Here is a 277,500-nt window from a genome sequence, read left to right on the forward strand (position 1 = left end):
TTTTAAGTATGCGAAGCTCCGTGCAGCCTGTCCTTCAGGAAGCAGCTGCACACAGCCCCCCTGCTCACACCCCCCTACGTCAGCGCAAGAGAGAGAGAGAGAGAGAGAGAAAGAGAGAAAGTAAGCTGGATAGCTTTTCAGCCATCTGCCAATAGCGTCCCTTGTATGAAATCAACTGGGCAAACCAACTGAGGAAGCATGTACCAGAAATTAAAAGACCCATTGTCCGCAGAAACCCGCGAAGCAGCGAAAAATCCGCGATATATATTTAAATATGCTTACATATAAAATCCGCGATGGAGTGAAGCCGCGAAAGGCGAAGCGCGATATAGCGAGGGATCACTGTATTCACTAAAAATACTGTGAGCTAAATTACTCCCCCACAGAACAGCAAATACAACATTGTAAATGTAGGCTCTCTGTTCCCATCTTACTGACAGATATTTTGCAACTTCAAAGAGATGGTAAACATATAACTCTGGAGCTCATTACAATCACAATGTTCCCCATTAAGATGAAAAATATTTACACAAACTGAAATGTATACAACCACATGTACACACAAATGAGCAATAACAACAATTGCCAAGTGTGACCCTAACCTCTGAAAGAGCTAGCTCAGATAAAAGGAAGACTGTGTGGTGTGGTGCCTAAGCCAGTGGACCTTAAACCACAAGGTTGTGCATTCAATTGCAACCTTTGACTTACTATATGAACCTGAGCGAGTGACTTAACTTTCTTGTGCTCCAGTTATAACAAATATGTACATTCATCCATCCATTGTCCAACCCGCTGAATCCGAACACAGGGTCACGGGGGTCTGCTGGAGCCAATCCCAGCCAACACAGGGCACAAGGCAGGAACCAATCCCGGGCAGGGTGCCAACCCACCGCAGGACACACACAAACACACCCACACACCAAGCATACACTAGGGCCAATTTAGAATCGCCAATCCACCTAACCTGCATGTCTTTGGACTGTGGGAGGAAACCGGAGCGCCCGGAGGAAACCCACGCAGACACGGGGAGAACATGCAAACTCCACGCAGGGAGGACCTGGGAAGCGAACCCAGGTCCCCAGATCTCCCAACTGCGAGGCAGCAGCGCTACCCACTGCGCCACCGTACCGCCCCAAATATGTACAGTGTGTAATAAATAAAAAAAGGTTCAATATAGCGAGATAGAATAGTGCGTAACTCCACAAACAATCTAATACAGTAGATAGCAGAAATCTGCACTCTTGTTGAAATTTTAGCTTGTTTTTGTTGTTGTAGGTAAAACTAAAGCACCTCTTGCTAGACCTTTTGTAAGCTTTAAAAAGATCTCATAATGAGTTTCACTTAAGGGTAAAATTTGTTGCAATTAATCATTTTAGGGAGTAGTTAAAAATAAAGAAGTCAACCCCTTTGTTGCATAAGAGTCCACACTCTTTAAGTAATACTTTGTGGAAGAACCCTTTTCTTCCTTTATTTGATTTCTGCATAAAGTAGTAGTATTGCTACATGCACAGGGTACGGTGAAATTCTTATTTTAATAGCTAAAGAAAATCCAACATGTCACAATGTGAGTGATTCATTTTACCCATACGTAAATGGAACTTTAGATAAACGAAGTACCCAGTTTCTTTAACCATGGTGGTTCACCTTTTAATAGAGCTTTGCGACAGTACCAGGTTCCTAGATAACTTGGGATTGCCCAGTTTTATCCAACTCTTTGCAAAAGAGGCTGAGGTTCTTTAAATGCAGGCAGATGTCCCGTGCACACCGCACAGCTCTTTTTTTGGTAACTCCATTGATCTTCAATTGGATTTGACTTCCTTTCTCTGACTGAGCCATTCAAGGACACTTAGTTTTTTTTAAGCCATTAATTGACTGACCTAACTGTCATTTTGGACAGTTAGAGTAGCAGGTTTGTGTTTTTTGATACAGTATTTGGAGCTATTCACTTTCTTTTCCATCCTGAAAAGAGCTCCTTTCCCTGCTGAAGATAAGCCGTCCCACTACAGGTTGCTGCCACGGAAATGTTTTACAGCAGACACTGGGTTTTTTGGGTGTCAGCAAAGTTGTGTTTGCACAAAGAACATCTTTTGGAAATAAAGTCAAATGGTATATTTAAAGCACTAGGACACATCTGCAAATGCCTTTGGGAGTGAATGTGTTTTCTTGCAAAATTTATAGGGGATCAGATTTTTTTTTTTTGTGACAAAATAGTTTCTATCATGCCACAATTCAGCAACTCAAACTTGTAGGGAGAATAAGCAAAATGAATGATAAACTCCTGTAATCCTTACCCCTGGTAGCCTTCATTATAAGCTTTTCTGCTTGCCCTGCCTTCAGTTTCAAAGGCACATTGTGAGCTTTTCCATATCTTGCTGGTAACTTATCAGCTTAACACTTTAAAGATGGTTTTCACAGTGCTCCTTTATATGCAATATCAGATTATTTTATTTTCCTGTCTTGATCTGTGGCTTTTAACAAGAAGAGCCAATGTAATGTTTGTTAGCACTTTGTGGACCATGGCTATATCTGCACTCTACAATTAAAAAACCTTCTGTGCTTTTGGCTATACAGTAGACCCCCGCAAAGTCACAGTTCAGAGTTCGCTGCCTCAGTCATTTGCGGATTTTTCCTTAGAACCTAACTAATAATTGTTAGCGGAAACCGCAAATATCCTCCGCAATTTTTATGGCTTTTTTCATGGTAATACTGTACTGTAGAGAGAACCGCAGCTTGGGATGGTGAAAGTAGCCAATAGAATTTGAAACTGCAACTCCCAGCAGTCCCTGCAGTGGATCTGATTGGTCTTCTGCTGAGGGTTCTGGGGCTGTTGAGGTCAAAGGGTGTCAGCGCTGCTTTTAAAATGGGGGCCAGTGACCAAAAGCAAAAAAAAAAGTTTTTGTAATTTGTGTTTTAAGTTCCTGTCTGTCTGCCTGCCTTCTGTTGGGTTACCTGTACTTATTCATTTTGTCCTGAATCGTTTCGTGCATCTGGATTCTCTGCCGTCTGCCTGTGTACATGAGGACTATAAGTGGATTCATGGCCATCCTGCACAGAAAGAAGCGCTCCTGAACCCATCTTCACTATTTCAGGAACTACCGGTAGGACTATCTTTACATTCCCATTCAACGTGCGGATCTCTGGGCTATCTATTTTCATAATTACATTTCATCCGTTGCTGTTTTTCATTAACTTTTTCATGATTTACTGTGTGTGTTTCGTTTGTGCTTTGTTGTATTTAATGCGTAATCGCCGTAAGGGAAACGGGTGGTATCATTGTTTTATTTCATTTGTTTTCATTAAATTCTTCATTTGCTGTTTGATTACCGGTTTGCTTTATTTTTGTCTCGGTTTGTGAGTGCGCGCTGGTCGGGTCAAGGCTAGTTGTGTCCCTGGAATCTCCACCATAAAAATAAATAAATCACCATCGACGGTGTGAATCTTAGCAGCACCGGACCACTACAGTGTTATTCATTTCTCCTTGCTGCTGATTGACTGTGATACATCTCCAGCTGAGTGTTCTTGTGTTTTCAGTTTACTTAAAAGCCTGAACAGCACCTGTCCTTTTTGGCCGACTGCTTTGTGTCTCTCTCCTCCCCCAGACAGTCTCTGCTCCTGTTGGGGGTTGTGCACCCCTATGATGTTTGTCTATTGTTTAATCGATAAATGAGCACAGTATGCAGTTAGTTCTTTTCTGAAAGAGACATGTTTGTTTGAAGTGTTTAAATAAAGTTCCTGTCTCTACAATCTCCTGTGTTTCTGTGACCCAAGCGTGAGCCGCACTAAGACTAGCCTGCCAGCGTCAGCGCTTACCTCTGTGTGCTTGCGTGCAGCCAGTTCAAGCGCATTTCTCTCAGTGATTTACATCCATGGGCGGCACGGTGGCGCAGTGGTAGTGCTGCTGCCTTGCAGTTAGGAGACCCAGGTTCACTTCCCGGGTCCTCCCTGCGTGGAGTTTGCATGTTCTCTCAGTGTCTGCGTGGGTTTCCTCCGGGCACTCCGGTTTCCTCCCACAGTCCAAAGACATGCAGGTTAGGTGGATTGACGATTCTAAATTGGCCCTAGTGTGTGCTTGGTGTGCGAGTGTGTTTGTGCGTGTCTTGCGGTGGGTTGGCACCCTGCCCGGGATTGGTTCCTGCCTTGTGCCCTGTGTTCGCTGGGATTGGCTCCAGCAGACCACCGTGACCCTGTGTTCAGATTCAGCGGGTTGGAAAATGGATGGATGGATGGATTTACATCCATGGTGTCAGTTGCACTTTGTACATATTGTTCCAGTAGTTTTTACAGTTCATTAGCAGTGTGTACAATGATCAGTGTTGCAGTATTTGTGATGCACTTTGCATGAAAAAAAAGTGTTCCATTAAAATTTCACTTTTTCTTTGTTAATTGTGATGTTTACTTAAAGTGCAGCAAAAAAAGTATTTGGCATCCAGGGATGCATTAACCCCCAAGTATATGGCAGTTTAAGGCTTAAAGCCCCAAGATGCCATCGAAACGCCCTGTACCGTCTAAGGCTTCTGGCAATGAAAACGCGCTTGCATGAATTACAGTACATATAGCGGTAACATCTGTATTTTACATTCTAGCACTGTGGGAGACATAGCAGTACAGTATACAGGTTTACCTTTACATTCTTTATTTTTAGGTAATGTATTAAGCTGAGTTTGAAATTAAATTAAAGTGTTTTGGGGGCATATTTAGGGTTTAAACTATGAAAATAGTAATTTTTTTAACCACTTCTAAAATTTGCAGTTTTTCACAATTCGTGGGCGCTCTAGGAACGTAACCCCCGCGAATTTTGGGGATGTACTGAATACTGAATAGAAAAAGAAGTCTTCACATGGACAAAATCAGGATCACTTTATAAAATATTAGGTGAAAAAAGTTAAGTTGTTAAATTAAGTTGTTTATTTCTGCTTACTTTTCCTAAAAATTAGCAATTTGTTTTCATTCAAATATTGCAGGTTATAAGATCTAAATAGAGAAAAAAGGTCTACCATAATTTGTCATTAGGCCTTTATGACAAGAACAGCTGAAATCTCACTAAGGGTGTTTAGACTTTTTATATGCACTGTAAATGTAACAGAGTTGTTCAATACCAGAAGGTCACATCAGATTAATCTAATCAGGCAATCCCCATTAAATAGGTCATGTTAAAATAGTTGATAAAGAAGCAGAGAAGCCACACCAAAATAAAAGCAGCATGAAAGAGTCGCCAGATGACATGACAATACTAAGGGCTCAGCAACATAAGGATAGTGTATGAGAACCTAAAGTCCACATCTGAATGTATATTACATTTCTGGTCTTATTTTGGCCAATAAAAAATTTGGTAACAAAAGTCCCAAATAAACCCTCCATTCAGGAAAGGCAGCCTGTGCTCTCCTTTCCAGTGTGAGTGCAGGGGTCTCCAGAAGGCATTAAGCATAGTATATGTACCAGATGTTCTTGGCTTATTGCTGTCCTGGGGCATCAACCCAGAAGACAGACAGTTGTGACCTGGGAAGAAAAACGTAACGTTCCTTCAGGATGCTAGAGGGCAAGTAGCCCAACAATATGGAGAAATATTGAAAGAATAACTTGGGACTCTCCCTCTTTAACATACAGCTAAAGCTGGGGGAAAAAGTTTGTGTCAAATTAAGAGATAGGGTTAAATTATGTCTTGAGTTGACTAGAAAGTAATTTGCATAAAATGCCTAATTACATGTATGAGGCATTCCATTTTCATTTCAAACAGGAGTTTTATGTGTCATAATCTATAAATGTTCTTAGTGGGTATAATGTTCTTCAAAATTGAACACAGTCTGCTGGGCATTTCTCTTGCAAATGACTTAAAAAGGGAAACACATATTATGCCATGTTACCTATTTGATGCACCTTATAAGAACTGCATGTTTGATGTTCAGACAAGATAAAAGTGTGCAGCAAAGTGATGTGCTCATTGAGTTAACCAATAAAAACGGAAGCAAAATTTCTGCGTAATATTACATCCTTTCGGTGGACTACCTGCATGTGAATTAACGAAAACTGTAATGTCACAGAAGAGGTAACAAGAAAATCTCCACAGCCATTAATGATGTGTATCATTACTCAGGTGGTAGCAGAGCTTGATACAGTATGTATGGAGTATTCTGTCCAGGTCAATCAAGCTTGTATCCAGGAGCCTATACAAAAGAAAACTTTATCCTCTTTTTGAAGCATATTTTCAAATAACAAATAGGACCAATCATGTACAAAATTACCAAGATCCTAGAGCAGCATGGTTCAAATCAGTGTTAACTGCTGAAATTTACTAAGTGTCATACTGTAATATTGACATCTAGGCTACTATTTTAAATTCAAACTCTATCAAACATGCTGCATGAAAGGGCATGTTCATCAAAACCAAAGGTATTCTGATGGAGAAAGTACTTCAGTTTGCATATTTACACCTTATCCCATCTTACTCAACACGAAAGGTTTAATTCTCTCATTTTACTTCAGTTGAAATTTCTTTTGGACTGTTTTCAATTTCATTAGTGTGTATTATTTTGCTGCTTAAGATTTTTTTATTCTAGATAAGCTTTTAGATCTATTATTATTATTGGAATATTAGCATGCATGTAATTATTGTCACTGATACTAGAGAAAGAATGAGACAGGGTGGTTCTGTGGTACAAGCTACTGCTGCTTCACAGACTAAGCGTCTTGTGTTTGAATCCCATGTCTGGTTGTTGTCTGCACAGAGTTTACACGTTTTGCACGTCTGCATAGGTTTTTTCTCCTACTCTGGGTTTCCTTCCACTTCCTAAGCACATTCATTGGCTGACCTAAGAGTGTTTCTATTTGTGCACAATGTGAATTTGCCGGTAGTTGTGTTTGTCAGTGGGCTCTGCAAGAGACTAACTTCCTATAAAGCATTAGTTCTTGCCTTGTGTTGCCCAGATAAGCTCCAGCCTCCCACAAGCTTGAATTGAATGAAACATGTTTAAAAATATTAACTAATAAAAATTAGAAAAAAGAAAGAAATTTCAAGGTAATGATGTTAATAATGGAAGTTATTCAAATTCAATGTGAAAGCTGCCCTGTGGTGGGCTGGCGCCCTACCCAGGGTTTGTTTCCTGCCTTGCGCCCTGTCTTGGCTGGGATTGGCTCCAGCAGACCCCCGTGACCGTGTAGTTAGGATATAGCGGGTTGGATAATGGATGTGAAAACTGAAAGATAACACCACTGTTAGAAAAGGTCTCTCAAGCTCCTATAGGCCTGGATTAAAGAAACAAGTAAATTGATAAATACATAAAAACAACAAAATATATCACTTACATTGGGATCCAAATTTTCCTCATCAGCTGCATAGAGGTTCTGCTCAGTCTTCTCATTTGTCTCCTTCTGCTCTGTATTATCTTTGAGACGCGTCTCCTTCTCAGCAGCTTTCTTTTCAGCTTTCAGCCGGCGCTTTAGCTCACTGAATGGAAGGCAAACGCGATAAATTAGAAGATATACTTTCTGGAATAATCCATGATTCCCATATTACCATACCATACCATACCATTTTTATTTGTTAAGCGCTTAAAAACACAGCATTACAACTGACCGAAGCGCTGTACAGTTAAAACAAGCAAGACTAAAAGCAAAAAATTAAAAAAAAAACAAACATTAAGAGAGAATTAAAACAGAGACACTAAAAAAAACAGGTCAGGGGACCCAATAAAACAGAGAAATAGCAAAAAGCAAGTGGGAATAAGACAGGTTAAGAATTAAAAGCCAATGTGAAGAAGTGAGTTTTTAGGTTTGATTTGAATGTGGTGACTGAAGCGGCCTGCCTAACCACTAAAGGTAAGGAGTTCCAGAGCTTGGGTGCACAGACAGAAAAAGCCCTTTCACCACGAGCTTTAAAATGTGCCTTGGGAACGGTTAGGAGCAGCTGATCTGCGGATCTAAGAACACGAGGGGGATTGTGACGATGGAGCAAGACACTCAAGTAGGCAGGGGCTAGACCATTTAGTGCCTTATAGGCTAAGAGGAGTATCTTAAAATCAATTCTGAAACTAACCGGCAGCCAGTGTAGGGTTTTTAAAATCGGTGTAATGTGTTTGCTTCTGCTGCTTCCAGTTAAAAGTCTTGCAGCCGCATTTTGAACCAATTGGAGTCTCGAAAGAGTGGCTTTACTAATACCATATAGGCAGGAATTAGAATATAAAAAAAGTATTTGTTTTCCCTAGGGGATGACAAAAGGTTGGTTTCCTTTTTTTTTTTTTTTAAATAATAATAAAAAAACAAAAAGCTACCAACCTTTTGTCACCTCGCCAGCGATTCCCTTGGATAGAAGGGAAAACGACCATGTCTGGGAAGGCAACCTTCACCCTCTGAACCCCGAACCTGCACATTTGGCAAACCTGCTGCCTGGCAGCTCTAAATAAAGTGAGCATGGCTACTCCAGCTATCGAACAGACCTGGGAAAAGAGACAGAAAAACAACAAGGCACATCCCACTATGAAGTGCTCCGTTAAACCAGATTTTTTTTAAGAAATCTTTTAAAATTTGCAAATATTTGTACATTTCTTTAATATGTAAAATGTCATTTCTTTTTTGTTAATGATCTCAAATATATATTTGATCAAAGGAATACCATGTAAAACACTGATGGGAGAAAAAGGAGGCAGGTAGGTAATGTACAAGGTTTGCAAGATTTCATATACAAGCCTAATGTTGCATTCTTCAATTATAGTGTTTAATGTAAAATTAAAAAGTGACTCCTCTACATTCTGCATATTACTATGTGGTGAAAAAAACCAAGCATAAACTAAAATGAGATGTTTTATTTTCACAAATTTCTGTACGGGTTTCTTGACTTTCAAAGATTATCTATTAGTGATGTGCAACCAAAATCAATTTGCAGCTGGTTACTAATACGTTAAGTGGGCTAATGTCAACAGTGTAGTCATCACAGACTACAGGCTGACGGGTGGAAATGATACATGCTTCAATTTTAATTAAAATTACAACACATAAAATATTTTTCTCATACAGAAGTTAACTGAATGTCTCTGAAAAGCAGAATTAACTGTAAGTAAATAAATCAGATAATTATGCAGTTTTATTATTTGTGAAAATAATTCACAGTAGACATTTAATGTAATGTTTTAGTATGGGAAAACTCTGAAATATTTCACCATTCCATAAAAGTATAAAAAAGTGTATACAATGGTTAAACTTCTCTGTTAGGATAATGCACAAAAGTAAGTAAACTACTGGAACAATTAAAAAACAAAATCTATGTATCATGTATTTTACACTTCATTGTCGAACAGGTCAAAATTGTCCAGTTTAAAAAATCAAGAATACTGCCTTTTTTTGCAATAAACCAGAAAAAAAGATGTCCCAAAGATAAAACATATTCAGAAAAAAAAGGAATTGCCAAAGCCCTCAGCACCATTATTAGTTGAGAGCTTTTCTGTTCCAGTTTGCTGGTCCTCATTTATGCACCAGGGGCATCAATTTTCTGCACTGAAAGGGCCCACAGAAAGAAAGAACGTTTAAATAAGGTGCGTGTTCAACCACTGCGCAGCACAGCTGTGTCAGTGGACTCTCAACTATAAGGTTGCTGGTTCAATTCTCATCCCTCACCCACTGCAAGATCCCAAAAAACTCTCAATTTTACACTTAGTTCCAGTTAGTCTCAAAGTACCAATGTAACTCTAGTCAAGTGAATAATTCTAAGCACATCAATATACCTTCTTAACAGAAATACATATCAAATTAATTCAAAATAAAGAAAGAAAACTGCCCAGCACACAAGTGAGACCTCTTTAACATGATATTACTGTCTTCACCCATCCAAATTCGTTTCTCATTTCTACTTACCCAATTCATGACATTTTATTGTGCAGATTTCATCCACTTTTTTAATGTTATATCTGGTAGATGTCAAATTATCTTCAGTCATGAACTTAAGTTTCTCTTTAATTAGCTGATACTGTCTTACATATCTATGATTTGTAGTTGAAATTCTGTTTTTTTTTATTGGACGAGGAATGTTTTTGTATAAATATCTATAATCAGAACTCATTTGGGAAAGCAGATCCTATCAGCAATACAAGCTGTGCAGGTGCTGGAATGGAGTAAAAATGTGAAATGTCAAGGATTACCTGATGGACAGGTTGGGGGTGACTTTATGTTTGGGTATAAGTAGCACTTACTTTTAAAAAAGTATTTATTTTCGCTAATAAATTAAGTTGTAGAGGTAGTTTCTATATACATTGGGCAAAAGTTACAATTGATTTGCAATCCGACACTGTAATCTCTGTAACACACTCCTTTACTCTAAAGTCTCTCTACTCTCAGCAGTGTTTCACTTTCATTTAATGAAACAAAAGACATAGTTCTACAGAATGGGTTTTGTAATGAAAAATGAGAAATAAACCTTAATTCTGTACCAATAAAAGCTACATACACAGTCAAAATGTTAAAGTTACAGCAGTGAAAATTAAGGAATGTGAATAATATTGGTGGTTTTTTTTTTTACCTTATTCAATAAAAGATGTTCACTTTTTTCTAATGAATTTTGTTTTTTGATCAAATCTTGAAAGAGGTTAAAAGAAAATTTACATAAAATAACATCCCTACAACTGGTGCCAACTCATCAAAACTAGCCCTGTGGAGATCAGAATTCTTCATAACAACAAAAGGAGCCTGGGTGGTCTGACAAGCGAGGAGCAGCACCGCCCCAACCCTATCAAGGAGATAGATATAAACTAAGAGAAAGGACTGCAGTAAAGACCATAACAACAAAAAATATGGAGACAGAGTGAAACATAACCATCAAGATAAAATAAACCAACCCTAACCACCCTTTCCTGTATGAGATAAACAAGAGATATCGACAAGATTTGAATTTCCCCTTGGGATTAATAAAGTATCTATCTATCTATCTATCTAAGATAAATGTGAAAAGAAACTATAATCCCAACAACTGAATAAAAGAGAGCAGCAATGAAGTAAAGTCTTGTCATGGCGCAGCACCAAGTCAGAATCTGAACAAGGGCGCTCACGTTTTTTTAGTTCTCACCCAATTTATTTGGTGCCCCATTTACCTACAAAAGGCACAGTTCAACATGAATTCTAATAGGAAAACCACAAGACGTGTTAGAGGTGATTGTGAAAAGACAAATTCAATTTGTTGCCCATGTGTTGTGAAAAGAAAGATTGGAGGAATTAGTATTGACCAGATGGATTGATGAAAATGGGCAAGGGTTTGGCAACAATGTAATGTTTCTTGGCTGGCTACAACGAGTAACAGGAATGAAGACACTTGACACATTGAGGAATCTTAAATATTGAAATGACAAAGACACCATAGCTGTCGCCCACATCAGGAATCTGGCACAGCACTTTGAATAATTGAGCTTGGAAGCCTTTAAGCCAGAAGTAGTTTGATAACAAAAGAGCAAAGACAGATTTTATTTATTTATTTTTTTAAATGAGAGCTAACAATACTATCATGAAAACTAGAACTGAAGTAGAAAAGCAAGTTCAATAATAGATTCATGCGAACTAATAAAAATGCAATGTACTTTTTATGATAATGCATTATTAATTATATGTCTATAGAAATAAGTATTTACGTTTTGTTTGTGTTTTATATTTGAACATTTTCAAGCCCACTTAATCTAGTTCAGGGTTCCAAAAGGCACAACTGGAACATATATATATTATACACACACACTGCATGTTTTAATTGAAAGTTATTTTGGATAATCAGCTATAATGGAGGATATATTTTTTAAATGCATACCACAAACTCAAATTAACAAGAGGAAGTCCATCCACCCATCTTCTAACCATCTTATTAAGGTCCAGGTCCCAAAGAGCTGGTGCTTTACCCAACAGTAATGGATGCAAGGCAGAAACCATGCCTGGGCAGGGTGTAACTACACACACGAATACGTACACACAGCACATACAAACTCAAAATTCAGACACATAGGATGGATGAACTGCCTGCTCCCAAAGCACGTCATGGTGCACACAGGCATCTTGTGTATTAGAGAGAGCTGGCTGAAACCTTAATGCTGGGTGAATGTTACCTTACTCAAACAGACAGAGACCTAGTGCTTTCTGGGGGAATAAAAGCAAGAAGGGTCATGGTCGTCATTGTGTGTGATGAATGGTGGAAAAGCAGCATATCATAGTTAAAACTAAAATTTGCAATCCAGATGTTGAAATTCTGGTTGTTGGATTTTGACAATGTTATTTGTCTAAGGAGGATTACATCTTGCCTGAAGAAGGGGCCTGAGTTGCCTCGAAAGCTTGCATTTTGTAATCTTTTTAGTTAGCCAATAAAAGGTGTCATTTTGCTTGGCTTTTCTCTTTGTCTAAGGAGATAACTTAGATTATCCTTTTTAATGTTTTTATTACTCCGTCTGCAAATGAGGACCCGGCAGCATAACTTATTCACTCTGTTACCAACACTCTAATAATAAATCACTTTGAACCCCCAAACAACAAGCCATGGATTATTAAGGGGCCGAAAATTCTAATGAATGATAAGATGAGAGTTTTCAACTCTGGTGACAAAGAGGCTCTAAAGAGTGTATAAAGAACACTGAACAGAAATGTGAGTGAAGGAAAGAAGTTTACAGAGCTAAATTACAAAATGATTCAGACTCATTTTCCCATTTGTTGAGATTGTAATGTGTTCAAAAAGTGTCAACTTTGTAAAAACACTTTTTGCCAATGTGATTTTGTGCATACAAACATATTATGTGTGCAATAATATTTAAAAATTTGCAAAATAAAAATCACTATTCAATATAAATCCTTGAAAAGAAAAAAGTTTATTCTATTTAGTATATGTGAAATCAGAATTTTTAACATACTAAAATTTTCATTTATTCGATGTTGGTACATTTTTGCTTCTGACTCCAACTCCTCAGCCCTGGCCCCAAGCAATACTACAAGTACTTGGGATCCACATCAATAACTGGTTAGACTGGCCTCCCAAAATTCATGAACTACATGTAAAAAGAACTGATTCTTTTTCTCCTTAGGAGAAAACACCCCACTGTATGTTGTACAACTCTGAATTTGACTGTAGAATTTTCTACACTGGTGTACTGGCCCAGTAACATCACTTCAACAGAAGCCTACCGAATCAACAAGCAAGTTAAAAGGCAGGCTCAGTTATGGGACACTCTCTAGACCTGTTGAAAATAGTACTGCAGGTGAGAATGAAAACGAAACTGACAGCCATTATGAATAAGGCTGAACATCCTCTCTGTGACACAGGATCATTAAGTAAAGTACATTCAGACAACGAATTATTCGCCAGAACTCTTATCATACCAACGGCAAAACGCCTTTATAAAGCCGGTGACTCATCTTTTTATCTTTGGCCAAGTCAGGAGTTTTCCTTTCTGTTTAGTAACTCTGGTGTGTATTTGTGAAGTTGATGTTTGATGTATCTATGTATTTATCTTATGTAAATAAGCAAATGAAAGTGCCTTCAATATTTACACATCGATGCGGTAGTATCCCATGAATTAAAATGCACGCCTCACCTTAGTCCTATATATATTATATATATAAAATGAAGTGAACTTATTAAAAAAGAACTGCACTGCTACTGGTTAACTATAGTTTAATAACCTCATAACATTATAATGACATTTCTGTAGCGAAAGGGAATAGTATTCTGCCCCACACGAGAAATCAACTTGCACTTCACAAAAACCTGTCTAAAATGCTAACTTGCCCTATATGTTTCGTTCTGAAGAGTACTGGATATTTCGGCATAAGATATGCCAGTCAACGACAACGTAGCTCGATAATACCAATAACATCGAATAGTTTTAGTAAAACCCCACTGAAGTTTCCATGTAAGACTACATTTAAAATGGTGAAAGAGAAGGACAGACCTGCGAGGTTAGCACTGGGTGACATGCAGACCTTATCCCACAATGCTTCGCGTTCACCTGATGTAATACTGGAGGAAACGCGACTCTGAGAAACGGCGAGCAAAATGAAAAGGCAATCTAAAAATAAGCTTCAAGCCATGATGTTGAAGAGACATGCATAAACGCACCATTTAAAATTATGCAAGAAACGTTTGATGAAATCACACTTTTCTTACTTTTTGCTGATTTTGGTGTCTCCGTCCACAACAGCGGTATCAGCCATCGTTACAGACGCGTGAAGTAAAAACGAAAAGGATTATATCCGGCCTCCAGCGCGTCTTTGCGTCACACTTCCGTGGTTTACGGCACGCCTTGTCTTAAGGTTCCTCACTTTCGTTATTTCTCACTGCCCCGGCCAGGAGTATAGGCAGCCAGAGAAGCCTGCAGATTTGGATTGCAAAGTTTGGAAAGAATATTGCGGGCAAATATGACAGTTGAGGCTTAAAATTGTAAATGTTGTCACGTTTCTTGTCTTAAGGTTCCTCACTTTCGTTATTTCTCACTGCCCCGGCCAGGAGTATAGGCAGCCAGAGAAGCCTGCATATTTGGATTGCAAAGTTTGGAAAGAATATTGCGGGCAAATATGACAGTTGAGGCTTAAAATTGTAAATGTTGTCACGTTTCTTTTGTCGCTTTAGTTTAAGGTGACCATCCGACCCCGTTTTCCGGGGACAGTCCCCTTTTTTGGATAACTGTCCCCACACAGAAACATGTCCCCGTTTTGTCCCCGATTTCAGCTGGTTCACTTTCTTGAATGTATCTCATCACCATAATTTGAACTCGGCGCGCATGCGTGGTGTTTTGACGGAGGTTATGCTTTACCGCATCCTGCAACTTTGGCGAGAAATCACGTGATATGCTTTCGCTTTGTAGTCTATGCTTGCCAAAATTTCATTGCAGCAACTCAAAATCGTACTCAGTATTCTGTATGGCCCCCACGTGCTTGTATGCATGCCTGACAACGTCGGGGCATGGTCCTAATGAGATGACAGATGGAATCCTGGGGGATAGCCTCCCAGATCTGGACCAGGGCATCACTGAGCTCCTGGATCGTCTGAGGTGCAACCTGGTGGTGTCAGATGGACCGAAACATAATGTCCCAGAGGTGTTCTATTGGATTTAGGTCAGGCGAGTGTGGAGGCCAGTCAATGGTATCAATTCCTTCATCCTCCAGGAACTTCCTGCATACTCTCTCCACATGAGGCCGGGTATTGTTGTGCACCAGGAGGAACCCAGGACCCACTGCACCAGCATAGGGTCTGACAATGGGTCCAAGGATTTCAGCCCGATTCCTAATAGCAGACAAGGTGCCGTTGTCTAGCCTGTAGAGGTCTGTGCGTCCCTCCACGGATATGCCTCCCCAGACCATCACTGACCCACCACCAAACCGGTAGTGCTGAACGATGTTACAGGCAGCATAACATTCTCCATGGCTTCTCCTGACCCTTTCATATCTGTCACATGTGCTCAGGGTGAACCTGTTCTCATCTGTAAAAAGCACAGGGCGCCAGTGGTGGACCTGCCAATTCTGGTATTCTTTGGCCAAATGCCAATCGAGCTCCACGGTGCTGGGCAGTGAGCACAGGGCCCACTAGAGCAGTGGTCCCCAACCTTTTCGCGACCATGGACCGGTTTCATTCCGTACATAGTTCCGTGGACCGGACGGGGGGGGGGGGGGGGTGTACGGGGGTTGGGATGATATACGTGTAACAAAACACATTAAACAACCTTTTTTGCGCCATGAACAAGTTTAATGTAAACAGAACGGTATAGAAACAACTAAAAACAAAGTGCGTAAAAATACAACTCACCATCCCTCAGAATTAGTGGGAGCCCTGAGCTTGTTTCCCTTTTATGAGCTGGTCCCATCTGGGGGTAATGGGAGACAATGTCACCCGAAGTGTGTTACTTATGTCCAGTCTACTCCGTAATTTGGTTTTGATCGTTGTCACTGCAGAAAATCCTGCTTCACAAAGATAGGTTGTTGGAAACGGAAGCAAGGCATTCAGTGCTTTTTTGGCGATCTCTGGAAATTCTGCCTTGATCTTAATCCAGAACACCGGCAGAGTTGTTGTTTGAAACATACTTTTAAGGCCACCGTCATTTGCAATTTCTAGCAGTTGATCTTCTTCTTGCACGGGCAGGCTCAATTCACCTGGTTTGTTCACAAATGGGTCGTGTATCCATTCTTTCGAAGTTCAGGGGTCTTTTGTGGTTGGAAAGTACCGCTCGAACTCTTTTAAAAGCAGAGACAGGTGGTCATGCACAACCTGTGAGAATTTTGAATCAGGCTCAGTTTCTTCCAAAACCCCTGCTAATGTTTGAAACATGTCAAATATCTTTCTGTTCACTCGGCGTCCCCACAATTCAAGTTTGGCTTTGAATGCAGCTATTTTGTCTGCCAACTTGAAGACAGTTGTCATTTTCCCCTGAAGTGACAGATTGAGTTCATTAAGCAGATTGAATATGTCGCACAAGTAAGCAAGTTTTGCGACCCAGTTCATGTCACTGAAATGTTCTGCCAGTTGTGGCCTTTTTTCTGAAAGAAATCTCCGCAGTGGCTCTCATAACTCAAAAACTCTGGCCAACGATCTCCCTTTAGATAGCCATCTTACTTCTGTGTGTAAGAGAAGGCGTTTGTGCTCTGCATCCATCTCATCACAAAGCTGCTCGAACAGACGCGAGTTTAGGGCATTTGCTTTGATGTAGTTAATGACTTTAATGACATCGTTCAATACGCTGTTAAGTTCAGGTAACATTTTTTGGCAAGCCAACCAGGGCCGGATTTATATGAAAAGAGGCCCTAGGCTATTCCACTTATGAGGCCCTTTCACCTTCCATTTTTAAGTTTGTAAATTACATGAGAGATAATAAAATTTTGCTAACAATTTGAATGTAGGCCCCTCTTGATCTTGAGGCCCTAGGCTGAAGCCTAGTTAGCCTATAGGAAAATCCGGCCCTGAAGCCAACATTTCCCTGTGAATGACACAGTGCGTAGCCTCACATTCAGGTGCAACCTCCTTAACCCGAGCAATTAAACCAGAAATCCGTCCAGTCATGGCAGCAGCTCCGTCCGTGCATATGCTGACACAAAAGGACCAATCCAGTTTTCCTGATATGTAATCATTTAAAGATTTGAATAGTTCTGTGCCAGTGGTGTTGCTTGGCAGTGACAGTGCACATTACATGTCCTCATGCACATCCTCCTGATATATATATCGCACATAAACAAGTAGTATTGCCTTGTTGTCAATATCAGTAGATTCATCAACCTGAATTGCATACCATGGTGACTTATTAATCCTCTCCAACAACTGTGTCTCAATGTCCTTGCTATCTTTTTAACACAGCCTCTCCTAGCAGTTCACGGCAAATGTCCTTAGCGGCGGGCAGGATCAATTCCTCACCTATGGTAAAAGGTTTCTTCAACTTAGCAATGCGGTTAGCCACTAGGTATGAAGCTCTCAGTGCACTCGTATTTGTTGAGGTGGGGGCCATTAGCAATTGCCTCTGTCCATCTTGTTCACGTTTTCTACTTTCAAAAAATTCCAAAGGCTTGTCTTTTAATGCAGGGTGCTTGGTCTCCATGTGCCGAAGCAGTTTTGAAGGCTTCATAGCCTCATTTGCTAGCATGTCGCCACATATTATGCAGAGTGGGCTTGGTGCGTGAGAATCGCCTGTAGCGATAAACCCGTATTTTAAGTAGGAATCCTAATATTGTCTATTAAATGCAGCTTTCTTTTCCTTGGAAGTCGAAGGCTCTTCTTCTGTCTCCTCATTGGGCCTTTTTCCCTTTCCAAAGAAGCTCTCCAAAGACGTTTGTTTTTTACTTATTTTTGCTAGCTTGTGGATTAAAATTACCCCAACCTTTTTTGTGACCTAGGAACTTTTTAATTTGGGTAATTGTTTTCTGCGGACCGGGTTGGGGGAGGGTGCGGAGACGTGTACCAAAAGATAATAATCTGCGCAATATATAAACTATTCACCAAGTACGTTGCCTTATCGCCACCTATGATGGAAGTGTTTTCCAAAATAAAACAGCCATCCGTTCGGCACAGCCCAGCACAAAATGCTCCGGTCCGCGGCCCAGTGGTTGGGGACCCCTGCACTAGAGGACATTGGGCCCTCAGGCCACCCTCATGAAGTCTGTTTCTGATTGTTTAGTCAGAGACATTCATACCAGTGGACTGCTGCTGGTCATTTTGCAGGGCTCTTTCAGTGCTCATCCTGTTACTCCTTGCCCAAAGGAGCAGATACCTGTCCTGCTGATGGGTTAAGGACCTTCTACGGCCCTGTCCAGGTCTCCTAGAGTAACTGCCTGTCTCCTGGAATCTCCTCCATGTCCTTGAGACTGTGCTGGGAGACACAGCAAACCTTCTGGAAATGACACGTATTGATGTGCCATCCTGGAGAAGTTGGACTACCTGTGCCACCAACCTTTGTAGGATTCAGCTATCGCCTCATGCTAATAGTAGTGACACTGATTGTAGCCAAATGCAAAACTAGTGAAAAAACAGTCAGAAAAGATGAGGAGGGAAAAATGTGAGTGGTCTCCACCTGTTAAACCATTCCTCTTTTGGGGGTCGTCTCATTGTTGCCACTCTAGTTCACCTGTTGTTAATTTCATTAACACCAAAAGCAGCTGAAACTGATTAACAACCCCCTCTGTTATTCAACTGACCAGATCAATACCCCTGAAGTTTCATTGACTTGATGTTATACTCTGATTAAAAAGTGTTTGTTTAATTTTTTTGAGCAGTATGTAATATATTTTATATATATATATATATATATATATATATATATATATACAGTGCATCCGGAAAGTATTCACAGTGCATCACTTTCTCCACATTTTGTTATGTTACCGCCTTATTCCAAAATGGATTAAACTCATTTATTTCCTCAGAATTCTGCACACAACACCCCATAATGACAATGTGAAAAAAGTTTACTTGAGGTTTTTGCAAATTTATTAAAAATAAAAAAACTGAGAAAGCACATGTACATAAGTATTCACAGCCTTTGCCATGAAGCTCAAAACTGAGCTCAGCTGTATCCTGTTTCCCCTGATCATCCTTGAGATGTTTCTGCAGCTTAATTGGAGTCCACCTATGGTAAATTCAGTTGATTGGGCATGATTTGGAAAGGCAAACACCTGTCTATATAAGGTCCCACAGTTGACAGTTCATGTCAGAGCACAAACCAAGCATGAAGTCAAAGGAATTGTCTGTAGACCTCCGAGACAGGATTGTCTCGAGGCACATATCTGGGGAAGGTTACAGAAAAATTTCTGCTGCTTTAAAGGTCCCAGTGAGCACAGTGGCTTCCATCATCCATAAGTGGAAGATGTTCGAAACCACCAGGACTCTTCCTAGAGCTGGCCGGCCATCTAAACTGAGCAATCGGGGGAGAAGGGCCTTAGTCAGGAAGGTGACCAAGAACCCAATGGTCACTCTGTCAGAGTTCCAGAGGTCCTCTGTGGAAAGAGGAGAACCTTCCAGAAGGACAACCATCTCTGCAGCAATCCACCAATCAGGCCTGTATGGCAGAGTGGCCAGATGGAAGCCACTCCTTAGTAAAAGGCACATGGCAGCCTGCCTGGAGTTTGCCAAAAGGCACCTGAAGGACTCTCAGACCATGAGAAAGAAAATTCTCTGGTCTGATGAGACAAAGATTGAACTCTTTGGTGTGAATGCCAGGCGTCACGTTTGGAGGAAACCAGGCACTGCTCATCACCAGGCCAATACCATCCCTACAGTGAAGCATGGTGGTGGCATCATGCTGTGGGGATGCTTTTCAGTGGCAGGGACTGGGAGACTAGTCAGGATAAAGGGAAAGATGACTGCAGCAATGTACAGAGACATCCTGGATGAAAACCTGCTCCAGAGAGCTCTTGACCTCAGACTGGGGCGACAGTTCATCTTTTAGCAGGACAACGACCCTAAGCACACGGCCAAGATATCAAAGGAGTGGCTTCAGGACAACTCTGTGAATGTCCTTGAGTGGCCCAGCCAGAGCCCAGACTTGAATCCGATTGAACATCTCTGGAGAGATCTTAAAATGGCTGTGCACCGATGCTTCACATCCAACCTGATGGAGCTTGAGAGGTGCTGCAAAGAGGAATGGGCGAAACTGGCCAAGGATAGGTGTGCCAAGCTTGTGGCATCATATTCAAAAAGACTTGAGGCTGTAATTGCTGCCAAAGGTGTATCGACAAAGTATTGAGAAAAGGCTGTGAATACTTATGTACGTGTGATTTCTCAGTTTTTTTATTTTTAATAAATTTGCAAAAACCTCAAGTAAACTTTTTTTCACGTTGTCATTATGGGGTGTTGTGTGTAGAATTCTGAGGAATAAAATGAATTTAATCCATTTTGGAATAAGGCTGTAACATAACAAAATGTGGAAAAAGTGATATGCTGTGAATACTTTCCGGATGCACTGTATTTCTTGTTTTCCCAACCTTATGCAAATACTATTTTATGGATATCAATGTAATACAAACAAAAATATGTACCCTATTTAACATAACTATATAGAGAATGATTACTTAAGCCAACAGCTGATTCATATTGATTAACTCTGCTGTTGTCATTTGCTTATACTGTAAATGCTACATCCTCATTTCTTTTCACAAAAATGATGGAGCAGAAAGTTTCTTTATATGCAGATGATATGGTACTGTATATATCAGACCCACAAAATACTGTGCCTGCAGTGCTAACAGCACTTGCAGAATTTCAAAAGATTTCTGGTCTCAGAAATAATTTGACTAAAAGTGTGCTCTTTCCAGTGAATTATCAAGCACACAATATTAGATTGGACACTTTCCCTTTTATCATCGCAGATCAGTTTAAATACCTAGGGGTAAACATTACAAGTAGACATAAAGCTATCAACAAAACTTTAATGTCTGTATGGAAAAAAAATTAATCAAGACCTGCATAGATGGTGTCACACACATGCGATTAGGAGACAGCTAAAGGGCTCGAGTAAGTGTAATATTACATTAGACCAGGGGATGGCGGAGTGTGCTGTCTGTCTCTCTCAGTTCCTTACAGACCATTCCTGGAATATCCTGCCAGGTCCCGGCACCTCTGATGACATCACTTCCGGCTCCAGCACCTCTGATGACATCATTTCCTCCACCAGCCCTTAAAACCGCCATCTTATCTCCAAGTATTCAGTTCTGTTTTGGACTCAGTCTTGTAAACCACACAATCAATTTTCAACCTTTTGCAGCCAGGATCATAATATACGGGTGGCTGCCCCAAACCTTTCTGACTGACTGGAGTCTTTTTGTGACAATGGCGTAGTCTGCAGGATGGTGTATTTCCGGAAGAAAATGAGACAGGACCTTAAAACTATTCAGGTGCGAAAGTACCGGGGCCGAGTTTCCAGGTGGGAAGCTAGTCTTGGGGTCAGGTGTAACTCAGAACAGGCTTCACTCCTTATACACGAACCCAGGCTAAAATATAACCAACAGGGAGAGTAAGGAGGAGACTTGCAGACGTGGGCTGGTTCCTGGGGAAGAAACGAAGGGGGCTCATTATGTGAGGCGCCCAATGGGGTAAAGACCCCAGATAAATATGGGATTTCCCCAGACCAGCAGGTGAGGAACCTAAAACATTGGGAATTTAACCCAAGGAAAACATCTCGAGAACAGGTGGAGGCTCTATGGGAACAAGTTGGACAATGGCTAAAGCCATTTGAGCGGAGTTCTTTTCAAATAGTGCAGCTAATAGCCTGCTTCCTGTTAATAAAGAGCCTCCCCACCCAATCTCGCCCAGCCGGCCTGGGGAGAATTTCACAGCATGGACGAGTTCATCAAGCTCCTCAAGAGAACGAAGCCAGCCTCACACTCTGGGAGAGCAGAACGGTCCTCTAGTGGACTCCATGGGGATTTTGTCCCACAAAAATGGTTCCTTTCATATGATCAGGAGCCTGTTTTGAAGTTCCTGGGCCACTGGACACACACAACCTGCCCAGGGTTGAGGTGGAATGCACGTGAAGGGGGAGGGACGGTTTATGTGCACTTACCAACCCCCCGACGCTATCCCACATGGGAAATGTACTCATTAATGGATTTAAAGTCGAGGCCATTGTTGATTGCCGATATGTTTTACCACGACAGTGGATAAAGGGAAAGACCAGTATTAAACGTATACATGGTGAAGTCCGAAAATACAAAAACCCCCTACTCCCTGTGTTTCTTCAGTCAGGGAGGATCGCTGAAAAAATTCCCTGTGGCGGTCCTCCCTTCACCACCTTTTCTGGTGATTCTGGGACGGGATGGATCTGAAAATAAATGCGGTATACTTTTGACTACTCCCGAAAACAGCTTAGGCCTAGTTATAGACAGGGATGACCCGACTCAAGCTGTCTCCACGCCGTGTAATCAGTCGGCGGAGAGAGATACGGAAACCCAAGATGGGGGCAGGGAGACTCCTGGACTGTCGCAGGCAGATACATTATCAACACGTGCCTCGACGAGCCGGGAGGATGCTCTGCCCCTTGAGGTCAGACTGGACCCTCTCTCTGAAATACAGTTTCAATTTAGAGAAAAGTCGGCTTCTTTCAAGCGGGAGCAGTGGAATGGTGACTCCCTAAAATTTGTGAAAAATGCAGGCGTGCTTGTTAATGGCCAATGCACTCATCAACTCATGGCACAGGGTCCTCACTTTGTGATTGAAAATGTCTTATTATGTCGAGTAGTGGAACATAGGGGCGAAATGAGAAAACTGTTGCTAATCCCATGAACCTACCGGCGGCAGGTCTGTGAGTTAGCGCACGCTCATCGCATAGGAGGCCATTTGGACACCGAAAAGACATTAGAGAGAATTAAGCGCTGATTTTTTTGGCCAGGAATTAATGAAGAGGTTCGCCGTTTTTGTGTCTGTTATCCAGAGTGTCAATTACGGCAAATTCCTAGGAGGGACCATGCTCCTCTCATTCCCCTTCCCTTGATTGACGTCCCATTTGAACGCATTGGGGTTGATATCATATGTCCTCAGGCTGTGGGTTCCAGGGGTCCTAAGTACATATTAGTCCTTGTGGATTATGCTACATGGTATCCGGAGGCTGGTCCTTTGTGCTCAGCCACATCTAAAGCAATCGCATGGGAACTTGTAGGTGTCCTTGCGTGTGTCGACATCCCTAAAGAAATCCTTATGGATCAAGGGATGCCTTTCACCTCGGAGATGTTCAGGGAGACTGCCAAGTTACTTAAACACAGTGGTGTATCATCCTCAAACCAACGGTCTTGTTGAGAGGTTTAATCAGACTCTCAAACAAATGCTTTGCAAGGTGGTCAGCGGGGACGGGAGAAACTGCGATCAGCTCCTCCCCCTCATTCTCTTTGCATATCAGGAAGTCCCACAAGCCTCCACAGGGTTCTCACCATTTGAATTATTATACGGATGACAACCCAGGGGAATATTGGATATTTTAAAAGAAGGGTGGGAAGGAGAGGCTCTTCCCTCTACCAAAATATTAGAATATATCCCGCAATTATGTGATAGATTTGGGAAAATTCGACCAATCCTAAAACGTCACATGTAGGAAGAGCAAGCAGCACAGCCCCACTATTACGACGGTGGCACCACCATCCGGGAATTCCAACCAGGGGATCGTGTCATGGTCTTGGTCCCAACCTCGAATTCTAAGTTACTTTCCCACTGACAAGGACCTTATGAAATTAAGGAGAGAAAAGGGCTTGTCGATTATTTGGTGAAACAGCCCAATCGTCAACAGAGTGAGCGGGTTTATCATGTGAACCTGCTGAAGCCGTGGAAGGACAGGGACGGGAGCTGGAAACGGCTATCCTGTCCTTCCCAGAGGTTGAGAGAGAGAAACCTGGAAGGACCTCTCTGATTGGACACAATATTGTGACAGAGCCTGGGGTTGTCGTTCGAGATCGCCCTATCGACTTCCTGAAGCAAAGAAAGTTGAGGTGGAACTTGAAATCAAGCGCATGCTGGCACTAGGTGTGATAGAGGAAAGTTATAGCCCCTGGTCCAGTCCAATTGTCTTGGTTAGTAAGCCTGATGGAAGTTGGAGGTTTTGCAATGACTTCTGTCGGCTTAATCAAGTTTCCCAATTCGATGCTTATCCGATGCCTCGAGTGGACGACCTCCTCGAGAGGCGCTCGGACAGGCAAAATTCTTGACAACACTTGACATGACAAAGGTGCACTGACAGGTTCCTTTAACGGACTCCGCGAAGGTCAAAACTGCATTTAGTACCCATAGCGGACACTGGCAATATCGTGTCTTTCCATTAGGGTTACACAGGGCACCTGCAACTTTCCAGCATCTTGTGGATATAGTGCTCCGCCCTCATAATGCGTATAGTGCTGCCTATCTGGATGATGTCGTCATCTAATCCAGCACATGGAAGGAACACGTACAGCAAGTCACTGCGGGGTTATGGATGCTAGGAAAAGCTGGGCTTCGGATTAATCCAAAGAAATGTTTCTTCGGATTGAAAGAAGCTAAATATTTGGGCTACCTGGTGGGTCGGGGTACCGTAAAACCAGAGTGTTCAAAGATAGAAGCCATAATGAAATGGCCCTGTCTGTGAACCAAGCGGCAGGTCCAAGCCTTTCTCGGACTAGCCAGGTACTACCGCCGGTTTGTACCCCGGTTTTCAGAGAGAGCGGCTGACTGATTTAACAAAGAAGAGGGCTCCTAACAATGTGGTATGGGATGATACGATGGAGGCTGCATTTAGTGACTTAAAACAGGCCCTTATGTCTGCACCAATTTTGAAAGCTCCCAATTTTTCTTTTCCTTTCATTCTCTAGACTGACGCTTCGGACACAGGTCTCGGTGCAGTGTTGAGCCAAAACGTCAGTGGTGTTGAACACTCCGTCATGTACCTCAGCCGGAAACTGTTGGATTAGGAGACCAGGTATGCGGTGGTGGAACGGGAAGCACTTGCAATTAAATGGGCGATTACCCAGTTGAGGTACTACCTCTTGGGTCGGGTCATGAACCCTTACAGTGGATGGCCCTACACAAAGAATCAAATCCTCGGATCACCAGGTGGTTTCTTGACCTTCAACAGTGTAAGTATTCACTTATTCATCGTAAGGGCTCTCTTCATTCCAACGCTGATGCTCTTTCTCGTTCTCACGACCTCTCGGTGCAGGTTGCCCGACCAGACAAGTCTGGGCTTAGACGGGGGGTTTGGTGGGGCTTGTCACACACATGCAATTAGGAGACAGCTAAAAGGCTTGAGTAAATGGAATACTATATCAGACCAGGGAGTGGCGGAGTGTGCTGTCTCTCAGTTCCTTACAGACCATTCCCGGGAAATCCCTCCAGGTCCCAGCACCTCTGATGACATCACTTCCAGCTCTGGCATCTCTGATGATGTCATTTCCGGCTCTGGCATAGATGACATCATTTCCTCCACCAGCCCTCAAAACTGCCATCTTACCTACAAGTATTCAGTTCTATTTTGGCCTCAGTCTTGTAAACAACACAATCAATTTTCAACCTTTTGCAGCCAGGATCATAATATACGGGTGGCTGCCCCAAACCTTTCTGACTGTCTGGAGTCTTTTTGTGACAATGTTCAACCCTTCATCTCAGTTTAGCTGGGAGAATTAACATTGTTAAGATGAACATCCTTCCTAAAGTTCTCTTTTTATTTCAAAACATTCCAATATACATCACTACAGTAATCCCTCACTTATCGCGGGAGATAGGTTCCAAGGCCGACCGCGATAACTGAATTTCCGCGAAGTAGGGACACTATATTTATTTAATTATTTAACGTGTATTTGGACGTTTTTAAACCCTCCCTGTATTGTTTACAACCCACCATTTACTCTATTAAAAACAGGGACAACTGCTAAGCAATATGAAATCGGTAGATAAGTTTACACTTACTGTATAGCGAAGTACACGTAGCAGCTTGTAGGCGGTCATGATGTCGTCGACCTTGTTGCAAAGATTCCTAAAGCAGATTCCATCCAGACTACTGCCTTATCACGTCCACTTGCAACTCGTTTTGCACCCTGGTTAAAGGACACTGCGGCCGTAGATCTTATATGCTTTTCCTCCTTTTAAAATAAAGAGAATCGATGTCCTGCAGCGGTGTAGCTGTTCCCTTCCTTCAACATATCCAAAACTTTTACCTTTTCTGCAATCATTTGCATCTTCTGTTGGTGCTTGGACACGGCCCCTGAAGCATTAGCACGTTAAAGATGAATGAGTGAGATGAGACTTCCTGGTTAATGCAACAGTCCGTCGCTGAGCCAATCAGCAGCACACAGGAACTTAACTGCGTGCTCTGATTGGGTAGCTTCTCAGCCATCCGCCAATAACATCTCTTGTATGAAATCAACTGGGCAAACCAACTGAGGAAGCAAGTAAACAGACCCATTGTCCGCAGAAACCCGCGAAGCAGCGAAAAATCCGCGTTATGTATTTAGATATGCTTACATATAAAATCCGCGAAAAGTGAACCACGAAGTAGCGAGGGATTACTGTACATCATTTTTTAAGAAATTAGATTCAACCATAACCTTATTTATTTGGAATTCAAAACATCCATGCATCCAAAGGGCAACACTACAAAGACCTAAGGCAGAAGGTGGCATGGCTCTACTGAACTTTCAATTTTATTATTGGGCAGCAAACATACAAGCTATAAAAACATGGACATGGACACAAATAGATGAACATACACAGGCGTGGTCTGCAATAGAAATAAAATCCAGCAGTACTTCTTTATATTCCTTGCTTTGCACCCCAATAAATACAAGTTATCACCAATATACTAACAACCCAATTGTGCTTCACTCACTCAGAATATGGCACCAATGTAGGAAGTATTTGAAGACAGAGAAGCTTTTATCTGTGGCACCTCTGCACGAGAATCACCTTTTTCCACCCTCTCAAACATATACAGTTTTTAATGTCTGGAAAACATTCTGGATTAAATCACTCAGAGATCTGTACATAGACAATGTCTTTGCATCCTACGAACACTTACACTCCAAATTTAAGTTTCCAGCAACACATTTCTTTCACTACCTTCAAATTCGAAACTTTGTTAAACAGAACCTACCCAATTTTCCTCACCTCTCACCTTCCTATGCCGGAAAAAATATTGCTCAGTCTCGAGGACTCAGACAGCATTTCCATAATATATAAAACTATTTTACAGTCCCTCCCTTTCAAAGATCCAAGAGAACAGTAAGAAAAGGCTATCTAACTCAACATGTGGAAAGTAGCAATGCACAGAATTCACTCGAGCTCTATATGTGCAAAGCACAGAATTATTCAACTCAAAATTATATAATTGAGAGCATCTCTCTTGTTTAAAACTGTCCAAAATGTTTCCAGGGCAAGATCCAACCTGTGAACGCTGCAATCAAGTTCCAGCCTCACTGGGCCACATGTTTTGGGCCTGCCCCAAATTAACATAATTTTGGACCAAAATCTTTAAATGCCTTTCAGACAGCCTTGGTGTCACAATCCCTCCTAATCCATTAGCAGCTGTGTTTGGTGTACTTCCAGATGGGCTTAAAGTGGAGAAGGACAAACAAATTGCAATTGCCTTTACTACATTATTAGCACGTAGAGGATCTATACAAAACTTTAAATATTTGGACAGAGACAACTTTTTTCTAATTTTGGTTCTGTACATTACCACAATGAATTTTAAATTAAACAACTCAGATGTAGTTGAAGTGCAGACTTTCAGTTTTAATTCAGGAGGGTGAACAAAAAGATTGCATAAAAATGTGAGGCAACTAAAGCATTTTTATAACACAATCCCTTCATTTCAGGGGCTCAAAAGTAATTGGACAAATTAAATAACTGGAAATAAAATGTTCACTTCTAATACTTGGTTGAAAACCCTTTGCTGGCAATGACAGCCTGAAGTCTTGAACTCATGGACATCACCAGATGCTGGGTTTCCTCCTTTTTAATGCTCTGCCAGGCCTTCACTGCAGCGGCTTTCAGTTGCTGTTTGTGGGCCTTTCTGTCTGAAGTTTAGTCTTCAACAAGTGAAATGCATGCTCAGTTGGGTTAAGATCAGGTGACTGACTTGGCCATTCAAGAATTTTCCACTTCTTTGCTTTAAGAAACTCCTGGGTTGCTTTGGCTGTATGTTTTGGGTCATTGTCCATCTGTATCATGAAACGCCACCCAATCAATTTGACTGCATTTAGCTGGATTTGAGCAGACAGCATGTCTCTGAAAACCTCAGAATTAATTCGGCTGCTTCTGTCCTGTGTCACATCATCAATAAACACTAGTGTTCCAGTGCCACTGGCAGCCATGCACGCTCAAGCCATCACACTGCCTCCACCGTGTTTTACAGATGATGTGGCATGCTTTGGATAATAAGCTGTTCCACGCCTTCTCCATACTTTTTTCTTGCCATCATTCTGGTAGAGGTTGATCTTGGTTTCATCTGTCCAAAGAATGTTTTTCCAGAACTGTGCTGGCTTTTTTAGATGTTCTTTAGCAAAGTCCAATCTAGCCTTTCTATTCTTGAGGCTTATCAGTGGCTTGCACCTTGCAGTGCACCCTCTGTATTTACTTTCATGCAGTCTTCTCTTTATGGTAGACTTGGATATCAATACGCCTACCCCCTGGAGACTGTCGTTCACTTGGTTGGCTGTTGTGAAGGGGTTTCTCTTCACCATGGAAATGATTCTGTGATCATCCACCACTGTTGTTTTCCCTGGACATCCAGGTCTTTTTATTTTTGCGTTGCTGAGTTCACCAGTGCTTGCTTTCTTTCTCAGGATGTACCAAACTGTAGATTTTGCCACTCGTAATATTGTAGCAATTTCTCGGATGGGTTCTTTCTGTTTTCGCAGCTTAAGGATGGCTTCTTTCAGCTGCATGGAGAGCTCCTTTGACCGCATGTTGTCTGTTCACAGCAAAATCTTCCACATGCAAGCACCACACCTCAAATCAACTCCAGAGCTTTTATCTGCTTAATTTATAATGACATAATGACGGACTTGCCCACACCTGCCCATGAAATAGCCTTTGAGTCAATTGTCCCATTACTTTTGAGCCCCTGAAATGAAGGGATTGTGTTAAAAAAATGCTTTAGTTGCCTCACATTTTTATGCAATCGTTTTGTTCACCCCACTGAATTAAAGCTGAAAGTCTGCACTTCAACTGCATCTGAGTTGTTTCATTTAAAATTCATTGTGGTAATGTACAGAATTACAAAAAAAATAATTAGAAAAAATTCTAATTAAATTAAAATTAGAAAAAAGTTCTCTGTCCAAATATTTATGGACCTAACTGTATATACTTGGGAATCCTGAATCATCCTGGAATTCACTTGGAATCAACATCTCCTGTGGGAAAGCAGAAGCTTACATGTGGTTCAGCTCTCTGTATTATCTTGTATGGGTCAGAAAATTTGGTGTAATGGTCAGGTAAAAGGAATTTAAAAACACACATGTTGGTTTAGCTCCCTCTCCTGATACATGAAGTGATGCTGAGAAATTTACTTAACCTGCACCTAAGAACAAACATGTTCTTAGGAAATTAGAACCATTTTGATGAGAACAGGATGAGCCCAACAAACCTATCAAATCTATTTGCCTAATTTCTCAAAAATAACATCAAGCTGTGCTTTGAATGTCCACCAAGTACTATCTATCACACCACTTGGTAAAATATTTCACACATCTACCACAAGTTTTTCTGCCTGAAAAACTTTCTAATATTTGTGTGAAATTTAATGTTAAAACATTTCCAACTGTACACCACAGTGTTCTTGTTGAAGACTTTATTTTAATGTCTGGGATTTAATGTCTGTATTAATTCCATTCAGGTTTTTAAATATTTTTTTCTGTTTGTTTAAACCAAAAAGAGATGAACTCATTAAGTCTCTCCCTATAGCTCATACCTCTTAGACATGGAATCAGCCTAGTCATTTTTCTGATTTTCTCTAGCACTGCCATGTCTTGTTTATAAAATCTTAAGACACTCTGAGATGGTACTCACAATATAAACATACTTTATGTATACAAAAGCATTTTGTATCACACACTGCTGTTATATCATGATATATTGTGCACATTGCAGTAGCACACGTATTCACTTTAGTCTGATAGTTTCTAGTAGCCACACTCCAGAAATCTTCATGAAACTGTAAAAGTGAAGCCTTAAAAAAAAAAAAAAAGAAAAATCATCATATGAAAAAAGTTAAGACTGTGACTAATCCATAGTAAAAATAAACTTCTATAAGGTACCAATTTTTTTTCGTGGCTCAAAGCCATACTTGTAGATCAGTTAAAAGAATACATTAACACTGATTTGAACATTTTTACTCTGTTTCAACAAGCATGCTGCTTTAAATTAGTTTAAATTATAAAAAGTTAAATACTTGTTGCACACGGTAACAGAATGTCATCTCAATGAGACATGCTGAATTTGTGTAAGTAACAAAAAAGTCCCTGTACCTGCCTGTTCTGCTAAGACACACAGCCGCGTCCCCATATGCTTTGATAGCACTAGATTAAGAAGACTCAAGAACGTGGCACTCCAAACATAAAAAGTAAAAGTTCAGATCTAATTTATTGATATAGATAGCAGCAAGTTTACAGAAATATACTGCATGAGTATACAAACGCCCAAACAAAAGCAAAATACAATTCTCATTTGATATTTAAAAAGTTTTTCACATTGTCACTAAAACATGTATGCAAACCGTATTTCCCAAAGCCACCCATGTCTGAGTGATATATTCATTCACTGACGCTAAACTGTACCAGGACACATGTACTATTCTACAGGGTAATGAAGTTCACCAGTTACTTCACATCAACAGAGAAAATGCAAAAAGTAACAATCAAAAATTTCATGACAGGGAAAGATAATACAGTAGAAAGGTATGTGACATTGTTACTTTAAAATTAATAAGTAAATATTACCATGTTTTAATGATAGCCCTTTATATAACATATTTTAAATACTCAGACACAGCTTGTACAAAAATGAAACAAACATAAGAAGTAAAAATGCAACAGTGTCATTTTGGGAAATCACAAGTCAGTCACATATAATTTTTATTACTTAATATGCATCAATTTCACTTCTAGCCAATTTTTATAACATAAACTGGTTGTCTTTGACTACGAAAACTAAAGTAAGTTTTAAAAAAAGGCAAAACATGTTTCAAGTATCTGCTTAAGAGGTTTCCATTACTGGGCTTAACATGGTCCTTTCAAAGGGGGGAAAAAAAATCAAGTTAGCACTTGCTTGTTTACGTTTTTATTTTCTTTTTCAGATTTTAAAAGCACTACACAGATATAGTGTTTTAGAAAGTCTCATAATGTTATTGGAACAAGGCATATTATTTAACTATGTTACTAAGTAAAACAAGGTATAATAATCATACAAAGAGTTCTGTGAAAATAAGGAAATGTTCCTACTGATTCACAAGAATTGGCCAAAAAAATTGCCTTATAAAAATAAAAAGTCTATCTTTGGACTTACATTATATTACAAACATATTAAAACCCTCCTCAAACTGAAAGGTCACACGGTCATACAAACATTGTTCCCCTTTATAGCCATATTAGTTGGCCCCAAACAGAATGATCTATTCAGCACACATATCCAACATTAAAAATAATGTATTTAATGAATGTGTTTTTGCAGGAGTTAAGATTTTGGCAATAGAGAAGTATTCAGAAACCTTTATGAGATACACTAACAAAAAAAAAAATCCTACATTTAGGCTAATGTTTGTAATAAACCTCTTCAAGGTATCATATTCAAAGGACATTAAGATAGACTACACTTAAATAGGACTCACGATCATAAACTAAATTAATGGACGCTAATATGTACTATAAAACGTAGTAAACAAATAAAGATAATACATACCAATAAACAGTTTGATTAGAAAATGAATATTTTATGATAAACATTAGGATAAAAATATTGTAAAGGAAAGAACAAAAAAAGCATTTTATATTTGAAATGTAAAATTATATTTTATTTATAAATATGAAATAAGTATTTCTCTTACTTATATACAAAAGCGGTAGGCAGAAAATGGTAACATATACCTAAACCTAAGCTTGTCAGTAATGTGTATCTAAACGTATTCACATACATGTAGGTCCCTTTTCAAAGAAAATACAAAAGTGCTGTACATATATCATGGGAGGGAACAAGGTAAGCAGAAAATAGACCTCAAAAATTATACTTAACAATGGTAAAAGTCAGACTGAGGCCTACATCAGCTACATTATTTAAAATGTATATACTACTTATATAAAAGTTAAAAAGCATTTTATATAATCATAAAAAATTCAACAACACTTATTAAATAGTGTACATGCCCAATCCTTTCCTGGAGAGAATTGAGGAATGGCAAAAAGTGCTGCAGAGTACTGCATGCATGAAATCAAAGAAAAAAAAAAACACCTTTAAAAAGCAGACTATAATCATTTAAAAAAGACCGCTAAAAAGAGTTGTACCCAGTCTCTTCAAAATAACATTCATCAACTTTACATTTATTGTAGCTGCCTAATAAGGACTTGTGTGTAGAACTATAGTTACAACACTACTACATATTCTAAGAAATGTGTCTGGATGAGATGACACTGTAAATTAAAAAAAAAAGACAATAAACACCAAAAATGTCAGCAAAAATTAACAAATTAAGAGACGCTATAGATGCAGTTAAAACAACAATTTTTCTCTAAACAATACAAAATGATGGCTGCACTTAGGGTTTGAAAGGTTAAAATACTACACTGTGTCTGTTGTCTATATTTGTTTAAAAAACTATACACAGTACAAAAAAATTTTAAAATCAGGATGGATTTGGAAGTTGGTGGAAAAAAAGGCAATGTATTCTATTTTAGTATAATGCTGACATGAATTACATGTTCGCCAGGAAATTAATAAAATCTCAGAATATATAAAAGTTTTTATTTAACTACATAGAAGAAAACATACTGGGACACTATGTGACATTTAGAAAATAATATTATAATTGCTTTGATTACTCACTGCAAATGGCTCCCTTCATTCATTTGTATGGAAAAAAAGCTTACAATGCTGGAATATTCAATGTCAGGTGAGTTCGGTTTGAAACCAGAGAATATAAAAGGTCTGGCAAGGCTCAAACATGCATGCATGCATGATTAAGAAAATATTATAAATATTTACAGTATACAATTCACATATTTTTAAAGAGACATAAAAATCCAAAAATCTAAACAAAACTGTTTGAGTAACATATTTATGGAAAGGGTTACATGAAGATATTGTGTAACTGGTCACAAAGAAAAGCATTATAAAGTGCTGACAATATAATGTCAAAAGTATTTTACAAAAAATGTTCCTGTATTATAGTTTTTAACAAACAATACAATTAACACAGACAAGCTTTACAAACATTTCACCGCACACTTTAACTAACAAAATGTGTCATAAAACTGAACAAAGAACAGTGCAGGTACCAGACTCGTTTAGAACCTAGAGAGGTCTCGCTCTACCGTGAAATCTTCTTCAAACAAAAAATACACTGTTCAGATCTTGGAAAATGTTTGAGTAAAAAAGTGTCAATACTGACAAAAAGAGCAATTTAACAACATCTCTTAAGTACTGAAATGAAATGGAAACAACAGTAAAGTATATCTGATTTTTATACTATATGACATATTAGCTAAACTTTCTCCAGTTTGGGTTAGGCACTCTCCTTGGTACCTCATAAATAAACACAAAAACAGAAATAGAAGACAAAATTGAAAACAACACGCCACATATGTGCTCCAATGTACAGTATTCCTTCAAAGTATCATCTCTGCAAATACATTCCAATTGCCACTTCATGCCAGAGTTCAGATGTTAAATGTACTTCAAGCCCAAATCCTACAGAATGAACAGAAAAAAAAATTAAATAAAAAATAAATGAACAGCTACACAAAACACACAGTATTACAAAAAATAATACATATTTTGGATTTTGGTCAGACAGGCATAATGACAGAACTTTATTCATCCTCATAAATAGATACATATATACACACACAAAATTGTCTTTACACAGCAGAATGACTAAAATGGAACAAAAATTTAAACAGAAAGAAAACAAAACTTATGACTTGGCAGTCATAGTGAGGCATTATGTAGGCATATCGCTGTTGATATAAAGGAGCCCCAGGAGCTTTTCTTGACACACTTCTGCTGAATAATTTGTAGGCTGGAAGTACTCAGTGTTCGTGTGTCAGAGAAAAGGATGTGCAGCATTGTTTATAAAAGGTGCTCAATTTTGTTTTAATCCTCACCTTCGCTATTACCTCCAGGGGGTCCAGAGTGTGTCCCATAACTGAGCCTGCCCTTTTAATTAGCCTGTTAATTCTTTCGGCCTCTCTTGAAGTGATGTAACTTGCCCAGCACACCACAGCATAGAAAATTCCACTGGCTACCTCAGACTTGTAGAAGTATTTTGCAGAAATTTAAAAATGTCAAATCAATAGTATAAATCTCACAGCTACTGCTCTTTTAAAAACAAAAAAGTAACACCAGTGGATCAGCTGGAACTGTGTCTTATAGAATTCTATGTGCAAAAATCTTGTGAAGGTTGTGTTTTAATTAATAACACAGCTAAACAAATAACACTTTCAAATAATACACTTCAAAAAATAAAAAAGAGCTTTAGTAGTAACTATTTTTAAGAAAAACAATCAAAGCAAAAAAAGGCCTAATGCATTTGCACTTTGAAGCACTATCAATACTGGAAACTCAATACAGAATGCAGTACTGTGCCTAGCAGAAGTGCAGTGAAGCAGATCATTGAACCCAAATGAAATAAGCAATAAATTCATGCTTTCATTGATTATAGCTAATACTGTTATCAAGTGGTCGCTATTTCTGCCTGTTGTATACAATCTAGCGTCTTTCACATCTATCTCCACTCTCACTGCCCGCTTGCCTGCGTGCAGCGTGTGTCGACTGATATATGATTTAATGTATTTCTTTTTGACATAATTCTCCGTGTTGTAAAATACATATACATTATATATAAAACAAAACTACTATATAGCCAATACTGTTATGTATCTGTCTAGTGCCTTCTCTGTCTACCTATTATATAAGTGCCTTCCCTATCTATCCATTTCTCTAGTGCCTTTCACATGTGAATGTACTCTCACTGCCTGCTTGCCTTTCTGTAGCACCTGTCATATAGTGCCTTTCACATCTATCTAGCCGTTTTTTTTTTCTTGACAGTTTTATATCTTCTATTATACAGTGCCTTCCCAGTTTATCTATCTAGTAACTTCTCTGTCTGTGCATTATTCAGTGATCTGTCTGACAGTGTATGTCTTACAGAACTTGTTCATGTTAATTGCAGTCTCAATTTTAATTTTTTTTAAAAAGAGCATCCCACATCTATTATACAGTGACTTTCCTATTTATCTGTCTATCTAGTGCCTTTCAGATCTATATGTACTCTAACAGCCTTCTTGCTTTCCTGCAGCATGTGTTGAATAATAAACAGACTGAATCATTTTCATTTATTTTATTGACATAAATCTCACATACACACACATATAAACTGTATGCATATTAATAAAACTAATATATTGCTAATGCTGAAATCTATCTGTCTAGTGCGTTCTCTGTCTGTTTTCTTATATAGTGCCTTCGCTGTCTGCCTATTATACAGTGAATTCCCTGTCTATCTGTCTATGTAGTAATAATAGTATTACAGTGATCCCTCGCTATATCGCGCTTCGCGACTTCACTCTATCGCGGATTTTATATGTAAGCATATTTAAATATATATCGCGGATTTTTTGCTGGTTCGCGGATTTCTGCGGACAATGGGTCTTTTAATTTCTGGTACATGCTTCCTCAGTTGGTTTGCCCAGTTGATTTCATACAAGGGACGCTATTGGCAGATGGCTGAGAAGAAACCCAACTTACTTTTCTCTCTCTCTCTCTTGCTCTGACTTTCTCTGATCCTGACGTAGGGGGATTGAGCAGGGGGGCTGTTCGCACACCTAGACGATACGGACGCTCGTCTAAAAATGCTGAAAGATTATCTTCACGTTGCTCCCTTCTGTGCAGCTGCTTCGTGAAGCGACATGCTTCAGGGTGCTTCGCATACTTAAAAGCTCGAAGGGCACATATTGATTTTTGACTGTTTGTTTTTCTCTGTCTCTCTCTATCTCTCTCTCTCTCTGTTCCTGACGGAGGGGGTGTGAGCTGCCGCCTTCAACAGCTTTGTGCCGCAGTGCTTCGCATACTTAAAAGCCAAACAGCCCTATTGATTTGTTTGCTTTCCTCTTTCTTTCTGACAGTCTCTGCTCCTGACGCGCACTCCTTTGAAGAGGAAGATATGTTTGCATTCTTTTAATTGTGAGACGGAACTGTCATCTCTGTCTTGTCATGGAGCAAAGTTTAAACTTTTGAAAAAGAGACAAATGTTTGTTTGCAGTGTTTGAATAACGTTCCTGTCTCTCTACAACCTCCTGTGTTTCTGCGCAAATCTGTGACCCAAGCAAGACAATATAAAAATAACCATATAAACATATGGTTTCTACTTCGCGGATTTTCTTATTTCGTGGGTGGCTCTGGAACGCAACCCCCGCGATGGAGGAGGGATTACTGTATTACTTTTTGGTTTCCCTTTCTGCCTAGCATATAGTGCCTTTCCTATCTATCTGTCTTAAATAATGCCTTTCATGTCTGTCTATTTATCTACCTATCTAGTGGATTATCTGCCTGTATATTATTTACTGTATACCCTGTTTTTTTCTGACAGTTTTATATCTGTTATACAGTGCCTTCCATATCTATGTCTGTCTAGTGCTTTTCACATCTGTATGTACTCTCACTATCTGTTTGCCTTCCTAAAGTATCTGTTGATTAATAAAAAAGGCTGTACCATTTTTCATTTAGCAGTGCTTTGTCTGTCTTTTATACAGTGAACTCCCTGTCTATCTATATAGTAATAACAGTAATTTTATTATTATATAGCAGCTTCCCTGTCTGCCAAACATATAGTGCCTTTCCTTCCTATCTATCTATATATCTATCCCCTTAGCTGTTTTTTTATATATCTATTATACAGTGCCTTCCCTGTTTATTTATATATCTAGTGACTTCTCTGTATGTCTGTCTGTCTCTCTATTATGCAGTGCTCTGTCTGTCTGTCTGTGTCTTATGGATCTTAAAAAATAAGTTATAAGGACACTTGTTCATGTTAATTGCAGTCTCAATTGTAAAAAAAATATTTTAAAAGGAGCATCCCACATGAAAATATAACAATCTCATTAACTGACTGAATACCAGTTTATAAATTTTATGTCCGTTTGAGGTTAAAAATAAAAAATAACACCTTCTCCCCAGCAGGGAATCGAACTCGGTCTCTGAGGTATGGCAGGCCTGCTGCGCTCTGATTGGCTGAGCAGTCTGTGTCAACTATCCGCAACTGGCCAGTCAAGGTAAAGTGAGACTTTTTGTACGTGCACAAGCTGCCTTGTTCTAATGTTATTTTCTATTAGCTGTGCTATTTGGAGGGCAAGTGAATATGCAGTATTACACTGTCAGTGTACAGTATATCTTGTCAATGTAAGTCGTTTGCACTGTTCAAACATACATGTTACCTACTGTAGGTTTTGGCTTCAAAAGCTTTGTTGTGAAAAACTGAGATTTGGAACTTTGTGTTATTTGTGCATCTTTATTTTGTAAAGATGTTATTTATTTTTACTCATTTTTAATTTTATTATTTGGAAACAGCAGAATTTGCACATTATTTTATATTTTTGTCTGTCTTATTACAACATTTCTAAAAAATAAATCATTTATTATGATCAAACAGATACTCAGTACTTGAGTAGTCTTTTCACGAAATACTTTTTTTACTCTTGAGTAATTTTTTGGATGACTACCTTTTACTTCTACTTGAGTAATATTATTTTGAAGTAATGCTACTCTTACTTGAGTACAATTTTTGGCTACTCTACCCACCTCTGATCATGACTACAGAATATGTATAAAGCAATGTAACCCAGGCACTTACTTAAGATACTTCACCTAGACTTTATTATAAAAAGTGTATTTTTTTTTCTTCATATCACTTCACTGCAGTTTCAGTGAAAGCTGGACAAATCAGGCCACCTTATCCTTAGCAACATATCCCAGCTCTCATGATTAAAATTTTGGGCTTTCTGCAGATACTCTTAGGCCAGTCAAAATATGCAATTGTTCCAACTATGCTCTGGGCGTACCTCAGGTCTTTTTCCATTTGGCCATACCTGGTACTTCCTTTGTAAAAGACACTCAGTTGTCATCCTAACTACTAGCCCAAACCACCTCAAATGGCTCCTCTCAATCTAGAGAAGGGCCAGTTTTATTTTTGAGGTCCTCCTGTATTGCTATGCTCCTGACCTGCTCTGATTTGTGGGGGCAACCAGTCACTTGACTTAAATGCAGAGTTAACAAATGATGGCTTCAATTGTCTTGACATGGTTGTTCTTTAAAAAATAAAGATATAAGATGGTCATTCACTACATACGGTCTAAATGCATACTGTAATACTTGAACACAATAGAGATGCAGCAAAAAGTAACATAATGGGTAAGTTAGACAGATCATCTGCTTTCATATACAAATTTGATTTTTAATTCTTTTGTGTGCAAATTACATTTTGTATAACATTATTTTTCATAAACAAAAAGGTATGTATTTCTGCATAAAGCACTTATGCATCTGCTTTTGTTATATAACTGCTAATACAACAAGTAAAAAATAGTGTGAAATTATTACTGTGTTCATATAGTATCTGTGCTTTATCTTTTGAGCTTAAATGATAGCTACAAACAAGGTATTGATTTTTTCCTGAAAATATGCACTTGTGCAAGGCAGTTTTTGAAAAACATTTTCAATATAATTTAAAAAAGTAAGTTTAAAGCCTAGTTAAAAAATACTAGAATGAGATGGAATCACGTTATTGTAAACAATTTTCTCTAATTATGACAGACACGATTAAAATTCTGGTCATATGACCATTAAAAACAAAGAAATACACAATGTAAAAACAAAAGCGTCTGTACATGTCAAAGCTAATTGCAAAAAGAATTAATGCTCACCTCAGATATTAGTAAGATTAGAAGGAGTTACTCATATTGTTGCTCTGATCTTGCAGACTTACAAGTAGATCATCTATCTTCTCCATGTTTTGAGAAGTAGATAGTGCATTGGAAATGGTCCCACTTTCACTTATACTGCGTGACAGCAATGACTCAATGTTAGCTTCATTTTCATTTTGATTTTGACTTGACTGACTTATTGCAATTAGTTGATCTGACAATGTGGTGCCGTCAGTATTAATCATCTGTCCAGAATCTGAGAATAAATAAATAATATAGTGTCTTTTGTTATAGTAAAAAATAGATATGTAACATGGTAAAACAAACAAAAAAAAAACTAAGCATAACATCATGTTTTTTCATCTATAGCAATGTTAATACCAATTTTACATATGAGAATGCTATGAGTCTTAGTTACCTCCTAGCAAAACAAAAAAGTACATTTGTGTTCTGTTGCTAATTTTTTTTTAACAATTCATGCAGCTTTTGTCCAGTTCAGGGTCTTGGTGGCAGCACTCATCATGGAATCACTGGATGCTGAGTTGCCAGTCCATCACTGAACACACTCGTTGGGCCACTTTAGAATATCCAAGTTAATCTAACAGAGTTGATTATTACCTTTGATATGACTTAGATGCAGCACTGAACAGAAGGCAGGACAAACCCTGGAGTGAGTGCCAGTCCATCGCAAGACCCAATGTCATTTAATATTCAATTAAATTTACTAAATATTACCTACTGTTTTCCATCCATTCATACTCTTCCGCTTATCCGAGATCGGGTCGTGGGGGCAGCAGCTTGAGCAGAGATACCCAGACTTCCCTTTCCCCGGCCACTTCTACTACCTCTTCCGGGGGAATCCCGAGGCGTTCCCATGCCAGCCGAGAGACATCGTGCCTCCAGCGTGTCCTGGGTCTTCCCCAGGGGCTCCTCCCAGTTAGACGTGCCCGGAACACCTCACCAGGGAGGAGTCCAGGAGGCATCCTGATCAAATGCTCAAGCCACCTCATCTGACTCCTCTCGATGCGAAGGAGCAGTGGCTCTATTCTGAGCTCCTCCCAGATGACTGAGCTTCTCACCCTAGCTTTAAGGGAAAGCTCAGACACCCTGCGGAGGAAACTCATTTCAGCCGCTTGTATTCCGAATCTCGTTCTTTCGGTCACTACCCACAGCTCATGACCATAGGTGAGGGTAGGAATGTTGATCGACTGGTAAATTGAGAGCTTTGCCTTACGGCTCAGCTCCTTTTTCACCACGACAGACCGATGCAGAGCTTGCATCATTGCGGACGCCGCACCGATCCGCCTGTCAATCTCCTGCTCCATTCTTTCCTCACTCGTGAACAAGACTCGAGATACTTGAACTGCTTCACTTGGGGCAGGATCTCGCCCCCAACCCTGAGAGGGCACTCCACCCTTTTCCGGCTGAGGACCATGGTCTTGGATTTGGAGGTGCTGATTTCCATCCCAACTGCTTCACACTCGGCTGAGAACTGATCCAGAGAGAGCTGAAGATCACAGCCTGATGAAGCAAACTGGACATCATCATCTGCAAAAAGCAGTGACCCAATCCTTAGCCCACCAAACCGGAACCCCTCAACGCCCTGGCGGTGCCTAGAAATTCTGTCCATAAAAGTTATGAACAGAATCAGTGACAAAGGGCAGCCCTGACGGAGTCCAACTTTCACCGGAAACGGGTTTGACTTACTGCCGGCAATTGCAATGCGGAACAAGCTCTGACACCAGTTGCACAGGGACCGAACAGCCCTTATTGGGGTTCCGGTACCCCATTATCTCAGAGCACTCTCCACAGGATTCCCCGAGGGACATGGTCGAACCCCTTTTCCAAGTCCACAAAACACATGTTGACTGGTTGGACAAACTCCCATGCACCCTCCAGGACCCTGCCAAGGGTGTAGAGCTGGTCCACTGTTCCACGATTAGGACAAAAACCACACTGTTCCTCCTGAATCCGAGGTTCGACTATCTGACGGACCCACCTCTCCAGGAGCCCCGAATAGACTTTTCCAGGGAGGCTGAGGAGTGTGATCCCTCTGTAGTTGGAACACACTCTCCGGTCCCCTTTCTTAAAGAGGGCGACCACCACCCCGGTCTGCCAATGCAGAAGCACTGTCCCTGATGTCCATGCGATGTTGCAGAGGCATGTCAACCAAGACAGTCCTACAACATCCAGAGCCTTGAGGAACTCTGGGCGTATCTCATCCAGCCCCGGGGCCCTACCACCAAGGAGTTTTTTGACCACCTCGGTGACCTCAGTCCCAGAAATAGGAGAGCTACCACCCCCACCGACCAACAACGTCCCGAGTTGAGGTCAGCAGTTCACCATCCCCACCATACACAGTGTTGACACTGCACCGCTTTCCCCTCCTGAGACGCCAGATGGTGGACCAGAATCTCCTCTAAGCCGTCCAGAAGTTGTTCTCCATGGCCTCCCCAAACTCCTCCCATGCCAGAGTTTTTGCCTCAGCAACCACCGAAGCTGCATTCCGCTTAGCTGGCTGGTACCTATTAGCTGCCTCTGGAGTCCCACAGGACAAAAGGGTCCCGTAGGACTCCTTCAGCTTGACGGCATCCCTCACCGCTAGTGTCCACCAACGGGTTCAGGGATTGCCGCCACGACAGGCACCGACCACCTTACGGCCACAGCTCCGGTCAGCCACCTCAACAATAGAGGCATGGAACATGGCCCATTCAAACTAAATGTCCCCCACCTCCCTTGGGACATGGTCAAAGTTCTGCCGGAGGTGGGAGTTGAAACTATTTCTGACAGGGGACTCTGCCAGACGTTCCCAGCAGACCCTCACAATACGTTTGGGCCTACCAGGCCTGACCGGCATCCTCCCCCACCATTGAAGCCAACTCACCACCACATGGTGATCAGTTGACAGCTTTGCACCTCTCTTCACACGAGTGTCCATGACATGTGGTCGCAAGTCTGATGACACGACCACGAAGTCGATCATCAAACTAAGGCCTAGGGTGTCCTGGTGTCAGGTGCACATGTGAACACCCCTATGCTTGAACATGGTGTTCGTTATGGACAATCTGTGACGAGCACAGAAATCCAATAACAAAAAACCACTTGGGTTCAGATCGGGGGGGCCATTCTTCCCAATCACGCCCTTCCAGGACTCACTGTTATTGTCACGTGAGCATTGAAATCTCCCAGCAGAACGAAGGGGTCCCCAGAAGGTGTGCCCTCTAGCACCCCCTCCAGGGACTCCAAAAAGGGTGGGTACTCCAGACTGCTGTTCGGCGTATACGCACAAGCAATAGTTAGGACCCGTCCCCCCACCTGAAGGCTGAGGGAGGCTACCCTCTCGTCTACTGGGGTGAACCCCAATGAACAGGCTCCAAGTAGGGAGGCAATAAGTATGCCCACACCCGCTCGGTGCTTCTCACCGGGGGCAACTCCAGAGTGGTAGAGAGTCCAGCCCCTCTCAAGGAGATTGGTTCCAGAGTCCACGCAGTGCGTCGAGGTGAGCCCAACTAGATCTAGCCGGAACCTCTCGACCTTGCACACTAGCTCAGGCTCCTTCCCCTTCAGAGAGGTGACATTCCACGTCCCAAGAGTCAGCTTCTGTAGCCAAGGACTGGACCACCAACTACTGTTTTCAATTCTTCTTAAAATTTTAACCAGTTTTATTGGAGTTTGTAATGAAAACAGATAAAAAATTAAATATGTTTTTTGACTTAAATGGAAAAAAAAATCAAAGCAAAGCTTTTGGATAAATATTTTTGGCAGGGATTTCAAACACATAAACAAAAATGTTAAAATATGGTGCTTCTCATGCAGAACTGTTAATTCAGTTTAAATGCACACAATCAATCAAGAAAACTAACAAGTCCAAACCTTGTTCAGTCTCAAATAAGCTCATCTTCACCATCAAATGGTAAAAACAAAACAAAAAAAAATTAAGTTTGTATAGTTCTGGTTTTCAATAATAGGAGGAGCCAGAGGCTAGTTTTAACAAGTAAACTAACCTTACAGTGTGGCCAGTGTACTGACTCATTTAAAGTCTTTGTGCTTCACATACGAATATTTTACAGTGCTTCGGAGAATATGTAAATTGGCTTGGAAACATTTAGACCTTTAACCAATTTTGATTTTGCTGAATAACAAATCCTACAGTAAACTGAAATATCATAGAAAAGTTTTATTTAATAATAAATTTAATGTGACACTGTTGTGCATTAGGACAAAAAAAAGACTCTTAAGTAGAATAAATTAGAAAATGTACACCTGGCATAATATCTGTGTGCATTCAGGGACTTGGTTGACCATTTGAAATTTGGGACACTTTTATTTATTTACCCTATGAAAAAGGTATTACACTTTGTTGTTTGAGTCATAAAAGGACAGTGATAATAGAATATAATTACATGCAATAGTAGAGTAGATAGAATATTTTTAAAAGCATTTTAGAATATCAAGCTTAAATGGAGGGTGGCACGGTGGCACAGTGGTAGTTAGGAGACCCGGGTTTGCTTCCCGGGTCCTCCCTGTGTGGAGTTTGCATGTTCTCCCCATGTCTGCGTGGGTTTCCTCCGGGTACTCCGGTTTCCTCCCACAGTCCAAAGACATACAGGTTAGGTGCATTGGTGATTTTAAATTCTCCCTAGTGTGTGCTTGGTGTGTGGGTGGGTGTGTGCGCCCTGCGGCAGGCTGGCGCCCTGCCCAGGGTTTGTTTCTTGCCTTGCGCCCTGTGTTGGCTGGGATTGGCTCCAGCAGACCCCCATGACCCTGTAGTTAGGATATAGCGGGTTGGATAATGGATGGATGGAAGCTTAAATGGTCTTGTGGTGGTGGTTATGTAAAAATTGCATCTACTCATGTACTATCGTTAGTTGTTGGTTGTGAATAATAGAACACTGGAACAACTGTGACGAAAACAAGATATTCATCCAAACAAGCTCATATATTCTATTTGCCTGGGTTCTCAAACATAACATTACTTCCATATACGAATGTTTCTAAAACACTACTCTTCACCAGACTACTTGGTAATTTATTCTATGTGTATTGTTCTTTGTATAAAGAAAACCATTCCCAAATTTGTGCAAAATCTGTGCCTAACAAGTTTCCAATCATGTCTCTATGTTCTTTTTGAAGAATTTATTTTAAAGAGACCCACTGTGCTATTTCCTATTCATAATTTTAAACACCACAATCATGTAACTTATTAAACTTTGTTTGCTTAAATTGAAAAGGTTCACTCCTTCGATTTCTCATTATAGCTCATACCTTTCAGTCCTGGACTCAGCCTAGTTACTCCCTTCAGGAATGTCTGTAGTGTCACTAATTATTTCTTGTGATCTGGTGACCAGAATTGTACACACTACTCCAGATGATGCCTCACTAGTTCATCAAACCGTATAACTTAAGTATAACCTCCCTTGACTTGTACTGAACTCATCATAATACATAATATAAATTCCTATTAGTCTTCTCAATCGCTTCTATACATGGTCTTGATGTACTATAGTGATATGTCCACCATAACACTTAGGTCCTTCTCATAAGACATACTTTTAAGTTTCCGACCTGTGTATTCAACTCTAACATTCAAGGTCACTGTGGTGCTTTGCTGGTAAATTATAATGTAAATGAAGTACTGAATCATTATAATGCAACCATGTGGTTGTTTTTAGTGTAAGGTATGAGTATATGTTTATTCACTGTACGCACAATGCGCTACAGATCTATACATTGGGCACAGGGACCTATTCTCTTCAATTTACTTCTAGATGTTAAGTTAAATGACCTTTTGATTTCCATGCTTACTGTATATTGTTAATTTTAATAGTTACAAATATAATTTAACTTACCTAGTACAGCTTCAAGTAGCAAAATAAGTAAATAGGTATTTTAGAGGTTCACAAAATCTGCTAAACATCTGTTTGCATAATTACTGGCATTTCAATAACTTGTGTATTAGGGATACATTTTGCTTCTAGGAACCACAATTAGATTAGATAAGATTTATTAATCTCATGGGAAAAGACAAATGCATATAGCAGCAAAAACATAAAAAAAGACCAAAGACTCACAGGACAGATAATACAGCCAATCCATTAATCATTCGATAGATAAATAAATTGATAAATAAACTTATGGAGTACATCGGGTGGAAGCACTGAATTTCCTGATAGCAGTGGGCAGAAAAGACCCACAGACGCACTTCTTAGCACACCATGGTGGAATGAGCCTGTGGCTAAAAAGTGCTCCCAGAAAGCCCTCCTAGAGTTGCTGAAGAAGCAAATATGCAAATTAAAACGACCTCTCTCAAAGAATTATTTAAAACAGTAAATTAATCAGTAATTATGTCACATAGAATGTTTCTCTGCTTTAAGATAGATTATTTTGAAAATTTAACCAAACTTTTTAAATAGGAGATTTCCAAATTTCCTTGAATAAGTGTACCAAATCTGAACAAAATCTGTTCACCAGGAACCTGGCTGTTTCATAGCAACAATACATGTCAAAATAATTAGATGCTGTTTAATGTGTTTAAAGCCTGGCTTTACAGCTTACATTTGTGAAAAACATCTGCCTAAAGAGGGCACAATGACCTTAGTTCGCCTCCACCAGTGAATCATTAAGGCAATGCTACATTTTCTGAATAAAGGATCCATTATACAGGTTGTGAATCTGAAGGACATCCATGAAAATAATTGCTAAAGAACATTCCAAAGAAATGAGAGATAAAATAATACAAATGCATAAATTAGGAAAAGTGTACAAAACAATATCCAAGTGTTTAGATATCCTACTGAAAACAAACCACATTCAAATAGCCAATCATGCCAATTGTTATTACATGCTGTCATTGTCATAAAGTTTAGCGATTTCTCAGCCAAATATTAGATCAATTGTCTTTCCCTTTCTAATGAACTTTAGCTACCGAATTTGTTCCAGATGTGAGGGTTCCAGAATCTCATTTGTGCTCCTGGGGTTTTCATTCAATTTTTTCAATGCAATCTGTACAATTTACAAGATATGCTGCAATAAAAAAAAATGACCACTGAGTGGCAGTTCTGCAGTGAAAAGTCTGAAAATGCATTGCTTCAATTTTAATTAAACAAATACATTTTATTTCAGTTCCAATGGATGTCAGCTTTTTTCATTTCCAGTGAAATAACATGGTTTATATTCAGACAACAGAATGGGGTGCAACCTTCCAGTGAGAAAAGCTGGGACACTTTTCTTTTTTGGACTGATCACTGCTATTTTGTAATATGTGCAACAATGTACATTTGGATCCATGAGGTGTATTAAGGGGTGTGTATATATGTATTTTGTTGGCCGTAGCAGTGTTTAATGCATTGGTATTTGATCTATACCCAACATTGTGTATGCACAAATAGTGACTTCAACACATGTTAAGAATATACATATGAGTTAATTTCTTTTTTTTTTTTTTTTTCCAAAATTACTGTTTTGTTAAAAAAAAAATTAATTTAGAAGCAACTCTTACCATTCTGAATCCCAAAGATGAAAAGGCCAGATGTTTGCTGAGACAAACTATGCTGGTTGATTGATCCAGTTGCAGCTGTCTGAAACAGTGTTCCTGGTTGCTGAATTGGAGAAGATGAGTTACTCTGCAAGCTGGCAACACTGTTTTGCGTGTTGAAAATATCTGACTGAGGCAGATCTGGCTGAGATATACTTCCTTGAAGTCTAGACATAGAAGCTTGTTGCATAAAGAGGGAAACTGTCTGTTCTGAAGCACTGCTAGGTCCCTGAACCAACTGAATTGACTGAGAAGTATGGAAGAGTCCCTGCTGAAGCTGTTCACTTTGAGTCACTCCACCAGACAAAGAACTCTGATTTTCAAACAACATTGGTTGTGGTTGCTCTTGATGACTGACTGTTACCAAGCCTCCCTGAGCCAAATACATGGACTGATTCTGTGTCTCTTGAACTGAATGAGTATTGCCAAGTGATTGAAGTTGGGTCTGACCACTGAAAAGTAAATTCTGACTCTGTTTCTGAGATGTCAAGCTGTTGCTTCTGAAAAGAACACCAGCTTGCTGTTGATGAGACTCTGACTCTTGATTAGAGACTAGAGAATGTGGAGGCTTGAAGTGTGACCCTTGCTGACTTTGAGATAAGCTACTACCTGAAGGTGGTGATATAGTTTGAAACATGCCCTCTTCTGGTGGCTGCTGCGGTTGCTGCTGCTCCAACGATGAATTTTGTTGCATGTGTGAGATTGTGTTCCAGTCTGCAGGTCCTGAAGACTGTTCAGGTGGGCCTGAGTTTTGAAGTGAGGATAAAAAAGACAACTGAGATTGCTGCTTGCTTTCAAGAGCAAGCTGTCCAGTTGGTAAAGATGTCACACTGTTTGATGACAAAAACAGACTGGTGGTAGACTGCTGCTGCTGCTGTTGATCAGCTTGTAGTGATGAACCTGCCAATACTGTTAAAGGGGCCTGGAAGAGAGCAGCTTGAACTTGTTCCTGTGTAGGAGAATGCATCTGGTTGTGAAAGATATTAGCTTGTGGATCCTGCGTCTCATCCATAGGATTCTGGGAATGACAAAGCTGTGAGGGAGATGGATTTGATGGTGGTTGCTTAAGGAAAGATGTTTGTATGGAGAGGATATCTCCAGTTTTCTGAAACAAAGCTGTCTGTTGCTGTGAGCCACTATGAACCAGACTTTCAGACTGCTGAAAAAGTGTACCACCTTGACTTTGACTATGAAGTATTGCCTGATACATACTAGTTTCCATTTGCTTTGGCTGTGATCCATTATCTTCAATAGCATTACTTTGGCTACCTGACTGAAACAAATTCTCTGGTGTTGCCTGCTGCGTATTTTCATTCTCCGATGATGCTGAAAACACTGCACATTGCATTGGTATTGGGGCAGCCAACGATCCTTCTATTTGGGAGGAGAAAATATCTGACTGCAGTTGCTGTTTGAGATTAATATTTCCCAGAATCTGTTGTTGCTGTTGTTGGCCAGTTAACACTCCTTCAGCCTGCTGTAGCACAGTCTCTGGAGTTTTATTCATGGCTGAATCAGAAGTAAGGAACATTGAAGACTGATTCCCTGTTTGAAAGATGCTATTATTTAGATTTTCATGTGCATGTTGCTGCATGATCTCAGTTCCAGTGTTAGTACTAAAAAGTACAGAATTCAGCTGTTGTTGCTGTTGTTGGGCTGCAGCTTCTAAAACCTGCACCACCAGGCTGGCATTGTTATTTGCAGAGCTAGATGTGGAAAAACCTCCCGCCTGAAGCTGCCTCACAGCAATTTCAAGTTGTGCAACACCATTATCCTGAGTGAAGAGGCCAGAAGAAAGCTGCTGAAGAGACGGTTGTTGCTGAGTCTCTGTCAATTGCTGCATGTCCACCACACCACTTCCACTTTGTGACCTCTCATGGGACTGAATGTCTATTGATTCCAATAAGAGACTAGATCGCTGATACTGTTGGGTGACTTGCTGAAGAAGGGAATCACCAGAAGCCTCAAAACAACTGGTAGGTGAAATATCCTGCTTGTTAATAGTGCTCAAATGCTCTGATTTAGAGTAGACTGCAGATGGGATCTGCTGGTTCTCTTCAGACTCTCCTTGTTGGTGTACCATAGAACTAGTAAATGGGCTGGTACTGGATGATATGTTAGAATTCAATTCCATGCTTTGCTGGGGTGATGCTATAACAACATCAGAACTCTGTGCAGAATGGCAAAATATCCCCCCCCAAAAAAAAAAAAAAAAGTTAGAAAAATATACTTAACCTTACAAATAATACTTAATGAAGACCTAAAGACACAGCAGTAAATATAAATTTATACTACTGTCAAAATATTTACCTAGGAATACAGAAAGCCAATTTACGATGGTGAGTCAAAAATTATCCACACTCCAGTTATATTAAAACTTCCGTTGGCAGCTTTCCATACAAGGTCCCCGTCTCATCAGTCACTGCTGTGCAGGTGTGATCGTGTTACGTCAGATAATTTGTAAAAACTGTGGTGCGAGAAACAATGGCTGTCACCCCCACTTGTGATTTGCACAAAAGAAGAGCAACATGCAGTGATTCTTTTTTGTGGTCTGAGGGTGTGCCTATTTATCGAAGACTTTGTGCACAGTATGGAGAAAGTGATTTGTCGCGAAGAAGTGTGTATGAATGGATGAAGAAATTCAAGGAAGGCTGCACAAGTGTCAAAAACAAAGAAGGAGCTGGATGCCCCATACACGTCCACGACTGATGACAACATTGAGCAAGCAACATGAAAGGATTCTGTTGAATAGGTGAGTGACAGTAAATGATGTGGCAAATCATTTGTAAATCAGCCATGGCTCTGCCTATGCAATAATCCACAACAGAATTGGGTTTTGATGGGTGGGGGTTGATTTGTTTCTAAACTATTTTTGTAAAACTTGAGTTATTTGATTTTAATAAAATAAAAAAAATAAATAAATAAAAAAAAAAAAAAAAAAAAAAAAAAAAAAAGCCCTACAAGGACGAAGATTCACGTCTGATGAAGAGGCGAAGATGGCAGTGCATTTGTGGCTCACAGCTCAGCCTAAAACAAGTTTGATTGAAGGAATATGAAAGCTTATTGACTTATGGACAAAGTGTATTGAAAAGCAGGGAGATTATGTCGAAACATTATGTATTTGTTTTTTCTGATAGTGGATTAAAATAAATTCTACAGCCGGAATATGGATAATTTTTGACTCATTCTTGTAAATAACATAAAAATTCATATGGCATGTTGTAACACAAACAGATGAAATATTTAGCTATTCAGTTTCCAAAGAACAAGAACAGCAGTACATTTAAAAAAAATTACCTTGAAAGCAGATGACTGGCTGGATGAAACATCCATTGGTGTTACATCTTCATTCTTGACCAGAGGAATCGCAGGTGTTATCAACGAACTTGGTAACAAGCATGCCTCATCCAACGTGCATGCATTGGTTTTTCTAGCTAAAGATCCCAAACAAGAAGTGGAGAAAATAAAGATATAATAACCTGTAAAATATCTTTATATTGTTTTGATTACTGAGTTATCACTTAATGAATAGAATTTTCTCAGTAATTTGATAATGCTAAAAAGACAAACCTAAAATATAACAACAGTATCTCAGGGATTACATTGCAGCAAATTATAAGCCTTTATGCAAAAACAATCCCTGTAGACGTTAAGGAACTCATAGAACAATACATGCAACACCAAACATCACATTAATTACTTCACTGTTGTGGATCTCCTCTTCACAACTATGATCCTGATTACAGCCAGTGTGTATGTAGAGGTGCACAATAAAGCAGGCAGGTGAAAAAATGTTTCTGGACATGGATTCAAATGTTTCACTCACAGCAACCGGTGTATGCATGTGGGTAGCATGAAAGATCAATCAGGTTAGGATGATTCTTACAGAAAAACACACTAATAAGGATGATGATGCATTTCATATCTTTGTGTGGGAAATTTGTAGTATGTCATATGACAGCCAATAGCATCAGAATACAGATGCCATTGTTTATCTTGTCCCAGAGGTCCTGTCAGCTGGAATTTGTTTTCCTTTTCCTTTGTTATCTGCCCGTGTATTAGTTCAGCTTTATATTAAGTTAGCTTTGCTCTAATTGACTGAACAACTTTAAATCCACTGAATATATATTTTATACACTGTGCATAATTATATTTTGTGTTATGTTATATTTGTATATATGTGCAAAACTGCAACTCTGTCATCTGAGCAAGTAAGAGAGGACAGGATACAAAAGTATGTGAATTGCAGCTGTAAGAAATCAGAGTATTTTTGTCTAAGTAATTCCCATTAAATTTACTAGTGACAGTATTGGAAGGTGTCACTACATTTGATTAAAAAATGTTAAACAAAACAGCAATTCCTGATCTCAATGATACAGAAGCACGAAATAATCTGCTTTACTAATCAGTTGTTAATTAATGAAAAATACAAAACTACAAATATATTATGACTGAGATCACAAGTGAATATAACTATGTGATCATGACTAACAAAGTTCATTTTAATGGAAAATACCTGTACATCTTGTTGCCAAGATAAAACTGGAAACAATTTTTTACCTTTATCTGTGAATCTGATAATAAAAACCACTCATTTTAAACCCTTTAAAAATAAAGATTAAAAATTACTGGACAAAGTGCACAGCAATAATGTTAAATTAAAGCGGGTTTAAAAAGTTTCACACATTGAAAGGTATTTTTGATCAACTTTCTGTTGCCAGTTTTCCAAGGATCTAAACTTCAACAGCCTTCCAGACAAAATGTCAACATTTTTTAAATAAGTGAAGAAAGTAAGTAGGGCATTACAAATTTCTATTGATCACTATATACACTACATACTACTTATTTGAACTCGAAAGCTACCTAAAATTCTAACAAATTATTATTATAACTGAAAGTACTAAAGAACCATTTTTGTTTATTAAAAATCAAATATGTACTACTTCTATGAATTACAGTTTTTCCATTAAATGAAATGTTGTTAGAATAGGAAAGCTGCAATAGGACCAAAACATTTATAAGCTCTCATGATTCTTATCCTGTCAGAGTTCCCTCAATTAAATTGTAATATTCAAGACAACATTTTAAACATGAACATTGTTGAAGTCTTTCATAGCCTCAATATGTTCTTTTAAGCAAAGATACTGTGAAGAAATTCAAATGTGTCAAAATGCAATTCTTACTAGACAATTTACTGTGTGCTTAAACTTTCATTTTTTAATTTTACATATTTGAAAGCAACTATATTTTCAAACAGTTCTTTAGATACATTAACACTACATACTTTGTATAGCTTCCTCAAATGAGCAGGGCTGAGATGGAGCGGGAACTTCTTTTTTTACATTAATATCTGTAGAATTATCTGCAAAACAACACCAGAAGTAAATGAATGGGGAAAAGCAACTGTTATAAATTATTTCCTCTGTATTACATCCTTGTGAAATGCCAAGGAGATATCCCAAACTTCATTTTGTAGTACTTGTATAAAATGGCAGGATATGTTATTTTGTTCATGATGAATTACGGTTTCTTGTTACAATGTTTGAATTTTTACAAAAATGTTCATTCAAATCTGAACAACAATCAGAATCAATGACTAGCCAAAAACAGAAAATTGAAGCCATGTTTATATAAAGAATGCTGCATATATAAAAATTACAGACAAACCTTCTTCAGGCATGTATGTAAATGGATGAACTTCGTGAGATCGACCAGCATTTGTGACAACATATATAACAACAGAAACTGGAGAGCTTATGTTTGGTTTTTGATAAGGTGGTACCTTAATCACTAAGTGATTCTGCAGAGAAAAAGAAAACATCGGTTCATAAGAGATTTTTTTTTTTTTTTTTTTTACATAGAATGCATTGTTTTACATAGAAGACAGTCATTTATTCCTACTAAATTTTAAATTAACACATTGCACACGTAATATAACCATTATTCTGAATCTCATTTTGAGGAAACCGGCAACTAGGCAAAACTAAAAGTCAACGTGGATTAGTAGACAATATTATCTGGAACAATAAAAAAGCTATTTAAAATAAATTGCATTCTTTTCAGATTATGTACCTAAATGAATTTCAAAAGTGATGCCCTAAAACAAGATTTTACTCTACAGTAATCTTGTCAAATGTTCTCTCTATCAAATGAAAATGTAAAATACTGAATATTTAAGGAGACAATACCATATGTCTTGCAGATAAATAAAAACAGCAATATTGCATGATAATGCTAAACAATTTTTTGTTTAGAAGGATTTTTAAAATTAACAAGTTTGGTAATTATACTGTTGGGTAATATTTTATTAATAACAGGAGGACCCAATATGATTTTGTAAACAATTTTATACCTAATAGAAAAGCTGTATCAAAACAAGTAAATCAAAAGAGACCACAAGTAAAACAATGTCTCCAGAGTACTGCAGCTTAGAAAAGGAGAACTAAAATTTAAGGAGAGGAAAAATAAAATATGAATCTAAAAATAAAATAAGTTTCATTTTTTGACTCAACTAAATGAAGCTTTTTTTATGAAATATGAAAAGGTAATACCTGATGAAACAATTCCATATCAATTTCTGCTTCTGCTTTCCAAGAAGATTCATCTTTAAAAGGAAAAAAATGGACAGCAGCTATAAACTGAAATTCATAGAATATATAAAACTGCAATATTTAGACAATATATTTTATGAACAAGCATATTACTATTGTGTTAAGATAAACCAAACGTGTGCTCTTATTTTACCCAAATTAATGAAAGGCAACAAGCAATTTTGAGCATCTATTCACTTATTCATTTTCTGAAACCACTTAACCAATTTTGATACCTGATACATTTTCTTGAAAAATGACTTGTGCTCCCTTAAGGAAGTTCTTCCCAATGATGAACAATTCTTCACCACCTTTCACTGAACAGCTGTGGAGACTTTTCTTCAGGATTTCTGGAACACCAGCAGGCTGAGCTGCAGTAAAATATAATCATTAGAATAAAGAATGCAAAAAGAGCGTTACCAAAAAACACACACCACACGGGGAACAAGAGTAGCTTATAAACTCACAGTAGTAATGAAACAGGAACATAGAATTGTGATGCCATAAAAATTGACTCTACAATATTAGAAAAAATAATTCTCTTAAGTGATTTATTTTGCTTGTTCTGGCTATTATACACTGCTTAAAAAAACTAAGGGAACACTTAAAATCACACATCACATCTCATGTGGACTAAATATTTAAGTGGAAAATTTTTACTGAGTAATACTGTGCAATTCATTGAGGACAAAATTACGTAACAGTAGTCAATGGAAACCAAAATCCCCGACCCACTGAGGACTGGATTCAACATCACACTGAAAATCAAAGTCAAAAATTGAAATCACAGGCTGATACAACTTACGTGAATTTCATCACGGCAACTCATAATGTGACTCAGTAGTGTGCATGTGACTCACATGCCTGCATGCACTCCTGACAAAGTCTGGGCATACTCCCGTTGAGACAATGGATGGTATCCTGGGGGATTCTCCTCCCAGTCCTGGATCAGGGCATCAATGAGCTCCTGGACAGTCTGTGGCACTACTTGATGGCGTTGAATATACCGATAATGTCCCAGAGACATCCAGTAGGATTTGGATTCAGGTCAGGGGAATGTGCAGGCAAGTCAATGGCATCAATGCCTTCATCATCCAAAGAACTGCCTACATACTCTGGCCCCTTTAGGCCAGGCACTGTCCTGCACCAGGAGAAACCTAAGGCCCACTGCACAAGGTAAAGTCTGACAATGGCTCAGAAGATTTCATCCCGATACCTAGCAGCAGCCAGGGTACCACTACCTAGCACGTGGAGGTCTGTGCGACCCTCCAAGGATATGTCTTCCCAGATCATCACAGGCCCACCGCCACACCAGTCATGTTGGAGAACATTGCAGGCTGCATAATGTTCACCACAGTATCTCTAGACTCTTTCATGTCTGTCACACGTGCTCAATGTAAACCTGCTCTCATCTGTGAAGAGAATGGGGTGCTAGTGGCAGAGCTGCCAACTGTAGTATTCTCTGGAAAATGCCAATTCAGCTGTATGATGATGGGCTGTGAGCACAGGTCCTACTATAGGAGACTGGAGCCTCATGGAGTCAGTTTCTGACAGTTTGGTCAGAAACATGAACATCAAAAGCCAACTGGACGTCATTTTGTTGGGCTCTGGCAGTGCTCCTCCTGTTCCTCCTCACACAAAGGAGCAGATACTGGTGCTGGGCTGATACCCTTCTATAGCCCAGTCCAGGTCTCCTTGAGTAACTGCCCATCTCATGGTATTTCTACCATGCTTTCGAGACTGTGCTGGGAAACAAAGCAAACCTTTTTGTGATGGCATGTATGGATGTGCCATCCTGGAGAAGCTGGACTACCTGTGCAACCTGAACTGGCTGCAGGTATTGCTTCATGCTACCAGTAGTGACCAGGACACTTGCAAAAATGCAAAACTAGAGAAGAATCAGTTAGGAAGGATAAGGATACAGTACACCTGTTGTCACTTTCACTTGTACCAAAGCAGGTAAAGTTGATTGATATCCCTGAAGCTTAAATTATTTGGTTATAAGATTGTGATAAGTGTTCCCTTAATTTTTTGAGCAATGTATTTTAACATATTCTGGTTTATGACAGTAAAAGTACAATGCAAAAATACAACTCTAAAAACAATCACAGAAATTAATTCCAACACATTCAAAATTTGATTCTTATCAATTATTTGCAGTAACTGCAGTCACATGAATTGCTGGAAACTGCATTTTTACAGCAAAAAGAAAACAACACAGAAATAACATTTTCAAATCAGTTAATTCAGGGACATGTGAGGCTGTAACCTATCCTGACAGCACTAACATCTACATTAAAAAAAAATCTTTTTTTCCCCAAATAGTACTTTATGTTTTCCTTGCAGAAACTAATATGCAAAATGATGCAAATCTTGGCCAAGAGCTATTTTATGACTAAATATAAATATCTAGAATCTGAATATCCATATATATTTGCCACACTTTATTTAAAATTAAATAACCAACAATCTCACAAACAATGTAACAGACAGACAAGACATTCCAGACAAATGTCAAATAGTCATAACCCCTCTGCTGTTGTGTGTGATCCATTTAGCTAATGAACAAATTATGAATTTTACAATTGGATGCTTTAGTCTGATTAATAACATTTTACAAGCCATTTTGTAAGTTATCACTGTGACCTTTTTCATTAAACATGAAGAAACTATGCAGTTCAAGTCACACACCCTTACACCTGGACAAGTGAATTAGAAAATGAATGGATAGACGCTTTACATGAGAAATATAATCCTTAAAACACTGCTAAATTAAAAAAAAAAATATATGCATCAAATATATCTTCCATGTATGACAGATGCAGCCAAATTCATATAGCTGGACAGGTGGGCTAGAAAACAGATGGATGATTAACATGAAACTGATGTAAGGGAAATATAACTCATAATTAAGATTCAAACAGATGCTTACAGCAAATGCTCACAGCTATTTTCAGAATGTTATGCTACTGTAAAATTCTGTATAAGGAATAAAGAATTTTGACTAACATAATTTATATTAATACTACATATAATGAAAGAAACTTTGAAAAATAAAGAAAAGCTGCAATGCTTGGTTATGTACAAGTTACTTTTACTGCTTTTATTTTCCAGAATAAACACACCACATAAAAAGCTAAAGAGAACACTCACTGCATAAAATAGGAGATGAAGGTATCTGCAGTGTTAAAACTGAACCATCTGGCCGACCAATGTTAACTCTGAAAACAAGCCTGGCACGAGTACTCTTCTTCTTGGAACCTGCAACTCCTATACGAGCTTCTACATCAGCATTCCGTAGTTTCAAAATTCCCACACAATCCACCCTGAAAAGAGAACAGCTCTTAAAAACTGTACATAAGTTCAAGTTTTTGTTGTGTTTAATTTTTTTCAAAAAAAAAAAAAAAAAAATTAAACATTGCTTAACAATTAATGTGCAAATGACAATTATTAGCAGCATTAACTTTTCTCGTATGTATACCTATGTTCTGGCTTTACTAATGAATTGAATTATATTGAAAGCCTTTGTTGTCATTGTAAAATAATTACAACAAAATTACGAGCACCTCTCCAAATAGGTACAAAAAGCAAAAACAACACTACTTTTCTTGAAGCATAACCAATGCTACAACACATAATACAAGCAAAGGAAAAAAATAAAAAAAAATAAAATCAGTACTATTGAATGTAAAAATACAGTTAAAAAGAAATGACATAAAATAAACGGAATCAGTAGTGATACAGTAAAATAATACCATTCAACCAGAGGAGTAGTTGCACAAGAGCAACAGCAGCCGTATGTATGAGTCTATTTCCCAGCATGGAGTAAAAAAAAAAAAAAAAAAAAAAAAATTATTTAAACTGCCTTAATTTACTTAGTTGTGCTTGAAAGTTTGTGAACCCTTTAGAATTTTCTATATTTCTGCATAAATATGATCTAAAACATCATCAGATTTTCACTCAAGTCCTAAAAGTAGATGAAGAGAAACCAGTTAAACAAATGAGACAAAAATATTATACTTGTTCATTTATTTATTGAGGAAAATGATCGAATATTACATATTTGTGAGTGGCAAAGTATATGAACCTCTAGGATTAGCAGTTAGTTTGAAGGTGAAATTCGAGTCCGGTGTTTTCAATCAATGGGACAACAATCAGGTGTGAGTGGGCACCCTGTGTTATTTAAAGAACAGGGATCTATCAAAGTCTGCTCTTCTCAACACATGTTTGTGGAAGTGTATCATGGCACGAACAAAGGAGATTTCTGAGGACCTCACAAAACGAGTTGTTGATGCTCATCAGGCTGGAAAAGGTTACAAAACCATCTCTAAAGAGTTTGGACTCCACCAATCCACACTCGGACAGATTGTGTACAAATGGAGGAAATTCAAGACCACTGTTACCCTCCCCAGGAGTGGTCAACCAACAAAGATCACTCCAAGAGCAAGGCGTGTAATAGTCGGCGAGGTCACAAAGGACCCCAGGGTGACTTCTAAGCAAGTGAAGGCCTCTCTCACATTGGCAAATGTTCATGTTCATGAGTCCACCATCAGGAGAACACTGAACAACAATGGTGTGCATGGCAGGGTTGCAAGGAGAAAGCCACTGCTCTCCAAAAAAAACTTTGCTGCTCGTCTGCAGTTTGCTAAAGATCACGTGGACAAACCAGAAGGCTGTTGGAAGAAAGTTTTATGGACGGATGAGACCAAAATAGAACTTTTTGGTTTAAATGAAAAGTGTTATGTTTGGAGAAAGGAAAACACTGCATTCCAGCATAAGAACCTTAACCCATCTGTGAAACATGGTGGCGGTAGTATCATGGTTTGGGCCAGTTTTGCTGCATCTGGGCCAGGACGGCTTGCCTTCATTGATGGAACAATGAATTCTGAATTATATCAGAGAATTCTAAAGGAAAATGTCAGGACATCTGTCCATGAACTGAATCTCAAGAGAAGGTGGATCATGCAGCAAGACAACGACCCTAAGCACACAAGTCATTCTACCAAAGAATGGTTAAAGAAGAATAAAGTTAATGTTTTGGAATGGCCAAGTCAAAGTCCTGACTTTAATCCAATCGAAATGTTGCTTAAGGACCTGAAGCGAGCAGTTAATGTGAGGAAACCCACCAACATCTCAGAGTTGAAGCTGTTTTGTACGGAGGAATGGGCTTAAATTCCTCTAAGCCGGTGTGTAGGACTGATCAACAGTTACCAGAAATGTTTAGTTGCAGTTATTGCTGTAAAGGGGGGTCACACCAGATACTGAAAGAAAAGGTTCACATACTTTTGCCACTCACAAATATGTAATATTCAATCATTTTCCTTAATAAATAATTGACCAAGTATAATATCTTTATCTCATTTGTTTAACTGCTTTCTCTTTATCTACTTTTAGGACTTGAGTGAAAATCTGATGATGTTTTAGGTCATATGTATGCAGAAATATAGAAAATTCTAAAGGGTTCACAAACTTTCAAGCACAACTGTATTTTTGTTCAATGTTATTTATGGCTAGTGTTAAGAAACATCAGTCTGTACTTTCAAAGATCTATAACACCGACCAGAGGGCAACACTTCAAACATCCAGGGTTTCCAATTTAGAATCTCACAGATCCTTTTGTCAACACAGCTCCTGATGCAGAATAGAATTGTTTCTGTACGACGAGGGGGTACCCAAAAATAACCGGAATTGGGGGGAAAAAAAAAGTTTTAATAATTTTTACTTATTGAAACTTTAGTCTCCTTCAAAGTACTCTCCATGTGAATGAATGCACTTGTCCCAACGGTTTTCCCACTGGTGGAAACATTTTTTGGAATTGCTGAAGAGGAACGTTGTCCAATGCCTGCAGCGATTTTTCTTTGACTCCATGGTACAAAAACGCTTTCCTTTGAGTTTTTTTTTGATGTGGGAACAAGAAAGTCGCACGGATGCAAGATCAAGTAACATTGCCCCTGGTTTGAAACGCGAAAAGCACTAATAGACCTGTGTTTTACTGAAATCGTCCTCTTTAAAAGCAGTTTCAAGCATCACTACAGTTTTAACAGCCGTTTTCCCTAAGAGAGAACAAAATTTAACACAGACTCGCTGTTCTTTGTGATGGGTGACCATAACACCCCAATCTGATTGTGGAAAACAGTCCTGTAGCTGAATGAGAGCACTCTGAGGTCAAGTATTTATGGTCTTTATAATGGGTTTTGTCCTCCTCCTGGATGGTGTGTATGCTGGGAAAAGGAGCAATGAAAGATGATCTGACTGACCTAAGTTGGGGAGGGATGTGGTTTTATAAGCATGTTTTATATTTGAATACCCATTTTCCCCCGTAGTGGATAACTTCATAAACTGGGTGAATTCAGAAGTACAGTCTTTAAACATGCTTAAAATTCCCCTCTGATGCCCCTTTGTTCATACCCAAATTTTTGTTCCTGTCCCACCGGTGGATTGTATGGTCTGCTAGTTGTATTTTAGAGTCTGCGATTTGCAGGTGAAGCCAAGTCTCCGTTATGATTATCACACAATTCCAGACCAAACCATTTGTAGCAATCTGAAGCTCCAACTTGCGTTAGTGAGAAAAATACTACAGTAGCCTAGCTCATTGACCGGATCAGTTTCCGGGCTTCAGTTTTCTCTTCCTCCGACGTTTCCGTCACTTAGTGGGTTTGATAATAATCCATGGCGTTCTTGGTGTTCTTGCTATATCTTCTGGTATGTTATAAATTCACTGAAAGTGATTGTAATCCAATATCAATTAAATCCTGACAGCTATATACAAGATTTGCGTGACACAATTCGACAATCAAAAACAAAACCGGACAACCAAAGCACCAGACTGGAGAGCACAAAGCCGCTGCGTCCAACCATGCCGCCATCTTGGCTATTCATGTTACGTGTTATGCCTGACCACTACTAATATACTAGAACCAAGTTCTAAAAAACATGAATACTCCTATTTTTTGAAAAATGTGTGATTTTGTTTAAAGGAAAACATTTATAATTAATGACCGTAAGAAATTTGACACACAAGAGTAGACTATTTACTCCATCCAGCTTGTTTGTTTAGCTAATAGCAGAGCTGTCCTAGTTCCTCATCCAGATACTTCTTAAAGGCTACCAGTGTTTCTGCTTCAACTACATGGCTCAATGGTTACAGTACTCACAGAATACTACAACTCTAAAGAAATGCTTCCTGGCTTAAAAAATAATTATGTTTCTGCTTTAGTAAAAAATGGTAGTTAATGAGATTAACTGAGTAATATATTACTTACGCTAAGGTCATGTTGTTGCTTGGATCTAGGGATACTTCAATCACAGTTGTGCCTTCAATGTCTACTTCCTTGCAAGGTGTTGTATTGCGACCAGTTACACGACATGCCTGGTAAAATCCATGGGGTTTAACACGTCCAGAATCATTGCCCACAAATATCTGGAGAACCACTGGTTCATTTACACCTTCAAGCTAAGAAAAGAAAATAATAAACAGGAATTGCACAATCCAGTATTTTTTTTAATTTATACGAACATCTATGTACAGTTTATAAATACTGTATATACAGGACCCAAAAATTCCGAGAATCAGTCAAGTGCATAGCAGTAGGATGAAGTTATTAAATATGTCCAAGTCACATCAAATGGCTTTATTGTCATACCATCCATACACAGTATAGCAGCATACAGTGGGGCAAAAAAGTATTTAGTCAGCCACCAATTGTGCTAGTTCTCCCACTTAAAAAGATGAGAGAGGCCTGTAATTTTCATCATAGATATACCTCAACTATGAGAGACAAAATGAGAAAAAAAAATCCAGAAAATCACATTGTCTGATTTTTGAAGAATTTATTTGCAAATTATGGTGGAAAAAAAGTATTTGGTCAATAACAAAAGTTCACCTCAATAATTTGTTATATACCCTTTGTTGGCAATGACAGAGGTCAAACATTTTCTGTAAGTCTTCACAAGGTTTTCACACACTGTTGCTGGTATTTTGGCCCATTCCTCCATGCAGATCTCCTCTAGAGCAGTGATATTTTGGGGCTGTCGCTGGGCAACACGGACTTTCAACTCCGTCCAAAGATTTTCTATGGGGTTGAGATCAGGAGACTGGCTAGGCCACTCCAGGACCTTGAAATGCTTCTTACGAAGCCACTCCTTCGTTACCCGGGCGGTGTGTTTGGGATCATTGTCATGCTGAAAGACCCAGCCACATTTCATCTTCAATGCCCTTGCTGATGGAAGGAGGTTTTCACTCAATATCTGACGATACATGGCCCCATTCATTCTTTCCTTTACACGGATCAGTCGTCCTGGTCTCTTTGCAGAAAAACAGCCCCAAAGCATGATGTTTCCACCCCCCCTGCTTTACAGTAGGTATGGTGTTCTTTGGATGCAACTCAGCATTCTTTCTCCTCCAAACACGACGAGTAAAGTTTTTACCAAAAGGTACTATTTTGGTTTCATCTGACCATATGACATTCTCCCAATCCTCTTCTGGATCATCCAAATGCTCTCTAGAAAATTCAGACGGGCCTGCACATGTACTGGCTTAAGCAGGTGGACACGTCTGGCACTGCAGGATTTGAGTCCCTGGCGGCGTAGTGTGTTACTGATGGTAGACTTTGTTACTTTGGTCCCAGCTCTCTGCAGGTCATTCACTAGGTTCCCCCGTGTGGTTCTGGGATTTTTGCTCACCGTTCTTGTGATCATTTTGACCCCACGGGGTGAGATCTTGCGTGGAGCCCCAGATCGAGGGAGATTATCAGTGGTCTTGTATGTCTTCCATTTTCTAATAATTGCTCCCACAGTTGATTTCTTCACACCAAGCTGCTTACCTATTGCAGATTCAGTCTTCCCAGACTGGTGCAGGTCTACAATTTTGTTTCTGGTGTCCTTTGACAGCTCTTTGGTCTTGGCCATAGTGGAGTTTGGAGTGTGACTGTTTGAGGTAGTGGACAGGTGTCTTTTATATTGATAACGAGTTCAAACAGGTGCCATTAATACAGGTAATGAGTGGAGGACAGAGGGGCCTCTTACAGAAGAAGTTACAGGTCTGTAAGAGCCAGAAATCTTGCTTGTTTGTAGGTGACCAAATACTTATTTTCCACTATAATTTGCAAATAAATTCTTTAAAAATCAGACAATGTGATTTTCTGGATTTTTTTTCTTATTTTGTCTCTCATAGTTGAGGTATACCTATGATGAAAATAACAGGCCTCTCTCATCTTTAAGTGGGAGAACTTGCACAATTGGTGGCTGACTAAATACTTTTTTGCCCCACTGTACATTGTCATGAAATAACATTCCATAGCACTGTGGTGAAACATATACATAAACACAGCACACGTGCAGGTAAAAACCTATATGAAATTATAAATAAACAAAAATAAACAAATGGTAAGTGTATAGACAGTGATTATTTGAAATATTCAGTATAGTAATAAATAACGACAATGAATAATGAAAAGCACTTGAGTGTTACAAATGTACTGCATATAAATAAGCAACTATGGGCATATCTGAGGGCAGGGGGCAGCAAAGAGTTCAAAGTCCAGACAGCTAAGAGGTAGAAAACATTGCAGAACCTGGCTGAGATGATTTAGATGCTAAAGAACCTTCTGCCAGATGGAAGTAGGACAAAGAAATTGTGGGAGGAATGGGAGCAGTACATCTCAATGCTACAGGCTTTACAAATGTAATACTTTATAAAGATGTCTTTAATAGGGGGCAAAGAGGTACTAATTATCTTTTCTGCTGTGTACAATATTTGCTGTTGTACCTTACGGTCAGAGACTACAGCTCCCAAAAAAGAGAGTGATGAAGCTGGACAGAATGCTTTTGATGGCGCCCCTGTAAAATGCGGTGACAATGGGAAGGAAGCAGCTGAAGGAAGTGGAGACACTGCTATGCGATTAGCTGCCAGATACACACCAAGGAATTTTATTGCTTTTGACCAATTCCACCTTATAGTCCTCAATGGGCAATGGGATGTTGTCAGGATGGGCCTTTGCGAAGTCAACAATCATCTCTTATGTCTTGTCCACATTAAGAGACAGACGGTTGCACATGCACCACTTTGCAAATTGTTTTATCTGCATTCAGTAAACTGACTTATCCCTATTGTTGTTGGGACACACCACCATTGTGTCATCTACAAACTTAATGATGGTGTTAGAGCGGTACCCAGCCATATACAGCTAAGCATTGTATGCCCACAAGTCTGGATGATCAGTCGACGAGTGGCATCGTGCCGAGTTCATTGAGTGCACATTTCTGCCGTTTAATCCACAATTACAACTGTGACTTTGGCAATTTTTTTTTTCTACAAACCATGGCAGATTTTAAAGAGACAATGATGACTGACAGACCTGTTCATAAAGAATGTGCTCCCCATGAACAGTCATGAATCAGTGACATTGCATGGAAGTGCTGAGGTCTCTACGGAAAAGCGTTAGGAAAAAATTTCTGGAGTAGCGGCACCCAGAAAATTGCATCAACAGTGAACCTGTACAGATTGAGTTATCAGTCCAAGATATTTTGACTGAAATAATATGGTTGTTGCTTCTCACACACCGTATTCGCCAGACCTTGCTCCTTGTGATACCTTTTTTCCCCCCAAAAAGAAGATTTGATACTGTGGAAGAAATACAGGAAAAACTACCTGAGGCTCAAGTAGGCTTGGGCGGTAATACGGTAATATGGTATCCCGCGGGATCTAAAAATAGCAACGGTGTCAGTTTCAATACCGTTATACCGTCATAAAAACAATGCACTTATATGGGAGACAAGGATTAAATATTAAATATAATTTATTTAATGCCTAAAAATGCGTATGCGTGGTTGTCATCACGTGACAGCGTGGAGGAGAAAGAGAGGTGGGGAAAGATGGCGAGTTGCGCACCAAGTAACCTGGTCTCAAAAAAGAACACAACTTCTGCAGTTTGGCAGTATTTCGGGTTTCGACCGGACGAGGCAATTTGCAAATTGTGCAACAAAAAGGTGACCGCGTGAGATGGAAATACCTCGAACCTAAGGTCGCATATACGAAACCACCATCCACTCACTGATGCGAGGATGGACCCGAGTTCACTCAGTGCAACAGTTTCAACGCCTCCCGATGCAGGACCAACAACATCTAGGTCCACCGCCAGTACGCAGCCGACGGTAATGGGGGCCTTCGGGAAAGCAACAAAGTACAAAAGGGACAGTGTCCGTTGGAAAACCTGTACTGATGCAGTGACAAAATACTTGGCGAAGGAAATGGTCTCTTTCCACACAGTGGAAAAAAAGTCCTTTACGGACATGGTAAAGGTCCTAGATGCCCAGTACGAGCTGCCTGGACGGAAATATTTCTCACAAACAGCCGTCCCACATTTATATAGTAAAGTTAGAGACAATGTTCAAGTGCTGCTGTCAGCGGCAGACAGTTATTCCTTAACAACTGACATGTGGTCGTCAGTTAACATGACACCATATATGTCTCTGACTGTCCATACTATTACACCTGACTGGAAACTTGAATCCAAATGCCTCCAAACTACGTATTTTCCTGAGAGTCATACAGCGGACAATCTTGCTGCTGCGCTCAGAGCTGCACTTCAGGAATGGCAACTTGATGAGAAAAAACTTTCAGCCATAACCACCGACAACGCTGCCAACATTCATGCCGCAATCAGGTCCCTGCATTGGCCGTGGCTATACTGCTTCGGTCACAATCTAAACTTGGCTGTCACAAATGGATTGCATGACCAGAGGCAAAAAACCGAGCGCGCCCTTGGACTATCTATATAATAAAAGCCCAGTGCGGTGTCCGTGTCCGGGTTCCTTTTAGCTGTATAGCTGCCCCGTAGAAACGTGGTGTATGCAGGTTATGAGGTGTGACGCTAATTAACGCCCGTACTACAACAGATTATATTGTTGATATACTATTAACTATTTACAGGGATCAACTCTTTTGGGGAATTTCATAACAAAAAAAATAAATAAAATTATAAATAACATTTACACTTTGCTACATGTGCACTTCAGTATTTCAAGCCCCGTGTCTGAGTCTGTACGGAGGAGACCTTATCGAACAATGCCGAAACGAAAGGCAACTGAACCTGCTCCTGCGAGAGAGGACACATTACAGCGTGATCACGAAGCAAAGAGGCAAAGGCGTGCCAGTCGCTCGCAAGAAACGGACACTCAGCATTCACACAGATTAGCTCAATGACGCGTCTCTGCCGCACAACGAAAGGCAACTGAAACCTGTACAGAGAGATAAGACAGATTACGCCATGATCGCTAAAGAAAGATGCAAAAGCATTCCAATGAGACACCATGGCTGAGACCAAGGCTGAATTACAGGCTGAGATCGTGAGCTTAGAGGCAGCAGGTCCAGTGGCCATCAGAGTGGAAGAGGGAGAGGCGCAACCTGCACCCTCACGAAAAAAGATGACTCTGGGAAGTATGCTGCAAAAAAAATCTGATGGAATGGCAGGTCCCGTCGGCATCGGCACCATAGAGGACCGAGTCGGAGCTGAAATAACAGCCTACTGTTTGGAGCCAGTTACTCAAGGAGACGAGGACACACTTCTCTGGTGGAAAAATGCTGCCAGGCGTTTTCCCCAGATGTCGCGAGTGGCACGAAAGTACCGGTGCGTCTGTGCCACAAGCACACCATCGGAGCGGGTTTTCAGCACCGCAGGTAAAGTTGTCGGTCCACAACGTGCCCTGTTAAAGCCGGACAAAGTAAATATGCTGGTTTTTCTAGCGAAAAATCTTGACTAGATTGATGCCACTTGCCATTCGTTCCTATTCGCACTGTGTTTATTTTTATTTATTTAATTGATTCAGGTATTTTTATTTGGTTTACGTTAAAAACAATATTGGAAAGAAGACTGGAAAGAAGTTTTTGTTTAGGACTATTGCTTTGCAATACTTTTTATAATATGGATGATGTTTATGTTAATTCAACTCTGGTTGACTGTTGTGGGTCTATTTGCACTTTTTTATAAGCTGCTCTTCTTTGTTATTAAAAGTTGTTCAGGCGGTGTGATTTAATTTAATTGATTTGTGTGCGCGTCTCTGCGCGAAAACTGTTCTGGATGTTTATGTTAATTTAATTCTGTTTGACTGTTGTATTTGCACTTTTTTATAAACTGCTATTTGTTGCTAATAAAAGTTGTTAATATTGTTCTGCATGTTATTTTGTTATTGTTTCAGTATTAGTGTTTGATATTCAGTTTCTGAACGGTTTAGGCACAAGCCAACAGTCTGGTGACGCTGTCTGAGCCTTACGTCACATTTTTTTTATTATTCACGGTAATACCGTATACCGAGGTAAAATAGGGAGGAGGTTTGACGGTATCAAAATTTGGATACCGCCCAACCTTAGGCTCAAGACACAGTAACAAAAGATAAGTAAAGGAAATGTTAAGAATGGGAGAAGTGCTGGAACAAAGAGTATTTTGTAGGTGACTAATTCCAGAAATTTTTGGGTCCCCCTTGTGTGTACTGTATATATACACAAACACAGTGGATTCAGAAAGTTTCAAGACATCTTTACAACACAATAGTGTGCAGAAAGTAGATTTCATTTTAAATGGATATATTTGCCATTTTGCTCTCCTATCTACATTTAGCAATTCATAATGACAAAGTTGAAAAATGTTTTCTGAAAGGTTTTAATTTTAAATAAATTTGCAAAACTCAAATTTCTCTTTCCAGGTGCATCTCAAAAATGAGAATATTGTGAAAAAGGTTATTTGTTTTTGTAATTTATTTAAAATAGGTAAACCTTTATACATGCTATATTCATTACGCATAAAGTAAAATAATTTGAAACCTTTTTTGTTTTATTGATGATGATTATGGTAGAGAGAGGGTTAGGGTAGAGAGTTAGGGTTATGGTATGAGGTTGAGAGGTTCCGGCTAGATATAGTCGGGCTCACCTCGACGCACAGCTTGGACTCTGGAACCAATCTCCTTGAGAGGGGCTGGACTCTCTACCACTCTGGAGTTGCCCCCGGTGAGAGGCGCCGAGCGGGTGTGGGCATACTTATTGCCCCCCGACTTGGATCCTGTACATTGGGGTTTACCCCGGTAGACGAGAGGGTAGCCTCCCTCCGCCTTCGGGTGAGGGGACGGGTCCTAACTGTTCTGTGTGCGTACCCACCCTTTTTGGAGTCCCTGGAGAGGGTGCTAGAGGGCATACCTTCTGGGGACTCCCTCGTACTGCTGGGAGACTTCCATGCTCATGTGGGCAATGACAGTGAGACCTGGAAGGACGTGATTGGGAGGAATGGCCCCCCCGATCTGAACCCAAGTGGTGTTTTGTTATTGGACTTCTGTGCTCGTCACGGATTGTCCATAACAAACACCATGTTCAAGCATAGGTGTGTTCATATGTGCACTTGGCACCAGGACACCCTAGGCCTGAGTTCGATGATCGACTTTGTGGTCGTGTCGTCGGACTTGCGGCCACATGTCTTGGACACTCGGGTGAAGAGAGGGGCGGAGCTGTCAACTGATCACCACCTGGTGGTGAGTTGGCTTCGATGGTGGGGAAGGATGCCGGTCAGGCCTGGTAGGCCCAAACATGTTGTGAGGGTCTGCTGGGAACGTCTGGCAGAGCCCCCTGTCAGAAGTAGCTTCAACTCCCACCTCCAGCAGAACTTTGACCGTGTCCCGAGGGAGGTGGGGGACATTGAGTCCGAATGGGCCATGTTCCGTGCCTCTATTGTTGAGGCAGCTAACCGGAGCTGTGGCCGTAAGGTGGTCGGTGCCTGTCGTGGGGGCAATCCCCGAACCCGTTGGTGGACACCGGCGGTGAGGTATGCTGTCAAGCTGAAGAAGAAGTCCTACCAGTCCCTTTTGTCCTGTGGGACTCTGGAGGCAGCTAATAGGTACCGGCAGGCCAAGCGGAATGCAGCTTTGGTGGTTGCTGAGGCAAAAACTCAGGCATGGGAGGAGTTTGGGGAGGCCATGGAGAACGACTTTCGGACGGCTTCGAGGAGATTCTGGTCCACCATCCGGCGTCTCAGGAGGGGGAAGCAGTGCAGTGTCAACACTGTATATGGTGGGGATGGTGCACTGCTGACCTCGACTCGGGACGTTGTGGGTCGGTGGGGGGAGTACTTCGAAGACCTCCTCAATCCCAATAACATGCCTTCCAATGAGGAAGCAGAGCCTGGGGACTCGGAGGTGGGCTCCCCCATCTCTGGAACTGAGGTCACCGAGGTGGTCAAAAAACTCCTTGGTGGCAGGGCCCCGGGGGTGAATGAGATACGCCCGGAGTTCCTCAAGGCTCTGGATGTTGTAGGGCTGTCTTGGTTGACACGTCTCTACAACATCGCATGGACATCAGGGACAGTGCCTCTGGATTGGCAGACCGGGGTGGTGGTCCCCCTCTTTAAGAAGGGGGACCAGAGGGTGTGTTCCAACTACAGAGGGATCACACTCCTCAGCCTCCCTGGAAAAGTCTATTCGGGGGTTCTGGAGAGGAGGGTCCGTCGGATAGTTGAACCTCGGATTCAGGAGGAACAGTGTGGTTTTCGTCCTGGTCGCGGAACAGTGGACCAGCTCTACACCCTTAGCAGAGTCCTGGAGGGTGCATGGGAGTTTGCCCAACCAGTCTACATGTGTTTTGTGGACTTGGAAAAGGCGTTCGACCGTGTTCCTCGGGGAATCCTGTGGGGGGTGCTCCGGGAGTATGGAGTACCGGACCCCCTGATAAGGGCTGTTCGGTCCCTGTACAACCGGTGTCAGAGCTTGGTCCGCATTGCCGGCAGTAAGTCGAACCCATTTCCAGTGAGAGTTGGACTCCGCCAGGGCTGCCCTTTGTCACCGATTCTGTTCATAACTTTTATGGACAGAATTTCTAGGCGCAGCCAGGGTGTTGAGGTGGTCCGGTTTGGTGGACTCAGGATTGGGTCACTGCTTTTTGCAGATGATGTTGTCCTGTTTGCTTCATCAGGCCGTGATCTTCAGCTCTCTCTGGATCGGTTCGCAGCTGAGTGTGAAGCGGCTGGGATGGGAATCAGCACCTCCAAATCCGAGACCATGGTCCTCAACCGGAAAAGGGTGGAGTGCCCTCTCAGGGTTGGTAGCAAGATCCTGCCTCAAGTGGAGGAGGTTCAAGTATCTCGGGGTCTTGTTCACGAGTGAGGGAAGAATGGAGCGGGAGATCGACAGGCGGATCGGTGCGGCGTCCGCAGTGATGCGGGCTCTGCATCGGTCTGTCGTGGTGAAAAAGGAGCTGAGCCATAAGGCAAAGCTGTCAATTTACCGGTCGATCTATGTTCCTACTCTCACCTATGATCATGAGCTATGGGTAGTGACCGAAAGAACGAGATCGCGAATACAAGCGGCTGAAATGAGTTTCCTCCGCAGGGTGTCTGGGCTCTCCCTTAAAGATAGGGTGAGAAGCTCAGTCATCCGGGAGGGGCTCAGAGTAGAGCCGCTGCTCCTCCGCATCGAGAGGAGTCAGATGAGGTGGCTCGGGCATCTGATCAGGATGCCTCCTGGACGCCTCCCTGGTGAGGTGTTCCGGGCATGTCCAACCGGGAGGAGGCCCCGGGGAAGACCCCGGACATGCTGGAGGGACTATGTCTCCCGGCTGGCCTGGGAACGCCTCGGGATTCTCCCGGAAGAGCTAGAAGAAGTGGCCGGGGAGAGGGAAGTCTGGGCATCTCTGCTCAAGCTGCTGCCCCCGCGACCCGACCTCGGATAAGCGGAAGAGAATGGATGGATGGATGGATTATGGTAGATGAAAATCAGAAATCCAGTATCTGAAATTAGAATATCTTATCTCTAGTTTGAGTAAACTGCTATTTAAGCAGTATAAATACCATGTACAGGTAGTCCCCAGGTTACGAACACCCGACCTACGACTTACAAACGAGGCTGCAGCTGTGACGCATGTGCCTCATTAAGTGCTGCTCCATCATCTTTGGCCGGAGGACGCTGCAAGTAGTGGCTGGAGGGGTGCGATTTCGCTGCTTGCGCAGTGTAGTGTCCCTTGGGCGGCTCCTGGCGGCAAGCGAGCAGTGACCCATGGTCCATAGTCACTGGGGCCACAGCTATCGCTCGTGTGCAGGGCGAAGGCTTAATGGGGCGGTTCGCACTCCGCCCTCTACGCCGCCGCAGCTACTGCTCCTGACTGGACGCAGGCTGGATGGAGCAGTGTAGGGCATTTCACTGCCCACCCACTACACACAGCTCCCCCCGAATCGTTTTTGGTGGGCAGCTGGTAATGCTGCAAGCGGTGACCCGGTTGTGGCTGAATGGAGGCCATTGAGGGTAGCATTGTAGTGTGCTTCGGGTGGCTGCCTGTTGAATGGGGGCGGTGGTGGGCCATTCACTACACGCCTTTGGCCACACTGTGTTCGTTCTCGGTGGGTGGACGCACGCTGCAGGCTGCATATTGTAGTGGAGGTGAGTGTGTGGTGGGTGGGTGGTGAACCGCCCCTTGCTACTCCCATTCATTCTCAATAGCAAGCCTGCTTGTACTGTTACATACATAGCAGGAAGTTGTCTCTTGTCAGTACACCAGACATGCTGACGAGGGATGCCCGCCTGCTGTTATAGCTATACAGTGCTGTGCAGAAAAGCTCATCTTAACCTTTTGTCTTCACCCTTCAAGAATGTCTCTGAAACACAAATCTGATGCAAGTGCTGGTGATACAGTAAAGAAGAGAAAAACCATCACCACTGAAAATAAAGTAGAAATAATAAAAAGGTCAGAGAGAGGTTAAACTCCATCATTCATTGGCAGAGCACTTGGTTACAGTCGGTCAACAACAGCATTTATTAAAATAATGTACCTGTTCCAACTTACATACAAATTCAATTTAAGTACAAACCTACAGTCCCTATCTTGTACGTAACCCAGGGACTGCCTGTACTGCCTCTCTCGGTTGAAGTTGGTACATGCAACCACATTCATGGGGAAGAATGCTGACTTGACAGTTGTCAAGAAGATGATCACTGCCATCCTCCGCAAGGAGGGTAAGCCACATAAGGTTTACTGAAAAGGCTAGCTTTTTGTGGAGTGCTGTATTGAAGCATATTAATAAAAAGTTGACTGGAAGGTTATAGTTTGGTAGGAAAAGGTGCACAAGCAATAGGGATAATGACAGCCTTGACAGCACTGTCAAGAAAAGTTGATTCAAGAACTTGGGAGAACCTCACAAGGAGTGGACTAAAGCTGGTGTCATTGTATCAAGAGCCACCACGCACAGACATCTTTAGGAAAGGGGCTATAACAAGCCACCAGAGACAACATTAAGTGTCTTAGATGGGCTAAGGAAAAAAATAACTGGACTGTTGCTCAGTGGTCCTCCGTCCTCTTTTCAGCTGAAAGTACAGTTTGTATTTCATTTGGAAATCAAGGTCCTAGAGTCTGGAGGAAAAGTGGAGCAGCACAGAATCCAAGGTGTTTGATGTCCAGTGTGAAGTTCCCATAATCTGTGATGATTTGGGATGCCATGTCATCTGTTGGAGTTAGTCAACTGTGCTTTACTAAGTCCACAGCAAGCACAGCCATCTACCAGGAGATTTTAGGTCACTTCATGTTGCCATCTGCTGACAAGTTTTATGAAGATGTCAAATTCCTTTTCCAGCAGGACTTAGTACCTGCCCACAGTGCCAAAACTACTACCAAATTGTTTGTTGACCATGGTATTACTGTGCTGGATTGACCAGCCAGCTCGACTGACCTGAACCCCATACAGAATCTATGGGGTATTTTCAAGAGGAAGAGGAGACAGACGAGATAAAGGCTGCTATCAAAGCAACCTGGGCTTCAATAACCACTCAGCAGTGTCGCAATCTGATCACCTCCATGCCACACTGCATTGATGCAGTAATTTGTGGTAAAGGAGGCCCAACCAAATATTAAGTGTATAAATTAACATACTTCTCAGAAGTTGGACATTTATGTATTGAGAATCCTTTTTTGATTGATTGTAGGTAATCGTCTACTAATTTGAGATAATGTACTAGATTTCTGATTTCATGAGCTATCTGCCAAAATCATCAAAATTAAAAAAAAAAAAAAAAAAAAGGCTTGAAATATTTCACTTTACATGTAATGAATATAGCATATGTGAAGGTTTAACTTTTTGAAATAAATTATGAAAACAAATTACTTTTTCACAATATTCTACTTTTCTGAAATACACCTGTAAGTATTCAGACCCTTTTCTATGGCAAAACAAATTGTGGTCATGTGCAGTCTATTTACTTTAATTATCTTGGAGATGTGTCTAGAGCTTAACTTGAGCTGTGATCAGTTAAGCTCTCCCCAAGCTTTTTCTGATTTTTATTTCATTTGTCATGTACATTATTTGGAAACGTTTGAGTGTATATTCAGTCACGTGTATCTTTTGCAAGCTCTTATGTGTAGTTTTTGTATGTTTACTTTTGAAAATTAAGAAAAAATTAATGGTTATTTTTTTCAGTATGGTGAACGGCATGTTAATGTAATTCGGCGCTGTGTACAGTGTGACCATATGTATATTTTTGGTTTTAATTTTTATTCTTGATCTTAGTTTTGTTTACAATAATTTGTAACCGATTTATAATTTAATAGGCATTGGGAAGAAGCTGTTTGTGTGACACCCTGTTCTTTTTTTCCCCCTTTTGTTTCTGGAAAGGTATGCCACTCTATTTTTGTTTAGATTGCATGATTATTAAGTTAGGATATTTTTTTTTGTGTAAGGCAATGTATATTGTAAATAGTTTTCTCTGGAAAATCTAAACAATATTTTGTAAATAGTTTAATATGCAATGTGTTCATTGTGTTATTAAAGAAAGGAGAAGCACAGTGGATGCTGTTGGGGGCATAGGGAAGAAGCCATTTGTGCGATGCCCTGTTCTTTTTTCCCTTTTGTTGCTGGAAAGAAAAATACTTCTGTTTTGCCCCTACATGCCTCTGACTTGACTGTCCTTGATACAACGTGTGAAAAAGCCAGATTCCAGTCGACTACATTAATATAAGCTAACTAAATCAAAATCATGCAATGAAATAACATCTCTTTAAAATGATCAAATAAAACAAATATCTGATTTTTGTAAAGGAATGCAAAAATTTCAATTCTTGCTTAACAGTAGCTCTTCAAGTAAAAGGTACTTAATCATACAGGCAGCAAATGGGAAAAAAACGAGTTTGTAATTTTATTATTTTAAGCTTTAATGGCGTCTTAGAAATGGCACAGTGACTTGGATTGAGACTTAAACTAGTTCAGCTTTTGGAAACATAAGAGATCAGCAGGAGAACTAACAAAAACCCTGTAATTTTAATTAGTAAATGATAGTGCTGGGCAGTATACCGGTTCATACCAAAAACCATTTTTTATTTTTTTATGATATGGATTTTTCTTATACCGCAACACTGGTTTAAATTGCCTAAACGACGTTCGGAACGTGGCGCAGCAGGAAACTGTTTAAGTGGGGACCTTTGTCACTGCTACACCGCTAAACACAGATTTGTTGCACTAGGGCTCTTTTTCACTGCTACACCACCATATAGTGGGCGGTAGCATAGGTATGCAGCGTGGTGAAAATGGACAGAGAGCATTCCGAAACTGAACTAAAAGTAAAGTTGAACATGATGAACAGAAGAACTTTTGCCGAAAAAAAGGAGTCACGTCCGTCGCCTGGAGATACTTTAGTTTTAAAAGGTCAGATGTGTAAATACTGTTTCTATACTACTGGATAATACTGCAAGCCAAGTTGTACTTGTTTTATTTGTTTTCAATACAGTGTAATGTACCTGGGTACTGTGTAATAGTGTGACGACATGTTGACTTTATTCTCGGCGTGCTTCAGTTTCCTTTCAAAGTCATGTAGGATGTGGGGTTTTGTTATGCTATATTGACCCTGCTAGTGTATGTTTTGCTTGTATTCATCCTGCGATGTGCTGGCGACTCATTCAGAGATGGGCGCAACTCTGAATGGATGGCATAATTAAACATGTATAACGAAGATATTTTTAAAGTTCTGAACACTCCGTGGGCTAAGTTTATAACTAGTTTTAATTTCACAAAGACGTTTATCGTGTGGTGATTGGTTATGTGGTGAAAGAAAAAGGAAGGATAGGAACTGGGGTTTTGGTAGCCTACGTCAGATAGAGACAGCATGCATGCAATAAAGATAGCCCGCTCAGAAGAACATGCATTGAATTCTGTGTTCGTGTCTCCGACCAGCAGATCACAAACCCAACATTTACACAATATTTAAGTTAAACCTGCGATAGCCATTCATACATCCAGTTTTTTGGAGCCTCGTCACACCTGCCATAAAGTTCTCTACACTGAACATACACCTAGGGACCCCTTACTGCGAGGGAGCAGCACTACTGCCTCACTACCGTGCATGCGTAATACCTGCTTTAATGCATTTCATCATGAAAATGATATCAAGTATTTATCTTAGCATTCTAAATTTTCAGAAAGCAGGAATATCATGAAGTGAATGGATTCTGTATGGTGATCGCTGTCTTCTCTTAGTGCGGAGGAAGTCAGTTTAAGAAGCGTAGTGATTAACCACTGGGTCGGGGAACGTAACACAAAGCATTTAATGTGCTGCATTCATTTATGATGGGGTAAATTAAGTAATTGATTAAACATTGATTTTAGGAAGAAGTTTAGTTTACGACATTCTACTTTAATTATGAGGTAAACTATGAGAATAAAGTGGAAATGTCGACTTTAATCTCGACATAAACGGCGAGAATAAAGTGGAAATGTTGAATTTGTTCTCGACATATAGTTTGTTTTTTTCTTCCCAGTATAGCTTAGCTTGAAGCAAGGTCCATATTAATGCAGTTTGCCTAAATGATGGTTCAGTTGGTAAAGATGTCATCACCAAGTTGCACTTGTTTTATTTTATTTTAATTTGGTGAATACTGTGTAATGCACCTGGGCTTGAAGTCTTGAAGTAATAGTGCAACTATCAGTAATAATACTATTATTTATTTTATTGTTATTATTTATTAGTTTAAATATTATGCAGTTTAATGATGATAAAGTTGTTTAAAAAGTCACTTTAACGTGTCAGTGGACAGAGATTGTTAACATTAACAGAAATATTTACTATTTATTCCTTTTCTAAGACATATTTGGTGCAATACAATTTTTGACAAGCACTTTTGGATATTTTACTAAGTCTAAATGCCTCTTTGTATGGTTGAAAATATGTTGTCAAAATTATAGTTTGTTTTTGCAAAATTTGTTCAATAAAAAGGTTCTATATTTTGACTGCATCTGTCATGCAATGTGATACCTTCTCCATTAGTGCCACCCCCTTGAAAACTATCACTTTATGGGGCAATGCAAAACTGTATTAATCCTTTGTGCACATTAAAATGTTTTTTTTTTTTTTTGTACAATGTACAATACTGTTGACAGTGGAATAGGTTATTCTTAGCCAGTAATTGCAGTGGAAAATGTGGCTAACATCCACTCATGCATGGGGAAAAAAATACTGTCGAATACTGTGAAACCAGGATAATTTAGAAAAATACCGTGATATAGAATTTTGGTCATACCGCCCACCCCTAGTAAATGAAGAAAATCAGTATGCTTTGCCCACTTAATCATTAAATTAAACCTATTTGAATAATTCAAATCAACTTTTAAAACTTATTGTCAAGGTGTATCAATGTAATGCAGTTGTTAAAAACGGAGTAATTATACTACATGTTAATTTCAAAATTTGCTTACCTTAACTGTGGGGAAGCCTTGTTGTGTTCTGTCCTTAACAGATCCTCGACTGCCCTCTGTTAGGTAACGGGCCCTATGCTGCGTTTCTGGCTGCACAACAATCTTTAATTCCTTGCCCTCACTTTTACTGGGATACTGACCACAAAGAGATTGCCCTTTTTGTGGTGAAGGTTGTAGTCCTTCAGAAACGTTGCTGTAACAAAAAGGAACAATGGTGCTCATGCATAACTATAAAAGTCTATAATGTAAATAACATGCATTATAAATGAAAAGTGAGAGTATGAACAGTTTGAATCTAAAACTACTTTTCTCTTGGTATACAAAATATGATGTCATTTGACAATAACATTACATTTAAAAATTACATGCTCTGCTAAATATTTTAGTAATATAGAAAAACATTAAATATACATGCTTAGGCTCTAGGAAATAAGTATTTGTTTTGGAAACACTGTCACCTAAATTATAACAGGATGTAGCATGTTATATACAGTATGTTTGCATATTCACCCAGATCCCAAAGATCTGCATTCTAGGGTAACCAGAGACACCAACTTGGCCTTCGTTGGTCACTGTGAGAGTATGAACCCATGCGAGTATGTGATAGACTGGCACTATGTCTACGGCTATTTCCCACCCTGCACCCAGTGCTGACAGAATAGGCTATCACTGAATTGGATTAAATAGTTAAGAGAAATATGTTATACAGTAATCCCTCGCTACTTCGCGGTTCACTTTTCGCGGACTCACGACTTCGCGGATTTTATATGTAAGCATATCTAAATATATAACGCGGATTTTTCGCTGCTTCCCGGGTTTCTGCAGACAATGCGTCTTTTTACTTCTGGTATTTGCTTCCTCAGTTGGTTTGCCCAGTTGATTTCATACAAGAGATGCTATTGGCGGATGGCTGAGAAGCTACCCAATCAGAGCACGCAGTTAAGTTCCTGTGTGCTGCTGATTGGCTCAGCGACGGAGTGCTGCATTAACCAGGAAGTCTCATCTCACTCATTCAACATTAACGTGCTCTTGCTACTGCATTCAGGGGATTATCACCTTCAATCGTCATCATTTTTACTGCGCAGCATATTCATCACCATCATCACGTCATATATAGCTACGTGTACTTCGCTATACAGTAAGTGTAAGCTTATCTACCGATTTCATATTGCTTAGCAGTTGTCCCTGTTATTAATAGAGTAAAGGGTGGGTTGTAAACAATACAGGGAGTGTTTAAAAACGTCCAAATACACGTTAAATAATTAAATAAATATGGTGTCCCTACTTCGCGGAAATTCAGTTATCGCGGTCGGCCTTGGAACCTATCTCCCGCGATAAGTGAGGGATTACTGTATACTTATTAGATGCTGCTATTGTTAATGTGAACCAGAAGGCCAATGGGTAAATTGTTTTGAAACCTGCTGCTAAATTAACCCAATTACTTGTCTTATTTCCTCTCCTTGTTAACACAATTCCTGGACCATTTTAGCTGTTAACATTGAGGTAATCTAAATGCTTGAAATAGCAACTGTCATCCAAACAAGGAAACCCCTAAAATAACAAAAACCCTTTACTATCACACATGCTTATGATGTTTTGCTAAAAATTCACAATGAATTAAATACACCTTTGACTCCATCAATTCATGTGAAGCTGGTGCTGTGATCAGTTAATCTGTTCCTATGTCAGAATTCCTATCAAGCTTTCAGAACCTTTTCTTCAACACTTCATCATCCACCCATTTACAGGCCAGGGTCACAGAGCAGCTGGAGCCTATGTCAGCAGTCATTAGGTACAACGCAGGAACAACACCTGGACAGGGTGAACACAAACGCTCACTCACTAGGGACAGTTTAGCAATGGCAGTTCTTCTAAACTGCATGTCCATGATCTATGAGAGGAAGCTAAAGCACCCTGAAGAAACTGACATAGACAAAGGAAGAACATGTGAACTCCACACAGGGATCACTTGGGAAGGGAACCCCAGACTCTTTACTGTCAGTGGAAGTGCTACCACTGCATCACTGCTAACTAAATAACATCATATAGCTTTAAATTATGTGGGTGAAATCTCGGTTTTTAAAAAAAGTTTGGATCATTGATGGGGATTGTATTATTACTTATCCCGATTAGTAATTTTTGACTTATCAATAAAAGCTTGAGTACAATAAAGGTTTGTATAATTATTTATAATGAAGTTTATTTTATCAATAAATGATTTATGTGATTAGTAAATTATAAAACTATTTATTTGGCTGACAGGTAATTTGACAATAAGCAATTCAAATAAAGACAATGTACACACCCTCCCTTGGAGCAGGTCTTGTTTTCTGGAGCAAGCTGGGACAGGACAAAGTGAGGTCCTTTTGCACTGTCTGCATCAAACACATCCATGTTGGTCCCATCTACCGATGCTGGCTTTGGACCTGGTCTTTGACGTGGTGTACGTTTTCTGGACTTGCGGGGAACCTCAGTATTATCATTGTAGGAATTAGAGCTCATTACACTAAAGTTGGAAGCTGAGTCTTCCATCCAGATGCTGCTGCTCTGCTCAGAGTCTTGCCATCCTTCATCTTGGCAAGACATACGACTGTCGTCTAGGAGGTCTTCAGGAGGAGGTGAGATGTTCAGAACAGTCCGGCGTTTGGAGGGTGTACTCTGGTGTTGCTGGGTTCCATCACTGCTGCCACTGCCACCACCAGCAGACATCTTCTTCTCCACACAGAGCACCTCAGTTACTCCTGGGCTACTTACCACATCTTTCTGGAAACAGCTGCCTACTCTCATTGAGGCCTGGTCAGTGACTGAGGTAGAAGAATGCATGGTGGGGCTGGAGGATGTTGTAAAAGAACTGTGAGGACCACCCATGGTGATAGAAGAGGAGGTGGCATCTGCAGTGTGTACAATGGACAGTAAATAAAGGCATTTCAACCTGCACTGGCTAGCAGTCCCATTCAAGCAACAAAAATTGTGCATGTTTTCCCACCCCCCACTTTTTGGATTTCTATTTTTTGGTTTGCCTGGCATTATATTATGATTATTTAAAATTTCTTATTATAAATATTTTTACTTTTAATTAAATATGCCTCAATTTAAAAAATATTGTTTGATTAATAAAAGAAAAGATTATTTTTTTCAGCAAGATGCTGGTTTCTCTGAATTATAATTACAAAAGGTGATAATGAGGCAAGTTAATAAAGCAAAACTGTTTTGGGCTTTTAGAAAATTGATATTAACGTTAATGATGTAACAACCAAATATTGTTAAATCTATGAATTCAGATGATGCGTGCCAATTGTAGTTTCTTTAAGTTCAAGAAATTTAGTTGGGACTGAACATAGCCACATAAACAAAATAAACAAGCTTCTGACCTATGAAGCAGAGAACTGCAGACCATTTTTTATGCAGACACTCCCTGCTTCAGAGGGAACTTCCTGGAACAAAAATGAGACACAAATGCTGATCATTCAAGATTTAATTTCTTTTTCTTTTCTAAAGCAAGAAAATAAAAATAAATTTAAAAAAAATAAGGTTGTGCTTAAGTAATTATGTGAAAATGGAACCATAACTTAAATACTGTAAGTTTAAAATTCTTTCTATATCTATATACACATACACATATTCATACATATATACAGAAATATGCGTATCTGTATATAAATATGTATTTATATTCATGTATATATTACATCTTACTGTAGTAATATATGTACTATATCTTTTTACAGTAAAGTCAAAGTAAATTGCTAACTGCAGTGGGCATAATGTACAGTATTTATATATGAAAAAAATTAACCGTATTAAAGAATAACAGATATATGTTTGTGAACAATGCAGCAAATTACCCAATATTTTCTCTTTATAGGATATGTGAAATGATTAATTTTGTTTTTAGTGTGCCACAGTGTTAGGAAATCAAGCAACAGATGCTTGGAGAGGAATGAACTACAGTACATTTGTTTACTTCCTACCCACAGGAGCAGTAGTTGAACGGTGTTCCTGAAATTTTCCTCTACATCCAGAAACTTCGTAGTAATACCCTAAAGAAACTTAAAAAGTTTGGATGAAAATTAAGTAAGCTAAATGAATTCACTGCATAACTAATGTTGGAAAACCTGGATCTCTTTCAGACAACAGAACTACGCTACAATTTACAATGACACAGTACAAAAAATTTCATAATTAAAAATCATCTGGCAAATAGCAGTCACTATTTAAATATTATTGATAGTTATTCAATGTTTGTAAACATAAAATATATAAAAGTAGCAATCAAGCCAGTTTTATACTACAAATGTAACTACAATAAATTGTATGTATAAGGACAACAATTTCTTGTCTATACCTTTGATTATAGAAATTTTGTTTTTTGTTTAATCATATTAATTTTTAGAGTATGCCGTTAGTCTTTATACATGGATTTGATGGGGAATACATGTTTCCACTTCTTAAAGAGAAAACTGAAATCTTTAAAATATCACTTAAAATAAATGTATGGAGTCTCTTTGTCAAGAAAATATGTTTTCAATTTCAGAATGATTGAGGATAATACGGCAATTGTCTTACTTTTAGCTATAGTATCAAAATTGAGAGTCTGATAAAATATTGTAAATAAGAAAAACGAAGGGAAAAAATTATTTTCAAGAAACACTTCATTTAGAAAAATTGTTTAACTCCCCTATTATCTTACAAAATAGCAGGAGTCTATTGTGTTTCATGGAAAAAAATTGATACAACAGTTTTTAACATTACTAGAAATAAAATTTGTTCAATTTCTCCTTCCTCATTGACTGCAATTCATGCACTTTTACAGCAGTTGCAAGTCAAAATAAATTCAGTGTTCTTTGCTCATCTCTACTGAAGAATCGCCATTTAACATCATCAACACATTGTGATGGTAGGTCCCTTTGTCGGCTATGAAGTGTCGGAAGAACCAGTAGCCAAATAAACACAGTCTAGAGTTGACAGGTGCAGTGCTGAATGTTAGACGAATACCCACAAGACGCTTAATGTTAGGGCATCATTCCAGTAACAATCAGATTTTTAGATTTTATACAATGCCTTCACTTACCGGCTTGGTAGAGTCCTCTTCTGACCACGCTAGTGGTCAGTTGACAGGCAGTTTTCATTCTGCACATGCGTGGCTGCATACTCCCTTTATGCTGCTAAAAGCCGTCAAGCAGCTGATTCACAACAGTCAAGATTAACAAAACGGGAAAGGGGGAAAACAGTTGCAATGCGGGGATGGTAGTAGTTTTACCTTACTTGACTGTGGATTTTATTTTTTGTTGTGTAAGAGTTTAGAAATAATCCCCGGGGATGTGTGAAATGTAGGGAAAATAATTTATGTGTAGGAACAAGGTGAGGATATCAGAATGGTATGAGCCCATTGACAGAGTAGGTATGAAATGTTCAAAAGGCCTCCGTGCCATTAGTTCAAAAAGTCAGTGAGGAGGATAGCTGTTGCTATTGTGCGTATTGCAAAGTTTCTTCCCCAAAAATGCTGCTGGCTGTCTTAAAGGTATTTTTTTCAATCTTTAAGCCAGGGTGTCTCCTAGATTTTGGGAGAGCTTCAGAACAGAGGTGAGAATTAGGTTTTGGCTGCTATGGAACCTTTGGACCAATTATTCAACCTTTTTCTGTCTACCATTTTTTTTGCCACCTTTGGACTGTGTACATTTTATGAGCCCATGCCTGTAACGACTTTGCATGAATGTTTTCAATAATTTATAAAATTTGTCTTGCTTGTTGCATACAACTATTTTGTTTTGGTTGATTATTGTGTATTATTTTTATGGATTGTTTACCTCTTCATGAGACCTTTTTTTATCTTGCAGATTTTTTTTTTCTTTATCGCACCAAAAAATACGGAAATAGGATTTTTCCTGCAATAAACATTGGTGACTTGGATTTCAAAATACTTTGTGCCTTATTTGTGTTTTGGGGCATCTTGAGTGCCCTCTGGCTATGAACTACTAGTGTGCACTAACTTAAGACAGTGTATCGTGGCACACATGTATTAAAATTAATAGCTACATAAGTAGAGTATGAATTTATTTTTTGATGGAGTTTCTCGCCCCTGTAACCTTACAGGGCACTTTTAGTATGGGTTTTAGGCAGAGCTATATATTATCTTATTAAATATATTATCTTTATTAAATACTTAATTTGTCTTCATATGTGTACATACTAAGTACATTTGCTTGGCATTTTCTTTTTAATATTTCAAAAATTAATAATGCTTAATCAGTGCTACTTAAATAACAGAGCAAAAATGATACTGGCTCAATGTCAACTTCTATTTTATACATTCATGCTAACTCTTCAGCTTTTCTAACTGGGGCAGCTATGACTTATTGCTGATTTATTGATCATATCACAATTTCAAACCATGAACAAATCATGTATATTAACTTCTGAACTCACAATATAAGTAAGTATAAAATTGACAACATTTTAATCTTTGTCTAGAAAGTGCCGGGGGATTTTACGTTTTTTTTATTCTTTATTTAACTGTGCAGGATTTTTAAGTAAAAAAACCCACCTTCACAAAATGACACTCATAATTTTTATTATGTTTGCTTTTGCTTTTATTGCTCCCTATATTTGCTTCATGAAATGAATTCAATCAAAACAAGAAAAAAGAAAAAAAGATAACAACCACTGCACAGAATAAAACATGCTTTGGTTTCTTCTCTAATGTCATTTGTGATTTCTCAAAGAATTAGTCTGAGACTGTCTTCCTTGCTGCAAAGCCCAGTTTGCCAGTCCAAGTGATATAGCAGCATCCGGAGTCACAGGAAACTGGGTAGACTAATTCGAAACTTTCAATTCAATATTTCATCTGAAAAAATATTTTAAATATATATCGCATTGTATTCTAAATTGAGTATGTGAAAGTAAACCTGAATTTAATCAATGAATAAGCATGAGCAAACACAGTAAGATGTTTTAACAAAAATATTGTGCACATCAAGTAAAACATTTAGATGTGTCAGTTTTAACATAGTTTTATTACTTTATTAATTATTTAAACAATATTTATATTACAACATAGTCAATATTGATGGAACTAACTAATACCATACTATAAAAAAAAAAGGTAAACATGACTCATAACAACAGGTGTAACATTTTTTACATAATGTTTCAAAATGCCATGAAACACTGGTTAAGTTGTATTTATTTGCTTGTTGTTGAAAACACCTTGATAAAAAGTTTTGAAACGTATAAAAACTGAAAACAGTTGAAATTTAATTGTAAGATAAAAGGTAAGCTTTAAATATAAAGTTGGCATACTATAAGACCTTGCTAAACACATTGTGTTCTAAATAAAAAAAACTTGTAACTTATTTAGAAATATACTTATAAACCAAGTACATACATTAACTAAAATGTATAGCTACTGCTTATATTTAATTGAGGTTTTACATATTTTGTTTTGTGAATTAATTCTTAAAAATGTGTGAATTAAGCAATTTATCCATATGCTGGCATAATCCAAATATTAAACCTAAGTGAATGAAATAATGATAAATATTAACAGACTGTTCCATTTTCACATATATCATAACCCACCAATGAAATCAGTGGTTTTTGCAAAAAGATGATTTAATTTTTTGTCAAGAAAATTAATGTATTTTTAACATACCTTAATAACAACTCATGCAATTTATTCAAAACAATATTTAAACAGTAGCATTCATAAATCCATGATACAGCTATTAAGGGAAACACAGTGCTTGGTTTGCAGCCATTATGAGTTAGAACTGTTATCTAATACATATTGTTTATCTGAGAAATTTATATATAGAACACACTTTAAAAAAAGTTTAGAACTGCTAACAACAAAAGAAAACTATCATACTGAAATCCAGAAATATTTAAGAGTTTAAAATTTCAAACTTTATAACAAGACATACAGCTTCTCTTAAACCAGGTAAAATCACCAAATACCAATGCCAAGAAAGAAAGTCACAACCCCCAGCCAAACTGTCTAGTTATTTAAAATCTCAGATATTCCTCAAAAAAGCAAAAAAAAAAAATTATAACAGGCCAATTAAAATATGTGGACCAAAAAATAAAGCTACAAGATTCGTTAACAACAATCTTTTGATACAGTATTTACTGAATCTTCTTTATTTGTAACTAAAATGGCATTCTTAAAAAACTCAGTTTTACCTATTTTGTTGCAGCCAAAAAAATAATAGTGGGCAAATCACTCAATTGAGAAACTAGATGTGATCAAAAGGTTTTGAGCATGAACCTAAACTGTGTTATTCTATAAAAGTTATTTTTATAAATGAGGAAAAGATTAGCTCTTGTGTACTAAAATATGTAAATTAGAAACTTTTATAATGTCTGGTTTATAGTGTATGTTTCTGGTTTCAGAAGCAAGTCAAAAGAGAAGCCGAAAATCATACAAGTCAGGCACCATGATATCACTGAATTTTTAATGTTGGGTCAATGTATCATTATGTACCAGGACCCATCGTAAGCCAAAGTAAAGGAATAGGCTGCAGAATTTTGTTGTGGTGAGACTTTTTTTTTTTTTTTTTTTAAAGATATCCCAATATCTGCCAATCCTTAGACATCACCACCAGAAGAAAATGTTGCCACCATGGAGTAAACAGCATCAAAGAATCAAAGGGCAGTGGTGTTTGTTAGAGGAGAGAATACAGAGGATTAGTTACAGGTTACCTGAATACATTTTTCACAAACAATTAAACATAAAAAAAGAAGATCTGTTCTAGTCGGGTGCCAGTAATGTTGACTCCTAAAAAGTTGCCTTGCCAAATTCAAACTTCCAAAGAGAATCTCCAGGTAATTAATTCAGAGAGAAATTTAAGAAGCATTTCAAAACTGGGGATAACTTGGCCACACCACTACGAACCAGAGTCCAAACAAAAACAGAAACAATGGAGCTATAATGTCTCTCCAAAACTTGGCACTTTTCTCTAACAAATAATCCTGTGCTTCTACTTTCCTCACACCTCATTATTGTCTGACTGAAGAGTGAAGCATGCTTACACACATCCAGTTTTACTTAACACTTTTCTTTTTGCCTTAAAAGCATATTCTGATAGCGGAATTGATGCATAATATCCAGTCCATCCGCTATTTAAATTTATATTTTGCAAAATAATTTTCCACATACACATTGCTCTTCTGAGTATTTCCAATTTGTACATCATGTGCAACATTTCCAATTCTATTCATTATGCTTACAATCTTTACTACTATTGGATTTAATACAATTTTGAATTCATAAAATGCTATTTTGCACATCTAAATATCCATATATTTGAGGTGCTTTATGCTATCTTTCCACCTATTTTTTTTTTTTTTTTTTAAATTACTTTTATCTTTCATTCCTCCCCTACACAAGCTTTCAGTATTGTCCATGGAGGCAGAAGAATATAATAGGAAGGGAGATCTGTCCAGAAATGCTTGTCAGATTTTTCCTATGTTTTTGAAACCAACAGCAGCAGTGCTAAGACTGCAAAAAAAAGGTAGAATAGCCACAAGGTCACGTGCATCATTTTTGTGATGTTGCAAGTGTAGTCTATATTAATTACATAGTTGGCTGGCCATTATAACCGGTTAATATACTGATTTGTTTGGCATTTATTGCAGTCAATCAGGGAAAAGTGAAAAGAAAAGCTGTTGATTATCTCTCATTCTGTCTCAAGACTATGCCCCCACTCACAATGCATGGGTTGTAAATGCTGCTCTGTAACTACAGTATGTGTCAGAAAAAATAACACACCTACTAATTTCTCTAGACCTGGCATCCATGTGACTACCACCTATTCCCCAATCTGAAAGGCTACTTTATCAGCAGCACAAGAGTGGTTGCACAAGCAAGACAAAACATTTTGCATGTTCCAGAAATGCTTTGTGAATGTTATAACAAGAATTCACAGGGATTATGCTGAAACCCAGCACTTGTTCATTTCTAATGGCAATTCTATTAATATGTCAAACTCAAAACATTTTGATCACTTCATGTATACTGTACTGTACTTTAGTAAACTGAAGGAAACTATATTCAAATGGAAAAAATGTTCACCTACTTGAAGCAGAAAACATTTACTTTCAAACGATGGTGCAATTTGTAGCACTCAGGAAAACCTGCATTTTAATAATCATTAAACTAGACAAACTAGTTCTACAACCAGAACGACCCAAAAACACACTAAATTGCTTAAAGCAATTCTAGGCAAGCAAATGTGTACAAGTGAATCACACAGGACTTCAAAACATCCTGTTTTTTTTGAAGTCTTTTTGAGAAATGTTTAATGTTTTAAGCAGTTACCTATAAATTATGCTGTGTCATCCTAAAAGAAAGTAAGGTCCAACTAACACTTTTGAACCTAAAATACATATTAATGGCTAAACGGACACTGTTGTTCAGTACTGTAAGTGCTTTTTACTGCTTTTACAGAAACAAAAACAAAAAACAGTAACACACATTGCAGTAATTAAGTATTCTAAAAATATTAAAGGGACCTATAAAATTCTTAGCAGCCTTACCGCTTTAAATAAAATACATCTACATTTTTGTAACTTTCATTTTTCAAACTCAGGATGGCTACAAACCATTTTTTAAACCTTATGTTATGAGCCGTAGGCTAAAGCAAAAATGATCAAATGACTCTTAAAATGAAGGGTAGTCCCAACAGACAGAAACAAACAGCTTTAATGGCATGGACATTTTACATGAAAGCCATTGTAACACTCACTGACAGGATGTAAATTCTTGGCATATGAAATATTAAATATTTACAAAATAATTTCTAAAGAAAAATAAACTCAAACTTAAAATGATTTCAATAGCATCAAAAACAACTCCCTAAACTATTTGCTAAACATATTTTGTAATCAAATCTGTACCTATAATTGTGTGTTAACTCAATATACAGAAGAGAGAGCCATACAGCTTTTGCTTACATCAGTGGAACTGAGAATCTGCGATTTATCACAGATTTTACCCTTCGGTTGAGCAGAAATATCTGCTTGCCATACAGCCAATAATCATAACACTGTGCTGTTTTCCCTTTTTTGAACATAAAGTATTTACCTAGTTTTAATTATCAAATTTAAAACTCAAAGAAAACAAAGGGATAAAAAAATTAGAAGGCTAAAAGTTAGACCGACCTATACCCTGGGTGAGATTTGATGGGTTAAGTGTCTCTGCCACTAAATGTCTTCACTACTGATAGACAGACACTCTCACACAACCCACAACGATGCCTGTCTCTGAAAGGTGGAGCTAGAATGCAAGTTAAGTGTATTAATAGAAAAAACAACTAGCATCCCAGCAAATAAGCAATTTGAGTTATTTGTTCATTTGCAGAAATCATTAGTTAATTTGTCAAAATGCAAATAAAACATTTGAAAAGTATTTTGATAAAGCAAAATGTATACTTCCCAAAAAAAGACAACTGTTAAGCAGTGTACAATACATATAAGAGTAATCAGTATTATCATTTTAATTAAATAATCAAAGTTTATCTTATGTAGTTTCCCAAAGAAAAAAAACACTTGCAAGAAAAAATATTTCCCAGATTTTGACCTTGCAAGAAATGCATTCATTTGAAAGTCATGCAACAAACCTTTCTGGACGAACTAGAAGTCTGATCCTTCCAGGAACCCCTACCTGACACCAGCCAATCCTGTTACTACAAGAAGTGTGGGAGAGATGGCTGCGCAGGGAGATAGAATTTCCTGCAATCTAATTTCAGTAATCACAAAACCATACTTGCCCTAAAACTTCTCAGCAACTTAATCCTACCGCAAAAAGCTTGTTGCAAATCTAGTAGCAGTAATAAAATAATGACTAATTTTTATCCAGTCAAGAATATATATGTTTGTGTATACTATTTTATTTTTTTAATAAAAGCCTGTGAAAATAATAGTTTAATAAAGTTGCAGTTATACTTGTGCAGTTTTTCTGGATTTTAAGAATTCTGCTGACTTAAGTAAAAAAAACTACTACTTCCATAAAATTATGCATTTTCTTTTCAACATATTAATCTTACAAAACAAATGTTGTTTTCATTTGACATCTGGGGTGTGTTTATTTTAATACAAACAAACAGATCTTAATTAATAACCTGTTTGCTATTACTTAACTTAAATCACAAGTGTGAAAAAGTTCTATTACTATCACCTAATACATAGTGCTATTTAACTATAAATACAAAACAACTTTATATAAACTATTAGATATATGAAAACATGGTAAAGCATACGGTGTAAAATGCTTGTTCATGATACAGTATTTTCTCATTAAATCAGAAACACACTGTTAAGAATAAAAAAAAAAAAAATATTGTGTATATACACTGATCAGCCACAGCATTATAACCACTGACAGGTGAAGTGAATTACATGGATTCTCTCATTACAATGGCTTCTGTCAAGGGGTGGAATATATTAGGCAGCAAGCAAGCAAGATTTTTAAGGTTGTGTTGGAAGCAGGAAAAAATAGGAAAGGAGTAAGAAGCTGAGCGACTTTAACAATGGCCAAATTGTGGTGGCCAGACGATAGGGTCATAGCATTTCCAGAACGGCAGATCTAGTGGGGTGTTCCGGTATGTAGTGGTTAGTACCTAGCAAAAGCGGTCCAAGGTAGGACAACCACTGAAGCGGCAACAGGATCATTAGTACACAAGGATTCCTGATGCATATGGGGAATGAATGCTAGTCCATCTGGTCTGATCACACAGAAGAGCTACTGTGGCACAAATTCCTTAAAAAATTAATGCTAGTCATGAGAGAAAGGTGTCAGACCCCTGTCCACCACTAAAAGCATCTAAAATGTGCATGTTAATGCAAGAACTGGACAATGGAGCAATGAAAGAAGGTGGTCAGGTCTTACGAATCATATTTTCTTTTAATTCATGTGGATGCTGTGTGTGTGTGTCATTTACCTAGGGAAGAGATGGTGGCAGGATGCTCAATGGGAAGAAGGCAAGTCAGAATAGGAAGCATGATGTTCTGGGCAATGTTCTGCTTTCATGTGCATGTCACTCTGCCATGTACCACCTACCTAAAGATTGCTGAAAACTATGTACACCCTTTCATGGCAATGGTATTCCCCGATGGTAGTGGCCTCTTTCAGCAGAACAATGCACCCTTCTACACTGCAAAGATTGTGAATGAATGGTTTAAGGAACATGACAAAGAGTTCAAGGTGCTGATTTGGATTCCAAATTCTTCATATCTCAATCCAATTGAGCATCTGTGGCATGTGCTGGAAAAACAACTCTAATATATAGAGGTACAACCTCGCAACTAACAGGACTGAAAGGATCTGCTAATGTTTTAGTACTAGATAGCACAGGACACCTTCAGAGGTCTTGTGGAGTCCATGCCATGATGGGTTAGAACTTTTTTGGTAGCACAAGGTGGGACCTATGCAACATTTGGCAAATGGTTTTAATGTTGTGGCTGATCAGTATAAAGGAAAATATTACACTGGGTCACACTCGTTGCCTTTTAAAAGTGAGTAATTTCCTTGCTGAATTTTAAGCTAAGAGGAGCTAAATAAATACATAAAAATCAGGATGACAAACCTTTAACAGTTATCTGTCAAAAATAATATTTAACTTAATATTACCGGTAATTAACTTAATACATTACATTAAACTGCTTTAATCTATCTATCCATCCATTTCCAAATCAACTTATTTACTTCAGGATCAGTTAAACTATTTGGTGTACTTTTTTGATTAACACATTTTCCATTTATTTTATAAATCCAACTTCTTTTTGGTATGAATGGCATGACTTTAAAGCTAGATGTACCTTACATTTCTTCCTCCTTTCTAGTGTGAGAAGTGTTAGGAAGCATGTCCACTTGTGAGATGGCAGCATCCCAGTGCGCTAACATTTCATGCACTTCCAGAATGCAGCTCTGGCTTGCATTTCTTTATATGGTGTGATTGACCTGGATATCAGGAGCTGTCTGCTAAAACCCCTGGCTATGATACTACCAGATTTGTGATCATCATCATCTGTTTTTAAATATAGGGAACTCCTCGTGCATTATTAAAAAAACACCTATAGTGGCTTTACATTTATACAGCTAATGATTTCTATTTATGCTTTGCTCCCGCTTGAGGTAAAAATGGGTCTTCTTGTTGTATAAATAGAAACTGTTTTGTTTTTTGTTCCTCATACTTTAAAGGACAAGGTCATTCAGTATGCATTCTAAGCCTGTTTGGATTTGCAATTAGTTGAATAAAGTCAGTATGAATAATACCAGATTCATCAAAACAAAACAAGTCTGTTTTTACTTTTCTTGCTTTGGGATATCCAACTTGTACTCAATAAATGCCTTCAAGATTTCATGTTAGAGTTTCCTATTTGAAACAACATCAAAAGTAAATATTTATTAAGAACAGAAGGAATAATCTAAATCCATAATGGCTGATAAACCGAGAGTACGACATATGCATATGACTACAAGCAATGTACAGAGTATTTTTAAATTATTCTGTTTTATCCATTGTCAGAATGGCAATGAGAAACTACAAGAACACAGAGGCATAACAATATTGCCAAAAGAGAAATAATAAGCCAAGTTCTCCTACACAAAACTTAATGGTATGGATTTAGTGTTTCTAGCAGAGACACAGGTACAGACAAGCCAGACAAGTAAAGGTAAACACTAATCTGCATAGGAGCATTTATCAATGCTAGCCAGGAAAAAACATGAAGTCTTGGCAGTTCATTTTTATAGATAGGAAAAAATATTTTTTATACTTTCATTTTCGTAATCCTTTTCTTCATAATGTGCATACAAGCACATATTGATTCCAAAATATTAAGAAACATTTTGTAGTAGTAATGTTAGCATTTAAAAGAAAACTGAATGAAGCAGGGTGTGTTGTTTTGTGTGAAACATCTACCATGCACCTCCTTTACTGGTGTTTACAATTGGAAAACTTTCATTTTACATCAGATCATTGTGAGATCCAATGGCTTCAGCAGGAATTACATACAGTGATCCCTCGCTATATCACGCTTCGCCTTTCGCGGCTTCACTCTATCGCGGATTTTATACGTAAGCATATTTAAATATATATCGCGGATTTTTTGCTGGTTCGCGGATTTCTGAGGACAATGGGTCTTTTAATTTCTGGTACATGCTTCCTCAGTTGGTTTGCCCAGTTGATTTCATACAAGGGACGCTATTGGCAGATGGCTGAGAAGCTACCCAACTTACTTTTCTTTCTCTCTCTTGCGCTGACTATCTGTGATCCTGACGTAGGGGGTGTGAGCAGGGGGGCTGTTCGCACACCTAGACGATACAGACGCTCGTCTAAAAATGCTGAAAGATTATCTACCTTCTGTGTGCAGCTTTTAAGTATGCTGCACGGTGCTTCGCATACTTAAAAGCTCAAAGGGCACGTATTGATTTTTGACTTTGTTTTTCTCTGTCTCTCTCTCTCTCTCTGCTCCTGACGGAGGGGGTGTGAGCTGCCGCCTTCAACAGCTTTGTACCGGCGGTGCTTCGCATACTTAAAAGCCAAACAGCCCTATTGATTTGTTTGCTTCACTCCTTTGAAGAGGAAGATATGTTTGCATTCTTTTAATTGTGAGACGGAACTGTCATCTCTGTCTTGTCATGGAGCACAGTTTAAACTTTTGAAAAAGAGACAAATGTTTGTTTGCAGTGTTTGAATAACGTTCCTGTCTCTCTACAACCTCCTGTGTTTCTGCGCAAATCTGTGACCCAAGCATGACAATATAAAAATAACCATATAAACATATGGTTTCTACTTCGCAGATTTTATTTCGCGGGTGGCTCTGCAACGCAACCCCCGCGATGGAGGAGGGATTACTGTATACAGTAATCCCTCGCTATATTGCGCTTCGCCTTTCGCGGCTTCACTCCATCGCGGATTTTATATGTAAGCATATTTAAATATATATCGCGGATTTTTCGCTGCTTCGCGGGTTTCTGCGGACAATGGGTCTTTTAATTTCTGGTACATGCTTCCTCAGTTGGTTTGCCCAGTTGATTTCATACAAGGGACGCTATTGGCAGATGGCTGAGAAGCTACCCAGCTTACTTTTCTCTTTCTCTTGCGCTGTTCGCACACCTAGACGATACGGACGCTCGTCTAAAAATGCTGAAAGATTATCTTCACATTGCTATCTTTTGTACAGCTGCTTCCTGAAACGACATGCTGCACGGTGCTTCGCATACTTAAAAGCTCGAAGGGCATGTATTGATTTGTGCTTGAAAAACAAATTCTGTCTCTCTCTATCTCTCTCTTTGTCTGCTCCTGACGGAGGGGGTGTGAGCTGCCGCCTTCAACAGCTTTGTGCCGCGGTGCTTCACATACTTAAGCCAAACAGCCCTATTGATTTGTTTGCTTTTCTCTCTATCTCTGTGACAGTCACTGCTCCTGACACGCACTCCTTTGAAGAGGAAGATATGTTTGCATTCTTTTAATTGTGAGACGGAACTGTCATCTCTGTCTTGTCATGGAGCACAGTTTAAACTTTTGAAAAAGAGACAAATGTTTGTTTGCAGTGTTTGAATAACGTTCCTGTCTCTCTACAACCTCCTGTGTTTCTGCGCAAATCTGTGACCCAAGCATGACAATATAAAAATAACCATATAAACATATGGGTTCTACTTCGTGGATTTTCTTATTTCGCGGGTGGCTCTGGAACGCAACCCCCGCGATGGAGGAGGGATTACTGTATTTCGAACCCCACAGCCATCAACTGCCGTGAAAATGGATAATATAAAAATTTAACAGCTTTTAGTTCTGGAAAAAACAACATATAATGACACTGAAAGAGTATTTAAACTCCACACACTACATAATCCAAGGAAAGGAATCTAGAGCTCTGTGGCAGTGGTGCTAACCACTGTGCTGCCAAGTTTTTGATGGATAGCATGAGGCTAACAAAATACTGAAACACAACCTCTCCATATCTTATTTCATAATGGGATTCAGAGTTTCTTTAAAATAGATGATATCCCTGCCTAGCCACTTTTCCAGGTAAAGATGATTCTCTGTTGCCTTAATTTACATGAAGTGCAAGAAATACACATATGGCTTCTTTGGTTCAAAATGTATGCACTTTTAGCCTGGAACAGCAGCCCACCTTATGTTTAGGTGGGTTAAAATTGCATCGTCTTATGCTTGAAGTATTCCTGGCACAAGATCTGCCATCTATATTGCAGATGATTGTGGAAACTGTCAACTAATTAAAGAGTGCTGGACTAGACTGAGAAAAAGTTTCAAAAATAAGCATGAACACAAAATTAAAAAGACTAAAGAAGATATCAAGGCATGCACCAACTTTTTTGTTAGAACAAAAAAAAAACAAAAAAAAAACAATGAAGCCAGGAGTTTTCTGTACCATTTATGTGTACAATGCAGCTGATGAGATGCAAGTAGGTTCAGTCTGACATAATTGTTATCATTCACATTCAACATAACAGCCTACATTGTTTTTAAGAATTGTGATTTTTAATCAAGTAGTTATAAACCAGCAGCTACTTCAAACAATATGTCATTTATTCGTCCATCTGAATGTTATGAGCAACTTACTGAGCACAAAACCATTCACTGTATGGTTCACTTCATAGTCAGTAATACTTGCTTTTAGAAGAAGTCAGGCAATTGTCAGTGTGGAGTTTGTACAGTCTCCAAGTACTTTTTTTCTCTCTCCTCCTTCTCAAAGAGATGCATTTTGGGTTGAGGAGAAATTCCAAACATTCCCAGTGTGGGTGAGATTGTGGATATTATTCAGTGGGTTTCAGAACTGGTTCGTGTCAGCTTACACTCCAGTTCCCTATCTCCTTCCGCTACATTAAGTGGGTTTGATGTTGTTATATTACAAAGAAAACAAGTAATTGAAGCCAAACACTGATTACTAGCTAAAGCACTAGTAAACTCTTCAGTGCTCATAAAGTATCGATTGAGAAAAGTAAATTTATAGTTTATTTACACTTTGCCTATAACAGAATTAACAAAAATTAATTTTACATCTACAAGGCCTATCAGATTTACACAAAGTTACAAACCTCATCTTGCACCGAGATATTGTACATACACCTAAATTACTTTATTATTTATATTTTAAACTTATGTTAGTCCGTATCTACACTGTAATTCCATGTCAATGAAAATTTTTACAATTAATAAAATCTAGCATCTAGAAATATCATTAACCTAACCCACAACAGTACAATGCATCTATTCATTCATTGGTTCCTTTGTTTAACGTTATTTCTTGAAGTAGATAATACATTTTAAATTTTTTAAAAACCTAACATAAAATTGTTTGACTGGGCAACACAGTACAGTGTTAACCACTGCAACAGTCAGGTCTGCATTTTAACTCCATTACTTGGACAGTATCAAAATAATTGGGCACTGCTTTTAGTTGGAAAAAAAAATGCTATACATACGGTTACAACAGCAGTGATAACATTTATAACATGTTAGAATACCAAGAGGGGAAATCCAACCCCAAAGAATTCTGGAATTAAAAATTCTTCAAAGGGTATTGTTTTTTTAAGGAAGGGATTATAATTGTACTATGTCTAAGTGACTAAAAGTGCAAAATATGTATTTATAAATATTTCAATAATGCTATGATATAAAAACCAACATTAATTACAATAAATTTAACGGACAGTAACAAAGATACAGTTTCAGCATTCTGCAAACTTGGACATCATGCTTTTTATATTTGTAACTGTATAAAATTAGTTTGCGTTGATAATAGGTCCCAAGCAGAAACTAAAGAATGGTAGCCAATTATAATGTACTCTTGACTGTCTATGGATTAAGGCTCAAGGATAAACTGCATAAAACAAAATTCATCTGTATGGTATATACAGTATCTTCTGTATAGATGGATCAACGATTAAGAGATCAAATAATAAATCTCCATTTTCAGAATGTTAAAAACAATCAAAAATTATTTTACCGAGTACAACTCATACATTACCATATAACAAAATACAAATAAAACTAATAATGCCAAATAGATGGCAAGGTTAGAGCTACTGCCAAACAGACCTAGATACTGATCTAGGCAATGGCTGCATTAGTATTTTGACAAACACTCTGGGGTTACTTCTTGCATTCCAAAATATCTGTGTTATGTTTACTGGCAACTCTAAACTGGCCATGTATAAGTGAGCACCGATTCAAAGTTAGTTATGCCTTTCATTTGACTTGATTTGATATATTTTATTAATCCCCAAGGGAAAATTGTCTTTTCATATGACCTTTGGAGGACAAAGCACAGGGTCAGCCTTTGTACAGCAACCCTGGAGCAATTTTCAGGTTAAGAACTTTGCTCAAGGGCCTAATGGAGGAGGTTCCTTCTGGCTGTAACATGATTTGAACCAGCAACCTACCAGATACCAGTAAAGATCCTTAGAATCAGAGCCACCACTACATCCTAATGATCAAAGCTATGAGGTGGGGTCTGGTGCCTGCAACCATGAACTTAATTAAGCAGGTTTGAAAATGGACAGAAAAATCAGTAACAATTATTTTATGCCAAAACACCTTTTTCAGCATTTCAGTCTCATGTTGTTAAATAAATAAGTGCTTAAGTTATTTAACCATTGCTGTTGACAACCTGACTGTACTAATAATCTGGTTCACTTAAAACCAGTTAAATTAGGAATGGTACAGTACTAATATTCTGTATTATATTGTTATACCTGAGAAGATCTGAATTTATTCTTTTTTTAATCCAAAACCTTACTAAGCCATTCTAATGAAATCAATGTTGACTGCTTTAAACGAAGGCTGAAAGCCCATCACATTATTCTCTTAGGTCATATGGACAAAGCCAAGAAAAAAGGAAAACACTTTGAGTTAGTAGTTGAACTACAGGACACAAATAATAGAAATTATGAAAAAAAATGGCATAACACTTGCGCAATGTACATATTCACTATATGCTTTAACTGCATACACATAAGAAATTGAATATTGCTCTCCTTTACTATGTATTTAAAAATAATTTAAAAAAACAGTTGTGCGTGGTAGTTTAAAATTGTCAATGATACCATAAAGATGAAAAATGTGATAGCATTTCCAAATAAGGATGCCACAACACCAGAATTTGTATTTGATACTAAGACCAGTTAAAATTTCACAGTACTGTACTTGGTACCTATTCAACACCACAGCAAAACAGAAATCCCATTCAACAGCTTTTTTTTATTAAACATACCTCCATTATTCAAGAGAACAATATTGTGCCTTTTTCTGTAATGGAATATGAAGTAAATTAATACTAATAATAACAGCCGCCTTTAAAATACTGGTATATACCTCAAGTAGTATTCATAAATACGAAGACATAAAGCAGAGCTTGAACTTTATTTGTGTTATAGACATGGGGAATATCCTAGTGTAACAAGTGGAGTGTTATAATCTTTGGGGGGTTTCAGCATTGGGTTTATACAGAACTAGACAAAAAGCCCATTTCGACAATGTAAGATGAAACGGGCACGAATTTGTGTCAGCAGTGTATGAAGAACAAATAAGTAAGAAATAAATAATTATCATTACTTACATCACTTTCTTAACTAAGAGGTTTGGGATATGTATGACTTTATCACAGTGAAAAATACTGTACACTTAAAAAATACATGCTATCTATGACAATGTTTTTTGTTTGTATACTGGAGACCTGTCAGTATGCAACTAAAGTTGTAAAATCTCTGTAGACTACATTTTTTGTGAAGACACTCTCACTGTTTGGTAGTAATTTGCCTTGATGTGGCCCATCTTTAACTTGCACCTTCACATCACTCGCCCTTCTGACTCTTGAAAAAGCCTAATACAATTGACCATGGCTGAAAACGGGTTCGGCAAGGAATATTCCTACTATGTCAAATGTTTGTCCTTGTGACTTGTTTATAGTCATGGCGAATGCTAGTTTGACAGGGAATGCCCTATGAATTTGGAAACACATGTAGTCTTTCAGCTTATTTTGTGTCATGTGCATAAAAATTGCCATATTTTATAATTATGTAGGCCTATGGCAGTAAAAGGGAGAAAATGAGAAATACAAATCAACAAAAAGTAGAAGAAGAAATGAAGATGTTTTTTGTAATGATTTTAGTCCACTTCACTCATTACTGTACAGGCTTGTACTGTTAGTTGATACATTTTCCAGGCCTATAGTATAATATTGAATGATGAATGTTCCAGTAAAATATGGAATAGTAATGAGTATAAGCTCCACAAACCTGATATAGGTGTATTGAATGAATGCGTAATTGAATCAGAATGCGTAATTAGGCCTCGAGCTGTAGTCGAAATCGCCTTTCAGGCCTCTAGAGCTTTAATCGAAGTCACCTTTCTCTTTGAATTTTTGCGGCCGTTGGCACCAAGTTGCGAGAATAAGCAGTTTTGAAAGGGTGAGGATGCAAGGGGCATTAAAATCACTCCAGATGGTGTGGTGAACATTCAGTGCTTGGTGCGAATAGGCCAGCAGCGTTTTATTTTACTCAGATCTCAGCAGCAGCGCACGACAATGCGTACCGCGCCACCTGTGGAGATTTGTATGCGGTTTAGAATGTGTACCTCGCTTCGCACACATCAACATCTGTGGACGACGGTAGTGTAATGATTGTGATGGCTGTGGAGTCGTTCCTGCTGCTGAAAGTACTTAATAATAATATGTTCTTACGTATTATTTTGAGTGTGAGGGTTGGCTGTGATCGGGGCTAATATCCTACGCCTGGGCGGAAGGATTTGGGATTTCAGAATAATAATCCTGAAATGCGTAGGCTAAATCCGCCGCCTGTCGCGATGTTGGGGTTGGATTTCAGTCTCGTAAGGTTTTTCGGGCAGCTGCACAGAAGGCGACTGCGCATTCGGCTTCGGACGTGCGCGAAAGGCGACTGCGCATTCGGCTTCGGACGTGCGCAACAGGCGACTGCGCATTCGGCTTTGGACGTGCGCAACAGGCGACTGCGCATTCGGCTTCGGACGTGCGCAAAAGGCGACTGCGCATTCGGCTTCGGACGTGCGCAAAAGGCGACTGCGCATTCGGCTTCGGACGTGCGCAAAAGGCGACTGCACATTCGGCTTCGGACGGGAGTGAGTGAGTGAGGAGGCAGGCGAATTATGTATTAAGATGATATCATCATGGATCACCTGATTTATCTTGTGTATATTCCAAATTTACTGTCCAACATTTTCTCTGCAGTAATTGTAAAATACTTCATAAAATCAATACTAAAAATAAAAATTCAAACATTATTATATCTGTACTGTTGAATTAGTGAATTCCAAGTCAATTCAGGATATTTTCATTTAAACCAACTCTTTAAAGTTGTTTTTTTTCTGTTGCACCATTAGCTGCATAGATGACTTACTAAACAGTAATAATTAACAGATGAGTAAAGCTAATTTAATTTTCAAATGACAAAATCTGTTAGGTTTAATTTTCTAAATCTGTCCTTTCTTTTGTTTACACTGTCCAAACTTTAAGGTTTCCTGTGTGGAATCAGACTTAATAGTTTTACATTAATTCCCTGTTTCAGAACTCTTGTAAAACAACCTTTGTTTTCCTTTTTCAAAGCGTCTTACAGGAGTGATCAAACTTTGTTACTGGTTAGCCGGGGTACAAATCCAGAATTAAGAAAAACAACTGGAATTACAGTGTAACTGGCAGAATGCATTACATTCACAAAAGTTCCTTTCAAATATATTACATATGCACTTTCACCATATTTTCATATTTAAGGGATTATGCTAAATGAACATTAAATTGGCTTCAAAAACCAAATAAATGGCACAAATTTAGCAATTGCATATTTGTATTTAGCAATGAACTATGCCATTTTCTATGTCTTGCCAACTGGCATAATTGTAGTGCTTTCCTCATTGAAGAATTAAATACATTTTATTTTGGTATTAAAAAAAACGGTCAACTCATTTTATCACCAGTGTAGCCATTTTGTCCTCAGACTTGCCTCAATTTTTACTTGCATTGTCAGTATGCAATTTCCTCCCACAACACAGTGCAATTAGTGTAGTTGTGCCCAAAGCATATAAACCAGTTACAAGATTGATGGCCATCTATCCATAGGTGTGCTCAATTCAATCAGACAATGAATGTGAAGCCCCAGTTCCTTTATTATGATTGTGTAAGACATGGTATTAAAAAGCGATCTCACAAGTTTAATGATTACAACTCGCATCTGATTGGTCACATAATTTCACTCCGAAAGCATGCACAAATCTACTTCCAAAATAACTCCATACTAAGAAAAAAGTGGAGTTAAAAAAAATGCACACAAACTTTCTTTTTTTTTTTTTTTTTTTTTTTAAATAATAATAAGCAAGATTCTGGGAATCGCACAACGAAATTGTGCTGCTTCGACCACTTTTTTGACATTTTTCTTTTTGATATGTGCTACTATGGAGCCATTTTCATATGTAGTTTTTATTCGCATATTATGGTGGCTTCAGGAGTAATTCATCTACCTGCAGTTAAGAACAAGTGTGGTATGGACTTTTACATGGTACTACCAATACAGTAAAAATGCTTGTACCATCTTTTTGAATTTTGGTAGGTACTGTAGTGGTTCTTGTGACATCTCTACTTAGAAAAACACATGCATCTTCTGAAAGTTAAGAAAATTGTCTGAAACCAAAAATTTGCAAAGCAGTAATGAAAGTAGACTCAGACCTATTATTACCAAAAATGGGATGTTTTAAGAAAAAGGGTTCCATCTTCTGACTGCAGTAATCACAAAATCCCACTTATTCAAAGAGATGCAATTGGCTGGTGTAAGGTATTGATCCTGAAAGGCAACAAACTTCTTGTTCTAATGAACACATTCTGAACTTGGGCACTGCTAAAAACTACATTGCACCTTCCATTTGAATAACAAATAGAAATTTAAAACAATTCCTACAGAAATGTTAAACTTCTTTAATCTAATGGTTTATTAGCAATATAGGAAACAAACTGATTTTATATACTTCAGATGTTTAGTAAAAATAAGTGACTGAAATAACTTCTTTTATATTTATTACTTCTATAACATAAGGCTTCACTGTATCACTGTTAAATGTAATAGCACATTATTCTAAATCAAAAGCTCTACTGCAATAATATGGGTATAGACCTTAGTCTTAATGTGAGCAGTAACAAAATGTTTGCATTCTAGCATATTTTGATTGATTCTTAAATTTTGATTAACCAAGTTTGAATGGCAGCTAATGCTATAGTAATGCAACAAGACAAATACTTCATAGTTCCAAAACAACACTAATAAATCTTACTGAAGAGAACCAAATACACCTGTTTAAGCTTACTTAAATTAATGAAGCTGTTTAAGTTTCATTAATTATTTTAATTTCTGGAATAACATAAAGAGACAAGAGTGTAGGATTTAAGCAATCAAAAAACAAGCGACAAATTTATTTTGTCTAAAACTGCAAGGCCCAGTGTTCTCCTCATGCGAGTACAGACTATAAAAATTAATAAAACGAGAATCCAAAAAAATGTTATTAAAATATATAAACACTTTGGATTTTAATAAAAGCTAAGTCAAAATTCAAGAATTCCATTTTTAAAATGTCTAGCAACAAGATCTGTGCATTGTTGACAATGCTGTGCAACAGAATGGCAGTATAACGGTATTCTGTTGATGCCAGTAGAAGAGTAGCACAAGGAATTCTAAACTAGTGCCTCAACGTTTACAGTGTTCTTCACTTCATCAATCAAGTTTTCTTTAAAGCATGTCAGAAGTAATCATCTAATACTAATATATCAGAAGGTATAAAGTACACATTTTTCCCCATGTGCTCAATTAACTGCAAGAAGAACAGTGCTTTCCAGTAGGACTAGAATTTAAGAGTGAACGTATGATGCTTTTATAACTGAGCATCAAAAATTCCAAAACACATTTGACCTAGTGAAGCATTTATGTGATGACATCACACTTTGGATAAAGATGTGTTTTATGTACTTTGTTGGTGACTGACTTGCACTTATCACCTGAAAATCTTTTTGAAAGCTGCAAATTTCATGCTTGTTTCAGATTATCTAGAAGTGAATATTTTTCAGTTGATTTTTTATAGCTTAAAGGTACTGCTTGTATTTTTATTGCAGCTAGAAAATGTTATTTCTACAGTAGTTATTGATGGGGGGATTAACCCAGCATATTTCCCATTTTCCATTATTTTCCATATTTTTTATGGAAAACTCACAAATTTAAATGTAGTAAAAGTAATGTTTTGAGTGACAAGAGTTTTTATTTGCAGGACAACTGTTCAGTGATGCATATATTTCAACAATTGGCTTCTATTCTTATGGTCACTATTAAAATCCAAAGCATTCATACATTTTTTGAAGATGATATACACCGGTATATTTATAAGTAGCAACAACATCAAAAATTAGACCCTGAGGAGAAGACTACTTATGTATTGATTACTCTTTAAATTAAGACATTTTCAAGTATGCCCATTGTTGAAATACACTATACTAAAAAACTAACTGCACAAGTACTGTATTAGGAAAACATAGGTAAAGTAGCTGAGTTCAACTAAAGCAAGTTTTCATAATAGTTCATGAACAGTGACACTTTCATCCCAGAAATATAAATAGTGGTTAATGACAAACATTATTAAAAAAAGATTCAATATTGATAAAATAAATTTAAATTAATGAAAGGTCACTATGAATGAATATATATGAAAATGCTGTGTAACAGAGACAGTGTTAAAATGTTTCAGATATTTTAAAAGGAAAAAAATACATTTTGTTAAATTCTCATGGTTTTCTGTACACTTCCTGGCATATTTGAAAAAGAAACCTTTCAAGAGACTGGGATAAGATTCTTTCTAGTAATTAAAAAAAGCAACAACTGTCTAATCCAGTAATGTTTTTATTCAATTAAATCAGCTTTTACTTCAGATGGTCTTGCAGGTACCCTAGAGAAGGTAGTGGTCCTATAAACAGGCCAGGAACCATTGCCAGCACTGTTTACTGACATTCAATTCCCAGATGTAAAAAGGAATAAAAAGTACCAAACTAGAGTTTACCTGTGGCTAGGGCTGCAGGAGGAGGTGTGCCCACCTCTCCGCCACTTTTCTGACTCATTGGTGTTGTATTGCAATCACTGGTTGATGGGAGTTGTAGCTCTTTTGGGAGAAGGTCATAAACGGACTCTAGAAAGAGAAAAATTAAAAGTGAAATAATATAATTAGAATGCATATACTGTATTAGTTCTTAAAATATTAGATTTTGTGAAAATCACATAGTCCATTATAGGATCATAGAGCACCATAGCCTAGATTGAGAATGTCCATCCATCCATCCATTTTCCAACCCGCTGAATCCAACCACAGGGTCATGGGGGTCTGCTGGAGCCAATCCCAGCCAACACAGGGCACAAGGCAGGAACCAATCCCGGGCAGGGTGCCAACCCACCGCAGGACACACACACACAAACACACCCACACACCAAGCACACACTAGGGCCAATTTAGAATCGCCAATCCACCTAACCTGCATGTCTTTGGACTGTGGGAGGAAACTGGAGCGCCCGGAGGAAACCCACGCAGACACGGAGAGAACATGCAAACTCCACGCAGGGAGGATCCGGGAAGCGAACCCGGGTCTCCTAACTGCGAGGCAGCAGTACTACCACTGCGCCACCGTGCTGCCCAGATTGAGAATGTATGATACATTATAAAAGTCATCAAGCAGCGCAATTAATTGCACACATTAAGTAGTACTGTTATGATTATGTTTCACTGCACAATGGAATAAACATTGTAAGTAAATGCCATCAGTCCTGTATTAGGTGTAATTCTGGAAGGGCCCAGCTATAAGTAACAGCAAACAGGACACATCTGCTGTTTTGCAAGGGTTGTAAAATAAAAGAATAATGTAAAATTGAAAGGTCTGATTTTACAAAAAGCAACTTAAAATAAGGATAAAAACTGAAAAATGAGAGTTATGGAAATTTAAATGTTGTATGTAATACTGCAATTTTTAATAGTTTGACTTAAAGAACTTCTCAGCAGGTGTAATTAAAAAGGTAATGTGTATGCTCTTACTAGCTCAAAAAAAAAAAAAAAAAAAAAAAAAAAAAAAAATCTCTTAACAGTAAAAGTCATAAGCCTGTTGATAACCAGGACTTTAAAGATGTACTGTTAAAAAACACAGCTTTAGGCCAGTTTTGTAAATTAAAGTATCCAGGATAAATCTTGGTATTTATTAATTCATGTGGTACTTGTACAATAGTTTTTGGATTTTGAATTTGTTGTTAGTACTTTTTAAGCACAAATTTATTTTATAATTATTTTATTGAAAATATTAGTAAATAAATCTAAAATGTGTCTATAGTAAAGTAAATCATATAGTCCTTCATGATCTATGATTCTTTATGAAACGCATGTTAAAATTTCCTGCATTTGCAGGTATCCCCCTATTGCCAAAAACAAAACTCAGTCCTTTAGAATCCAATACTATGTGAAGACTGAGTAAAATCAGATGGCATGAAGACTATGGAGGAATGTTGCATCATAATTCACACATTATTGTGATCTTCAAGCATTTATTTATATTATATATGTCATGTACAAAAATTAGTCATGTTAACTGGAGGCTAAACACTGCTTACAGTAAGACATGTACAGTGGGGCAAAAAAGTATTTAGTCAGCCACCAATTGTGCAAGTTCTCTCACTTAAAAAGATGAGAGAGGCCTGTAATTTTCATCATAGGTATACCTCAACTATGAGAGACAAAATGAGAAAAACAAAATCCAGAAAATCACATTGTCTGATTTTTGAAGAATTTATTTGCAAATTATGGTGGAAAAAAAGTATTTGGTCAATAACAAAAGTTCATCTCAATACTTTGTTATATACCCTTTGTTGGCAATGACAGAGGTCAAACGTTTTCTGTAAGTCTTCACAAGGTTTTCACAAACTGTTGCTGGTATTTTGGCCCATTCCTCCATGCAGATCTCCTCTAGAGCAGTGATGTTTTGGGGCTATCGCTGGGCAACACGGACTTTCAACTCCCTCCAAAGATTTTCTATGGGGTTGAGATCTGGAGACTGGCTAGGCCACTCCAGGACCTTGAAATGCTTCTTACGAAGCCACTCCTTCGTTACCCGGGCGGTGTGTTTGGGATCATTGTCATGCTGAAAGACCCAGCCACGTTTCATCTTCAATGCCCTTGTTGATGGAAGGAGGTTTTCACTCAAAATCCGACGATACATGGCCCCATTCATTCTTTCCTTTACATGGATCAGTTGTCCTGGTCCCTTTGCAGAAAAACAGCCCCAAAGCATGATGTTTCCACCCCCATGCTTTACAGTAGGTATGGCGTTCTTTGGATGCAACTAAGCATTCTTTCTCCTCCAAACACGACCAGTAGAGTTTTTACCAAAAAGTTCTATTTTGGTTTCATCTGACCATATGACATTTTCCCAATCCTCTTCTGGATCATCCAAATGCTCTCTAGCAAACTTCAGACGGGCCTGCACATGTACTGGCTTAAGCAGGATTTGAGTCCCTGGCGGCGTAGTGTGTTACTGATGGTAGCCTTTGTTACTTTGGTCCCAGCTCTCTGCAGGTCATTCAATTGGTCCCCCCGTGTGGTTCTGGGATTTTTGCTCACCGTTCTTGTGATCATCTTGACCCCACGGGGTGAGATCTTGCGTGGAGCCCCAGATCGAGGGAGATTATCAGTGGTCTTGTATGTCTTCCATTTTCTAATAATTGCTCCCACAGTTGATTTCGTCACATCAAGCTGCCTACCTATTGCAGATTCAGTCTTCCCAGACTGGTGCAGGTCTACAATTTTGTTTCTGGTGTCCTTTAACAGCTCTTTGGTCTTGGCTATAGTGGAGTTTGGAGTGTGACTGTTTGAGGTAGTGGACAGGTGTCTTTTATATTGATAACGAGTTCAAACAGGTGCCATTAATACAGGTAACGAGTGGAGGACAGAGGAGCCTCTTACAGAAGAAGTTACAGGTCTATGAGAGCCAGAAATATTGCTTGTTTGTAGGTGACCAAACTTATTTTCCACCATAATTTGCAAATAAATTCTTTAAAAATCAGACAATGTGATTTTCTGGATTTTTTTTTCTCATCTTGTCTCTCATAGTTGAGGTATACCTATGATGAAAATTACAGGCCTCTCTCATCTTTTTAAGTGGGAGAACTTGCACAATTTTGCCCCACTGTAAATGAACAAGCTGATGCAGATTTAGGAAAAAAAGGCATGGAATTCCGACAGGCCAGTGCATGTTGGATGTTTCTAGCGTGCTGGGGAAGAAAAACTACATACTGTACTCACAAGAATGTGTCTTTACCTGATTGTTTAATTCAGGGATAAAGGAGTCAAAAGAATATAAAACTAAGAAAACACAAAAAATAGGAAGAACAGTCTACCACCGTACAATGTCAAGACATCATGAACTATACTGATGAGAATTTTCTCCATGGGCTCCTGTCAGTTGCATTTATTGACCATCACCATTAAAACAGGCTAAATGCATATTTTCATTTCATTTTACTTCCTGAAAGAGTGAGGAACCATTGACTGCTGTGTTAATGCAATTGCAGCCAATAGCAGTTTGTAACATGGGATACTGGGGCATCACCCCCCCAAATATTTATAAACTCCACTTAATTAGGTAATATGAAATATTCATGAAATAAATGTATTTATTTGCACAACATGCCTAGTGTCAGCAGATGTAAATATCCATTAAAAATTGGTTCCGACTTGCGTTTGTGGTTTAGGGTGAATCTGTGTGAACACCTATATTTCCAGAGTGAAGGACACTGGCTAAATAAGACTCTATGTAAGAACTTGATCTTTTGGTGAGCGGGTGACCCATGGCTGCCCTTTAATTAGGTGTTTTCAGATTTTTTGGGGAAGCAGCTCTCTGTACCCTGGACACTCCAACATTTAATGGCATATAAATCAGTATTGTTTTAGGTTTCTTTTAATCTAATGTGATTGGACAATCGTTGACACACTATGTTATTTTGGCGTCAATGGTTCACACCCACTATTAATGTTAGGTAACTACAGTTGAGCAAGCGCAACTTTAAGGAAATGGGAAATTCAAGCAGAACTTCAGACATCAAAGAAAATTTGGTTATTTCCTGAACTGAACCTTTCTTTATATGGTATTCCCATACATATCATGGTCAGGAGCACTGCTGTTCTCTATTCATGCAGCATTAAGTAATGTAGCAATGGCAGAGACACTTGTGGCACTTTTAGGTGGAAAGTTTTGTTTTAAAACAAACGTTTCAGATGGTTCTCTGTGTAAGAAGAAGGACGCCTCACGCCTGGACAAACCGGTGAGGAAGGCAGGCTCTATTGTAGGCATGGAGTTGGACAGTTTGACATCTGTGGCGGAGCGACAGGCACTCGGCAAGCTCCTACAGTATAAATTATGGAGAATCCACTGCATCCACTAAACAGTATCATCTCCAGACAGAGGAGATCGTTCCTCCCCCAAACTATGCGACTCAATTCCACCCGGGGGGGTGGGGGGGGACGTTAACATTATTCAAAGTTATTGTCTGGTTTTACCTGCATTTTTATTACTCTTTAATTTAATATTGTTTTTTGTATCAGTATGCTGCTGCTGGAGTATGTGAATTTCCCCTTGGGATTAATAAAGTATCTATCTATCTATCTATCTATCTGCCTAGATACAAATTAAAGATTGATAATAATGCAGATAAAAACAGACAATAACTATGTATAATGTTAATGTTTACCCCCCCGGGTGGAATTAAAGAGTCGCATAGTTTGGGGGAGGAACGATCTTCTCAGTCCGTCAGTGGAGCAGGACAGTGACAGCAGTCTGTCGCTGAAGCTGCTCTTCTGTCTGGAGATGACACCGTTTAGTGGATGCAGTGGATTCTCCATAATTGATAGGAGCCTGCTTAGCGCCCGTCGCTCTGCCACAGATGTCAAACTGTCCAGCTCCATGCCAACAATAGATCCTGCCTTCCTCACCAGTTTGTCCAGGCGTGAAGCATCTTTCTTCTCAATGCTGCCTCCCCAGCACACCACCGCGTAGAAAAGGGCGCTCGCCACAACCGTCTGATAGAACATCTGCAGCATCTTATTGCAGATGTTGAAGGACGCCAGCCTTTTAAGGAAGTATAACCGGCTCTGTCCTTTCTTACACAGAGCATCAGTATTGGCAGTCCAGTCTAATTTATCATCCAGCTGCACTCCCAGATATTTATAGGTCTGCACCATCTGCACACAGTCGCCTCTGATGATCACGGGGTCCATGAGGGGTCTGGGCCTCCTAAAATCCACCACCAGCTCCTTGGTTTTGCTGGTGTTCAGGTGTAGGTGGTTTGAGCTGCACCATTTAACAAAGTCATTGATTAGGTCCCTATACTCCTCCTCCTGCCCACTCCTGATGCAGCCCACAATAGCAGTGTCGTCAGCGAACTTTTGCACGTGGCAGGACTCCGAGTTGTATTGGAAGTCCGATGTATATAGGCTGAACAGGACCGGAGAAAGTACAGTGCCCTGTGGCGCTCCTGTGTTGCTGACCACAATGTCAGACATGCAGTTCCCAAGACGCACATACTGAGGTCTGTCTTTAAGATAGTCCACGATCCATGCCACCAGGTATGAATCTACTCCCATCTCTGTCAGCTTGTCCCTAAGGAGCAGAGGTTGGATTGTGTTGAAGGCACTAGAAAAGTCTAGAAACATAATTCTTACAGCACCACTGCCTTTGTCCAAGTGGGAGAGGGATCGGTGTAGCATATAGATGATGGCATCCTCCGCTCCCACCTTCTCCTGATATGCAAACTGCAGAGGGTCGAGGGCGTGTTGAACCTGTGGCCTCAGGTGGTGAAGCAGCAGCCTCTCCATGGTCTTAATCACATGTGATGTCAGAGCAACAGGCCGGAAGTCATTCAGCTCACTAGGACGTGATACCTTTGGGACTGGGGTGATGCAAGATGTTTTCCAAAGCCTCGGGACTCTCCCCTGTTCCAGGCTCAGGTTGAAGATGCGCTGTAGAGGACCCCCCCCCCCCAGGTCCGATGCACAGACCTTCAGCAGTCGTGGTGATACTCCATCTGGACCCGCTGCTTTGCTGGCACGAAGTCTCTTCAGCTCTCTGCTCACCTGCGCTGTTGTAATTATGGGTGGGGATGTCTCTCCTATGCTGGTATCAGCAGAAGGATGTGTGGAGGGTGCAGTACTCCGAGGTAAGAGTGGGTTAGGGTGGTCAAACCTGTTAAAGAAGTTGTTCATTTGGTCTGCTCTCTTCACGTCTCTCGAGATGGTGGTACCCCGCTTCGAGCTGCAGCCAGTGATGATCTTCATCCCATCCCACACTTCCTTCATGCTGTTATTCTGCAACGTCTGCTCCAGCTTTCTCCTGTACTGCTCCTTCGCCGTCCTGAGCTGGACTCAGAGTTCCGTCTGCATGCGCTTGAGCTCATGCTGATCCCCGCCTTTAAAAGCCATTTTCTTCCGACTCAAAAGGCCCTTGATGTCACTTGTAATCCATGGCTTGTTGTTAGCATAGCAGCGTACAGTTCTTACTGGAACTACAATGTCCATACAGAAGTTGATGTAGTCAGTAGTGCAGTCAACAACTTCCTCAATGTTTTCACTATGCGATCCTTGCAGGATATCCCAGTCTGTAGTTCCAAAGCATTCTCCCAGAGCCTTCTCTGCCTCCGGGGACCACTTCCTGAATGAGCGTGTGGTTGTAGGTAGGACCCTCACTCTTGGTTTGTAGTGAGGCTGAAGCAGAACCAGGTTATGATCTGCTTTCCCAAGCGCAGGCGGCGGGGTGGCGCTGTATGCATCTTTAATGTTTGCATACAGTAAAATCAATTGTCTTATTTCCCCGGGTGTTACAGTCCACATACTGAGAGAAGGCAGGTAATGTTTTGTCCAGCGTCACATGGTTAAAGTCTCCAGCGATTAGCACAAGCGCCTCAGGGTGCTGCATTTATAACTTAGCAACAGCAGAATGGATGATGTCACTCGCTGTCTCCACGTTCGCCCGAGGAGGGATGTACACGATAACAACAATGACGTGTCCAAACTCTCTGGGCAAGTAATAGGGATGCAAACTTACGGCCAAAAGTTCGATGTCCCTGCAGCAAGTGGAGACTTTGACGTTAACATGTCCAGAGTTGCACCACCGTGTATTAACATAGACAGCGAGTCCTCCTCCTTTGTGCTTCCCGCAGGTACTTGCATCTCTGTCCGCTCTAACTGTGCTAAACCCAGGTAGCTCCACGTTAGCATCTGGGATGGTGGTAGTTAGCCACGTTTTGCAAAAGCACAACAAACTGCATTCTCTGTAGGTTCTGACATTTTTCACCAGCGCAGCCAGTTCGTCGATCTTATTTGAGACTGAGTTCACATTTCCCAGAATCGTACGGAAGGCACGAAAGGCTTAAAACGCCACTTTCTCGCAAGCTGCTTCATTTTTAGCTTAGTGCTGGCTCTGCAGCCACAATACCGCCTTCTTACCTCGTCTGATAAATAGGGAACCACACCGACACTGGCATTTGTTCTCAGCACTCGAAGTTGAGTACTTGAATAGACGAGTCTCGGCGTGTAAAAATCCATGCCCACGCTGTAAAAGTAAGTGTGTCCAGGGAACGAATCCACATAAAATCCATATAAAATAAAGTGATAGGAGTGATCAATAAAAAAGAGAAAAATAAAAGTAGAAAAGTAGAAAAATAAAGTCATACACGGAGCTGCTGAAAAGGCTGCCACTCTTGGTGGCGCCTGGCAATATCCATCTACTAACTACGTACTGCTATTATTGGTGTCTGTAGTTTGGGTGCAATAATGCCAGTTAATTTTTTTTTTTTGTTGTTTTGTTTTTTGCATCATCGTAAGGTCATACTTTTAGTTATCTCCTTATAATAGCCAAGAAAGATACAGATTTTTACTTTTAATGGCTGGGTCTTTGAATTTGTGTGCATTCATCTTCCAGCGTTGTCTGCATTACTAAGCAGGGTTTTATTATAGAGGATCCCGATCATTTGGTTCCTGATGGTCAAGTTCTATATACGGTCTTATCTGCGTGAAATTTTATTCATCCATTCACCAACAAATTTCTGGCTATGCTACTTATAATAATTCTTTATATAATGCTTTTCTCACAACTCAAAGTGTTCTGTGTGTAGACAACATTACAGTTTATGCGTGTGTGTGTGTGTTTTTTTTCTCATATTTTATCCTGCATTATAAAGTGCTGCTTCAGTCTGTCCCCTCCAAAAACTGCACTCATGCCCAAAATTTTTTTCACCAGCCACCACTGGTTGCAGCATTAAATAAGGGGCATAATTCCTTCTAGAAGATAATAGAGACTAATCACCTCTTTCAGGATTTTTTTTAATATGAAGTGCCATGTACAGTGGAACCTCGGGTCACGAATGTACAAATCAGGTTACAATCAAAAAGTTCGCCAAACTTTTGCATTTGTTCACGACCACACACTCGGGTGACGAACAAGCCAGTTTTCCTTCTGGTTTGTACCACCTATGATTTCCGCACGTGTTCAGTCTCTCCCTGTGCAGCGAGTGAGAGAAAGACAGCGCGAAAGAGTGAGCGAGAGAGACAGCACGAAAAAGCGAGCGAGAGAGAGAGCACGAAAGAGAGTGAGAGAGAGCGAAAGAGAAAGAGAGAGAGAAAGCACGAGCAAGTGAGAGAGCCCAAGCAGAAGAAGTAAACATTTAGTTTACTATTACACCGTGCATTCTATGGTATAATTAACTATTTTTGTGCTTAAGAATCTTTAAAAAAATATATATTTACATACAGCTCGTACGGTCCGGAACACATTAATTGTATTTACATACAATCCTATCAGGGAAATTATTTCGGGTCACGACCAAATTAGGTTGTGACCAGAGTTTTGGAACGAATTAAGGTCGTGACACGAGATGCACTTGTAAAGGTACTGAAATTTTAGGGTGTTCCAAGACAATTATTTTATCTAGATCTAGGACATAGGAAAGACAAAGTTATGACCCAATTAAATTTCTGATTCTCCTTCATTGTTCAAAGTAGCAGCAAAAGTACTGGCAGCGCCTTAATCCTTAATGTTTTTATCAGTATGCTGCTGCTGGAGTATGTGAATTTCCCCTTGGGGATTAATAAAGTATCTATCTATCTATCTATCTTAAATCCAGTTACCTTGTTGAGCAGATGTATTTAGTCATGGAGTGGTGATAATGCAGCAACAATGTTCACAGTAGGTAAGTAATAAAACTTTTTCTACAAGTGAAATGCATTCTAAATGATGGGGTGTTGAAATATTTGGTTAATAATTAAATATGGAAAATTAGGTAAAGAAATTATTTTAAAATTAGTTAATTATTTAAATACTAGTCATTTCGCCCGTTACAATAACGGGCGCTAGAACAGTAGTGCATAAACATTAGTAGGAACAGTCTATATTAAATGGCAAGGGACTTTGACCTCATTCTTTTTGTTGGTCGTATTTTCCTTTCTTTCAGCATTTCTTTTGCTGATGTTTACTTGCTGAGCTGACCGTTCTTCGTGGGCTGCCGCCGTGTATTGTGTGTCTTTAATTTTCTGTGACAGTAATACTGTCTTGTACGGCTCTATTCAATAAGGGCGCGCACAAAAAGGCGAGCTTCAAAAGGGCGACCTCAATTGAGCGCGGCGAATAAAGGCGTTCATAGATAATTTAGTTCAAATGGCTCTGGAATATGTGAAGAGCAACAAAGGTGCAGATCTTTATTCGCCGCGCCCAATTGAGGTCGCCCTTTTGAGGCTCGCCTTTTTGTGCGCGCCCTTATTGAAGGATACCGTCTTGTACGTCCGTAATATACCTTTAATTTTCTCTGGCGGTAATACAGGTGTGCGCGTCAGTAATATCCCTTAAATATTTCCCATTGGGATTAATAAAGTATCTATCTATCTATCTCTGATAGTAATACTGGCTTGTATGTGGCTGTAATATGCGTCACTGTATTGTGTACCTTTAATTTCCTCTCGCAGTAATACTGGTATTTCCGTAAAACGCCTCTAACTCTCTCTGACAGTAATATCGTGCGTCGCACCGTGCCCCGCGCATGCGCACTTCACCAGAAGACACCCACACACGGACACCTGGACGCACATAGGGATTTTATATATATATATATATATATATATATATAGATATAGATACTCCTGAACTTCACGGAACAGTAGTATTGCTGCTGCCTTACAAAAAGGAGGCTGAGGTTCATGTCTCAGGTCCTACCTGTGTGGAGTTTGTATGTTATCTCAGTGTCCATGAAAGTTTCCTCCCACAGTCCAAACACATGCAGGTTGGGTGGACTGGACTGGCAGTGCTAAACTGGTTCTAATGCGTGTTTGTGTACAAGTGTGTTCACCCTATGATGGATTGGCAGAATAGTAGGTTTCGAAAAAAATAGATGGATGGATGATTTGAAGTGACATAGCCTTTAAAATGTTCTTTCTTTAAATACTGGTGTATCAGACACAGTGCACTTATGAGGAAACTATAAAATCAATAGTACACATGTAAATTACTTCAAATTAACATGCTATCACTTCTTATTAAGAATTGCTTTCTCTGAGAAAGTCTATACTTAGCTTATATGTTGGCATACATTAGGCATTACTATAATTAGTTTAACTGCAGAGAGGAGTACTTTTTTTTTTTTACTCAAGTCTTCACAAGTATGTTTTGACTTGCTTGACCAACTCCAGCAACTTGTCTCAACTTGTTTGATCAACTCCAATGACTCATATCGACTTGCTCAAGTGACTCAACTTATAACTCAAAATGTGAAGGTCAGGGCTTGTAGGTTACATGACACTTTTATATGTAGGACAGCCCATCGCTGATAAATATACGTATGTATACTTCCAGTGTGGTAATTCTGAAATTTTGATATGGGACAAAGATTGGAAGAATAATATAATTACAAAACACAATGGAGAGTGTCAAAATTCTAAAAACATCCTTTCTGTTTTACTTTAGAGAACAATATTATCACAATAATTTTTTTCACATCAGTCGATTTCAATATATATCACAATATAAATCAAATCATTACTTCTGTCAAGCTTAAAGGTTCCTTTTTACTCTTAAAGTGAGATGTGAAGATAAGGTTAATTTTGGTTTAAATATTTACTTTCTGTCTGAAGTTGAACATGACAAACGTACAACATTATACAACTGTATTTTTCAGGGGAATACAAAGCATGTTTACTAGAGACTGCCTCAGGTCATGGAGACTTGCTTATATATTCTAGTACAGCACCATTAGTGATATGTCCAAGAGTAATGATTTGAATCATCAATCAACATTGCTTCAGTGCTTTAGACTCTGAACCCTGTAATGCCCTAAACATGGATAAAAGGATAAAAAGGTTTAACAAAAAATGAAAGTTTCATGTTTAAGAGTTCTGCCTCAACTACAGCTGTACAAGAAAGTGTATACAGAGTAGTATTGACTAATAGTCTAGGATCATGTTTTTGTTCATGTTAACTGACCCAAGACACTGTGTTTGGGACCCCTGGGTGAGGAGAGGTGCTGAGCTGTCAACTAATCACCAGCGCTCTGGAAGAGCTACTCCTGCACATTAACAGAGGAAAGAGGCATAAATTGTAAATTGGACCTTTTTCAAGACTTCAGCAACGAAAACTGCCAACACATAAATTAAAAAAAAAAATTATACATAAAAGTGTGAAAGTACACTGTCAAGTTAAAGAAAAGAGCCACCAATGAAATAAGTAGCTAGGTCTGAATAAATACTAAAAGCAACTGCTAGTTGACCCATTCAATGACTAGACATGGTGGCTACACTTCACCTCAGTCTGATGTAGAATTTACATGAAGACAGAGAGAGAAAGACACAGACAGAGGTGCTAACATCCTGGATATTATTTGGGTGAGGGAGTCTAGCAAGGGTGCATCTTGCATTCCCACCTGTCCATGATTACTTCTACTTTTTTTTTTTTTTTATCATTTTTTTTCCCCCAATACTATTTTCCTTTGTCAATGAATTTTCAGTACAGTGTTAACTTTAACCATTTCTGTTTTAGGTTTTACTTTTGGTGACTTGGTTTAATAATTTTTTTATTTAGACTTGGTTTAAGCTTAAAAATGGCTTTCAATGAAGATTAAGAAATGCATGCTGTGCTTACATAGCAAAGGGACTGCAGAAATATGCAGATCTGACCTTAAAGACAGTGAACGTATTAATGCTCCATCTATATAGTCTTCTTCGCTGAATGTTATAAAGTGACTCACTCATGTTGTACTAATGCCCATATGCTCAAGCAGTGCATTATTTACTTTTGCAGAAATGGGCAATTTATACTTTGGATCAAGAACTTTGCATACCTTATAAAGAAATGAAATTCACTGAATAATGGTTCCAACTGGTTACTTTTGTTCAAACTGACAGATATGACCACAAATCAGTTTTCTGCAGAGGCAAGGTTATTGTTTATTACGAAAGTAACATCATTTTACCCTCTTTGTTGGGTTTGTGCTTTTCCAGCATGTCAAAGTACTCGACCTCTTTAAAGGATAAGATCGGTATATATGTTTACTTTTTTTTAAGTCAAAGTTATCTCTTCACAATCATGGCATACATTAATTTGTCACATAACACTGTATCCTAAAATGAAGAATTAAAATACCTTCTCTGTTCTTGCAGCTTGCATTAGGGCTTAAGGGTGCAGAAGTCTATAGGTGAATGAAAAAGGCTTAAAACTTACAGAACAGATCAATTTTTCAAGCCAAAAATGTTGCAGAGTATTGATATTGAGATTACTAACCAGGAAATGAAAATAGTAGACTAAGATGCAATTGACAGTGGGTGCAAAAAGTACATTAAAGTAAAATAAACAGTAAGGTGCAATAAGGCAGCATACAAATGAGAATATATATCTATGATAATTGAATTTAAAGGTAGTAGTATATAAAAGGAAGAGAAGATAGATGTGAATACTGATCAGTAGTACAGATACATTTTATGACTATAGATATGAAATATTTTTATATACAGAATTAGATATATGTAAACAGGTATCAGAACAATACAGTACAGTAAGAAGTTACTGATATTTAGAAAGGTCAGCTATTGATTGGTAAATGTTGAGAGGGTAAATAAACAGTCCATGGTAAGGGTTAAGGCAACCCTGATAATGCTGCAAGCTCTCGCAGACACTGTGTACTGTATGCTCCAGGTCATCAACAGTTGGCAATGGGATGTCATTGATGTGCTAAGCAGTTTTCACCACCCATTGCAGGGCCTTTCTGTCAGCTGAGGAGCAACTGCCATACCACACCATAATGCAGTTTGTTAATATGCTCTCAACAGTGCAGTGGTAAAGGTTCAACATAATCTGAGGAGACAGACAGGCCTTCTTTAGCCTCTTCAGAAAGTAAAATGGCCATTTATTAAAACTGCCACCTATTTCTCAACTGTAGACCCGCTGTACCACAATAAGTACACCACAGAGGAAGCACTGATCACCAGCAATAGGTTTATGTACAAAAACAAACAACATATTTTTTGTATCTGACCATTTCTGTTTCATTTCAGTTTGTTTTTGAGCATGGATTCTATATTTAAGTTATGTTTTTCACTTGATTAACGTATTTCATTTAGCAAAATGTTTTGGTTTTTTTTTTGTTATTTCAATTACACTTTTTGGTAACAGTAATAACCAACCATCAATTTTCAAACCCCAGTAAGCCAGACCAGAAGCTGGAGCCTATCCCAGCTAGCAGCAGGCACCAAGGCAGAAACAATCCCTGGACAGGGCACCAGTGTACAGTAATCCCTCCTCCATCGCGGGGGTTGCGTTCCAGAGCCACCCGCGAAGTAGGAAAATCCGCGAAGTAGAAACCATACGTTTATATGGTTATTTTTAGAATGTCATGCTTGGGTCACAGATTTGCGCAGAAACACAGGAGGTTGTAGAGAGACAGGAACGTTATTCAAACACTGCAAACAAACATTTGTCTCTTTTTCAAAAGTTTAAACTGTGCTCCATGACAAGACAGAGATGACAGTTCTGTCTCACAATTAAAAGAATGCAAACATATCTTCCTTTTCAAAGGAGTGCAAAGCAAGCAGTCAAAAAAAAAATCAATACGGCTTTTAAGTATGCGAAGCACCGCCGGTACAAAGCTGTTGAAGGCGGCAGCTCACACCCCCTCTGTCAGGAGCAGGAAGAGAGAGAGAGAGAGAGAGAGAGAGAGAGAGAGAGAGAGAGAGAGAGAGAGAGAGAGAGATAGCGAGAGACAGATAAAAAAAATCAATACGTGCCCTTTGAGCTTTTAAGTATGCGAAGCTCCGTGCAGCCTGTCCTTCAGGAAGCAGCTGCACACAGCCCCCCTGCTCACACCCCCCTACGTCAGCGCAAGAGAGAGAGAGAGAGAGAAAGTTAGCTGGATAGCTTTTCAGCCATCTGCCAATAGCGTCCCTTGTATGAAATCAACTGGGCAAACCAACTGAGGAAGCATGTACCAGAAATTAAAAGACCTATTGTCCGCAGAAACCCGCGAAGCAGCGAAAAATCCGCGATATATATTTAAATATGCTTACATATAAAATCCGCGATGGAGTGAAGCCGCGAAAGGCGAAGCGCGATATAGCGAGGGATCACTGTACACAAACAAACAAACACACCTGCTCTTGTAACTACCAGTGTTGAACTTAAAAGAACTTCCAGGCATCAGTGACCAAATCACTCCTTGTAACCTGCATGTCTTTGGACTATAGGAGAAAACCACAGCACTCCAAGGAAACCCACCCACACACAAACTAGCAAACTCCAAGAAGAAAGCATCTGGGATTTGAACCCTGGTCTCCTTGTTCTGAGACAGCAGCACTGCCACTGCACTGCTGTGCCACCCAAATAGTAACCTCTCTTAGTAAATTTGACAAAATTGAACCTTCAGTACCTTAGCTCAGTGACCGAATAGTAAATAACACAATAACTGGTACAAATGAGTCTTCAGCCTCACTGAATATCTGCTGCTTTGAAAATCTATAGTTATAGTACTTAGGACTATGCTCAGTTGGAGTGCTGAAAATGCATGTAATCTGCTGGAATAATTTGGTGAAAATCTACAAAAGATCAATGTTATTCTATTTTTGTAAAGTTAGATTCAAAGCCCATTGCAATGAAAGTTTAAATATACTTTTCATATACTTATACATTTCACTTTTATGTTTAAATTTAGATACCCATACCACATAACTTAAGACATACTTTACAATTAAATTGGTTTTTTGGGCATCTGTATTTAGCATGTGGCTGGTGTTAGTGTACTTTTGATGATTTACAATTGTTTGGTACTATATGGGATAAACAGCAAAGACAAATGGCATGTACACGTGCTTGTTTATATGAACATCTGTGAAGAGAGAAAGGTACTCATGCAGATAATATTTATGATGAGATATAGAACATCTTGATATTCTTTTAAATTGTTTGCTTATGGACCAATACAGAGAAGGAAATGTTATTTTTTATTAAAGCAAAAATAAGGAACTGCCTGATTGCCCAGGCACAGAAGGGAGGCAAGATTAACTGTTTTAGTATAATTACAATAATATGAATACTGATAATTTGAAAAGGACATACTGTAAATAAGATGTTCCTTGACAGAAGAAATAAATTTGTGCTTTTTCCATTCCATTTAGATTCTAACCTTTTTAACACTCTAGAACACTTTGTTAGTATTTGATGGCTTTGTTTTATGGATTATTTATTTATTTACTTTTTTCATCATACTGTTTGCACCTTTATGAATGCACTTGTTCCTTTTTGCTAAGCATGTCCCAGCTCTTGTTTACTCCTTCACCTTGATCCATCCTTTGTCAACGGAAATGGGAAATGCATAGGCTGTGAGAACAGGAGACATCACAGGCTACCACAGCACAAGGCATAGAGATTTCCACATTTTCCATATTGGTCTCGTCCTTTGCGGGAGATTGACGACTGAAGCGGAGCTCCGTTTGTAGCTGTGTTATTTTTTCTATTATTCCTTATTTTCCCGAGGTATCCTGTATTTACCCAAACTGAGGAGGTTCTATTACAGTATATGCAAGCATATATATCATGACCGGTAAGAAAGGGGCTCAGAAAGAAACGGAACAGAAACCTAAAGCTACATCCAAGCCTAGACAGGCAAGTCCAAGTTCAAGGTACGGCCTTTCAGAGACTGACCTGGAACACACAGGCGAAAGCCCAGACTTCTCGGCACCATGGTCCGCTGCATCATCTCCAGTTGAGAGCGAAAATGGGAGCGAATGTGCAAGTGATGCAGGTCACGATAGCTCGCTGATTCCAGAAGATCACTTGAAACTGGAAAAGGCCTTGCAGTCCGCGCTTTCATCTACTCCTCGCGAGCCGGAAGCATCGGCTGTAATAGGGCTCGCCGCTTCATCTACGGTGCACGAAAGCAGAAATTATATATCCGAACTGAAGGCAATGATCGCTGAGCTCAAGCAAGAGATAAAGAAAGAAATAAATGGTATGCACAAGACAAGCGACAAGACAAGCGAGAAGCTGCAAGAGCTGTGGCAGGATAATAAAGACTTGGAGAAATGCGTATATGATCGCTTTGATGCAGCCTTTAAAGGTATGCTGGAAAAAATTGAGGAGCATATTCAGGAAAATGCGTCTGAACTGAGAGCACTTGCTGATCAGCAGGAAGACATTAAGGAGACATTCACAACTCAAATTGAAACAGCCAAACATTTAGCATCCACCGCTGATGGAAAAGCAACAGCTGCGAATTCTGAATCCAAAAAACTTGGAGACAGACTTGCTGCTCTGGAAGATGGATGCAGAAGGAATAATATTAGAATCGAAGGTCTACCTAAGAACCGTGAAAGTCCAAACCCAGTGAAATTCGTAGCTGAACTTTTCTCCAAAACAACTGGAGAGGACTTAAAATCAGACACCGAGATAGCTGCAGTTTACCGTATGGGGATCGAACACCTCTAAAACTAGGACTTTTGTTGTGCGCTTCGAGAAATTACAATTTAAATTAAATGTAATGTCACTTCTCGGACAGAAACAAAAGATTATATTTGAAAATAACCTCATTCGTATTTTCCCTGATTTCTCACCCTCAACAGCTGCTAAACGTGCCTCTTTTTATAATATTAAACAGCGCTTACGGAAAGCCGACATCAGATACAGCCAATTGCGTCCTGCCAAACTGAAAGTGGATATTCAAGGCAAACATTACATCTTTACCACTAAGGAGGAAGCAGATAGAGAGTTAAGATAGCTGATCCAGACACTTTCTTGAAATACGGTTGTGAGTCGCACTCTGTCATGGCATCGCAAAGAAGATATCACCGGCGGTCTGATCCGCTTGCAATGATACTGGTACCATAATTATACATCCTTTTCCCTTGTTGGTCATTTTCTGTTTATGTTTTAATTACAATTATACACATTTATGTATGTATGTGTGGAAGAAATTAAATCAGTAACCTTTTTTTCCCCCTCTTTTTACTATTCTAAAGGAGACTGTTAAACATCATACCCTTGGTTTATTGTTGTTGTTATTATTATTATTGTATTAGGGTTTACTATACTTATCCAGGGCCACTTTTTAACACCATTCCCTGGGTCTACTATCTTAATATTTCAAGACTGTTGAAGATTATATTTTATGGTTATAGCATTTAGACTGTATTGGCAATAGTTATCTCAATTTTAATCCTCATACCCTGCTGCTGGGGGGCTTGTTTTGTTTTGGACGTGCTCTGTCTCTAGGTATGTCAGAGGACTGGGACTTTGTGAAGTGGGGTCCAGTCTCAGGTGGGGAGGCAAAGCAGGGGGGGTTGGGGGACTAGGGGGGCAGAGAAAGAGAGCAAGCTATCTCTGATCTATCCTTTTAATCCTTAGAATTATAATTACCAACGTAACAACATAACAACAAACTGCATGGCAATAACCCCTGGGAAAATTGGAAATTAAGGTCAAAGCTATCTCACTTTCGGTTAAGACTACAAAATGACATCAAAAATTCAGAATCAATGTCTCCAAGACAGGACAGTTAACTTTGTGAGCTGGAATGTTAAAGGCCTGAACCACGAATTAAAAATAAAAAAAAGAATTCTCTCACTTAACAGGTCTAAATGCTAAAATAGTATTTTTACAGCAGACCCACTTATTAAGCTAGGATCAGTTCCGGCTGCAAAAAGACTGGACTGGCCAAATGTTCCATTCCAGCTTTACAACAAAGAACTAGGAGGTGTGGGAATTGTTATCCATAGAACAGTCTCTTTGTAGTATCAGATCTTGTATCTGATCCTGAAGGGAGATACAGGATTGTCATGGATAATTTATTTAATTCTAAAGTGATTCTGATAAATGTTTATGCAACCAATGTGGATGATAGGGGATTCATCCAAAATGTATTTGCATCCATTCCCAATGTGAACACTCATAAAATTACAAAGGCTGGGACTTTAACTGTGCTTTATATCCAGATCTAGATAGGTCTCCTGCGACAGGGGTGATGACCTCTAACACTGCAAAGACAATTACACAGTTTGCAACTGAACACAACTTATCAGACCCCTGGAGATTTCTAAACCCAAACTCAACAGCATATTCCTCCAACTCACCAGTGCATCATTGCTACTTAAGAATTGATTATTTCTTTGTAGATAACAATTTCTTGCCTATGATTAAATCCTGCAAGTACGACGCTACTGTTATTTCCGATCATGCCCCTCTGATCTTTGAGCTAAAATTTTTATGCTCCACATACTCATCTCGAAGAAGGCATCTTAACCCACTTTTATTAGCAGACGAGAACTGTACAGAATTTATATCAAAACAAATCAGTTTTTTTCTAGAGACAAATATATCCTCAGTGGTCTCTGCAGGAATACTCTGGGGAAACCCTGAAAGCCTTCTTAACAGAACAGATTATCTCATATCTTTCCCACGGAAATAAATTGGAAACCAAGAAGGTATCAAAGCTAACCAGCAAAATTATCAGAATAGATCAAGAACATGCCAAGTGTAAAAGTGAGGCTCTTCATAGGAAAAGGCAGGCTCTGCATTCAGAACTCAACCTCTTGACAACTAAAGAAACTGAACAACTTATTTTTAAATCAAGACATCATTACTATGAACATGGAGACAAAGCTAATAAGCTCTTAGCTCAACAAATCCACAAGCAAGAAGTTCGCAATGCAATCCCAGCAATCACCAACACAAATGGAGACAAAATCATTGATCATAAAAATATAATGCACACATTTAGAGACTACTATAAATCCTTATATTCTACTGAGCTTAAAGAAGACAAGACACAATCTATTGCATTTCTGGATGCATTACAGATACCACAAAAAGATGCTCTTAGTGCAGAAGAATTGGATAAATCGTTGGCACTATCAGAATTACTAGATGCTATAAAGTCACTTCAGAGAGTGAAAATAGCAGGCCCCAATGGCTACCGTGCCGAATTTTATAAGAAAGTTCTCCACTCCACTTTATAAGAAGTTTTCCACTCAGCTAGCTCCCCTTTTATTAGAAACATTCACAGAAGCTAGAGACAATAAAATTCCACCTCAAACTTTTTTTCAAGCATTAATCACCGCCTTTGCTAAAAAAATAAGGACGCATTACAATGTGCATCATACAAACCAATTTCACTTCTGAATAATGATGTTAAGATACTCTTCAAAGTCCTAGCTAGAAGGATGGAGAAAGTGCTGCCTTCGATAATAGCACAAGATCAAACTGGATTTATTAAAGGCCGACATTTGCATCCAATATTCGACGCCTGTTTAATGTAATATATTCACCCACAAAGTCAAACATCCCAGAGATATTATCCTTGGATGCAGAAAAACCATTTGATATGATTGAATGGAACTACCTTTTCACTATACTGGAGACATTTGGGTTTGGCCCGAACATCTGTGCATGGATCAAACTACTGTATACTAATCCAGAAGCTTCAGTTTGTATTAACAACATTAATTCAGACTACTTTAAACTAGAACGTGGTACGAGACAAGGATGCCCCTTGTCACCACTACTTTTTGCAATCGCCATTGAGCCACTGGCAGTTCACTGTGAAAAGGCTTATGAGATAAAGGGGATTATCAGAGAAGGACTTGAACAGAAAATTTCTCTATATGCAGATGATATGGTACTGTATATATCAGACCCACAACATACTGTGCCTGCAGTCCTAACAGCACTAACAGAATTTCAAAAGATTTCTGGCCTCAGAATTAATTTGAATAAAAGTGTGCCCTTTCTAGTGAATTCTCAAGCACACAATATTAGATTGGACACCTTCCCTTTTATCATTGCAGATCAGTTTAAATATCTAGGGGTAAATAAACATCACAAGTAAACATAAAGCTCTTTATCAACAAAATTTCACTGTCTGTATGGAAAAAATTAAACAAGACTTGCGTAGACGGTCAACCCTTCATCTCATTTTAGCTGGAAGGATTAACATTGTTAAGATGAATATCCTCCCTAAGTTTCTCTTCTTATTTCAAAACATTCCAATATACATCAATAAATCATTTTTTAAGAAATTAGATTCAACCATAACCTCAGTTATTTGGAATTCAAAACATCCACGTATGAGCAACCCTACAAAGGCCAAAGGCAGAAGGTGCATGGCTCTACCTAACTTTCAATTTTATTACTGAGCAGCAAACATACAAACGATAAAAACCTGGACATGGACACAAATAGATGAACATACACAGGCTTGGTCCGCAACAGAAATAAAATCCTGCAGTACTTCTTTATATTCCTTGCTTTGTGCCCCAATAAATGCAAGTTATCACCAATATACTAACAACCCAATTGTGCTTCACTCACTCAGAATATGGAACCAATGTAGGAAACATTTTAAGATAGAGAATCTTTTATCGGTGGCACCTCTGCATGAGAACCACCTTTTTCAACCCTCTCAAACATATGCAGTTTTTAATGGGATTATATCACTTAGCGATACCAACCAACCACATTTATTTATATAGCACATTTTCATACAAATAATGTAGCTCAAAGTGCTTTACATGATGAAGAGAAGAGAAAAAAAGACAAAGTAAGAATTAAAATGAGACAACACTAATTAACATAGAATAAGAGTAAGGTCCGATGGCCAGGGAAGACAGAAAAAACAAAAAAACTCCAGATGGCTGGAGAAACAAAATAAAATCTGCAGGGGTTCCAGGCCACGAGACCGCCCATCCCCCTCTGGGCATTCTACCCAACATAAATGAACGGTCCTCTTTGTATTTTAGGGTTCTCATGAACCCTATACACAGACAATGTCTTTGCATCCTACGAACAATTACACTCCAAATTTAACTTTCCAGCAACACATTTCTTTCACTACCTTCAAATTAGAAACTTTGTTAAACAGAACCTCTCCAATTTTCTTCACCTCCCACCTCCCTCTATGCTGGAAAAAAATATTGCTCAGTTTCGAGGACTTAGACAGCATTTCTGCAATATATAAAACCATTTTGCAGATCCAAGAGGACAGTGGGAAAAGGATCTCTCATTCAACATCTCAGAAAAAGAATGGAAGGTAGCAATGCAGAGAATTCACTCGAGCTCCATATGCGCAAAGCATATAATTATTCAGCTCAAAATTATATATCAAGCACATCTGTCTTGTTTAAAATTGTCCAAAATGTTTCCAGGGCAAGATCCAACCTGCGAACGCTGCAATCAAGTTCCAGCCTCACTGGGTCACGTTTTGAGGCTGCACCAAATTAACATCACTCTGGAACAAAATTTTTAAATGCCTTTCAGACAGCCTTGGTGTCACAATCCCTTCTAACCCATTAACAGCTGTGTTTGGTGTACTCCTAGATGGGCTTTAAGTGGAGAAGGACAAACAAACTGTGATTGCCTTTACTACACTATTGACACGTAGACTTATCTTGCTAAACTGGAAGAATCCTAACTCTCCTCTTTTAAGTCAGTAGTTAACTGATGTTATATATTATTTGAAACTGGAAAAAATCTAATTCTCACTTAGAAGATCTGTGCAGAAATTTTTCAAAACCTGGCAGGATCTAATCAATAACATTTTAGAATAAGCTTTTAAAGCACTGAGAAAGCAGATTCTCTCCTTATTTCTTTTTCTTCTCCATTTATCTTTATTCACTTATTAATTCATCTATTTACTTATTTTTACTAGCATTAAATTTTATTCTGCGGCCCATGCTCTTTCTCAGGGGTGGGGGTTTATTTGTTTTGAATCCTATTTTTGTAAAATTGATCAATTTGTATGGAATGATAAACACCGCTTGGTTTCCCCGACTTGGAGCCTGTTCAACAACAAAAACAACAACATTTATTTATATAGCACATTTTCATACAAAACGTAACTTAAAGTACTTTACATAAAATGAAGAAAAGAAAAATAAAAGACAAAGTAAGAAATTAAAATAAGACAACATTAATTAACATAGAAAAGAGTAAGGTCCGATGGCCAGGGGGGACAGAAAAAAAAAAAAAAAAAAACAACTCCAGACGACTGGAGAAAAAAATAAAATCTGCAGGGGTTCCAGGCCACGAGACCGCCAAGTCCCCTCTGGGCATTCTACCTAACATAAATTAAATAGTCCTCTTTGTTTTTAGGGTTCTCACGGAAGGACTTGATGATGATGGTCATGAAGACTTCTGGCTTTTAATCCATCACTGTTGGAACATCACGGTGCTTTGAGTAGATGGTGGTGGCGCAAGCCACCACCAAAAGGACACCGGAAAAGGAAACAGAAGAGAGAGTAGGGGTTAGTACAGATTTTAGAGCCACCATGAATAGTTATTATAATGAATTGGATATACAGAGTATCAGGATTAAATTACAGTGAAGTTTACCCCGGTGGATGAGAGGGTAGCCTCCCTCCGCCTTCAGGTGGGGGGACGGGTCCTAACTGTTGTTTGTGCGTATGCGCCGAACAGCAGTCTGGAGTACCCACCCTTTTTGGAGTCCCTGGAGGGGGTGCTAGAGGGGATACCTTCTGGGGATTCCCTCGTTCTGCTGGGAGACTTCAATGCTCATGTGGGCAATGACAGTGAGACCTGGAAGGGCGTGATTGGGAGGAATGGCCCCCCCAATCTGAACCCGAGCAGTGTTTTGTTACTGGACTTCTGTGCTCATCACGGATTGTCCATAACAAACACCATGTTCAAGCATAGGGGTGTTCACATGTGCACTTGGCACCAGGACACCCTAGGCCTCAGTTCGATGATCCGACTTTTTGGTCATGTCGTCAGACTTGCGGCCACATGTCTTGGTCACTCGGGTGAAGAGAGGGGTGGAGCTGTCAACTGATCACCACCTGGTGGTGAGTTGGCTTCAATGATGGGGGAGGATGCCGGTCAGGCCTGGTACGCCCAAACGTGTTGTGAGGGTCTGCTGGGAACGTCTGGCAGAGTCCCCTGTCAGAAGTAGCTTCAGCTCCCACCTCCGGCAGAACTTCAACCACGTTCCGAGGGAGGTGGGGGACATAGAGTCCGAATGGGCCATGTTCCGTGCGCCTCTATCGTTGAGGCAGCTGACCGGCGGTGAGGGATGCCGTCAAGCTGAAGAAGAAGTCCTACAGGACCCTTTTGTCCTGTGGAACTCTGGAGGCAGCTAATAGGTACCAGCAGGCCAAGCGGAATGTGGCTTCGGTGGTAGCTGAGGCAAAAACTTGGGCGTGGGAGGAGTTTGGGAAGGCCATGGAGAACGACATTCGGACGGCTTCAAGGAGATTCTGGTCTACCATCCGGCGTCTCAGGAGGGGGGAAGCAGTGCAGTGTCAACACTGTATATGGTGGGAATGGTGAGCTGCTAACCTCGACTCTGGACGTTGTGGGTCGGTGGGGGAGTACTTTGAAGACCTCCTCAATCCCATTAATATGCCTTCTAATGAGGAAGCATAGCCTGGGGACTCGTAGGTAAGCTCCCCCATCTCTGGGACTGAGGTCACCGAGGTGGTCAAAAAACTTCTTGGTGGCAGGGCCCCGGGGGTGGATGAGAAACGCCTGGAGTTCCTCAAGGCTCTGGATGTTGTAGGACTGTCTTGGTTGACACGCCTCTGCAGCATCACATGCACATCAGGGACAGTGCCTCTGGATTGGCAGACCGGAGTGGTGGTCCCCCTCTTTAAGAAGGGGGACCGGAGGGTGTGTTCCAACTACAGAGGGATCACACTCCTCAGCCTCCCTGGAAAAGTCTATTCGGGGGTCCTAGAGGAGAGGGTCCGTCAGATAGTCGAACCTCGGATTCAGGAGGAACAGTGTGGTTTTCATCCTGGTTGTGGAACAGTGGACCAGCTCTACACCCTTAGCAGGGCCCTGGAGGGTGCATGGGAGTTTGCCCAACCAGTCTACATGTGTTTTGTGGACTTGGAAAAGGCACTCGACCATGTCCCTCGGGGAATCCTGTGGGGGGTACTCCGAGAGTATGGGATACCGGACCCCCTGATAAGGGCTGTTCGGTCCCTGTACAACCGGTGTCAGAGCTTGTTCCGCATTGCCGGCAGTAAGTCGAACCCCTTTCCAGTGAGATTTGGACTCCGCCAAGGGTGCCCTTTGTCACCGATTCTGTTCATAACTTTTATGGACATAATTTCTAGGCACAGCCAGGGCATTGAGGGGGTGGACTCAGGATTGGGTTACTGCTTTTTGCAGATGATGTTGTCCTGTTTGCTTCATCAGTCCATGATCTTCAGCTCTCACTGGATCGGTTTGCAGCTGAGTGTGAAGCGGCTGGGATGGGAATCAGCACCTCCATATCTGAGATCATGGTCCTCAGCCGGAAAAGGGTGGAGTGCCCTCTCAGGGTTGGGAGCGAGATCCTGCCCCAAGTGGAGGAGTTCAAGTATCTCAGGGTCTTGTTCACGAGTGAGGGAAGAAAGGAGCGGGAGATCGACAGGCGGATCGGTGCGGCGTCCGCAGTGATGAGGGCTCTGCATCGGTCTGTCGTGGTGAAAAAGGAGCTGAGCCGTAAGGCAAAGCTCTCAATTTACCAGTCAATCTACGCTCCTACCCTCACCTATGGTCATGGGTTATGGGTAGTGACTGAAAGAACGAGATCGCGGATACAAGCGGCTGAAATGAGTTTCCTCCGCAGGGAGTCTGGGCTTTCCCTTAAAGACAGGGTGAGAAGTTCATTCATCGGTGAGGGGCTCAGAGTTGAGCCGCTGCTCCTCCGCATGGAGAGGAGTCAGATGAGGTGGCTCGGGCATCTGATCAGGATGCCTCCTGGACGCCTCCCTGGTGAGGTGTTCCGGGCACGTCTAACCGGGAGGAGGCCCTGGGGAAGACCCAGGACACGCTGGAGGGACTGTGTCTCCCGGATGGCCTGGGAACGCCTCCGGATTCTCCCGGAAGAGCCTAGAAGAAGTGGCCGGGGTAAGGGAAGTCTGGGCATCTCTGCTCAAGCTGCTGCCCCCGTGACCCGATCTCGGATAAGCGGAAGAGGATGGATGGATGGGTATGGAATGATGTGTGATTTCAATAAAATTTAAAGATTTCCACATTTCCCCTGACATAAACATTGATAGTCAACAGTGCTTAGGAGGTTAATGTCTTTTTTGTTTTTACACTTGATTGCAATAGTTTTTTTTCATCACGCTGAAGGTTCACATGACCAAATTTACCTTGCACTTCACAGCAGTTTGGTCATAGACTGCTCTATACATCAGATTCAATATCTGTGGCGATGTTTGATAACTGATTCACACTGTCATTACTATTATACGATTCAAGTTTCAATTTCAGTTTGTTCTAAATCTGGCTTTACGTTTTGTTTGGTTTACAGGCTACTGTGTTTTGGTCAAAGACTCTGCCCCACTCATGAATACTGAGGAATTACCATAGAGTGAAAAAACACAGAAATATTCGGGATTTTTTTTACAGCATTATGTTATTTTGTCAATTATGGACTATTTTATGGAAGCAGAATACTGTCCCAAGTGTTGTTCAGGCACAATACAGTACATGAAAACAAAACACCTTAACCTGAGATACAGGAGACGCACAGGCACCCATGACACCACCAGAAAAGCACAACAGCATGTGAGACATAGCTGAGGCACAGCACCATCCCAACACTGCTGACACGAAAACAAAGGCCAGGTGAAAATGCCACTAGTGTTAGATCAGTACTAAAATGCTGACTTTGGTATGGATAACAGCTTTCAGAACTCAGTCACAGTACCAAATTGGCACTGAAATAATAACTGATAACTCTTCATAACCACCCCAAACCCACCATTTCCTCATAGGAGCACAGTCGCTTGACTGGTTGCCTAATCAAATCAATACAAGGGTCCTCCTTTGACTGTTAAGCACGTCATAATAGTATAAAAATTCGAAGAGGGGGTGGTTGGAGTAAAACAAGCAATAAAATTATTTCCAAATATATCAAAATAGGACAGCTAATGGGAATTTTGTATACATTCTATAAATAAAACAAAGGGCAGAAATCTTGCCAGTCATTTTTGAAGTAGTACAAGTTATGCAACAATACCAAAAAAAAAAAAAAAGGTGACAAATTTCCCCAAATAGATTCATAATGTGGGGTTATTTATATTAATTTAGGTTTACATGTTTATAAAGGGTTGCAGTGTATTTTTTAATAACTTGCACTATTCATTTATAATTATGTTTACAGGTGTAATACTACTTCTCTACTTTAAATTCTACTTTGCATCCAGATATCTCACTATGTATATAGATACTCTACTGTTAATTTCAAGTCACACACTTAGTGGTATGAAAGTTATCTTCCCTGTGACACTATCTTCAAAACTACAATCTTAAAAACTGCCACAGAAATACACCTTTCAGGGGTGCGGAAATCCAACGCCCGACTCGCGTAAACTGACCGTCAGACAAGCGAGTTTTTCTGGTTTCAGTTGTCCGCGGACAAGTGCAATTTTCTGGAGAAAAAAGAATTATATGTGCTGTGCAGGGCACATTTTTACCACTACTTTCAAATTTTAAACATTTGGGTACGTACTTCGTGTGGAAACAGTCTACTTAGGCATGTTCTTCATGTCTCAAATTGGTCTTCAATATTGTTTACAAAATGACGGCTGATTTTTCAAAGGGAAAGCACTCTTACGGTCTTACATAAATATTTTACCCTACTATTTACACACTTTGGACATTCGGTCATTTTTATTCATGCCAACATTATGATGTAACCTGATGATTTTTCATTACAATCGATAACTTCTATATATTACCAGTAACGGCATACTGCACGATAACGTGCAGTGAATACACTTAACTTGAGCATTCCTAGTTTTCATCCTCTTTCTCTGTACATTTAGCATTCGTTTGCTCAGAGGTTGATGTGCTTGTTCCTTCCTGAGTAGCTCTTCTTTTCGCCACCCTAGCGGCCCGCTGCTTCTCTTCTTTCGTTTGCATCTTTTCGCGTTAAAACTGATTAAGTTAGTTTTTGTGTTGCAATTACTTAGTACGTTTTCCTTAATTTTTCACTTAAGCTGGCACTTAAGTCTTCAATCTGCCTCAAGAATGATTAGCAAAGGTGGTGGGGAATGAGAATGGCACCCATACACATGCACGGCCCTGCTGCGCGGTGCCGAGAGTCAACAATAAAATAAAATAAAAAGAGTAATAGAAATCATCACCCTGAAAACGGATAGTAGACGTCACGTAGTATATGTGTACCAAATTTCAAGTCAATAGGTGAAACGGTTTGTGAGCTACAGGTGATTTAAAATCCTGGACAGACAAACGAACAACCACAGTAGCGTATTATATAAGACTGATAAAATTCATTGTTTTTACATAAAAATACAGTCATTTTACTTACAACGCAAATATTTTCACCACATAACAAAGCTTGTTAGGCTGTTAATCTTTCCTGAAATTTGCGATTTCACGTAGGTTGTGATATATTGAGGAGTTAAATTTATTGCGCGACAACATCAATTTTGATGAGCTGTCTATAGATCGTTTTTGATTAGAGAATTTTTCATATAAAACAAGTTGGTTTCGCGCTGTCAGTTTATTAAAAATAAAGACGACGACATTCTAATGGTTTCCAAATGTTATGAAATATCTATAAAAATCTTCACTTAGACGCGATTATATTTTCTTCTTCTGAGAGATTATTCTCCAATATGAATTTAGTAAAGAGTTCTCTAAGAACCCGCCTGACTCAGGAAAACCTTCAAAACCAGATGCGCATTGTTGTTGATGGCAAACCTTTAGAAGAGTTTGACCCACTACCAGCTGTGGAATTCTGGCTGTCAACAGGCACATCACTCATAAAAAAAAAACTGAAAAGTCATCAGCATCCACTTCTGCAGGACCATCAGTCCAGGAACCAAGCAGTTCAGCTCAAGCAGAAATGAAGAGCATTCAGCCCATGTTGTCTGAGATGGTAAAGATTCTTGGGGGAAAAGATGTTGCAAGACAAAAGCTGAAGAACATGGCAGAAAATGAATCAGGACAGTGTTCTGTTATGTAACTGTAATATGTGAAACAGAACTGTTGTAGCTATAATGAAGGCATTGTTTATTAGGGAGTTAAAATGATAAGGGAATCTTTTATATAATGTTCTAGAGCAAGGTGGCAAAATACTACTCCCTGAAAGAACTTTTTTCAGTTTTAAAATGGAAGGCAGTTTTGGTATCAATAAAAGAGATCAGAAAAAATAAACTATTTTTCACTTTTGTTACTTGTTTATGGGCAAGTGAATTTAACTGGCGGACAAGTGGATTTTCTAAGTTTACTTGTCCGTGGACAAGTAGAAAAAAATTTGATTTCCACACCCCTGCCCTTATACATATAATATGAATTACTTTATTCAGTTTGTCTGTTATTGAAAAGCAAGTTCTGAGATTTTTTGGGCAATTATAGTAAACCAGTTGTAAAGTTAGTAACCTGTTCACTGATAACACTGGATTTCCCCATAATGACTATTTCAAAATATATTAGAAAGTTTAGCTCTAAGCTGACTTAAATGCATTCACATTTACTTATACCCAAAAACACAGTCCACAAATGGCATTTTTCTAATCTGTAAATAGGTAATAATGAATGTGCCAGTGACAAATATTTCAGATTTTGTTTGATTTACTACATTTGTATTTACTAATGACAGGTATTTCTGCAACTATGAAAAAGGGATTAACATGACAAAAAAGATGGATATATGGCAAAGACAAATATCTAACTAAAATAAATATCTAACTAAAATATAACAAAACTAAAATGTTATGGAAAAATTTGCAATCATTATAATTTGGCAATTTAAATTATGTCCTGAGATGGAAATGTTACTTAAATAGTACTTTTGTATGGACTTGTCTACCATCTCTGCATATGTAGTTTTGTTTCATAATTTAACTCAGCAGCATCCACTCAAGATGCCAACTTGCAAAATGCAACTTGTGATTACTGCCTTGCAAATGCTACGTACCGTATCATTTTTATCTCCAAGCAATTTTTCAGTATAACCTGACATCAATGTATCATGATGATGAAGCTACACAAAACAAACTTCGGGAACCATTCCTTAATTCAAGTCACAAGTGCAAAATAACACAAGGTTCTGGGCAAAAGACATATAAAGGAGTACAAGCATCTATGAAACCACAAGTGGCCTTTTTTAAAATGTCAATCTGCAATTCAAGCTGTTTATCTGTGAATACTATAAATATTATCAGTTCATTTTCATATCTATGAACTTTTATGTTGTGCTTTGTTTTTCTATGTAACAAAACAACATTTTCTAATCTACTTAATAAAATTCATAATCATGGGGGTGTTGTAGCCTTACCTGGTACTAATGGGCACAAGGCAATGACAAGCTCTGGTTAAGGTTCAAAACAAGTTCATCAATATCACAATTTTCTACCAAAAAAAAAAAAAAAAAAAAAAAAAACAATCTGATTGAAATAAATTATATTTGGAAAAAAAATTCTCCCAGCAGGCCCTGGAGTGTCTGGTAATTTCCTGAGAAGTTTCTGGGGCCAGGGGAGCCTGATCAGTAAAGCTCAGCATGACCTTATCATAATAAACCGAGTGAAAATTATGATAAGAACACTGGTATATTTGTTAACACAGCTGCTTTACAACTGGCTTAAATACTGGGTGTTTTACAGTCTGTGCAGTGTCTGACTGTTCCTGCTTATATTATATTCAAGTGTTGTTATTTTTCTCTCATATGCAAAACACATGTAATGTTAAATGGAACAAGTTATTGTAAATAGAAACTCTAAATTTATAATGAGTTAGGGAGTAAATTTTATTTTTAATGAATACTGCTGGTATAGTATTGGCTACCTGTAACCATGAAGTAGATTAAACAGGTTCAAAAATGTAAGAATGCATACCTCTTGATTGATATAAAATTTAGTTCACTTACATTTTAATAAAAAATAAGTTCCTTGTTCAGGTGAACAGTGAGAGTGGCACCACCTATGAAAACAGTCATGACACTGGTTATGGTTCCATATTCTTAAGATATCTAATTAAATAAACAAAGAAAAAATTAAAGATTGTTATAAGTAAATTAATAAAGAATTTTTGACTAAAATTGAGGCAGGTGGAATTCTTAAAATGTGATAAATCCCACATATTTTAGTGTACAGATCAAATACTAATTCTAAACAACGTAATGTGTTGTCTAAATAGTAAGTTAAAAAAATATTCATCCTTCCATTTTCCTTAATTGAAATGAGTGTTTTTTTTATTTGTCTAATTTTACGAGTTTTGCTATATATATTGCTAAGGTGACGATAGTATCAATAATGTGTACATGAAAATATTCTTATTTAACATCTGAAAACCCAGATGATGTATGCTTTTAGTGTTCCTGTATGGCAGTGCTTAGCGATTTTAACATGAATTTTAAACTCCAAAAAATATGAAGCAACTACCTTTCTACATTATTATTATTATTATTATTATTACACTGCTGAAACATGCTACTAACATTAGTATCTACTACAATTTTCCTTAGGTCTAAATGTAATAAAACAGTTAACCAAACATGTTTATGACTATAATTGGCATATATAAACTATTAACTGGTTTAAATTTGATACATTTTATCCAAAACCTACTTACTGTAATTCAGCTAAGGGGCATGGAGAATAAATACTTTCTCTTCTGCATCAGGCACAAGGCAGGAACCACCTTGTACGCCTTTCTATCTCAGTACACATTCACCTACAATTGCCCATTCAGAATTAAACATACTGTAGACTTAAAAAAAAAAGGCATCTTTTGGCATGTGAGAGAAAAACTGTTGTACTATGGGAAAATCCCATGAAGATTTAGAGAGAATGTACAAATACCCACACAGACAGTAACTGGGAGATGATTTGAACCCAGAGCTCTAGAGCTGAAAAGAAACACCCCTAACCAACCTGCCATTATGTTGTCCTACCTTTCAAACCATACTTAGTAATAAATTGCATTTTCTGTTAGCAGGAAAGATGAAGAATTGAACCAGTCTCTTAACAATAGTGGCCGTACGTCATCTTGTGATTTTTATATACTTTAAACATAAAACTAGTTGGCTACTCTATGTTTTTTTAACCCTGAGTCAAATTTCTGGAATATGCTTTAGGAAAAGGAAACATTTTAACAAAAGAAAATACGTAAACGATCAGGAAATTTCTTTCAAAAGCAAGTGACAGATATTAAAAGATAACAAGGTCAGAACACATTCTGATTCAGAAGGTCTTATGATGAAATGTCTCTTCACAGCTGCCACGATTATAAATGTTTATAAGATCCAAAAGGTTGAAGTTTGTTTTTAACATTTAGAACCCATTAATTGCCTCTGATTGTTCCGGTTTCTCACATTTAATTTATGGCATTAAATATATCTACAAACCAGATACAGAACCCATGTTAATATCGTATCACTGCTGTGAACAATACAATGTCATGTTAATACAATATTTGTGTTAAAATCTTTATAATTTTCTTTAATGTATGTTTATTCTGTGTCATACAACATGCAAGTTAATGTTTTACTCCATAAAGTTAAAACCCCCTGCACCCTACATAATTAATGAAGGTATTCTATAGGAATGCTCCCATAGCAACAGTTAATAAATGAGCTGGGCTCCTTCAAACCACCCTTGATGCTTACCATAATCTCTGTAGTGCTTTTCATTGGAATGTAATAAAAGAAGTGCGCCATGCCACTTCACAGATTGAGTAAAATATTCTGAGTATGCAGTGACTGGCAGAAAGCCACTTGGTGGATAAACAACATCTCTACAGCACACAGAGAGAGAAATAAGCCCATTATAGCAAACTTTTTTTTTTTTTTTAAAAAGAGAGTCTTTCAAAACATGTTTAAATGAGGAAAAATAATGCTTTTTCAGTTTCTCAAACATGCATACTGGGATTTTACTTTAAAACAAACACAAAATCTATATAGATGTTTAAAGAAATCTTATATATAGTTCATGTGTTGAGATGATACTGTTTCAAACTGAGAAACATATTTTGCAATTAATGTTATATTTCATGTGACATGTATTCAAATAAGAACATCACGCATGCATGCACGCGCGCGCACACACACACACACACACACACAATACCTTTAGTGTTTCAGTATATTAAAATTAATAACATATTTGGTTACATAATTATTCATATATTAACCTAACAAATATAATATTTTGCATGTACAAGAATAAAACAATTATAAATGTACAAGATATTAAAGATATCAGTTTGTACACAGGTATTAATGGTATGAAAGAAAAACAAAGGGTTTTAAAACAGGTAAACACGGGGCATAGTGATTAATACCTCCACCCTAGCTCTAGTAAATATAGCCTATTTTCTAACCCGCGTAGTCTGGAACAGAGTTGCGAGGGTCTATTGAAGTCTATCCCAGCTAGCATGAACACAGGAACAAACCCTGGACAGGGCACCAGTCCACTGCAGTGTGAACACACACATCCACCATATAATAGGGCCAATTTAGTCTTGCCAATTCACCTAAGCCTGCATGTCATTGGACTGTGGGAGGAAACTGGAGCATCTGGAGTAAACCCATATTAACACAGGGAGAACATGCAAACTCCATGCAAGGAGGTCCCAGGACATGACCCCTGTTCTCCTTACTCTGAGGCAGCAGCACTACCATGGGACCACCGTGCTGTCCTATAACCTATTTGATTCACATACAAAACAGCTATACTGCTAGTTTTGCCTTAAAATGTAAGCATATCACCATCTGAATTTCAGGGCACAGCATATCCTCAGACATATAAAATGTATTACAGTAAGTCACTGAATCATTACAGTATTTTACGGCATTTAGAATTAAACACAGAGACAAAGAGAAAAATATAGATTCTCACTCTACACTGCCTGTCTAAAATATTTTACAAATGTTACAAGGTATTCCCACTCTATCAACAACAAAAAAATTGATGTGGCCAGCTTTGTCTTTCAGAGTATTTATAACATTAATACAGTACATGGTGCAAGTGGACCACAAACATAAATCTGGTCTATCAGATGCTTATCAACAACTATAGGTACTGTAAGAAGATGTGACAAACCTGATTTGTTGCTAGCACTGTAAACCTGAAACTGAAAAGGGTTTTGGATTTTTTGGAATGGAAATAATGGCTTATTTGGCTAAGCTATAAAAATCGGAATGAAATAAGACACATGCTGAATTACAACAATTAACACAGACTAAAGATACTGTATTTCGATTTTACCTTTTTTGGTAAGCAACTGTCCTTTTCCCTCCTTCATTTATTTAACCTTATTATATACTAAAGTGATACAGGCTAGGATCATTGGCTATTCTAAATCAATCAGTTGAGTATGCATCCGCATAAGTCTATACAATAATTAACTGATGTGGTCATAGAAGGATGGTGGTGCCTGTCGGATAGCTGTCTCTTTGGTTGCAAGGCCTGGTCACCCGCACCTTTTTGTTTTATGAATTATTTATTTGATGAAGTACATTTACGCTGCACTTTTGGATAATGTTTTGTTAAATTCTTTTAATAAAGCACTGGAGCACTTATGCACCTACCCCCTGCTTTGTGTGCAAGTTTCCTCATCTGCCAGCTCATCCCTTGGATATGTTACAGGCGGTGTTGGGTTCAAGAGGCTCCTACAGAGAACTGGTAGCGTGGAGACGACCTGCACCGTTACAGTCTGGAGATACAGATGAACTCAATTGGGTGAAGTCGGAACTGAAAAAACATCTCTATTAGGGGAAAGACCACTACAAAGGCAAACATGAGCACAAGTAACAACAAAACAACATGAAGTGTGGAACAGATTGACGAATATCACTAGCTACAAGTAGGCTATAAAACATGCAGAGGAAGGGAACAAGAACAGAGCTAATGAACTAAACCAGTTCTTCAACAAGTTTTGACGCATTCTTGTCAGTACAACCCTCCCTAGCAACTGTTAGCCTCTGTGTGGAAGCGGAGTAGGTTCTCCTATAATGTCATCACACCTGTGGTCTTCAGCCCCCCTCCACTCCCTAGACTGTATGTTTCTGTAGATCAAGTGAGGAGAGAGCTAGGAAAACTTTGCATAAACAAAGCTTCAGGGAAACAGCCCCAGGGTCCTGAAAACATGTGTCATCCAGTTCTGTGGAGTCCTTCAGCACCTGTTTTTCCTTTCCCCAAATCTGCTGAAGGTCCACCAGCTGTGGAAAACATCCTGTGTGGGCCCCAGTGCCACAGAAAGGACATTCTAGTGATCCCAAGGACTTCAGATATGTTACTCTTACTTCACACATCATTAAGAACTTTGAGAGGCTGGTCCTAAAACAGGTACAACCTCTGATCTCAGAACATTTGAATCCTCTGCAGTTTGCCTATCAGATACATACAGGTGCAGAGGATGCTCTCATCTACATGCTCCACAAAGCCTACTCCCGCTTGGACAAAGCCAACCCCATAGTCAGGATAACGTCCTTTGACTTTTCCACTACTTTCAACACCATTCTACCTCATCAACTGGAGAAAAGGCTCAGGGCTTTGAATCTCAACAATGCTACAATCTCCTTGATCACACACTACCTGACCAACAGACAGCTGTTTCTGAGGCTGAGGGACTGTGCATCAGTAATGGTGGTGTGTAATACTGGAGCACTTCAGGGAACTGTACTGTCTCCCTTCCAGTTTACCCTCTACACAACAGACTCCCAGCACAATACCAGCACTTGCTTATCTATAGAAATTTTCAGATGACTCATCCATCATAGGCTGCATTAATAATTGTAATGAGTCAGAGTACAGAAAGGTCATGGAGGACTTTGTTTTGTGCTATAGGGACAACAACGTACAACTCAACATCAGTAAGACAAAATAGCTGGTTGTGGACTTCATGCAAGTCAAGAACTCTCCGAGTCCAGTTATTATTCAGGAAGAGGACATGGAAGTCGTGCAGAGCTACAAGCACCTGGGGGTTTACATAAACAACAAACTGGAATAGGCTGACAACACAGCAGTGCTGTACAAGAAGGGCCAGAGAAGACTGTACTTGCTAAGGAGACTTGGGGCTTTTGATGTGTGCAGCAAGCTGCTGGAAATGTTCTACTAGACCATAGTAACCAGTGTGGTGACGTGGAAAAGAGGATGATTGCAAAATTGGATGCCATCATAAAAATCCCCTTTATCCCCTCCTGGGGTCGCTCTCTCGGAGCACTTTTTGCCATAGCCTCAATCCTCCATGATGTGCTAAACAGCACTTTTAGGGGACTTTTCTGACCACTGCTATCAAGCAATTCAATGCTTCCACCTGATGTACTTGTTAAGTTTACTTTTATCTATTAATTGATTTACTCGCTCTATAATCTGTCCTGTGAGTCTGTATCATTGTTTTTTATGTTTCTGCTGCTGTATGCATATGAATTTCCCCATGGGATTAATAAAGTTTATCTAATACTCAAATCATATGCTGGTGCACACACTGAATTGCATAGACACCACGGTTTGACCACATATTTTACACTCATGACAATAAATATGAAATGAACTGATTACACGTAATCAATCCACTTTTTTTAATCAAAGCCTTCTATATGTTGAAAGAACCAAGGCCACCTACAGTTCATGTTGTCAACTCAAATTTATACTTTCATTGATGTTATGTGCATGCACAATAAAAAAAATAAAATAAAAAACACACCGAGGAAATGAGTATATAGTAATAACAGAGCAGCAGAGGACAATGCTTTTAGACAGTTGACATTTATTCAAGCACATAATAAAGTGTTGAGTTGTTATTCATAGTAATTTTAAATAAACTTTTAGTTATTTTAATAATATTATAGCATTACAATATATGTATAATCTCAGAATGTGTTTTTAGTTATCAAGTTAACTTAAGACTCCATTCATTGTGCAAACTCTTATGTATATTTTATTTGGCAGTTTTAACATTAGAATTACCAAAGCTTACGAAAAAAACTCGTAAATCCAGCCACCTTAAATCCGCTCACATGTCTACATTCAGCGTCTTTTGTCTTATAAATGTGTCGATAAGCCCAAGGAGCAAACAGCCTGCTATCCCATCCTCCCACCGCTGCAGAAACTACAAAAACCTCTCCTAGCTCATGCCTTGTTTATCAGGGAGTTAGGTACCTAGAGCTGTATAGGCTAAAAAATATATCGTTATTTGGAACATATGCATTTCATGTGTGTTCTGTGTCTACAAAGATCTATGTAAGTGTAGCATGACATAAATGTTGAACACATTTCCTTTTTTCATTTTCATTTTTTATATTTTATTAAACAGCATGGAATTCAAATGAGTTAATAGTTCAAGTAGCAAGAGGGTGTGGAACAGCAAACATCCTGCTGGGTGACAAGAGGAAAAAAATGTATTGTAAAAGATACATAAATTAGTTGGACAGTATGAGAGGAAATGATCGGGAAGGAGATGGATACTGGAAGACAAAATCATGATTAGAAACAGCACAGATACTATGCTAGGCAACAGCAAATTTGTTTTGATCAATTAAACATACAGAGGCCAGTCCAGATATGCACATTAACTGACCCGATTCATCTGAAATCCGGAAATTTTGCTTTTTACACAAATCACTTTTTATTAGAAATTTACATAAAACTTTAAAATAATTACTTAAAACAACAGCCAACATAAATAATAATTTCTCACTTAACCTCTCTATACAGATATGTAAATATTAAAGTAAATGCACAAAATATACAGGTCCATTTGAAGCCAATTTTGTACATAACACAATTAGAAGTATCTCCATGTGTTTACTGCACAAAAAATCCACAACAGTAAGGATACTATGTCCATCACAACTGAATGATGCCAGCTCCAATTAAATCTTGGCTCATTAAGAGAGCATAGTTTATATATTTTATTTGGCTACTATGCCTCTAATTTATATTTTATAATCACCATAAAGTGTGACTGTGTCAGAGATAAATTTGAAAATATTAAGTTTAATATATATATATATATATATTATCCCTCGCTATATCGCGCTTCGCCTTTCGCGGCTTCACTCTATCGTGGATTTTATATGTAAGCATATTTAAATATATATCGCGGATTTTTTGCTGGTTCGCGGATTTCTGAGGACAATGGGTCTTTTAATTTCTGGTACATGCTTCCTCAGTTGGTTTGCCCAGTTGATTTCATATAAGGGACGCTATTGGCAGATGGCTGAGAAGCTACCCAACTTACTTTTCTCTTTCTCTCTCTTGCGCTTTCTCTGATCCTGACGTAGGGGGTGTGAGCAGGGGGGCTGTTCGCACACCTAGACGATACGGACGCTCGTCTAAAAATGCTGAAAGATTATCTTCACGTTGCTACCTTCTGTGCAGCTGCTTAGTGAAGCAACATGCTGCACGGTGCTTCACATACTTAAAAGCTCGAAGGGCACGTATTGATTTTTGCATGTTTGTTTTTCTCTGTCTCTCTCTATCTATCTCTCTCTCTCCCTGCTCCTGACGGAGGGGGTGTGAGCTGCCGCCTTCAACAGCTTTGTGCCGCGGTGCTTCGCATACTTAAAAGCTTAACAGCCCTATTGATTTGTTTGCTTTCTCTGTCTTTATGACAGTCTCTGCTCCTGACGCACACTCCTTTGAAGAGGAAGATATGTTTGCATTCTTTTAATTGTGAGACAGAACTGTCATCTCTGTCTTGTCATGGAGCACAGTTTAAACTTTTGAAAAAGAGACAAATGTTTGTTTGCAGTGTTTGAATAACGTTCCAGTCTCTCTACAACCTCCTGTGTTTCTGCGCAAATCTGCGACCCAAGCATGACAATATAAAAATAACCATATAAACATATGGTTTCTACTTCGTGGATTTTCTTATTACGCAACCCCCGCGATGGAGGAGGGATTACTGTATATATATATTTTAAATTACCTGTGATCATGGAAACAGTGCATGGAGATGCCTGTTTTTGGACAAATTTGTGATCATATTGAAATTTATTTAGATTTGCAGTGTATGGCACTGATAAAATGTTATGTCAAAGAAAAAGTGATTTGTCCTTTATGCCCTGAACTTCAAGCACAAAATGCACAGTGATGACTTGCTAATAAAAATACACAACTAGAACACTTCACAAAGAATAAAATATGTCTTTAGTTAGTATCACTTTTTATAAGAAAATAATTTCTAATTAATATTAATTAAATAATGCTGTCTGTTTTTAGAACTATTCCTGACATTTTTTTTTTTTTTGCTTCGGGGAGGAGGGTGGTGGTGGGGGGGGGGGGTTGGGGTTAGGACACAGTCTCAGCTGCTGATTTGCAGAATTTCAAAGTTGACAGTTCATACTTACAAAAAACATTGGGGAAGCTTCAGTTTTTCAATTTTAAGTGCTGTCTTTTTGGTACAGTATCAGGAAAATGAAAACGTCAGCTCACAGCTCATCATATGAGACTGAACAAATTGCCTTGCTTCCAACAGTTGATAAACTACCCTTTCAGCAACACAAATATCTCCAGAAGTAGCAAATAAATATTAACTCTGGGGGGAAAAAAATATGAGCTGGGTTCATGACAGATTTGAAGAGTTTTAGGTTAGTAGGTTTTATTGAGCTAGGAGGTGGGGTTTTATACATGTACTAGTCAACCCGCGGCATAGCATACGCCGCATAATTATTTATTGATGAGTGAACACTTCCTGAATGACACAGTTGTCCAAATGGGGTGGGTTTGAGGATACGACCGAGTGAATGAAAAGATGGAACTCTGGAGAGAGCAACATACAATTGTCCGTGACTGAAAACTGGGTTTGGCAGATACAGGCATATCGTTTTGAAAGTTTGTCCCTGTGCCTTATTAATTGTCATTGCAAAGGCCAATCTAACAGGAAATTGTCTGCGTGTAAAAGTAAAAGGCATATTTGAATCTGATGGGGTCAGGGATATCCGGGGAATAAGGACAGTTTGTGAGGTAGGAGCTGCGATAGTTTTACACTCCAGTACATAGCGGTGAATGCTGGTAACAGTCTATCTAGTGCCATCACAAGAGACTTCTTGCTGGCATGAGGTTTCTGAGAAGCATGACGACTGAACCTATTTTAATTTTGAGTTTATGCGGAGGCATGCCAGTGGGAGTAAGACTGTTAAGAAATTCTTCGGGGAATGAAACTTGATCTGCGGGATCGTCTGTGACGATGGAGGAAACGCTGGTGAAAGTTACTTCGTCGGTAGGGATAAGTTTCAGTACTTGTTCATTACGGTGTAGCGAGTCTTCGTTGGTGACGCTTAATATAGCTCGCATACTGAGTTGTTCCGGAGTCACAGTTGAGAAGTCAATGTCGCCATATAGTTGTTGAATGGGATCAGAAATAAAAGGAAAACAATGTGAAGGTAATGGAAGTGGGAGGAGTGTTAGAGTTGGCAGGCGGGGCTCTGTAGTGCGTGCCATGGTCGGCTGCTTAGTGAATTGTTGGTGGGCGTGGCTCTGTCTTGCTTGCCATGGACTTAGTGAATTTTATATATATATATATATATATATATATATATATATATATATATATATATATATATAGATATAGATATAGATATACAGATAGATAGATAGATAGACAGGCAGCTGCATACCTATCAAGATTTCTGGATTTATAAAACTGACGGAAGCTCTTTATCTTCGAAGGGTGATAATAGTAAAATTCATTCTAAGTTGGGCATATGTATGCAAAAATAATAGATTTGGACACAAACATATCTGATAATAAATACCTTTGATCTAAGTAGTTAATAAATTATACTTTCATAGTGAATCATAACCAGTAGTAGTCCACTATTTAAAAAATATACAGTCAAGACAATTTTGAATATAAGTGTCACCCTATGTGGCATTAGTATTTCAAACTGTAGGTGTTTTTCCATGAAGCAAACTTTACATGACTTGCACAGCAAAAAAAAAAAAAGGACTGAAAAAATAACAAGGGGAAAAACAAAGAAAGATGGAGGCCTGTTGTCATATCCCCAATCTGCTAAGTTAATAAGACTGTTTTCACGGTAACATTGTTGCTTTGGCACCAACTGCCAGCACTGTAACAAACAAGATCAGAAATGGATGAATAAGAGTACTTTTAAAACATCCAATGTTTAAGCAGTTCTGTACTTAAATATATCTCATGGTCGCAGCACAACTTTATACAGTTTACTAAAACTTTTAAAGAAACCTTACACCAAGTTTAAAACCAAAAATAAATAAATAAAAAAGGTTTCTACTTCTTATTCTACAACATACTACTGCCTAAGTATCTTCACAAGTCTTCACTGCCTAAGTCTTCACAAGGAGCTCTTTAAGAATCTCTGATAGGATCACTACTATTCTAAATGATATTCATCATCTAAAAACATACAAAAAAAATATTAATAAATCAACATATGGTATTAAATATTCTCACATGGCTTGTAAATACAGCACAAACAGTAGTTTGTTACAATTGTTAATTATAAATATGATCCTGAAAACCAAAAAATAAAATGTGTAACTAGAAAAAATACTTTTTATGAATAATAAGCTAGCAAAATCAAGATGTCAAACAGAAAGATGCAGTACTTTTAAAATACACAATATATAGCATTAAAACACAAATGCCTACTTTACAAAATATGTTCCTCCCTACAAGACATTTTTTTCCCCTCAGCATTTTAGCTTGTCCCATAAAATACAGTATGCTATGCTTTTTCTGGTGTTTTCCAGGCATTTAATTATAGAACTGCCTTAAGTTTCCGTGTTTACCAGATCAGTCTGGAATAGTCCTTTTTATTTATTAATTAGTTTTTTTTTTTTTTTCCAACTTGCCAAGCACTGTAGTGAACTAACAAAGACTTGCTTATTTCCACTGCTGTTTCAAGGTCTGTAAACATTACATTATAAGCAGACAACATGCAAACCAAGAAAGATTGTGCCAGTGAAGATAAAAATCATTACAGTCTTACACAAATTGGTATTTATAAAATAAATTAAAAGTATGAACATATTACATGACTCGAGTTACTCAGAATAAATGATATTTAGCAAAATAATTTTTTTCAAGGAAATGGTTTCAAAGTGAGAAATATAAACTGTATATTTTATGATGAAATTGTAAATCTGAATAATGCAATATATATAATTTACTGTACTGAATTATAATGAACAACTTCAAATAATGCTATTATTTTGTGCCTAAACTTCTGCAACATGTAGCATGAAGATAATCCGCAGATATTTTAATATCATTGGTTCCAATTATTTTCCTGTTTCCCTTAGCTTAATATGTATAAATTAATCAGTTACATAAAAACTGGGAAAAGAGTTTTGAATTCCTATAGAAATGCATCTGGAATTGTGCCATACACTGTAAAAAATGTCACACCCCCTTGCACAATATTGTTTCTAGTGATCCACATACCTTTTAATAGTAGGGGAAAAAAACAAACCAAAGTAGCAGACATATTTTTCCCTGTGTGCTAAAGGTTTTTTGAGGTGATGGAAGCTGATTTATGGTGGGTTGTATTCGATAAGCTGGGACACCTGTATGACACCATACACCACAAAAGCAAACTTTACTTCCCCACCAGACAATGTGCCGTAACTTCCTTATTAAACATTAAGTTGTTTTCAATGTGTATAATTAAATGATACATGTTTGCTATTGGTTGTTGGTACTTTACTGATGCACACTGTACTGGGGTTTGACCCTGACAGTACTTTCTAATGGTTTATTGATTGGCATATTTATTACACTGCATGAATTTCTGGTTATGGTTAGTACTAGGGTGTTGTACCGTGTTAGCCATTATGAATGTAGAGAAAAGCCAAGCAAAATGACACATTTTATTGGCTAACTAAAAAGATTACAATATGCAAGCTTTCGAGGCAACTCAGGCCCCTTCTTCAGGCAAGATGTAATCAGGTTATGGTTAAACATTCCCTTCTGTTGGAATGTGTTGTAAAAAAAAACAAAAAAAAACCAGTTATTTACTACAAAGTTATACCGTAGATCTAAAAATATTGTCACCTTATTCATTACAGTAAAATTCTGCCAACCCAGCTGCCAGTACTTTACTGTAAATTTTACTTTTTTAAGTGTACCGTATGCCTAAAAATATTGTCACCTTCTATTTTACAGTGAAATTCTGGCAACCCAGCTGCCAGTACTTTATTGTACATTAACATTATTTTTTACAGTGTATAATAGACATAAAGCAGGTACCTTAGGTTGAGGGTATAACCCAGGTGTATTCACCTAAAATGACAAGAGCAAGTTAACCGTCCTCTCTTGCAGTGGTCCGAACAATAAGATATCTTATTGTTACAAGCTAAAGAAATTCGTTTACTTAACATATTTATTGAAGCAAAGTATAAAATGTTATTAGTTTTGCAGTAACATGTTTTGGCATGACATAACTAATCCTTAAAAACAATTCTGAACAATATCCTCTTCTGCCCTCCAGGTTGCTTTAGTACAATAAAAAATCATTCAAACTCAAATAGGCAAAAAACACTGTGCATATGTTGGACAAACATATGATGAACAAAAACAAAGAGCAATAAACCCTTCATCTCTAAATTTACATTGTAAATATATTCATTTTACTCCATAACATTATATCCTCAAAAGAAAACTAAAATGTTCTTTTTGCTGAACTGAGCCTAACAATTGTTTAAACACGAACTTTATATATATTTCCCTAATTCAGTGGGAGAAACTGGCTTTAGGTTTACTACTGTCATTTTGAACCTTGGGATGAATGGGTCAGTGTCATTCTCAAACAGGCATGTAAATGTTCATTGCTCATTCTTGAAAGGTATTTACTTTTAATAATGCTGACTGTTGAGAATGCTGATACACAGTTGTATGTGGAGACAAACATGGTCAAGGTGTGTGCTGCTACTTTGGTAAGACCGGGGAAAACAGTCTGCATCCAGACAGTGCCAGGGTAACAAACTGCACACTGCTCTTTCAAGGTCGCATTTGTTTGCAGATCAAGAAGTTCCATCTGTAGAGATTCAGTATCAACCCACCTGTAGATCTGTTCAGCCTACTGCGAAAATGTGATGACATTTTTGACCAAAAAGTGATTCTGAATGAAAAGAAGGAGCTGCTCTCTAAGGCTGAAGATATCAAAACAATTGCTTAAGTTTCCAATCAGTTTTTGCTTGAACTCAACAGGAGAGGAAACATCTCTCTCTTTCACCCTGAATGTGTGCAGTCCTCTTGAAGGACCACTTAGAAAAGTCTGAAAAGACTAGACAGCTCCTACCAGATCAAACAGAGTTGCTTTGGCCCTGTAGTTTTAAGTTGAGGTAATTTAAGTGTGATGTCATGTCAACCAGGAAGGATATAACGTCTATTTTTCTTTCATATTCCAAAAACTGAGCAAACTGTCTGGCCATATGAATTTTCTGTTGTGCCAAGAACATTTTTATTTCATTTCTAACTGTCCAAAAGATTGCTAGTCCACTGCCTTTGCTCAGCCAGCCAACACTGCATTGCAGCAGTAGGTCATTTGAATTTGCATCAACTTTGGTAAGGAATTCTCACAGCAGGGGATGCTGATGGGATGAGGATGTCCTGAGAAAATTGGTAAGATTAATCTCTGTATTCATAACCTCTGCATACTCTTCTGAAAGAGTGGAGCATAGAACAGACCGATGGATAATTTAGTGATATGAGAAAAGGTAGGGTTATCCTCTCTCATTATAGTCACTGCTCCTTTTTCTTTTCCTATCATGGAAGGAGCTCAGTCAATTGTGATGGACACAACAGCTTTCAGACTGATCTCTTTCATAAATTTTTTTTATGGCCAGGTACATTTCTTCCCCTCTGGTGTGTGTTTTAAGTGCTGTGACACGTACGAGGTCTTCAATAAAATCTTTCCAGTCTGCATGGTTAAATTTGACATATACTGTATGAAGAGCTGGGCATTGTCACTAATATCCATTAATTCATCAATTGCTAAAGCCATGCAAAGTGCACCCTGAAGAGCAGCATCAAGCTGTAACTGTACTGTACATCCTGTGCCATTATTTCAGCTGTTCTGGTGGTTGCTGTGGCTGAAAGGGGGATTTGTTTAATTTTCTTCTCACAGTCTTTCTTTTCCACCTAGAAGCGTTTCACACACAGTATCCATGCACTCCTTTACTATTTCCTCATCTGTAAACGGCTTTTTAACCATCCATCCATTATCCAACCCGCTACATCCTAACTACAGGGTCACGGGGGGCTTTTTATGTTTTCCTAAAATCCATTGTATTCTCAGCGAACACTCACATACTCGCTGCTGTGGTGAGTAAATGAGAAAGGACCCAAGTAGATCGCTTGTATGGGGCTCTGAAGTCATTTACTTTCCAAGTCCTTACCTTGGACTGCGGCAGGTAAATTTCGTGAAATGTCTTTGTTTAATTTCATAATGGCGTTTAACATGTCCACTTCTGACAGCCAAAATAGATTCTAAGCAAATGAGGCGTGCTGGCTTCATTGAGATTGTTGCAGGAAGAATAAATGCATACTTTTCTGTCCGGTCATTTTGGCTGTTTTCACTGTCAACATTTATAATTTTTGATGGCATCTTTTTCCAGTCATTCAAAATTAAATACACCTGTGTGTCAGTCATTTCATGTCTCTACCTGAACACAGAGTATTTTGAAACATGTAGTCCTATTGGAACCAAAAGGCTCTACTGAGCTGGTCATACTGCCTTTTAAACAGTCACTTTCATGACGTAATAATAGTAACAACAACGATTGGAGTTTTTTTTTTCCTCCCATTATGTCAAAAGGTTTGAAGTCCACGTGGAAGCCTCTAGTGGTCCAGATTTGGCTCAGAGTCTGCCAGTTGGTGACCATTGGCATAATCTGTCAATCAACCTATTTGTCCATATGACACTGGTTTCTGAAAAAGTCATTACTGAATTTTAGGGATGCACCGATACCGAAACGGGTATCTGGTATCGGCCTCGATACCACATTTTCTAAAGTACTCGTTAAAAGTCCCCCGATACCGGGGACCGATACCACGGTCTGAGAAATGTCTATGTTTGAGCGGCGTGTAAGGGGTTAACCACAGGCACCGAGTGCCCGCCCCCAGGCCCCGGCTGCAGCTCAGAGCAGGGAGAAGGCGAGGCGAGACATGTCAGCCATGTGGAACTATTTCAAAGTGAATGAAGACGACAAAACAAAGGCGGACTGCAAATTGTGCTCAGCAAAATTGTCCAGAGGAGGCTCAAAAGGTAGTGCATTTAACACAAGTAATTTAATCAAGCACCTAAAATCCCAACACGACAACGAGTACAAAGAGTTTACCCACGCTTCTAAACCAACACAACCCACGCTGCAGCAAACTCTTGCAATACGAGAGAAAATGTCCAGGGACAATCCACGTGCTGTGAAAATAACACAGGCAATTATCGAGTACATTGCATTGAGTGACCAGCCACTCTCGGAGGTAGAAAATGTGGGATTCCTGCGTCTCCTCCATGTTCTGGAGCCCAGATATGATGTCCCAAGCCGCCGCTACATGACTGACACGGAGCTGCCTAAACTACACGACTCCGTGAAAAAACATATCCACAGCCTACTGCAAGCCTCCTCTGCGTTTAGTTTCACCACGGATATTTGGACAAGCAGTGTTAGCCCCGTGTCGCTAATTAGCCTAACCTCCCAGTGGATAGACGAGAGTTTCTTGTTTTTTTTGTTAAATTATATGACTAAAGCTGTTACCTATAAATTTAAATCATGTTTTTATTAAGTACTCGGTATCGGCAAGTACTCGGTATCGGCGAGTACTGAAATGCAAGTACTCGTACTCGTTTTCCAAAAAAGTGGTATCGGTGCATCCATACTGAATTTATTAAGAACTTCACTGACACATGTAAAATTGCATTCTGGCTCTGTACTACAAATGGTTTCATGGCCATTGCAATTGTTATTTACTATATGGCAAAGAATTTTAACAAAAAACAGTAGCAGAGAAACTGTATAATCATACAATACTTATAATTTATTTACTTCTTATCAAAAATTAAGTGTTGAACTGTCAGCTTGTAATGGCATCAGTATAGTTGCAATTCTGGTTCTGTGTGACATCATTTATTTGTTGCCCCCGTGTTTAATGTATTGAAGAACATCATCTGTCAGGTGGGGGCAACTAGTGTTCGTGCATCTTTTAAAAAGGTAAGTGACTTCTGGATAAACACTCTGGGTGTGAGTTTGCCATTATAAAAAGAAGGAAGAAAAAACGGGAGTGAAAATAATTAACACTGCCTTTGCCAATTTAAACTACAATTATGCCAGCTGAGGGAATTACAAGGTGTTCCCTGTCAATCTTTTGAGATAAATGACAAATTTTTCCAGCTATTGAGATGCCACAGAAACCATAATGGCAGTAGAGCCTTTGTGACCTGGGTAAACCTTTTCCAGTTTATTTGGTCAGATTTCCACTGACTCTAAAACAGTTTCAAAAACATTCAAAATTACAGTTCATTAAGTGGATTTTTGTTTGTGTTAAGATGGTGCCTTAACCAAGTGGAGGAATAGTATTATGCTTTAACCACTTATGCATAAGGTGTTCCACCAGCGGGACAACAACATATTTTTGTTTTTTTTCTATTTCAAATAAATCCCAAGTTTTCATGTTATCTGCTTTCTTTCATTATTGTAATATGTGAATTGCACATGTATACTCGAGGTGAGAAGTGCATCACAGCTGAGATAGACATGTTTGATGAAGGACTCAAGATTACATCTGATTTGCAAGTACTGCTTAGTATGACTCTGAAGCCCCGCAGTGTGCGGTTTTACAGTTCAAGCATCCTGGGTTCAATTGCCATACCCAGAGCCTGTCTGCTGTATATTCTATCTTAGTTTTCTCAACACTGTATTTTCAATTTCAACACAGAGTACACCAACAATGCTTCTTCGCATACCCATGAGTAATTGAAGGGCCAAGGCCCCCAAACCACCTGATCGAATGCTGCTCTAAAAAAAACAACACACAAATAAAAAAAGTTCCAGCTAGTGACATGTTCACAGCATAATCCTCCCAGCCCTGTTTGATTCTACTTCCATTTTGTAATAGTGCTTGTTTAACGCCCGGCTACCCCACTAAAACCACTCTCCCAGGAAGGGAGAAAGAAAGGAGCAGGATTACAAAAGGGAAATAAAATCAAAATGCGGCTAGGGTGGCTGGGAGGTTGAAGGGAGTGCGGTTAGAAACAGGATAAACAGTCTCGCAAAGCTATGTTGAACCTTAGAGCGGCATTGTGGGGAAAAAGTGGGGGGTGGATTAAACAGTACTGTGAAAAAACTTCAAATACTCGTGAGCCCCTCACGACTCGAAAGTGTATGAGAAACACTTGTTCAGGTGTATGTGTCTCTGTGACTTAGCTCTGTGTACAGGGCTGCCAGCAAAGGCATTGTCACCACCTCTACAACCTGGCACTGGGAGAAGCCAATGTGAAAATGTACATATGTACTTAATTTACTCCAGATGTGAAATGCAAGGAAAAAAAAAAAAAAAAGCAACAAGAAGAATAAAAATAAATTAAGTGTAAAGCACTGAATGTACAGGGCAACTGCAACAGAAGGCAGCAGAAGATGGGTGAATTGTAGCATAAATACCCCAATCTAGTGTATAAAATTTAAGCTTCCTTTGTGTCTAGTGGTAAACAAAATTGTTTACACATTGCTTTATAGAGTGATATAAAGCATTTCAGTGTATAGATACTTTTTTCTTCTAAAAAATATACAACTGCCAATTGTTTTGAGAGATTGTTTAGGGGCCATGTTTCCACACAGGGGGGCACCTTATGCCAAACAGAACTTTGCAATATGAAGTCCAGACTTGATACAATTAAAGCTAATTGGGGCACAAAAGAAAATTCCAGGGTTGTGCACCATAAAATGTCTTGGTTATGTACTATAAAATCCAGCTTTTTTTTTTTTGAGAGAGAGAGAACCCTAAAGCACCAGTGTTTCTGGTTTTATTTAGTTGATATGGGTGTAAACAAAGATCTTTAATCAAACAAATACTTTAAAGATTTTAAGTGTTTTACTCGCAACTCTTCAGCCGTTTGCAGCTCCTTTATTACAATAAATGAGTTAACAGCCATTTATTTTTGGCTATGTAATTAAAATTCAATAATGCCAAAAACCCCTTAGTGCATAAGGGGATAAATGTGTTTAGTGCAGGCAAATGTAAATATAGAGGGGGGTTCTCAATATTTAATGTAAAAAAATATTATTCTAAGAAGTCATCTATTTGGGAAAGCTACAAGGTTATTGCTGTCTAATAATAACCTGCTCATTTTAAATTGTTAATGTTTCTTTACGGCATGTATAGTAGCTCATTTACAATCTACACAAATAGATAAAGATCCATTTTTGTTGAAAAATACATTCAACAATGTTGCCTTACATTGAAACAACAAACATGACCAATTTTTTTCAACCAAATATTTTCTGCTAATTCAAATCATAACACTATATATAGACAGGAGCTCAGAGAACTGCAAAAACATAAAGTCATAAAAATAAAAAAAGTTGTTACTTCCCTGTTTATAATAACCTTGCCATTGTGACATCACACCTCATGATTATCATGTTTTTGTGTTTATATCGATGCATAAAAATGTATAAACTTACAACAGTGAGTATGTTTTTAGACACAATACATGCCCTCCATCCCAAAATAAAAAAAGAACAAGAAGGTGTATATAACAAAACTTAAACATATATTATTGTGGAATACATTCCAGTTGAAATCTCAGTTTCTAATCTTTCTATCCCAGTGGTTAATATCAAAGGAATAATCTAAACTAGTATAACTTAAATGTAATTTCAATTTAAATTTCTGATCATTTTTCTTCCAAATGATCTCTAAAGAGCTCAGCAATTCTTCTAATATGGAAAAATACACTAATTATTAAAAGGATATAAATACAGGTAAAATTCTGTTACAACGAATATCTTTACAACATAATTTTCATTACAACAAAGTATTTTTATGGTCCCGACAGTTTCCCCATATGACACGAGTCTACAGAAATTTCGTTACTATGAAATACATTCAGCAGATACAGTACTTTCATTACAACAAATTGCCCAAAAGTCCTTGAAATACCTGAATGAATCATCCACAGAGCAGTTAGTTCTGTGGTCACAGCTCAGTTGTGCACAACGATCCCCAAACAGAAACATTGTAATTTTTTTTAATAATAATAATCCTCTTTAATAAAATCCCTATGCGTGTCCAGGTGTTCGTGTGTGTGTGTGTCTTCTGGTGAAGTGCGCATGAGCGGGGCACGGTGCGATGCGCGATATTACTGTCAGAGAAAATTAAAGGCGTTTTACGGAAATACAAACCAGTATTACTGCGAGAGGAAATTAAAGGTACACAGTACAGTGATGCATATTACAGCCACATACAAGCCAGTATTACTGTCAGAGAAAATTAAAGGCATATTACCGACGCGCACGCCTGTATTACCGCCAGAGAAAATTAAAGGTATATTACAGGCGTACAAGCCAGCGGGCGTACAAGACAGTATTACTGTCACAGAAAATTAAAGACACACGATAAACGGTGGCAGCCCACGAAGAACGGTCAGCTCAGCAAGTAAACATCAACAAAAGAAAGGCTGAAAGACAAAGAAAAATACAACCAACAAACAGAATGAGGTCAAGGTCCCTTGCCATTTAATATAGACTGTTCCTACTAATGTTTATGCACTACTGTTCTAGCGCCCGTTATTGTAACGGGCTTAATGACTAGTAATAATAATAATAATAAGTTTTATTTATTCATAGGCGCCTTTCTAAACACTCAAGGACACCGAACAATAGATAAAACACACATTATAAACAAAACTAAAATACAAAAATTAAAATCAGACAGAGCAATTGTAGTCAAAGAGAAAAAGCAGTCTTAAAACAAATGAGTTTTAAGTTTAGATTTGAAAAGTGAAAATGATTCAATATTTTTAAGCTTAGGTGGTTTTGAGTTCCAGAGCTGGGGAGCAGAGTAAATGAATGATTTGGTCCCCATGGTGGTAAGACGGATGAAGGGGACAGTCAAGTGAATGGAGGAAGAGGATCTAAGGGTACGGGAGCGAATGGTTACATGGAGGAGATCAGACAGATATGGAGGGGTAAGGTTGTGGATAGCCTTAAAAGTTAACAGAAGAATTTTGAATTGAATGCGGAACTTAACTGGAAGCCAGTGACACTACTGCAAGACGGGAGTGATATGGTGAATACAGGGGGTTCTTGTAATGATGCGGGCAGCTGCATTAAGGACCAGTTGAAGCTTATAAAGAGATTTGTGAGAAAGACTAAAGAAAAGAGAATTGCAATAATCCAGACGAGAAGTGACAAGGCTATGCAGCGGTGTGGGGAGTGAGGGGGGGCGAATACCATTAATGTTACGCAAGTGGAAATATGCAGACCGGAAGATGTTATTGAAGTGGGACTGAAAAGATAAAGTACTATCAAGGATGACACCCAGACTCTTAACCTGTGGAGAAGGGGAGACAGAGGAATTATCAATAACAAATGAAAAATGGTCAGTTTTGGATAATGTTGATTTTGTACCAATGAGGAGAACCTTAGTTTTGTTACTATTTAATTAAAGAAAATTTGAAGAAAACCAGGATTTGATTTCTGCTATGTAATCAATAAGCGAGGAGGGTGGAAAGTAAAAAGTAGGTTTGCTAGTGCGATAGAGCTGGGTGTCATCAGCATAAAAGTGGAAGCTGTTATATTTACGAAGGATATTTCCAAGGGGAAGAAGGTAAATAATGTGAGTACAGTATAATAGTTAGATTTAGTTTGGGCAATACAGTCCTTGTAATAAAGTATATGGTTTTTTTTCTTTCTTTCTGTTTTTTTTTTTTTGCTGTGTTTGTTTTCTGTGGTTTTCAGTGATACCTTTTGCTTATTGCTCGTCAACATTTGAAAACCATCCATTGGAATTTAAATCGTCACCCTCCTAAAGAAATAGCAAACATGAAAAAAAACAGTAACAGTTCATATTAGGAAAAAAAACTCTCAATTCTGGCAAAAAGAACTTTCTTGAAAGACAGAGCAAAGAAAAAAAAAAGAAAGATCTCAGGTTGCAAACATATGCAACCTGCTGCATTTGAAGATGTCGAAAAAGCATTTTTTTATGTGGATCAGCGATGCTTGTTCAAGAAACATTCCTATTAATGCGGCACTCATTCAAGAAAATGTGAGGTTTCTAAACTCTCTTGGGACCTCCCCTAACTGGACAACATGCGTCCCGAAGTGCAATCACCACGTCTGTGGAAGATTGTTTATCTGTTGCTGGGGCAACAGCAGAATCACAGCTCTGCTGCAGCTCAGCACCGAAGCAAACAAAAAAGATCTCGATGGGTGATGCAAGGAACATTGTAAATGCAGGGAACAGGATTACTTGGCCACTAACCTAGCCACAACCCTGCCTGACTGCTGTGTCTGTGTGTAGGAGAGTAGCAGATCACGCTACAATAAATAACTGTGCTGTTCCTGTTTCAAGCTGAATAAACTTGGCTTTGCTAAAGTACTGAGACTCAGCCTCGTGTTTTGGGGTACAAGACAGTAACTTATAGCACGCCCATGATCTTTTATGATTTGCTTCTGTGGCGGTTCATTGCAGCACTGTGAGCCTGCTGCTGCCCTGCCACGGCAACGGACAAACAATCTTCCACAGACGTGGCAATCGCACTTCGGGATGCACTTCGGCATGTTGCCCCATTGGTTGGGGAGATCCCAAAAGAGTTCAGAAACCTTACAATATGAAGAAGAAGAAGAAGAAGAAAAGGATGATTCGGCTTCTGTTTAATAACTGTGCTGCCCACAACATGCTTCCACATTTAGATAATGTTCGCGTTGAATTCCTCCCACCCAATTGCACAGCAGTGCTTCAGCCATTGCATTTGGGAATCACTCACACCCTGAAAGTGTATTATCACAAGGAAATGCTGAGAAAAATTCTCATCAGCATAACTTGTAGACAGGAAGAGATTAAAATTAACACGAAAGAAGCTACTGATGATTGCGATCGCCTGGACACAAGTTAAAGAAAGCACTAAAGTGTAGTGCTGGGCGGTATACCGGTTCATACCGAAAACCGTTTTTTATTTTTTTTATGATATGGATTTTTCTTATACCGCAACACCGGTTTAAATTGCCTAAACGACGTTCGGAACGTGGCACAGCGGGAAACTGTTCAAGTGGGGACCTTTTTCACTGCTATACCGCTAAACACAGATTTGTTGCACTAGGGCTCTTTTTCACTGCTACACCACCAAATAGTGGGCGGTAGCATAGGTATACCGCGCGGTGAAAATGGACAGAGAGCATTCCGAAACTGAACTAAAAGTAAAGTTGAACATGATGAACAGAAGAACTTTTGCCGAAAAAAAGGAGTCACGTCGGTCGCCTGGAGATACTTTAGTTTTAAAAGGTCAGATGTGTAAATACTGTTTCTATACTACTGGATAATACTGCAAGCCAAGTTGTACTTGTTTTATTTGTTTTCAATACAGTGTAATGTACCTGGGTACTGTGTAATAGTGTGACGACATGTTGACTTTATTCTCGACATTTCCACTTTAATCTTGACGCTTATGACGAGAATAAAGTCGACATGTTGACTTTATAGACGTCAGATAGAGACAGCATGCATGCAATAAAGATAGCCCGCTCAGAAGAACATGCATTGAATTCTGTGTTCGTGTCTCCGACCAGCAGATCACAAACCCAACATTTACACAATATTTAAGTTAAACCTGTACGATAGCTATTCATACATCCAGTTTTTTGGAGCCTTGTCACACCTGCCATAAAGTTCTCTACACTGAACATACACCTGGGGACACCTTACTGCGGGGGAGCAGCACTACTGCCTCATTACCGTGCATGTGTAATACCTGCTTTAATGCATTTCATCATGAAAATTATATCAAGTATTTATCTTAGCATTCTAAATTTTCAGAAAGCAGGAATATCATGAAGTGAATGGATTCTGTATGGTGATTGCTGTCTTCTCTTAGTGCGGAGGAAGTCAGTTTAAGAAGCGTAGTGATTAACCACTGGGTCGGGGAACGTAACACAAAGCATTTAATGTGCTGCATTAACTTATGACGGGGTAAATTAAGTAATTGATTAAACATTGATTTTAGGAAGAAGTTTAGTTTACGACATTCTACTTTAATTATGAAGTAAACTATGAGAATAAAGTGGAAATGTCGACTTTAATCTCGACATAAACGGCGAGAATAAAGTGGAAATGTTGACTTTGTTCTCGACATATAGTTTGTTTTTTTCTTCCCAGTATAGCTTAGCTTGAAGCAAGGTCCATATTAATGCAGCTTGCCTAAATGATGGTTCAGTTGGTAAAGATGTCATCACCAAGTTGCACTTGTTTTATTTTAATTTGGTGAATACTGTGTAATGCACCTGGGCTTGAAGTCTTGAAGTAATAGTATTATTACTGATAGTTGCACTATTATTTATTTTATTGTTATTATTTATTAGTTTAAATATTATGCAGTTTAATGATGATAAAGTTGTTTAAAAAGTCACTTTAACGTGTCAGTGGACAGAGATTGTTAACATTAACAGAAAGTGTAGTTGGTTTACAAAAAATAGTTACTATTTATTCCTTTTCTAAGACATATTCGGTGCAATACAATTTTTGACAAGCACTTCTGGATATTTTACTAAGTCTAAATGCCTCTTTGTATGGTTGAAAATATGTTGTCAAAATTATAGTTTGTTTTTGCAAAATTTGTTCAATAAAAAGGTTCTATATTTTGACTGCATCTGTCATGCAATGTGATACCTTCTCCATTAGTGCCACCCCCTTGAAAACTATCACTTTATGGGGCAATGCAAAACTGTATTAATACTTATGTGCACATTAAAATGTTTTTTTTTTTGTACAATGTACAATACTCTTGACAGTGGAATAGGTTATTCTTAGCCAGTAATTGCAGTGGAAAATGTGGTTAACATCCACTCATGCATGGGGAAAAAAATACCGTTGAATACCGTGAAACCGGGATAATTTAGAAAAATACCGTGATATAGAATTTTGGTCATACCGCCCACCCCTACTATAGTGACAAATACAGAATTTCATTACAATGAAATTTTCATTACAACGAAATATTTTTTAGGTCCCTGGCAGTTCGTTGTAATGGATTTTTACCTGCAGTTTCTCATTTTAATCATCTTCTCATTTGGGGAAGCAAAATAGTAATATTACTGCTCAACATAATAACAAAGCTACATTTTGCATTAATTTTAAATTACAAAAAAAAAATTATAAAAAATTCTCTGCCAATTTGCATCAGTAAAACGGACCAAGTTGCTTCATATATTGCTTTATTCTGGTTTTCTATGTAAAGAAAAATTTTAAAAAGTCTGACATATATCTTTCATGAATAAAAATGTGATTTTTACTAGGGTAAACAGCATGGTGGCACAGTGGCTAGTTCTACTGTCTACACATCTCCAAAGTCTTGGGTTCAAAATTTAAATTGCATAGGTGCCTTTCTACCCAAATGTGTGGTGTTAGATCGGTACTTAAACTATCGATAACAAAAGAATTCTGAAGAAAATAATGGATAACTCCAAAACTCCTCCATCTTACACCAGCCTCTCTGATGCACTGCTCAATTGCTTACTCCTTATTGTCAAATATTAATCCCCTGTTAAGTCCAGATCATGTTTAATATAATAGAATAATCGTCTGGTTTAAGTAATAGGGATGTCCTTGTAAAATTCCGATCGTATTGAAGTGTGTACTTTCATTTCATGAAGTCTACGCAACAGACTTTTTCCACAACTGCAATAAAGAGTGTCAGTGGGATGGACATTGAGAGGAAATCCGACATTTGCTTCCGGTACTGAAACACACTGAAAAATCTCGAAATGCTGATACCATACTTTTAAAATTTTGGTTTTTCTGTACTTTTTCAATGCTGGTGTACAGCAGAAACCTAGTGTGGATTCTTCTTTGGATAGCTTAGCTTGCATTACACATCCAAAGTATGTGTGTGTTATGAAAATGGGCTCTGTTTGGCCCTGTTTAAGTGATGGCATGTATGTGCCTTGCGATGGACTAGCATCCTGTCAAGGGTAGGTTGGGACTTTGTGTCCAATGCTCCCAGGGCCTCTCAAACTGGATAACAGATTTAAATAAAATGTATGCATGGGTCACATCATCCTGCGTAATTTAGTAAAGAACAACAAGCAAATAAACTTCTGCAGTATTAGGTTCTGGGATGCTTATTGCATGTTTCACAAAAGATTCAGTAAGTTTTATTAACAAAAGAGGATCAGTATCTTTAAACTATTTTGTGTCTGTTTCTTACTTGCTGAAATATTTTATTAAGATAATCACCTTAATATTACAGATGCAAAAAGTATTTTTACTCCAATGTTGTCTGCCTAGATACTTATATAGGGTGAGCCAAAATGAAGTACCTTATTTCTCAAGGTCACTGTGCGAGGTGGAGGCGGCCAAGTGAGTTGGTGAAGGGTTCCTTTGATAGGCGATCCCTTGTAGTTTTCAGTCTGCAACATGCCTTGGTTCAGTGTGCACTGTGCTTTCACTGTCGAAGTGTTCTTCAAAAACAATGAATCCATCATCACTACCTAAACACCTTCCAAACACACTTCATAATTTCTTCTAACAGTGACATCCCAAATCAGAAAACAATTCTTCAGTGGGTGGCTAAATTTAGACAGACGGGTACAACATTAAACAGAAAAACTGCAGGCTATCCTCAGACTGTACGAATGCCTAAAAATATCCAAGCTGTAAGGGCATTCAGCACACAAACATGCTTCTGCCTTAGGCATTTCCAACACATCTTTGAAGAGGATTTTGCTCGAGGACCTTAATTTCCATCCATACAAAATGATGGTAGTGCAGGAACTCACTGAGAGAGGCTGGGAGAACCATAGAGAGTTGTGTGTGAACATTCTGCAAACCGAGATCCCATTGTCACGTGCAGCAACGAGGCACATTTCCATTTGAGTGGTTACGTAAATAAACAAAGTGTTCGCTACTGGGCTGAAACCAACTGTCATGAACTTCGTCAGAGACCCCTGCACAGTAAGAGTGTTACAGTTTGGTGCACCATTGCAGAATTTGGCACTGTAGGCCCTTACTTTTTTGAGGAGAGGGGAGCAGCAGTCACTGAGCTTTCAGAACGTTACACTGAAATGCTAGAGAACTTTTTTGTGGCCCCAACTGGAAGAAATGGCTGTGTTGGATGCCTGGTTTCAACTGGATGGAGCACCAATTCATATGGCGTGGAGATCCTTGCAAGTTTTGCAGGAGATGTTTCCAGGGAAGCGGATCGCCATGCGCGGCGATATCCAGTGGCCTTCATGTTCGCCTGATCTCAGGCTGTGAGAGTTCTTCTTGTGGGGCTATCTCAAGTTGAAGTTATACACACACCGACCTCAAAACCTTGAAGCCCTCAAGGGCACTATTTGCCATGAAATCACCGAATGAGTCATGCAAGTGTTCAGAAATCACCTCGAAGAGTACATCGCTAATGATGGCCACCATCTTGAAGACATCATTTTAAAACACAGTGAAAAAAAATCTATTTTGTATACCCTTTCTTGTGTCATAATGATTTATCTTATAGCATTTTTGTAGAACAAACATTTGAAATCTGGTACTTCTTTTTGGCTTACCCTGTACATGCTCATTTTAAATTGGGTGCTGGTACAAGAAGCCAAAACACTATTCAAGATGAAAAATCTTAAGAACTAACTGAACTAAAACACATTCCTCTACTCACTGGTTTTCTAGAGATCATCAGTGGTAATAATAGCATTATATCTAAGGAGGGAACCAACCTACAACAGGACCACCTTATGGGGCACCCACACAATCAATTATATTCACAGACATGCTGCCCAAAACCAGAGTTGCCAACATGTACATGTCTTTGCAACATTGGGGAAACAAACACCCATAGGATTCTGAATATGCAAACTCCACAAAGACTATGAGAGACTCCAATATTCATTTCCCTAACTATTTTTTATACCATCATGCTCTCCTGTACTAAAATGTAGGTCCCTTAATATGGCTACAGTACTGATAGTGTCTGCAAATAAAGAAATGCAGAAAAAATAAGACCATATGGCTAGAGCTTACCAGAACCAGATGAGAATGTACTGAGCTTATGTATTTTACAGAATAAAACAATAACAGCTGATGACAAACAAGAAAAATATACACTTATAAAATATACTCATTTTACTTCAATTTATCAGCATACAAAATGAAGCGCAGAATTCAAACACATTGTGCCAGTTCAAACTACATACTGGACTCCAGGTGTGACCCTGAGCAAGTTACATGCCAATACATGCTTTTCAAAACACACAAAACTTAGTTACTTAAAATCACTAATGGGTAACAATGGACAGTCATATTAGGCTCCCCCCAAAAAATGGACTATGATACACCACCAATAAGTTACCTAATTTAATACGCAACCTATTATATATAGAGAAAAACTGTAGTGTGCTTGTTACTTTCCTGCACTAGCAAGTCACATGACTCTATTCCTGGACACCATATCCCAGGAAAGTAATTCTGCAGGGACTTGCTTGGCAAAAGTGCAAGAATTCCTTTAAGACAAGTTATTTTAATCATGTATATCGACAGACCACATAGTAACAACGAAAACTCTTAAAACTCCCCTCCCACCACACTTCCTCGTTCATTTCTTTAAACTGCCTAGCAACAAATATTTAAATGCTAATGATTGCTGCTGTAAATGCAATCATTTACACAAACCTATAGGTTTCATCTTAAATATCTACTCTTTAACAGAACGAAACTGACAGGTTCTGTAAGTTGTCATGTCTGACACTTCATATAATGTACCTTGCTTACCCTGTAATTAATCTGGTGCCTATAATGTGTCCAAATGAATTCCGATACTTATTCTGTATTTGTGAATTTAACATTTAATAACAACTGGCATAAAACATAAACCATGCATCTGCTGCATGCAAGTTTTACTTTAAAAAAGGAAAACTTGGTAGACTGCTGATCTTGCAAGGAGAACTAAACTAAAGGATACTCTTATTTTTCAGGCACTTGTTGAATGTAAAGAGCCCTTCTAATACTTGCTCTACACATTTGCTGCAGAGTTTTTCTCTCCTGGTGTTATAAAGGTACATGTGGCACACAACTCATAAAATGCATTAAATATTTTCATGTTGCAACCTGCCAAAATCTAAAGTGAAAAGAGACTTGGTAAATGTCATAGTACTAAGAAAGCAGGAAAAAAAAAAACACCACACACCACTGCCAAGCATTACAAATCAACAAGAAAAACAACTGGTTTATCAGCTATAATCACATTTCGTTTAAGTTGAAACTTTTTGCACCATTTCCACTTCAACTCTTAAATATTAATTTAAAATCACAATAATGGTACTTGAATATAATGCTTACTTTCTTACATGTACTGTACTGTATTACATGACACTTTCAACATGACCTACTTCTTAAAAATAACCACATTAAATTATGCCAATTAAATAATTTTATTTTAATAAAGTTATTTATAATTAGCATTTTTAAGAACAGAATTAAAAAAATGGATGTTAACAAAAATCAAGCCTTTTGCTTCATTTTTAATTGTTAATACCCTGTAAACAAAACAAGTGCATTTTAATTAACACTTGGTTGAATGTCTATTCAATGTGAACAGATAAGGAATACCCGATAGTTTGCCAATTTCTGCAAAGTTAAATAACATGAAAAATTCTGCATCATTACATCTTGCCTGAAGAAGGGGCTGGAGTTCCGAAAGCCTGCATATTGTAATCTTTTTAGTTAGCCAATAAAAGGTGTCATTTTGCTTCATTTCTACTGTAATAAACAGCATATTGGAAGCAAATATAAACTGTACACTAGGTGTGGCCAGTATGGGCAAAAATTCATATTGTGGTATAATTATTAATTATGACAGTTTCAGTTGACAGTGATACAATTTATTTGCATATACATTTAAGACTGAAATGTATTTTTTAACATGTAACAAATGTACTATGGATTTACTGTGCACACTGGCATGAATCGTATCTGTCAAAACATTGCTAACACTCTTCTATTCCAAAGATTTGATAGTAGGTAGTCAAAATGATAGAAGTACAAGGTTTTTTTCTCATTTGCTCACTTGTTCATTCAGGCTGCCAATGCTTCCAAAAAAAAAAAAAAACAGCACAAGACGCTTCTTCCTTCTTTTAACCTTCCTATTTCCATCTGTTCACCAAACAGGTTGAAATGCACAGTGATATTCTTAAAGAGAGTTTGAACTGAGTAAAAGGGGCTAGCTCACTTATTGCAAACAGCTCACATACAAATCCACACAGAAAGACATTCATTACCAGAAACAAAATCACACTTCTTATTTTCTATTGTATGCATGTTTTGTATTGTATGTTTAAATGTGTTTGTACATTTTCAACTAATTTTACAATACTGGTAAAATGTTTTTTTTGTTATTTTGTTTTTTTTTATATATAAACCCCATACTGGGAGTATAATTTCTTTCAATATACCAAATAAACCTGTATGTCAACCATTTTGACTGTTCTAAAAAAATATAATAATCACCATCATCACTGGTTTAATAGCCACTTTTCAAGTATAGTCGGGTTAGCCATGTGCCGGCCAAATTGTTTTGCTACTAGTCTCTGCATTTCAGGCCACTCTTTGGGCGAGATCCCATTCTTTTTATTATCTGACACCAATTCTAACCACGTCATCTTCATCCTTTCTTGGGCCTCTAGCCCTCCACCCCTATGGTGTATTTCTTCACTTTATCATCCTCTGCTTTTCACACCACATACCCAAACTACCTTAGTCTATTTCCCCTCAGCATAGCACCCTAACACCTCCACACCAAGACTTTCTCTTATATCAGCATTCACTGATCCTCTGACTCCATGACATTCCACGCATTCATCTGATCATTTTTTCCAGCTTCATGTTTTGCCTTTTTTGGTCACTTCTCTCTTCCAACAACCTGTACATTTTATTGCATTTCAATATCTCTAGAATGCATGCCTCCTTCGCCTTCAACGGTCACCTTGGTCTTTCTGGATTTACTTTGAGGCCCAACTTTCCCTTTCAATATGTTCTCTTTCTATCTGCTTCAATTTTTACTGTCAATAGAAGATGATCAGTCTGTAAACAAAAGCTCTTAAGGTAATCCTTTGCTCACTTCTCTAGTCACCACTTCCGTCAGTATTACAAAAAGTAAGATTGGATCCTTGGTGCATCTCCACCTTTGGCTCAGAACTTTAACTATCAACATGTGCAGTCCTGACCATGGTTTGTACTTCGTCATACACCGACATTACCATAAACAGTAATCATTCATCCACGCCTAACCTTCTCAATGATTTTTTTCAGATGCAGAAATGCACAGTGCAACTTCTTTTTCTTCACCTGATGCTTTTCGCATATTTTCCCAAAAATAAAGATTGCATTTGGCTAACTGTCAACTGCTCTCAGATTCATTTCTCTAGTGCTCTATCAACCATCTTCATTACATGCTCCAAAAGCTTGAGAACTCAATCAATGACATACACTCAAGTGGATCACCATTCCTGTGTATGGTGGAATGGTCCCACTTCTTTTCCAATCTTCAGAAACTCTCTTCAACACAATCATGTTGCATACGTCTGCTAACTATTCAACTCTAGGAACTTCCAGAGTATTCTTAAGAGAGAACACTAAAATGGGCAATATTCTTTGGAAGAGAGTAGGAGAAAATATTAAACATAAGGTATTTTCACAGAAGCACCTAACTGCCTTATTTGTGTACACTTCAGTGGAAAGTATAAAAACAAATTACAGCCTGCTGTGGGTGTAAACATCACAACTCCTATTTGAATTTTCATCCATATGCATGCTAGTCAATTAGACTTTTATAGAATGTTATTTCTTGTTGTGCTGAAAGTAATGACAGGATATAAAATCTATCCATTCAAGCATAAGTAAAAAGTATATTTAAAAAAAAAAACTCAAATTCAATCAGATACAGTATGTATGTTAAGATGATTGGCAACTTTATCTTGTTCGGGTATGATATCAGTGTAAGCCCTGTGATATACTGGTGCCTTGGATAGATTTATAGGGTCATGTGTACAGAATAGAGTGAAATTTTTAATCAACATGGAACAAATTCTTACTCTCTACTGCTACAATTAGTGAGAATAACATCCTTAACTGAACATGCTTGTCTTCCTTACATGAAAAATCTCAGAACATATTTCTCATTGACAAATATAATACGGACATTTATATGGTATGTATAAACTGTATGCTTCTCTTTCAATTTTTTGCAGAACATTGTGTTGCACTGACCTAGTTTTGGTGGTCATGGATGGTGGTAGTCATGGTACAAAGAGGACTATTTCCAATCAGGTTAAGTTTGTAACTTGAACTCGGCATTGTTCAGATATATACTGCTGCTATCTCTGGACACAAAGTAGAATTTTCAGTAGTGAACTACTATTACACCTATAAACATATTTATAGGTCAACACAGTAAAGTATCAAAATTTACAAAACAATACGTAATGCATACTTTACACTTCTGCAACCTTTATTTACACCCTCCCTTCCAACTTGGAAGGATTTATGATTTAAAGCTAAAATCAAAATGAATACATGTCAATCAGTTTGTGCAGTCCTTAAACATTTTTAGATCAGTGCTACAAGATAAGATGCAATTTTATCAGTGTTATTACTTTTTGCCAAGATTTACCCAAACCTCTTTAAAGCATACTGTTTTATGGTCCCTTTGTGATTTTTTGTAAAATGGAATACAGATTTGTAGTTCTTTGCTTGTGTCACCTGTAAACGTTATGTCTCTTCATTCTAACTTTCTGTATGCATTTACTCTTTAAAAACAAAAACTAACTTAATTCATTTTGTAATATAACACAAGAAAGATCTAATAACAAAAGGCGATGTAATAAACATTTTTTGGCAAAATATTTCAGTATAAATATTTTTACCTTTTAGGACTACACAGTTATGTACTTTTATGTACAAAACCATAGAAGTGTTGAATTAAATAAGATTTTTTTTTAATGACAAAATTAAAGTCATGCGTTTCATTACTATTTAAACTCAGGTTCTGATGCTGCGTGCGGATAATAAAACTAAAGAAATTCTTTTGGGGATCTGCTGTTGAACAACAGCGAAACGGTTGAAGAATCGTAATTAATTTCCACATGATAAAACGTGTATCAAAAACATGAAGGTTACTAGTCTATAAACTGGTTCTTAACATAAAGCTTACGCGTCGTATATATAGTACATAACTGGAACACATCATAATAGGATTTTCTTCCGCTAATAACAGTTCTGCGAAGGCTCTACACTGTAGAGTCTACAGGATAGGCGCCAGCATCACTTACAGTATGTCGGATTTCTGGCACTTCTCTTTAAATTCGGTACAAATCGATTTATATACAATTGACGGGATGATAGCAGTTGTAGAGCAAGTAAAATTAGCAATACGGGCGACCAAGAAAAATCTGTTATTGTAAGGAATGGGAGTGTGGAAGAGGGCGTGTTTGCACTCTTTTAAAATTACGATCGCCCTGTAAACCATTGTTTTTGTCATCACATGCCATACAAAAACAGTAACATTATACTGATACACCTTAGCCCTTTACTAAAAAGTATTTTTGTCTCCCTTTTTCATTCTGGGTGTCCACTGAAACTGAGTAACTGCCACTCGTCGAGTTCTACTTCCCAGCACGCTGATAAACACTACAGTATTAATGTAAGCAAGTCAAAGAGAAAAGGCCGAAACCTAAGTATCTTTACCAGATAACTCTTCGCGAAAACACGTTAACTTATTAAACAGAAAATGAAATTCTTAAGAGAGACGACAACACTGGGAACTGTCAACATGCCCATAATGTCAGCGTTACCTTTGGAATACAGAGATTTCGGCGAATTTAGGTCGAGATCACCGCTGAAAAGGGAGATGAAATCAGATGGCATCGCACTTCTTCAACTGAGGGGATCCACACGGCGCCCTCGGAATGCCAAACGTGTAACACACCCAAGCAATGCTCTTCAAAAGGAACAAATAAAGCAAAAATAAACAAAAATGACTAAACTAAAAAGAAAAGCAAGCAAGGTATCAGTCCGTATGTTTGCTTATTTATATCTTTTTTTTCTACGTCAAACCAGCCTGCCAGGAAGCTCAACTCTCCAACCTCCTTCGACTCGTCTGTTTCTGTGTTTCTTTAGGCGCCTCCTCCCACGCGACCCCTTTCACTGAACGCAGGCGCAGATCAGCGGGAAAAGCCGCTGCGTCACGTGGCAAAACGGGAACGTGACTTGTCCGAATGAGACACCCGAGATAAACCTTGTTGAGATACGCGTCAGCCTTAGCGATTATTAACTCTTCATGAGTTTTAAAATTAAATTACCAGTGTGGATATAACACACATAAAGGAAGAAGAAGGCGAGAAAGAGAGACTCATTGCTTTAATTCGGACACAATCCGCAGATAACTGAATGTCAAATATAAGTTCAAGTTTTAGTGATAGTAAAAAGCCATTGTCATTCGAACACTTTACAAAATGTTGCCAAATATGCAATGCAATTATTGGGTTTGTTTTTTAATCTACACATTTCGTTAATATGCTTGAATAAAGGGGCCAAAGCAGACTCCTTTTTTTCATTAAGGCCAGATCTTTCATTGTGAAGGACAGGCTGCTATGCTAGCGAGGTTCTATCAGTTCATAGTGAAATATGTTGTAGTCTTTGCAATCAACACCAGCTCAGAGGCTGCCAGATTAAAATAGTACATGATATTTCTGGACTGACCGTGGCCTCACTGGAAGAAGTGGTTGAAAAGTGCAGGATGCTGGCAAAAATAGAAACATGTTTTCATGATTAATGCTACCCCACTTTTCTATGGCCAATTGTTCAACAGTATCTTTAGCCTCTGGCTCATTATACTATGGGATCATCACGGTCATCAAATGCCTGCTCCTGTGGCCATCATTTAAGAGTTTGGAAGATCAGCTAAAGGTTCTTCCACTTATGGCAGTTTCATTTATCCACAGAATATTAAGGACATTTGCACCCTGAAATCTTAATGCATTGTATATGTATTAAAAAACTCTGTAAGCAGTGCTGTACCCTTTCCAACTTTATATATGAGAGAAAGGTTTTTTAAAATTATCATTAAATTTCACTGGAAGCCAGCAAAATGTTTTAAGAACCAGAATTGTATTGTCATACTTACTGTATATTCCTGCAGCCGTATTTCAAATTAGCTGTAAGATAGTAAGTTAACAAATCAAACAGCATTACCGTAAAGCTTCAAGCTTTCAAGCTTTATAATGCACTGGTGAGACCTCATCTGGAATACTGTGTGCATTTTTGGTATCCAGGTTACAAAAAGGACATAGCAGCACTAGAAATGGTCCTAAGAAAAGTGACTAGACTGATTCCAGGGATACTGGGAATGAATGATGAAGAAAGATTAAAAGAGGAGCCTTTTCAGTTTAAGCAAAAAAAGATTAAGAGGTGACATGACTGAAGTGTTTAAAATTATGAAGGGAGTTAGTCCAGTGGATCGAGACTGTTATATTAAAATTAATTCATCAAGACCAGGGGGACACAGTTGGAAACTTGTTAAGAGTAAATTTCATGCAAACATTAGGAAGTTTTTCTTTACACAAAGAACCATAGACACTTGGAATAAGCTACCAAGCAGCATGGTAGACAGTAGGACTTTAGGGACTTTCAAAACTAGAACTGATTTTTTTTTTAGAAGAATTAAGTAGATAGAACTTGTGAGCTTTGTTAGGCTGAATGGCCTGTTCTTGTCTAGATTGTTCTAATGTTCCAAAGAATTGTCTTTTCTTGAGACAAATAAATTGAACTTGCTTTTCAAGGTTCTGCCGCTTAAAAAACACATTTCATTTTGCACTATTTACAAACTAGAAAGAGCAAGTCGTAGGAAGTACAGAAATGTGTCAACCAAAGCCTAAACCCTTGTCAATGATAACACTTAAATTTTGACTGAACTTAGCTAAACTAAAATTCAAACCTTTGGATTTATAAGAGTATTTAGTATTGCCTTACAATTTATAGAATTACCACCCATGAAAGGAACTTATGCATTTTTTTCTGAATTTAAACACAAATAATTGCCATTTATACAATCATTTGCATCAATAATGAGGTTAAATAAAGATGAAATTGAAAAAGAATACAAATAAATGTCAATAATGCATTTCCACTTAAGTATGTGCAATGAGAACCCAGAGGTCTTTAAATTAGTAAAATAAAAGGTTTCATTCAATTTTAAGGTGTCATGTTGGGCCATATAGTCAGGTTCTGCTAATCATCTGGTTAAGTTTATATCTTAGGGGCAACACATATATGTTGCCAGCCGCTTTTCAGCTCTGGCCTGGAAGTCATTTAAAAGTCTTCACATCATAACTTAAACTATTGATCATTCAAAATCCACAAATCCACTTCTTTAGACTCCAGTGACTACTTAGACTTAGTATGGTACTATTTATAATGTGATCTTATGATGTTATGTCTTAGGTCTTTTACTAGTAATTGTTACATTTTCTTAACCCAAGTTATATCTAGCTGAAGCTTACATACCATACCAAACAACTGCAACACAGCACTCACAATCTGGTGTCATATGGTCTCTTCACACTTGCTGTCAAACATCTGTGACTTTGGAAGAAAGCATAATAAATAAAGAATTAATAATCTGATTATATTTTAAGCAATTAAACACATGCTTGGCTGCATCACAAGAATCACATCCTTCAAGCTGGATGTCATACTGTTGTCAAGCAAACACGTCTTGGGGACATCCTCAAGACCCCAAGTAGAGAGGCTGCACTGTTATTAATGCAATCTCCTTTCCCATCCACAATTCAGAAGCTCACCAGCCAAACAACAAGTGACCCAGTTCCTGCTTCTGCCACACATCCAAACTCTTCCGGGACACTAATAAAGCAGGCATTTAATGAGGAATCTGATATGGAGGAGGACAGAGTAACTCAATGAAGCATCTACTTTCATTTTGTATCGGTTGATGCCAACTTGTTTTTCACCCACAAGTGTACTTTTCTTCAATCCATTATCTACCAGGGTTTTGTACCAGTTGGTACCCCAAACCTTTAATGCGTAAATGATCTTGTTTTATTCTACACTGTATAGAAAGTTATTACTGGATACCTCTTAGAAATAATAATATACCCGGCAAGAGGTAGGATTGGGAGAGCATGGGAGGTCATGAGGTCGCTGGAAAGGGGTGTGTGGCGCTCCCGATATCTATGCAAAAGGTCCAAGTCTTTAGAGTCCTGGTGCTTCCTGTCTTGCTATATGGCTGCAAGACATGGATGCAATACAGTGACCTGAGACAAAGACTGGACTCCTTTTGTGTCTCTCTGGAAAATCCTTGGGTACCGTTGGTTTGACTTTGTGTCAAATGAGAGGTTGCTCATTGAGTCCTGAATAAGGCACATTACCTGCATAGTGAGGGAGCATCAGTTACGGCACTACGGCCATGTGGCACAATTCCCCGAGTGTGATCCAGCTCTTAGGATCCTCATTGTTGGGGACCCGTGTGGCTGGACCAGGCCAAGGGGTCGCCCATGTAACACCTGGCTCTGGCAGATAGAGGGTCATTTCCAGAGGGTGGGACTGGACCATGTGTCTGCCTGGAGGGTTGACAACCGGGATCCCACGCTGTTTCTTCGTGTGGTGGGTGCAGCAACGCACTGTACCAGTGCATGCTCCCCAACTTGACTTGACTTGAAGAGGTAGGCAACTAGTTGGCAAAGGTCTTCTGAACTCTGACTATGTCTGACTTTGTCTTTGGCTCTCATTCTTACAACTTTATCTCTTGCATTGTCAACTGGCCATAGGTCTACAATTAATTAATGGTCAGATATTGTTGGTTTCCATTTATGTTAATCAGTTTCTACCTTGAATTTTTGTGAATTTTAACAAATCTGTGTCCTTTTATGTGCTAGTTCAGTATTTAGTGATTGGTACAATCTTTTCTTGCATGTTGCTTTGGGAGTTGTCATGGTGTTCTGCGCCTGCACTTGGTAAGGAGAGCGCTGCAAAAATAAATTATATTGTATTTTTCATTTCAGAGGGGGTAATTGGTGTTCTAGCTCAGAGAAGAGAACTACTTGTATTCTGTTGTGTGTCGTATTTAAACTATTATTGGACAACCATTTCATGACCAACCTACCAGGAAGGGGGTCTCTATTTGAATTGCTCTTCCCATGATTTCTTTCATTTTTTCATGCAAGTTTTTTTGGGAGTTTTTTTCTTGTCTTCTTAGAGAGCCAAGGCTGACGGGCTATCAATTAAACAGAGAGCGCTAAAGTCAACTGAAGCATACTTTTTGTGATTTTGAGCAATACAAATATAAATTATTGTTATTAATAACAATTCATAACCATAATAAATAGTTAGAACAAGAAAAGTTTTTAGGAAAAAATTCTACTGCACAAGAAAGCTTTTTGTTCGCTTGTTAATAATATACAGTTGAAAAAAACAGACAATTTTGATGATACTTTTTAAATATGCATTCAAAAAAGATGTGTACTAAAAGTAACAAAATTAGATTTAATAAGTAATAAATATATATTTTTATTATTTGTGTAAAACTTCTGTTCTGTGCTAACACTCCAGATACTCACTGATGATGTGTCTAGGTTGCACTGTAAGGTTTGTGTTAAATCATTTCAGTTTTGCAGAGCCGGTGACTTCTGGGAACAGGCCAGATGACTACCATGCAGAGAGTGGTAACAGCTGGGGAGACAGTAAGTGGGTCAGGAAAGGTTGGTTTCCCAAACGGCAGCTCCCATGAGGGAGCACTCACAGAGAAAAATACGGAAAACTTTAAGGAAATATACCCCAAGGGGTGCCTGAGAGGGGAAGAGAATGAGCACCCCAACAGGACGGATATATGGTTACCAACCCAAGTTTATGGATATACAACTATGAGTGCAGTATGTAGTTGTGGTAAAGTCTGTGAAAACCAGTATGGCCTGAAGATCAACCAAGCCAGAATGAAATGCTTGACTAGAAAGCAAATGGTGCAATGCACAGTACCTGTCACCCCACAGTCCCTCCATGCCCATTTGGCCTTCCCCTAGTCCAACATTCAGAGCATCGGCTGGTTAAGTGGCCTGCCACCAACATGGAGAAGGAATGGCAACAGTTTTATATTGATGTGGACCAGATCCTGGAAACTGCAGCCAGAGGGTTTGTTGACTTGAGGTTGCAGATAATGTGTTCCATGATTGTCAGTATTGCCATTGAGAGATTTGGCATGAAGCAGCAGAGTACATCTAATGATCCAGTGGGGCCAACCCGATGGGAGGTAAAAATCAACCAGCTGCGGCAGGAGCTCCACATGCTTGGATGGCAGTTCAAGCAGGCAAGGGAGAAGGACAAGGCCAGTCAGGCAGAGCTCTGTAACATCATAAGGAGAAAGATTACATCCCTCAGCTGAGCAGAGAGGCACAGAAGGAAGGGCAAGGATAGAGCCCAGAAATGTGCAGCCTTCATTGTGAATCCTTTCAGATTTACCAAGAGAATCCTTGGGTAGAATAACAAAGGCTGACTTACCTGCACTCAGTAAGAGGTTGATAAGTACCTCAGTGCCAACTATAGTGATAGTGCAAGAGAACCAAGACATTAGACCATGCAGAATTTTGATAACCCTGCCAGAACCCACCGAGGTATTCAGCCTCAAGAAGCCAACCCTTAGGGAGGTTGAGGAGGCTGTCAAAACAGCTAGGACCAGCTCAGCACCAGATCCAAGTGGAGTGCCCTATGTTGTCTACAAGAAGTGCCCCAGATTCCTGTGGTGACTTTGGAAGATCATGAGGGCCGTCTTGAGGAGGGGAAAAGTGGCACAGCAATGGAGACACATAGAGGGTGTCTGGATTCCAAGAGGAGAACTCAGATATTGTTACTCAGTTGATTCGGGAGTTGGGGAGGCAACAGTGACCTGGAAATTCTGTGGCTTGGCCTTGCCAATGCCTATGGATCGAACCCACACAAGCTGATGGAAACTTCACTCGTACAATACCTTGTGCCAGATAAGATCAGGGACCTCATTCTGGATTATTACAGCTGCTTCAGTTTGAGAGTCACCTCTGGAACAGTAACATCCCTATTTCATCAACTGGAGAAGGGCATAGTCACTGGATGTACATTCTCATTGATTCTGTTCTCCTTGGCCATGAATATGCTCATTAAGTCAGCAGAGATGAAGTGTAGTGGTCCATTCACCAGGTCAGGTGTGTGGTGGCCCCCCATCAGAATGTTCATGGATGATCTGATAGGGACCACACAATCAGTACTGGGCTGCACGTGTATCTTCCAAGGCCTTGATGGACTTTAAGTCCTTATCCCTAGCTGTGAGGAAGGGGAAGGTAACAGACAAGTTCCATTTCTCCCAAGGAGGAGTCCAAATTATTTTAATCACAGAGAAGCCAGTTAAAACCCCGGGAAAGGTCTTTAACATCACATTGAAGGACAGAGCTGCATTCCAAGAAACTGGCAGAGAGCTGGGGACCTGGCTTGTAACAGTGGACAAGTCTGGGCTGCCAGAAAAGTACAAAGCCTAGATTTACCAGCATGGCATCCTGCCATGACTCCTCTGGCTACTGCTGGTTTATGATGTCCCACTAACAATCCTCATGGAATTTGAGAGGGAGATTAGGCACTTCTTGCATAGTGGTTGGGCCTTCCTTATAGACCCAGCAGCACTGCCTTATACAGGATTAAGAATAATCCCCATCACTAGCCGTTCGGAAGAATTTATGGTTACAACAACAACAACATTTATTTATATAGCACATTTTCATACAAAAAGTAGCTCAAAGTGCTTTACATAATGAAGAGAAGAAAAATAAAAGACAAAATAAGAAATTAAAATAAGACAACATTAATTAACATAGAAAGGAGTAAGGTCCGATGGCCAGGGTGGACAGAAAAAACAAAAAAAAACTCCAGAAGGCTGGAGAAAAAAATAAAATCTGTAGGGGTTCCAGGCCACGAGACCGCCCAGTCCCCTTTGGGCATTCTACCTAACATAAATGAAATAGTTCTCTCTGTAGTTCGGGTTTTTCACAGAGTCACTTGATGCTGATGGTCATACAGACTTCTGGCTTTTAATCCATCCATCATTGTTGGAACATCATGGTGCTTTGGGTAGATGGTGGTGGCGCACACCACCACCAACAGGACACCGGAAAAGGAAACAGAAGAGAGAGTAGGGGTTAGTACAGATTTTGAATGAATAGTTATTATAATGAATTAGATATACAGAGTATCAGGATTAAATTACAGTGAAGTTATGAGAAGGCCATGTTAAAATAATGTGTTTTCAGTAGTTTTTTAAAGTGATCCACTGTATTAGCCTGGCGAATTCCTACTGGCAGGCTATTCCAGATTTTAGGTGCATAACAGCAGAAGGCAAACCTCAACACTTCTTTTAAGTTTTGCTCTTGGAATTCTAAGGAGATACTCAGTTGAGGATCTGAGGTTACGATTTGGAATATAAGGTGTCAGACATTCCGATATATAAGCCGGGGCGAGATTATTTAAAGCTTTATAAACCATAAGTAGAATTTTAAAGTCAATTCTGAATGACACAGGTAACCAGTGTAGTGACATCAAAACTGGAGAAATGTGTTCGGATTTTCTTTTCCTGGTAAGGATTCTAGCAGCTGCATTCTGCACTAGTTGCAAACGATTGATGTCTTTTTTGGGTAGTCCTGAGAGGAGTGTGTTACAGTAATCTAGCCGACTGAAAACAAACGCATGAACTAATTTCTCTGCATCTTTCGATGATATAAGAGGTCTAACTTTTGCTATGTTTCTTAGGTGAAAAAATGCTGTCCTAGTGATCTGATTAATATGCGATTTAAAATTCAGATTACAATCAACGGTTACCCCTAAGCTTTTTACCTCCGATTTGACTTTTAATCCTAATGCATCCAGTTTATTTCTAATAGCCTCATTGTATCCATTATTGCCAATCACTAAGATTTCGGTTTTTTCTTTATTTAATTTGAGAAAGTTACTATTCATCCATTCTGAGATACAAGTTAGACATTGTGTTAGCGAATCAAGAGATTTGGGGTCATCAGGTGCTATTGATAAATACAGCTGTGTGTCATCAGCATAGCTGTGGTAGCTCACGTTGTGCCCTGAGATAATCTGACCTAATGGAAGCATGTAGATTGAGAAGAGCAGTGGACCCAGGATAGAGCCTTGTGGAACACCATATAGAATATCATGTGTCTTTGAGTTATAATTACCACAACTAACAAAGAATTTTCTCCCTGCCAGGTAGGATTCAAACCAATTTAAGACACTGCCAGAGAGGCCCACCCATTGACTAAGGCGATTCTTAAGAATATTATGATCAATGGTGTCAAATGCGGCACTCAGATCTAAGAGGATGAGAACAGATAAATGGCCTCTGTCTGCATTTACCCGCAAGTCATTTACTACTTTAACGAGTGCAGTTTCTGTGCTGTGATTTGTTCTAAAACCTGACTGAAATTTATCAAGAATAGCATGTTTATTGAGGTGCTCATTTAACTGTATAATGACTGCCTTCTCTAGAATTTTACTTAAGAAAGGCAGGTTAGAGATGGGTCTATAATTTTCATGAGCAGAGGGATCGAGATTATTTTTCTTAAGTAGGGGTTTACCCCGGCAAGAGACATGCTGATGTACAGCGAATTTAGTGACACCAAAATTTCCTTGGCCATCATAAAGGTGAAGATGGGTAGGAAGTGAAGGGCTCAGGAGGCAGTTGACCAGGCTGAAGTGTGGCTGTGGCACAGTGGCTAGGGCGGGAAGTTGAATCAGGATGTGCAGGATTTGGTAGTATCTCAAGACCTCTGTACGACAAGGCCTGAGGGAAGAAAAGACGTCTTCTGGTCCAAGAAGAAATCCATGCAGGGGTGGAGAAACCCCACACCTACAGGATAGTTGGGATGTGACAGCAAGAGGTATGGACCTGATGGAAGCTGGTAATGGACCGGAAGATCTTGTGGTGAGAGTTGTTGAAAGCTGAGCCATACCAGATTAAATTTCTTATCCAGTCAGTCTATGATGTCCTCCCCAGCCCAATTAATCTCTGCTCCTGGGGACTGACAGAAACCCTTGCATGCCCGCTCTGCCAGGGAAGAGGATCCCTGGAACATATTCTAAATTTTTGCCCAAAAGCACTGAAAGAGGGTACTATTGGTGGTGCCATGATCAGGTGCTAAGGGTTATCGCAGGGGCCATCAAAAAGGTAAATCTCTTAGTAGGTGCCAACAACCAGTAAAACATTTTATTGCATTTGTCAAGGCCAGAGAGAAGCTGCAACAGCACACATACCCAACAGAGGGACTTCTAGCAACAGCCCGAGATTGGCAGCTGAAATTCCCAGACACCATCGCTGTGACCATGCTCAGGCTTGACATGGTTCTTGTTTCACAAGTGTTAAGGCAGGTTGTCTTGCTGGAATTGACTGTACCTGGGGAAGACCGGATGAGAGAGGTGTTTGAGAGAAAGAGAGCTAAGTATGAGGAGCTCGTAGGCAAATGCTGAAGCAGGGGATGGAAGACCCGTTGCTACTACTTAGAGGTCGTCTGCTGAGAATTTGCCAGTCATTTGCTCTACAGGGCCCTGGGGATCAGTGATCTGCGCAATAAATAAGAGAGTCATCAAGAACATCACTGATGCCACTGAGAAAGCATCAAGGTGGCTATGGATCAAAAGGAGCAGTCTATGGACCATATCAACTACCTAGACACAAGTTTGGGGCTGATTACCCCAGGCAGGGTCGCCTGGGCAAGGGTGTATGATGTTGAAAGATCCAGGTTACATCACCGATGATGTGTCTAGGTTGTACTGTAAGGTGTGTGTTAAATCACTCCAGTGTGTCAAGTTGTACTACCTTAACTGTAAAAATATTTTTCCAGTTTTGTACATATATTTTAATATTCTTTTCCTTAACTCCATCTATCATCCAGCAATCACTTTCTTGCCGGTAATTCTGAAACGATTGTAAACAAATTAAAAAGTCCATTGTATGATGTTCAGTGGAAACACCACAAGACACTGTGTGAATTATTTACATTTTAACTTTACTTCTGGTATTAATTCAGTTTTTTCTCTTATTACTAGATTTAAATGTTTTCCTTTGATAGGAATCTAATACAAGTTAAACGTCTTACAAAGCAATAAAATATTATTCAAAATGGACATTTGTCAGTAATAAAGATGACTTCATAGCATTTAATAAAGCAATATGAATTTAAGAATATAAGCTTGTTTTTTTTAGTTTGTTTTTGAATTTCACAAATGATCTGCAGAGATGTACAGTCCTGGATTTGAATCCCAGCCTGGACAATGAAAGTTCTCCCTGTGTCTGCAGGACATTTTCCCAAGTAACACTGAATTTCCTCCTACTTTGAAAAGATGCTAAGATGGTCCTGAATGATTAAGTGTGAGTTTGCTTCTGTGATGGACAGACATCCTATTCCATGGTTGTTTCCTCCCTTGTGACTGATTCCACCAAAATAATCTCCTATACAGTACTCACAACCTTGAACTTTATTTAGAAAGCTTGATCATGGGCAGGTGTTTGGTAATGTTTGCTCATTAACGGCACTGTAGAGATTAAATATAATTAAAAGGAATAATTTATGGTGCTAACAATATTATCCGGTATTGTCTAAGAAAATATTTTAATTTTTAAAGATTAGTTAAGATGGATGGATGGATAGTTAAGATAAAAATCCTAAAGCTCTCTACAGAATAGAGGGATTTGGAGGTCATAGCATTTTACTTCCATGCTAATGAGACTCCGTGTCCAAAGTTCAAGTACAAAGGCAAATCAACTATTTGCAGTGCAAAACAAGTTCAAAGAGCCATATTTAAGTAGGTTAAATTCTTATTCAACATAATGCTGTTTTTTAGAATAATTTGGTTACATAATAATCATATCTAAACATTCTGTGCTTTTCTCTTTAACACAGTAACTAAATATGAATGACATTTGTGAAAATAACACAAAAGCCTTGACACAAGCAAGACTGTGTCTACATAAATATAGTTATGGACAATTTCAATTGATTCTGGTCTATGAATCATCTTCACTGTGAGTTCGTCAAATAATCAAATTAGCCTGTTCCTTTATTCTTAATCTTTCTTTAGTCGGTGCCCCAGCTCTCTGCAATGTTGGTGAAAACAAAGAGAGGTATAATTTTCACTTTAAATCATTGCTTGTTCACTTATAAATACTGTAACTCTACCTACTTTCTCACCTTATTCATTTGCAATTAGTGTTATCAACTAATACAAATTTGATCTGTACAGTTTCAGACTTTTGTAGTTCAATTATAGGGTTGAAAATTGCAACAAGAGCAAGGAGACACTATAGGAACAATTTTAACTAGCTGATACCTGGTGTCACAATAAGACACAGGAAACATCAAAGGTCTGGGGCAACCACCCATATAATACCCCTGGCTGCAAAAGGGGTAATTTTGATTATTTGTGAATGGTACAACGTCCAAATCAGAACTGATTTGATAGTGAGAACATGGCAGCTTTAAAGGCCAGTACAGGAAGTGACGTCATCGGGTCCGGAACTGGACGTGATGTTGTTGGAACCAGAAATGACGTCCTTAATGGTGCTGGACCGAGAAGTGACGTCTTCGGGACCGGAAGTGACATCATCAATGGTGCCGGAACATAGCGGGATTTTGTGTGGATGGTCTGCAAAGGATTGAGAGAGAGAGTTAGTGCAGCTCACCACCCCCTGGTCTGGTGTGGTACTACTATTATTCAGGTCCTGTAGTTGCCTCCTAATCACACATGTGTGACACTGGACAAAATTCATGTGGAAACATGGAAGATGTGCATACTCCATTGTAATTGCTTAAGTGATTTGACAAAGTCCCAGGAAATGACTGGGATGCCAACCGGGCCACCCTGTTTAATTCAAGTGCTCAAATAAACAAGTGTGCAATGACACTGTATAAACTCCAAAAAAAGTGCCTTCATGGACAATCTTTTATATAGCTCACTTCTAGAGCAGGTCAGTTTTGGGAGCTCTGCCCTGGTAGGATCTGGTCCAAGAAATGACACCTCCTTCCGAGGATTGCTGGCTTTTATAAGGTTGCAACTAGAAGGGGTAGGGCCTTCTCTGTGTGCATCATATGCGTTCATTGGTCATTTTCTTGAAGCTGCGGGAGGAAGAGAACGAACAATTAGTGACAGTATCCTGTGATAAGAGATCCGTGGCGAAGCGTGATTTTTTTAAAATAATCATGAGTCTCAGAGCTTGTAGGCTCCAAATGGGTTCAGGTGCACATGCGAGCATGCATGCAGCACTCCGAGGTTGATTGGGGTGCTTAGCTGATTTCCTATTTACATAAAAATGTGAGCATGTCAGTCATGTGGTTCAATCACACCTTGGAACAGGGGGGAGGACACCCAATTGGCAGTATAAAGGGAGCCTGCACGGTGATGGTGGTGGGGGGGGGGGGGGGGGGTTCAGAAAAGGAACCAAAAGATGAAGTAATGGAGATTAATGAAAGAAGGCGAGAGGGAGGGTCAAGGAGGAGGAGCCTGTGCGAAGCAATGAAAGCAGGTGGCTGGGAAGAAAGCCCATTTAGAAACGCACAGTCGGAAATGACGGGTAGGGGTTGCTCCTGCTGAGCAATTGTGGGGAGCAGGAATGGCCAACCGCTCCAGGGGGTCTCCTGCGTAAGGCTGAAGAGTGGCTGCGGGAGTCAGAGAAGCAGGACTCAGTGTGGCATCCTTCCAGGAACTTGGGTCTTGCAGGGGACCCAAGCACCTACTGGCGGACATATCCTCTGCCTACTGAGAACCCATGTGGGGTAAACAGAGGAGATGTCAGTTTTTAGGAAGGAGGCACTGGGGGCTCATGGATTTTGTAATGCAAAGATGCTGCATGGGAATTTGACCTCTTTTATGGAATATATTTGTTAAATATTTTAACCTCCACTTGACACCTTTCTGTTTTGGATCATTTACTTCTCTCTATTATATAAAAAAATCCCGAGATGAGATGAGACTTTTTAGCCTGGGACGAGACGTGACTTTTTCAGAGAGATACTTTCATGTCCAGCGAGACTGGACTTTGTGCCAAGAGATTTGACCACACCCAGGGCCGGAAATAAAAGACAAAGAGTAGATGACAAAGTAGAACGTCGTAAAGAATTCAAAAATGTTGGCGCGATACACATGCAGAGCAGGTTAGAGATAATCCATCCATCCATCCACACAGGGTCACGGGGGTCTGCTGGAGCCAATCCCAGCCAACACAGGGCACAAGGCAGGAACCAATCCTGGGCAGGGTGCCAACCCACCGCAGGACACACTCACATACCAAGCACACGCCAATCCACCTAACCTGCATGTCTTTGGACTGTGGGAGGAAACCGGAGTGCCCGGAGGAAACCCGCGCAGACACGGAGAGAACATGCAAACTCCATGCAGGGAGGACCCGGGTCTCCTAACTGTGAGGCAGCAGGGATACCACTGATCCACTGTGGCACCCCGGTTAGAGATAATGGAAGTACTAAAATTCGAAAGTCTCAAAAAATGATAGTAAAGATCGCATTAGCACAAACAAACGGAAATTATCACGCAGTGAAATAACGGAACAGCGAAAAGAGATCAAATATATTGTTTGGATTTTAACTTTAAGTTGGAGACTTCTAGATCGTCTAATTCATGTTGCCATCAGTAGTGTTTCTTCCCAATTAAGAAAAGATTTGTTGTTTGGTGAAAGAGAGATGTGAAGTGGCTGGTTCGAAGCACAGGTTGGGTGGGGGGTGTTGGTTATAGCGAAGCAAGGAGGGGGAAAAGATCTGGAGCAATGTACTTTTGGACACTATTTGTTTTGTTTTTGTAAATAAAAGAACCCAACACTTTGCAGCAACCCCTTTGCTGACTGTGTGTCCTCATTTGCCTGGCTCATCCTCAGGTACATGAATGATGGTTCAGGTTTCAAGAGGCTCCTGGAAGCAACCCAGACCATCACATGCCTCCTCTTGAGCCTGAGTGGTATTAGCTGCTTCATTTATGCCCTGAAGAGGATATTCAAGTACCCACGCATGACACAATACAAAAAGTGACCAGGCTGTGAACAAAAACCAGGTCTCTTTGCCTGCATTTAAGACCTTTGTTAGAGGTGACATACAAAATTGGGCTAAAGTACAATTGCTTACATGTCTTGTTTCAGATTTTTTCAATACATTAACTACAGCACATTATTTAAAACAGATTAGCCACTGGGCCACCATGCCTCCCCAGATGAACAACTATTAATCTGTGAATTCTTCATAAATTCCTTGTGTTCTTAACTTTTATTTAAATATAATTAGAAGCAAATTTTCATTGTGCTTATAAAAAGAGGTGCTTAGGCATGCTGTATTGCTGATTTAAGAGTTGTGGCAAGGACACCACTTACAGCACTTCAGTGAAAGTTTCAAATCAAGAAAAGATGCATCTGTGTCAAGCTCCAATGTCTGTGTTGATATTTTCCTGTGAACACTGGCTTGATTCACAATAACCGCTTACAAATTCTAGTTATTGATTTTGTGTACAGTACTTTGCTTTCCTGAAACAATCTGCACAAATACTAAATGGTTATTATGTGTTCACTGTTTTAAGAGACACTGTTCTTTTACTGATACATGGTTCATTTTCCTTTAATAGGTGAAGGCATGGTGTCTGCCATAGCTATATTTCTCACTCAAGAAGAAGAAAAATGGGAGCAGTCCAAAACTACATCCTCCTCAGTCCAGTTAGAATCATCTACACCAAGTGTGGGGAAGTTTATCTGCACCACTGGTAGCCTTTCACATTCAGTAAACATCAAGGTGATTATGCTAATGCAAAACTACACCTTTATTAAATAAAAAATGATGGGGACAAACAACATGAAGGACACAAAGAGTAGAAACAAAACCATATTGCCACCTGGGGCCTAACTATACAGAATCTTAGTGGACAATAGCCTGGTCTAGTGACTAAAGGATAAGTCATGCTATTTTTTTTATAAAAAGAGCAAAGAAAATATATCATTAAAACCAAACACTAACTACAAGTATTGTCAAAGAGTCCAATGACAAGTCAGAAGCAAAGTCAGAAAAGAGTCAGTCATATTAATTATGGTTTTATCCAAATGTTAGAGAGAAAAGAAACTCTTTTGGTGAACTTTATACCGTCACACATGATGATGTGTATTTCCAAAGGATTATGGGAAATTGGCATAGTTACAATCTCTCAAAATGGCAACGTCCAATAACAACACAAAATGCACCGAAAACGAAGGTAACAAATTAATAACTTTAAAAAAAAAGAGCTAAATCACGGAAAAGATAGCAGAACTGCCATCTGAGAAACCTCCAAAACAAAAAGGTTTCCATTTTTATACCTAAGTAAAAACCTAGAAAAACCTGTGAATCTTAATAGCCACGTTGCCTGCTTACAATTTCAAAGCACTCCTCTTCTCACCTCCCATCTCAATCTGTCTCAGCTTTCTTTCTATCATATCACCTCCTGATTCTAAACAAAATCAGGCCCAGCTTATGAAGGATCCCACAGTAACTTCCTTCTTGCTTAGTCACAGAATCATTTGGCTATGCCTTTATTTGCTCCAAGAATACCAAGCTACAACTCTTATGAGTAGCTGACAATAACCTTGCAAGCCATAGCCCTTAGTTAGGCCTAAATGACCAAGTCCCTCCATGCAGATTCCATATGCCCAAGTCTAAAAGGTAACACTATCTCAGACTTTTCAATCTGGCCTCACTTGCACTGGAGGTGTACTCTGCTGGCTCACCTGCACTATGGTATCCTGTGGGAACATACAGTAACATTATCCCACTCAAGACAATGTTTTTCTGACTTTTGTTGGTGCTCTTGCTGGTTTCCAGGGCATACTAACATCCCAACAGCTCCAGTGTTTTCCACACTAGCATTAGGAGGACCTCTTCTGCTGACAGTCTGGCTCTTTTTTTTCTCCCTGGAAGTCATTTTGAGAAACTTAGCACTGCCCCATGGGCAGGGCCGGATTAAGGTGGGTGCTATTGATGCTGCAGCATTAGGCCCATTCCTGAAATAGGCCCAGATGTACAGTGAGTGTCGAATGCACATGCACCAATGTCGAGAAAAAATAGGCCTTTTTTGCGTTGCAGCATCAGGCCTAATTTCGTCTTAATCCGGCCCTGCCCATGGGGCAAGACCACAAGAGAAGCACATTAGTGAGTCTTCATTGTTTGTTCATTTATTTTTATTTTTAAAGTTGTATTTTTTTAATTATATTTTTCTGAAAACAATTAAAAAAACCAAAAAACTTTATTTCCATCCCGGGCAATGCCAGGAATTTCAGCTAGTAGGAAATAAAGAAGGGGACAGAAGTCAAAAGGATGACTGAATAAAATGATTTCCGTAATTATAACAGTCTTCTGCTTATGTAATTTAACTGCAAAGCTTTAAATCCAAAAATCTCAATTACCCTAGAGTCAATTTCTAACCTGCTTCATCCAGACCAGGGTCCAGGGTGTGGGCTGGAGCCTACCCCAGCTTGTATAGGGCAGAAGGCAGGGAAAATCCCTGGACAGGACACCAGTCCATCACAAGGCGACCACACACACACACACACACACACACACACACACACCAAACACACACTAGGGCCAGGTTACTTTCATCAGTTCACCTAATCTGCATGTCAGTAGAAGGAAACTGGAGCACAGGGAGGAAAGCGATGCAGATATGGGGAAAACATGCAGACTCCACACAAGTAGGACTCAGGGGCTCGAACTTTGGTTTCTGTACCGCGAAACAGCAACGCTACCACTGTGTCAGCATACAGTATTACCCTAAAGTAATTTAATAATTAAAAAGGATGTAAGAAGAGAGAAAAGAAAAACAGTGGAGTGCCCTGCAGTAATTAAACAGCTCACATTTCAAGACATGTTACTGTATACTGAATTGATTAATACTATAGGATGTAATCTTACTGTATATGATCAGTCCAGTATAGTTCAAATCCTACAAATAATAGCATGTGATAAATGTTTACATTTGTTTACAGATAACCCAGCTTTACTTTTCTTTCTTTTTTTTGTTTTTGATTTTATTGATTTTATTAAAATCAAATAACATTCCATACAAATAACTCAAGTTTTACAAAAAAATGGTTTGAAACAAATCAACCCCCACCCCTTAAGTTTTACTTTTCACTATAATATGTATTGTACTGTGTATTTCCTAAAGTCAGAAGTCTGTGGTGTGTAATGTTTGAACTTGTATTGCTTATGTATTGGCTATATTGTTTCGTGTTATATTGTCTCAAAATACTACGTTTAAAAGTCAGTCAGTCAGTCAGTCAGTCATTCTCCAACCCGCTATATCCTAACATAGGGTCACGGGGGTCTGCTGGAGCCAATCCCAGCCAGAAAAGGGTGCAAGGCAGGAACAAATCCCAGGCAGGGTGCCAGCCCACCGCAGGGCACACACACACACATACCCATGTGCTAAATAAAAAAATCTAACTTTATTTTATTGCCATAACAAGAGAGGCAATGTGCTGCAGATTTGAAAGTAAAAAATTAGCAGCTACTACTACCACTATTAATGCTGTTACTGATACTACTCCTATATCAGTTTTATGGAACACAAACTGGTGAACATCATATAACTAAAACATCAGTATATCAAAATAATGTCCCCACAAGCTCCATAGAAATTAAGGCAAAAGTGTTAAGTGCAACAGACCAATTTTAAGGCTATAATGGTCCATCTCACAGCTTGTGAATAAATAATGTTTTAAAATAGCTTGGAAGGACTTAAGGCAGAGTGAACAGAGGATGGGTTGGCTGGAAGATTATACTGAATCCTCAGACTGGACATGCCACCTTTGAATATGGAAATAGTGCATAATACTCTCTTTAGAAGCTTCTAGTCTGTGGCAAATATATTTTCTTACAAAATGATGGCACTTTCAATAACAGACCTGCTTATTGTGATACTCTATAACAGTGTCAGTGACATCTTTTGATGTATGCAGCAAGATGCAGGAAATGTTATACCAGTGCATAGTAGCCAGTGTGTTGTTCTATGCCACAGTCTCCTGGGAAAGCAACCTGAGCTCAAAAGAAGCACAGTGCCTGAACAAACGTATCAAGAAAGACTGCTCCATCACAGGGCAAACCATGGACATACTGGAAAAGTGGATGATGGCAAAATTTGATGCCATCATGAAAAATCCCCTCCATCACCTCCAGGATATGCTTTCTTGGAGCACTTTTTGCCACATTCCACCACAGTGTGCTAAGAAGCATCTTTGGGGGTCTTTTCTGCCCACAGCTATCATGCAATTCAGTGCTTTCTCCCAACATACAGTACTCTTTAAATTAATTTTGAAATTTCATCATAATGTTTATTTATTTATTTATTGATTGATTGATCCTTGTTTTTTATCTTTCTGCTGCTATATGCATGTGACTTTATCTTTGGAATTAATAAAGTTTAATCTAATCAAATCTAATCTAATAATAGTAAGTTTGTTCTGTGTCCTTGATTAAAATTCATCTCCACTTCTTCTGTTTCATTGACATTTAATTTAAAATTATATAGGCTAGTGGTGTCAAACTTCAGGCCTGGAGGGCCACAGTGGCTCCAGGTTTTCATTCTAACCCTTTTCCTAATCAGTGACCAGTTTTCACTGCTAATTAACTCCTTTTCCTTTCATTTAATAGCCTTGTTTTTAAGGATTTGGTCTGCTGAATTTATTACTTTCTTCATTAAATGACAGCCAAATAGAAATGAGATGTTCAATGAGCCAAAAGATGACCAGCTAAATTGGGATTTCAAACTCCAACCAATTTCACTCCAAACAGTTTCTTAATGAGAAGCCGATTCTTGCTGTTAATTAAACCCATTATTTAATTCCATGGCTTGTTGCTGCTCTCATTCTGCCACAGAAGACATTTCCAAAACTGTTGATTTTCTGTTTTTTGTAAGAACACTGTCAAAATGTTTTGGTGACCTGAGAGATCAGCCATACTGAGACTTTCATATTCCTTTATTTTCAGATATTGTGTGATGGGCACAGTTGAGCTGCTCATATGGTGGCTTGTTTTGTGTGTCATTATTGTTTGCTTGCTAATTAAGAAAAAAGAGACAACTAAGGGGTCTGAGTTAATTAAGTTAATTAAAAATAAAGAAAAAGGTTAATTAGCAGCAAAAAATGGGCAACTAATTAAGAACATGGTTAGAATGAAAACCTGCAGCCACTGAGGCCCTCCAGGACCAGAGTTCGACATCCCTGATATAGGCTATGCTATGGGTGTCCAGATCCAATCCTGGAGGACTGCAGTGGCTGCAGGTTTTCATTCTAACCCTTTTCTTAATCAGTGACCAGCTTTTACTTATAGTTTACTTTTTTGCCTAATTTTAATTGGCTTGCTACCTAAGATTCAGACCCCTTAATTATTTCTCTTTTCCTTAATTAGCTGCAAAACAATAATGAGATACGAATAGGGTCAACAGATGACCAGCAACCTGTGTCTGGCATAAAATATCTGAAAATAAAGAAAGGTGAAGATCTGTCATGTTGATCTGCTCAGGTTCACAAAACATTTCGATAATGCTCTTAGAAAAAAGAAAATCAACAGTTTCAGAAATGTCTGCTGTAACTGAATGAGAGCACCAACAAGCCATTGAATTAAATACTGTAATGCAATTAATTAACAACAAGAATCAGCTTCTAATTAAGAATCTGGTTGGAGTAGGATTAGTCAGAATTTTACGTCTCAGCTTAACTGGTCATCTGCTGGCTCACTTCATGTCTCCTTTTTTGTTTGGCTGCCATTTAAGGAAACATGAAGCAATTCAAATGACTGAGTCCTAAAAGAAGTCAATTAACTGATTAAGAAAGTGGCAGGAAGGAAAATGAGCATCCGCTGTGGCCCTCCGGGATCAGAGTTGGACACCCCTGCACTATATCAGCGATTCTTAAACTTTGTTTTCTGAGGGTCACAGAGACTTTCAAATTACATCACTGCCACTTTCCTAATCAGTAAATAATTGCTGCTGCTAATGGAACAGACTGTGTTTCCTTTATAGCATTCATAAACCTAAAACTGCTTATTTTTTTCTTAACCAGTTGCTGGTTAACAATAAGTGCTGATCTGTCCCAAGTCAAAAATCATTTGCATCTGGTGTCTCAGATTCCATTTCTGGATGGCCACAATAGCTTCAGGTTTTTGCTGTAGCCAATGTTATAATTAGAAGCTGATTCTTACTGTTAATGATACATGTTACTTTATTTATTTTATTTGACTTGGCAGTGCAAAGTATTTTCCGCTAGCAGTAGTAGTAGTAATAGTTATTAATAAAGAAGCTGGAATGAAAACCAGCATCCACAGCAGCCTTCCAGGAACTGAATTTGAGAACCCGGAGCTATATTGCTTGACCAGAATCAGCATGTGAAGTGCGATCGCTGGTGTATGAAGAACATGAGAGTGGTGATGCCCACAGTGACTTTCTGTCAGAAAGAAAATCCAATAGCCAAAAACATTAACAGATTATACTTGTGATTGTCAAGGTATACAGTCACTTTGCAGAGTAAATGCCATATCAACAACAACAACATTTATTACTATCACACAATGTAAAGCTCAAAGTGCTTTACCAGATGTCAAAGAAATTATTACAAGAAAAGGAACAAAAATTTAATTAGGTAAGAATAAAAATGAGCAAGTGATACAAAATAAATCAATACAAGCTTGCATTACATAGATATCTCTCTATTATAAAAAAAAAATCCTGGGACTGGACGAGACTTTTTAGCCTGGGACAAGTTGTGACTTTTTCAGAGAGATACTTTCATGTCCTGTGAGACGAGACTTTGTGCCAAGAGATTTAACCATGCCCGGGGCTGGAAGTAAAAGACAAAGAGTAGATGACAAAGTAGATCATCGTAAAGAATTAAAAAATGTTGGCACGATACACATGCAGAGCAGGTTAGAGATAATGAAAGTACTAAAATTCGAAAGTCTCAAAAAATTATAGTAAAGATCGCATTAGCTCAAACAAATGGAAATTATTAGTTGGTGAAATAACGGAACAGCGAAAAGAGATTGAATATATTGTTCGGCTTTAAACTTTAAGTCGGAAACTTGTAGATCATCTAATCTGTGTTGCCATCAACGAAAAGTAGTGTTTCTTCCCAATTTAGAGACATATCTGTGAAAATTAAAAGATTTGTTGTTTGGTGAAAGTGAAATCCACATTCACAAATAGCAGAGATGCGAAGTGGGGCTGGCGTGTAGAGCAGGCTGGGGGGTTGGCAAGCGAAGCGAGCAGAGGGTGAAGCCCCCTCGTATATAATTAGAGTCTAATATATAATATCATACTCTAAGTCTCAAAAGATGAGTAAGGTCAAATGGCAGGTGGGATAGAACAAAAAAAAAGCTGAAGAAAAAAAAAATCTGCAGGAGTTCCAAGACCAAAAGACCACCTTTTATTTTAAATTCATTTATTACAAATGAAGTGCTAAAGGTTATTGAGGCTTGCTAAGTGTCACACAGTAAGTTAGTGGTGAGCATTGGATAAACCAGCTTGGGCTTCATAGGCTCTCTATTCACGCTTAAACCAAAACAACCTGTTTGGAAAGATGATTATCACATCTCCACTTTTTATTTATTGTTAGTGATGATAAATGTTGTGGTCGAATAAGGTAATGCAGGTCTTACAGGTAAATGTTGGGGCACCAACCTGGGCATCCCTGTTTAATGCAGTCATAGGTTAAAGCAAGCACTGATGGCATATTGCTGCACCCACCACACAACAAACCACCTGGATTGGAACCCAAGTGCAGCGGGTGACACCTCAGCACCAGTCACAGGAAATGTAATGAAAAGGACACTTAGCACGCCAAACAAAAAACAAAAAAAGAAAAGCCAAAAATAGGAAAGCCATCTGGCTAAGATAACAAGATTTGTCTTTCTCTTCAAGTGATCGGGTGCTCCATTCTACAGTGCAGTCCGCATCCTTCATTAATGGGTGGGAAACTGTAAGGGGCGGAGTTAAATGCCCTCACTGGGCACCTTCTTGGTACTGTGGAGGGAAGAAAAGAGCGCAAGTGCCCCATCTTGACCTCGGGTGGTCGTATCTGCTTCAGATGAGCCTGGAGGGTGACCCAGAGATGTATATGCATGACAATGTGTTTACTTATCAGCCATCATTGTTCACTTCTCTGCCTCTTCAAGCAACACAGACAGAACAAAGAGCATCCAATAATTGTTGAGTGTGATCCATTCTTAGATCTCCTATCATAACCTTGTGACAATTTATATTCCATTCTAAAGTTCCTTTCCCTCACTATTAATTTTAATGCCTGTTCATTGTTCTATTTTAAAATTGCCATTCCTGTATTAAATTACAACTCTGAATTTTTTCATTTTTATTTTGAGGGAGGCAATATGGCAAGGCTATTGATTCAAACTAGTCACTGTAGTCTTGCCACTTGTAAGATGTGTAGTTTAAGTATACCATCTTGCTCATATTTTGCTTTGCTGATTATGTGTGCTATTCCTTTGTGCATATTGTGACAAGAATGACCCTGTAGACAAAACAAAAAAAGGTTTCTGTTATATGCATCAGCTGCCAAAATAACTTATCTTAATAACTTATGATGTCAGGCAGTCTGGACAGGTCGAGGTCTTAAGTAATGTTCTATCAAAATGTTGCGTTAAGATTTCATGCTCATTCTCTCTCTCTTGTTCATTTTTCCTCTGTCTTCTTTACAATGCAGGAGGCAAACCTTACTTCATCCCAGATTATCTGACAGATCATGTGACCTCTTGCCTGGGCTTATATTACATGTCTGAGATTCAAAGCTTCAAAGGGAATTGTACCAGGTGTCACCTGATGAAGACAGATGTAATTCATTTATGAGTGGCAAAGAGCCACACAAGTGGGAAATGAGTGTAAAATGTTGTTGTGCTGTTGGGGATAAAAAGGTGTCTCTGAGAAATACTACTACTTCACCCATGCTGTGAATAACACCACAGAATACAGCAACAATGCAATGAACTTCAGAATGAATTGAATTGTGTGATCTCCTTTCAAGAATACCTGATCTTTTATAACCTAGTTTGGCAATCAATCAGACTATCTAGAGATCACATACTGATCAACTTAAGTAATATCTCCTTAAATACATGTTACGTTGGGTTAGTTTGTAATGAAGAGCAGGAGAAATATACAGGGTGAGCCGAAAAGAAGTACCACATTTCAAACGTTTTTTGTACAAAAACGCTACAAGATAAAATAAATTTCATTACGACACAAGAAAGGATATACAAAATAGATTTTTTTTCTGTGTTTTAAAAATGACATATTGGAGGTGGTGTCCATCATTAGCGATATACTCTTCAAGACGATTTCTGAATGCTCGCCTGACTCGTTCGGCGATTTCAAAGGGAATAGTGTCAATTTTGTGGCGAATAGCGTCCTTGAGGGCTTCAAGGTTTTGAGGTCGGTGCGTGTATACCTTCAACTTGAGATATCCCCACAAAAAGAAATCACACGGAGCAAAATCAACCGTACGTGAAGGCCACCCAACAACGCCGCACACGGGGATCAGCTTCCCCAGAAACATTTCCCGCAAAACATGCATGGATTTCTGCACTGTATGAGCTGTTGCTCCATACTGTTGAGACCAGACATCCATTACATCCATTTCTTCTACAGTAGTTGTGGCCACAAAAAGTTCTCTAGCATTTCAATGTAACGTTCTGAAGTGACGGTGACCGTTGCTCCCCCCTTCTCAAAAACGTAAGGGTCTACAATGCCAAATTCTGCAACACTGCACCAAACTGTAACACGCTTACTATGCAGGGGTCTCTGAAAAAGTTCACGAGGGTTGGTTTCAACCCAATAGCAAAATTTTGCTTATTTATGCAACCATTCAAATGGAAATGTATCTTGTCACTGCACATAATGATGGCATGTCGATGAACAGTTTGCAGAATGTTCACACACAACTCTCTACAGCTCTCTCAGTCTCTGTCAGTTAGTTCCTGCACTACCATCATTTTGTATGGATGGAAACTAAGGTCCTCATGCAAAATCCTCCTCAAAGACGTGTTGGAAATGCCTAAGGCAGAAGCGTGTGTGCACGCTGAACGTCTAGGAGACAGCAAAACTGATGCCCTTATGTGGTGTTATGGGTCCACAGCTCTCCCACCAAAGGCCGTTTTTATTTAAATAAATAATCACCGCGCTCGCAGCTTAGCGAGGGGGACGTGGTGGCTATAGCAAGCCGCAGGGCAATCTGCGGTGTGGGCGTTTTTCACCTAAGTGCACAGGTGAGAGACTGCCCACATCCGTGATCATTCCTGTGGCTAATGGGCTGCAGCTGCTATGTTCTCTCTGCATATAAAGAGAAGCGCGAGTCGGTTAGAGGAGAGGTAAAAAGAAAAGAAAGGGAAGAGAAGAGGAGTCGTAGTAGAGGTCGCTCCCGCTGAGTGAACGAGTAGCAGGGGTGACCAGTGAAGGGCGACTGGCCACGTAAGGCCAAGAAGGCAGCGGGAGTCGAGAGGCTTGTGAGTAGGAGTCCCAAGGTGAGCGTCCTGGCCCTTGGGTTAAAGCCAAGTCTCGATCGGGAGAGCGGAACCGAAGCCAGGGATCAAGGAGCATCCAGATCATTTTGTGTGGAGAGAAGGCCAGCTGCAGAAAGGGCTACTCTCCTGTTGCGTGGCCCCGATGGGAGAAGCAGGGGAGCTGCCAGGTAAAGGACACCGGGCTTAAGATTGATTTTAAAAGACTCCCTTCAGTATTGCTTTGTTTTAACCTCGTTTTAAAGGAATGTTCTATTTATTTATTTTAATCACCACGTTTCATTTTATGGATTATTTATTTATTGAACGTTGCACGACTGCACTTTACTTTGAACGTTTTGTTTGGAATTGTTTAATAAAAGCACTTTGCACATTTTATACATCATCCCCTTGCTCATTGTTATTGTCCCACTGTCTAGCTCATCGGTGACATTACCGACGGTGTTGGGTTCAAGAGCTCCCTAACAGGAGATGGGAGCATGTTGCAGAACCCGCATCGTCACACCTTACAGCTTGGATGTTTTTAGGCATTCGAACAGTCCGAGGACAGCCTGGAGATTTTCTGTTCAATGTTGTACCCATCAGATTTGGATGCCTCTGCCGATCCTAATGTGATTTGGGAGACCTTCCATGACAAGACTCTGAAGGTTGCTGAGGGTTATGTTGGTGTTACTGGTGCTCCCAGAAGGAGGTGTTTCATCTTGCAAGGCACCCTGGATATCATGGAGAGGAGTCGCAGCACACGGCTCAATGGCATCTCTGGTCTGTACCAGGAAATGAGAAGGACGGCTGTGAGGGCTCTGAGGGCAGATAAAGAGGCGTTTGTTAGAGGAATCTGTGAGCAAGTGACACACCATCTGTGATCTAGCGACCCACATCCTGCTTACAGAGGAATTGAAGCATTACGCACATCTGAATCTGTTCCTCGGAGAGTCGCAGTCAGGGCAGCTGATGGAACGGTCCTTATGGATGACACTGCAGTTGTGACCCGCTGGGCTGGCTACTTTGAGCAGTTGTTCAAAGCTGATCCTCCGGCTAGGATGTTGGATATCTCTGGGTCCACGGTCCTTGAGGATGATCCTCCAATTACAGTAGCTGTGAACCACCCAATCTCACAGATTGCACAGGTGATGAACCAGCTGAGGTAAGGAAAGGCTGCAGGGATCTGTGGTATCCGGGGTGAACATCTCCAGGCTGGTGGTAAGGCTGTCCTCCTGGCATTGCAAGCAATCTTTGCTTCCATTTGGGAGACTGGCATCATCCCAAGTGACTGGAAAACGGGACTTGTCTTCCCTATCTGGAAAGGGAAGGGTGATCGCCTGGATTGCAGCAACTACAAGGGGATAACATTGCTCTCGGTGCCGGGTAAGGTCCTTGCTAGGGTCGTCCTCAATAGGATCAGTGATCACTTGCTCACTCACCAGCGAATGGAACAGTCTGGTGTTATGCCTAAGAAGTCTACCTTCGACCGCATCCTGGCACAGAGGGTTCTCATGGAGCGCAAATGCGAATATCGGCAGAGTTTCTTTGCAGCCTTTGTCAATTTTCGTAAAGTGTTCGACTCAGATGATCAAGCTGCCCTATGAGGCATCCAGAGAGTTCGCGGGATCCCCTCAAGGTTGCTGGATATCATGACCGGCCTGTATACTGGTACTGTGAGTGCTGTGCAGAGTGGAGGCAGAACCTCTGTATTTTTCCCAGTTGATTCTGGGGTTCATCAGGGGTGTGTCCTTGCTCCTACTCTGTTCAATGCTTGTATGGACTGGGTGTTGGGCAAAGTCGTGGGGTCCAGTGGCTGTGGGGCATCTGTTGGTAAAGAAAGATTTACGGATCTTGACTTTGCTGACGATGCTGTGTTCTTCGCAGAGTCAATAGAGGCTGTGATCGGGGCACTCGAGAGACTGGGCGAGGAGTCTGAGTGTCTGGGCTTGCGAGTGTCCTGGATAAAAACCAAGATCCAGGCCTTTAATGACCTCTTGGGCACAGCCATCAGCAGTGTGTCTGTTTGCAGAGAGAGTGTTGACCTTGTCGAGAGGTTTACTTACCTTGGCAGTAACATTCATGTCTCTGGTGACTCTTCCTATGAAGTAAGTAGATGGATTGGGAGAGCAAGGGGGGGTCATGAGGTTGCTGCAAAGGGGTATGTGGTGCTCCTGATATCTATGCAAAAGGACGAAGGTCCAAGTCTTTAGAGTCCTGGTGCTTCCTGTCTTACTATATGGCTGCGAGACATGGACGCTATCCAGTGACCTGAGAAGAAGACTGGACTCCTTTGGTAATGTGTCTCTCCAGAAAATCCTTGGGTACCATTGGTTTGACTTTGTGTTGAATGAGCGGTTGCTCATGGAGTCCTGAATGAGGCACATTACCTGCATTGTGAGGGAGCATCAGTTACGGCACTATGGCCATGTGGCGCGTTTCCCCGAGGGTGATCCAGCTCATAAGATCCTCATTGTTGGGGACCCGAGTGGCTGGACCAGGTCAAGGGGTTGCCCACGTAACACCTGGCTGCGGAAGATAGAGGGTCATTTCTGGAGGGTGGGACTGGACCGTGTGTCTGCCTGGGGGGTTGCTAACCGGGATCCTGAATTGTTTTGTCATGTAGTGGGTGCGGCAACACACTGTACCAGTGTATGCTCCCCAACTTGACTTGACTTGTTGTACCCATCTGTCTAAATTTAGTGTAGTGATGATGGATTCGTTGTTTTTGAAGAATGTTTCGACAGCAAAAGCATGGTGCACACCGGACCAAGGCATGTTGCCAAATGAAAACTACAAGGGATCACCTATCAAAGGACCCCCACCCCAAACCAGTCAGCTGCCTCCACCTCACGCAATGACCTTGGGAATTGTGGTACTTCATTTTGGCTCACCTGTATTACCAGTGGAGATGTTAATTACAAGGTCTTTATGCTAGTGGTTTTATTTGTTTTATTTAATTCATCACTCTTTGGGTATTAAAATATGACATATGCCTTATTTTACATATCTTGCTTAAGTGTTATTAATTCATTGAAGAGGTTGTGGCTATGCAGATGTTTGTTATGGTCTGTCATGGGTATGTTTTATAGTACAACGTTACTGAGAAACTAGTATAGTTTTATTAAGATGTGCACCATGGTACAATGTCTGTTTTGTTCACATTGTGCATTTACGAGCCTCTGTTCACCAGACATTCAAGCCCTTACATCTTTCTTTCCTTGTGCGTCCTGTTGCCTTTATTCATCAGCCATTAAAGCCCTCATGTAGATCCTGGATGACATTAGGCCCAGGCACAGACACCAGACATTTTGTCGTTTTACATACGTAGCTATGGCGTAGCAATAGATTGTGCAGATTATGCAAAGCACAAGGGGCCCACTCAGAGCCATATAGACTTTTTTATTTTTATTTTCAATAACTTATTTAAAACCGTGGATTCACAGTCTCGATGCAGTGGCTTCAACGTTCAATGCCTTGTTACCATCAGCTTTGACCTCGATGGCTGTTGACGAATTGTATGCCATGCTTTCAACCCATCCTGTCAACCAAGTCGACTGTTTTCGAAGTAGCTCAACTGTTGCTGATAAGTCACTGTGCACCGTTGTCTACGTTCAGTGACATTTGCACAGCTTACATGATACTGCTGACTAAGCCATTGACAGTTGCTGCGGGTAGACAATCGTTCTCCAAGTTAAAACCCATCAAAAATAACTTCAGAAGCACCACATCACAAGACAGACTTAGTGGCTTGGCTGTACTCTCAATGGAAAACGAGTGCCCCAGACATCTTGACGTATCAAACATTGTTGTTGACGCAAGTGAGTATTTTAAGGTACTAGTGATATTAGAAGCAATATGATTTGTGAATTGTCAGTTAGTTCGATTTTTGTAAGCTTTAACAGTTTAACGTATCTGTAATCTGTTTTAATGTGTACCTTAGTATGGCTTACTGTGTATTAGTGTCACTACTGTGAGGATTTGTGAGCGTGACCACTTTATGATGTCCATTTTCTCAGAACTTCTGTAAACCAGGTCAATTGTGTAGTAGTATCCTGTCAGCCAGTGTTATCGTTTTAATTTGTTACAAAGTGAAATTGCTTCATTTTATAGCACAGAACAGTTTCTACTTTGTAGCTTACATTATATTTTAATCATCTTCCTTCACAAAGTTGTCTTGGAAAAGGAAGCAGGTCCACATGTTACAAATACTGCATGTATGTACTAGTACTGCTACCCACACCTCCCACATTCCATTCCCACAATTCATTTTATTTATGCTAACTTACAGCGGCGGTAATAAAGCGATTTAAAAAGTTATTACAAATTCCATTTAGAGAACTGATTTGTTTGTCACCAGCGTGTGATCTGATAGTGTCACGGTTGCGGACACCACTGCCCAGCCAGCCCATAGGATCTAGCTGTGAATACATTTCTAACAGTTATGCTAGACAGGAGGGGCCCACCTCAAGGCGCTGCATAGGGGACTTCAGCAAGTTAGCTATGCCACTGATACTTAGGATAGAGGCTTACAGGCTTATTTGTATTTTACATTTGATGCTCAGAATATTTTATAAATGCAGTAAAAAGGCACAGGAAAAAAACTCTGTCAAGAAATAAGTTATCTTAAGTGAAGTGGCAAAGCCACCTTAAGGGCTACTAAGCTACCCTTCATATTAAAGAAAAGAACATGCCAAGAAAAAAAAGAAACTTGTGCTTCTTTACAGATACTTTAATTTCCTTCTTAACTATTGATCAAAATTTTTGATGTAAAGGATACAACATTAAATAGCAGAGAAGAAAATATCCTACTATTTTCAAGCTCCACTCAACACAAATTAGGGTGACAGAGGGAACAAAGTCCATTCTGGAAATATAAAGCATAAGGCACAAATTAACTCTGGGTAAGACTTCAGTCTTTAATGAGTTACATGCAAATCTCTCCATTTAAAAATATGCTTAATTTTGGGGGAGATAGGGGAAGAGCATATCTGAAGACAGGAACCAACACTAAACGGGGAATCAGTCCTTTGTGGGCACACTCATACAATAACACATCGTCCCTCATGCCATGACAATTTAGCGCCAACAACTAAACTAACACATATGCTTGGGATGTGGGAGGAAACTCAAGAACCTAAAATAATGTTCACAGAAAGTGGCCAGGCTAGGATTCAGACTACATCTCCAAGCTGTAGCTCTTGCTTAATTGATGAAAAGTCATAAATTGCTGCCTTCTGTAACATTTGGAGCCATGGTTTCAATATTATGTGACTCAGCATAGTTCACATAAGTTCAGTGTTATCAATGTAGTAAAATACAACCTGTACCTCTGTTACAAAAGGCTTGAAATGTATCACAGCAGTCTGTGAGGTTTGTACCACAGTACATGATGGGAAGATGGGAAGAGACAAGTGGTAGGTTATTAAAAGAGTTGGTGTATCCCGTGGTCTGATGGTCAGTTTATAGTCAACAGTTACTGTGCGCTATTTCCATTTACCTTATACATGCAAAAGATTGTAGTCCATGATTGGCAAATGCATGTTCTTATATTGGAAACAAAGACAGTAAGAAAAGTATAAAGCTCTGGCAACTGCAATGAACAATAGAGATCATCTACGGATGGATGGAAGACGTTGCTTCTGCCCGCACCTAGGAAACATGCCTCCTGCACCCTTCAGAAGTGGCCAGAGCTGACTGTAGGAACCCCACAACTGCATACTTTTTCCAGTACCTCTCTTTCGAAAATTGTATTATAGTGATTGGCCAGCCGATATTAACATAAGCTAAGTGCATCCTTCCTTTAGTGTTGTTTTCTCTGTCTTCATTTTAGAATCACAACTGTACCTCTAGGTAAGGATATAATGTTTTATTGTATAATATATATTTATATATGGACATTTGGTTTGGTAAAAGCTGCAATCTTCAAGCATATCTATCTATCTATCTATCTATCTATCTATCTATCTATCTATCTATCTATCTATCTATCTATCTATCTATCTATCTATCTGTGCATTCTTGCCAAAACAAATTTAAAGTCTGGAATTAAACTTCAAATTAATTTTCTAAACGTTTGGATGTGAATCCACTGCTAGATAAACTTGGTGTCCTTATTCATCACCAAACCCAATAATTAACTTGCTCACACTTCAAATGTGTTTCTGATATTAATCTGGTTGGTTATTATAGTTTGAAGGAAATCTTGTGCTAAGCAATATCATTAAATGCCTGCTCACAGTTTTCGCTATTAGGTGTCACTATATTTTTATTAACCTATTACAGGTGTCCTTCTTTTCTCTTGCATTATCTCAGTATTTGACAGTTGCTTTTCTTGTTACTCTGGTTCCACATCATTTTGTAGTTCATTTCCTGTTTTCAGTGCAATGCCACCTTTTACATTATAGTCTTCTCCAAATATGCATTTATTTCTGTTACCTCTGTCCCCCTAGGTGATCCTTTCATGTCTCAATGGCTGTTAAGGTTGTAACACAGACCTTCATAATGGGGTACGGCTAATTCCAAACATCAGATTTCTGAAACTGAATTGCTACACTATGGTGGACTACTTGGGCAAGAATTATAAATTACATAATCTGGATTGGCATTGCTCCAAATGCCACATTATGAAGTCCAACATAAACAGAGGTAATACAAAGTGCCTATAAATAAATAAAACACATTATTGCCACTTAGACTTTGGAGATGTGATTTGTTCCACTATCTTTAGCCCTCACAACCAAATCAGAGCTTCTTATTCAACTAGTGAAATTATCGAACATGTATTTAATTCTAATCATAATTATTCTCAGAAAATGTATTCACTTTTCTCCCAATTCCTTTTTTTAAAGCCTAGACCTCCTTAAGCTCACTGAAAAATAGGATTCCCACCTTCAGTAACTGAACATAAGGAGGTCTGGCTAGAGGAATGTCTCTAGGACTGCATCGCTCCTCACCAGAAATTTCTCCTCACTTGTTTGGAATCAGTTTACTCAAAAATAAATCATATAATCATGATCACACTTCTTCTAAAAATGAGCCAAAGGACATCTGACCGCTCAAATTTCCACCCAATTTCTGTAATGAAGACTGATCCCAAGCTACTCTAAAGGTAATTGACAGGCACATGGAATCAGTCATCTATTAATTTATCCTGATTAGATCTGCTCTGCCTGAAAAGTGAAGGCAAACAGCAAGCAGAACAGGACCAGGAGTTGAGAGGTAAATCAAGGTCTAGAAACATGTTTAATTGATTTTCTCCAGTGTTTTTTAACACTGACAATTTGATACTTTATTATTATTTATTTATTGATCTGAAGTCAGTCCAATTGTTCATTAATATTTTTCTACCATTATGTTGTTTTACTGTTATTGTCACCATTTTGAGGCACTTGTTTATTACCAGTGGCCATTTTGTGGTTACAAATGAATTCCCATTGCCAGGTCATAATGGCAAAATGGTAGCCCTTAATGACTTCATGACTCTTATTAAAATCAACAGTTTATGATACAAAAAAAACCTACTTTGTTTTATTAAAAACATTTCAGGGAGAAACATTTTGACTTTGATTCCAGGTAACGCTTCTGACTTGTTGTTTGGTTACATTTTGACTTCCTGGCTTTTCAGACTCTTGCTTTGTCCTTTCACATTAAGTCCCTACTTCCATGAAACTAAAAATATCAAAATGAAAATGTCAATTAGAATTTGTTTTGACATTTAGAAACTTAGATACAGAAGCTACTGCGCCACCATCTTAAATAAGGGCATGGTGATTATGTCACGTGATGAATGTCTGGTGGCAATCAGTTGTCATCACTAATAACAAAATGTCATAGCAGTAAGTCGGGGAAACCCAAAATGATTTTGATCACCTCTTAAAGCACAGTACAAATTAAAATAAATAATAATAATAATAATTCCTTACTTTTTTATAGCACTTTTCTCACTACTCAAAGTGCTTTTGTGAGTGGGGAGCCACTTCAACCACCATTAATGTGCAGTATCAACGTGGATGATGCAACAGCAGTCATTTTTGCACCAGTACACATTAGCTGTTAGATGGTGAAGGGGTAAGAGAGAGAGATAGCCAATTAGAGACCTGGGATGATTAAGGAGCCAGAATGACTATGCCATGGAGGGCAATTTAGCCAGGACATCTGGATACACCCTACTCTTTACAAAGGATGCCCAGGGATCTTTTATGAGCACTCAGTTTCACATCTCATCCGAAGGACGGCACCATTTTTACTGCACAGTGTCTTCATCATTGCACTGGGGCATTGGGATCCACATTCTGACTACAGGGTAAGTGCCCCCTGCTGGCCTCATCAACAACTCTTCCACCAGCAAACCAAGCTTTTTTCCTAGTTGGTCTCCCATCCAAGTAATGGCCAGGCCGGAACATGCTTAGCTTCTGGTTGTTGACCTGTTCTGAAGTGCATGTGGTATGGCATATGAAAATGATTCCAGAGTTCTTTTGACTTTAATTTTCAGTATTTGTTCTGGGCTTTGAGTACTCTGCTTTATTTTATTAACTTTCTGGATTTTGACCAATGCCCTTTTGTTTTTTTCTTGTGATCTGATGTTTATTGACCTCTTAAAGGTTGGTAAAATACAATCAGACTCTCAAAAGAGAAAAAACAGTATAGAATGGGAACTTTGACTGTGGATGATATAATAAAAAATCAGTAATTAAGAATCCACTATGGCACAGCTGAGTAAGCTGCAGTTTGCAACAGAAAAGTGAAAAAAAACTAATTGGTCTTGACTGAGATTAACAATATACATCCTAAACAGAAGAGATAAAGTGATTGCTTCACCATAGATGTCTATGAGTAAAATCAGGGACAGTTACATTTGGATGGGACACAGCAATCTGTATGTTATTTTCCAGTTCAGATATACCAGAGGCGGAGGCACCATTCATCAATGCAGTGGAAAACCCTAAATAAAGACGGTTCATCAATTTTGTTTTATAGACCCATTGGAATGCAAGAATCAGGTGAAACTGATAGATCTAACAGTAGACAGGTTTAAGGAGTACAGGGGACTCAATGGACAAAAATATTTGAAAATTATGTACCATGTAGTAAACCAAAGGAAAAACATTCCCAAAAGACATGTATAAAAGTTCCTTGGGCTTTGGTTGCACAGAGGTGAGAGAATGAGGTAGGATTTAGACTCATTACTGATCGCATCTGTGGGGTAGGATAAAAATGATCAATAAATTAAAACTGGATGCATTAAAAAGATTGGTTCCTAAAAGCAATGGCTATGTTTTTGGAAGGCAGCATATCTCAAAATAGAGGTGAATGGAAATACCGGTAGTTCTTGTTGTCATACTGATTGTATAGAAAAGTGGTGGTAGGAAAACTTTTCCCTTTCCTTTCCATGTCATAAGGCACCTGAATTCTTTGGGTCAAAACATTACATAGACAATATCTGCCTCATCTCATCTGCCATATTACTGATGCAGTCCCAACTTCATACTTCATCCAGGAGCACGTTTTTTCACTAGATGCAAAGAAGGCATTCTATCATATTATTTGGGCCTTGTTTTGGTAGGTATTATTAGGAACAAGTTAATAGTTATTTATATTTGTTGTTTATATTTTTAGTGTTATTTCTCTTACATCTTTTTGTCACCATTTTGTATACTTGCTTTATATGGTGCTACCATTTTAAAGTTTATGTTGTGAGGACATTGAATTGCCTGGTATGTGAGGCAACCACATTCATGCTATGAAAAACAGTTGCATGTATTAAACATTGTATGATTACTGGTGTTTTTGAAAAATTTGTAGAGCTTTATAAATTTGACTCTACAACTTAAAAGTGTTTAATGATTTTAAATTATGCACACTATCCAGTCAAAAGTTTTAGAACACCTCAGTTTTTCCAGTTTTCCAGCAAATTTAATCAGTTGAAATGCAGTGAACGACCTATAATGGTAAAAAGGAAAGCAGTAATCTACCAGAGGGTTAAATTTAATGTTCAGCTTAGCAAAATCTGAAAAAAAGGAAATTTCAGAATATTATAAATGGGCCTTCTTCAGAGAACAATTAAAAGGTTACGAACTACAGATATTCTGCAACAATTAAAGTATATTAAGCCTTGCAAGTTGAAGCAAACAATTTATACAGGTGTCCCAGCTTTAGTTGATTACTGAAAAACCCCCTGTCTGTCTTAAAGCAGAGTTGGAACAGACTTTGTTACTAAACCCTCTGAAGTACTACTTGGACAACATTACAGCAATAATGATAAGAAAACAGCAATTAACAAATGAAATGATTGACACTTAGAAGTATAGGTCTTTCATTTTGAGAAACTACAAAAAAAAAATCAAAATGTCAATGAGTATTGTGTCCTATACAATCCAAAGGCAATTGGAAACTGGAAGAAACTCTGATAGGAAGAGATCTGGCAGGCCCAAAGTCACAACCCAATCCCAACCCAAAGACGAGACTTTGTCCAGTCTGCTGTAGTCCACAGCCGGTATTTCAAGGCCCTATTTTGTCCTTTAAGGAATGGCTTTCTTACTGCCACTCACCCTTTCAACCCTGAAGCACAAAGTCTCCTCTTCACAGTGGAAACTGAGACTTGCTTTTTTCAACCACTGTTAAGCTGTGCTTAAAGCTTTTATGCTGTGAGGCGCCTATTACGCAAGCTGGTGACCCTCAGAAACTTATCTTCTGATTGGGTTGTGAAGTCAGATAACATGTTTTTTGTATTAAAATTAAGTTTCTATGCCTTCCTGCAATTTTGTCATTTTATTTAGAACTAATTATGTTGCCAATTTGGTCATCACAGGTGTTGCTATTTTGTCTTCATGTTGCTATGGACACCTTGCCTGTGAGGGGGGACCCAAAAACTAATTAATGATGTGTTTAAAGGTCACCTGTGCAGCACTTCTTGATCTAAGTTCAGAGATAAACTCTTATGTGCCTTTGCACCAAAATACTTGTTCTTTTCGTGTACTTTTGGTTAAGACCCTGTTCCAGAATATTTTGATGCTAACTTTTGCCTAATACAGTATCTTGGTTTTGTCGCCTGTGCTGACAATCTCCCGTTTTTTGACTTTTTTTGCTACATCCTGGCCTTGTCTTTTCTCTTGATCAGGCTCATTAAAAGAAGAACAGTCCTGCAATGTTAAGTTTAGTAGAGCCCAGTGGAGTTTTTGATTGATCTTAATATTTAGTATAAAAACTTCTACAATGACCTGAATATACTTTTGAAAAGCCCCTCAAAATATTTCGAGATATGTGACACTTTCTAACTAAAAACTAAGAGGACGACCATGTATACTCATGTATAAGTCGGGTCTTGAAACCTGAAAAATCAATTATAAAATCAGACCCCGACTTATATGGCCATTCAAAAATGCGACACTTAAATTGTTTTTGTTTTTTTACATCTTCTTGCCTCCTCCAATCTCACATCAGTTTCTCAGATGCATTGAATTTTGTTGCAGCAAACCAGCTACCAATTTCTTTTGCCACTTCAATGACATTTAATTTAAAACTAGCTTCATATTTTCTTCTGATCAAATGCTCCATTGTAGATAAGGGATACTCTTATGATAAAGGTGTATAAGGGTGTGAGATACAAAAAACACAAATCAGTGCAAATGTTGCTTCTGAATAGTTCGGGTATTACCGTGTGGTCACGTAGGCACAATACATAGAAAAAAAAGGCTGTGTGCTCCATGATTACTCTCTCAGGTGGGTGTTAGCATATCATAATCTCTTGGACCAATTGTGTGAGTTTTCCGCATTCGACTTATACGATCAACATTATAAAGTACCAGAAATTATACAGTAAAATCAAGTTCCGACTTATCCGCAAGTATATACAGTATGGTATTTTTGAACATTTGCATTGGTCATAACAGTTGTTAAAGGAATACTCCACAAAAACATTACTTTTTGTTTATATGTTACTTAACTCTTGCAGTTTATAGTGTTGACTCAGACAGAAATTTATACTTTCCATTTTTGTTCATGATATTTTTGTAAAAATACATTGATAATGTGAGCATACAGCTTGGTGACTTAACATGTAGATTACACAACACAAGTAAAGTGAGATTTTTTTTCATGGAAGATTTTGATATTGTTTGCTGTTGTCCAGCATTGGTCACCATAGACACCTTTTTATCAGAAATTTTATTATCTCTACTCTTCATGAAAACATAAAATTAAAATTCTCCACAGCATCCAATATTGTGGAATCAACAAAAATACGACCTATGCAGTTCTGGTGTGGGTAATGATAATGGGGCATTTGTAAACCCACTTTCACACTTTGACTACAAGTTTGACTTTGTGTTTTGGGCTTGAAAACAGTATTACAGCCTGTTTTGATTTTGCACTCAGCACTTTACAGACTTCTCCTGTTTCTTAAAAATCCATTTTTGGATGCACAACTGACTTCCTGTCAGCACACATGTGATGTTAAGCTGTCTTTAGGTCCTGGTCCTGTCAGCACATTGTCACACTTTGAGATATTTTTAATGGTTCATGGATTAGAATGTCCTAATTGTGACGGTACAGGTTCTAATTTCCCCCTTGTTGTTTTTTCTTCTGTCTCTGTCTGAGATCAGTCTTTAAGATATGTGGAGTTCTTCAACTTTCTTCTGTTGCCTCTCACCCTCTTCTCGATTTCTCTCATTCTCTATCTCTCCATTTGAACCCTGTCTCTGATCTGTATGCTGCTTTGGAGAAAAGGACCTGTACCAATTGGCTAGACAGAGGGACCGAGCTAGGAAAGATGTGCAGCAGGTTAGGGTGATAAAGGATAAAGATGGAAACATACTCACAAGTGAGGAGAGTGTGTTGAGCAGATGGAAAGAGTACTTTGATAGGCTGATGAATGAAGAGAATGAGAGAGAGAGAATGTTGGATGATGTGGAGCTAGTATATCAGGAAGTGCAATGAATTAGCAAGGAGGAAGTAAGGACAGCTATGAAAAGGATGAAAAATGGAAAGGCCGTTGGTCTAGATGACATATCTGTGGAAGCATAGAGGTGTTTAGGAGAGATGGCAGTGGAGCTTTTAACCAGATTGTTTAATGGAATCTGGGAAAGTGAGAGGATGCCTGAGGAGTGGAGGAGAAGTGTACTGGTGCTGATATTTAAGAATAAGGGGGATGTGTAGGACTGTAGTAACTACAAGGGGATAAAATTGATGAGCCACAGCATGAAGTTATGGGAAAGAGTAGTGGAAGCTAGGTTAAGAAGTGAGGTGATGACTAGTGAGCAGAAGTATGGTTTCATGCCAGGAAAGAGCACCACAGATGCAATGTTTGTTCTGAGGGTGTTGATATAGAAGTATAGCGAAGCCCAGAAGGAGTTGCATTGCGTCTTTGTGGACCTGGAGAAAGTATATGACAGGGTGCCTCCAGAGGAGTTGTGGTATTGTATGAGGAAATCAGGAGTGGCAGAGAAGTATGTAAGAAGTATGTATGCGTGACCGTGGTGAGGTCTGCGGTAGGAGTGACAGATGCATTCAAGGTGGAGGTGGGACTACATCAGGGATCAGCTCTGAGCCCTTTTTTATTTGCAATGGTGATGGACAGGTTGACAGACAAGATTAGACAGTAGTCCCCGTGGACTATGATGTTTGCAGATGATATTATGATCTGTAGCGAGAGAAGGGAGCAGGTTGAGGAGACCCTGGAGACATGGAGATATGCTCTAGAGAGGAGAGGAATGAAGATCAGTAAGAACAAGACAGAATACATGTGTGTGAATGAGAGAGAGGTCAGAGGAATGGTGAGGATGCAAGGAGTAGAGTTGGTGAAGGTGGATGAGTTTAAATACTTGGCATCAACAGTACAGAGTAATGGGGATTGTGGAAGAGAGGTGAAAAAGAAAGTGCAGGCAAGATGGAATGGGTGGAGAAGAGTGTCAGGAGTGATTTGTGACAGATGGGTATCAGCAAGAGTGAAAGGGAAGGTCTACAGGGCAGTAGTGAGACCAGCCATGTTTTCTTGTTCTTTATTTTGCCTTATACAATTTCTTGTATTAGGAATTTGTTAGTTTTCGCATACCCTTTGGGGTCAGAGCGCAGGGTCAGCCATTGTACAGTGCCCCTGGAGCAATTACAGGTTAAGGGCCTTGTTCAAGGGCCCAGCAGAGTAGGATCTCTTTTTAGCAGTGACGGGGATTCGAACCGGCAAGCTTCGGGATATCAGCGCATATCCTTAGCCTCAGAGCCACCACTATATGGGTTGGAGACGGTAGCACTGACCTGAAAGCAGGAGACAGAGCTGGAGGTAGCAGAGTTAAAGATGCAAAGATTTGCATTTGGGTGTGACAAGGATGGACAGGATTAGAAAGGAGTACATTAGAGGGTCAGCTCAGGTTGGATGGTTGGGAGACAAAGTCAGAGAGGCGAGATTGCGCTGGTTTGGACACGTGCAGAGGAGAGATGCTGAGTATATTGGGAGAAAGATGTTAAGGATAGAGCTGCCAGGGAAGAGGAAAAGAGGAAGGCCTAAGAGAAGGTTTATGGATGTGGTGAGAGAGGACATGCAGGTGATAGGTGTAACAGAACAAGATGCAGAAGACAGGATGATATGGAAGAAGATGATCCTCTGTGGCAAACCCTAACAGGAGCAGTCGAAAGAAGAAGAAGAAGAAGAAGAAAGAAGTGTGATCTCCCATCCTTCCCCATTTTATCTTTTAATATTGCACTCTCTTTTAAAAAAACTGATATTCTTGCAGACCTGAAACATTTGTTTTTTTGATTGTATAATAGCTGAACCAACTGAAAATTGATGGGACATCAACACATTAACTGATAATTGATTATTAATTCCATTACAAGGTAACAGCAGACCAAGGCTTATCATGGTAACACTGGCAAAAAACATATCAGCTAATCACAAAACACATCCTAAACCTGCACTTGCTCACAACAGGTAATTTAGCATTTCAAATTGATCCTAACTGCAAATATTTGTGATGTATGTTGAAACCAACAAATAAAATAAGGAAAAGCTATAGTCCAGTCCAAAGCTGCAGGTAACACGACAAATAATCAGTGCATCTGTCAAAAGCAACTACAATATGTCTACTTTCACAAAATTTTGTATTTACATTATTGTTCATACATCTTAAAAAATAGATTTAGTGGAGTTTCAAGAATTTCATTTGGGAGTCATATTAGGAGGGGCAATATCACAAAATGATCACAAAATAGCTAAGTGGATGTTCATGACATGTTGCATTTGTATTACAGAAAACCCTGTATAACATATTGATTTTATAGAGTTTAAAAATTTCATTCTGAATAAGGGTTCAACAGAGGAGACAATGTGAAACTGGTAGTTTTGCCCAGTTAACCAGTTTATTAATGTGGGATTAACCATCTGTTCATAAAACCACAGTAAACCAGGAAATTCAAAGAAGTAGCATTAATGGTTCCAGCCTGCCAAGGAGTTACCACAATTATGAAATCCAATCAAACAAACAACAACAAATTCTCAACTCATGGGAGCAAAGAAATTAATGGTGATCACAGTGGTAGTGTAGATGATGGATGGGACACTTGTTTTTCAGCTAGCAATGTCAATAGATTCAACATTTAATAAACATTTGCCTTCTTACCTTAACCTATTATACAAATAAACCCAGGCAACACCGGGTACTTTGGCTAGTCCTGAACTAAAGGTATAGTATAATGTTTAAATCTCATTTAATTTGTACATTTGAATTTGATGACAGCCTAAGAGAGGCACTCAAGAAATCGGTGCCTTGCATGTTAAGTTGACAATGGTGTAGATTTACCTGGGACCAACAGGAAAACGCATAATATGTATCTTATTACAATCTTAAACAATACCTATGCTAAAAACAGGCATAGGTGGCCTAGTAGTGTCAGCATATCTATCTATCTATCTATCTATCTATCTATCTATCTATCTATCTATCTATCTATCTATCTATATGTATATATAATGTAGAAATCAGTCAGTCAGTCATTATCCTAACTACAGGGTCACAGGGGTCTGCTGGAGCCAATCCCAGCCAACACAGGACAGGACAAATCACGGGCAGGGTGCCAGCCCACTGCAGGACACACACACACCCACAGACCAGGGACACACTAGGGACAATTTAGGATTGCCAATGCACCTAACCTGCATGTCTTTGGACTGTGGGAGGAAACCGGAGCACCTGGAAGAAACCCACGCAGACACGGGGAGAACATGCAAACTCCACGCTGGGAGGACCTGGGAAACGAACCCAGGTCTCCTTACTACGAGGCAGCAGCGCTACCACTGCACTACCGTGCTGCCCAAATGTAAAAATAAAAATACTAATTAAATTGTGCTAAATAAATAAAGATAAAATTATGAGTATATTGTAGGTCAAGTAAGAATAGCCCAAAACCATGCCGTGTGTCTTTAAATATGAAGCAATTAGTAAGTTAGTGGTTTGAAACATTACACTGGATGAGAAAAGCAGCTACATACCAACTGCAGTTAAGAAAAGAATGAAACCATTCAGTTTGTTGTCACACCCTCCAGTGCAAACCCTCTATATGGTTAATTTTAAGTTCTGTGGTTCTACAGCCTTGTAAATAGATCCGTTCATGTACTGTAAAATGACTTGGTCTTTCATTGAGGAGTGATTTATGTTCAACAATAAGGGTTCTCTTTGCAAGTGGACCAGAACAGCAAGTAAAACTACGCAGCTGCGGTAAGTTTAATTACAAATACATGAATCAAAACATGAAATTCAGGTAAGCACAGCTGAAACTGAGCTGCTGTGGTTAAATGAACACTAGCCAGCTTGGCTATGCAGAAGAACTGGATTCATGCGGTATGGAAGTTTGTAAATGATAATGTACAAATTTTATCTTGAAACATTATCTAAAGAAAATGACCTTGTCGTAAGTATAGAAATAAATCCACTTTTTAAAATCTCCATTAAAATGTTGAAAATTCAATAAAAATACACTCACTGAGAAAATTATTAGGAATGCTGGGCTAATACTGTGTAGCGCCTCCTTTTGCTCTAAAAGCTCGTATTTCTTTATGGCATGAATTCCACAAATTGATCACAATTTCACATAATCGCATGATCACATCACACAATTTCTGCACATTTGTTGGCTAAACACATTCATGCTGTGGATCTCCCATTCTACCACATCCCAAAGATGTTCTGTTGATTCAGATCTGGTGACTGGGAAGGCCACTGAAGAAACTCACTGTCATTTTCATTAACACAAGTTTGAGATGACTTTTCCTTTGATACATGGGGTATTATCATGCTGGAAGCAGCCATTAAAAAATGGGTAAACTGTGGCCATGAAGAGAAGCAGCACTGAAATAGAATGTGGCTTGTAAGTTCTTTAGTATCAATAGGCCCATGGTGGGCCAAGAAACCATTCCTCACACCATTACACCACCACCACCACCACCACCCTGGACTGCTGACACAAGGATAGTTGGGTGCATGGATTCATGCTGTTGGTGCAATTGGTTCAGACCCTACAATCTGTGTGTCTCAGCAGAAATTGAGATTCATCAGACCAGGCTATGATTTTTCAGTCTTCAGGTGTCCAGTTTTGGAGAGCTTACACCCACTGCAGCCTCAGCTTTCTGTTCTTGGCTGGCAGGAGCAGAATCTGATGTGGTTTTCTGCCGTCGTAGCCCACTGGCCTCAAAGTTCAACATGTTCATCATGTTCAACATTAACAGAAGCTCCTGACCTGTACCCACATGATTTAATGCATTGTGCTGAGGCCACATGATAAGCTGATTAGATAATTGCATGGATAAGCAGGTGTATGGGTGTTCTTAATAAATTTGTTCACTGGGCATACATTAAATAGGTTTAGGGGTTTATGGGGCCATTATTGCTACATGTACCATTACTGGTGAGTATAATTATCTTGCCTGAAATATTCTTAAGAGTAAATGAATTCAATGAATATCAATCAGCAATCTAAACAAAGTATATGAATGAAATACTGAATGTATCTCTTGGATAAAGTGACATAATACTTTATACTTATCCAGGATCACATTGAATAGCTTTATTTATGGATAAATGAATGCTGAAAACATCAGCATTTGGTTACTAGAAGACAATCAAGGAAAGGAGTTTATAGTTAATAATTTGGATGAATGGATTGTTCAAATTTTTTTCCAAGGAAGAGCCCTACTCCTTGTTAGGTGCATTCTCATATAATGTACAGAGCACCAATTGCAATAGCCATGTCTGTCTGTCGGCATGAAACAACACAGTCACTCAGACTTATTCTTCAATGACATTTGTCAAGACACTTCAATCTTCACTGAGATATCATGAACAGATTGCACTGTACACAATTTTAAATTTTAAAACTCTCCCATTGAAAAGCATTGGCAAATTTTCTAATTTGATTATTTTATAATGGAGAAACATTCTGGGCAACATCTACTAACAATTACTCTACTTTTTCAATTGTACCTTGACAGCAGTTACACCAACTTGTATATTTTCCTCTTTTTCACCTCCAATAGCTGCTACTGATGGCAAACAGATCCTCAGTACAAGGTAATGAAAAACCAGCAGACTGGAGCTAATTGTCACTGGCTGATTGTACATGTGCAGCATGGCAATCCTCTTTTTAGTCAAGTCTAGCTGACTTCACACACAAACCTCTGCCTCAGCAAATTGTTTATGCTATATAAAGTCTTCCCAACTGCTTAAGTACAAACAGGAGACAACCAGTTCTTTAGCATTTCACCCTGATGCTTTAAGTTGTAACAAGTAAGTTAAATGATCTTCCTTACCAGAAAAGTATAAAATGCAAGCAAGGTAAACAAAATGTTATCTAGATATGAATGAAAACTAGTATGTAAGCCATTGTGCAGAAAATAAATAACCATTTGCTCAGTATTTACTTCACACTTAACCAACCTCACAGCTCCATTATCTTCAGATTATAATGATTCACTATTTAAATGACACTATAATTTACTAGGGTGACCAGTCATTCTGTTGACAGTGACAGTCCCGATTTCAGGATATGCGTTCTGATAAATAATTGAAGTATATCAAAATGTCCTTGTTTTACCAGGCTGTGCATCTAATAAAACATTTCACCACCAAAACAAACGTCCTCACATATATTTAAAACAGCGTGTATGGAACTCCTAGCAGGATCCCCTTATACTCCAGTTCTTAGTTTAATGTAATATATCTATAATAATAAAAGGCAAAGCCCTCACTGACTGACTGACTCACTCACTGACTCACTCATCACTAATTCTCCAACTTCCCGTGTAGGTGGAAGGCTGAAATTTGGCAGGCTCATTCCTTACAGCTTACTTACAAAAGTTAGGCAGGTTTCATTTCGAAATTCAAAGCGTAATGGTCATAACTGGAACATATTTTTTGTCCATACACTGTAATGGAGGAGGCGGAGTCACGTATCGCGTCATCACGCCTCCTACGTAATCACGTGAACTAAAAACAAGGAAGACATTTACAGCACGAGTCACACGCGGGAACGAAGGTAAATTACGTTAATTTTTGACTGTCTTTTAATACTGTGTGAGCATACATATTAACACATGTGCAATTAAACGTGTGCATTTACGGGGTGATTTCTCAGGCTTAAAAGCTCACCTTTTATCAAACGCGGGAAGAAAAGTAACTGACGTTGTTCACTGTCTTTTAATACTGTGTAACCATACATATTAACACATGTGCAATTAAACGTGTGCATTTACGGGGTGATTTCTCAGGCTTAAAAGCTCACCTTTTATCAAACGCGGGAAGAAAGGTAACTGACGTTGTTCACTGTCTTTTAATACTGTGTAACCATACATATTAACACATGTCCAATTAAACGTGTGCATTTACGGGGTGATTTCTCAGGCTTAAAAGCTCGCCTTTTACTAAAAAGGTAAATGCAAAACTATTTTCAATCAGTTTATTGAAACGCTCCCGTTAAGGATTGCAATAACATATTCGCGAGATAAAAGAACGAAGTAGGGGGAAATGGAGGAACAGCCGCAAACAGCGAAGAGCAAAAAATTAATTAAACAATTGAGAACGGAGCGAGTTAAGCATACAAGCGTGTTCATAAGGGAAACAAAGCACGGTGTAAAACGTAAGTTTAAATTAAGTTAATAGAAACGCTCCCGCTGCGGATTGCAATAACATATTCGCGAGATAAAAGTTTAATGAGAAGACACGAGGTATAAACGAAGCACACGCCGTGGCGCAACGTTAGGGGCAACAGTTTCAACCATTCTATGATCTGTTTCTCGCAACTGAAAGACGGCACATGGCGGATGTTAGCCGACTTGCTGACCGCAACGTTAGGGGCTTCAACTATGGCGCTGACGCCATATCTCAGTGCCAACACTTTGCAGACTGTACTTAAAAGACACGCCCTCCTCACTGGACAGTTAAAAACACCAATCAAACTAACGATGACATCAAGTATTATTCAATCAAAAGTAGGAAAGGAGGCATCTTCATAAAATGCGTGTGGGATGATTTGCATGACACGCTGCTTTAAAAAAAAAAATGATAAAAAAAATACGGGAGAAATCCCGTCCAGTATTGATTCAAAACGGGACGCGCAATTTCATTCTCAAACGCGGCACGATTCCGTATTTTAAAGGACGGGTGGCAACCCTACAGTGCCAGGTAACCACCCATACAATCAGATTGTGATTCAGACTAGGAATGCAATGAATGTAATTACCCCGATCTACATACAAGGCGAAAGTCTTGCAACATTCAAAGATGATGGTTTGGGATAATTAGTACTTATTAAGTACAACATTGAACATAAAAGAGCTTATGAAGCCTTGAACCGAAAAAAGCAAGATCTCAGAGATCGTAAAAAAAAAAAGGAGGTAATGTCGTTTTACTCGCTGTAGATTTTACTCAAACATTACCAGTTATTCCACGAGGGAGACCAGCAGATGAACTCAACGCGTGTTTAAAATCCATGCTTCTCCCACGGTCGGTTATATGTCGCGTGTTCTCGGGTAGGTACACCAAAAAATGTATACATTTAAGCATGTAATGGGCAAAGAAAAAATGAGGTATACCCGAAGGCACTGCAGTAGTACTCAATGTAACTTTACTTCTTAAATGTTAATGTTTTACTGTTTAATAATTTATACGCTTCTTATATATTGTTCAAATTCTTTTATGAAAATACCAGTGACAGCGCAATGCACGATAACATGGAGTGAATACACCATACGCATCTGCCCACGGCCGCTCTGGTGTGCGCAGATAGGAGTTGATTCTAAAATAAAATAAACATAAAAAGAGTAATACATTCATCACCCATAAAGCGGATAGCAGACGTGACGTATTATATGTGTACCACATTTCAAGTCAATACGTGAAACGGTTTGCAAGCTACATGTGATTTAAAATCCTGGACAGACCAACGAAAAGCCACGGTAGCAAATTATTGAAGAAGATTTTACTGTTTAATAATTTATATTTATATGAAATGTGCTTCTTATATATTACTTCATATTCTCATATGATAATGATGTTAATGTTGTTTATATTGATTTCTATGTTATTGTAAGTGCATCTATGTGTGTATATGTATGTATGTATGTGTATATATATATATATATATATATATATATATATATATATATATATATATATATATATAAAAAATATATGTGTATATGTATAAATAATATATCTGTATATGTGTGTATATGTGTGTGTATATGTGTATATGTATATATATATGACAGCAACACTCATAACAATGACAACACAATTACATTGACAATCATGTTACGTTATTTTTAAAATGTTTACTTTACTTTTTCATAACCTCTTTAACACACTACTTCTCCGCTGCGAAGCACGGGTATTTTGCTAGTATATATATATATAGCAGCCTGGTCAAAACTTTGATATGGGAAGATTAAGACCTTGTGTCAAATTTGAACTGCATTGCAAGAACAACCAAGAAGCAGACAAAAACAGACAGTACTACCATTTATTTGTTCTCACATCAGCACTGTGAAAGATCCTATGTGTTCATTTGTGAAAGTGTTTTTTTTCCGTGCCCTGATTTCTCTCTGATTGATAATGAGTTAAAGCAGGCAATAAACAAATGAGGATCTGCTTTATGCGTGGGCATACATGCTATACAAGTGTCCCTGTTTGAAACTATGAAAATCTGGTCACCCTATAATTTACCATCACATTTACCTGATATCCATAATTGTGAGTTGCTGTAATAAGATTTGCCTGTCACTTCTGCTATTCCCTAACAAATCTCTCTATTATAAAAACAATCCTGGGAAAGACTAGGGAGATGAGACGATCACGGAAAACACTTAAAAGACCCACAAGACGAAAGAGATTGGCCACGGAGCGTCTCGCAGGAACCTTAAACATGAGATTTTGTGCCAAGAGAATGACCCAGGACTGTCTTGCAGGGACATAGAACATGAAATTCTTGCAAGACACACCCTACTTACAACCAATATCAAATAAGACCACGGGCAGCAAAACAGTCAGCATCAAGTGACTCTGTGAGAACCCTAACTACAAAGAGGACTATTTTCATTTATGTTAGGTAGAATGCCCAGAGGGGACTGGGCGGTCTCGTGGCCTGGAACTCCTACAGATTTTATTTTTTTCTCCAGCCATCTGGAGTTTTTTTTTGTTTTTTCTGTCCACCCTGGCCATCGGACCTTACTCCTTTTCTATGTTAACTAATGTTATCTTATTTTAATTTTGTATTTTGTCTTTTATTTTTCTTTTCTTCATTATGTAAAGCACTTTGAGCTACTTTTTGTATGAAAATGTGCTATATAAATAAATGTTGTTGTTGTTGTTGTTGTTGTGTTAAGGCTTTGAGCACACACAGATCCAGGGCTCTCAGTGCATAAAAAGCGTATAAGGACAATACGTTAAAGTTGAAATATGGAAAAACGAAGTGAAGAAGAAAGAGCAGCGTGGAGAAAAGAGACTGAAAAGCATTGGAGAGAAAAAAAAATGCAAAAAAGAAAAAGAATAATCGCGGTGCAAATTCAGAAAATAAGGAAAGTAAAAATCAGCCCGGAACAAGTGGAACTGAAACAAAAAGCACATCCAGTCGGGCTCAGAATCAAAAGGCATAGAGTAAAAGCAAACTAGAACTTCATAAAGACGTTCAAAAACTTTGGCGCGATACACATGCAGAGCAGGTTAGAGATTATGAAAGCAGTGGAATTCGAAAGGCTCAAAAAAAAATGATGGCATGATACACATGCAGAGAAAGGTAAAGAATATGAAAGCAGTAAAATTACAAAGTATTGTGGCGTCCCAGGCAGGTTGAAGCCTTTTTTTTTTTTTGAGTGACTGTTAGGTTCGATTAAGGGAAGGCAGAGTACAGCACGGAAGACTGACAGCGAGGTATTAATTGATGCGGTAAGGGGGGGGGGGGGGGGGGGGGGGGGGGGCGTTACGGGAGGAGGGGTTGGAAAGGGTGCTAGAAGGTTGTGTTTGGGGTTACGAAGTTGGCGTTCTTTTTCTTTATTGTTCAAGTAAAACTTTTGTGAGACTTTACTATGTTTGTCTGTTTTTTTTTTTTACTTCTCTTTTTGAGCTGGATGCGGAGGTCGCTACAGTATCAAAAAAAGATAGTTTTTTTGATTGAAAGATCGCATTAGCACAAACAAAAGGAAATTATTACTCGAAAAAAGGGAAAATAATCATCACGGACCAAGTGTAATTGAAAAAATAGCAGGACAAAGCGAGGTCAGAAATAAAAGACAAAGAGTATAAAACAAAGTAAAATGTCATAAAGAGGTTAAAAAACAAGGGGGCCAAACACATGCAGAGCAGGTTATAGATAATGAAAACAGTGGAATTCAAAAGACACAAAAAAAACATAGGCACGAAACACATGCAGAGCAAGATACAGAATATCCATCCATCCATTTTCTAACCCGCTGAATCCGAACACAGGGTCACGGGGGTCTGCTGGAGCCAATCCCAGCCAACACAGGGCACAAGGCAGGAAACAATCCCGGGCAGGGTGCCAACCCACCGCAGGACACACACAAACACACCCACACACCAAGCACACACTAGGGCCAATTTAGAATCGCCAATCCACCTAACCTGCATGTCTTTGGACTGTGGGAGGAAACCGGAGTGCCCGGAGGAAACCCACGCAGACACGGGGAGAACATGCAAACTCCACGCAGGGAGGACCCAGGAAGCGAACCCGGGTCTCCTAACTGCGAGGCAGCAGCGCTACCACTGCGCCACCGTGCCGCCCGATACAGAATATGAAAGCAGAAAAAAACAAAAGTGTCAAAACAAAGAAAGTAAACATCGCATTAGCGCAAACAAAGAGAAATTATTACTCAGAGAAATAATGAAAAGGCGAATAGAGATCGAATATATGGACATAGGTGATATGTCTGAGGTATGTAAATATTGTAAGGCTTTGAAGTTTAAAATCAGAGAATTTCAAAAACGGGGTTTACCTCACATGCATTTATTGGTTACTTTGCAAAAAAAAAAAATTATTAACTGTTGATAATGTAGATCATTTTGTCTGTGCTGAAATTCAAAACAGAGAAACCTATCCTGAATTATGGTACAAAGTCATTAAACACATGTGTCATGGACCTCATTTAAAAGATTCAGCATGTTGGGACTCTAAAGATTCCAAATATTGTTTTTAAAGAAGTTCTGAAATAAAAGTGAAACTAATAAAATAGCAACAATTCAAAGAAAAAAAAATCTTAAAAGCGTGTATCTGGAAAACCAAACACAGGGGTGAGCGAGTGAAGCTAGCAGGTGGTGAAGCCCACTAGTGTTATAAATGAATATCTTTGCAAGTCCAATTTCATGAAAATTATAGTGGTGTGATGTAATAAAGTACAAAGCACTTTTCACCTACCCCTTGCCTGATTGTGTGTGTATCCTAATTTGTTTGGGCCATCCTCAGTCTATGACTATCGACGGTTCCTGGTTCAAGCTGCCAAAGGACTTAAAGCATAGCATCACAAGCAGCCAGAAATACTCAAGTCAAGAACAAATTAAATTCAAAAGGTGTGTTTTTATTCAGGTTGAGGTAACTGGTATTTGTGAATTGTCACTTTGTGTGAATATGGTGTTTGTGTATGTGTGTAAATTTTGTGTGTGTGAGTGACGATGGTGTTTGTGATAGACTAAAGTATGATCCAGGCCTGTTTTCAGCCTTTTGTCCAATCCCGGTGAGATAGTCTTTGGGCCCTGCAACCTTGAAATGAATTGAGAAGGTTCTAGAACCTATCTACTAAACCCACCATTGAGGTCTACAGTGCCTACATAGTCTTTGAATCCTGTTGAATGCAATACCAGATGCAAATTTTCAAAATTGTTTAATATCTAGATTGAGTAGGTGGCTTCATGAATCGGTTTGACACAGAGTTTGCATGCTCTCTCTTTGTCTGTGAAAATTTTTCCTGGCAACTTGATTTTTCATACAATTGAAAGATGTGCATGTAGACATTAACAGACAATGCTAAGTATTTGGAGATTTAAAAACTTAGACAAACAACAAAATTTATTTTAATAAATAGCTAAGTGCTATGAAAACAGGGACCAAAGTGGTCCAACAACAACACCCAGCTCACTTCCTACTTTGTCAATGTCACTTATTGTTAATAAATGTAGAATTGTAGCCACTCCCTCCATCCTGTTTTAATCCTTAATGTGACATTTATGTTTGGTGACTGGCACTTAGTTGTTTCAGCACTCCTAATTTACAGGAAGAGGAAGCACATTTGAAATAGAAGAGAGCAGATTATTCTTTATAAAAAGATTACGGAAAGGCTTCAAAAACTGATCAGTCATGTAATTGAACTCTAATCCTAATCCTGTGTGTTGAAACTGATATCTTAACATCTTTCAGCAACAAACTAAATTAAACATAAGCACAACTTTGTTGTTAAGGAACAAAATAAGACCATCAGAAAAGTCTTTTGTAACTGATGAACTTTCTTATGTTTTTTATATCTGTTTGCCTTACATGTTTTTCTTTTTACAGAAAAATAAATAAAATCATTGGGCTAATTTAAGTAAATGCAAGGTCTATTAATATTATGTAATCATTTTTAACATGAAAAATTATAGATTAAACCTTTGCAGGAAATAAACACAACACATGAAGTATTAGTTTCTTAATGCTAACTTGGAAAATACATCCATCCATTATCCAACCCGCTATATCCTAACTACAGGGTCATGGGGGTCTACTGGAGGCAATCCCAGCCAACACAGGGCGCAAGGCAGGAAACAAACCCTGGGCAGGGCGCCAGCCCACCGCAGAACTTGGAAAATGATACTGTTATTTTTATTAACAGTTCCTTTATTATACTGTATACATGATCTATTCTGAATATCCTTTACTTTTTCACTTTCCCATTGCAAGGACTTTATTTCTCTCTATTATAAAAAAAAAATCATCTTGGAAGGAGACGAGACGTGATTTTCTCGGAAAGACACTTATATGTCCTGTGAGAAAGAGATTTAACCACACCCGGGGCCATAAATAAAGGACAAAGAGAACGTCGTAAAGAATTCAAAAATGTTGGCACGATACATATGCAGAGCGTGTCTCAAAAAAATTATAGTAAAGATTGCATTAGCGCAAACAAACAAATTATTACTCAGTGAAATAACGGAACAGTGAAAAGAGATTGAATATATTGTTCGGATTTAAACTTTAACTCAGAGACTAGTTAATTGTCTAATTTGTGTTACCACAGAGAATTAAAAGATTCCAAAAACGTTGGTGCGGCATTTAGTCCTGTGAACCTACTTACAACTACTTTCAAACAAGACCAAGGTCATCTAAACTCAGTCGTGTGAATGCTTTTATCAGACACACTTCCTGTGTTCTCAGCTCTTATAAATTTTATCAGGACAATGATTTTATATGTTCTAGATAACACATCAATGACTAAGTGAAGAAGAAAGAGCATGGACAAACATTTGAGAAAGTCATTTTATTTATTTGAGAGAAAGAAACGATATTCACTCACAGGCAGTTATACGTTGTGTTGTCAAGATATAAGATATAAGTCCAAACACGGAATCAAAATTCAATGCGACCTTGAAGAAAAGTTAGTTCCAAATATTGTTTTTACAAAATAATGAAAATAATGCATATGCAACAATTCCCATGAAAATAACAATATCTTTAAATTGTATAACTGGAAAACCAAACCCGGGGAGGGCACTCCGCGAGCAGGGGGAAGAGCACCCTAGTAAACATTAAATATCAGAAAGAGCAAAACTATAAAGTAGTACTGTATAATTTAGCAAAGGGGCAAGACCTAAGTAAGAGCAACTATGTTTAAAATTATCTGGAAAGAACTATGTAAGAGTAAGTATGTTTAAAATTATCTAAGATTTTTAATTATTATTTTTCTTTGCCTGATTGGGCTTTAGTTGACCTTCCAGTTTTTTTGGAAATTATCTCTATTGCTAAGTTTAGATGTTTATATTCATGGTCTACAGCAGACTTTCCCATTCTTGTACTTGGGGAACACTGTGGTTGCTGATTTTTAGTCCAGCCATTTTCAGAATTACAGGTCATTTCCTGCTTTCAAAGGTCTTTCGTGATTTAAATTTAATTACCCATTTGGGTAGGTTGTTTTTGTTAATGTAGCTATCTGCTTATAAACCCAACATATTGTAGATTTGGCTTGGTAAGATAGATAGATAGATAGATAGATAGATAGATAGATAGATAGATAGATAGATAGATAGATAGATAGATAGATAGATAGATAGATAGATAGATAGATAGATAGATAGATAGATACTTTATTAATCCCGATGGGAAATTCACATTCTTCAGCAGCAGCATACTGATACAATAAATAATATTAAATTAAAGAATGATAATAATACAGGTGAAAAAAAAAAAAAAAAAAACAGACAATAACTATGTATAATGTTAAATATTAACGTTTACCCCCCCTGGTGGAATTAAAGAGTCGCATAGTTTGGGGGAGGAACGATGAAGTTGTAGTGCTTTAAGTCTCAGGGTCTGATTCCTGACTAGGTCACTGGTACAGGCATTCTGATTCCTCCTACAAACCAAAGATATTTAGATATTAGTCTAAATTGTGTTATAAAAAACTCTAAATAATTTTTCATGTGGATGCAAGGTATATTTAGACAATGCAAGAGGTGCTGGCTACCAAAAAAGTTATGAACCACTTAGAGTGAGTGAGTGCTCTACAGTACTGGCATTCTTTTAAGGGTTGGTAACTGATATAAAAAATATATATACCGTATATATAAATATTACATGCTGTCAGATTAGCCAAACAATAAGACTCAAATATTCAAATTTTAAAAAAATAAATATTTGAATATAAACAGATGTAGGTTAATGATTCTGACTGTGACATGTACATATGTATGTGTATTTTTATATTTTATTATTATGGTAACAGCATGAACAAAAGCAACCCCATCTATTCAGGAAAACAGTAATTGTGCTAAGAGTTATTAAAATACCACATAGGTGTACCCTATAAAAGGGAAAAATATGTGCAGCCATCCTTTCTTCAGTCTAGTAGTGACTGGTGGGTGAGCAAGTCCTTGTTAGAACAACAAACCATAAAATCAGCCATGCAAAGGAGCTTAAATCCTTATGACTCATGTGCACTGGCACCATGCCTTGCTACATATTTTTACTTTTTTACTCGAGGTGAGTCTGCAAAACAAGAAGTGCTTCTGGTCAGTGAATAATACAGTCCTTATGCTTGAAAACGCAGCCCTTCACAACAACTTTGCTCTCTGTTTGCACAAAGTGAAGTGATCAAAAAGAAAGTAAATCTGGACACACTTAGCATTGCCTGAAACGCACACATGAAGCCCGGACAAAATCATCCATGATTCCTTAAATATGTTAAACGCAGTCATTTTTTCACTTACTAAGCACCTTGTTGGTCCTTGTGGCCACAAGATGTGATGTTGCTGTCCATCTCTCTTTCACATAAACTGAGGCACAATGAGTTTTTGAATCAAAATTCAACTCAAATGTTGTACTGTAAATGATCTTTAAGTATTTAGTCCTCATTATAGTTTTATTTAGTAGACCTTTTATTTACATCAAATTAGAAATTCTGTAACATAAGTTTGGGTGTCTACCAGGAAAACACTAAGCTAAAACCTGATAATGAACAAAATTATAAAAGATGTAGGATGTAGTTAGCTAAAAAAAGTAAAATAAAGAATGCAACTGGGGCAAAGTAGACATAGTGTGTGGAATAACTTTGTAGTTTGTAGTGCAGCATGCTATCTCTATATCTGCAGGAGCCAGATGTCAAGGAATGAGAGATGGAATTCAACTAAACTTTACAGAAAGTAGCAAAAAATATAATTTAGGTGGCCTGAATATTTTTAATTACACCTCCTTGTTTTAGGCGTTATAGATTAAGCCTAAACTACAGATTAAATTATGCATTGGATGAGGTTACTAAATGTGCACTGCTGACACTGAAAAGGCCCTTTAAAGTGGGTATTTAAAGTGTTATAATAATAAAGAAAAATCAGAATTCCATCCATTTATCTTCCAATCAACAAGGGTAACAATCCCTGGACAGGGTGCCAGTCCATCACAGAGTGAATAAACACATACACACCCACTTACACACAAATACACGATAGGGACGAATTAGCTAAATTGGTTCATCTAACATGGATGTCTTTGGACTGTGGGAAGAAACTGCAACACCCGGAAGAAACCCATGCAAACATGGGGAGAACATACAAAATGCACCCAGAAAACAACTGGGGTATGAAGTCCGGTCTCCTTGTTTTCAATGTGCATTAATGAGAGCGTCTTAGTATAAAAGAAAAGTCAAGGATCTTAGGTTTAAGAGTGAATTTGAACAGGATGAGATGCAGAATGATACTTTTAGTGTATAGAAGAAGTGTTTAGAATCTGCACTGAATACACCTGTACATGAAAAACAGAACAGTGGGGAAGAAAAAACTGTCTCAAACCAAGTTGTAAAGGGATGTGACTGTAAGATTTATTAATTAAAATAACAAGTTAGCTATTCAAAACTATGAAAAGGCTGATTGTAGAAGTGATTTGTAAAAAACAGCTCTTCATAATACTGCAGGATTGCATATTGTGTCAGGAGTAACACAAGGCCAGAATTAGTGTGAGCTAAAAAAACAACTATTGTTTTACAGCTTTTGTTTTCGAATAAGAATTTTTTCAGCAAATTGAAATCATATTTAAACAGAGATAATTCAATCTGACGCCCCTAATAACTGCACACACATACAGTATAAAGGAACACAAAGAATGAATAAAAAGTTTGGGGCTCAAACGGACACCCCTTTTAATAAAAATGAAAACTTGAAAGAAAAGTCATTCTGTCATATCTCGCCAGGCCATGCAGCTCTTCTGAGCTACAAAATGTGATGTTCCATCCTCTTCAAAAGCAGGTCCAAAATGAACAAGGATTTCTGGGAACACAATGGTTTATGTAGTGGGAACACAGGAAGAACTGAGATATGCGGCACTAAATTAGTAATACTGGGCATTTCACGGGGTGTTCTTCTCCTTTCTAAAGGAAACTGGGTTTGTGCTTGTCTTTAACCAAGACCCGTGAGAGGTTCTCCAAGCTCATCTGTCTCTGAATGACTCACTGATTGAGTTATTAGAAGGCAACCTAAGGACGAACATTTCTCAAATGTATCAATCTTGTGGACCTAAGGCAAAGAAAAAAAAATTCTCAACAAAAGTTTTAATTAAAACAATCAGAGAAAGCCATGATGATGGTTCACATTTTGGAAAAGGCGATCTTAGCACTACACTATGTCAGTTTTAGAGTAGCACTTACTGTATGTTAGCTTGGTTAACTTCAAGTCAGTGGCATCATGGTTTCAGCAATGCCTGTATCCATTTTCTTATCTTCATTGTATTTATGTTTCATAGCAAAAATAGACAAAAGAATAATCATCAACATTATGTACATGATATCAAAAATTAAAAAGAAACTGTTTATTCCTTCAGCCCACATGGCTAAGATTGTTTACAAAGAATAATATAAGTTTTAGGAATTACATGTATTTCCAACAATATTTTATTAAAATGATGTATTAAATGAAACTACTGTATATTAAAATCTTATTTGATAAAAGGGCATTGAACTTTGTGCATGTCATTAGAATATTATATTTATTAAAGAATTTTTAACATTTTCTTAAAAAAATATCTGGACGCATGATAATTTTTTAAAAATTCCGTTGAATTGCCTATTGTCATCTTCTGTGATTTGTAATTTAAATTGATTACATTATAATTATCAGGTTTCCTTAAGAAAGCAGAACTATCATTATCTCTGTCCTGTAAAGTTCTTTTTTAGATGTCAGATTTGCTCCAGCACAATCATTTTTCTGGAGTTTTAAAACTATCTGTTCTTTTCTTAAGTATGTCATTAGTATGCTATAAAACGTATCTGTTCCTATATGTGCCGTCATGACAAATGTGTTATCCATTCTACCAGAAAAACAAAATGGCCTTAATTACATATTACATATATATATATATATATGGCCTTAATTACTAATAGCATATAGTATGTATACAGGGGTGGGCAAAAGTTTATTCTTGTATTATTATTATTTATTTTTTTTATTGTTATATTATTTATTTGTATTTTCTGTCTTCTTCTTACTGTAAAGTTTATAAAGCTATTGTAATAGTCAAAATCTGCATGTCTTTTTCCATATGAAGAACTTCATGTGTACCCTTCAAATGGAGGAGAAACTCCAAATGAACAGTGACATTAATTTTGTTCTGCCTAAATAAGCTTCACCTTTTATTGTCAAATTACTATCTAATCTGGCAACCCACCGAACATTGGTGTTAATTGCTGGACCAAATTCCACAGAGGAATGACCATCCTAAGAAGGTCACTAAACTCTTGTGAAACTGTGTGAGACTGGAATGAACAGCCAAATGCTTTCTTTGTTAAATCTTAGTTTTGAAGACCTCGGACTATATTTATGATATAAAATAGCCAGTGCGAGGACCCAGCTAACTGGATTTGTGCATGACTCACTGAAAGCAGACTGAGGGTACACTGTCTTTGAGAAATGCTGTAGAGAATAGGATGGCCTTGTTTGTGACTTGTGTGTAACTACTGCAAGTGAGTTATTCAACAAACAAGCTGGAACTTAAGTTTCAACTGGAGCTTCATTTTCAAAAATATGAAATCACACTCTTTGGGAATTTCTGAAGCTCAGTATTAGAAATCATTTAAAGTCCATCTCCTGCACTTCTAATGTGTGCTTTATGGAAAAAAGTAAAACCAGCATGTTAGGAGAATGGTGTGCATATTTACACTGGGTTTCACCACATAAACACATCCCAGACTCTGTGCTTAAAATAATATCATAAACAAAAACTGTTTTATTTCCTAACAGGCAGCTGTTTCAGTAGACAGGATTTTAGGATATTTGGATGTAATAGTGTAGGTTTTACATTTTAAGGGTTTCATGTGTAATGCATAATTTAAACTGCCTGTGATTCTAATTTGAGGTTGAATTATTATCTATATGTTTTGCCATTAACTTGCGGTTCCTAATCACCAAAGTCCAGAAATTACTCAGAAATGCCCAGTAGATTTGGGAAGGGGATGGGGAAAGCATCAAATCCCATCTAGTAATACGAGGGCAAACATAGAATCTTTAAAAATAAAAAGATTTACTTTTACAAAAATGATCTGTAACAGTGAGCACAAAGGCACAGAAGGAAATGCCATCAAAATAGGCAATCCATCCATCCATCCATCCATTTTCTAACCTGCTGAATCCGAACACAGGGTCACGGGGGTCTGCTGGAGCCAATCCCAGCCAACACAGGGCACAAGGCAAATATAAATATTATGCAACAGGTGTGTTGGAGGCCTGTTTGAATTTTACCATTTTAATTTAATTATGTAATTTTTCCCCCACAGATTAAGGAAGATTTCCATTTTACAATTTCATGTATCATTAAATGCACCTTTTTTTAAATCAAAGTAATTTAACCAGCATTTTGGCAGTAATAAACCATTACAGTAAATTATGAACCTAACCCAGCCACAGGGAATGCACAAACCAGTGTGTTTCTTTATGCCAGTCCCAAGCCCAGATAAATGGGGAGAGTTACGTCAGGAAGGGCATCCGGAGTAAAATTTTGCCAAATCAATATGCGGAAAATAATACAAATTTCCATACTGGATCGGTTGAGCCCCAGGTTAACAACGACTGCCACCAGTACAACAAGGTGCTGGTGGAAATTGGGCTACTGTTGGCTGAAGAAGAAGAAGGAGAAGAAGAGGGGGGGAGATGTGTCCGGAGGCAGGTGGAGAGGAGGAAGGTAAAGAGAGTGGAACTGAGGGTAGAAACTTTGAATATCAGGAGTATGACTGGTAAGGGGAGAGAGTTAGCAGATATGATGGAGAGAAGGAAGGTTGATATATTGTGCCTGCAAGACACTAAATGGAAGGGGAGTAAGGTCAGGTGGATCGGAGGTGGATTTAAATTGTTCTATCATGGTGTGGATAGGAGGAGAAATGGAGTAGGGGTTATTCTGAAGGAACAGTATGTCAAGAGTGTTTTGGAGGTGAAAGGAGTGTCAGAGAGAGTAATGATTATGAAGCTGGAAATTGGAGGTGTGATGATGAATGTTGTTAGAGCATATGCCCCGCAAGTTGGGTGTGCAATGGATAAGAAAGAAGATTTTTGGAGTGAGTTGGATAAAGTGTTGAACAGTGTACCTAAGGGACAGAAAGTGGTGATTGGAGCGGATTTCAATGGACATGTTGGTGAAGGGAACAGAGGAGACGAGGAGGTGATGGGTAGGTATGGTGTCAAGGAGAGGAATAAAGAAGGTCAGAGGATAGTGGATTTTGCCAAAAGGATGGACATGGCTGTGGTGAATACGTATTTTAAGAAAAGGGAGGAACATAGGGTTACGTACAAGTGGAGGAAGATGCACACAGGTAGATTACATCCTATGCAGAAGAGTTGATCTGAAGGAGATTGAAGACTGCAAAGTGGTGGCAGGGGAAAGTGTAGTTAAGCAGCATAGGATGGTGGTCTTTAGGATGACGTTGGAGATCAAGAAGAGGAAGAGAATGAGGGCAGAGCCAAGAATCAAATGGTGGAAGTTGAAAAAGGAAGACTGCAAGATTGAGTTTAGGGAGAAGGTGAGACAGGCACTGGGTGGTAGTGAAGAATTACCAGACAGTTGGGAAACTACAGCAGATGTAGTAAGGGTGACAGCAAGAAGGGTGCTTGGTGTGACATCTGGACAGAGGAAGGAGGAAAAGCAAACCTGGTGGTGGAATGGGGAAGTACTGGAGAGTATACAGAGGAAGAGGATGGCAAAGAAGAAGTGGGATAGTCAGAGAGATGCAGAAAGTAGACAAGAGTACAAGGAGATAAGGCACAATTTGAAGAGAGAGGTGGCGAAGGCTAAAAAAAAAGGTGTATCATGAGTTGTATGAGAGGTTGGACACTAAGGAGGGAGAATTGGACCTGTATCGATTGGCTACACAGAGGGACCGAGCTGGGAAAGATGTGTAGCAGGTTAGGGTGATAAAGGATAAAGATGGAAACGTACTCACAAGCGAGGAGAGTGTGTTGAGCAGATGGAAAGAGTACTTTGAGAGGCTGATAAATGAAGAGAATGAGAGAGAGAGAGAAGGTTGGATGATGTGGAGATAGTGAATCAGGAAGTGCAACGGATTAGCAAGGAGGAAGTAAGGACAGCTATGAAGAGGATGAAAAATGGAAAGGCTGTTGGTCCAGATGACATACCTGTGGAAGCATGGAGGTGTTTAGGAGAGATGGCAGTGAAGTTTTTAACCAGATTGTTTAATGGAATCTGGGAAAGTGAGAGGATGCCTGAGGAGCAGAGAAGAAGTGTACTGGTGCCGATATTTAAGAATAAGGGAGATGTGCAGAACTGCAGTAACTACAGAGGAATAAAATTGATGAGACACAGCATGAAGTTATGGGAAAGAGTAGTGGAAGCTAGGTTAAGAAGTGAGGTGAAGATTAGTGAGCAGCAGTATGATTTCATGCCAAGAAAATGCGCCACAGATGCAATGTTTGAGGGTGTTGATGGAGAAGTATAGAGAATGCCAGAAGGAGTTACATTGTGTCTTTGTGTACCTGGAGAAAGCATATGATAGGGTGCCTCCAGAGGAGTTGTGGTATTGTATGAGAAAGTCAGGAGTGGCAGAGAAGTACATAAGAGTTGTACAGGATATGTACGAGGGAAGTGTGGCAGTGGTGAGGTCTGCAGTGGGAGTGATGGATGCATTCAAGGTGGAGGTGGGATTACATCAGGGATCGGCTCTGAGCCGTTTCTTATTTGCAATGGTGAGGGACAGGTTGACAAATAAGATTAGACAGGAGTCCCCATGGACTATGATGTTTGCTGATGACATTGTGATCTGTAGCGATAGTAGGAGGAGGTTGAGGAGACGTAGAGATATGCTCTAGAGAGGAGAGGAATGAAGGTCAGTAGGAACAAGACAGAATATATGTGTGTAAATAAGAGGGAGGTCAATGGAATGATGAGGATGCAAGGAGTAGAGTTGGCGAAGGTGGATGAGTTTAAATAATTGGGATCAACAGTACAGAGTAATGGGGATTGTGGAAGAGAGGTGAAAAAAGAGTGCAGGTAGGATGGAATGGGTGGAGAAGAGTGTCAGGAGTGATTTGTGACAGACGGATATCAGCAAAAGTGAAAGGGAAGGTCTTCAGGACAGTAGTGAGACCAGCTATGTTATATGGGTTGGAGACGGTGGCACTGACCAGAAGGCAGGAGACAGAGCTGGAGGTAGCAGAGTTAAAGATGTTAAGGTTTGCATTGGGTGTGACGAGGATGGACAGGATTAGAAATGAGTACATTAGAGGGTCAGCTCAAGTTGGACGGTTGGGAGACAAAGTCAGAGAGGCGAGATTGCATTGGTTTGGATAAGTGGACAGGAGAGATGCTGAGTATATTGGGAGAAGGATGCTAAGGATAGAGCTGCCAGGCAAGAGAAAAAAGAGGAAGGCCTAAGAAAAGGTTTATGGATGTGGTGAGAGAGGACATGCAGGTGATGAGTGTAACAGAACAAGATACAGAGGACAGAAAGATATGGAAGAAGATGATCCACTGTGGCGACCCCTAACGGGAGCAGCCGAAAGAAGAAGAAGAAGTAAATTATGAACCTATACAAGTTTTATTGTTATTACAAAGTATTATTTCATCACTTTTGGTTTGTTTGTGCTTGTAATACTGACCTCAACATGATATCTGAATATTTTCAATTGACATTCATAGTCACCACTATAGTCAAAAATAAGAAGACAATCCATTTCTGTTTACAATTTCAATAATTAGCTTCTTTTTCTCTTAAACTGCTTATTTTATTAAATATACTTTACTGTTTGTCCATCCATCCATCCATTATCCAACCCGCTATATCCTAATTACAGGGTCACGGGGGTCTGCTGGAGCCAATCCCAGCCAACACAGGGTGCAAGGCAGGAAACAAACCCTGGGCAGGGCGCCAGCCCACCACAACTTTACTGTTTGTTCTCTATAAAAATGAATTACCCTATAGAATACCACTTTCTTGCAGGGAGATTTATAAAAACAATATTTTATTTGGACTTCAATTTAGTAGGGAGGCTGAGTGACTTTTTTACAAACAGGACTCAAGGGTTGTCTGACTGACAAGCTGTCCTCATCACTTTCTCCTCTTTACTACATGGTTTAGTAAATGGTTGAAAATGAAAATCTGAAAACATGTTTATTTTAAAATTTGCTGATAACTCAGTGATGGTTAGCCTACTAAATGAGAAAGAAAACAGTCTAATTCAGTGGAAGATTACTTTGTTAACTGCTGTGATGAGACTTTTTTTTATATCTAAATGTTGCAAAAACTAAGGAACTTAATTAAAAGTGATTTCAGAAGATACACAAGGCAGTGGAGATTGTTGACAGTTATAAATATCTGGAGACAATCATGGACTCTGAACAGAATTTTAAGGAAAGCCATCTGAAAAAAGGGACAGTAAATCTTGTCTTCTCTGCCTTTACTTATGTTTTGCTGCACTGGTTAGGAAATCTTAATGTCAGCAAGAAAAACAGAATAAATCAAATTGTAAAATGGAGCAATAAAAAAGCAATGTTCGAACAGTCCAATCTCACAGACCATGCTTAAAAGATGAGTATTGTGGAAAGCAGAGTGGATTTTGTCAGATAGGACTCATCACTACATTCTCAACTTCAGTTGCTGCCATCAGGTCAAAGGTTCAAGATTAAAACACAACCATTTTATTTCAACTGCTATTAATCTTCTACATAACTTCAATTTTTAATAAACATCTACAGGCTTAAATCATAGGCTTCATTTGCTTCAGTTTGCTTTGCTTTTAGTAAAATCTAAATTTTGGTTTAATTATTATGTCTAACATGTCTGAACTAATGCTTTTACTGTATTATGCTCACTCCTGTATTTTACTTATTTGCCTAAGTTTGATGACTATTTTTTGTGACATGTTTTTAATATGCACGCACACTGTGATCTGAATGACTAAATAGGAAGAAAATTAAAAAGAATTAAAAACTTCTGACTTGACAATTACAGTCACTGACAAGGTAAATGTCCCTCTTGAGACAATAAAATTGAACTGAAATGAAGATTTTGCTTAAAATCAGTATTACTTGGAGGCCTTCAACTTGTCGCGATTATAATTCCCACTCTACTCCAAAAGAGGGCAGTAATACGCCTGTTTGTGAATATCCGTGTCGTAATTCCAGAAAATGCCCCACATCAACATGGAACGATTTGCACTGTTGCATTATGGGAACGCCCCGCACCATGATGGCGTAGCATTATTGACAGAATTGTGGGATTTTGGAGGAGTGTCTTGTTAACGAGTAGGATTTTAGCTCTTTGTTTTATCTTCTTTTGTAATATTTAGTATTGTTAGAAAAATGCCAGAATTAGCGGTAGAAAGGGTGGTGGTACATCCATTAGTCTTGCTAAGTGTGGTCGATCATTTTAATCGGTAAGTAAACTTTATTATTTTTATGACAGATAATACCGTCAAATGTGGGGACTCACCGGAGCATTTTCAAGCAGGCCTAATAATATTTAAACTGAACAAGAAACATAGAAAAGAATTGGTTTAAATGGAGCACTGCGTAGAAAGCCTAATTGTGATTTACATATTTCATTTAATGTAGTGGGTTGATTTTAAGATGTACTTTTGTAGTATACCAAGACCTTTAATAGCACTGTTAGAGCTCGCGTTGTTAAATGAAAGTGCAAATCATTCATTAGAAAGAAGTACCATCGGACAGCGGAAGTAGACCATTAAACAGTCGCTAGGTTTAAGATGATTTGTTTTTTTTTAAAAACAACTATTTAGTTTAGTTTATGAATATGTTGAAGCCCTGTAGGACATAATAAGGTGGTTATCTGCTGAGTCATACGGAGCAAATGGTCATGATTTTAAATACTGATAGTCAGAAAGGTGTTGCTTTTCAGATGCCATTTAAGTTTTTTGGGATTTTTTTTACATTTTATGAGTCAAGTTCACTCTGAACATATTTTGCGGGATACAGAATTTAGAAAAACTAAAAGGCATTGAATGCCTTAAATCACCAGCTAACAAAATTGGTGTAAACATTATGACAGGACACCTCGTTCGTGCATTTAAATTGTACATTTCAATTAAACACATTGGTTTCTCGGCTTAGTTAAATAATTAGCTAGTGCTTTATTTGTCCCAGGGGGAAATTTACAGGAATATTTAATAGTAGCTAGTTACATTTCTGCTATTAGCGGTCGCTGATCTGAATCTTTTTTTAAGAGTCGGTAATTCATTTTGTGAGTTTCGTTTTGTTACAGTAACAATTAGTGCCAGTTATGCCTCATAACTCTTTTATTTTTATTTTTAAAAAAACAAAGTAAAATTGACCTTAGTATAAAGGTACCGCTGGTATGTAAGGATCTGTTAATTTCTGGAAGTTTAGTTGCAGTGTGGTAGGTAAGGATGAAAAGGGAAAGAAGCACCCAATACGTTGTCGCTTTCTATGTGGTCCTGTACTGCTGATGTTATTATTGATCATTCAGTTCCGCCACGGTGCTAATTTCAAAAAAAAAATCTATTCTCTTTTGATACTTTTAAACTTATTTTCTATTTAATATTGCTTGCTTGATTTGATTTCTTTCTGGATGCCTTCTCTCATTTATATAAACCTGAATCCTGATGTACACACCAGATTGATCTCATCTTGTACATTGGATAGATAAGATGTTCGGTCTTATGTGACAGATTGTTTAGCTGAATACTTCTTCAGTGTCTGTGCATTAGTTTTATATAACAAAGTGTGTGTGCTTGTTAAAAAGAAAGAAAAGTTCTGACAAGGCTGTCATAGTGAGGCGTTACTGAAAACATACATACATGTATGGAAACTTCTGACTTCAACAGTACACTTTGGGTGAATTGTTTAAAACTCACTTTATAACCCCACTATAGATTTTATACTAACTGGTAAACTATACATTTGGCATATCGTTTAAGACCTGTACTTTGTTGGAAAAAATGACTTGTGCTCTGAACAATATTCACAGACGGAGTATTTCACTTTATTGACTGTATCACAATTCGAGTGGGTGAAAAGTTTAACATGCACTTTGGTAGCACAGTTTTTAAATTGTTGAGCCAAATGTTTTAGGTAGCCTTTCACAAGTTTCTTGCAATGAGTTGCTGGAATTCCGGCCCATTCCTCCAGACAGAACCAGTGTAGCTGGGACAGGTTCGTAGGCCTCCTTGTTCAGACACACTCTCTTTTTTCAGTTCTGACCTCAAATTTTCAATCGGATTGATGTCAGGGCTTTGTGATGGCAACTCCAATACCTTGTTCTTGTTGTCCTTGAGACGTTTTGCCTCAACTTTGGAGGTATGCTTGGAGTCTCTGTTGATCTGGAAGACCCATGTGACTGAGCTCTTGAGATGTTGCTGCTGTATATCCACATTACGTTCCTTCCTCAAGATGTCATCTATTTTGTGAAGTGCGCCAGTTCCTCCTGCAGTAAAGCTCCCCCACAACATGATGCCCCAATCCCGCCATCCTTGTTGGTTGGGATGGTGTTCTTTGGCTTTCAAGCCTCACTCTTTTTCTTGCAAACATAAAGAAGGCCATTATGGCCAAACAGGTCAATCTTGGATTCATCAGACCAGAGGACATTTTCCAAAAGGAAATATCTTTGTCCCCATTAGCCATTCCAGACTGCAGTCTTTTTTTATGGCAGCTTTGGAGTAGTGGCTTCTTCCTTGCTGAACAGCTTTTCAGGTTATGTTGATATAAGGACTTGTTTTTTTTACTGTGGCTATGGATACTTGCGTACCTGTTTCTTACAGCATCTTCACAAGGTCCTTTGCTGTTGTTCTCAGATTGATTTGTACTCTTCGTGCCAAAGTACGATTCTGTCTCTCTAGGAGACAGAATGAGTCCCCTTCCTGATGACTATGTGGTCCCGTGGTGTTTATATCTGTGTATTATTGTTTGGGCAGATGAATGTTAAATCATAAGGCATTTGGAAATTGTTCCTAAGGATGAACCAGATTTGTGAAGGTCTTCACTGATTTATTTTGTATGTCAAACAAAGAGGAACTGAGTTTAAAGGTAGGCCTTAACATACATTGACATGTTGAATCTAATTAGATTAATTGGCTATTTAAAGCTAATTGTCTATAATTTCCGACATTTTCTGGAATTGTCCAAGCTGTTTAAAGGCACAGTTAACAAAGTGTATGTACAGTGCATCTGGAAAGAATTCACAGCGCATCACTTTTTCCACATTTTGTTATGTTGCAGCCTTATTCCAAAATGGATTAAATTCATTTTTTTCCTCAGAATTCTACACACAACACCCCATAAAGACAACGTGAAAAAAGTTTACTTGAGGTTTTTGCAAATTTATTAAAAATAAAAAAATTGAGAAAGCACATGTACATAAGTATTCACAGCCTTTGCCATGAAGCTCAAAATTGAGCTCAGGTACATCCTGTTTCCCCTGATTATCCTTGAGATGTTTCTGCAGCTTAACTGGAGTCCACCTGTGGTAAATTCAGTTGATTGGACATGATTTGGAAAGGCACACACCTGTCTATATAAGGTCCCACAGTTGACAATTCATGTCAGAGTACAAACCAAGCATGAAGTCAAAGGAATTGTCTGTAGACCTCCGAGACAGGATTGTCTCGAGGCACAAATCTGGGGAAGGTTACAGAAAAATTTCTGTTGCTTGGAAGGTCCCAATGAGCACAGTGGCCTCCATCATCCGTAAGTGGAAGAAGTTTGAAACCACCAGGACTCTTCCTAGAGCTGGCCGGCCATCTAAACTGAGCGATCAGGGGAGAAGGGCCTTAGTCAGGGAGGTGACCAAGAACCCGATGATCACTCTGTCAGAGCTCCAGAGGTCCTCTGTGGAGAGAGGAGAACCTTCCAGAAGGACAACCATCTCTGCAGCATTCCACCAATCAGGCCTGTATGGTAAAGTGGCCAGACGGAAGCCACTCCTTAGTAAAAGGCACATGGCAGCCCGCCTGGAGTTTGCCAAAAGGCACCTGAAGGACTCTCAGACCATGAGAAAGAAAATTATCTGGTCTGATGAGACAAAGATTGAACTCTTTGGTGTGAATGCCAGGCGTCACGTTTGGAGGAAACCAGGCACCGCTCATCACCAGGCCAATACCATCCCTACAGTGAAGGATGGTGGTGGCAGCATCATGCTGTGGGGATGTTTTTCAGTGGCAGGGACTGGGAGACTAGTCAGGATAAAGGAAAGATGAGTGCAGCAATGTACAGAGACATCCTGGATGAAAACCTGCTCCAGAGCGCTCTTGACCTCAGACTGGGGAGACGGTTCATCTTTCAGCAGGACAACGACCCTAAGCACACAGCCAAGATATCAAAGGAGTAGCTTCAGGATAACTGTGAATGTCCCTGAGTGGCCCAGCCAGAGCCCAGACTTGAATCCGATTGAACATCTCTGGAGAGATCTTAAAATGGCTGTGGACCGATGCTTCCCATCCAACCTGATGGAGCTTGAGAGGTGCTGCAAAGAGGAATGGGCGAGACTGGCCAAGGATAGGTGTGCCAAGCATGTGGCATCATATTCAAAAAGACTTGAGGCTATAATTGCTGCCAAAGGTGCATCGACAAAGTATTGAGCAAAGGCTGTGAATACTTATGTACATGTGATTTCTCAGTTTTTTTATTTTTAATAAATTTGCAAAAACCTCAAGTACACTTTTTTCACGTTGTCATTATGGTGTGTTGTGTATAGAATTCTGAGGAAAAAATGAATTTAATCCATTTTGAAATAAGGCTGTAACATAACAAAATGTGGAAAAAGTGATGCGCCGTGAATACTTTCCGGATGCACTGTAAACTTGTGACCAACAGCGATTGTGATATAGTCAATAAAAGTGAAATACTCTGTCTATGAACACTGTTGGAAAAAATTTACTTTGGCCCTGCACAAAGTAGATGTCTTAAATGATATGCCAAATTTTATAGTTTGTTAGTATAAAACCTGTGGAGAAGTTATAAAGTGAGTTCACCCTAAGTGTAAACGTCTGACTTCAACTGTATAGAGAGACTTATGAATAGACAGAGAGAGAGGTACAGATACATGTACAGTGTATATAAGTTTGAATTGGTTGAGTTTTGATTGAGGTAAAAATCTTTTTACTAGTTATTTCTGTTTTCATTTTATTAAAAAAAAGAAAACTTTTTTTTTACCTTTTTACAGAATAGGAAAAATAGGCAATCAAAAACGTGTTGTAGGGGTCTTGTTGGGTTCATGGCAGAAGAAAATTCTTGATGTCTCCAACAGCTTTGCAGGTATGCCGTTACTTTGATTTATTTTATGATCTTGTGTCATAACCCTTTTCAGTGTAGACTAACCCAGTATGGTACATTGATAGGAGACATGCTTGTGTCTTAAAAGACAGTTGGATAAGTTATCCTTTAACTGCAGTTTGGAATAGAGATGTTTGTCATATCCCTGCAATATTTCTGTCCTTGTTTTTTACACTTGTTTTTTATTTTTGATTTTACTTTGGCACTTTGGTTTTGCAGGTATCAGGAATTATTGAATAATGCAAAAGAATTTATTACATTATAGTCTTGCAGTTACTTCGTAATGTATTAAAAATGCACTTTTAACAAAAATTAAAGTAAAAAAGTAACAGATATATAAAGCATTGGTTACTTACACTTGCTTTGTTGTTCATTTTCTGAGATCTATTATAAGGTCAATAATAGTTTTTTTTTTTAACTGTTTTTTTTCCTGAATTTTTTTCTTGTCTTCTATTTAAATCTCTCATGTTTGTTCCTTCTGCTAGTTTAATTAAAATGTGGTTTCTTTCTGCAGTCCCCTTTGATGAAGATGACAAGGATGATTCTGTGTGGTTTCTGGACCATGATTACTTGGAGAACATGTATGGCATGTTTAAAAAGGTTAACGGTGAGTGCACATTTAGACGGTAAGGCGCTTCTTTCTTAAAAGTACAACATTGGTGAAATATACATTTTGTTTTTTTTTTTTTTTTTTTTTTTTTTTTTATAACACTTCTTAGGTGTTTTCTTTATAAACTTCTCATGTGTTCTGTTGGTGCAGTGGTGAATGCCATTGTGTCTTAGCTCCAGAGTGATGGATCTGTGCCCTGGTCCAGGCATATGTCTGGATTTGCTGAGGATGCACTGGATTCCTACGATATTTAAAAGATTTGCATGTTACTTATAGGTGACTGTAATTTTGGTCAATGTGAGCGAGTGAATGTGAATAAGTACATCATAAAGTGGACTCACACTAGTCAATTATTAATTTCTGCCTAATGCATTTCCTATGGGTTAACAAAAAGAATGATCGCTTGCATAGGTTATATCAGTGATACCCAATGTGGGGCGCACGCAATTTGATTTTTTTAGGGGGGCAATTTGAGAATTTAGGTACGTTAAACAATTTATAAAATAAAAAAAACAGAAATTTATTGTTAAAAATGATAGAAAAAAAAATAAACAAATTTTATTTTTACAGAGACATTTATATATTTATATAAACATAGAAGGGGTGATGAAGAAACCCATTAATTTATGATTTTACAACCAGCTTGGGTTTTTCTACTTAAATTGTTACCATTAAAGTAATATGAATTGTAACAATGATTATAAAATTTTGCAATATAACAAAACAATATATAAATGATTTTGAATTAGAAAAACCCAATTCTAAATATATTGAACTAGGTACTAAAATCAGTTATCAAATGTATCAATGCGATCAAATCTAATGCAAAATGTGTCTCTTCAAGCAATTTTGTGAAGATAAAAATGCTGACCATGTGAGACTTTTACTTCACACTGAGGTAAGGTGGCTCTCAAAGGGGAATTGTTTGAAAAGATTTATGGAACTATTTGATGTTCTTAGTGACTTTTTAAGCGACAAGCCTGAAATGAAGCAGCTGCTAACCGTTGATGGTAAAACATTCGTAAGTTATTTAGCAGATATCTTTGTGAAACTGAATATGTTGAATAAACAACTTCAAGGAACAAATAAAACTCTTGTTGATGCAAAACTTTTGGCAGTTTCTTTGGCTAAAAAATGTGAGGTGATTGATGCTGCTGTACTTGTCATTGTGGATCACCTGCAAATATTGGCCTCCGATTTAAAAGAAAGATTTTCTGATTTAAAACAAAATCCCTCTGCAGCAGGCATGAAGCGCAAGGATCTCGCTAACTTTTAATCTATTTATCTTGAAGTGAGCTCAAATTGTATTTTGAATTTTTTTTGTACCTTTTATTTTTGTTTTTATTTTATTCTTTAATTACTGTAAAATGATCAAAATATTACAGATAAAGCTGTCATTAAAGTAGGCTCTTATTATGTTTTCAGAACTGTGTTTGCTGTATTTTCATATTCATATTATATTTATATAATATATATAATTTTTTTTTTTTTTTAACAATTTCTTAGTGATTTCTTTGTCAGTACTTCAACTATCTTTTCCCTCTTTTGTTTCCATGTTCTTGGGAAGCTTGTTTAGATCAAAATAATGACATTATGGGGTTCCTCCACTTGAATAGGAGTTTACTTTTTGAATAGGTAATAATAAGAATAAGGTATATGTTACAGTGGGGGACATCATGATTTGAGAGTGGCCTAGGTGGGGCATGGCCAAAAAAAGGTTGGGAACCACCTGGGTTATATAATATAACTGTATGGTCAGGATTGTCTTATTTGAAGCTGTGAGATGACATTTGGATATTCTATTTAACTCTGACAAATAATTGGGGAATTTTGATGCACCCATGTCTTGACTGTCCTGCTGTTCTTTCCTTTCTAGCAAGAGAAAGAATAGTCGGATGGTATCACACAGGTCCTAAACTCCACAAGAATGACATTGCCATTAATGAACTGATGAAACGATATTGTTCTAATTCCGTAAGTATTTCTTTTATGTCGAGGAATTAAGTTAATGATGATGTATTACCTTGTTCATGTGTTTTCATTTTTGTCAGCTATGTTTTGCTCAAAATATGTACAATTTAGAAGGCTGAATGCTTTGTACTTAGATGATTAACCTGAAATAAACGTGGTGTGTGCTCCCAGCGCTGCTATTTTTTGGTTAACATCCTAGCCCATTTTGTCATGGTGTGTAATCTAACTACACTAAAGCTGCGCAATGTGGAGTATTTACTTGAAACGAGATATACATGAAAAGGTATTACATGAGATAAACAGTAATTTGGCTCTGACAGATTACTATCCTATTAAAAATAGGAAAATTAATATATTTATTTCACTACATTATTGCTACTCAAATCACTATTCCCTAATCTTAAAAATTACTGCAGTTTTGGTGCCAATGTTTCCTTTTCTATTGTTTTTTTTCCTAACTCATGAGAAATGACATAAATAACACATGGCATTCTATTTCCAGGGAACCAGTCATATTTACACCTAATCTGTTTAAAGTGGTAAAGGTGAAGCCTTCCATATTTTTCTTATGTTCAGTACAGGATGCACAGTTGAGATTCAAGTTGTTAAAACTAATGTAATTTCATCACAAGAGCAACCCTGAGTGAGAGAATGAAAATAAAACCAGCTCTTGGGTGCATGTTGCACTCTCCAAACTACATGCCATATTGGATAACTGTTGATAAATCTACTAAAGTGAGATCAGCATACTACAAAAAGATTACAAACATTATTGACTACTAATATTACTGTCCTACTAATCAAAAATATGCAGATAAATAAGCACAGAAAACTGAAGGATGGTTTTGAGATTTGATTGATTTGAGTTGAGATTTTCTCTTTCAGTTTTTTGGAAGTATTGCATTGGTAAAAATGGCAGTAATTAATTGGAGGAGTCTTTGTTTGTAGAAAAACAAGATCATCAAAATGTATGGTCCTAGCACAGACATAACAATGAACATTGCTAGATTGTGAATTGCAGTTAAAAAGAGATGAGGTTTTTCAATATTTTACTTAAATTTCAATGAAGTTGGACCCCATGTCTTTATGGTACTGTGTTATGCTTGTGTTCTGCTGATTTTAGGATGTGTAGTTATTTGCAGTGAAGATGTAAGTTGGGAAGTAGTTCCTCAAAAAACATTACAAGGCATTCCTTAATTTATTAGCAGAATGTTTTTTGTTGTCTTGACATGTGGCACTTTTGCTTCTCGATTTTTTTTTAATTCAGTTTGAGGAGGTATTTGTGTTCTGTGCAGGAATTTTTTTTATATTTTTTTGGTAATGAAACCATAGTACATAATCTCTTATTTACCACTTCCATGTCTTCTCCAAATTTTTAAAAGTAATAAAGTATTGATATGGAAGAGGAGGTTAAACAGAACTGATTGTAATCACACATTTCCTTTTTTCTAGGTTTTAGTTATCATTGATGTGAAGCCAAAGGATTTGGGCCTGCCTACAGAAGCCTATATATCAGTAGAAGAAGTGCATGATGTAAGTGACAAACACCACAGTTATAAGAAGCTTCACAAATGAGAATACTGCTCAGTCCATCAGTGTCATTTAGGTTGCTTTATCAGCTTCATGATTCTGTAGTGTGTTGCAAGCCCCACTGACCCTTTTTGTAAAAAAAAAAAAAAAAAAAAAAAAAAATGCTTTCTGGCTTTAGTCTAAAGTGCACTTCTTCTTAATTTCAACTGGTGTCTTAAGTATGCAACTCACTACTTAATTGAAAAAAACATTTGACGGATCAAACCAAGGAGGTTTAATTTCCTTAGTGTGTCAGAGTAGGACATGCCCTTTAGTCTCTGGATCTACTGTGCTATATGGGTCTTTGCTGCTTCTAATGCTGATGTCTTTGTTGTATAGGGTGGTAACAGATCTCCACAAAGTACTTTATATCCTTTCTTATCAGTGCATTGTACAGTCTGCACATACTATCATATTAAATGACACCACTACAATATACTGTAATTAGAATTTATTTGAAATACGTCTTATTCAATGGCAAAGCCAGACATTTGAGTGTACAACAATGGTTATTTGTTTTACTTCATACTCATTTTGGTACAGTGTTACTCCAGACATGCTTCGTAGTGCTGCATTATGTGTTTTTTGTGCATCACTTGCACAGTCAGCCTAGCTTGGGACAGTATTTTCTGTTCCACGGCCCTATTTGCTTAAATCTAAAGGTATACTCGGAGCAGATTTTTTTTTTTTTTTTTTTTTTTTTAAGACTTCTCTGGTACACAAAAAGTGTGTTCTGTATCTGATTCTGTTCTAATTCACTTTTAAATCTAAGATCCTTGACTGTTGTTTTATAGTCAGATGTTCTCATTCATGCAAATGGGAAATACTGTAACTGTCATATTTTCTGATTTTCTTTGTATTATTATAATACTTTAAACCCCCACTTTAAAGAGAATTTTTCAGTGTCAGAGCACAGAGCCAGCATATGGTGTTGCACGATTAGTTACAATCTTACTGCCTGCTGGCTTGATCCATAATGCCCAAAGCAATGACGCCTAATTAAAAATATCCAGGCCACCTTTATAATATTTTTGCTGCATCCATAAAAAAGAAAATGACCCCATTTAATTTAACCCCATTTGTTATTCCTGGCTCTTGCCTGCAACATTCAACTGGTGTGCTGTGCCACAAATTTATCAGACAGGGTCTGCACACTATGTCTACTTTGTACTAGCAGCATCTTGTAGTATTATTATTATTATTATTATTATTATTATTAATAATTTTATTTATTTATTTTTTTTTACACCAAAACGTATTTTACTAAATTTCCAAACTGCCATTAATAAAAGTATTCACTAAATAAAAATTATGAGAACTTAATAGTTGTGTAGATAATAAGAATTTTCCTTTGTATACTTTTTTTTCTGTATAATACGAGAACCAGGGAAAGCCTGTTTAAGTAGCTCGAAGGAAATTATTTATTAATCTATGTTAGCTACATAAAAGGTGAACAAACTTGCAGACTCCACTGTTACTGGAAGTGCATTATGCAAGAAATGTTACATTTTGAAAAGGTTATAGTATAAAGGAGTTCATAATGAGCTTTCTGGATTTAAAGTTTAAAGCCAATTTTATCTCTTGTATAATAACCGTGATTTTGTTTAGGATGGGACTCCTACATCAAAGACCTTTGAACACGTGACGAGTGAAATTGGTGCAGAGGAAGCAGAGGAAGTAGGTGTAGAGCACTTGTTAAGGTAAGAGTGCACATTGAAGGTACGGATTTGGTCCTTTCAGTGGACAGTATTTCGGGTGCAGGCTACTTCCATGCTTGCAGTGCAATAAACAAAAAACACACCCCAAGTAGTGCATCCATCTAACCAATGTTTTATTATGCAGAAGAAAATGAAAGTTTTAATAAAATCATTACTATAAGCAAGATGAGAGGGAAAAAGAGAACATGTCTGTGAATGCGTTGACAGCTCAAGTAGGTTGATTATTACATACAGCTAAAGACAAAATTGGTTCTTTCATTTTTTTGTATATTTTGTCCTCCTTGCTGCTAAACAAACATGAGACTTATTTTAAATGATTGCATTAGCTACTGTATGTAATGTTAAAGGTAACCAACACGACAACTTTATTAAAGTTCATGCGATAAAGTATTTAAGTTAAAATAGATGACAGTTCGTTTAAATAATTGATTCATTTTGCAGTTTGGAGTAATATTTGTTTCCTTTTTCTTGTCAAGTAGGCTGAAGCCTCTTGTCAACAGTGTTTATTATCCATGTCCTGTGGAAATGTTGTATCTTCAGATTTTTGTTTTTATATAACAAAACCTACTGTAATTGAAATGTACAGTAATATAATTGAAAATGGCAATTTTACCCATTATCAGGCCACAGTAGTACCATTTGCCCTGTTTACTATAAGATGACTTTAATTTAAAACCACTTTACATCATTTGAAAACCTGGCACTTGCAATCTATAATCCATTTTTTTTAACCTAGTTCATAGGAACCAATTTTGGATGAGTCACTAGGGCAGTGAAGTTCATAACTACATCTATTCATTCTTTCATACTGGGCCAATTAATATAACCCATATGCCTTTGGGGAAGTTAAAATTACCTTTTGTTTTATTAATAATAATAATAATTCATTACATTTATATAATTAAATCCCATTCAGACTGATGTTATCGTGCTCAGTAAAGAACGTTAATTTTTAAGTTTTTCTGGCCCTGAGAGGGACGGCAGTCAATTGAATATTTGTTACAATGCTAAATGCCCCTTCTGGTAACATGCTTGTGGTTCACCATAAAATATTTCCAGGCAAGGGTGGCACTGTGATGTTGTGGTTAATGTTGCATCCTTATGGCTCTAATAGTTTGGGCTCAAATCCTAGCCCTGGTCTCTATCCATGTGACCATGTTAAGTATGCACAATTTCATTTTGTGAATATGTGTTTCTAACACTGGATTCACTTGTCTGCCTATGCCCCAATAATTGCATTTGCCAACTTTACACAATGAATGGACTGATGTATTAGGGAGGTTAAACCATTACCGGAAAATCGGCTCCTTATTGTTCTTGTATGGCAAAGAATATCTTCTGTCACCACAGCACTTTCTCAGATTGGATTTGATTACAGTTCATTCTTTGATTAGGCTGCTACTGGATATATTGACCTTATCTCACATATTTAAGTTATTGCAGCCTGACACAACATAGCCTGTCCTGCAGATGTGTGTTAAGTATGTTGGAATGTTATCCTAAAAAGGAAAAAAAAACATTGGGATGGCCTCTGATTTAGTTTCAAAATCTAACCCAACAATTACCCAACATTTTGGCAAATTGTGTCCTCATATAACTTTTCATTTACACGTAAAATGGCATATACAGGGGATTAGAAAGCATTCAGACCCCTTTACTTTCTGCACACATTATTGTGTTGTAGATTTAATTTTAAATGGCTGAGTTTGCTATGTTTATCCATCTATCTACACTAAATGACAAAGTGAAATTATGCTTTCAGAAAGGTTTGCAGATTTATTAAATATCAAAAAATATATACTTCTCATTAATATAAGTATTCAGAGCCTTAATTGAGTAAGTTGTGGAAGCTCCTTTGTTAGCATTTACAGCTCTCAGTCTTCTTGGCTAAGTCTCTACAAGGTTTTTACACCTGGATTTGGGCAGTTTATCCCAATGTTTCTGGCAGATCCTCGCAAGCTCCTTCAGATTGGATGGGAAGCATAAGATGAGAAGTCAGACTTGACCCAAAGCAAATCCAAAGTTGTCTGGGCTGAATGCTTCACGTTATTGTCATGCTGAAAGGTGAACTGTCACTCCAGTTTAAGGTTAGATTGTCGTCCTTCTCCATCTCAACAAAGGACTTCTGAAGCTCTGTTACATTCATCATTGGGTTCTTGGTCCCCTCCCTTACCAAGGCATTTTTTTGCCCAGTCACTCGGTTTTGCTGGACAATTATTGAGGTCACCATGCTCCTGGGAATACTTAAAGCTTTAAAAATGGTTTTATGCCCTTGCCCTGACCTATGTCTCACCACAATTTTATCACAGATGTCTATAGAGAATTTTTTGGACTTCATGGCTTAGTTTAACGCTTTGACATGCAGTGTGAATTGTGGGACATTATATACACGGGTGTGAGCCTTTCTAATTATGTGCAACAATTCAGTTTGTCACACATGGACTCCTGCCAAGTTCTAGACCGGGGTAGGCAATGTCGGTCCTGGTGAGCCACAGTGGCTACAGGTTTTCATTCCAACCCAATTGCTTAATTAGAAACCAATCATTGCCAATCTTAGACCTTTTTTAATTTTATGGCTTGTTAGTCTGTGCAATGTAAGGCTCTTATATCGTAGATTTTTTTTTCCTTACCAAGGATATCATCCAAATGATTTGAAGCCTAAAACAGATCATTTTCAGTCTGTCACATTTTTCTAGCTGGAGAACTGCTGGCTGCTTTGTCTTTTACATCTTATTGCTAACAAGGAGCAATTAAAACAATGAATGCAGCAGTTTAAGATTGAAATAAGCAATTAAGGTTGGAGAACCTTAACAAGCGAGACCACTAAAATGAAGCATCAAAATGTCACTTAAGCAATATGTGCTTCATCAGTAATAATTGAGTTCTCGTTAAGGAACTGGGTTGGAACAAAAACCTGCACATACTGCGGCTCTCCAGGACCGACATTGCCCACCCCTGTTCTAGACACATCTACAGGATAATTAAAGCAAACAGGATGTACAGTACCTGGCCACAATTTGCAATGCCACAGCAAAGGCTCAGAATACTTGTGTGAATCAGAGATTTTTTTAATACATTTGCAAACATTTCTGAATTATTGAGTGTAGACTGAGAAAGTGATCGATTTAAAATTATATCTACAACACAATAAGCCACATTCCTTGTCATGATTATTTCTTCTTATGTTTACCTCCTTCAGCAATGTATTCAGCAAATCCTTTTACTGTCAAACTTGATCATTCTTCTTTGTTTATTAGAATTTTTTTTGCAAGTTTAACAGTTCTTTACAGTTGTATGCTTTTATAAATACTAGTTTTTCATCATCTCTGAAAATGAGTGATACTGCTTTATGATTAGTGTTTCAAACAGGATAGGCCATTTTTATCTTTATTTACCACAATGCATTTATTATACAGCATTAAACACTGTCCAGTAGGTCACTATACTGCAAGAGCAACCTCAAAAGTGAACATGGAGGACTAAAACAGGTACACCCTTTTGCATTTTAGTCTGGCTGTTTATTAAGCAGATGCTGGTCAAGTGTCTACAGAGACACCAGATTCATTATTTTCATTTAACCATTTTAAGTTAAAGTTATGATCAGTAGCTAAATGTCTTCTCACCAAAGTACAGGCTAATAGTGACACAGCATCATTTAAAAAAAAAAAAACTGCATCTGTTCAAAATAAGTTTTAACTCTTATCATTTTTGGTTATTAGTTTATGCCATTATTAGCTCATAAAAACAGCTAATTCTCAAACATTCTCCTAAAGTATGCAGTTGCTGCAGGTTTTCATTTGATCCAGTGTGGTTGTTGGTGCCACAGTTTTTGATTTAAATTATAAATCTCTTTTTACTATTTTTGCTTGTGTATGTGTTTTACATTTGCACAAAAAACTGGTATTTTTAGTGTAACCTAACCAACCTTTGACTCCTCTATTTGTAATTAGACTAATTAGGCTTTGCCCCCTGCTCGCTTTGTTTAACGCCCCTGGCCTGCGCTACACGCCAACCACTTCACATCTTTGTCCTTCGCGTATGTGGATTTCATTTTCACCAAACAACACATCTTTTGATTCTCGCGGATAGGCCTCTTCATGGGGAAGAAACACTACTTTTCCCTGATGGCAACACAAAGTTTCCAACTTAAAGTTTAAATCTGAACAATATATTCGATCTCTTTTCGCTGTTCCGTTATTTCACCAAGTAATTTTTTTTTTTTTTTTTTTTTTGAGACTTTCGAATTTTAGTACTTTCATTATCTCTAACCTGCTGTGCATGTGTATCGTGCCAATGTTTTTGAATTCTTTATGACGTTCTACTTTGTCATCTACTCTTTGTCTTTTATTTTCTGCCCCGGGCGTGGTTAAATCTCTTGGCATAAAGTCTCGTCTTCCGGGATGTGAAAGTATCTCTCCCAAAAAGTTACCTCTCATCGCAGGATTATTTTATTATAATAGAGAGATATGTTTACTCAGTTGTTTGGAAGCACCTTCCTTAATTATCCCAATATAGTGAAAATTTACAAAGAACAAGGTAAAAGCAGGTGCAAATACTGTATGCTAAGGTAGTTTGGTGTACTTAACTGCCCCTGCACTTATTAGTAATAGCCTAAGAGAGCGTATATTAACAAACAAGATAATGATTGTTTTTTTTTCTGTATAAATGTCACACCCCAGAAACTTTAAAATGTTTTAGGAAGATAATAGAGACCCAGGGCTAGCAGAACAGTGAAGGAGGCAAACACAAAAGGGGCAGTTTAAAAATGTAAAAATCTCTAATAATATTAAAATTGGTTCAATGTGCACTATGACTAAAGGTGAATAATAAACGGTGATGTAAAAGCAGTGAACAAGAAAAACGCAACCAAAATGCAAATATTCTCTCCGTCTCTTCCAATTACATACATTATTGCATCTCTCCAAAAAAGTCAGTATGGTGTGTTCACCTGCCATTAGTGCTGGGTGGTATACCGGTTCATACCAAAAACAGTTTTTTATTTTTGTTATGATATGGATTTTTCTTATACCGGAACACCGGTTTAAATAGCCTAAACAACATTTGGAACGTGGCGCAGTGGGAAACTGTTTAAGGGGGGACCTTTTTCACTGGTGCACTGCAAAATACGCATGCAACAGAGTACATGCGTTAGTGGAGGTATTGAGCGGTGAAAATTGACAGAGAACATTCTGAAACTGAAGCTGTAGCAGATGATAAAGTTGAACATGATGACACAGAAGAACTTTTGACGAAAAAAGGTGCCGTGTCTGTAGATACTTTGGTTTTAAAAGGTCGGATGTGGACCATTATGTTCAAATGTGTGAATACTGTTTCTATACTGCTGGATAATTCTGCAAACCAAGTTGTACTTTACACAGTATTGAAAAAAAAAATAATGTACCTGGTTACTGTGTAATAGTGTGATGATGCTGGTCCCCTACAGACTCCCTCTTCCCACATGGGAGTCTGTTGAACCAATACCGTCGATAGTTATGACCGAGATGAGCTGAGAAATCTCATTGAAGCCAGGGGATGGTGGAAAGTGCTCAAGTGCTTTTGTTAGAAACAAAGTAAAACCAAAAGTGTGCGTTGTGCAGTGTTCAGAAAAATACAGTACCCAAATAAATAGCAAATCCATAAAGCCAGTGTAACGTGGAGATAAAATCCAAAATAAATCTGTTAAAATGCAGTGTGTCTCTCCTTGCCCGATCGCAGCACACCACCTTATGTCTCCACGGCTCACCCTTCACTGGCGGAGCCTTTGCAGCACGAACTGCTTTCTGCCAACCCCTGTTTTGGCTGCCTCCACACTGCGCGGCCAGACCGTCCGAGGTCGGCACACCTCCCGTCTTCCTTTGTGCTCACTCAGTCGCTCCTCCGATCCATTGGGAGGTCTTACATTTCGCTCGCCCCACTCTACACGCTTAGTCAGTGGGGTGAACCAGCCCCTAGATCGCCTCAGCCTGCGCTCCCTCATGGAGCCCCAGCTCATGCTGCCTTCTCCTTCCTGGTGTCTGGATCGTCTCCCATGACTGCCTTTTCCCTTATTTAACCTCCTTGTGTTACTTTTTCTTTTTTCCTTCCCCCTATCCTGCCGGCCCATAAATATACGTCTCCGTGGGCGCAGCGCCTTATTCACACGCCGCAGTAAGCCGCCGAAGCAATTGAGAATGATCAGGTGCGACTAGCCCCAATCACCTCATCAACTCCCTGCAATCGTGCAATCGCGCCCACGGAGATGGACACGGCGAACTGGATTTAAAAACTGACCTTTTTTTTTTTTTCTTTTTTTTTTTTTTTTGAAGCCTCGGACCCACTATACCACAAATAGCATTATAAATGCAAGTTGTAGTTTTATTATTTATGTATATAGCTTAGTTTGATGCAATTTGCCTTAATAATAGTTCAGTTGGTAAAGATGTCAGCACCAAGTTGCACTTGTTTTATTTTATTTTGGTGAATACTGTGTAATGTACCTGGGCTTGAAGTTTTGAAGTAATAGTATTATTACTGGAAGTTGCACTATTATTTATTTTATTGTTATTATTTATTAGTTTAAATATTATGCAGTTTAATGATGGTAAAGTTGTTTAAAAAGTCACTTTAACGTGTCAGTGGACAGAGATTTTTAACATTAAACAGAAAATGTAGTTGGTTTACAAAAAATATTTACCAATTGTTTCTTTTCTAAGACATGTTCAGTGCAATACAACTTTTGACAAGCTCCTCTGGATATTTTACTAAGTCTAAATGCCTGTTTGGATGGTTGACAATTTGCAAAATTTGTTCAATAAAAAGGTTCTATATTTTGACAGCGACTGTCATGCATTGTGATTCCTTCTCTTCATTAGTGCCCCACTCCTTCAAAACTATCACTTTATGGGGCCATGCAGACCTGTATTAATACTTGTGTGCACATTAAAATGTTTTTTTGTACAATGTTCAATTCTCACGACAGTGGAATAGGCTATTCTTAGCCAGTCTACTGCAGTAATTGCAGTGGAAAATGTGGTTAACTCATGCATGGGAAAAAAATACTGTTGAATACTGTGAAACTAGTACAATTTTGAAAAATACCGTGATACAGAATTTTGGTCATACCGCCCAGCACTCCCTGCCATTGCCTCCTCCGCCCATTGTGAACTGTCTTGTTGATAGGATGCCCTGCAGAGAGACCAGCCAGTTTGCGCTCCAAAACGTGGGCAGTGCCTGACATGAAGTCGGTGACAATCGCATGTGCATCCCATGTTTGTATCATTCAGATTGGGTGTATATGCTCATGCCGACCTACACTGGCAACTCTGTTTGATACCACCTTGCCCAGTAAGCTAGTAAGTAAAGACTATGGATTTTCAATAGAGAAAGGGGGAAAAAAATTAAACCTCCAAAAAGCTACATAAGGTTATCACCGGTGTGCATCACTGCAGTAGAATACATTGTTTAATTACTGTAAGAAGTGAACAGAACTTGGTTAATTTAGAGGCTGACACAAACATGGCAGCAGCTAAATTCAGTTAAAAAGCACCTTTTTAAATGAAAACTTGCAGACTGATTTAAGCCTTCAGTAGCTTGATGCTGTATGTTGCATAATATCTTTTTCAGAAATTCTGTTGAACTACTGAGTCAAAAAAAATATCAAGTTACTTAAAAGGGTAAAAGTTATTACTTTAGACACTTTTATCTATTTAACAAATTCTAGATGCCCACTAGGTTTTAGTAGTATTTCTGATATTCTGTAGCTGTATACCAGTCAAACACTGTGTTGTTTCATTTTATTTACAGAGACATCAAGGACACTACTGTCGGTACCCTCTCCCAGCGCATCACAAATCAAGTGCACGGCTTGAAAGGGCTAAACTCAAAACTACTTGACATCAAAAGCTATTTGGAAAAGGTGGCAACGGGCAAATTACCCATCAATCACCAGATCATCTATCAGTTGCAGGATGTCTTCAACCTGCTGCCAGATGTTAACTTGCAAGAATTCATCAAAGCTTTCTATCTGAAGACCAACGACCAGATGCTGGTTGTATACCTGGCCTCCCTTATCCGATCTGTGGTAGCACTGCACAACCTCATCAACAACAAGATCGCCAACCGTGATGCTGAGAAAAAAGAAGGCCAGGAGAAGGACGAGGGTAAAAAAGACAAGAGGGAGGAAAAGGACAAAGAAAAAGACAAGGACAAAGAGAAAGGAGATGCTTCATCAAAGAAAGATGATAAAAAAGAAAAGAAATGAATTTGGACATGAACGTATCATTCTAAATAAAAAGGAGAAAAATCTCTTGCTGAAAGATGGTGGTTCTTTTTCAGCATTTTCTGTCTTTCCTTTCTCCATTATGTTGCATGGAGATGGGAACATGTATTTAACTTTTTTGTTAGAACAGTCCTGGAATGTAAGTATTTTAGGGTCTGGAAGAAAAAAAAATCATTTTTCTTTTCGGATGGCATCGTTTTTTTAAAATGTATTTAATTTTGCTACTTCGCCTAGTCTATGAGGGTCAGTGCCTTTTTTGTGCAGTTTCATTTAGAATTAAAGGCATTCAGTCACTAATGTGCCATTTCTGCCCCCTAAATGTTTGCAGAGCATTCTATTGAATGTCTTGTGGAGGTTTTAAATATACATTAATCGAGAAGAGGCACTCTAAACATTAATGCAGAGGTATAAACTGTACTTTTGGTTAGAGGTATTCCTCCTCATTTAGGTTGAGTGGTAAGGAATAATTTGATTTCACTCAGCTTAAAAAATTTCTGTGAAATGTATTATTTAAACCTTTAACTGTTAAAAAAAAATGTTTTTTCCATGCATATAAACAGATTCTAATTTTCTAGAACAGAAAAGGCAGATTTTGCTAATGCTTTAATCAATTGGACCTGTCTTAGGTGTTGATCGATCATTTAAAGATGGGATCAGCTCAGTTTATATTTTTATTTTCCCCTTACGTTCTTGCTGCCTGATTGTGACAATGGAAAATTCTCACTGACAGTACAACAGATGAAAAGAAATGTAAAGTTATTTTCAGTTAATTGCAGTGATGTCAAGGGTTTGTGGGTATTTTTTTTTTTCTCCCCCATAAAGAAGATGCAAAGCTTAACAGATGTGGAAACTGGTCTGCTGTAGTAAGCAAAACCTAGGGAGATTAGAGAGAGAAAACATTTGCAGTAGTTTGGCACAGGGCAGAGGAGTTGGTACACAAAACCTTTGACTACTCAGTTTATGGTACCACTGACTGCGGCTCCTCAATTTCTGGTACCTTCAAACTGGACTCATTTATTATGTTGATTGAAAGTACGATAACAAGTCACTTTATCACCCAGCATGAATCATTAGGCTACTTTTTGGCAATCAAACTCAGAGTATCATTAAATATAAGACTAAACTTGCAATATTAAAAAAGAAGCTCTATAATCATCAAAAGTCTAGAAGAAAAAATAGTTTAATCGAATCAGTATATGTGATACTAGCTGCATGTGGTTTTTGTGACAAAAAAACAACCCGAAGACTTCCCAGTAGTTTTACTATATTCATGAACTTGGAGAGGCATCCACTAACTCTTAAGAGTTACACAATGCAGAGGATGTGGACCCACCTGTGCTTGCTGCCCCACCGGCAATGCCATATCTTAGCCGTATTGCTGGTAAATGAGTCCTTTAAATCTTTGTCTTGAGAACATAATTCCAGACAGATAATGTTTTTAGTGAAAATTTCAAACCTTGTCGTCTGCTGCTGAGGTGTTTCACTTGCACATGGTTGAGCAGGGGCGTTTGCTTTGTTTCGCCGTTGTCTCTTCATTTGTGTCATGGTGTTTGCCGCACACAGATCTTTCATAGTGAGAAGTTCATGCATGCGCCATCTAGTGGCTGTGGTTGAGCGTGAGCAGATTGGCGTTCTTCATACACACACAGGTCTTTTGTTTATATGTGTCTAATTAGAAATTTAAACAAATTATATTGCATTTAGTTGGTGGTGGAACACTTTTTCCAACTCCAGTAAACCAATAATTGCTTCTGATTCCACAGGCCTGCTGTATGCAACTGTTGTGAATTATCACTAAATGCTTAATGTGAAAATGAAAGCAAAAAATGTACAAATGAGTACTGCTGTAGTCCACGATTTCTTAGCTCCTTTCTGTAATATCATATTGTACAAGTTGTAACATAAACCAACCCAAAATTTGTCTCTTGCTTTGTTTATACTGTCGTTTGAATTTAGAACTCATAATTATTAAGCAGAAGACAAATTTTTGATGTATCAAATTTTGTGACACAAAATACTGCCAATTCAAAATGTGGCATTACCACATAAGTGAAATGAAATGCTAAGACATGAAAACATATTTTGTCAAAAGCAGGGACTTCAAAAAATCTGCTTGAAAAGCTAGCACTAAAGTGTAACATGGCAAACTGAGTGCACTTTGGCAGAACCGTTATTTACCTCTTATGTAATGATATGAAGTTGAAAATTACATGGGCATCACTGTACGTGAAAGTTGGCTGGGACCAGAAGCTACATGTTTTCACACATATTTAATTTTGCATCTTCAGACAAATACAGCAAACCACAGAATTGTTCCATAAATGCACTGCTGAATCCACAGGCTTGTTTTCAAATTGGACTCTATTGGGACCAAAAAAGCCCACAGTTCCCATGATATGCACAAATGCTCCTGGGAGCAGCAAGCTGCAGGTACTGCTGTTCTCTTGAGCCGCCGATGTGAGAACGAGTGCTCGATACCACCACATACCTCTCACCGATACTGATTGTGAAATGGGGATAGAGTACAGGGTGGAGGAATGATCCAGCAGTGCGTTAGGCAGAGAGGGAGCAGACACATTCCCAATGCACGTTTTTTCTGGACAGCAATCCATGAGTGAAGTGGACATGGTGGTGGAGAGGTCTCAGCTTTATGTAGTGTGTTGCTATTTTCATTTTTCTTAACTTACAATGTTACATTTCCCTTTATTTGTAGATCCAGTCACAGCTAACGAGTTAGTAAGGCATTCAGGCAGAATAAAAGGACAGCCACTACTGGAGCAAAGTTGGATGTTAACTCCTGAAAACAAAATTTTACATTTGGATGGTTTTGCACAGTAGTAACTTTATAAAATAATTTATGAGCATCATTGTCACATGTACAGGGTACAGTAAAATTCTTCCTTGCATGTGCTGATCACCATACAACACGTGTTGCTACTGCAGTGCAAACATTTTGTGTTAATACTGTAGTAGTCTGCAGATTACCGTGAACACTTGATGAGCCAGATGCACAATCGACAGTCACACAGGTAAATGGAGCTCTGCATTCCATGAACTCCTGGCTTATTCAGGATACACTTAAAGCCCTGGAAGTTTCAAGACTACAGGTGGAGACGGCCTGAGCATAGGATAAGACACGGCGTGTGGAAGTGGCAGGCAGAGCTGGCATTTTGTGAGGCGTTTCTGTGATGATGGGGTGTTCGGAGTGAGACGTTTCAGTAAGTAAACATTCCTGTTCTTAGACTGATCTGCCATTTGGTTTGCCTTTCCATCTCGGTGTTAATGTTTTTTTTATTTTATTACAAAACAAAAGGCTTAAAAAAACATGAATTAACTGACATATTTACATACTAATTTATTTTGTTTTGCTTGACTGTCTAATAAGTAAAAGTAAACATTCCGTACATTTCTTATATGAAGACTTAATATTGTGGAAATATTGCGTTGGAAAGCCAGAATTGCATTAATGGATTTAAGTGGATTGTCCACATGCCTCTTAATAATTATCCACTTCAGTTTTCTGCATCGTTTTGTGAATATTGAGTTAATACCATTTGAGGTTAAATGAGCTTATGATGCACAGATGTTTTAAAAAAGTAAGGCAAAATCTGATGCACAGTATGAGTACAGATAGCATATCCAGTGGTGGGGTAACATTTTTGTTCTGTCACCCATAATCCAGGTCTCTGCCGTTTCAGTCATGTGACCCTGTACTGAATGAATTCCTAAAGAGGGTGAATGGAATGGCAAGTAGACAGCGGACAGAATACACACGTGTGCTTAAATGCCACGGTTATGTGGACTGCATGTCACAACAAGAAATGGCAGCGATTTTAATCCAGCTAAGAGTAAGCACTGTGGACAAAGCCGAGTGCCAATGCTGTGCTACTGCACTGTACTCTGCGTTGATATTGAGGTTCTTTTACATTATGAATTTAATGGTGTTCATTTTTCAGAATGTGTGGCTCTACTTCTTTAAATGACACAAGTCGAGCTGAAATCTGAAAGATTATATATGTTATACCAGTTCAATTATTGTTTTTTTGGTTTTCCTTTCAGTTCATAAGATGTGATCTTTTTCACTTAAGTAACCCACAATCAATATTTCTACCCTACTATTGGAAGACATGTATCTGGGAAATAAGACTATGACTCCGCTGCATTTTTGAGTTTTTTTTTTTCCTGGTGGTGCACCATACTGTATATAATGCACAGAGCTGATCAGCTCATCAGTTATACTTTACAGGACATCTGTCACAAATCCATGAATGCTCTCCATAGTTTCATAACTCCCAGACAAATACCTTCAAACTTATGAAAGGAAACCAACCCTGAAAGCTATGACAACCAAAAAGCATCACATTTGATATCCTTTAATTCTAAGAAACATTATACATATTTATTGATCGTTAAGCACAGCATACAGATTCAGCATTAACTCTGATTTAGCATTTGGGCAAACAAACTAATTCACAATGTCTGAGGCGTTTCACACGAGCATTGCTACACAAACAGAATTTGAATGGCTCACAATTTCAAACAGCAGAATGATGTTGCCTCTCTAAATCACTAACAGTGAAACAGATCATGAAAGGTACACCTATATAACATTCCTAAACCTGCTTTTTCCAATTTAGTGTCGTGGAGACAATAACTAGATAGACGGATAATACAATGTGTGCTTTTTTTTTTTTCTAACTTGACATAAGCATTTCTTTGTATTTTTATGAACTACTCATTCTTAAAACTGCTGTCTAACTTTGGACAGTGTCCTGCTCCATTTGTTTTGCAGTGTTCTCCTCTTTCTTGTATTTAAGACCAAAGACGCTGCAGAGTTTTATAAGCATAAGATCCACAATTTCTTCTTCTTCAGATGGCTGTGAAAAATAATATGGACAAAAGCAAAATGCATTAATAATTTCTAATTGTAAAGACATGTTCTTGCTGTATGTGTATGAGCCCACCAGTCACTCTGCTTGTTAGAGATTTGCAATCATTTGAATTTGAGGCTCAGGTCACCTAAAGGCTGGTGACACAGCTGTGACAAACAGAGAATGAATACAATAATAGACAATATCTATATTAAAAAATGAGCAGCCAAGTCATTTTAAAGCACTTTTGAATTTAGTTATGAGTAGATGGAATATGGAGTACCCTAACAAACTGGGGTAACAACTATCTATGGATTTAATGGTGCAAGTGCTACATGGCATAGAGCCTCATTCATGATGGTGGACTCTTCATTCCAACATCACGTATTACTAAGTTTTTGATCATTTTAAATATCCCCCCAACATTCCATCCAACATACGTATCTAAATTACTTCAAAATGCAAGATACCTTTCTTGTTTCATTGTATTGTACAGTGATAATAAATGGTGATGACACAATATGGGCACTGTAATGTTTCTATGAGGCCATATTATGCCTGGAGCATGAGAAAAGTGCTATATAAAATATTATCACTTATTAATGTGGAAGCCCACAATTCTGAAATGTGTTTCATCAAAATGCACAGTTCTTACCTGAAAATCAGATGATTAGTCAATGTCATCCCAACGCAGTTTATTACTGCTGCCTTTCTATGAAGCATGATGGCACAGTGATTACCCCCTTCAGTATCTTGAGCCCACTCTTTGTGTGGTGTTTCTCTGGATGCACCAGTACCCCATTTTTAAGGTTTGGATCACAAATGGTGATAAAGATGGCCTAACGTGGGCCAGTGTGAATGAATATTTAAGTGTGCTCAGCAGTATAATGGTCACCCTGTCATGTGGCCCCTCATAATCCCGCAGTGGAATAAACTGACAAATGTTCTATATAGTAGGCCCGAAGGAGTCTCCAAATTTATCATTTAAATTGTTTACATATATGATTCAATATAACACACGGTGAAAGTAGGAGGCAGACAATCCCTTGTTAGTGTCCTACAGGCCACTAATGTCCCCTAGGAGTATTGGGGACATTAGTGTCTGTTATAGTCTACTCGGGAGAAGAGTCCAGGGAAACCTGATGCCACTAGGGGAGCTCCTCAGGGGTACCGCTGGCTGGATAACATGGAACCAATAGTGAGGGGTCACTGGATGGGTTTTACTGACCCAGGTATACAGTCAATAGACAGGGAGTGTTGGAGTTAGGAGACTAGGCTAGGGGAGTAGTTTAGTGGGTAAATAAGAACGGCCAGAAGGCTTACATATCCAAGTCTGTGTGATCTTGGAGAATTGTTTCAAATAGTCATCTGTTTTGGGTAATAAAACCCTTTTCTATTGTCACTAATGTTCATTTTTTTGTTGTCATTTGGGTTTGGTGATGAAGCATGTGCCCCCCGTATAGACCACAACATTTACTGACAAAGTGCAGAATTACATTAATAAGCAACATTTATAGATATTGTAATAAGTAATGCGTTGTAAATAAACATTTGTGGGCACTCAATATAAATTTTCAAAACCACAAACTTCACTGTGTTAAAAAAATCATAGATCTGTCAAATGTTCAGAAACAAAGTGATTTCTAGTGAGTTTGTAGTGAGCAAAAACACAATTTGTCCATGTTTTGCACAGCAAGCATCATCACATCACACTGTAAAGTTAAAAAGATTACAGAATCTACAAAGATTCCAAGGCAACATATACCAAAAAAAGATTTAGGATAAAATATTTAGACAGACTAATTAGCATTCAAAGAAAATACATGTTCTAGGTTGATCCTGTTGATTGTACAGCAGAATAGTCAGAATTACAATTATTCATTTTCTTAGCAAATACAAGGTTTGTAAACATGTCCGAAGTTTGGTTTACAGCTAGAAGATCTGCAACTAATACCTAATGGCAGTGTGCAGATTGGATTTGCATTGAAGACTCTGAATTCTGTACCCTTCCATGTTTGTTCACGTTTCCTCCTAGTAATGTGCCGTATTGCTTGATCCATGATCTGATTTGTCCGACATCAAACTGTTTTAAGATCTCTGCACTTGATTTTAGAAGCCACACACCAGACAGGCTTGTCTATGCTTGCCTGATGCTACCCTTCTTAACTTTATGAAACCCTGTTTAACTTTGTAAATTTCTCACCTTTGAAAATGTCTTTTTTGGTCTTCCAATGTGGTGCTTTCAGGTTTAACTTTTAAATAAAAAAACACCTTTTCTCAGATGCGCTTTATAGCACAACAGCACTGGTATCATCTGCGTGACTGCTGCTTCTGTGGATCATTTTTTTGGTTTCACTATGTACATTCAGCTTTTGTTTTAATAATAATACATTTGATTTATATAGCACTTTAGTAGGCCTTATCTAGTGCTGATTTCCATGTGATTTATGGTGTACTGCACGGGTGTCCAACTCCGGTCGTGGAGGGCCGCGGTGGCTGCAGGTTTTCATTCTAACCATCTTCTTCATTAGTGACCAGTTTTTGCTGTTAGTTAACTTCTTTTGCCTTTGTTTTAATTAACTTCACTCAGGCTCCTTAGTTGTTTCTTTTTCCTTAATTAGCAGCCAAATAGTGAGATATGAAACATGACCAGCTCACCTGTGCCCATTGCACAATATTTGAAAATAAAGAAAGGTGATGGTCTTGGTAAGGTTGATCTCTCAGGTCACCAAAACATTTTGATGTCGTTCTTAGAAAAAACAGAAAAATCAACAGCTTTGGAAATATCTTCTGTAGCAGAATGAGAGCAGCAACAAGCCATGGAATTAAATAATGGGTTTAATTAACAGCAAGAATCAGCTTCTCATTAAAAAAGTGGTTGGAGTTTAAAATCCCAGTTTATAGCTGGTCATCTGTTAGCTCGTTTCACATCTCATTTCTGTTTGGCTGTCATTTGATGAGGAAACGAATCAATTCAGAGGACTGAATCCTTAAAAACAAGGCTATTAAAATGAAGGGAATAGAAGTTAAATAGCAGTGAGAACTGGTCACTGATTAGGAAAAGGGTTAGAATGAAAACCTGCGGCCCACCAGGCCCGGAGTTCAACACTCCTGGTGTACTGGTATGGAACACCAATTTAATGTTGGTATGAAACCAAGTCTGTGGTCCATTCCTGTACAAATTGTGAATCTGTGCAAAATGTGGTCTAGGTAGTGTGACAGTCTGGGTTGGCTGCCATTGCCATCACATCCTTGAACCTGAAATCGTCAAAAGTCATGTCCGAGATGAGCCGGGCAATGAGGATGCATAACCAGCAAGAGATGGTGCAAAGTGCTTTGGTGTTTAATTCAACAAGCACAAAGTGCAAATAGTGCAGTGCAGTCCATCCATTCAATAAATAAGCAATATATAATCCAATACAAATAGGTACTCTTCGGTCGAGGTTAAAATGTCCAATAAATAAACAAATCATTTTTTCATAAAATGAGGTTAAAATCAGTACAGAATCCATACATTAAAAACTCATGAGCTGTGGTACTGCCCATCAAAAAAAAGGCTCCTCTGCTTACCCTTTGGGAGCTTCCACAGCCATGGGAAACATCTACCAACAGGCACAGTCAGCCTTTAATGGACTCGGGTCCTGCCACCTTCCAAGGCATTTAGTATGCAGCGCCACACTGAGCCTTGCTTCTGTCCCCTGACTCCATTCTTTGGCCTTCAGCTGGGGGAGGCATACAGAGCAGTAGGTCTCTCCTGCTCCCAAATGCACTCAATCTCTGTCCCCACCCCAAGTGCTGGCCATGCAGTCCTCTTTGGACACATCCCCAACTGCCAACTTCTGTCCTCAACTGCACTGGTTCCACCATGATTCTGCCTTCTCTTTTGCTTTTACTGCGATACACTCTTTCAACTTGTCGTGTTTCTGTTCTCAATCCTTCTATCTTGTCTTCGCCCCTCACTGCCACTGGCTCCAGTCTCACAGGAGGTGTGGATTCGAATCCCACTTCTGCCATTAAATGTGATGGCCTGGCTTGGCTGCAGCTGCTATCATGTCCTCATTGCCCGGCTCATCTTGGACAAGATTCTCGACAGATCCAGCTTCAAGGATGTAATGGCAGCTGCAGCCAACCTGGACAATCACAGGTAGGTTTAACAGTGTGAATTTGCATAACAGAGTTACACAATTGGGGTACCTGACACTACGTGAGATGTTGGTACAAATTAGATTTGGAATGAAATGGCACTTGCAGTCTTTCCTTTTACAAATGGGGAATCTGTGCAAAATTTGGGTCATACCAGACAGACAGACACAGCACAATTATATTTACATATTACATAAGATTGCAGGATGGTGGCTTTCAAAGTCCAAGAAATTGGGCCTAATTTGTTTCACTGTGTTTTTTTTTGTTTCGAGTTGGGCTCTGTGCAAATTCAAGAACCAAGCAGCACCCACCCACAGACACAGACCACTGGCGTATTTGTTTTCTTGTTTTTTTGTGTGTGTTTTACAGACAGCTGGCTTCAACCTGATATACCTGACTAACATTATCGGACAGAGACCCAGTACTCCAACCCTACAGTTACACCATGTCACTTTCAGTTTGTGTCTTGTTCCACAAAGGAAAATAACGATCTGGACCTGCTCCATTTAAATGTTAAATATGCCTTTAAGTGTAAAGTACTGGCACCTCTGGGCCGATCTGACCATACCAAGATTGGTCTTATTCCCTGCTAGAAGTCTGTAAACTGGCATGGAGCCTGCTTCTAAAAGCCGGACAGGGAAATGATGTGCGAGACACCTAGGAATGATACTGAGGGTCTCAGTCACTGCATCACAGTCTATGTTAACTTTTGTGTCAACACTGTGATACCCTCAAAGACATTGCATTGCTTTCCACACAAGCAGCCTTGGATCACTAAGGACCTAAAAGGTCTCCTGAATGAGGACAGGGAGCATTCAAATCTGGTGACAAAGTGGCTGTAAAGGATACACAGCAAGTGCAGTTGAGTAAAGGAAAGGATGCTTACAAAGCTAAAAACAACATGAAAGATGTCTGGCTCCAGAGCTTGTGTGCTAGAAGTATATGTGGACAAATCTAACACGCTGAAGCAATTTTTTAATAGAGTTTCCCTTCTTTTCTTCCAATAACTAGTCTTCCCACACCATCCCTGCTATATTAACAGCTCCTTCCACATCAACTGGAATGTCTTGGGCTGTCCATAACTGAAGACCAAGTGAGGAGACAACTGAGAAAGCTACACACAGGAAAACTTGTGGACCAGATGGAGTCAGTCCTTGAATTCTTAAGGCCTGTGCTGACCAACTTTGTGGTGTCCTCAGGGACAGACTGAATGGGTGACAAAGTCTCCAGAAAGTGCTGCTGCTGTGGAAAACATCTTGCATTGTTCCTCTTTCAAAGAAGGCAGACGCTTCTTCACCTAATGACTGCAGAGCAGTGACACTTACACCTCACATCATAAAGACCTTTGCACAAATATTGGAATGGAGGATGCAATTGTTTATCTGCTCCACAAGGCTCATTCTCACTTGGAGAAAGCTGGCAGCACTGTGAGGATTATGTTTTTTGATTTCTCCAGTGCCTTCAATACCATCCAGCCACCCCTGTTAAAGGGTAAAGTTATGAATATGCAGGTGGAGGAGACTATGGTGTCCTGGATAATGGACTATCTGTCGGGCACACCACAGTTTGTGAGACTCCAGGACTGTGTTTCTGATACGGATATGAGCTACACTGGAGCACAACAAGGAACAGTTCTGTCTCCTTTTCTCTTCACTCTGCACATCTCTTGACTACAAATAAAACACCAGGCCAGGTCACTTGCAGAAATTCTGCGATGAGTCTGCACTCATGGAGTGTATCGATTAGAGGTATTAGACTAGGGAGTCAGATGGAGAACTTTGCCTCTTGGTGCAAAGAGAATTGTCTGCAACTTAACATCAGCAAAACCAAGAATTGGTTTTCACTGAACCAAACAGCCTCTATGTCCGAGCCCCTGTTGATGTACAGGTGGTGCACTCTACAAGTATTTGGGGGTCCACATCAGTGACAGGTTGAACTGTTCTCATAACACAGAGGAGCTACATAAGAAAGGACAGAGCAGGCTCTTTTTTCCTTAGGAGTCCATGTTTCTTAATTGTAGGTGGTGACACCCTTCACGTCATCTATAACCCTGTGAAGTCCAGTGTGCTTTTCTATGCTGTGGTGTTTTGGGCTGGTAACATCTCTTCAAGAGAGGCCCAACAAATTAACAAGCTAATTAAAGAGGCAGGCTCAGTTATGGGATGCACTCTGACCCACCCCGAAGGTCACAGCAAAAAAGAACTGAGTGCCATTACGGACAATGCCGCACATCCTCTCTCAGATGCAATAACACTGAGAACTTTTCAGTGGAAGTGTGTCAAGAAATGCTGCTGGGGCTCCTTTATACCAATAACAGAGTGTGGGTATATATTTATTTATCTATTTCTTTATTTTATTAATGAGCTTCTAGAAAAAGCCACATTTCCCACTGATGACAAAGTTTTATCTATCTTAGGTGATGCGCTATCATTGTTGCTGGATTAACATGGGTAAGGAGAACATCAAGTAAAATGCTTTATGTTTTGTGAATGTGCACATTAATAATTTCACTGTACTCTGTACACATGACAGTTCTTCTACTGCTACTTTGACTGTGGTGCTTCACAGTCTATGATGTGTTTCGAAGAACAGAAGGTGATATCATCTGTTGTTTTATGAGATTATTTAATGGCTACATTCTGTGGTAGCACAGCTCCAGGAGTCTGGTTTTCAGTCCTGGTCCAGATTTTGATGGTGTGGTTTGCAAGTTCTGCCCATTTCTCTTGTGTTTTTATTTTCTCCATTAGCTGCATTGATTTTAACCCCACATCCCAAAAGTTGTACAGCTTGTTAAACTTCCATGAGGTACATATGCTTGCCCTGCAGGAAACTGGGGCCCGAAGAGTTAAGTTGTAGTATTAATTGTCAGAGTCCTGTACTAGAGACTCACCTGATGCTGCTGTTGCTCCTCACTAAAAGCCACTAGGATGACAGAGATAAAGAGGTTAAGCACCACAAAAGTCATGAATACAATGCAGGAGCCAATCAGGAAGGCACCAAGGACAGGATTGTAGTCTAAGACCTGAAAATAAGACAAATGAAAAAAATCAACATAATGAGATCTAAGTTTTTTCTACCTAACCTATAATGGCTGATAACATGCAACATACATTCTAAAACCACATTCATGCAAAATGTATTTGCATCCATTCCCAATGTGAACACTCATAAACTTATAATGGCTGGGGACTTTAATTGTGTTTTAAATCCACTCTTAGATAGGTCCTCCTGTCACAGGGGTGATAACATCTAACACTACAAAGACAATTACACAGTTTTTAACTGAACACAACTTATCAGACCCCTGGAAGTTTCTAAACCCAAACTCAAGAAAATATTCTTTCTACTCACCAGTGCATCATTGCTACTCAAGAATTATTTCTTTATAGATGATCATTTCTTGCCAACGATTAAATCTTGTAAGTACGACGCTATTGTTATTTCTGACCATGCCCCTCTGATCTTGAAGCTAAAATAATTATGCCCCACATACTCATCTCGCAGATGGTGTCTTAACCCACTTCTATTAGCAGACGAGAACTGTACAGAATTTATATTAAAAAAATCAGTTTCTTTCTAGAGACAAATACATCCTCAGAGGTCTCTGCAGGAATACTCTGGTAAACTCTGAAGGCCTTCTTAAGATGACAGATTATTTCATATCTTTCCCACAGAAATAAATTAGAAACCAAGAAGGTATCAGAGCTAACCAGTGAAATTACTACAACAGATCAAGAACATGCCAGGTATCCAAGTGAGGCTCTTCATAGGAAAAGGCAGGCTCTGCATTCAGAGCTCAACCTCTTAACAACTAAAGAAACTAAACAACTCATTTTTAAATCAAGTTATCATTACTGTGAACACGGAGAGAAAGCTAATAAGCTCTTAGCTCAACAAATCCACAAGCAAGAAGTTTGCACTGCAATCCCAGCAATCACCAACACGAATGGAGACAAAATTATTGACCATAAAAATATAATGCACACATTTAGAGACTACTATAAATCCTTATATTCTACTGAGTTTAAAGAAGACAACACATAATCTAATGCATTTCTGGATGCATTACAGATACCACAAATAGATACTCTTAGTGCAGAGGAATTGGATAAACCTTTGGCGCTATAAGAATTACTAGATGCTATAAAGTCACTTCAGAGTGGGAAAACAGTAGGCCCTGATGGCTACCCTATCGAATTTTATAAGAAATTCTCCACTCAGCTAGCTCCTTTCTTATTAGCAACATTTACAGAAGCTAGTGACAATCAAATTCTACCTCAAACTTTTCACCAAGCATTAATCACCATCTTTCCTAAACAAAATAAGGAATCATTACAATTTGCATCGTACAAACCAATTTCACTTCTGAATAATGATATTAAGATACTCTCCAAAGTCCTAGCTAGAAGGATGGAGAAAGTGCTGCCTTCGGTAATATCACAAGATCAAACTGGATTTATTAAAGGCTGACACTTAGCTTCCAATCGTCGACGCCTGTTTAATGTAATATATTCACCTGCAAAGTCAAACACCCCAGAGATATTATTATCCTTGGATGCAGAAAAAGCATTTGATATGATTGAATGGAACTACCTTCTCACTACATCAGAGAAATTTGGGTTTGCCCCGAACATTTGTGCGTGGATCAAACTACTGTATACCAATCCAGAAGCTTCAGTTTGTATTAACAACATTAATTCAGACTACTTTAAACTAGAATGTGGTACCAGACAAGGATGCCCCTTGTCACCACTACTTTTTGCAATCGCCATTGAGCCACTGGCAGTTCATTGTCGAAATGCTTATCAGATAAAGGGGATTATCAGAGAAAGACTTGAACAGAAAATTTCTCTATATGCAGATGATATGGTACTGTATATATCAGACCAACAAAATACTGTGCCTGCAGTCCTAACAGCACATATAGAATTTCAAAAGATTTCTGGCCTCAGAATTAATTTAAATAAGACATTGGGAAGAAGATCTCTTAATCAATATATCAGAAAAGGAATGGAAGGTAGCAAAGCAGAGAATTCACTCGAGCTCCATATGTGCAAAGCATAGAATTATTCAACTAAAAATTATATATCGAGCTCATCTGTCTCGCTTAAAACTGTCCAAAATGTTTCCAGGGCAGGATCCAACTTGCGAACGCTGCAACCAAGCTCCTGCCTCACTGGGTCACATGTTTTGGGCCTGCACCAAACTAACATCATTTTGGACCAAAATTTTTAAGTGCCTTTCAGACAGCCTTGGGGTCACAATCCCTCCTAACCCATTAATAGCTGTGTTTGGTATTCTTCCAGACGGACTTGAAGTGGAGAAGGACATGCAAACGGTGATTGCATTCACTACACTTTTGGCACGTAGACTTATTTTGTTAAACTGGAAGAATCCTAACTCTCCTCTGATAAGTCAGTGGGAAAACGATGTTTTATATTATTTGAAATTGGAAAAAATCAAATTCTCAGTTAGAGGATCTGTACAGAACTTTTTCAAAACCTGGCAGGATCTAATCAATATTATTTTAGAATAAGAGAAATAACTATTACCGCATTCATTTTCCTTCTCCATTTTTTATATACCTATATATATTTCTACCTTTCTTTTGTTTATTGTTGCCTTATTAAAAAGCCCTAAGCAATTCTCCTTTGGCTAAGCTCTCCTTCTCAGGAGTGGGGTTTGATTTGTCTTCAATTTGTCTTTTTTTTGTTATAAATTGATCTATTTGTATGGAATGATTACAATAAAATTAATAAATAAAATAAAAAAAAAAAAGAATTAATTTAAATAAAAGTGTGCTCTTTCCAGTGAATTCTCAAACATACAATATTAGATTGGACACCTTCCCTTTTATCACTGCAGATCAGTTTAAATACCTAGGGGTAAATATCACAAGTAAACATAAAGCTCTTCATCAACAAAATTTCACCATCTGTATGGAAAAAATTAAGCAAGACTTGCATAGATGGTCAACCCTTCATCTCACTTTAGCTGGAAGAATTAACGTTGTTAAGATGAATATCCTTCCTAAGCTTCTCTTTTTATTTCAAAACATTCCAATATACATCAATAAATCATTTTTTAAGCAATTAGATTCAACCGTAACCTCATTTCTTAGGAATTTAAAACATCCACGTATCCAAAGAGCGACCCTACAAAGACTTAAGGCAGAAGGTGGCATGGCTCTACCTAACTTTCAGTTTTACTACTGGGCAGCAGCCATACAAGCTATAAAAACCTGGACATGGACACAAATAGATGAACATACACAGGCTTGTTCTGCAATAGAAATAAAATCCTGCCATACTTCTTTATATTCCCTGCTTTGTGCCCCTATAAATGCAAGTTATCACCAACATACTAATAACCCAATTGTGCTTCACTTGCTCAGAATATGGAACCAATGTAGGAAGCATTTTAAGATAGAGAAGCTTTTATCTGTGGCACCTCTGCACAAGAACCACCTTTTTCAACCCTCGCAAACATATGCAGTTTTTAATATCTGGAAAACATTTGGGATTAAATCACTTAGAGATCTTTACATAGACAACATCTTTGCATCCTACGAACAATTACATTCCAAATTTAACTTTCCAGCAACACATTTCTTTCACTATCTTCAAATTAGAAACTTTGTTAAACGGAACCTGCCTGATTTTCCTTATCTCCCACCTTCCTCTATGCTGGAAAAAATATTGCTCAGTTTCGAGGACTCATACAGCATGTCTGCAATATATAAAATCATTTTACAGTCCCCCCCTTTCAAAGATCCAGGAGGACAGTGGGAAAAGGATCTCTCACTCAACATATCAGAAAAGGTGTGGAAGGTAGCAATGCAGAGAATTCACTCGAGCTCCATATGCACAAAACATACAATTAACCAACTCAGAATTATATATCGAGCACATCTGTCTCGTTTAAAATTGTCCAAAATGTTTCCAGGGCAAGATCCAGCCTGCGAACAGTGCAATCAAGTTCCAGCCTCACTGGGTCACATGTTTTGGGCCTGCACCAAATTAACATCATTCTGGACAGAAAAATTTAAGTGCCTTTCAGACAACCTTGGTGTCACAATCCCTCCTAACCCATTAACAGCTGTGTTTGATGTACTCCCAGATGGGCTTAAAGATGAGAAGGACAAACAAACTGTGATCGCCTTTACTACACTATTGGCATGTAGACTTATCTTGCTAACTCTCCTATTCTAAGTCAGTGGGTAACTGATGTTTTATACTATTTGAAATTGGAAAAAAACAAATTCTCAATTAGAGGATCTGTGCAGAACTTTTTCAAAATCTGGCAGGATCTAAACAATAACATTTTAGATTAAGCTCTTAAAGCACTGAGGAAGTAGATTCTCTTCCCATTTCTTTTTCTTCTCCATTTATCTTTATCCGCTTATTAAACTCATCAATTTACTTATTTTTACTAGCTTTAAGTTTTACTCTGTTGACCACGCTCTCTTTCTCAGGGGTGGGGGTTGATTTGTTTTCAATCCTATTTTTTTTAAACATGTATCTATTTATATGGAATGATTACAATAAAATCAATAAAGTCAGAGAGGCGAGATTACGTTGGACATGTGCAGAGGAGACATGCCGAGTATATTGGGAGAAGGATGCTAAGAATAGAGCTGCCAGGGAAGAGAAAAAGAGGAAGGCCTAAGAGAAGATTTATGGATGTGGTGAGAAAGGACATGCAGGTGATGGGTGTGACAGAACAAGATGCAGAGGACAGAAAGATATGGAAGAAGATGATCCACTGTGGCAACCCCTAATGGGAGCAGTCGAAAGAAGAAGAAGAAGTTTGTGGACTTATAAAAAGCATATGACAGGGTGCCAAGGGAGGAGTTATGGTATTGTATATGAAGTCTGGAGTAGCAGGATATGTATAAGAGCAGTGCAACTGCGGTGAGGTGTGTGGTAGGAATGGCAGCCTGTTTCAAGGTGAGAGAGGGATTATATCAAGGATCAGCTCTGAGCCCTTTCCTGTTTTTAATGGTGATGGACAGATTGATAGATGAGGTCAGACAGGAGTCTCCTTGGACTATGATGTTTGTAGATGACACTGTGATCTGTAGTGAGAGTACACGGCAGGCTGAGATGAACCTGGAGAGGTGGAGGTATATCCCGGAGATAAGGGGATTGAAAGTCAGTAGGAGTTAGACGGAGTACATGTGCGTGAATGAGAGGGAAGGTGGTGGAAGGGTGTGACTGCATGGAGAAGAAGTGGTGAAGGTAGACAAATTTAAATACTTGGGTTCAATGAAGCAACAGAGTGTACAGCAGAGAGGTGAAGAAGAGAGCACAGGCAGGGTGGACTGGGTGGAGAAGAGTGGCAGGAGTGATTTGTGATAGAAGAGTAACTGCAAGAGTGAAAGGAAGGTCTATAAAATAGTTATGAGACCAGCCATGTTTTATGGTTTGGAGACGGTGGCACAGATGAAAAAACAGGAGGCAGAGCTGGAAGTGGCAGAGTTGCAGATGCTACAGTTTTCACTTGGAGTAACAAGGATAGACAGGATTAGAAATGTGTATATTAGAGGGACAAAACAAGTACAACAGTCTGGTGACCAAGTCTAGATTGAGATAGTTTGGGCACGTGCAGAGGAAAGGTGAGGGTACATCAGGAAAAGAATGTTGAGGATGGAACCACCAGACAAGAGGAAAAGAGAAAGGCCAAAGTGGAGGCTTATGGATTGGTGAGGGAGGGCATAAAGGCAGCTGGCATGGCAGAAAAAGATGTAAAAGACAGGGAGAGATGGAAATGGATGATCCACTGTGGCAACCCCTAAATGGGAGCATCAGAAAGAAGAATAACAACAAGAAGAACAAGAATAAGAACTACAAAAATAACAAGAAGAACAAGAACAAGAAGAGATATCCACACTGTCAATATGGATTCTCCTTTATCAGATCCTGATAAGATTATGACCACTTGTTCTAACGCTGAGCTACTTGTGTCAGAATGTCACTCACCTTCAGCCAATTAGCTTTAAAGTTAGTCTTTGGCATCATAATGGAGTGACTTATTGGTCGATAATGAAAACCCAAAAATAAAACATCTAATGAGCCCTCCCTATCACTACATCAAGACTCCAGATAACCCATATTGTAAGTTAGACTATCCTGAGGTAAACTCAGTTTTCATGAAAATATGTACAGCCACGACAAAAACTATAGCTGTGTTTCCTGGGCATTACTGCAAACTTATGCTGTAAATTTAAAAGCGGAACAATTGTTCTGTTTAGACTAAGGATGCTCCCAATTTGTTACAAGATTTGACTACTGGTTAACAGGGTGTGGCTTCAAATTTGACAGAAAATCAGTGTCAGGCAGATTTTGAGTGTGGTTTACTGGTGATTAATACTTCTTGTGACCCCACATTTACAATAATTACCTCCAGAAACAGAATATAGCAGTTACTAAGGCATCTTGGGGCCATGACAAAAATTGTGCGGGGGATTAAAGAAATGCTTAATGTTAGGGTAGGAGTTAATCCTGGTTGAAAGGTAAGTGTGCTAACATTCAGCCAATAGATCATATTGTAGAATTTCCAGTCAATCATTTTGAATCCAAGCAGCCCACATCATCACTTGGAAAGGGGCAAAAGCAAAATTTCATGGCAAAAAAATGCCTTATAGTGTCAAATTTAAAATCTGTGGCTTCAAAACCAAAGCAGTGCATAAAGTAGAAACAAAAAGAAATTGTGCTTTTAAAGGTATGGAGATGATTACAACAGCTTCAATTGTGTCCAAAGGCTCTGGTGGCCTGAGTGGCTGCAGGTTTTCATTCCAACCACTTTCTTAATTACTGGCCTATTAAAGTTGCTATGGAACAGACATTTTAATTCACATTCTTTTCACAATTCTCAGACCTTAATACTGATCTTTTCCATTCGTCAGAACATTTTCATGGTTGTCTCAGAAAAAGAAGAAAATCAAGTGTTGGAAATGTCTGGTGTGGTAGACTGAGAGCAACATCAAGCTAGAGAATTATATAATGTGTCTTATTAACAGTGGGAAATGACTTCTAATTGTTTGGAGTGAAAATGGTGGCCCTCCTGGAGTCTGAAACCCCTCAGATAGCTGGTCATCTGCTGAATCAATTTGCATCTCATTAATGCTTGGCTACTATTTAAGGGAAAAAGAAGGTGCGTGGGTGTGTTTGTGTGTGTCCTGCGGTGTTTTGGCACCCTGCCCGGGATTGGTTCCTGCCTTGTGCCCTGTGTTGGCTGGGATTGGCTCCAGCAGACCCCCGTGACCCTGTGTTTGGATTCAGCGGGTTGGAAAATGGATGGATGGAAAACAATTATGGGTTGTGAATTAAAAAAAAAAACATTCAGTTAAAATGAGGGAAACAGTCTGTGCAGCAGCAATTGACTACTGTAATGGAGAATAATATCTAGCATACTGTATATGTGATTTTTTATTAATGTATAACAATGTCTAATTTTAAAATGCAAGGCAACTGGATAAGCCAGGTAATGTTCAGGAATATTTACAACATACCAGATAGGATCAGAATTTTTGAAAATGGCCAGCTAGCCCGACTGAGTAAAGGTGGGTTGAGATGAAAGGCCATTAATAGGACAGCAACTGGAATGAAGAGGAGGAGAATTGACCAGTGAAGGACAGTCTATGGAAGATTTCCATTAAAACAGGAAAATATCCTGCAACTTGAACATCCACAGGTTTAGTGACATGCTCGAAGGCAAAAAATAAGAAAGTGGTGAGGACTGAATTGATAGCTGATAGGTTATTTTATTTTGGGAGTTTTTCCTTGTCTTCTTAGAGAGCCAAGGCTGGGGGGGCTATCAAGAGGCAGGGCCTATTAAAGCCCATTGTGGCACTTCTTGTGTGATTTTGGGCTATACAAAAATAAATTGTATTGTATTGTATTGTATAGCCTTGCACATGTCTCAGCTGCTGTGCCAAGATGCCTGGAATAGTTACTGATGGTCAGTGACGAAATCAGCAAATGGATTTGTGTCATCCTTCAAAAAGAAAACCACAGGCTTGGATGTTTACACAGTATATATCCATCCATCCATCCATTATCCAACCCGCTAAATCCTAACTACAGGGTCAAGGCAAGGTGCAAGGCAGGAAACAAACCCCGGGCAGGGCGCCAGCCCACCGCAAGGCACACACACACCCACACACCAAGGACACACTAGGGACAGTTTAGGATTGCCAATGCATCTAACCTGCATGTCTTTGGACTGTGGGAGGAAACCCACACAGACACGGGGAGAACATGCAAACTCCATGCACAGAGGACCCAGGAAGCGAACCCGGGTCTCCTTACTGCGAGGCAGCAGCTCTACCACTGCGCCACTGTGCCACCCCTCAGTATATAGCAATTAAATTAAATGAGTGTACTTCATTATATGCTTACCTCTTCATAGTTGAAGCTTCCCAGCTGTAGGCTGACCATGGTTAGACTTGCCTCCATTAATGTCCTGTATGAGTACAATGTCCAACCAAACAGTAGATTGGACTAAAACAAACATTCAAAAGCATGATTTGTTATCAAAAATACAATTTTTATCCTTGTGTTAGACAAACTAAGAGATGAATGTAGGACAACTAGATGCATTTAGTATACAGTAATTAAACAGGTGCTTCATTTTGTACTATGAACACAGTTCACCTTCTCTTCTACATTTCCAACATACAGTAGTCCTATAGGTCTTTTCTTCATAACTAACTGTCACATTCAGAACATACTCTCATATGCATTATGGCATTGCACTTATTGGGAGTGTCTTATCACCTGTCTTATAAACTGTGGTTCTTGTTCACCTGCAGACAGTTTTATATTATTTTTTAAGACATGAGGACGAGGCTCTTACTTATGGAGCAGACATTTTCCTCAGCTTGTCTGTACATTTAAAGTAACTTACTATTTTTTCATTGTTTTACCACATTCACATAATAAAGATAGAAACACAGTCATCCACATGTCCGTCAATTTTCCAAACCTGCTTATCCTGAGTACGGTGGCAAGAAAGCTGGAGTCTATGTCAGCAGGCATTGTACAGTCATATGAAAAGATTGGGAACCCCTCTTAATTCTTTGGATATATGTATTATATATATTATATATATATATATATATATATATATATATATATATATTATGACATGCCTTATGGAAACAGTAGTATTTCAGCAGTGACATTAAGTTTATTGGATTAACAGAAAATATGCAATATGCATCATAACAAAATTAGACAGGTGCATAAATTTGGGCACCCCAACAGAGATATTACATCAATACTTAGTTGAGACTCCTTTTGCAAATATAACAGCCTCTAGATGTCTCCTATAGCCTTTGATGAGTGTCTGGATTCTGGATGGAGGTATTTTTGACCATTCTTCCATACAAAATCTCTCCAGTTAAATTTGATGGCTGCCGAGCATGGACAGCCTGCTTCAAATCATCCCATAGATTTTCGATGATATTCAAGTCAGGGGACTGTGACGGCCATTCTAGAACATGGTACTTCTCCCTCTGCATGAATGCCTTTGTAGATTTCAAACTGTGTTTTGGGTCATTGTCTTGTTGGAATATCCAACCCCTGCGTAACTTCAACTTTGTAACTGATGTTTGAACGTTACCCTGAAGAATTTGTTGACATTGGGTTGAATTCATCTGACCCTAGACTTTAACAAGGGCCCCATTCCCTGAACTAGCCACATACCTCTACAGCATGATGGAACCTCCACCAAATTTGACAGTAGGTAGCAGGTGTTTTTCTTGGAATGCAGTGTTCTTCTTCCGCCATGCAAAGCGCTTTTTGTTACGACCAAATAACTCAATTTGTGTCTCATCAGTCCAAAGCACTTTGTTCCAAAATTAATCTGGCTTGTCTAAATGAGCATTTGCATACAACAAGCGACTGTTTGTGGCGTGAGTGCAGGAAGGGCTTCTTTCTCATCACCCTGCCATACAGATGTTCTTTGTGCAAATTGCACTGAATTGTAGAACGATGTACAGATACACTCATATTTTTGCACAGCCAGTTTTTCTCATTTGATTTAATTTCATGCAACTAAATACTGCTTCACTAATTTTTGTAAAACACCCCAGTACTCAGATGTTCCTAGGAAATGAAAAACATACCACTGTTATCTTTTTTGTTGAAAGTAGAGTAAATTATTAGGCTGAGAGGGGTTGTCAAACTTTTTCATATGACTGTATGTAATCGCCGGATGGGGCATCAGTCCATTACAGTGTGAACACACTCTCACACGCGCACACACACACACACACAAACACAGAGACGGAGGCTAGGGCCAATTTAGCAATACCAATCCACTTATGTCATATTTAAATTTGAAATCATAATATGTAGCTTATTTGAGCCTATATAATTTCAACTGTTTATAACCTTTTGTGTAAACCTCATCACATTGCATTTTGGGCCCTGCAGTCTTCATGTATCTTTGATCACAAGGGGAGCCCTTGAGCCAACCCAGAGCTTAGAGAACATGCAAGGGAGGCCAAAATGGAAGACATACACCAATCAAACAAAACATTAAAACCTCTCACAGTTGACGTGAATAACATTGACTATCTCATTACAGTGGCACCTGTCAAGGGGTGGGATATATTAGGCAGCAAGTGAAGAGTCAGCTCTTGAAGGCGATGTGTTGGAAGCAGAAATAATGGAAAAGTGTAAGGGTCTAAATGATTTTCACAAAGGCCAAATTATGATGGATAGATGACTGGGTCAGAGTACCTCCGAAATTGCAGGGCTTGTGGGATGCTCCTGGTGTGTAGTGGTTAGTACCTACAAAAGTAGTCTAAGGAAGGACAACTGGTGAACCGGTGACAGCATCATGGACACCCAAGGCTCATTAATGTGTATGAGGAGCGAAAACCTGCCTGATCGAATCCCACACAACTACTGTAGAACAAATTGCTAAAAAAACTTAATGCTGGTCATGAGTGGAAGGTGATAGAATAAACAGTGCATAGTAGGCTCAGACCACAGTACCCATGATGAACCCATTACAGTGCCAAAAGTGCCTGCAATGGGTATGTGAGTTTCAGAATTGGACCATAGAAGAAAGGAAGAAGGTGGCATAGTCTGAAAAATCACATTTTCTTTTCAATCAGGTGGTTGGCCAGATGTGTGTGTGTCATTTCGCACCTGGGGAAGAGATGGCAGGAGGATGTACTATGGGAAGAGGGCTCTCTCTGTTTTCATTTTACCTTTCTGATTGGGTCTTTGTGGTAAGATTGAAACAACCAGCTAAATTTTGAGGTTTACTGCTTTAGGCAAGGTTACTTACAGCAATGGAGTAGGACAGGAACATGATGACAATGACTGTGATAAATCCGGAGATGTCAGTCCAGGCTCGACGCAACGTGGATGTGATCATGTGTAACTTAGGATTAAGCCTCAACAGGTGCCAGAGCTTCACTGTGGCCAGTAGCACCAGGAAAGCAATAATATAACCCAACACAGAGTCTGCTGCAGCCGTATCATAAAAACTGGCAAACCTGAGAACAAAATTGCACAAGTTGGTTAGGCAAGATAAAAGCTGGGATGACTTAATTGCCAAGAAGGAGAGAATACAAACAGAAATGGGAGCAGGGAATACTTTCAAAATATAAACTCATTTTGAGCAGGGAAATGATAGATTGACAGAGTATATATTTACTGTGAGAAGAAGGCGCTATGACAAGGGTTTGTATCTTCCACCAAAACACTTAATATCTACCTAACCATCCAAAAGTTGTATGATCTCTTCAGTGGAAGCGAGGATGACATCTGGTTTATGTCCAAAAAGTAATTAAACCGATCCTCATGTAATTCCTCCTGTTCCTGCTCTCTCATCTTTGTTTGTACAGAGACTTGTTACAGTAGGAAAATTGTGTAGATAATTACTTTGTTGTAGTTAGCAGAAAAATAAATGTCAGATTTACTGTAGTTTAAAACTGTGATTACATATTTGTATGTGTCATGTACTGTATTTTGCCCCAAAGAATATATGATTCTTAGAATATTGCAAAGCCTCTCTCTAATAATATGGCTCTTAATAATCTTGTTTCTTTTATATTTATTTTGTTATGTCTGCAGTAGAGACATGAGGTGAGGTCAATAATACTACTACTACTGCACAAGACGCCAAACAAAGTGCACAGCATATAACAATATATACAAACACACATACTCACCGGCCTCTTTATTAGGTATACCAGTTCAACTGCTTGTTAACGCAAATATCTAATCTAATGCAATATCTAATAAATATTAATTATTAATCTAAAAATATTCATCTAAAATATGTAATGCATTGCAACTCAATGCATTTTGGCATGTAGACCTTATCAAAATGACCTGCTGAAGTTCAAACTGAGCATCAAAATGGGGAAGAAAAGTGATTTAAGTGACTTTGAACCTGGTATGGTTGATGGTGCCAAACAGGCTGGTGTGAGTATTTCAGAAATTGCAAATCTACTGTGATTTTCACACACAACCATCTCTAGGGCTTACAGGGAATGGTCGAAAAATTGGGAAAATATCAAGTGATCAGCAGTTCTCTGGAAGAAAATGCCTTGTTGATGCCAGATGTCAGAGGAGAACGGACAGATTGGTTCGATCTGATAGAAAGGCAATAATACCTCAAATAACCAATCATTACAACCAAGCTATGCAGAAGAGCATCTCTGTACGCACAACACATTGAACCATGGAGCAGATGTGCTACAGTAGCAGGAGACCACACAGGGTGCCACTCCTGTCAGCTAAGAACAGGCAACTGAGGCTACTTTGCATGGGCTCACCAAAACTGAACAATAGAAGATTGGAAAAATGTTGTCTGGTGTGATGAGTCTCGATTTCTTCCGCCACATTCGGATGGTAGGGTCATGGTACATGAAAACATGGATCCATCCTGCTTGGCACACTTTGGGCCACTTAGTGCCATCTGAGAATTGTTTAAATGCCACAGCCTACCCGAGCATTGTTGTAGACCATGTCCATTCTTTTATGACTGCAGCGTACCAATTTTAGGATGGCTACTTTGAACCTGATAATCCATGTCAGAAAGCTCAAATCATTTCAAACTGGTTTCTTTAACATGACAATGAGTTCACTGTACTCAAATGTCCCCCATTGTCACCAGAGCTCAATCCAATAGAAAACCTTTGGGATGTGGCGGAACGGGAGATTCACATCATGAATGTGTAGCTGACAAATCTGTAAATATGTGATGCTATCTTGTCAATATGAGCCAAAATCCTTAAGGAATGGTTCCAGCACCTTGTTGAATCTATGCCATGGGAGTTCTGAAGGCAAAAGGGGGTCCAATCCGGTATTAGCAAGGTGTACCTAATAAAGTGGCTGGTGAGTGTATGTAAGTGTTGCATAGTTTGTAATTTACTACACATACCTTACATTGTTGCAAAATCAACCATATTTAGTCTAGAACATTTTCAGTTATATTATATATATATATATCTATACTAATTAATAAAAGGCAAAGCCCTCACTGACTCACTGACTGACTGACTGACTGATTCACTCATCACTAATTGTCCAACTTCCCGTGTAGGTGGAAGGCTGAAATTTGGCAGGCTGATTCCTTACAGCTTACTTACAAAAGTTACGCAGGTTTCATTTCGAAATTCAACGCGTAATGGTCATAACTGGAACCTCTTTTTTGACAATATACTGTAATGGACGGCAGCTTGATGGCCGTGGGAGGCGGAGTTGAGTGTCACGTCATCACGCCTCCCACGTAATCACGTGAAAAGACTGTGAACGCAGTAGGGAGAAATGAAGGAAGAGCCGCAAACAGCGAAGAACAAAAAATTCATTAAACAATTGAGAAGGGAGCAAAACAATAAGAAGCGAGCGAGTGAAGCATACAAGCATCTTCATAAGGGAAACAAAGCACGGTGTAAAACGTAAGTTTAAATAAAGTTTATAGAAACGCTCCAGCTGCGGATTGCAATAACATATTCGCGAGATAAAAGTTTAATGAGAAGACACGAGGTATAAACGAAGCACACGCCGTAGCGCAACGTTAGGGGCTTCACCTTTGGCGCTGACGTTCGAGATTCGATTCCCGAGAGGGGATGCAATGAGTGTGTATGCATGAAGAGCACAGAATTAGGGAGAAACATGTGTCGCATACTCTTTGCATTATTTGAAAGTAAACTATTAAAACCATTCTATGATCTGCTTCTGGGAACAGAAAGAGGGCACGTGGCGGATGTAAGGCGACTTCCTGACTAACCACAAGCGTAACCTAGCAGGTAACCACCCATAAAGTCAGATTGTGATTCAGAAAACAAATGCCATGAATGTAATTACCACGATCTACATACTGTCAAATAAACGAAACATACGCCGTAGCGCAACAGCTGTGAAAAGGGAGGTTCACAAAAAAACACATCCTTAACAAATTGTTATTGGTATATTTTCGATCCGTTTAAAAAGGTTTTCTTTTCTTCTTAATAAAAAATTAAAAGCAGTACTTCGCCGCAACGAAGCTTGAGAATTTGGCTATATATATCTGCTTCTCGCAATTAAAAGAGGGCACGCGGCGGATGTTAGACAACTTCATGACCAAACATAAGCGTTACCTGCCAGGTAACCACCCATACAATCAGATTGTGATTCAGACTAGGAATGCAATGAATGTAATTACCCCGATCTACATACAAGGCGAAAGTCTTGCAACATTCAAAGATGATGGTTTGGGATAAGTACACCATGGAACATAAAAGAGCTTATGAAGCCTTGAACCAAAAAAAGCAAGATCTCAGAGATCGTAAAAAAAAAAAATAGGAGGTAATGTCGTTTTACTCGCTGTAGATTTTAGTCAAACATTACCAGTTATTCCACGAGGGAAACCAACAGATGTGTAACGGCCGACCCCTTTTACCCAGCCGGCAGCTACACCTCCAAGACCAGTGGCCTGGATAATTAACTGAGAAAGAATCTACTATCAAGCCGTACTTCTTACCATTTGAACTTTTCCCCACAATCGACGGTGAAAAATATAAGCACACAAACAGGATGTAAAATTAAACAGATTATATGTATTAAGTAAAACAAGACGACATGCAAAAAATAGAAACATATAAATACAAATATCCCTCCACCCCAGCAATAACAAAACACCACCAAATATATATAAATATATACAACAAAAACCCTCCCTTGTCCCTGTAACAAATAAACACACAACACGAAAACAACAATGAATGATAAACTGAAAATGAATGAGAATGTGAGTCCGGCAATAATGAAACTGTCCTGAAAGCGGATGACTGAATTAGTGATATTGAGTGGTTTGAATCTCCCCGGAAAAAATGGAACAGCCTCACCATGAATCCTCGTGTGAATGGTGGATGATTAAGTCCTACCCCGGGGTCTTTCGTGGTGAGGTCCGTGAAATAAATCCGGCAGATGGAAAAACAAACTGGATTGGCAAGCGCGATGTGGACAATAACTGGTACCGTTGGTTCGTGGTCGTGAATGAAAAATCTCCTTCTCTCCTCTCTCCTTTTCCTTCTCCTCCTGATGGCTTATATAGTCCTGTGACGGCTGTGATTGAATGATTGTAAACAGGTGTTTTCCAGGTTGGCGGCTGTGGTCTCCTTCCATCATCCGTCCCCCTTTTTATGGGGACGGCATAAACTGATACACAAACAGTAAACGGGACAATGAAACGAGACGCACTCAGAACTGACATTTAACACTATGTGGCCCCGCTACATTCCCCCCCCCCCCAACCTTGGACAAGGGAGGGCCGAAGTACGGCTTGAGATTGGCCACATGGATTGTGTCTATCTTGGAGTCAGTGCCGATACCCCTTTGAAACTGGAAATTAACGGGACCTGTTTGAGAAATGATTTTGGCCGGACCTAACCATTTAGGCGCTAGCTTGGCGGAGAACCTTTTGCTGGCATCCGAGAGATGGTGAGCTCTAATCCAGACCAAATCACCCGGCTGAAAGTGCGCTTCCTTACGCCGGGCATTATATAACTTGGCATGTCTGGATGTCGAACTCACCAACCTCTGTTGGATTCTCCGCCGTAATTCCTCAATTTTGAATAAGTTATTGTAAGTGGTGGTTTCTGGATTAGGGGCTCTGGGAAGGAGTCGGTCAAGCGGGCCCTTTAGCTGTCTGCCCAGCGCAACCAAAGCAGGCGTCTCACCTGTGGCCTCATACACAGCGGTGTTCAGGGCAAACCGGAGCTCGGGGAGCCATTTATCCCAGTCCTGATGGCGTTCACCCACATAGGAGGCGATCATGTTCTTCAGGGTCCGGTTCACTCGCTCCGTCATGTTAGCCTGGGGATGGTAAGCTGTTGTCAGGTTTTTCTTCACTCCCCAGGCTGTATAAAGTTCATCTAAGAGAGAGCTCGTGAACTGCGGACCCCGGTCTGAGATGATGTTCTTCGGCACCCCCCAGCGGGTGAAGATTTCGTTCTTCAGGGTGGAGCAGATCTTATTAGTTTTTGCGTCTGTTAATGCAAACAGCTCCACCCACTTAGAAAAATAATCAATCACCACCATCAGGATGGTCTTCCTCGAGCTGGTAACAGGAAAAGGCCCCATCAGGTCGACTCCCAAAGTCTCCCCCGGTCCATCCGCGATTGTCGATTGCAGCAATCCTGCCGGTTTACCAGGTGGGTTTTTGAGCTGCTGGCAGGTGATGCACTTCTTCACGTGGTGGCAAACGTCTTTCCGGACAGACGGCCACCACGCAACCCCCAGGATCTTTAATAAAGTCTTTGTCCTTCCAAGGTGACCACCTAAAGGACTGTCGTGATAGTAATTTAAAAAGTCGGGGATGAGCCCTTCCGGAACGACTAGTTGGTGTTGCAGACTCCCAAGGGAGGATGGAGTGGTCCTGTACAGAACCCCCTGGAGGTCCACGAAGTGTACCCGGTCGGTACGCTGCTGTTCCAGTCCCTCCGTGATGCTCTGGCAGAATGGACTGGTGGCTTGTGCTTGAGCCAGGTCTTCCAGGCTTCTTGGCAGAGGGAGGATCATTTTCTTTGCCTCTGCCAAACACACCATCCCCGGTGGCTCCGACACCCTGGACAGAGCATCAGGCACAATATTGCCACAGCCCTTCCGATAGGTCACCTTGAAAGTGAAGTTCTGGAGGCGTAACACCCACCTGGTTAGACGGGAGGAGGTCTTCGGGTGATTAAATGCCCAGGTCAGAGCGTGATGGTCGGTGTACACTTCAAATTCAACTCCCTCCAGATAGTGTCTCCATTTTTCCACAGCCCACACGACAGCCAAACACTCTTTTTCGGCTGTCGAATAATTGAGCTCGGCGCCGTGCAAGGCTCGAGAGGCGTAAGCGATGACGTGTTCAGCCTGGTGGATTTTCTGAGTGAGCACGGCGCCAAGCCCCAGGTTGCTGGCATCTGTTTGTACCTGGAAAGTGAGCTGTGGATCTGGCTGGGCCAGAACGGGCGGCTCTTGAAGGTGGCTCTTTAGTTGCTCGACCGCGTCCTGGCACTCTGCTGTCCACTCCCACGGGACATCTTTTTTTCTTAGTTTGTTCAAGGGAGCCGCTATATCAGCCATCCGGGGAATGAACTTGTGATACCACCCCACTAACCCAAGGAAACGTTGCAAAGATTTCAAATCCGTGGGCGTGGGGTAGTCTCGGATGGCTAAGGTCTTCTCGGGGTCTACAGCGACCCCCTCAGATGAAAGAATGTGCCCGAGGAAGCGTATGTGGGGTTGAATGAAGGTACACTTCTTTGTGTTCAGCGTAAGGTGCGCTTGATGTAATCGTTGGAAGATGGTGTCGAGGTCCTGGAGATGTTGTTTAATAGAAGGGGAGTAAATAATGACGTCATCGATGTAAACAAAGCAGATCTTGCCTATCAACCCCCTCAGGACTTGCTCCATGAGCCGCTGGAAGGTGGCCCCAGCATTTTTAAGCCCAAAAGGCATGACTGTGAACTGGAACAAGCCTTCAGGGGTGATGACTGCCGTCTTCTTCCTACTCCCCTCGTCCATCGGCACCTGCCAATAGCCACTGCGGAGGTCTAGTGTGCTGAAAACTGCAGCTCCATGCAGCGACTCCAGAATCTCATGAACCAGGGGCATGGGATATGCGTCCAGGCTCGTCTTCCCGTTAACCCCCCTGTAGTCCACGCAGAAACGATAGGTGTCATCTGTCTTCTTTAC

General features: G+C 38.8%; 4 protein-coding genes, 1 long non-coding RNA gene and 1 pseudogene across 10 annotated transcripts in view; 3 read left to right on the top strand and 3 right to left on the bottom strand.

Annotated features, from left to right (window-relative positions):
• The window catches only part of kars1 (lysyl-tRNA synthetase 1), a 53,970-nt gene extending 39,719 nt beyond the window's left edge, over window positions 1–14,251 (bottom strand). The window contains exons 1-3 of one of the 2 annotated variants that reach the window (XM_028809800.2): window positions 14,108–14,220; window positions 8,269–8,429; window positions 7,300–7,441 (exon numbers count right to left, since the gene is read on the bottom strand). In XM_028809800.2, coding sequence (XP_028665633.1) covers window positions 7,300–7,441; window positions 8,269–8,405 — 279 coding nt within the window. In that variant the 5' untranslated portion in view covers window positions 8,406–8,429; window positions 14,108–14,220. Of the gene's footprint in view, window positions 1–7,299; window positions 7,442–8,268; window positions 8,430–14,107 lie in introns of both variants that reach the window. The other variant, XM_028809802.2, reaches the window with a different exon arrangement.
• A 16,235-nt stretch (window positions 14,252–30,486) lies between these two features.
• Window positions 30,487–165,768, bottom strand: nfat5b (nuclear factor of activated T cells 5b). 5 transcript variants are annotated; one of them, XM_028809804.2, is made up of 14 exons: window positions 165,446–165,768; window positions 101,954–102,079; window positions 78,175–78,760; window positions 75,870–76,062; window positions 60,435–60,625; window positions 56,326–56,498; window positions 53,409–53,543; window positions 53,134–53,186; window positions 52,250–52,382; window positions 51,867–51,944; window positions 49,880–50,016; window positions 46,547–48,752; window positions 39,049–39,304; window positions 30,487–33,820 (listed from the first exon to the last, which is right to left on the bottom strand). In XM_028809804.2, the coding sequence occupies exons 1-13, from the start codon at window positions 165,516–165,518 to the stop codon at window positions 39,066–39,068; spliced, it is 4,323 nt and encodes a 1,440-aa protein (XP_028665637.1). In that variant the 5' UTR covers window positions 165,519–165,768; the 3' UTR covers window positions 30,487–33,820; window positions 39,049–39,065. The 5 variants fall into 5 exon arrangements, with proteins under 5 accessions (XP_028665637.1, XP_028665640.1, XP_051787975.1 ...); XM_028809807.2 differs by lacking the exon at window positions 165,446–165,768 and adding an exon at window positions 79,241–79,303 and having other exon boundaries at window positions 101,954–102,081; XM_051932015.1 differs by lacking the exons at window positions 101,954–102,079; window positions 165,446–165,768 and adding exons at window positions 79,241–79,303; window positions 87,030–87,144.
• Window positions 165,769–170,727: 4,959 nt separating this feature from the next.
• On the top strand, window positions 170,728–175,353 carry LOC114657569 (uncharacterized; annotated as a pseudogene).
• Window positions 175,354–228,112: 52,759 nt separating this feature from the next.
• Window positions 228,113–247,329, top strand: psmd7 (proteasome 26S subunit, non-ATPase 7). Its single transcript, XM_028809808.2, has 7 exons — window positions 228,113–228,297; window positions 233,058–233,149; window positions 233,682–233,774; window positions 235,654–235,751; window positions 237,201–237,281; window positions 238,926–239,017; window positions 246,818–247,329. The coding sequence occupies exons 1-7, from the start codon at window positions 228,224–228,226 to the stop codon at window positions 247,272–247,274; spliced, it is 987 nt and encodes a 328-aa protein (XP_028665641.1). The 5' UTR covers window positions 228,113–228,223; the 3' UTR covers window positions 247,275–247,329.
• LOC127529175 (uncharacterized) lies at window positions 243,802–246,400 on the top strand. The gene is made up of 2 exons (XR_007935858.1): window positions 243,802–243,977; window positions 246,144–246,400. It is a non-coding gene; the product is annotated as an uncharacterized LOC127529175 (long non-coding RNA).
• A 4,320-nt stretch (window positions 247,330–251,649) lies between the features above and the next one.
• LOC114657570 (polycystic kidney disease protein 1-like 2) overlaps window positions 251,650–277,500 on the bottom strand; it is a 145,257-nt gene continuing 119,406 nt past the window's right edge. Inside the window, exons 40-43 of the mRNA XM_051932013.1 lie at window positions 270,614–270,824; window positions 267,709–267,810; window positions 259,197–259,328; window positions 251,650–252,169 (exon numbers count right to left, since the gene is read on the bottom strand). Coding sequence (XP_051787973.1) covers window positions 252,047–252,169; window positions 259,197–259,328; window positions 267,709–267,810; window positions 270,614–270,824 — 568 coding nt within the window. The 3' untranslated portion in view covers window positions 251,650–252,046. The remainder of the gene's footprint in view (window positions 252,170–259,196; window positions 259,329–267,708; window positions 267,811–270,613; window positions 270,825–277,500) is intronic.

Source organism: Erpetoichthys calabaricus, chromosome 9 (genome assembly GCF_900747795.2).
Source record: "Erpetoichthys calabaricus chromosome 9, fErpCal1.3, whole genome shotgun sequence".
NCBI classification, from domain to species: domain Eukaryota; kingdom Metazoa; phylum Chordata; class Cladistia; order Polypteriformes; family Polypteridae; genus Erpetoichthys; species Erpetoichthys calabaricus.

Bases quoted from the DNA above. Each gene is read 5' to 3' on its own strand.
- nfat5b (XM_028809804.2), bottom strand. From the start codon at position 165,518: ATGCCATCTGATTTCATCTCCCTTTTCAGCGGTGATCTCGACCTAAAT. The intron at 56,499-60,434 runs GTAAGTAATATA...TTCTCTTTTCAG, and splicing joins AGCAACAACATGACCTTAGC to GGTGGATTGTGTGGGAATTT. The intron at 50,017-51,866 runs GTATGTAGTGTT...TGGGATCTTTAG, and splicing joins ATTTGAGGAAGCTATACAAA to CTAGAAAAACCAATGCATGC.
- psmd7 (XM_028809808.2), top strand. From the start codon at position 228,224: ATGCCAGAATTAGCGGTAGAAAGGGTGGTGGTACATCCATTAGTCTTG. The intron at 228,298-233,057 runs GTAAGTAAACTT...ACCTTTTTACAG, and splicing joins GTGGTCGATCATTTTAATCG to AATAGGAAAAATAGGCAATC. The intron at 237,282-238,925 runs GTAAGTGACAAA...GATTTTGTTTAG, and splicing joins CAGTAGAAGAAGTGCATGAT to GATGGGACTCCTACATCAAA.